Genomic DNA, 288,358 nt, shown 5'->3' with positions numbered 1-288,358 from the left:
ACGGCCTGTGAGGAGGAGGAGGAGGCGGAGGAGGAGGCGGAGGAGGAGGTCGTCGGGGGCGGCGGCAGGCGGGGACCGTGCTCCCCCTTCGGCGGCGGCGGCGGCGGCGGGGGCAGGACAATGGAGGTGGCTGTGGAGAAGGCGGCGACGGCGGCGGCGGCTTCGGCGGCGTCGGCGGCGGCCGCCGGGGGGCCCCTGGCGGCGCCGAGCGGGGAGAACGAGGCCGAGAGTCGGCAGGGCCCCGACTCGGAGCGGGGAGGCGAGGCGGCCCGGCTCAACCTGTTGGACACTTGCGCCGTGTGCCACCAGAACATCCAGAGCCGGGCGCCCAAGCTGCTGCCCTGCCTGCACTCCTTCTGCCAGCGCTGCCTGCCCGCGCCCCAGCGCTACCTCATGCTGCCCGCGCCCATGCTGGGCTCGGCCGAGACCCCGCCGCCCGTCCCCGCCCCCGGCTCGCCGGTCAGCGGCTCCTCGCCGTTCGCCACCCAAGGTGAGAGGCGGCCGAGGTGGGCGCGCGGGGGGGAGGGGAGCCCGGGGCGCCCGGGGCGCCCGAGGAGCCTGAGGAGCGGCCCCCCTCCGGGGCAGGAGGCGGGCGCCCGGGTGCGGCGCGACCCGCTGTCACGTCGCCGCCGCCGGGGGTGCGCGGCGGGGGAGGGGCGAGGAGGAGGGTCCGCGTCGGCGGCGGCGGCCGCGCGCCCCGCGAGCCACTTCCCCGGGCGCCGAGGGCTTGGCGGCGGCGGCTCCGCGTTCTCCTCCGGGGCTGGAGGAGCGCGCCCCGCACTCTGGAAACCTGGGCTGGAGCGGGCTGCGCCGCGTCGCTCGGCTGCTTGGCCCGCTGCGTCCGGCTCACTGCTCTGCCCTCTGCCTCCCCCGGAGCTTTGTCCCGGTCGGTGCGGCCCTCATCACCCGGTTCGGACCCACGTCATTTGAGCCGGGGGTGGTGGGCGGTGGGTGAAGACGAAGCGACGGGGACTTTTCTTCGGGGAGACGCGTGGCAGATCCGGATGCTGTTTTCTGTCCTGCACGTATGTTTCGGCTTCTTTGACGCGTCTCCCCGATTTCTCTCCCTTCTGCCGGGACGGAGGGACCCAGAGAGACGGTATGTGGTTGTGTGTGTGTGTGTGTTTGCATTGGAAGGTTTTCTTTCGCAACGGTAAAGGGTAAAGAGAAATAGAAGGGAGTGATTTTTTTTGGGGGGGGGGGGGCGGGCGGCCCGCAGGGTTTTCTTGTATTTTGTAGACGACAGCTGGGTAATGAGGACGTTGCTGTTCTCTTTGGTGGTGCATTTGTTACTGGGTAATGAGACTTTCGACAGGTCGTTCCCATTGCGAGCGTTAACAGGTTTGAGACCTTTAAAAAGTGAGTCAGAGTAAGCGCAGTAAGCATCCTAGGAGAATGAGGATTGTAAATTGCGACTTTGCGGATTCGGGAGCACCTACCTCCTTTTTAAAAATAGAAAGTAATTAGAAAGGGAATGATTCTTTTTTTTTTTGATGATTCGTTTTGATGTATACTTTCAGAGGGTCTGGTTGATTAAGTTTGAGATAAAATGCTAATTAAGTAATTGAGCCTATGTTAAGGGGTATATGAAATCGGTGCTATAGACAGACAGTAGTGTTAGACTCTGCATTTGATTCTGTGTTTGGAACAGTATCTGGCCTAGGGAGCCAGTTTTCCAGCGGTCTCTCAGTTTCTGCAGGTCGTGCCAGGGAGGTACTGTGACTGCCCTTTGTTTCTGTTTTTGAAAGATGTTTGTATAAGGATCAGCCTTGGAAGATAGAGATTGTGTCTTCCACCAGAGCAAAGAGCAGGCGTGCGTGTGGTCCAGTGTGATGTCCACTGGAGTTAAAGACAGGCATGCTTAGTACCCACGATACAAGATTGGGGTGCTCTAAGCTTAGGTTTCCTCTGGTGTAACACAATCCATTGCCTGTGCAGGTGTCAGCTGGCCCTTTGACCTTGCCTGGTGGGAACTGGGGTTCCGGGAAGGAGAGCAAAAATGTCGATGCTTCGGTTTATGTTAGCTTTGGCCTACGTTATTATTGTGAGTAGCTAATAAACGTCCCTGGTCTCTCACCCATGAGTCTGCCTTCTACCATGGTAAGCTAGCTTGCAAATAGGCTGAAGTCTCTGATCTTTCACTCTTGTTTTCTCTCATGTGGCCCACCTGTTGGAAATTCAGTACAGGTGAAACAAATCCTAGTTCTTAATGTTTAGACACAGTCTAAGGTCTCTTTTATTTGCATTTTAATTGGTTAAATAGGCTAGTAGCCAATCAGGATCTGAATTTTGCGTAATTCTAGAATTAAGGTTTATCGTGTGCCTGGCCATGATATTCAGACCGGAATGAATGAGAACAGGGGGAATAAATGCTCTGAAACTAAACTCTGAGACAGGTTTTAAGTTCCAGATTTCTCAAAATGTTCAATGCGATTCTAGTCTAAATATATTTTATCTTGGTGTTTGTATTACCAGCAAGAGTTCAAGAAAGCATATAAATTGGAAGGTAATGGTCTCTAACAAATGATTCTTTAAATACACTGTTAAAAAAGAGGGTCATTTTCTATAAATTAAAAATACTACCTATCCTGAATCTTATTAACTTGAATGTTCTTCGTCCCTCTCCTTGTGAACTTACTCTAATACTAGCTGAGATAAAACTTTAGCCAGCACATTTCATAAATAAATAGGGTTCATTTCACCATCTCTGTTCTTCATTCTCCTAATGAACTTGTGGGTACAGTCATCATGGATCAAACTATATAATACCTACAGGAGCTAAGCTAGTTATCTGAGTTGGAGAACTATGAGCTTGGGGGTAAAATAATAAGGAAAGTGAGGAGTGAAAGGGAGGCGGGCAGCAAACTCAGCTCTTGCAGATTGTCATGTAAGAGAAGAGAGGGCCAGTATTTTTTTTTTTTTAAGATTTTATTTATTTATTCATGAGAGAAACAGAGAGGCAGAGACACAGGCAGAGGGAGAAGCAGGCTCCCTGCAGGGAGCCGGATGTGGGACTCTATCCCAGGACGTGGATCGTGACTTGAGCCAAAGGCAGATGCTCAATCGCTGAGCCACCCAGGTGCCCTCAGAGAGGGCCAGTATTGAAGGATATAGATATAGATATAGATATATATTGTATTTCTTTTAACCAGAAGTCTGAAGCCCGGATTTTTGTGTGAGCTTTCTCTAGGATTAGATAATGGCAAATAAATTAAAACACACACACAAACACACGCACACACACACACACACGCACACAGGCCCATTCTTTAGGCCAAACAAAACAAGTTTTGTTGAGGTCACAATCATGTTGCAGTTATACTTGTCCCTTTTAGATAGTGGTTTTCAAATTTTAGCTCTACTAGAGGCACTGGTATACTTATCAGATTTTGGGGGGTATCTGAATGGCTCATTTGGTTAAGTGTTGTCTACCTTCCGCTCAGGTCGTTATCTCACAATCCTGGGATCCCAGGATCCGGAGCCCCAAAGGCAGGCTCCCTTCTGAGCAGGGAGCCTACTTTTCCCTCTCCCTCTGCTTCTCCTCCCTGCTCATTCTCTCTCTCAAATAAAGAAATATAATCTTAAAAAAAAAAAATTAGATTTCTAGGCCTAGCCCTCCAGAGAGCCCAACTTGGCATAGCTTTAGAATTCTAGAGTATAATATTAAATTCTAGTGTTTTGTTAGCTCAAGCCATGTTATATTCCAAAACAAAATTGATCATAGGAGGATTCCTTAGGAAATTAAGACCAAAATTCAGGGTATAGAATAATAGTTTTCAGCATTATCAAACCTGATATTTCAATAAACCATTTTTGGTGTTCTCTGTTACCCTAATTGGAATTCATAGAAAATAAATCTTCTGAAATGTTTTATGCAAAAGAAATAAAGCTAATTTATAATGAAAAAGTATGTATTATAATTTATAAATGCTCAGATACAATTACAGTAACTACCAAGACCCCATTGAGAACATGGGTCAAAACTGTCCTTTGATAAGGCTGCCTGCCAGTTGGAAGGAATGAGGATGAGTGACCACATGCTAAAGTTGGATGAGCTACCTCAGGTATGACTGCCATTTTCTTAGTGTGCAGTTATATCCAGGAAAGAGGGAAGGACGTAGAAAACAGATTTTCTTTAGGTACATTATAGGTACCTGAAGTCAGAAAACAAACTGATCTTGGAGAAATGGTACAACATTGTAAAATATTTTGTAGTGTATTCAGCAAAAGAGTAGCAAACTCTAAGCTGTTTTTAAAAGAGTATTGAGCATACCCTTGAAAAGGGTCACATTATTTATCCAGGGAAGAGTAAAAAATAAGAACCCATCAATTTTTTTTAGACTTCTTTACTAACTGGCAGTCTGTAAAATGTAACTGTCGATTTTGGGATTTGATTGCTTTGGGTTCCTGGTGAGAAGTGTAAATCACCTTGTGAGTACAAGATACAATGTCAAAGAATTAATAGTATTTAAGATATTGTCTACCAGTTTTATATACAAACAGTTCTATATACAATATTCACCTTGTTAATGGAAATCATACTGTTTTCAATTTGTGGCTATTAGGAATAAAACTGTTACAAATATTTGTAGACAAGTGTTTATATAGTATGTTATTTCCTTGGGTAAATACTAAAAATTGGAATTTCTTCTTTGAGTCATAAATGTATATTTATACTGGTTGTACGGTTTTGCATTCCCTCCAGCGATGTATGAGAGTTCCAGTTTCATATCTTTGCCAGTTTGGGTGTCGTTAGTCTTTAACTTTAGTCATTCTAGGATGTGCAAAGGGGAGTCTCATGGTTTTAATTTTCATTTCCCCGATGAATAATGATGAGAGTCTTTTCTTGTGCTTATTAGTTATTACAGCTTTTTGGTATAATTTCAGTTTGTCTTTTGCAGATTTTTAAACTTAAGTAATTGGTTACATTATTGATAAGTAAATATTCTTTATATACGTTCTATATCCTGGTCCTTTGTTAGATACAGTTTTATACATATTTAACTCCTATAGCTTGCCTGTTCATTTTCTTAATGGTGTCTTTTGAAGAGCTGAAGTTTTAATTTTTGATTGTCTGATTTATCCATTTTTTTCTTTTATACTTAGTAATTTTTGTGTGTGTGTGTGTGTTTTTTAAGATTTTTAAAATTTATTCATTCATGAAAGAGAGAGAGAGAGAGAGAGAGAGAGAGGCAGGCAGAGACACAGGCAGAGGAAGAAGCAGGCTCCATGCAGGGAGCCAGATGTGGGACTCGATCCTGAACCCCCAGGATCACGCCCTGGGCCAAAGGCAGGCGCTGAACCGCTGAGCTACCCAGGGATCCTCGTGTGTGTGTGTGTGTGTGTGTGTGTGTGTGTGTGTGTGTATGTGTGTTTAAATATTTTATTTATTTATTCATGAGAGACACAGAGAGAGGCAGAGACACAGGCAGAGGGAGAAGCGGGCTCCATGCAGGAAGCCCGATGTGGGACTTGATCCCAGGACTCCAGGATCACACCCTGGGCCGAAGGCAGGCGCTAAACCGCTGAGCCACCCAGAGATCCCCCTAATTTTTGTGTTCTAATAGTTCTTTGCCTACCCCAAGTTTACCAAGATTTTGTCTTTTCAGTATTTTTATAGTTTTAGTCATTGTATTTAGATCTGTAATCTATTTTGAGCAATTTTGTATAAGGGTTGAGGTTCATGTTTTCAACCATATGTTAAAGTACTATTTATTGAAGAGAGTACTTTCCCTTATATCACTTTGGCATTTTTGTAAAAAAAATTAGTTGAACATAAATTTTTATTTTTATACTTTTCTGTTCTGTTGATCTATTCAGTAGTAAAGTGTTTTTGTATTGCTGTAGCTTTTAAAGTAAATTTTGAATTGGACAGTTTTGTTCTTTTTCAAAATTGTTTTGTTCTTTGAAGTCATTTGCAATTCTTCATAAATTTTAGAATCAGCTTTTTAATCTCTACTTGAAAGTCTGCTATGATTTTGATAGGAATTGCATTAAATCCAAATACCACTTTGGGGAGAATGATTTAACAATATTGACTATTCCTACCTATAAACCTTTTATTTCCTGTTTATTTAGATCTTTAATATCTCTCAGCACTATTTTATCATATTAGTCTTGTACAATATTTGTGAAGTTTATATTCCAAACTATTTCATGATAATGCTGCTTAATGATACTGGTGTTTTTAAAAATATCATTTCCAACTGTTGCTAGTTGAAATACAATCAACTCTTGTATATCGATTGTATCCCATTATCTTGCTAAATTCAGTGATTAAATCTTAGTAGTTTTTTGTGTATTCCTTAAGATTTTCTATGTAGACTATCCTATTGCTTACAGGTAGGTAGTTTTAACTTTTAATTCCTAATTAACTTGTCATTTTTTTCCCTTACTGTGCTAGGTAGGACCTCCAGTACAATATTGAGTAGAAGTTTAATTTCACTATTAAATGAGAGATGGCATTCTTGCCTTATTCTTGATCTTAGGAAGATGTTAGTTGCTCACCACTTATATGTTAGATCTATGAGCTTTTTACAGATGCCCATTATCAAAATTAAGATCTTTTCTATTCCTAGTCTGCTGGGTATTTTAATCGTTTTGGATGATGAATTTTGTCAAATGCATTTTCTGTACCTATTAAAATGATAATGTGGGTTTTCTCCTTTTTTCTCTTAATGTGGTAAATTATGTTGACTTTTAGATGTTAAACTTATCTTGCATTCTGAGGATATGCTGTACTTGGTCACCTTTATGTGTATTTCTGGACTTGATTTGCTAATATTTTGAGGACTTTTTTATGTTTATGAGGAATATTGGTGATGGTTTTCTCATATCTTTATCTGATTTTAGTATCAAGGTAAAACTGGCCTCAAATGTGTAGTGTTCCATCTAATTTTCTGAAAGACGTTTTGTAAAATTAGTATTAGTTCTTTAAACATTTGACAGAATTCGGTGAATCCATCTGTGCTTAGAGTTTTCTTTATGAGAAGATTTTTGATTAGGGATTCAGTGTCTTGATACAGGGCGATTCAAATTTTATATTTCTTCATGAATCCATTTTGGTAAATTGTTTGAAGAAAATTTTGTTTCATCTAATTGGTACATTTTTAGTATATGTTTATTCACAGTATTCCCCAAACCCTTTTAATGTTTTCAGGGCCTGAGCAATGTCCCAGACTTCTTTTGTTTCTATTTGTAATGTGTATTCTTTTTCTTGCTATTTTTGAGGGCTTACCAACTAACTTTTGGCTTTGTTAATTTTATTTATTGTTTGTCTCTGCTTTTTTAAAGGTATAATTTTCTCGCTAAGCATATGTTGCCACCTCAAATAAATTGTTTTAATTAACATTCTATTAAAATATTTTAAATTTTTTCTTGTGATTTCTTTTGGGTTGCTTAGAAATGTATTAAAGATACATGGGGATTTTCTGGATAGCTTATTCCATTGTACTAAAAAAAAAAAGAAAAAACTGTAAGACATAAATCTTTTTTTTTTTTCCTTAGAGTATTTATTTATTTATTCATGAGAGAGACAGAGAGACTAAGGCAGAGAGAGAAGCAAGCTCCCTGCAGGGAGCCCAATGTGGGACCTGATCCCAGGATCCTGGGATCACTTCCTGAGCCAAGACGTAGATCTTTCAAAGTTATTGAGACATTTTATGTCCTAACATATTGTCTATCTTGGTGACCATTTATGTGTATTTAAAAAGAAATTAAATTCTATCTACAGTTGTTCCTTGTAATATTCTGTAAATGTTAGGTGAAGTTGGTTGATAGTGTTGTAAAAATGTTTATTTTATTGGTTTGGTTTTCTTTTTCTTTTTTTTTTTTTCGGTCTACTCGTTCTATCAGTTACAGAGAGAAGAATGTTAAAATCTTCAATCATGATTGTTGACTTACCTTTTTATTCCTTTACTCCTGGTTAGTTTTTGCTACTGATATTTTGAAGCTTTATCTTATTGATTAATTGCCTGCCCTTTTTAATACTATGAAATGTTATTTATCTCTTGTACTACTGTTTCATGAAGTCTACATTGTTTTTACATTAATACAGCTACACCAGTCTTCTTACCTCTACTTGAATGGTATATTTTTTCCATTCTTTTACTTTTAACCTTTCTATTTAAAGTAGGTCTCTTGTAGATAGTGAATAGTGGTGTCTTGCTTTTTTATCCAATCTGTAAATTTTTGCTTTTAATGGTTTAATTCATTTACATGTTAAGTAATTATTAGTATGGTCGAGTTTAAGACTACTTCTTAAAAATTTGTTTTCTCTTTCTTCCTGCTGGTCCTCTACTATCTTTGCTTTTCTCCATCCCTTAGCAACTGTTCTCTGGTAAGCATCCCAAAGTCTTGCTGTGCACCTGCATGTTAGCCTTCAGCGATGGCCTTGGAGAAGCCCTAGAGAGACTACTGGCACCCTCACTCTTTGCAGCTCTCTTCTCTCAGTGCTTAATTTGCTTCAAGCCCCAAATTCTCTGGCTTTTTAAGCTGTGTTCTACTTAAGCTCTAGTTCCCTGAATTGTGGCTGAGAGATAGTCCCCAGGTAGAGAATCAAGACCTATTAGGGTTTACCTCCTGCATTTCCCTTTTTTCTTCAGGGAATCACAGTCCTCATTGCCTATTGTTCAATGCCCAAAGATAGTTGCCTCATATATCTATCCCCGTTTACATGTAGTTGTACATGGCAGGCAAACTTGTCTTGGTACTGGTTACTCTGTCCTGGTAGAAAGTTGATGTCAAATACTATTATTACACTGCTTTGAACCTTTTTAATATGCTCACATGTGGGTAATTTGGTTCTTAGAGCTCTCTATTTTTTTTTTTTTTAAGATTTTATTTATTCATTCACAAGAGACACAGAGAGAGGCAGAGACACAGGCAGAGGGAGAAGCAGGCTCCTGGTGGGGAGCCCAATGTGGGACTTGATCCTGGGACTCCAGGATCACGCCCTGGGCCAAAGGCAGACGCTCAACTGCTGAGCCACCCAGGTGTCCCAGATCTCAAGATTTTTGTCTGATTTTTCTTAGAGATCTCCCCAAGTAAACTATCAACCTACTTGCATGAGCCCTACATTTCTTCCTAAAACCTTGACCCCTTTTTCAAATTTACTCCTGCATTTTCAAGTACATAGTAGACCAGTAGTCTCCAAAATGGGATATATGTGTCCCACATTACGAGGTAACATAATTTATTGAGTTGAGGGGAAAACATTAGAATTTAAGTTAAAGTATTTTGATAAGTAGATTGTCATTAATAAGCATGTCAAATGGCTGCATTTCACACATATAGTATACAAAGCATTCTAAGAGTGGGGGAATTGAGGCTGCTGTAAGTCTAAAAGTTACTTTGTCTGAGTTAGGAATATGTGTTCACTTGTCACCTGTAGTACCAAGGATTACATGCCTTAGGAAGTGGAATGCATATTAATCCCCATTTGCCCTCTTAAATTAAGTAGTCCATTGTGCTGCACAACCTGTCAAACTGTACACAGCTGCCAGGGAAGTAATAGGATTTCTATACTGCAGACCCTATTGTGACACTCCCCCCTCCAATCCACCCCTAGCTTGCTCATGCATACACATACATAACGTATTGTAATACAATTTACATGTTCTTGGATAAGTTGGCTTATGGGTTGTAGACTCTGTTTTTAACTAAAATGACTGAAAATTTGAAGATCGTGGTAGGCCATTATCAGGACCCGGACATAAAACCCTGGGATCTCAGTTCCTAGGGCTTCCCATATGGAAGCCACTCATGAAAGCCCCTCAGTTTCAGCAGCCTGGAGAGTCCCTAAGTTACAGGTTGTAGGGTATGTGTAATAATTATAAAAAGTGATCCCTAACTCCAATTAATAGCACAGAGAGTTGTATTTAAGTCTGTCATCAAGGTTGGATGCTAATAATAATGCTCCTCCCAAGTTTAGGAAAATATGGAAAGTTCCTCAGGGCACTTCATATCTGATGACTTCTTCAGTGTTATGTAGAGGGATAGATACTTGTCATTTCCTGGCACCTGAATATGCAGTCAGTGGTAGATTAGCCAGCAAGATCTCTATTCTATGGAAAGCTGTAATTGTTGCTGTTCCATTGTTTTTTTTATTTTATTTTATCAGGTATATGGAGTTGATGGAGTCACGATTTTCCAACCAGCCCTAAATTATTTGAATCTTTGAAGTCTCATTTTTTTAGCTATGATAAAGATAATACTAATTTGTAAGCTAACAGCATTAGAGTGGTAGAACTGATACTTCATAGGCTCTTTATCAGTCTTATTGTGAGGTTAACACAAGTGATTTTCTAACCAAATCTAATACTTGCCTAAAAGTTTCAAAATTACCAAAAACCCTCTTTGAAATTGACATCCTCTGAATTAATGATGAACTATGCCTTAAATGTATATTACATCTTGGACCATTAGAGGATAGTGGTATGAAGCTATCATGACTAGCAAAACATTTAAAAATATTTTACCCTGATTTTGTTCTTTCAGAATGTCTTGTATATGTGATTTGTTATATACAGGGTACTCTAGTACTGTAGTATGTGCACATAATATATACATAGGTGCATGTGTTTAAAACAACATGTGAACATAACTGTCAGCTGAATTGCCTCAGTGTTTTTCTGTGTTTACCTCGTCTTTCAAAAATGGTTTTCAAATTCTAAGTTGTAAAAATACAGGATTCTTCAAAGAACTTTGTTCTAATTTCTTCTAAAACACGTTGTCCATACGTACTCTGGTCACAATACAATAAATTTATTTATTTTTATTTTTATTTTTAAAAGATTTTAAAAATAAAAGCCAGCACCCTGGCTGCCCTACAATAAATTTAAAAGTGGGACTCCTGGGTGGCTCAGCGGTTTAGCGCCACCTTCGGCCCAGGGAGCTATACTGGAGACCCGGGATCCAGTCCGACGTCAGGCCTCCCTGCATGGAGCCTGCTTCTCCATCTGCCTTTGTCTCTGCCTCTCTCTCTCTCTCTCTCTGTCGGTCTCTCACGAATAAATAAAATCTTAAAAAAAAAAACCCAATAAATTTAAAAGAAAAATGTCATATATAGTAATTGGGAGTTATAACTACTGGAAGATCTTTATTTTATCTTCCTTATGAATGAATAGTCTTTCTGGGATCTCTTGACTGTATTCAACATTAAGGATAACCAGGAGAAGAGCCTATAGCACATGACATTAGTATCTGCCTTTTGTACTGGTGCATGTTGATTTATGTTTCTTCTGTTCCTCATCTTCTAGATGACTTGTGTGTCACGTGCCTTAACTTTTACTAACCTCAGCTCATTTCCCCACCCATCTTTTGGTATTAAGGCTTCCATTCCAGTTCTCTGACCTTTCCTTTTTGGTGTCCTGTTGTCCTCCCTCTGTTTCTTTCTTTTCTACTCTAGAGATTAGAGTGAGGAGATCACCTAGGACAAGGCCTTAGGAATCCAGATATGTTATGGGTGTGTGGGATGGAAACCTAGAAGGACACTGAGAAGAGGTAGAAGAAAACCAGGAAAATGTAGTGTCATGGAAGCCAAGCAAAGAAAAGTATTAACAAAGTGGTGGTTCACAGTGTCGCATTCACGCAAGGTCAAATAAGAGAGGCCAAAAACATTTTAGTGTTAGAAACATGACAGTCGTGCAAAGCATATTTTGATGGAGAAGTAGTAGGGGAAACTCTGTTGGGGTTATACAATAGGTAGAAGTAAAGAGATGTGGATAGAAAGTTAGAACAACTCTAGAGAAATTTAAAGGAATTATGCAGTAGTTGGAGAGAGAAATGGAGTTATGTAAATGGGAAAGGCTTAAGCACGTTTGTTATATGAAAGAAGAGTTCAGTCAAATGAGCTATCAAATATACCAAAGAAGGGATTTGTGAGGTGTTCTGAGAAAGCAGAATTGATTGATCCAAGGCATAGATGGAGAGATTGGTGACTTTGAATAGAAGGAGAGACATTTTGTTATGAACAGGAGAGAAGGTAAGAGTAGGTATACACACACACACACACACACACACACACAGGGTTTGTCTACGTGTGTGCAAAGTGGATTGCATTTCCCAGTAAAATGTAGTATGACTGCAGATCTTGTTGAGGCCCACTTGCTACTGGAAATCGTACATTTATAGTGATACCTGTGTGCCTTCTTACAGTGCCACTCAGCACTCTCTGAAAAAAAGCAAAGTATTTTAGGGAGTGCTATTCAAAATGTCGTCCACAAACTTCTAATAGGGTCTGAAATGAGATCGTTTGCTACAGGAAAGTATGAGGGAGCAGGGACAGCCTGGTTCCTGAGAGTCTTAGAAATATTCAAGAAGCGAACAGAGCCCCACACTGAAAAGAAACTGCTGCAAATAAAAGCTGATGAGAGTAGGAACTTAAGGGTAAAGAGGAGAAAAGACACAGATACATGTGGGAGGGGGCACTGGAGGAGGCAGATCTCAGAAAGTATTAGGGAAGTGGTCACACTTAAGTACCTTAGGTTTGAATACTTTGTGGTAACAATATAAGAGGAAACCTTTGAACTCTGAATCTAGGAAAGCTATCTCAGTCTGTTTACAAATCTTACATAGGAAACTTAAAAGTATAGGGAAAGCCATCCAACTATATAATAAGGTTTCTAAAAAAAAAAAATAAGGTTTCTAGAAGGTATTGTAATTTTATGTCATTGGAAGATAGTATAAGAAAAAGGACAGTAGTCCTCTGAATAACAGATTTAAAGAAGTGAAGATAGCAGTATACTTTGTCTTAAAGCACAGATATGATTTCTACAAAATAAGCTGGAAAAATAAAACAGTATGTTATGAAAAAACAATACAAACTGAATTAGAAAAGTTTGTAAATGAGCTCCTATGTTATAGGAGATCATGAAAAACTGACAAGACTTGAGGAATGAATGAGAAATATTTCAGAAATGAAGATAAACCAGAAAGTTCTTGAATGAGTAGACACTCTAGAAAGTACCACAAAAGAAAAAAATGATGGAAAAAGACAAGTGAAAACAAATCAAGTAAAGAGCTGAAAGAAATTCATAAAGTGACAAGAAGATCTTATATGCATGTGCACATAAGTATATGGACATTAATAAAAGTGCCTGGACTGAAAAAAGAAACAGGAAAAAAACAAAATGCTGTTAAAAGATGAACATCTATATTATAAGGGTTCATCATGTCCTTAGGAAAATTGAAACAACAGCCACCACTGAAATGTGTTTTAGGGCTTTTAAAGAAAAAATATTTTGGGCACCTACACAAAAAGACTACATCACTTAGGTGGAAAGAATGCCAGATTATCATTAGACTCTCCAGCATTAGTACTTAAATCTGGAAGACTGGAGTAAAGATTTTTAAGATTTTTCATAGAAAAAAAAAAAAGTGAATTGAGGCACACATCCAGCCAACTGATGTTTAAGCATAAAGACCACATATAAGGGGATCCCTGGGTGGTGCAGCGGTTTGGTGCCTGCCTTTGGCCCAGGGCGCGATCCTGGAGACCCGGGATCCAATCCCATATCGGGCTCCCGGTGCATGGAGCCTGCTTCTCCCTCTGCCTATGTCTCTGCCTCTCTCTCTCTCTCTCTCTCTCTGTGACTATCATAAAAAAAAAAAAAAGACCACATATAAGAACTTTAAAAGTATTGTTCCTATGAGCCCTTCCTAAGGATACTAGATTTTGTTGCATTTTATTTCTCACTTTGGTATGCTTGGTGATATATATATATATATATTTTTTTACTTATTTGGGAGCAGTGTAGACATGACCCTTAGCCCCAAACATAGATTCTCTTTTTTAAAAGGTTATTTATTTTTTAGCTTTACTGAGATAAGATTAACATACAGTAAGCTGCATATATTTAAATGTACTGTTTGATGAGTTTTGATATATGCAAGGATAATCCCCTATAACTGCAGTATAATTAAATTAAGGGAATTTGACATTAGTACAGTGCTATTATCTAATTACATGATCTATATTCAAATTTTGTCAGTTGTCACAATAATGTCCTTCACAGCAGCTTTTTCACCCCCTTTGATGGTGGGGGAAATCCAGGACACAGATTGCCAGCACGTACTATGGAATAGATTTGTGGACAAGTTCCAGAGGGTGAATTTCCAGCAAATCCCACTGGTACAGCACCAAAGTGTGAGTGATGGCTGTTATCTTTTCTAACAAGGTCTGACTATTGAGCTCTGAAGGGAAAATTCTTCCTTGGGTACTCTGTCCTAGCCTTAGCAGTAGTGGCTATTTTGTGTCATATTTATCACATCTGCTGCTGTTATATGCTTGAGCACTGTCTCAGCTTCTTACTGGCCACTCCTAGTTATCCCAGTTCCTTGAGGTAGTTAATAATTATTTCTGTCAAATGTTTTTTTCAAACTTAATGTTTGATTTCTCTCCTTATTCATCATTTTTGGCAAAAGTAATGCGTCCCCTTCAGTGCTTTACATTAGGAAACCATGATGTCCTCTTGTCCCATTGCTGTTGTTTGGCTTTCATCACTAGTTTGAACTGCCAGATTTCTCCACTTTTCCCCCTTTGTAATTAATAACTTCCTGTGAGATACTTTGGGTCTCTGTCAGTGTTCTGTTCCCAAAAACTGTAGATAGCATCCACTGCTGATTCTTCCCTTCATCATTTATTACTGTGATGTTGCAAAATGGTGATTTTTCTGTCACTCTCAGCTTATTAGCTGATTCTGTACTGTATGAATGAGACTTTCCTTTTCCATTTATTACTGTGGGCATGTGAAATTTTTTTATATTATATACTATTCCTTTCATTATTTTGATAACCACATTGTTCCAATTTGGGCAGTAGAAACCCCTTCAAGTTGAAATCTTGTCCTTTGACACACACCTATTGATTGTTGAATACTTCTAACTTTCTGGAAAACCAGATAGTTTCCAGGCTTATCTTCTACTTTTACTGTACGAGCCTTGGTTATTTCTCTAAGGAGCCCCAATTCCTTTTTTAGTGAAGTCCAACTTATCTTTTATGAATTTTTCTTTTGTTTGGTATCTAAGAAATCTTTACCTAACATGTTTTCCTCTTGAAGTTTCCAAGCTTTAAGTTTTACATTTAGATCTATGATCCATTTTGAGTTAATTTTCATGTGTGATATGAGGTATGGATCCAAGTTCATTTTACTTGTGGATATTTAATTTTTCCACCACTGCTGTCGAAAAAGCCATCCTTTTTCCTACTGCACTTCCTTTGTCAAGTATCAGTTGTCCACGTATGTCTGGGTTTATTTTTGGGCTTTCTGTTCCATTGATCAGTTTGTTATTACACCAATACTGTGCTGTTGAGTCTTGATATTAATGCCAAGAGATCTTTTAGCAGGAAAACAATAGGCAGGATGTTCTGCAGGGAATTTTTTTTTTCATTTAAAAATTTTAATTCCAGTATAGTTAACATACTGTGTTATATTAGTTTCAGGTGTACAATATAGTGATTCAGCATTTCTATACATTATTCAGTGCTCATCATGATAAGTATACTCTTTAATATTTATCAGCTATTTCACCCACCCCCTACTCATCTCTTTCTGGTAGCCATCAGTTTGTTCTCTATAGTTGAGTCTGTTTTTTGGTTTGCCTCTTTTTTTTCTTCATTTGTTTTCTTAAATTTCACGAGTGAAATCATACGATAATTTGTCTTCCTCTGACTTCTTTCACTTAGCATTATAACCTCCAGATCCTATCCATGTTATTGCAAATGGCAAGCTTCATTATTTTTATGGCTGAGTAATTTTTCGTGTTTGTGTGTGTGTCTGTACATGTGTACACACCACCTCTTCTTTATCCATTTGTTGATTGATGGACACTTGGGCTGCTTCTATAATTTGGCTATTGTAAATAATGCTGCAGTAAATGTAGGGTTCCATGTATCCTTTCAAATTAATGTTTTTGACTTGTTTGGGTAAATATCCAGTAGTAGAATTACTGGATCATAGGGTAATTCTGTTTTAAAATTTTTAAACAACCTCCATACTGTGTTCCATAGTTAGCTGTTCCCACCAACAGAGCACAAATGTTCCTTTTTCCTCTACATCCTCATCAACACTTGTGGTTTTGATTTTAGCCATTCTGACAGGTGTGAAATAATATCTTATTGTGATATTGATGTCTGTTTCCCTGATGATGGGTGACATGGAGCATCTTTTCATGTGTCTATTGGCTATCTGTATGTCTTCTTTGGAGAAATGTCTGTTCATCTCTTCTGCCCATTTTTTAATTGGATTTTTTTTTTTTTTAGTATTGAGTTCGTATATTTTGGATACTAACCCTGTATCAGGTATGTTGTTTACAAATATCTTCTCCCATTCCCTACATTGCCTTTCAGTTTGTTGATTGTTTGCTCTGATGTACACAAGCTTTTTATTATGATGTAATCTCAATAATTTATTTTTGCTTTTGTTTTCTTTGCCTCAGGAGAGACATACCTTAGAAAAATATTGTTGGGGTTGATGTCAGAGAAATTACTGCCTGTACTCTTCTAGGATTTTTTATGGTTTCTGGTCTCACATTAGGTCTTTAATCCATTTTGAGTTTATTTTTGTTTATGGTCTAAAAAGCAGGCCAGTTTTCATTCTTTTGCACATAGCTGTCTAGTTTTCCCAACACCATTTGTTGAAGAGATGGTCTTTTTTCTCACTGGATATTCTTTCCTGCTTTGTTGAAGATTAATTAACCATATAGTTGTGGGTTAATTTCTGGGTTTTCTATTCTGTTTCATTTATCTAGGTGTTGTTTTTTGTTTTGTTTTGTTTGTTTTGTGCCAGTACCATAGTTTTATAGTTTTATGATTGCTACAGCTTCGTAATATAACTTAAGGTCTAGAATTGTGATACCTCTGGTTTTGTTTCTTATTTTCAAGATTACTTTTGCTATTTGGGGTCTTTTATGGTTCCATACATAGGATTATGGATTTTAGGATTTTTTTGTTCTAGCTCTGTGAAAAATACTTTGGTATTTTGATAGGGATTGCATTAAATCTATAGATTGCTTCCATGTGTAGCCAACTGTATATCTTCAGTTTCTTTTATTTTTTTTCAAGGATTTTATTTATTCATGAGAGACACACACAGAGAGGCAGAGGCATGGGCACAGGGAGAAGCAGGCTCCATTCCATGTAGGTAGCCCAGTGTGGGACTCAATCCTGGGACTGGGATCATGCCCTGAGCCAAAGGGAAATGCTCAACTGCTGAGCCACCCAGGTGTCCCTCTTTTATCAGTTTTTTATAGTTTTCAGAATACAGATGTTTCACCTCTTTGGTTAAGTTTATTCTTAGGTATTATTTTTGGTGCAATTGTAAATGGGATTGTTTTCTTAATTTCACTTTTTCTGCTGTTTCTTTATTATATAGAAATGCAACAAATTTCTGTACATTGATTTTGTATCCTGTGACTTTACTGAATTCAGTTCTAGTATGTTTTTGGTGGAATCCTTAGGGTTTTCTGTAAGTATTATGTCTTCTGCAAGTAGTGAAAGCTGCTTCCTCACCAGTTTGGATGCCTTTTATTTCTTTTTGTTGTCTGATTACTGTGCCTATCACTTCCAGTATGATGTTGAATAAAAGTGGTGAGAGTGGACATCGTTGTCTTTTCCTGACCTTATAGGAAAGCTCTGTTTTTCCCTATTGAGTATGATGTTCCCTATGGGTTTTTCATATAAGGCCTTGATTATGTTGAGGTATGTTCCCTCTAGACCTAGTTCATTGAAGGTTTTTATTGAGAACGGTTGTTATACTTAGTAAAATGCTTTTTCTGAATCTGTTGAAGTGATCCTTTCTCTTGGTGATGTGGTGTATCACATTGATTGATTTGTGAATATTGAGGCATGCTTGCAGCCCAGGAATAAATCCCACTTGATTGAGGTGAATTTTTTTTTAGGTATTGTTGGATTCAGTTTGCTAGTATTTTATTGAGGATTTTTGCATCTAATCTACAGCTATTGGCCTGTAGTTCTCTTTTTTTGTGTGGTGTCTTTATCTGGTTTTACTATCCAGGGTAATGCTGGCTTCATAGAATGAATTTGAAAATTTTCCTTCCTCTTCTATTTTTTGGAACAGTTTGAGATGAATAGGTGTTAACTCTTTAAATGATTGGTAGAATTCACTGTGAAGCCATCTGTTCCTGGACTTTTGTTTGTTGAGAGTTTTTTGATTACTAAGTCATTTTCATTGCTGGTTATCAGTCTGTTCATTTTCTGTTCTTCCTATGTCAGTTTTGGTAATTTCTGTTTCTAGGAATTGATCCATTTCTTCCAAATTGTCCAATTTGTTGGCATATAATTCCTCATAATATTCTCTTATAATTGTTTGTATTTCTGTGATGTTGGTTGTTTCTCCTCTCCTCATTTGTGATATTTATTTGGGTTCTTTCTCTTTTCTTTTTCATAAATCTAGATAGAGGTTGATCAATTTTATTAAGTGTTTCAAAGAATCAGCTCCTGGTTTCATTGATTGTTTTCTGTTTAGATGACCTGTCCATTGATGTAAGTTGGATGATAAAGTCCCCTACTATTATTGTTATCGATGAGTTTATGTTTATTGTTTTATATATTTGGGTACTCCTGTGTTAGATGCATAAATATTTATTATTTCTATATCTTCTTGTTGATTTATCCCCTTTATTATTATTATTATTATTTATTTTTTTTTTAAATAAGACACAGGAGTTTTGAAATTGATTCTCTGATGATTTCTGGTTTTTTTGTTTTTTAATTTTTATTTATTTATGATAGTCACAGAGAGAGAGAGAGGCAAAGACATAGGCAGAGGGAGAAGCAGGCTCCATGCCCCGGGAGCCCGACGTGGGATTCGATCCTGGGTCTCCAGGATCGGGCCCTAGGCCAAAGGCAGGCGCCAAACCACTGTGCCACCCAGGGATCCCTATCCCCTTTATTATTATATAGTGCTCTTCTTTGTCTCGTTACAGTCTTTGTTATAAAGTCTAGTTTGTCCCATATAAGTATTGCTGCTCCAGCCTTCTTTTGACTTGTATTTGCATGATAATTGTTTCTCTATCTCCTCACTTTCAATCTGGAGGTGTCTTTAGGCCTAAAATGAGTCTCTTTTAGGCAGCATAAATGGGTCTTGTTTTTTTGTTTTTTTAAATTTTTTTTTAATCCATCTGTCACCTTGTGTCTTTTCCAAAAGTATTTAATTTAGAAAGAGAAAGAGTAAGTGAATGGAGAGTGGAGGAGGAACAGAGGAAGAGGGAGAGAGAAACTCAAGGGAGACTCTGCAGGCTAAGCATGGAGCCCCACATGCGGTTGGATCTCCCCCACCAGAGCCAAAACCAAGGTTCAGTTACTTAACTGACTATGCCACTAGGGTGCCCCACCCTATATCTTTTGATTGGAGTGTTTATTCCACTTACATTCAAAGTAATTACTGATAGATATGCAGTTAGTGCCATTTTATTACTTGTTTTGTGGTTGTTCCTGGAGTTTTTCTCAGATCCTTTCTTCTCTTTTGTGTTCTGCTGATTTTCTTTAGTGATATATTTGGAATTCTTTCTCTTTAGTCTTTGCATGTTTGTTAGTGGTTTTTAAAAAATAGTTGCCATTAGGTTTGTGTATATAACCTTTTCTCCATGCAGCAGTCTATTAAATTCAAGTTTGAACCCATTTTTTTCTCCTCTCTTCCTCACATTTCAGGTATATGTTACTATATTTTATATCCTTTTTGTGTGTGACTTCCTGGACTGATTTTTGGTTTGTTTGTTTATTTATTTATTAATTATAGAGAGGGAGACAGAGACATATAGGCAGAGGGAGAAGGAGGCTCCCTGTGAGGAGCCTAAAGGGGCACTCAATCCCAGGACCCTGGGATCATGACCTGAGCCAAAGGCAGATGCTCAACCACTGAGTCACCCAGGGGTCCCTCCTGGACTGATTTTTACAGAAATATTCATTGTTACTGCTTTTGTGTTTGCTGCTTTTATTCTGTCACTTTAGTGTCCCCTTCCCAAAGAATCCCCTTCAATATTTCATGTAGTGCTGGTTTAGTGGTCAGGAATTGCTTTAGTTTTTGTTTGGAGATAAATTCTTTATTTCTCCTATTCTAAATGATACCTTGCTGAATAGAGTATTCTTGGCTGTGATTTTTCTCATTCAGCACTTTGAATATATCATGCCGCTCTCTTCTGGCTTGCCAGGTTTCTGTTAGAAATCTCCAGCTAGCCTTATGGGTCTTCCCTTGTAAGTTAAGGACCTCTTTTGTTTTGCTGCTTTTGAGATTCTTTTGTCACTATATTTTGAAAATTCAATTGCAGTATGTCTTGGAATTGGCCTGCTATTGTTGATTTTGCTGGGGGTTCTTTGTGCCTCCTGAATCTGGATGTCTATTTCCTTCTCCAAATTAGGGAAGTTTTCAACTATTATTTCCTCAGATAAATTTTCTGCCCCCTTTTCTCTCTTCCTCTTCTGAGACTCCTGTAATATGGGTGTTACTATGTTTGATGGAGTCACTGAGTTCCCTAAATTTGTTCTCATGTTCCATAATTCTTTTTCTCTTTTGTTCACCTTGAGTAATTTCCATTACTTTGTCTTCTAGGTCATTCATTTATTCTTCTACTTATACAGCCTGCTATTCATTGCATTAAGCATGTTTCTAACTTATTACACTCTTTGTCTCTGATTGATTCTTTTTTAACTCTTTTTATCTCTGTGGTAAGGTTCTCACTGATGCCTTCTGTTCTTTTCTTAAGCCTGTGAGTGTCCTTACTATCTTGTTTTAAATTCTCTATCAGGCATGTTGCTTATATTTATTTCATTTAGATCTCAAGCCCTGGCCTTATCTTGTTTGCTTATTTGGGATAAATTCCTTTGTTCTCATACTTTGTCTAGGTCTCTGCTTTTTTTCTGTGTTAGGAAAGTTCAGTTATGTCTCCTGCTTCTACTGAAAGTAATGGCCTTATGAGGGAGAGATCATGCAGTTCCCAGGGCCTAGTGCTTCAGAAAGTATCTCTGGTGTGTACTGCATGTGGTCTGTTCTTATGTTCTGACTGCTCTGTCCTTCAGGCCTGTCTCCTTGCCTGCCATGGGCAGTATTTGGTCCTTGGCCTGAGTATGGTGAGTTTTAACTGGATGTGCTTTGGTCTGCTTGTGAAATGAGACCTGTTACCACCTCTACCAGAACAGAGGCCCTGCAAAACTCTCTGGTCAGGAGGGGTGGCATGGGCTTTGTGCTGTTCTTCTGAGAGGGAGGGGCCAGCCATCCTGGGACTGAGGGAGTTGTGACTGAGAAGGGCAGTTCTACCAGAGTGCAGGAGGTTGTGCTTGATGTAAGCAAGTTAGGCAGCCAGTGTTGGTACTGTGTGCTGCTTTTCTACATGTGGCTCTGTGTTTATGCTGAGGAGTGGGGGGAGGGAAATGGCACCAGACAGTTCTTTTGTTCTAGAGAAGTGTCTCTGGACTCTGCCTCTCAGGGACCCTCTGAGAGGAACAAATAAACCTCCCCAGTGTGTGCCTCAGGCACTCTTAAGATCACTCCACACTGTGCTTCTGGGTGGTTTGCCTGCCTTCTCTCCAGGAGCAGCACAGTGCCCTCAGGGCTCTATCACAGACAAGCCCACTGTCCTTTAAAACTCCAGGCTTTAAGCCCCGCTGGTTGCAAGAACTCATGAAATTCAGCTCTTCTTGTTTTCTAAGCCAGTGGCTTGGTGGAAATGTTCTTGTGTATTCCCTTGTGTGTGTGCCTCTCTCTCTCTCCCTGTCCTCCTCCTTCTCTTTTTAAAAGATTTTATTTATTCATGAGAGATGCAGAGAGAGAGAGAAAGAGGCAGAGACACAGGCAGAGGGAGAAGCAGGCTCCCTGCAGGGAGCCCGAAGTGGGACTCCATCCTGGGTCTCCAGGATCATGCCCTGGGCCAAAGTCAGGGCTAAACCTCTGAACTACCCAGGCTGCTCATCTTCTCCCTTTCCCTCTTTAGTCCTCTCACCCTTCTCTGTGACCATGGCTCTCTCCCCTCCACAGTGGCCATAATCTGTTTCTCCCCTAAGTCACATCTCCACACTTACTACCTTCTTCAGTGTGGCATCTTCTCTCCCTTTAGTTGTGGAGTTTGTTCTGTCAAGTCTTCAGGTCATATTCTGGGCTATTTAGGATGATTTCATACTATTAGCTGGGTTCATGGGACAAGGTGAACCTCGAGTCCTCATACTCCAGTGCCATCTTCCTGCTGCTTTGTGATTATCCTTTTTTAGACTACTTTTTTTTTAAGATTTTATTTATTCATGAGAGACAGAGAGGCAGAGACATGAGCAGAGGGAGAAGCAGGCTCCCTGTGAGGAGCCTGATGTGGGACTTGATCCCAGGACTCTGGGATCACACCCTGAGCCAAAGGCAGATGCTCAACTGCTGAGCCACCTAGGCATCCCTTTTATACTACTCTTATAAGTTTTCCTCTAGAGTTATGTGAGCTTCATATAATGAATTAGAGAGTGCTACCTTTTACAGTTCTCTGAAAGAATTTGTGTAAGATTGGAATCATTTTTTTTCTTGAATATATAATAGCAATTAGAACTTGTGCTTTTCTTTGTGGGAAAATTTTGACTCCGGATTCAGTTTTCCTAAAGTTTTATCTGTAAGACTCTTCATGTTTTCTGTTTCACTTAAGAAACTTTGGTAGTTAATTGACTTTCTTTAATTCATTGGGGTTGACTCTACTATGCTTTACAAACTCTGAATATTTTTCTTATTATGGTAAAATTGTACACAATGTAAATTTTACCATTTTAACCCGCCCCCCCCCCTTTTTTTTTTAAGAAAAACAGAGTACCTGGTTAAGGGGGACAGAGGTGGAGAGGGAGAGGGAGATCTTAGGCAGGCTCCATGCCCAGCTCGGAGCCCAACTTGGGGCTCCGTTTCACAACCCTGAGATCAAGATCTGAACTGAAATCAAAGAGTCGGACATAAAACCACTGAGCCATCCAGGAGCTCCCCATTTTAATCATTTTTAGGCCTACAATTTCATGACTTTAGGTACAATTATAATGTTGTGTAACCATCACTACTATTCCCAAAATATTTTTCATCATCTTTTTTTAAAAATTTTTATTTATTTATGATAGTTACAGAGAGAGAGAGAGGCAGAGACACAGGCAGAGGGAGAAGCAGGCTCCATGCACCGGGAGCCTGATGTGGGATTCGATCCCAGGTCTCCGGGATCGCGCCCTGGGCCAAAGGCAGGCGCCAAACCTCTGCGCCACCCAGGGATCCCTATTTTTCATCATCTTAAATAGAAACTCTACTCATAAGCAGTAATTCATTTCACCCTTCCTGCCCCCGGTAACTTCTATTTTGCTTTCCATCCTTCTGAATTTGTCTATTGTAGATAACTCATGTAAGTACAATTTTTATATGTATATACATATCATATAAGTAGAATTACCTACATAATCTATATGTGTATAATTTGACCTTTTTGTCTGGTTTATTTTATTTAGTATTTTCAAGGATTATCATTGTTACAGCATCAGAATTTCATTCTGATTTAATGGTCAAATAATACTCTATTTTATAGACACAGCGCATTTTATTCATTCATCTGTGATGGACAGAGCCACTGTTCCACTCTTATGAATAACACTGCTGTGAACAAGTATATGCTGAGTCCCATTTTCAGTTCTCCTGGGCATATACCTAGAACTGAAATTGTTAGATCATTTGGTGATTCTATGTTTTTAACTCTTTGAGGAACTACCAAACTCTTTTCTGCATTGGCTGCACCACTTTATCTGCTGTATCCCACCAGCAATGTATCAGGGTCAGATTTCTCCATAACCTCCATCCTCTGCAACACTTCCATTCCTTTTTTGGAGAATAGCCATTCTTGTGGATGTGAAGTGATATCTTACTGTGGTTTTGATTTACATTTCCCTACTGATTAATGATCAGAATCATTTCATATACTTATTTATCATTTGTGTATCTTATTTGGAGATAGGTCTATTCGAGTCCTTTGGTACTGACATTTTCTGTTGTTGAGTTGTAGGGCTTCTTTATATATTCTAGATATTAAAACCTTACTAAATTTTGATTTGCAAATATTTTTCTCTCTCTGTGTTGTCTTTTCACCCTTTTGATAGTGCTGTTGGTGTATAATAGTTTTAAATTCTGGTTAAGTCAAAGTGACATCATGCCTAATGACACGGTAGAACTTCATAGGGTTTGGTCTTTTCAGTGAAACAACCAATAAACTGGAGAAAACGACTAGAATCAACTGTTTTAGACTCTGGACCTTGGTCAAACTCTTAAAAGAACTAAGAGAGTGTTTGATTGAAGGGAAAGGCTGTTGCTCTTTGGTAGAGGGCTCCAAAATTTAAGGTTGTGTGTTTTGATTGGTCTGACAGATTCCTGAGGACTGGACATTGATGTTTGCTGAAATTTTAAGTGACAGTACCTCCTTCACGTTTTGGAGTCAGATATTTAAGGAAATCTTTGTCAGGTGATTGGCTGGCCATCAGAGTGCATGGAACAGAAACTTCAAAAGGAATACATACATACTTTGCAAGATAGTTAATAAAACTCACAAAGGAACTGTTCCCTCCATCAATAAGCAAAAATCAGCAATCGAGGAGGAGTGGGACAGTTAGAGTTCTAGAGTTACCATAATCGCCAGATCTCTTTGTGTTTAGCTTACTTGGGGTTCCCCCCCCCACACACACACTCCCAACCCCTACTTCTTAGATATGTAGATTCATGACTTCCATCAAATTTAGGCTATTTTCAACCATTATTTTTTTGTATTATCCCACAAGTCCCTCAGATTCTGTTCAATTTTCTTTATCATTATTTTCATTCTATTCTTCATACTGGATAACTTGAACTGACTTGTCTTCAGGCTTGCTGATTATTTCTTCTGCCTGTTCAGATCTGCCATCTCTGTCAAATTCTTGCTTCCTACGAATGAATTCTATTTCCTGATTTCTTTAAATACTTTATATTTTTTGTTGTTGAAACCTGGACATTTTGAGTAGTATATTGTGGTAACTTTGGAAGTCAGGTTCTCTTCAGGAATTGATTTTGTTGCTTGTTGAGGTCTTCAGTTGCCTATTTGTATAGTGGCTTTCCTAAACTGTTTTCACAAAGCTTTTCTTGTGCCCATTACTGACCTGTTATCTTGGCACTCAGCCTGTGACATCTCAGAAGTTCTGTTGTTAATGTGTGGAATTTTTTTAAGTGTATATGCCTCTTTAGATGTTCTGATAGGTGCCACCAAAGAAGCTGCTGTATTCTGGGGGTGCTGAATAAAGCCAGCCATCCTAGCTGACCCTCAGAGGAACCTTGTACTACCCAAATCACAAAACTCCAAAATTAAGTTTAGAGTTCAAGATCCTACTGTCCCTCTGGAACCAGCCAGCCACTTGAGTAATGCAGGCTACTATACCCACAATGCAATAGGATTCAAGAAGGAGGAATGGTAGCTGGTTTACCCAAGCAGCTCTTTTACCAAAATTCAACAGCCTCTGTCTCTATTAAGCACTTCTCTTGTTGCTATAAGTGTCTGAGTGACTCTAGAGTTCTAAAATAGTGGATTCTGTTAGTGTTTTTCCAGCTTAATGTTTGTTTTGGTAGAGAGACCAACCCTAGAAGCTGCCATTTTTTGGACATCTTTTGCTGCCATTTTTACTGCTATTTTAAAAAAGTAAATCACAGATTTGGCATTTCATCCTTAATACTTTAACTTGAATCTTCCAAAATAAGAACAATTGCCTGGATAATCTCATATCATTATCATGGGTAGTTAGCATAGCTGTTGTTTTCTAATATTCTAAGACAAGTGCATCGTTTTCACATTAACTATCTTGTCCTCAAAATGTCCTTTACAGCTGTTTTGTTCAAACCAGAAACCAGTCAAGGATTAACTAAGCACATTTAGTTACTGTGTTTCTTAAAGTCTTTCTTAAACTAGAATAGTTTCCTTTCCTCTCCCTATTCTATTATTTGGACTTGTAAAGAACTCATCAGTTGGAGTGATAAAATACTTTATGTTCTGCATTTCTGTGGTGTTTCTTCATACATTTTTAAAAGTATTTTATTTATTCATGAGAGACAGAGAGAGAGAGAAGCAGAGACACAGAGGGAGAAGCAGGCTTCATGCAGGGAGCTCGATGCGGGACTCGATCCCGGGACTCCAGGATCTCCCTGAGCCAAAGGCAGATGCTCAACTGCTGAGCCACCCAGGCGTCCCTCCTCATACGCTCTTTAAGTCATTCCTCTCAACTAGAAGTTTAGGTGATTAAATTCAGGCTGAATCTTGTTTGGTAATATTACTCCATAGAAGATGCATCATATTCATATGAAGAATATACTTCATATTGCATCAGGAAGCAAAGAATGTCTAGTAAAGATTTGTTAGTAGAATAGTATTGAGGTTGACTGGCCAAATCACATAAAGTTGTTTATCTTAATTGATCTTTAAAGATATTTCTGCTGGGTTTAGAGGTCCAGCAAGGCAATTATTCTATTTAACACTTGGAAGATGCCTTTCTACTGTTTTCTGATTTACATTGTTGCTGGTGAGAAGTAGGCAATTGGTCTTACTTTTGTCTTGTTTGATGATAAGCCATCTGTTTTTTTCTTCTTTGCTTTTTTTTTTTTTTAAAGACTTTATTTATTTATTCATAGAGACAGAGAGAGAGAGGGGCAGAGGCACAGGCAGAGGGAGAAGCAGGCTCCATGCAGGGAGCCTGACATGGGACTCGATCCAGGGTCCCCAGGATCAAACCCCGGGCTGCAGGCGGCGCTAAAACCACTGCGCTACCGGGGCTGCCCTCTTCTTTGCTTTTAAGATTTTTCTCTTGGTAGGATTTATCACTTCACTTCTGCAAAATTCTTAGTTGTTGTATTTGCTCTCAAGCCTTTCTGAGACAATGATTAAATACTTATTTTATATTCTATATGTATATATCTATTTCTGGAGTCCACTCTGTTCCATTGTTTGTATTTCTGTCCCTACATAAATACCATCCTGTCTTGATTACTGTAGCTCTATAGTAAGTCTTGAAATCAGATCACATAAGCCCTCCAAATTTATTTTTCAAATTGTTTTTGCTATTCTTGTCCTTTTGCATTTTCATATAAATTTTAGCATCAGTTTGTCAGTTTCTACAAAAAGCCTGGTGGTATTTTAATTGGAATTGCACTGAATCTTTAGCTCAGTTTGGGGAGAAGGAATATCCTAACCATGTTGAATGTTCCATTCCAGGAACATGTTTAATGTCTCTCTTAAGGGTGATCATTAATTTTTGTTTCTTAGTTTCCATTATACAGGACTAACATGTAATTTGATAAAAATGTTCTTGTGTCATGTGTTTTTGTTTGGTTTGTTTTTGTGTGAGTATGCTTTATAATTTTTTACATAGGTGATTGCTTCTTGTGACTTTAAACAATTATACTTATCCTTTTCCAACCTGTTTACCCTTTATCTTTATCTTGCCTTTTTTGTACTAATTAAAAGAGCTTGGAATAGAAGTTGTGAGTGGAAGTCCTTGATTTCTTCCAAGTCACACCAGAAAGCATTTAGTATTTCATCATTAAATATGTTATGTGTAAGATTTTCAAACATGGCTTTTATCAGGTTGAGGAAGTTTCATTCTATTCCTAGGATACTAAATGTATCTTTATCTTGTATGGGTGCTGAATTTTTCAAGGATGATCATACTAAGACTTTTCTCCTTTGTTAATGTAGTGATTTAGTGTAATTGATTTGAATGCTCAACCAGCCTTGCATTTCTATGATAAACTTTATTTAACCATGATGTATTATCCTTTTTATGTGATATTCCCTTGATATTCTGATATTCTGATATTGATATTCTGATATTTTGTTAATGATTTTTGTTAATCTTTGTTCATGAGACATACTGATCTGTACATTTCTGTCCTGCCCTAATTGCATCTGATTTTAGTATCAGGACATTATTGGCCTTATAAAATGAGATGAGAAATGTGTTTCTTCTCTGTTTTCTAAGAGTTGTTTATAGCTGATATTATCTTTTTATGTTTGACAGAATTCACCAGTGGTTCCTTCTAGAGCTAGACTTTTCTTTGAGGGAACGTTTGGAAACAACTTCAGTTTCTTTAATTGATACAGGGCTATTCAGGTTTTCTTTTTTTCTTTTTTTTTTATTTTTATTTTTTTAAGATTTGGGGTAATTCTGTCTTTCAAAGAATCAGTACATTTATTCAAGTTGATCACAGTATTCTCCTGTTACTTTAAGGTCCACAAAGTCTGTACAATGGCCTCTATTTTATTTGATTTTTTTTCATTATTAGTTTTTGATAAGTCTAGCTAGAGTATTAGAGTATTAATTTTAACAACCCATCCCCCCTCACCTCCCAAACTAACTTCTGTTTCATTGCCTTTTTTGTTTTCCTTTATTCCCGTTTTCTTTTCTTTCTCAGTACTTTTCTACTCATTATTTCCTTCATTCTGCTTTCTTTGGGATTAATTTGCAGTTCTTTTTCTAGATTCTTGACATAGAAGTTTCCTAGATTGTTGATTTTTGTTTTTTTAATCAACATGGAAATAAGTTCAGTTTCCACATAGTTGGGGATTTTCCAGTTCCATTTCTAATTTCTAAGTTAATCTCATTGTGATCATGGAACAGTGTTGTGTGTTTTTAGTTCTTTTAATTTATTCATACTTGTTTTGTTGCTCAGCGTATGGTATTTCTGGGTATATATTCCAGACACACTTAATATGTATTCTGCTATCATTGGGTATTCTTTAAACATCATTTGCATCAAGTTATTTGATTCTTTTGTTCAAGTTGTTTATGTCTTTGTAAGGAATTTACCCCTTTATCATTATATATTGTCCCACTTTACATCTGGTAAAGTCTTCCAGGTTTTATAGACTTATTGTTGAATGTGTATCTGTTTCTGTCTTTTTTATTTTTTTAAACTGTGTGCATATTTAATTGGATTTCTTGTAGATAACATTTAATTAGGTCTTTTGTTAAATACATGTGTATGTATGTGTGTTTAAGTAGGAAGCCATCAGTGGCATCGATAGGACAGAGCATCATTTAGTCCTTTTCCTTTAAAATGCAGAAAAATATAATACTGAAGTGTTAATTTTTTAATAGGTGATTTCCTTGTTTAGCTTCTCCCCAGCACATACTCTATATTCTTACCTTTGGTATTAGCTAAAAGAAGCAATTTATAGCATTTGTGAGACCCATTTCCTTTTCTCTTTAAAGTTGACTACCTGCTTGCCTTTTGGATCTCACGTTTTCCCTTTCAAAAATGGGAGTTGAATTATGTTTTTATAGTATTCCCATTCTTCCCAGGATAGCGTGTCAAAAGAACCCCTTTTTTCATATAGGCATTCAATTACTTACTATAATATAGTATGCAGTGTCTTGTTTTTCTTGTACTCTTAAATTGTGAGGTTGGAATGAAACTTGAGACACAAATTTAAGATACATGCAGCATTGAGTCCCATTGTTACTTTTAGTTATGCACTTTCTTTTCCTACTGGTACTTTTAGGTAGAGGTGCACTTATTAACCTGAATTCATTTGTAGCATTAGTAGATCATACTTTGAGGAAATCAGATAGATGAAGTCATGCTGATCTTTTCAGAAGGAGTCCCTTGTTACCTGATTTTAATTATAATGCGCAGGTTTACTAAGTAACCAGCTTGACATCATTAGGTCCTTTTTATACATTTATTCATAGAATCCTTAGAACAGTCCTACCTCAAATTTATTCTGATGAGTGTGAAACATGTAGCACAACTGGAACACAGCAAACTCACAATATGGTAACCATTATTATGATTATCATTTACTGTTGTTTTACAGAAGAGGAAATGGAGGCTCAAAAGGTTTTAGGGGTTATAGAGCAATCAATCCAAAGAAGGCACCTAGGTCTATATGGTTTTAAGCAACATATTCCTTTTTTTTTTTTAATTTAAATATGTTCCGTGTAGAATGTATACCAGATGTGTCATTAGGCTAGATTCAAATCCCAGATTTGCCACTTAGTAGTTGTATGACCCTGGGCAAGTGATGGTGATTAGTTTTCTGATCTGTAAGATGGGGGTTATACTTATTAATTTACAAGAGCTGGGTTGCTCTGAGGGCTACTAGTACCCTAGCAGCTAGTCTAGAGTTAGAAGTCTAGAGTCTAGAGTTAGAAGAGAAAAAACCTGCTTGCTCTGACAAAAGCAAGCAGGTTTTTTACTAGGCCTGAGGTCTCATTTGCACCCGTCTTCTCAGCTTTGGAAGCAGTTTAGTTGAACAATAGACCTGTTTTGAAGTTAGTACTGGAGAGGAGCTGCTACTGCTGCTGCTTTGCTCTTTCCTGGGCCTACCCACTGTCCAGACTTGTATGCTAATCATTCCCATGCTTTTCTTTATAGTTGATCATCTGTGTATGCTTTCCTATATAATAATTTATTTGAATTGTATTGGATTTTTTTTTAACTTGAATGGTGTCTGTATTCTTCTAGGACTTCTTCACTTAATATAATATTTTTTGGGATTCAGTTGTGTTGGTGTCTGTAGTTAAAGTGTAGTGATGTCATTGGTGTATTTTACTATTTGAATATATCGCAGTATTTCGTTTCTACTGTTGATGGACATTTGGATTGTTTCCAGTTGTGGGCTTTTATGAAAAATGCTGTGATGAACGTTCTTGAACATCTCTCCTGATGCTGAAGTATGAGTTTCTCAATGTTGGAATTCTGGATCATAGGGTATGTGTATTACTAAGGGAGTTTATTAGTCATTCACCAAGTATTTATTGAGTGTTAGTTCAGGTACATTTTTAGGTTCCTTGGAATATTTATTGCTGAATTAAATAGACACCAATGATTTACATTCTATTTGGGATCGCCAGATAATAAATAGTAAATATAAATAAATATAAATGCCACGAGGGACAAGAGAGCAGGATAAGGGGATCATTTGTACAGGAAGGTGGGTTGGGGTGCAGGCGTCATTAAAGGTAACATTTTAAAACAGACTTAAAGTTATGTACCACCTAAAAATTTTTCAAGCTAACCAAAAAAGCAACTGTGACCTTTAAACACACAGCAATGAATGATTAAAGTAAAAATCTCCACAATTCTTAGAGAATTATTTTTTCTTTGTTAATCAGATCTTAATCCTTACAGATTCTGAAGGGACATGTTCTGAGTGCTAAACTCTACTAGTTTGTGCAGGGAACTATAAGTGTACTCAGACTTGGTTGAATAGAAGTTACATTTCCCGGGGCACTTGGCTGACTCAGTCAGTAGAGCATGGGACTCTTGATCTTACAGTTGTGAGTTTGAGCCCCACATTAAGTATAAAGATTCACTTAAAAAAAAATTGAAGGGATCCCTGGGTGGCGCAGCGGTTTGGCGCCTGCCTTTGGCCCAGGGCGCGATCCTGGAGACCCAGGGATCGAATCCCACATCGGGCTCCCGGTGCATGGAGCCTGCTTCTCCCTCTGCCTGTGTCTCTGCCTCTCTCTCTTTCTCTCTGTGTGACTATCAACAATAAATAAAAATTAAAAAAAAATTTTTTTTAAAAATTGAAATCTTTAAAGCAAATGACATTTCCCCCTTAACTTTATGGTTAAAAAGGTATTGTTAAGTTAGCATGTATTTGGATTCAAATTCATGTAGGACAAATTCCACACCTTAAACAGATGGGATTCTTTTTGTTTTTAAGTTCTTAGTTTATTAATCCTCTCATGAAAAATTTGCACAATCACCACAGATAGTTACTGCAAAACTTTTGTGCCCTTTTGCCAGCACCAACATTCTTTTGCAATCCACCTGATTTTCTTCATTCTGTCCTTGTGCTCCTTTTCAGATTTTCTTGACATCCTTTTCTTCTCATGGGCCATGTCTTGCATGTCTACGTTTGGGTTTGTTTTTCCTTGCATAATCTACGGAATCACAAATCATGCCAAAGCCAGTTGTCTTGCCACCACCAAAATGAGTTCTGAATCCAAATAAAAAGATGACATCTAATGTAGCCTTGTACATTTTGGCTAGTTTTTCTCGAATTTCTGTCTTAGGTACTGTTGCCTTTCTGGGGTGAAGAACATCAATGACTGTCTATTTTTTTTATTTTTTTTAAAGATTTTATTTATTTATTCATGAGAGACACACAGAGAGAGAGGCAGAGAGAGACACAGGCAGAAGGAGAAGCAGGCTCCATGCAGGGAGCCTGACATGGGACTCGATCCTAGGTCTCCAGGATCACGCCCTGGGCTGAAGGTGGCGCTAAACCGCTGAGCCACCGAGGCTGCCCTGTCTATTTCTGCTGAAGTAGTTGGTTTGTTGCGAACTTCCTGGTCCTCCACATAGTTACTGCGTTGTTCATGAGGGCAGCTGAGCTTCAAGCAGCCAGGAAAGAAAAGAGAGCCACAAATGGATTCTTAATTTGTGGACTAATATCTTATATATCAAAATGATGTGATCAATTAACCTGTGGTTTTCTAAACAGTTTTGTAAAGGGTAGTGGAAGAGCCTGCACCTGGATCAGTCAGCCAAGAGTTCAAATCATAATTCCAGATTAACCAGAGTTTCTGATCTGTTTCCTCATCTTTATGAGGGTAATGCAGTGCATACAAGGAGAACACTAAATAAATGTCAGTTCGTTTTAGGGTTTGGGGTTTTTTTTTTTTTTTGACTTTATATTTTGAAATAATAATAAGTTGATGGGAATTTACAGAGAGATCTCATCATGTACCCAGTTTTCCCCTGTGATTACATCTAATGTAACTATTACAAAACAAAACAAGGAAATTAGCATTGGTACAACAGTGCCTATAGTTCTTTGCCACTTTATCAGGTGTAGATTCATATATTCATCATCACAATCAATACACTTCTGTTCCTGTTTTATTCCATCACCACCAGCGCTCTCTTTGTAATCATATCTACCCTTTCCTCACTCCATACTCCATCATCCCTAACTTCAGGCAAAGCACTGTTTTCTATCTCTATAATCTTGTCATTTTAAGAATGCTACATAAATAGAATCATTCATAAGTGACCTTTGAAATTAGCTTTTTTCCACTCAGAATGCTGCCCTTAAAATCCAATCAATTTGTTGCATGTATTAAGAGTTATTTCCCTTTTATTGCTAACTAACATTCCATGGTATGGATATAGCACAGTTTACTTAATCATTAACTTATTTCAGGAGATTTGGGTCTTTTCAAGTTTGAGGTGATTATGAATAACGCTGAATTAAGTTTGTGTTCAGATTTTTGTGGACTTAAGTTTGTTCCTTTGGAATGCCCTGGAGTGTGATTAATTCATATGATAAATATTATGTTTAATTTTTAAGAAACTACCAAGCTATTTTATATTCCCCTTGGGAATGTATGAGTGATCCAAAATAAAAAGTAGTGGCAATACCTATGTACTCCTATCTCATCTTGATTTTAAATTTGCATTTACCTGATGGCTAGTGATGTGTGCTTATTTTCCATTTGTGTATCCTCATTGGTGAAATGTCTCTTCATGTGTTTTGCCCATTTTCTAATTGGGATGTTTGTTGTTTCATTATTGAGTTTTGAGAGTTTTTTATATATTGTAGATATGAATCCTTTGTCAGATCTGTGCTTTGCAAATATTTTCTCCCCGTGTGTAGTCGGTTTTTTTTTTTCCATCTTCACAAGCCTTTTGCAGAGCAAAAGTTTTTAACGATGAAATCAAATTCATCCATATTTTTTTAATGGGTTATGTTTTTGATATAAGAAGTTTTATAAAGTACAAGGTCCTTAAGGTTTTCTCCTGTTTTCTTCTAAAAGTTTTATAGTTTTGTGTTTTATATTTAAATCTGATCCACTTTGAGTTAATCTTACATAAAATGTGAAATTTAGATTGAGGCTCAATTTCTTGCGTATGAATACCCAAGTTACTCCGTTGCAATTTGTTGAGAAGACTTTGCTTCCAATTATTCCAATAATTCCAAAAGTGTGAATTATTTTCACACTTTTGTCAAAAATCAGTTGGACTGATTTGTGTTAGGTGTATTTCTGGATGCTCTTTTCTGTTCCTTTCATCTATGTGTCTATCCTTCCTTTTGCCAATACCACCCTGTCTCAGCTACTATATCTATGTAAGTCTTAAAATTGGGTAGTAATTCCTCTCACCCTTTTTTTTTTTTCAAAATTGCTTTAGCTATTCTTTTCCACATAAATATTGGAATAATATTGTCTATACTTATAAAAAAAAATCTTGCTTAGGATTTAGATAGAATATACTGGTTTATAGGTCAACTTAGGGAGAATTGACATCTTTATTGCAATGAATCTTCCAGTCCATGAACACGTTACATCCCTCATCAGCATTTTGTACTTTCAGTGCTAAGAGAGAGGCAGAGAGAGACACAGGCAGAAGGAGAAGCAGGCTCCATGCAGGGAGCCTGACATGGGACTCGATCCTAGGTCTCCAGGATCACGCCCTGGGCGTGTCTTGTCTTGTGTCATTTATGTGTCTTGTCAAAAATGAGTTGGCCCTACTCGTGTGGCTCTTTTTCATTTCTCGATTCTGTTTTATCCATCTGTGTCTATCCCTTGGTCAGTAACATTCTTGATTATAGTAGCTATAAAATAAGTCCTGAAATTGGATAGAACAGTTCCTCTATTCTTGTTTTTTTTTTTTTAATTTTATTTATTTATTCATGAGAGACACACACACACAGAGAGAGAGAGAGAGAGGCATAAACACAGGCAGAGGGAGAAGCAGGCTCCATTCCTTGCAGGGAGCCTGACGTGGGTCTCGATTCTGGGTCTCCAGGATCACACCCTGTGCTGAAGGTGGCGCTAAACCGCTGAGCCACCCGCGCTGCCCCTATTCTTGTTTTCTATATTGACTTAGCTACTATTGTACATTTGCCTTTCTATATACATTTTAAAATCTTATCTATATCTACAAAAAAATGTTGCTGGGATATTAGGAATTGTGTTAAATTGTGTTAAACCCACAGCTTACATTAATGAGAATTGACGTCTTAAATGCATGTAAGTCCATGCATAAGTACATGTTTTGCTAGGTTTACACCTATTTTGGTTTGTTTGGAGCCAATTTTCAAATAGCTATAGGGCTATTCAAATTATTTCATACTGGATAAGTCATAGGAGTTTGTACTTTTTGAGGAATTTGTTTCACTTGCATTGTTAAATTTCTGTGACTAGTGTTAGTATTCCTCTAATATCCTTTTGATGTCCACATGGTTTGTAGCTATTCCATTTTTCATTCTTTGATAAATTATATTTAATTATATTTTTTCCTTTGTCATCTTCAGTCTTATTAAAGTTTTGTTAATTTTATTGGCCTTTTCAAATAACCAGCTTTTTGTTTGATTGACTTTTCAGTTTTCAATTCCATTGGTCTCTGCTCCTAGTATTTATTTTCTGCCTCGTGAGAGGTTGAAATTGAAGTCCATGTTCCTTATGCTGCATCCCCTGACATCTGGAAGGGGAGGGTCTCCTCCTGACTACTGGTGGATAGTGTGAAAGTCTCTTGATACCTCTTGATAATTCCCTGGCTGATAGGGGCATGAGTGTCTGTTTACTACTTCCCATTGTTCCTCATTGACATATCTAAGGGATGGGTACAGCTCGAGGTTACTGGTAGGCAGTAGTAAAAGTTCTGAGTGTCCGATAGGCCTTTTCTAACACCAACCCAGCACAGAGGTAGAGGAGTACCTCATTCCTCTCAGGGAGGTGCAAAATTTCAGGTTCTTCATGTGGTCTCCACTAGTACTGCAGGGGGCCTCATTAGCATCTGGTAAGGATGAAAGCCCCAGTTCCAGGTTTCTCTGACAAACCACAGCAGTGTGTGGTTGGGTTACTTGGTTTCTGCTTGGCCAGGATGGAAGTCTGTGCTTCCCACTGGCCCTTTGCTGGTGGGAAAAGGAGCACAGTTTTATCTGTGGTGTTTGGCTGAAGTAGAGCAGTTACTGTCTAAAAATTTTGTCTTGATACATTACCTATTTCCTGGTCCTTTGAACAGAGCAGGTTTCTATGGGTATTTTTTGTTGTTGTTGTTTACACCTGTTGATGATATTCATAGGCTGGTGACTTCATGAACACCCACTTTGGAATATATGAGGCTAAAAGAAAATCCAGTGAACTCACCACTGTGTTGTTCTTTGTTTTGTTTTTTTTTGTTTGTTTGTTTTGTTTTGTTTGTTTTGTTTTCTGTGTTGTTCTTTGGATCCTGAAGACTCTAGATAATCTGCTGCCTTCCCTCTACATTTCAGTCTTATGATTGTTTCATGTAGAATGCCTGATTTTTAGCTGTACTTGTCTGGAAGAATAGGGAAAAATATGTGTACTCAATCTTTTGTGAAATGCATTTTCTCATAATTTGCAGATTTTTATTATTCTTTGTTAGTAACATGTATTAGGTACATCTTTTTCCAGTTTGAGCCTTGTCTTACTTTCTTCATGGTAATCTTTTGACTACCTATAGTTCTTAACCTAAATGAAATAGAATTTATTAATATTTCCCTTAATCTCTTGCTTTTTGTTTCTTGCTTTAGAAATTTATTCTTGGGGATCCCTGGGTGGCTCAGCGGTTAACACCTGCCTATGGTCCTGGGATCTGGGATTGAGTCCTGTGTCAGGCTCCTGGCATGGAGCCTTTCTCTCTCTCTCTCTCTGTCTGTCTATCATAAATAAATAAATTAAAATCTTAAAAAAAAATTTATTCTTGCTCCAAGGTTATACAGATGTTCTCTTATGTTTCTTTGTGAAAGTTTTAAGGTTCTTAATCTTTTAAAAGAATTACTATTTTTAATTGAGTAGTAATTTAATTCATTCTCCTCCCGTTTTAGAGAACTACAGCATCATGAGAACTTTTCCCATTGATCTCTGGTGCCACATTTATCATGTATAAAATGTACTTAAATGTGAGCCTATTTCTGGTACATGTATCCTGTTCTACTTTTTTTTTTATCCTTGAATAAATTTCACACCATTTTAATTACTATCTTTAGAGTAATTCCTGTTACTTGATAGACATGCCCCACCACTTTGTCAAAATTCTATTGAAATTCCTGTTGAGATTATTAAAACTGCATTGAATCTATAGATATGTTTGGGAAGAATTGCTTTATTTACCATCATGGACACAGGTTTTCTTTACTTAGATATATTTTAATATTTCTAAATACAGCTTAACAGTTTTTCTCCACAATGGTCTTCTATATGTAAAAATTATTTCTCAGTACTTAGTATATTTTTGTTGCTATTGTAAAATGGGTTCTTCAATTTAAAAATTAGTTTATTGCTTGTATATATATATATATATATATAAATGAAATTGACCTTTGGATTACTTTATATTCATTCTCATGCATTTCATTTTACAGGAAATGTACCTGAGAACCTTATTGCAGTCTCCTTGGTCCAAATTATAGCATCAAGTGAATATTAGATTTTTAAAATTTTAATCAAAAACTTAGATTTTTGGGCAGCCCAGGTAGCTCCCTTCGGCCCACGGCCTGATCCTGGAGACCCAGGATCGAGTCCCACGTCAAGCTCCCTGAGTGGAGCCTGCTTTTCCCTGTGCCTGTGTCTCTGCCGATCTTTCTCTCTCTCTCTCTCTCTAATAAATAAGTAAAATCTTTTTTAAAAAATTAGATTTTAATTCATAATTATTACTTATTGTTTTACCAAGCACAATGAAAGATTATTCCCCCCCCCCCCCCACAAAGGAGGGATATATTTGTACTTGTTAAAGGAAATACAATAGTGTTTCTTAATCTCCCATGGAGACTTTAAGCAAAACAAGTATCTTTGTACTCCCCCTTCAGAGATATCCTGGTTCTGTAGATCCAGAGAAAACCAGAAGTCTCAATTTTTAAAAAAAAATCTCCCACGTGGTTCTGCACATCCATATTTGAAAACCACTACCAGGGGAAATTACTAAACAATGAAAAGAGCAGCATGGGGTTATTGAAGGGGCATATCATTTAAAATAATGAAGTTTTATTCATTATTAAATTAAGTGTAGGATATATGTATATGTGTACATACGTGTGTGTGTGTGTGTATATATATATATATATATATACACACACACACACACTGAATTGCTTTGTGTTAAGTAATAGCAGGTATGATCTGGAAGAGAGTGGACATTATAAAAGAACCCAGTTACAATTCGAATGAGATGTGCTCATTTAGTGCTTAGTATATTTGTATTTAAATTTATAATGAGAGCTCATGGATACAGAGAACAAATTGTGATTGCCTAAGATGTAAAGGGTCATGAGCGGGTAAAGAATGAGCAGGGTCAAAGGTACAAATTTCCAGTTATAAAATGAATAAGTCATAGGGTTGTAATGTACAGCATGGTGACTGTAGTTAATAATATTATATTGCCTATTTGAAAGTATCTAGAACTATGACCCAGCAATTGCACTACTGGGTATTTACCCCAAAGATACAGATGTAGTGAAATGAGGGGACACCTGCACCCCAGTGTTCATAGTAGCAGTGTCCACAGTAGCCAAATTGTGGAAGGAGCCACGATGTCCTTTGACAGATGAATGGATAAAGATGTGGTGTATATGTAAAATGGAATATTACTCAGCCATCAGAAAGGATAAATACCATTTACATTTACGTGGAAGGAACTGGAGGGTGTTATGCTGAGTGAAATAAGTCAACTGGAGAAAGACAGTTATCACATGTTTTGACTTATGTGTGAAATAAAAGAAATAGTGCAAGGGACTGTAAAGGAAGGAAGGGAAACTGAATGGGGGAAAAATAGAGGAAGACAAACCATGAGAGACTCCACTCTGGGAAATAAGTTTGCTGAAGGGAAAGTGGGTGGGGGGATGCGGTAACTGGGTCACAGGCATTAAGGAGGGCATGTGATGTGCTAAGCACTGGTGTTACACTATATGTTGACAAATTGATTAAATTTTTTTAAAAAGTAGCTAGAAGAGTGGATCTTGAAAATTCTTATCACAGGAAAAAAGACTTTGGAACTGCATGGTGGCAGATGTTAACTTACTGCCATGATCATTTTACACTTATATACAAACAATGAAACCGTTATGCTGTGCAAACCAAAAAAACTTAGAATGCAATTTTGTTTTTCCCAGTTGGAGTCATTCGATGTCCAGTTTGCAGCCAAGAATGTGCAGAGAGACACATCATAGATAACTTTTTTGTGAAGGACACTACTGAGGTTCCCAGCAGTACAGTAGAAAAGTCTAATCAGGTAAGCGTATTAATTAAGTCTTAAATGTTTTGCCTCCTTCTATTGAGACGTCCTAAACTCCTGACAGACTCTAAAATAAAAGGTGTTTGACATTGACCATTATGTCTATAAATAATTATGTAATATTTTAAACAGGGCTTGGTGCAGGGAATAAACTTTCTAATTGTTGTGAAACCAGCTTTAAAGAATGAAAATGTAATTATGTCAGCTACAGTGTGAAGTACTTAAGACCTCTGAAAGTTCCCTTGTGAATACCAGTGATTTTTCTTTTTTGTCTTCCAGATTGTCGTGTCACTTTGCTTCATATGTGATTATATTTATACTAGATATACTTTGTTAGTTACATCACTTTATCAGATGAACTGTAGTAATGCATGTGAATGCTCAGTCCAGGAAATTCAAAAGTAAAGTAGTATAATCAACAGAGTAGTTATTATCCAATATGAATTGATGATGATAAGATGAGAATTGAAGAGATTCTTTTTTTTTTTTTTTTAAGATTTTATTCATTAATTCATGAGAGACAGAGAGAGAGAGAGAGAGAGGGAGGCAGAGATACAGGCAGAGGGAGAAGCAGGGAACTTCAGGCTCCATGCAGGGAGCCTGAAGTGGGACTTGATCCCTGGACCCCGGGATCACGCATGCCCTGAGCCAAAGGCAGATGCTCAACTGCTGAGCCACCCAGATACCCCAGAGAATAGAAGGGATTCTAATCTGAAGGACACATTTAAGAGGCTGCTTTATGCCTCTGTATAATATTAGTTTTGGTAAGTTTAGTTACTCTGTTTTTGTCACAGAAACATAATAGGAAGAAGTTATGATCCATTAAACTAGAGACAAAGTCCAAATTGACATGTTTGCTGTAGATAAGTGAGGGGGAGGGTGTTAAACCTGGTTCAGGAATAGGGTACTTGGAGGAATATTTTGGGACTATTCATGGGAATATCATGGGGATATTCATGGGAATATCCCATGAAGATGGGAGAGATGATAATGTGGGATGAAGGAAGCACTAGGCAAAGATAGAGAGATCTGAACTAGTCTGGTGGCAATAAGGAAAGGAAGGGAAGAAGTCCACACAGGGCTTGATATACCTGATTGGATGTGGAAGTGAGAGGAACCCCATTAGTAGGATGGTGGTGCTTTTCACAGAGAGAAAGGGGGCAGAGAAGTGGTTAGAGAATTGGTTTTGAATATGATTGAGTTTGCCTATAAGACTAAGGTAATGTCATCCATGGTCAAACTGGAGCTCTGAGGAAAGTTTTTAGCTGAAGAAGTTTAAAACCTTTTTGTTACAGATAATTTTAAGCATTACCAGGAGAGGGACAGTTTCACTTGACTCCCATGTACAGGTTACCTAGCTTAGTAGTAATCAATTCTTGTTTTATGTTTAACCTGACAGCACCCTCCACCTGACCACACCACACATTATATTTTGTTGAAGTTATTCCCAGACATTATATCCTCTAACCCATAAGTCATTTTCTATGGGAAAATAAGTTTTAAAAACATTAATTTCATATGTAAAAAAAATTACAGTAATCTTAATATATCAAACATCCAGTGATAATGTATCTAATTGTTGTGGTTTCTTTTTTTAAAACAGTGGTTTGTAAGGATTCAATAAGGTCTACACAATTGACATCTCAACCCTATATTTTAATTAATCTCAAATTACCTTTTCACTTTATTGGCTTTCTTTTTCCTCCCTTTTAACCTATTTGTTAGATAAACTGGGTCTTAGTCTTGTAAAGTTAGCCTTATTCTGCATTTTGCTGACCATCTTCATAAAGTCACTTATGTATACTGGCAATAAAAATGTAGAGACTGATTTAGTTTCAGGTTCCATTGGGTGAGGGGGTGGTGGTGTAAGAATACTTTCATCTGGGCAGCCCTGGTGGCTCAGCGGTTTAGTGCCGCCTTCAGCCCAGGGTGTGATCCTGGAGACCCAGGATCGAGTCCCACGTCAGGCTCCCTGCATGGAGCCTGCTTCTCCCTCTGCCTGTGTCTCTGCCTCTCTCTCTACCTGTGTCTTTCATGAATAAATAAATAAAATATTTTTAAAAAAATACTTTCATCCATATGTCTGAGTGTACTTCAATCAGGATAGGAGTTGGGTTCTCTTTCTTTTTTCTGATATCAGTGGCCATTAATTATCACTGCCATGATCCCATATTATATTAGGTCTTGGAAAATTGTGACATTCTCATTCTGTTATTTCCCCTGTTTTTCTTAACTGGAAGAGAAACCAAAGGCTTCCTTCATTTATTCTTTGGTTATAAAGGAAAGGTAGATTAAACACTTGATTTATTTTTCCTTTATTTGCTGATTTTTTTAATTTTTAAAATTTTTTTTTTTATGATAGTCACAGAGAGAGAGAGAGAAAGAGAGAGAGAGGCAGAGACATAGGCAGAGGGAGAAGCAGGCTCCATGCACCAGGAGCCCGATGTGGGACTTGATCCCGGGTCTCCAGGATCGCGCCCTGGGCCAAAGGCAGGCGCTAAACCGCTGCGCCACCCAGGGATCCCCTATTTGCTGATTTTTAGAGTAGTAACCTAGTTTCTTAGCATTCTTCAGAGGTTGACTAACAAGTGGGTGTGTGTGTGTGTGTGTGTGTTATTGTGAATTAATGGATTTTTAAAAAATTTTTATTTATTTATGATAGTCACAGAAAGAGATAGAGAGAGAGAGGCAGAGACATAGGCAGAGGGAGAAGCAGGCTCCATGCACCGGGAGCCCGATGTGGGATTCGATCCCGGGTCTCCAGGATCCCGCCCTGGGCCAAAGGCAAGTGCTAAACCGCTGCACCACCCAGGGATCCCGAATTAATGGATTTTTAACCCAAAATGTGTCGTAGTAGTTGTTCTTATTGATGCTCAAATTGTGCCATCTTGGCAAAAGGAGCCTCACATTGATTCCTGAGTCATTCTGATACAATTGCAGTAGTCACTGCTGTCTCCCTTCCTTTTTCTCTTTTCACAAGATATTAGGGGCTTTGATTCCTTTTAGCTGGAAATGCTATCTATCTGGAGATCACTGTATGGGTGCCAAGGGTACTCATCACCACTGAGTTGGTCATATTTCTAGGCCTTGCAGGAGAATGATTTAGCAAATACTTTTTACTGAAAAAAGAGAAGCTACTGCACTTAACTATATCAAGCACTGAGTGATGTATAATTGTTGGATCATAAAATTGTACACCTGAAACTAATATAACACTATGTTAATTACATTTGAATAAAAAAGAATAAACAAGTCCATCAGGTTTGGTCTTGAATTTAGGCCACATAGTGTCTCCTGGGGAACAGGCAAAGGATCCTCTCTAAAGCATCTTTTTATTAAGAAGCTCATCGACCTCAAACACATGAAATTTTAAGGACCGGCAATAGAGAGAGTCTCTGAAATCTTTAAGTGTCAGGGAAGGGGATAAACAGAATACAAAGTATTAGATGATAGAAAACTGTTTTAGTATATGTGCTGCCGAAGCGAGCACTAGATGATAGAAAACTGTTAAGCTTAGTAAGGAAACTAATGTTTTTAAGAAGGCTAGGATTTTAGAAAAGTGATGGTGCAAATTTTTAACAGAAAAGTAAGCAAGTTTAGTCTTATTGTATTAATGTATTAACCAAGTGAACAGATTTCTGGAGCAAAAATGTGAGAAATGACCCGAGAAGCTCTGACAGCAAGTGGCTATACCAAAAAAATTAAAACCATGTCCCCCCTAGAGCCAAAACCACCAGATGATAGTGTAAAAATTCAGTGTACAATTATTCGTTTTATGTGATCCCAAATGTCCAAAGTCATGTTTCTGTTGCTGTTATTTTTTCCACAGAACTAATAGTTTGACCTGGTGTCCTATAGAGTATGTGAGAAATAAGGGTTGTAGCTATGCCTTCTGGGCTTTCCCATAGGATGACCAGAATCATCTCCAGTGCAGCCAGTCTTTGAGGTTCTACCTTGACCCTGCTGAGGATCACAGAAGGCTCACCGTTCCCCTTCCCTGCCCTGTCATGTGCATAGTACCAAGAAGACTGCCCAATTATCAGGAGAATCATAGATGTGCTGAAAACTCAAATTCAGCAGAGGGAATAAAGTCTGTGATTATCAAATGTGAATGTGTTCCACTCCTAAGCAAACTGATAGCTTGATTGACTCATGAGAAGTGACTGAGAAGAGGATATAACATCTATTTCTAAGATTCTTGTAGCTAGAAGACCTTAAGAAGAGAAATAGATTTCATTTGGCTCAATAGTGTACTCTCCATAAATAAAATGTGCTTCCATGTGAGGTAATGGGTGTCTAATTGCTGAAAATATACAAGCAGCCTATCTAGGAAAGAAAAAGCAAATATACCACTATACCATATTGATATTTATAAGTCCAATTTAGATTTGTAGGTCTTTTTTTATTTTATCTCACTTAATCTGACATTGGAAAACTTGGTTCTTAATTACATTGACATCATTATTTGTTTTCTTGAAATATATATATGTTATAGGATATATTGTATCAGTTTTGGTACAATCAGGAACTATCTTAATTCTTAAAATTAAGAATTGTTTACTAGATATAAACCTGTTTACTGAAAGAATAAAAAATACTTAAAGTATCATAGAGCTAGCAACTATAAAGAAGCAGCTCAGAGAACAAAGAGAGTCAAAGTTAGAAGAAGGGTCTTGTAGAACATCAGTTCAAACATCTGAAGAGGCTGCTTGGCTCAGCTCATGTTGGTGTCTGAGCTTTTGGCCCTGGGACCACAGAGCTTAGCAGAGCAGGAGTAGGCCTGTGGTGGTAGTATCTCCAAAGCTGGTTCTGTTAGGATTAACAACATTGCAAACCAGGGCTAAGTGCTACTGTGGGAATACACTTGCTATCACCGGGGTGAAGTTTCATGGATTGGCGTGATATACACAGAAAATGCAAGCAAATAGACAACTAAGATGATGAAGTACCTTCTTCCTCTGACACTGCAGTCCTCCTCCAGCACCATCTTTTGTCAGAATCTAATATGGGGGCAGCCCTGGCGGCTCAGGGGTTTAGCTCCCTGCATGGAGCCTGCTTCTCCTCTGCCTGTGTCTCCGCCTCTCTCTCTCTCTCTCTCTCTCTCTCTCTCATGCATAAATAAATAAAATCTAAAAAAAAAAAAAGAAAAGAATCTAATATGGAACCAGCTCAGCATGAATATGGTTTGTGGAGTAAGACTATGGAAGAATAGAGTTGGTACTGAAAGTAGAAGTTATAGAGCTGTTTCTGTCAAAATAGAAAGCAAGGAAGACAGCAATTACTTACATGTATGCATAGGAAATAGTCAATCAAATCCGTATTTTTTTTTCAATTTTTAAAAAAAAATGTATTAATTAACATTCAGTGTAATATTCTAAAGTTACTTGAAATAAATAATTCTCTGAATGTTTAAGCCACCACTTGATAGGCAGATTCATTTGTTTCATTTGCTTTTGGTTTTTAGAGATTTAATTTTTTAAATTTAAATTTTTAGGACTATATATAAAACATTTCTATAGTTCTAAAGTAAAATCTATAAAACAGTGTATTGAGAGAACTCAAGCTTCTATTGCTGTTTAACCTACCCATATACCTTATTTCTTCTCTATCCTATAGGTAGCCATTTAATCTCCTTTATTCTTCCATTTAAAATATTTTATGTAATTTTAAGTAATTTTGTTATTTTAAAAATATTAGCAAATGTCATTTCACCCATCTCCATCTTTCTTAGAAGAGCATGATATACTTTCCACTTTGCTTTTTTATTTTACTTCATATTCTAGGGATTCCTCATTCTTTCTATAGTGTGGAGATTAAATTTTAGGTGACATCCTTAAAGACAGGATAGCTGAAGCTAAGGCAGGGAGTATGGATGAGACAGCCCTCAAATCTAATAAAAATGTACAGAATCAGAGGAAGTGTGGGGATGGGATCCAGAGGGCAATCAGGGAGATAAGAGGATATGGAGGTATCAAGAGATCCAAAGGATTTCTGGGAAGTGTAGGAGTCAATGATATTAGAAAAGCTAAAGATGATGAGAGCTGAGAAAAGGCAGGCTTGAATTAAGGAAAATGTTATACGGGTATTTGGAATTTGGCTAATGTAAAGCACTACTGACAGGGAAATTTTTTTTGCCCTAGCATATGAAGACTGCTTATATATACTTCTAATACCTTTCGTCAGAGAGAATAATGCCACCCTTTACACAGTTACACAAGCTGGAAACAAAGGAGCTATCCCTTCTTCACCTCCCTTTGAGTGCATCCTCTGAAGCCATTTTATTATCAATCTTCCTCATTCATTCATATGTGCACCCACTCTCACCTAAACCACTGAAAAAGCCTCTTGTCTCTGCAGAAAGCACTTGCCCCTTTTCTAATCTGTTCTCTATATTGCAGTGACAGTAATTTTTAAAATTGCAAGTCTGGCCATGTCACTTAAAAGCTTTTGGGGGACTTCCTCAGACAAGGACCAAAATTGCCATGTGATCATGCTTCATCTGGCCCCTCTGCCTGCCTTGCCCCTAGCTGCTTCTCTTGCCAGTCTTCGCCTTGATCTCTGCACTTAAGTCATACTTTCTGTCAGTACTTTGAACCTGCTGTCCTCTCCTTGCCAGAGGCTTTTGTACATGCTGTTCTCGCTGCCTAGAAGTCTTTTCATCAGTAATTGATGACTCAACTTTCATATCTTTGTGTTAATATGATCTCCTTAGAGAAAGCCTTGCCTGGGTAATCTCTCGCTTTTTCCAGGACTCCAACCCCACTAAAATGAGATCACTTTCCCCTATCATGTGCTTTTATAGCTTCTCATACCTTTCCTTTGTGGTACTCCTCAGTTTGTAATTATTTATTAATGTGATTTTTCCAGTAAGTGTTTGTGTGCCTCACATTTAATTTCACTATTACTGAATAAAATCTGTTACTAACCTCACTTTAAAGATAAGCATTCTAAGTAACCTGCCCAAGACTACTTAGCTAGTAAGCGGGCAACTGGAATATCAACCCACACTCCTATCCACAAGACTTGGTATCATAAGGGCAGGACCCATGTTTGCTTTTCCATCATTGTACCTTAACATAGTGCCTGGAATATTTGATATATTGAATGAAGAACAATGCCATATTTCCATTTCATATGTTTATAATTTAAAACATGTCAGTTTAAATTTACAAACACTGTCAGGATAGCTGATAGAGTCCAGTATGAGTGGCATATCATTTTTATATGACTAGTAGTTTTTTTTGTTTTTTTGTTTTTTTTAAGATTTTTCTTTATTCATGAGAGACACAGAAAGAGAGGCAGAGGGAGAAACAAGCTCCATGCAGGGAGCCTCATGCAGGACTCGATCCTGGGACTCCGGGATCATGCGCTGAGCCAAAGGCAGACACTCAACCATTGAGCCACCCAGGCGTCCCAATATATGACTAGTTTTTTGACCACCTTTTTGTTTTTGTTAAAAATTGATGTGACATGTTTCTCTTATTAGGTATGCACAAGCTGTGAGGACAATGCAGAAGCTAATGGGTTTTGTGTAGAATGTGTTGAGTGGCTCTGCAAGACATGCATCAGAGCTCATCAAAGAGTGAAGTTCACAAAAGACCACACTGTAAGACAGAAGGAGGAAGTATCTCCAGGTAATAAACTGGCTTTAATCTCTTTTGGTCTCTAACCTTCCTCCTCTTTTCTATCTTCCTTTCCTGGCTTTGTTTTGATACCATTGTAAGTGTTAAATGCATTCTTGTTTTTTAATATAAGGAGGTCTGTATTGTAATTGAAATTTGAAGACTTAGAAATGTTGTTAAATATGAGTAGATATAAAATCTTTCTGCCTTATATTTATTCATACTCCCAATCCCCCTTTTCCTTTAAATGCTATATAATTTGGTGTAAATGTATAGGAAATGGAAGGAAAAAAAGTTGCTTTTTAAACTTTTTTAGCTTCTCTCATTACTTCTCTTATTTCTAAGGTATGACAAGAGGTGGGCTTAATTAAAATTTATAAGCCTGATACCATTATGGTAAACCTGTTTCATGATATTTGATATGTAGATAACTAAAGAAGCTCTGCCTTTTATGTGACTTACAGTTTCTCAGTTTTTATTGTATGACTTAAAATGTAAAGTTTACTAATAATTTGTTTTATTATAGTAAAATATATGTAACTTAAAACTTGCCATTTAAACCGTTTTTAAGTGTATAATTCATTAATATACACATTCATTTTATCAGTGTACAGTGCATTAATGGCATTTACAATGTTATGAAGCTGTCACCACTGCCTGTTTCTAAAGTTTCTTCGTCATTTCAGGAAGAAACAATACCCACTAAATATTAATGCTTATTCCCCACTTTCCTCTGCCCCGTGGACTTCTAATCTGTCTGTTCGAATTTGCTTATTTCTGCAAGTGGAATCAAATAGTATTTGTCCTTTGTTGTCTGACTTATATCACAATATTTTCAGTTTTTATCTGTTGTAGTGTTTATCACACCTCATTTGTTTTTATGGCTCATTAATATAGTTTTGTTTAAAAAATTATTTTTTGGTTTTAATTTTTGCTTTATTGCCTTTAATTCAAGTCAACCAGTATTCATAGATCTATTCTGTATTCGAGAAACTTTGCTGTGCATTAGAGATGGAAAGTGAATAAAACAGATAATTTTGCCCCACAGGAGTTATTAGTATGATGAAAGCTACAAACAAATTGGCCTCATAAGTTCTGTAGAAGCACATGAAAGAAGCCCCAAACTCAAGATTTGGGGATTTAGGTTGGAAGCAAAATCTGGGGCTTGAAGAAGAAATAGAGTTTTATCACAGGAAGGAGAGGAGTGGGGAAAACTGAAGTACATGCACAAATATCTAGAGAGAGAGACAGTTGAATATAGCTGGAGAGTAAGATTCAGGGGGAGGAGGAATAAGAGATGAGGCTAGGAGTCTGGTGACAAGGGAAGTGGGATTATAATTTCTGAGGACACTGATGAGGAAAAGACAAAAAGAGAAGAGGCCAAGTATAGATTCGGATAAATTAAATAGATTAGTGCTAGAAAGACTTGTCTCTTTTTTTGTGAATTCAGCCATCTATTGAAAAACAGAGCAGAGGAAATAGGATTAAAAGGTAAGGAATGTGGGGAATACTTGAAATGACTCCAGTTAAAAGAGAGCTCCAGCTTCAGAAACTGTTTGGTAGCATCAATGTTACATTGCATTAACAGGCCTTAAAACTTCCTCCCTCGGGGGGTGCCTGGGTAGCTCAGTCAGTTAAGCGTCTGCCTTCAGCTCAGGTCACGATTCTGGGGTCCTAGAATCGAATCATACATCGAGCTCCCTTCTCTCAGGGGAGCCTGCTTCTCCCTCTGTCCACCACCTCCACCTCTCATGAGTAAATAAACAAAAATCTTAAAAAAAAAAAATAAATAAATAAATAAAACTTCCTCCATCAGGCCTCAGCAGTGTACTTGTAGGTATAGAGAAGAATCGAACTTATCTAGATAGGTGTTGGATTAGTTCAATAGAGTGAGAGGTAAAAATAATGGCATTTACTAAATGAAGGATTTTTTTTTTAAACTGTATTGTTGTGCCCAAGATTGCGAATCTGAGAAACCACCAAGGAGCCAACACCAATGCAAGCGCACGAGGGTTTATTAGCAAGCACGAGCTTGGGTCCAAGTATACCCGACACTGGGGAGCAGGGACTTGGACCCCGAAGTGGGTTACAGCTGGGTTTTTTATAGGCTGGTCTAGGGGATTTTCAGAAGGGGTGGAGGAATTTCTCAAGTTCTGTTTACATTCTGATATGGGGCTTTCAAGGGCATTGCCTCTGTTATCATTCTAATATGGGACTTTCTACCACAGGTGTGGGCTCTGTTGTCTTTCTGATATGGGATTCCCTGCCGAGGACATTGAGGACATTCTGCAGTTTTTCCCATACAGTTCAGCTCTTATTCACAGGGGCCTAAGATGGCTGTACTTGTGCTAATGCTAAACTTTAGGTGGGATGGCCTTAATTGTTCTCGGCCTCCACAGTATAAAGGAAATGAAATTGATGGTGTCAGTTGATAATGAAAGAAATTATTAAGAACCTAGAAATCATTGAGCCCCAGGAGAGTAGTTGGAAGGTTAGAAAGTTGAAGTTATTAGAGTAGATGTTTGAATTTATGATTATAGAAATGGAGCACTTATGGGCCACCAAAAGTCTAAGGTGAGACCATGATGTAAGGAGCTCTAATGGAGTTTTAGGTCTCCGGAGATGAGAAAGTTTGAGAGCCTTGTTTTTTTGTGGTAATCGATGTGGACTTCTAAATCATCCAGAGTGATGATGACATTGAGGACTAGAAGGATGACTGAGTCGGGATCCAAATTCTTCAATAAGTAAAGGAAGTCTATAAATGGGTGATAGGATATTCTAATTACCTAAATCAGAAGCTCTATAGTTATTGTTGGATAGTAGGCACAAACTAGAATGACCTAAGCCAACTAAAGATATATGGTCACTCTATTTATTGTGATGCCTACATGACATGCACATTAAGGAGAAGGGTACAGGGGAGCTGTTAGGATATTCACATTATAATAGTGAGCCATTTTTGCATTGCTAGAATTAATTGCATTTGGTCTTGATGTGTTGTGCTTTTAATAGTCTTTTACTATATTGCTAATTTTCTCCAGTTATTTTCCTTCTTTCCAACTCATATGAGTCTTATGCATTTTTGCCTATTTTTGGATCTGACTAGATGTAGGTTATCTTTTTGTTTTTATCCATAGAAACATTTGCTCTGAAATTTATCTAATTATATTTTATATATATCTTTAGCTCATTATTTTTCTTTAATTTCTCCCAGCTTACCTTAGTTTTATTTTAAAGTTCTAATACTAACTTCCTTGACATAAATACTTGATATTTATTTTTTGTAGAATTATAAATGTTTAAAGCTTGATATAATTTGCCACTTTGATTTCTATTATATTTTAAATACTCTGCATTTATGGGGGCACTTGGCTGGTTCGGGTGATAGAGCATGCAACTCTTGATTTCCAGGTTGTGAGTTCAAGCCCCACATTGGGTGTAGAACCTACTTAGTTAAAAAAAAAAAAAAATCTAAGTATTCTGCATTTATGGTTCTGAATCCTAGACTTATGAATTTTGTGTTATTTATTACTTTGGTGCATTATAAATAATGATATGGAAAGGAGGCCATAATGTATATTAAATGCAAAAAGCAAATTCCTTAACAGTCTGGTTATTATGAATCTAAGAATTCATGAAAAGGAAAACAAAAGTGTTCCCATTGCTTGGATTTTTTATTTGTTTCCTGTTTCAACTGTATAGTTTTATTATGATCAGAAAATGTGAGTCCGTGAACTCTTTCTACGTGCTGGCATACAACATAAGGTTTTTGTAAATATTGTTAGTACAGGTGACCTTTGAATAACATGAGGCTTAAGGATGCTGATCCCTGCATAGTCAAAAATCCACTTTGTAAACCTTTGATTCTTCAGAACTTTACAGTTAACTACTATTAGTACCAGTACCACTTTACTGGTAAAAGTCAATTAATACACTTTTTTAAAAAAAGCTTTATTTGGGAGGGATAGTATGTGTGAGTGCAAGTGCACAGGCATGTGCACACAAGTGGGTGGTGGGGTAGAGAGACAAGCAGACTTCTCACTGAGCAGGGAGCTGATGCTGGCTAGATCCCAGGGCTTGAGATCATGATCTGATTTGAAGTCAGATGCTTAATGAACTGAGTCATTCAGGTACCCTAGAACACATTTTGTAAGAAGTGTATGTTTGTGTATTGTATATTGTGTTCTTACAAAGTAAGCTAGAGAAAAGAAAATGTTGAGAAAACTAAAAGGAAGAGAAAATACATTTATAGTAACCATACTGTTTTTTATCAAGAAAAATCCATGTGTATGGACCCAGGCACCTAAAACCTGTGTTGTTCAAGGGTAAACTCTATATGAAAATAAATTTTAGATAAACACAAAATTTATATTAAAAGGAGAAACCATGTAAGTTCACTCTAAGGAAAAAAAAAAAAAACCTTTTTATAATTAGGAAAAAGCCTTTCTAGAAGCAGTCCTCTAAAACTAAAGTCATAAAAAATAAAACCAGATTCGTTTTTCTGTAAAATGTTTTAAAGATCTTTTTGGGAAAATGACATAAATCAAGTCAGACTGGAGAAAATATTTCTAAAATCTTTGGCAAGCAATGTATCAAATGTGTCTGCAAATTGGTAAGAAAGACACTTGGAAAAAATAGCAGAGGTTGTGAACAGACAATTCTTAGAAGAAATACAAATGGTTGATGAGTGTGAAAAGTTGTCCAGTTTCAGTTATTAAAGAAATAGGTCTAAAGATATTGAAATCTTTTTTGTTCTGTGAGATTGGCAAAGATTAAAAGTACTGACAAAACACTGTTAGTAATGTAGGCAATAGCCACTCTACACTGTTAAGAATACAAATTGGTACAAGTTTTTTTTTTAGGATCATGTATGTTTGTAGAAATCACCCTTTGACCTAACAGTTGTGCTACTTGGAATTGATCTGTGGAAACATTAATCAATGACTTCTACTTTTATATGTTTATTTCAGCATTATACAATATTAAAAAATGAGAAACAATGCAGGGGTTATATCATTTGATGAAATACTATGCAGTTAATAAATAAGTCAACATATTTACTAACACAGGTATCTAAGAGGGGCACTATGGTGGCTCAGTCAGTGAAGCATCTGACTCTTGATTTTGGGTTCAGGTCATGATTTCTGGGTCATGAGTCAAGCCCCATATTGGCCTCACACTCAGTGTGGTGGTGTCTGCTTGAGGTTCTCTCTTTCCCTCAGACCTTCCTCTGCTCAAGTGTGTGTGTGAACGCATGCTGTCTCTCAAAATAAGAAAGGTATCTAAGAGTTAAGAAATCTTATAAGATAGTTTGTGTCATTTATTAATTTTATAAAACAAAGTGCCTACTAATGTATATAGTTAAATATAAATAGAAAAACAGCCAGAAGAACATATACCAAGCTACTAATAGTGGTGGTTATTGCTGAAAGTGGAATTATTTCTGAAATGTTTGGATTTCACCTATAATTATTAGTGAAATAACTGGTATTTATATTTAATCATTACATTTACTTGTATTCTTTTTTTAATTTAACATTATAACATAAGCATTGCTCATTAAAAAGTTACATGGCTGGGGCACGTGGGTGGCTTAGTCAATTAAGTGTGGACTCTCAATTTTGGCTTGGATTGTGGTCTTCAGGTTGTGAGATCCAGCCCCCATTGGGCTCCATGCTGGTCATGGAGTCTGCTTGAGATTGTGTTTCTCCCTCCTTCTACCCCCCAACCCTGCTTTCTTTCTTAAGAAAGAAAGAAAATTAAAGTTATATGGAGGACAATAGTATGTAGTGAAAACTTTATGATTATTTCTGTGTTAATGGATATCCTCTGGAAGGATTTTTACAAAAGTGGGAAAATAAGTTTTTCATCACATTCTTTATACATTTTTTTTCTTTATACATTTTTATTAGATATTTCTGAATTCCACTTAAAACCATCTTCTCCCATATTTTGAGTAGAAAACATCTAGTTGGTTCACACTCACTTAACCTGGGCTATTTTCTTAAGACTTCTTAATTACAAAAAAAAAAAAAGAAAAAAAAAAAGAAAAAAGACTTATTAATTACAGAAAGCATATTTTTAACTACATACTTTTCTTTTTCTCCTGGGTTAATTTGAATTTCTGGAAAGAAAAACTTATTTATGTTTTCCTTCTAAAATGCTGAGAATACATAATATATTTTTTCTTTTTTTAATTGAAAGTATAGTTGACACACAATGTTACATAAGTTTTAGATGTGCAACATAGTGATTTGACAAGTTTATGCATTATGCTCTGCTTACCACAGGTGTAGCTACCATCTGTCACCGTACAATGCTACTTTAATATATATAAAGCCTAGTAGTAGTGATGGTGTTGGTGGAACTATTTATAGCTCTTTTATATATCAATGGTTTCAAATTTAAAACAATCTAATAATTATGTAGTATTCACTTATATTAATTTTCTTCTTTTTGCCTCCCATTATTTCTACAGAGGCAGTGGGTGTGACCAGTCAGCGACCAGTGTTTTGTCCTTTTCATAAGAAGGAACAGCTAAAGCTTTACTGTGAAACATGTGACAAACTGACATGCCGGGACTGCCAGTTATTAGAGCATAAAGAGCATAGGTACTGACATCTTTAATTATAGACACACATTTATAATAAGCTATATGAGAAATAAAGGACTGCTGGAACCCCAGCCAAATGGCAGTCAACAAATAAAGTTTTTTTGGCCAGCAGTATGTTGGCTTGTTCCAGTATTTTTCAACTTGGGCACTGTTGATACTTGTTGGCTGGGGGTTGCTTCAGGTTCATTGTATGGTGCTTAGGTTCATTTTTGACCTATATTCACTGGATTCCAGTGACATCATCCTAGTTGTGACAACCGAAAATGTCTCCAGATGTTGCCAAATGCCCTGCAGAACAAAATCACCCTGAATTGAGAACCACTGGCCTGCACACTATTTGAAAATAAATGGAATTTGTTGCCAGTGTTGTAAAGTGAGGAGATTTTACCTTAAGAAAAAAAAATTGGATCTTTGGGTTTTTGAGAAAATGGAACTTGTTACGGTCATGGCCCCATATTCTTATCAGCATTGAGTGGAATTCACTTCAGTGTTCTGTAGAATGAGGCATGGGTTTCCCAATTCATTATAATTCCTGCGGAAGCTTATTTTTAAATCTGACCTCCCATAGGCATTTGAGTCAGCAGCCACTGATTTTATTTAAATAGTAAGATTCTGATTAATATAAACAAAATTGATTAAAATGATCTAGGCTCAGAAGCTGATGATTGGTTACTAGAGGAGTGGGTGAGGGGATGGGTTAAATAGATGATAGGTATGCATTTGGTGTGATGAGCACTGGGTGTTGTATATAAGTGTTGAATCACTAAATTATACAACTAAAACTAATACACCATATGTTAACTAACTGGAATTTAAGTAAAAACTAAAAAAGAAAAGAAAAAGGGAAAAAATGATCTAAGGTCCCAGTAATGGCAGACTAGATAATTTGGACCAAACCATACCAGTGAGGATAACTAGAATACCTGGACAAAATACAGAAGTCGTTGATAAAAAATCTAGAGCTTAATAGTAAAGAATTACGAGGCCAGATTGGAGTGGGGAGAAAAAATAATAGCTTTTTTCCCCTCTTTGAGGCATTTACCAGGACTTCTGATAGGCCACAGGGCTGAGAATGAGAAGATAGAGATTACAGGGGTTGAAGGCTTCTCCTCCTTGCCTTGATTTGGAATTCTGAAAGTCTACACTGTTTAAGTAAAGATGAATTTGGTACTCAATAGTTCATGACTGGGACTGAAGCCTCAACATCAAATTCTTCAGGACCCAAAGATGAAGTAAATTGAAATAATACTGGTGCCCCAAGATGTACCTGGTAGAATTAAATATAAATCCTTCCTGAAGAGAAAACACATCATCCTGTGTCTCAGATTTATTCAGTAATGAACTTTGCAAAATGGTCCAACACATAATTAGAAGTAATCAAGTATTCTAGGAGATTAGACAACATGAACAAAACCTGGCAGATACAATAAATAATATAAAAAGACCCTTAGGGCTACCTCTTTTTATATTGAAGAGACAAAATGGAAAATTTGGTTGGAGAAATGAAAACTGTAATAAAGAATGAGATGGAAAGTCCAGAATTGAAAATTACCATAACTGAAATTAACTCATTATTGGCTGTAACAGATTTGATGTAGCAGGAAAAGAGAATTAATGAACTAGAAGGAAAGTAAGAAAATACCCAGAATGAAGCATGGTAAACAAAAAGATAGAAAGTAGAAGTAATACAGTGTGTAACTGGGGCCAAGAAGGAGAAAAGAGGGAATGGGAAGGAAGCAACATTTAAAGACAGAATATAATGGTTTAGAATGTGGTAATACTGATGAAAGCTGTCTAGCCCATATTTAGGAAGCCATAAAACTCCAGCAGGATAAAAAAAAAAAAATTTTAAAATACAGAAAGAAAATAATTACAAAAGTAAAATTCTATACTCTGAACATTTTTTTAAAATGAAGATTAATGAAAGACATGTCCGATAAAATAAACTGGGATAATCCCAGTAACCCTCACTAAAGTATACCTAGGCAAAAGAGAAATGGTAGTTAATGAATGGTGGAATGAAGAGCAATTAAAATGGTATGAGTAAATCTAAATAAATGTTGACTTAGGAAACAAAAATGTCTTAGTGTTTTTTGTATATTTACACAATAGATGTTTTGGGAGAATGTGGAGTTCATGTCGTAAGACTCATGAATAGTTGTAGAAGATGATAAAAAAGTACAAATTAGTATTAGATGATAAGTCTAGATCTGTATTTTGTAATGCCTAGAGTAATTACTAAAAGAATAGTAAAAGTGTCTAGGATTATCAAAGTTAACAGGGAGGGGAAGTGGAATCATTAGGCAGTCTAAAAACAGGCCATAAAAGAAAAACAAAGAACAGATGGGATTTAATAAGGACTTGGTAAGTTGGTAAATCTGTAAATATATTTGTAATTATAACTGTAAATGGGTAAAATGTTCCAAATTAAAAGATTTTTGGCCTGGATAAGAAAAAGAATATAAAATCTGCCATTTGCTTTTTATAAGAGGAACACCTAAAACCTAAGTATGTAGAAAGAATAATGGAAAAAGATACACCACATAACACTAATCAGAGGCAAGCTGTTCTATCAAAGTGCCTTGAGATAAAGAGGGACACTTTATCCAATAGAGGGGTCTCTTCGTTTAAAAGATAGAGCAGTTCTAAATATGTATGCCCATAGCCTTAAAATATATAACAAAAAGTAACAGAACTTAGAACAAATAGACCAATCCATAGGGTGGGAAATGTTGACATTTTCAATAATTGACAAAACAAGCAGATTTAAAAATCAGGATATTCCGCCGAGATTCAAATAACCTAAAGACTATGTGGACATTAAGGAACACTGCACCCAATAATGTGCATTCTTTTCAAACATGAAAAAAAAATTTTAATTGAGCTTATGTTAGGACAGTCTTAAATTTCAGAGGGTTAAAATCATATTAAGTCTTGGTGTAAACTCAATGCAGTTAAATCTAGAAGATAATAGATGAGAAAATTCTCCATATATTTGAAAATGAAGACCTGAAATTCATATGAAAGCTATATGCAGCAAAGCATGATCCCATACTGCAGCCTGGACTAGAAGGGGAAAATTATTTAGAGGACATGACTGAAACAAATGGTATAACTGGTATATGGTGTGTAGAGTAGGTGAGAGAATGATCTCCGTGTCCATTTTCTTAATCGTTATAATATGGTTGCATAACAATGCCCTGTGTTTAGAAAATGCATACTGATTATTACGGTGTTAAAGAGCTATGATGAGTCTATTTAAAAAACTAAGCTGTGTAAAGATATACATCTCTGTACCATGGCAGATTTAACTTCAAAGTTATTTCAAAATAAGCAGTTAGAAATAAATGTAAATAAAGCATTGAAGAAGAAATCCCAGTGGATATTAGAAGATACTTTTATCTGAATATTAGAAATAATATCCTAAATATATTGTAAAGGCCATATGAGAGGAAGATCTATAGATCATGAAATGTATATATTAGACAGCAAGAATAAAAAAAGTAAATGTATCAAACATTTATCTCAAATTAGAAAAATCAGTGAATAAACCTAAAGTGGGGAAAAGGACACCATGAGCATATGCAGACATTAATGAAGCAGATAATGTCAGAAATCAAATCATTCAAAAGATTGGTAAATTGACAAATCCCTTTATGAGTGACTGAGAGCTGACCCACCCGACCAATGCCAGGAGCTAAAAGGAGGAGCATCAGTACATCTTCTAACAGCATTTAAAATTATGAAAAGAATATCTGTCAATTGATTTGAAAAATTTTACTTGAAAGAAAATAATTCTTAGAAAATACATCTTACTGAAACTAGCATAAAATAAGCTAGAAAGCCAGAATAGTCCTTTAATGTAAATTCATGATTTGTAAATTCCTCACAAAGAAAATTACACACCCAGATGACTTAATGGACGAATCAACAACATAGGGGAGGTAAAATAACACCTTAAATTAATACAGCCTTGTCCAGAGAATGATGAAAGAATGTATTCTCTCCAACTTATGAGGAATAAAAAAATGACTAGTCTCATCCATGAAATGAATGAAAATTCTAAGAAATAAAATAGGAAACCAAATACAGTAGTATTGTGATTTTTGGACAATCTAATTGCAACCTAGTTGGCTTTGTTTTAGGTATACTGAGTTCATCTAACATTTGAAAATCATTCGTGTAATTCATCACATTAAAAGAATAAAGGAAAAATTACATGATCATTTCAATAGAGACAGAAGAAACATTCTGTAAAAAATATATATCTATGTATATATACATGTACGTGTGGTAGAAGATCTTATCTTAGCAAACTAGGAATTAAATAAATTTCCTAAACCTGATAAGGTTATCTGTAAAAAGAACTAGAAAACATCATAACAGAATATTGAAAGTCTTTATTTTTTTTTAAGATTTTATTTATTTATTCATGATAGAGAGAGGCAGAGACACAGGCAGAGGGAGAAGCAGGCTCCAGGGACGTGGGACTCCAGGATCACACCCTGGGTCAAAGGCGGCGGTAAACTGCTGAGCCACCTGGGCTGCCCAGAATATTCAAAGTCTTTAGATGGAGTTTAGGAACAAGATAAGAGTGACAATTCTGACCATTTCATTTAATGTTACACTGTACCACAGTCCCGAAGAGTGCATTATATACAAAGGAAATCCAACAGAATAATTAACTGTGTTCCCCCCTTTTTTTTCTAATGCTGACATCCCTATTTAGTGATTTAAGTGACCTTGTACTTTTAAACCACATTATGTAAATTACCGTATTTTATGCATTTTATGAAAAATTAATAAAACCAGTTATCTTCTACATTACTATTTCCCTGGAGCTACTCTTGAGTTATCTACATGGTTTGTCAGGGGTTATCATGTTCACTTCCAAGTTAAATTTTTTAAAGTGCTATATTTTATGTTGCTTAAAGCTTACTGCATTTAAGGCATTATAACATCAAGAGGTTGTTTTGTTTTTTTTGTTTTTGTTTTTTTTTTTTTTTTACTCTTCCCATTTTTCCCAAAGGCATATATTTGTGACCTCTATGATGGCACAACTTAAAAGTGATCTTTAAAATATATGTTTAGAATATATATATATATATATATATATATATATATATATATGTATGTATGTATGTATGTATGTATGTATGTTTACAGGGGCACCTGGGTGGCTCAGTGGTTGAACCTCTGCCTTTCTCAGGTCATGATCCCCAGGTTCCAGGATCAAGTCCCACATCAGGCTCCCTGCATGGAGCCTGCTTCTCCCTCTGCCTCTCTCTCTGTCTCTCATGAATAAATAAAATCTTAAAAAAAATAAAATGTATGTTTACAGCATCAACGTTTCCTAGTTATGAAATTGTAAAATAATAAATAAATCTACTTAGATATATCTGTGATTACTTTTTGCCAGGTTGGCCAAGTGACCTAAGATGCTAAAACCATGCATGATGTTTATCTTTCCCAAATTTCCAAATTAATTTAGAGTATCCATGAATAATATATTTATAAAGACTCCCTCTTTCCTAGGGATAATTTGGAAAGCATGAAAAACCTGCCTTCTAGGGATATATTTGAGGGTTTTTTTTTAAGATTATTTGTTTTTTATGATATCTTAAATAGATTCTATTTGGGGGCTTTTCCTCATTTTAGATATATTAGCTTGAAATAATTAGCTTGTTTACTTGTCTTTCCAGGTACCAATTTATAGAAGAAGCTTTTCAGAATCAGAAAGTGATCATAGATACACTAATTACCAAACTGATGGAAAAAACAAAATACATAAAATTCACAGGAAATCAGATCCAAAACAGGTACATTTACATTTGTGGTATTATTAAAAAAAAATCATCTTTATGTAATGTATTAAGTATATTCACTTTTAGAACATTTTACTTAGCTGGTGGTGAAAATAAGCCTAGGTAAGCTGTTAGATGGCTCTAATAACACATAATTTATAAGACTTCTCTAGAAACTTTTAAGTTCTGGAAACTGGGCTGAAAAGCATTCTTTTCAAAAACTGTTACTGTAATAAACTACATTGAGTAATGGCTCATTTACCTAGCAGATATTGAAAATTTATAACTATCTGGTGTTTCAAATTTTAAAGGAATACAGGGATTTAAAAACAAAATCAACTATTTTTGCTGGTATTGTAAAATATTTTAACACTTGATTATATATATATAACTGCTTTTTTTTTTTTTTAATAACTGCTTTTTTAAGCATTGGTAAACTTTGAGATGCCTTCTCTGGCCTGTCATCTTTTAACTGCAATATGGTGGAGATCTTAGGACACCAGGAGACAGGGATCATTTAATAGTTTCACATACCTTTTATTCCTTATCAGATACAATACTTACATGGTTTCTGCTTATTACTTGTTATACTTTTTGCTTTCCAAAGCAGTCCTCCTCCTCAACTATCCGAAGGCTCATATTCACAAGTCAGTGATTAGGGGAGTAAACCACTAATCTCCACATGGAAGAGGAATTTGTCTAACCTTCCCCACCTTTTTTTAAATCCCTTTGAAACACACACTGACCTATTACAACCTTTACAACACCTACGAAATACCAATCTCACTTTTTTTTTTTTTTTTTTGCATTCAAAAGCGACCTATCACTGCCTAAACAAATCAAGAACTGCTATTTAGAAGGAGCCTAAATAAAAGAGGCCGCAGATGGGCTTTGAATGTTCTGCATAGAGGAAAAGTCTTTTGTGGTTCCTCTTCCTTAAGACCAGTCATCGTATGGGGCAGCCCCGGTGGCGCAGCGTTTGGCGCAGCGGTTTAGCGCCGCCTGCAGCCCAAGGGCCTGATCCTGGAGACTCGGGATCGAGTCCCACGTCGGGCTCCCTGTGTGGAGCCTGCTTCTCTGCCTCTCGCTCGCTCTGTATCTCTTATGAGTAAATAAAATAAAATCTTTAAAGAAAAAGAAAGCCATCATAATCTGTTATACTTGTCATTTTGGAGCATGGCTAAAGTGGAACATTAGGAAATTTTTCCAGGCAATTCCATGATTGAAATGAATTCTTTTAAAGATATTCTTTTTTTTTTTTTTTTTTAAAGATTTTATTTATTTATTCATGATAGACACAGAGAGAGAGAGGCAGAGACACAGGCAGAGAGAGAAGCAGGCTCCATGCACCGGGAGCCTGACGTGGGATTCGATCCCGGGTCTCCAGGATCGCGCCCTGGGTCAAAGGCAGGCGCTAAACCACTGCGCCACCCAGGGATCCCTCTTTTAAAGATATTCTTGAACATAATTTACCTTCTTCTTGATGCTTCAGTATTATTATTATACTCATTTTTATTAATCGTGATAACAGTTCTATTTGTCTTTTTATTATTCTTTCTTACCAGCTCTCAGTTCATTTTACCTCTTTCATATAACAAATGTATTAACCAAATACTGTTTCATTTACCATATTCTAATCACAATACTGTTTTTGCCAAATAGAGTAAGTGGTGGGTTAAAAGTTTTTTAAGTAGTTAAAAATTTGTAAAGGATATTATGGAATAATTAAGACAGATAGTTCTAGTTGCTTCTACCATCTAAGTGGCAAATGGTAAAAATTGTAAAATAACTAATTCTGTGTAAAAGATCCACACTTGACAAAATGTATTCTTGACTTTTATCTTATTCTGTCATTATGTATATGATATGAGCTATAGGCCAAATTTCACTTTTTTGTAACATATGGACATCCATTTGCTCCAGTACCCTTTGTTTAAAAGACCATATTGTTGCTTTTGAATTGCCTTGGCTCCTTTGTAGAAAATAGTTGACCATATATGTATAAGTTTACTTTTGAACACTATTCTGTTCCATTGTGTTTTTCTTTTTTGCCAGTACTCAACTTTCTTCATGACTGTAGTTTTTTATAGTAAGTCTTCAAATCAGATAGTGTGAATGCTCCACATTTTTTTTCTTTTTTTTTTTTTTTACCTTTCTGTCAGTGGTTTATACTGTTTTTACAAAGTCATACATTATTGAATGGAACGATTTGGGTTTTTGAATTGTGGTGAGACTTAAAGAATCCCTGGATTAGGTGCTAATTGCTCCTATCTGTGTAGACTACCTGATTATAAAAGGATTACATTTATTGGGCTGGCTTACTTTGATATTTATTTTTATGCATGTGCAAACATGGCATTTCTCGTCCTTTCTTCATCCTGTTCAGCCATTATGAAGATTTAAATTATGGCGGGTGGTGCGGGGGCGTGTTGTTTGCTTCTCAGATCTATCTGGGTTTCTTGATCTTATAGCCAATATTGGTGCCAATTAATTTGCAACAGAGAATAAAATATCTGCCCTATTGGTTTTAAGTTTTAGAGGGTAACTATTGGAGAAGCTGACTGGAGAGATGAAACTTAATTTATCTTGGAATCTTTAGTAGGTGGCCCATTATTTTCTTTTGCTTCTATAAGATGCTCTGGTGTGATGCTATGTATTTTCTTTCTGTCTATTTCAGTCTCCATGAAAACAGCATTCCATTTTCTCTAATCAAAGGAAAAACAGTACATGGTATTTGATGAAATATAAGTAGTAGTTAGCTGCTTATTTCAAGAAAATGTGTTATTAAAAATAGCAAACTACTATTGTTCTCTTTGTCTCTGTGCAGGTATAATGAATGCTGTTACAGTTAAGATGACTGAGAGTGACACATTTACACTTTCCTGCTGCTTAGTTACAGTGGATACAGTCAAACATTTTCAGAGTCCTGGTTTTCTTGTTTATAACTCTTTTTTTTTTTTTTTTCTTTTTTTTTGGTCCACCTTTTTAGGCCAAGTATTGATTTTCTTGGATGATTTTGATTATGATCTTTCCAAACCATATTTTCTTAAAATGTGTTCTTTCTCTTACAATTTTACACATTTGATTTTAAGATTGAATTAAATGACTATGTCTTTTAGAAGAACTATATTTCTGCTGTGTCATTTTCCAGAAAGTCCATTTACACTGAAGGACCCCTAGAAATAGCCGAGCTTTTAATAGTTGAAAACATTTGGCCTAAGTTAGACATTAAAAAATAAATTTTAAATATTATAAGACCATTTTCTGCCTTAGATTTTAGATTTTTCCCCCTTTCATTTAATTTTCAGGATAATTGAAGTAAATCAAAATCAAAAGCAGGTGGAACAGGATATTAAAGTTGCTATATTTACATTGATGGTAGAAATAAATAAAAAAGGAAAAGCTCTACTACATCAGCTTGAGGTAAGTTACTGTTAATGGACAATATGTTATAGCAATTTAATTCAGTATTTTCTGAAGTATTTGTGAATTTGAAATCCCTGCCTTTTTCATACAGTTGTTTCCATTTATGACTCAATAATACTTCCTCTCTATTCCTAAGTTTTCTTCTGCCAAGTTCTACATTGTAGCTGACAGTTTATGGCTTAGTGTGTATTTGATAGCACAAAGCACAATGCCTTGCTTGAAGAAGGAGCTCTGTAAATGTTGAAGAGATTAATCATTTTAGATTCATTGAAGTGACAACTTTTTTTTCCAGTCTTTCCAAAATCAAAAATTTTCGGAAAGGTAACTAAGCTGTATTTCCTTTTTTTTAAATAATAAATTTATTTTTTATTGGTGTTCAATTTGCCAACATACAGAATAACACCCAGTGCTCATCCCGTCAAGTGCCCCCCTCAGTGCCCATCACCATTCACCCCTAGCCCCCGCCCTCCTCCCCTTCCACCACCCCTAGTTCATTTCCCAGAGTTAGGAGTCTTTATGTTCTGTCTCCCTTTCTGATATTTCCTAAATGAATGAGACCATATAATGTTTGTCCTTCTCCGATTGACTCATTTCACTCAGCATAATACCCTCCAGTTCCATTCACGTTGAAGGAAATGGTTATTTGTCATTTCTAATGGCTGAGTAATATTCCATAGTATATATAAACCACATCTTCTTTATCCATTCATCTTTAGATGGACACCGAGGCTCCTTCCACAGTTTGGCTATTGTGGACATTGCTGCTAGAAACATCGGAGTGCAGGTGTCCCGGCGTTTCATTGCATCTGTATCTTTGGGGTAAATCCCCAGCAGTGCAATTGCTGGGTCGTAGGGCAGGTCTATTTTTAACTCTTTGAGGAACCTCCACGCAGTTTTCCAGAGTGGCTGCACCAGTTCACATTCCCACCAACAGTGTAAGAGGGTTCCCTTTTCTCCGCACCCTCTGCAACATTTGTGGTTTCCTGCCTTGTTAATTTTCCCCATTCTCACTGGTATGAGGTGGTATCTCATTGTGGTTTTGATTTGTATTTCCCTGATGCAGTGATGCAGAGCATTTTCTCATGTGCGTGTTGGCCATTGTATTTCATTTTTAAACATACACTTATTTAACCTTCTGAGAAATTGGGAAAAGGATGTGCCTTCTGCTTTTGACATTTTATAGTCTTAGCTGAGAAAGCAGTATGTAGTGAGGGATGTGCAAGGCACTTAGGATAGTTGTTTCTCACCATGGTAAGAAAGATATTATAGTCTTCATAGGCTTTATTATACTCCTGAAGGTCAAGATCCAAAGTCAGTGTTTGACTCCAACTAATAATGAGGTTACAACCTCTCTGTGGTATATTAACATACTATTAAATGCATGGTATTTTAGTATTCTTTTAGTTCTTTGGTCCAGAAAGAATTCACAGTAAAGCAGCAATTTACAAGGAAAAGAGAGTAAGAATTCTGACGTTAAAGATGAAAAAGAAAAACATTCCTAGAAATAATTTAATTCAAACTCTTTATTTTGTAGCTGACAAAATTATAAGGTCTTTGTCAGAGAGTCCTCTCCTTGAAAAAGCGTGGTCATTCCCATGGTTTATCAGGCATACAGGAAACAAAGACTAAAGTAATTCTCTGTTCTTTTGGAAACAAATACTTATTTAGTGAAGAAGTGTTCTGTCTAGGCGGCCTCATTTACAGGAACTTTTTTTTCAAAGTCCTGTGATTCCTTTTCTTTTTTTTTTTTAATAGAAGCAGCGTTTTCAAAGTTTTCCAAGTTCTGCTTAAAATCAAACATCACTTAGATTTGCTTTCTCAGAGATTATTAGCAGTGCGTGCATTGCTGTGGCTCTTTTCAGACATTTCTGTAAATCAGAATCACTTGAAGATAACAAAAGATGACCAGATCCCAATCTCTAGGAATGAACCTAGTCATCAGTACTATTTGTAATCGACTTTATTGACTTATAATTTCTACAACACCTTTTAAATGTTAATATTTTCCTGGTTTACAGAATCCTCCTTAAAACAATTGGAGCCCCTTTTATCTAAGAATGCAGGAATCGGCCCAAATAACTGTTAACCATACAAGACCCAAGTAACTAGGGCTTCTTATTGTCAATATGCAACCTCTCCAAAAGTCAACAAAACTTATATTCTGTCTATAATGTCTCCAAAGAAATACTGAGGCTATTTCTGACCTCTGTAAAAAACAAGTAATCTCTAAACTTAAATTAGATGTGACAAAGCCATTGAGTGTCATTGCAGTTTTTCCTTTAATTCACTTCAGCACATGTGTATTTTCCAAATTTGAAACTAACTAGGGTCAGGATCTAGGTTCCTTTTTTTATTGAGAATGTAAAACCATATTGGAATATAACAATTTTACTTTTAAACTTCAGAACCAGTAGAAAACCCTGTTGTCTTCCCCTTTCCTTGCAGATAAAAATTTTTGGATAGAGAACTTTAAGATAACCCAAGTTCAGTGCTCTCTCCTTTTTTTTTTTTTTTTTTTTTAAGATTTATTTATTTTAGAGGATGCACACACAAACGGGGGAAGGGCAGTGGGAGAGTGAGAATCCTGAGCAAACTCCCTGTTGAACACAAAGTCTGACACAGGACTCAATCCCAGGACCCGGAGATCATGACCTAAGCTGTGAAACCAAGTCAGACACTTAACCAACTGAGCCACCTGGGCACCCCCAGTGTTCTCTGCTTTTGATTAACCTCTGTTCTTGTTTGTCTACTTCCCTTAGAGAAATTCTGGATTCTGATTTTATGTAGCTTTTCTGAGAATGCATTGGCACCACTAATCATTTTATCATTTAGCTCCCAAGGTAATTCTCAATAGACCAAAATCATATCCCTTTTAACCACATGAGTGTGTCTACCATATGGCATGACTGGGCACAAAGTGGTTGCAATCAAGACTAGAATGCCTGAAAAGTGAAATCATATGATTGCACAAATCGTATGATCTGGTAACTTTATTAGATTGCTGGATGGTAAATCTTTTATTTGTGAGAATTAAATTTAACAGGCATTTACTGTATCATAGCTAATCCCTGGTTTTTGCTCCTTTTTGGATACTGGAAGATGCACAAATAGAGACTTAAGTTCCAGAATATGTAAAACTAGACCAAGGGCCTGGGGTGGAGGTGTGTAGAGGCAGTGATGGCAGTGGTGATGGTGGTGACAGTAGCAGAAGCTCTGTAGTGTTCTGGCAGTTTTTTGTGGCAGTAAGAGTGACCAATTTATATACTAAGGGGGAAAAGCACTAAGCATATTTTAAATTGCTATCATTTGGATTCTCAGAGGTGGCAGTTATTCTAATTTGATAATCTGAAAATGACCATTAAAATATATGCAGGACAAATTTCGAAATTTTCTTATTTTCAGAGTCTTGCAAAGGATCATCGCATGAAACTTATGCAACAACAACAGGAAGTAGCTGGACTTTCTAAACAATTGGAACATGTTATGCATTTTTCTAAATGGGCAGTTTCCAGTGGCAGCAGTACAGCATTACTTTATAGCAAGCGACTGGTAAGACAGACTAAGTATGGCATTTAACATACCACTAAAACATAGAAACAGTGGAATTATTGGAATACTTAAAATTCAGAATTGTTCATTGGTTTGTTTGTACTTCATTGCCCTTTACCTATTTTTTTTTACCTGTTTCTAACTTTAATTGATCAAAAATTTAAAAATATACTTAACTGCCATTGTTGAGGTATAACTTCAATTTTAATCCATCATTATCTTTGTTTTCTTCTTTTCCAGGTTTTCTCTCAGAGGCTATTGAACTTAATACTAAAAATAATGATAGTAAAGATTTCCTAATCACCTATAGTGTGCCAGACACTAATTTTAAGCATTTTCCATGTAATATTCCACTTAAGCTTCTACATTGGATTTTGGGGGAGGTTTTTGTTTACGATTTTTATTTTAATTCTAGTTCGTTAACATATAGTGTAATACTGGTTTCAGGAGTAGAATTTAGTGATTTGTCACTTACATAAACACTCAGTGCTCATCAGAAAAAGTGCCCTCCTTAATCCCCATCACCCATTTAGCCTATCTCCTGCCCACTTTCTCCCCTATCACCCCTCAATTTGTTCTCCATAATTAGGATCAGCCCCTCCTTTTTTCCTCCCTTTTCCCCTATGCTCACCTATTTTGTTTCTTAAATTCCATATATGAATGAAATCATATGGTATTTGTCTTTCTCAGACTGACTTGTTTGCTTAGCATGTTGCTCTCTAGCTTCATTCGTATCATTTCATTGCAAATGGCAAAATTTCATTCTATCTGACGGCTGAGTAATATTCCTGTGTGTGTGTGTGTGTGTGTGTGTGTGTGTGTGTATACACTGGTAAGATAGACTTTATCCATTCATCAGTCAGTGGACATTTGGGCTCTTTCTGTAATTTGGCTATTATTGACAATGCTGCTATAAACATTGGGGTGCGTGTTCCCCCTTTGAATCAGGATCTTTGTATCCTTTGCACTACTAGTGGTGCAATGGCTGGGCCATTTTCATAACTAGGTATACCTAGGGACACCTGGATGGAACATTCAGTTAAGCTTCCAACTCTTGGTTTGGGCTTAGGTTGTGGTCTCAGGGTCATGAGATTGAGCCTGGAGTCTGTTTAAGACTTTTCCTCTGTCTCTCCGCCCCCCCCCCCCGCCCCCCCCCCCCCCGACTCCAGCTCACTCACTTGTTCTCACTCTCTCTCAAATTAAAAAACAAACAAAACAAAACAAAAAAAAAACTAGGTGTAACTATCCATCTTTATTGTATGAATAATGAAACCAAGGCACAGAGTTAAGTAACATGCCTAAGGTTATTACACAGTAGGAGGTATAACCAAAATTCTGTCTTGGACACCTGAGTTTAGAGGCTGTGTTTCTCTTGCTGACAGTACATTGTTTACTCTGGCGTCCATGTATGGTACTGTATATTGCAACCCCATTTGCTATGGAAGAGTGTCTGTGTGATCAGATGAACAATTTTGATAGTAGTTCAGAACCTTGCTACTGAAAATATTTAGTCACTGCAAACTATTAATCACCTGAAGATTCTCGTTTTAGAGTTGTAAAGTGGAGCCAAATTCTATATTTCTTACAAGCTCCTGGGAGATGCTAATGCCACTGTTCTAGAACTATGCTTTAGTAGCAAGGATCTAGAAGATACTTAACCACTGGAAGTCAAACCATATAAACATTTTAAAAAATTCCTGCCTTACCTTCATTTTATTAAAAATTCCACAGAGAGTTATCCTTTGAAATTGAATTAGGACATCCAAATCAGTTTTCTGTTCACCTATACCATTTTTGGAATCAAGTGGCAGAATTTTTCGGTGACCATTTTGTAATAAGGAAATATACTTCTGGATAAACTTCTATAAACTAGGTTCAAATATTGAGTTCAAGACTTACTAAAAAAACTGATTTGTAACTATTTCTAGAACTACTCCTAATCATGAATTGTATTCACTCAGAATTTTTTTCTTTCATAATATTTAATGATGTACTCTTTCTTGAGTCTTTTTTTAACTGCTTTATTGGTGTAATGAAAAACAGCTTCTGTATAGTACGTATCTTCTCTGTTTTCCTGAATATTTTTCTGAGAGTTAAACAGAAAAAGAAGAGTATAAAATGAAAGAATTGTCTTTTTTTCAATTAAGAATGAAAATTATGAATATTGAATATTGTTACTACATATGTGTAAGAAAACATTCATACAAATATTTAGTAACCTGTTTAAAAATTTCTCTAATTTTATTAATGGTTTTTTTTTTACAATTATGAGAAAACAAAATAGGAGATGAGATTACTTAATCTGCAAAATTATCTCTTGACATAGGAGAGAGGGAGGTTATTCTTTATATTCTACATAGGAGAAAATGAGTTTGCAAATCATAAAGAATCAATTATAAGGGACCAATACCTAATTGACAGAATCATTTTTTTTCTAATTTTTAAAAGCCTGTGAAATCCAAGTGGGCCTTTAGGCATTACCAATAGCCAGTGTAGTTAATAAAATGATTTGTCTTTAATGTATACAGAGCTGAGGTTCACGATTATTTGTAAACACTTACAAGAGTTTCCAACCTCAAAAATTTTGAAAACTGCTATATTCTACAACCCTGCTCTTCATAATTCTTATGCTTGGTACATATAGCCATGTTTACTCAGGTTATCTTTTTAAAATTTGTTTTATTTTTCTTTTTAAAGATTTTATTTATTTATTCATGAGAGACACAGAGAGCCAGAGACATAGGCAGAGGGAGAAGCAGGCTCCCTGGGGGGGAGCCTGATAGGGGGCTTGATCCCAGGACCCCAGGATCATGACCCAAGCCAAAGGCAGATGCTCAACTACTGAATCACTCGGGTGCCCCCTAAGGTTATCTTTCAAATGATGGCTTTTATGTGCTTAAAAAAAATAAGAAATGCCTTGCAGGCCTGAAATTTCAAGCCTAGCTTGCTTGCAATTCTCAGTTCATCTTTTTGCTATAGGAATTGTGGTCAGTAAAAGACCCAGTGGAACAGTGGAATCTTTTCAGAAGTCCAGTTTTAAACAGATTTTGAAACATTTTCACAGTATTTCCTCAGGATTCTTCTATCAACCTGTTAACACTGAATTTACCCTTATATTATGTAGAAGGAAGGCAAGAAATATTGACAGAAGACCAGGAGAGTAAAGCACTATCATTCTTGTTACCAGCTGTGAATATTTCTATACTACTAGAATTAGGAAACTATTAAGTTATAAGTAGTAAAAAGGAATGCTACAATCTCTTTTCTCCTTTTTCACTTCCTCCCATCTAATTACTCTTAGAAGACCTTTATGTTTTCCCGAATGTCTCATTGCTAACACTTTGCTTCTAATCCTTTGGACTCACAGTATATGATGCTGTCTTGACTGGGTATTGGTACCTTTTCCTAGAATGCTGCCTCTTTCTCCTGAATAACTAATGTTCATCATTTTAGAGACTACCAGCTGCAGTTTAGATTTGTCTTCCTTTCCTCTTGGCAGCCTTTCATGACCAAGACTGGATTGGATTTCTCTTCTATGTGTTTGCAAATCCTTTGTGCATATGTCTATCATACAATTATTGATTTTTATGTACTATTGTATTTGCATATGTTTCTATGACTCATTAGATTTTATACTTCTCAAAGGTAGGAATTTTGTATTACTCAGTGCTTGATGTATAGGAATGAAACAAAAGATTGATGGTGAAAATATGGCAGATAACATCTGTCAGAAGCTCAAAGTATAGACAAAACTGCATGTTAATTTTTACAGCATTGGAAATTCAAATACTAAATTTCTTCTTTAAGTTTATTTTAACTTCAATAGAAAGGAGACAGTGTTGCTATCTTGAAAGCTGTTTTGATATCTTTTATATTTCAAAAATTTTTTTCATCTTTTGCTTTTTGAACAGTTAGCTAAGTTTTCAGTGTGAAACCTGAGTTCATTTAAGTTTAGATACATCTGAAAAGATTAATAAAGTATAGTTAGTTAATGAACCTTATGTTCTACACCAGCCAGGCTTTATGATTTTTCAGAACTATCTAAAACATATGTCAGGAATTTTATTTTATTTTATTTTATTTTATTTTATTTTTTATTTTTTTGTGTATCAGGATTTTTTTTTTATATGTATCAGGATTTTTGACAGAGTTTACATTTTATATGGGTAATAAAATAATTTGACAGTAAGAGAGCTCTTACATCTTGACAACAAAATACATCAGGAAAAAAATTGTTACTTCAAGGAATAGTTTGGCCAAATTTGGTATTACTTTTAGACGTTGGCACAACTTAATTAGCAAATAGATGCTAGTTATCTGAGTTGTAAATAAATTGTCTTTTTTAGCTTCTCATCAGCAAAAGGGATTTACAGCATAGTACCTGAAAGGGGGAAAAGTATGTCCCAAGGGTTTTATTACCTCATTGTTCCTTTTAATTAGAGCTGATTTTCTTTTAAGAAAGTGCTCACATTTCTGATTTTAACCATTTTTTCTGTGCAAATGATGAAGGGAAAAATCTTATGTCATAATGTAAAGCGATAAATGTAGAAAGAATAGATGGTAAAGAAGCACATTTGGTCACTATCCTAGAGGTAATTAAGGAGTCCTCAGAGTATGCTAATCTAGTGAGTAGAGAATTGACTAACAGGATCTCAGTGTAATCCTAGAATACCTCTTTGCAAAACACTAATCAGTTACAAAGGGGGAAATCCAGTGAATTTAAAGTGGAGAAACAGGGCAGCAAAATGCCAGGTGATGAGGATTTGTATCAGCAACTGTGGGAAAGATTGAAATCCTGAGCTTCCCGATCTGATGTGCTAAGAAATACACATTATCATTTGTGTGGAATTCCTGACAAGAATGCTCTACTAAGTCTGCTCAGGAGGAATTCTACTCAGACCCGGGTTGAAGGTCATCTTGCATAATATAAGGCCTGAGCCATCAAAGGACATGAATGACAGGGAATGATTAAGGAACTGCAGAGACATGGGAACTAAATACAACCTGTATTCTTTGAGAGCATCCTAGGAAGTACCCTATTGGGAGAATTCCCATTTGAATATGGTCTTTGGATTGGATGGTAGTATTGTGACAAACATGCTTTCTGAATTTGGAGCTTGCCGCTTATGTTAGGGGATCTTTTTGTTAAGATGCACTCACTGGAGTGTTTGGAACAGAACTTCATGTTTGCAACTTGCTGTCAAAAGGTTCAGAAAAAGACAATAAGAGTGTATGTGTGCAGAAGCATTTGGGCAGGCACGGAGACAAATGTGCTAATAATACATTAACAGGTGGGAAATCTGGGTGAAGAGTGCTTTTTAGTTTTTCACAATTTTAAAATTATTTCAAAATGATTAAATTTGGGGAATGATGAAACTATTTAGGAAGGAAAGTTCTTGGAATGATTGTTATGGTTTGCATATTAACATTTTTTTACCATAAGAACTGATAGAGGATGCAAAAATTTAAGAAAGGGAGAAAAACTTAGGGAGAAGAACATTGTATTGACTGCTATATACTGCACTACACACTGTGCCATGTATTCCACATAGTCCCAAAATAATTTCATGTTTTATGCCTAAAATAGGCTATTGGAAATAGTTTAGCAACTGAAGTAAATTTATTTATTCAACGCTTACTTATTGAATACCTGCTGTATTTCAGACAGCATTCTAAGCACTGGGAGAACAGAAGACAGAATCTTTGCCTCAAGAAGTTGCATTTTAGTGGGAAGAGACAGTACTGAAAATAAGTAATACCATGTAACAGCATACATATTTTAAGTGCTCTAGAGAAAAGTAAATTAAGGAAAGAAGTTGAAAGAGCGTGATATTTGAGCAAACACTGAAAAAAGTGAGGAAGCAAAACCTGAAGGAAGTAAATATTTAGGGGATATTCTGGCAGAGCATACATCAAGTGCAAAGATGGAGATGGGAGTTTTTGTGATATGGATACAAGGAGTCCTGGGGGGCCCGAGCAGAGTGAAGGAGCAGAAAGTTAGTACAAGTTAAGTCAGAAAAGTAATGCAAAGTCAAATACCACAAGCATGGTAGTTCATTATGAGGACTTTGGTTTTTAATCTGACTGTTATGGGGAGCCATTGGAGAGGGGGGGTCTTGAGGACAACAGAGTATGATTTACATTTTAATAATCACTGTGGCTGAGAATAGACTATAGGTATTTGAGGGCAAGGAAGAAATAAGGGAGACCAGTTAGAATCTTACTGCAATAAGGTGGCTTTTCCAAGGTGGTAGCAGGAGAATTAATAGAGTTGATGAGAAAACTGGTAGGATTATCCATATCTTTTAAGGATAGAACCAGTAAGATTTGCTGACAGGTTGAACGTAGGGTGTGAGACAAAGAAAGGAACTAGGGACTAAGCAGTAAGGAAAATAGTGCTGCCAGTAGTGGAGATAGGGAAGGTTATAGGACAAGTAGACTTGAGGAAAAAGATCAAAAGTTCCCTTTTAGACATACTAAATTTGAGGTGCTTACCAGACACCAGATGATGAGTAAGAAATTGGAAATGCAAGTTCAAAAAAGAGATCCAGACTTGAGATACAAATTCAAGAGTCATTTAAACTATGACACTCTATGAGATCACTAAAACTATGTGTGTATAGGAGAAAAGAAGGCAGTTGGAAGACTGAAAGAACCAACACTGGAGGCTGCGATGGTGCATTGGAATCCAAACCTATTCTCAGTGGCCACCAAAAGTAGTAGTTGGTGGAATATGAGCAACACCACAAGAGTATAATATACTGAAAGCCAAGTGCAGGAAGTGGCTTCAGGAAAGAATGGGAGGAGGGGAACAGAGAGCAGTAAAAATAGCCAGTAAAAAAAAAAAAAAAAAAAAAAAAGAATTTTTTTTAAGAGTTTGCTGTAAAAAAATAAAAATAAAAAGGCAGAAAAACGGGGCAGTGGATGATAGAAAAGGAGCCAAGAGTTTTGTTTTTAGCCAGCAAAAGTTAAAACATGTTTATATGTTGATAAGAGTGATCCAGTAAAATGGAAGCCTAGGTGAGGGAAGACGTCTATGAGTAGGCAAGAAAGGTTGGGTACTCCTGCGTAAGTGGAAGGACTGGCTTTAGAAGCATGGCCATTTAGGGGCACCTGGCTGGCTGTCAGATAAGCATCTGACTCTTGATTTCAGCATAGATCATGATCCCAGAGTCCTGGGATCAAGCCCCACATCAGATTCCATCCTCCGTGGGGGAGTTTGCTTGAGCACACATGTGCTCTGTCTCTCTCAAATAAATAAAATTAAAAAAAAAAAAAAAAAAAAAGGCACGGCCATTGAATCCATTGTAATAGGAGGGAACACTAATATAAGTGGTGAGAATTTGTAGAAGGTCCCTGACTATTCATTCCTACTCTCTCAGTAAAATTATAAGCAAAATCAGCTGAGATTGAGCATGAGGGAGGAAGGAGGTGGTAGAGATTTGAGAAGAAAATCTGAATAGTCATTTAGGAGAGTAGGGAAGTAAAGTACTAGAAAAATGTCATATGATAGCCAGCCAAACTTAGGGGCCCACATGAAGTAAATTGTCATGTGTTACATAGTCCAGTTATATCTGGCCAAAACTTGGGTTTAACCAGGGTTGTTTGGGGGAAAGATTGAGAGGGAAGGAAGTATATGTGATGGAGTATGTGATGGAAAGAGGTATTGAGGTTATATGCAAGGAAATGATTATGGTGATTGACCCTGGATTTCAGCTGGGTAAGGTTCCTGGTAAGGTGAGATCAAAGGATAGGGGGATATTATAAGAGCAAACACATGTAGGACCTTTAAGGTTTATAGGATTATTGGTACCTAGAGGAAGTAAGTTGAGAAGAAGGTTCAGCTGGTTGGATATTAAAATCATCAAGAATTATGACAAGAGTGATATTGGAGATGGTGATAGTTTGCCAGAAACTCAATTCTTCAACTAAGGGAGAATGATCAAGTATTCAGCGGGACCACAGTGTGGAAGGAGGTTGGCAGCGGTGGGGGTGTATGGTGTGGTGACATGAGATTCAAAACAGAGGAGCAAGGAGAACCATCCCACTAGCAGGCCTACTTATGGGCTGTACTTACATCTCCTGAGCAGAGATTGTACTTTCCATAACTCATTAGCCCTCTAAGTTTTGAATCCTTCTTTAAAAAAGTAAGTAAAATAAAAGAGTGATACGTGTTTTTAAAAATTATTTTGCAAATATTTAGTTGGTGATTCTCTGAAGTTTTAATAATTCAAAAAATTAATCATAACCTATCACTTTAAGATACTTTTCAGTTTTTTTTTAAGATTTATTTATTTACTTATTTATGATAGACATAGAGAGAGAGAGAGAGAGGCACAAAGACACAGGCAGAGGGAGAAGCAGGCTCCCTGCAGGGAGCCCGACGTGGGATTCGATCCTGGGACTCCGGGATTGCGCCCTGGGCCAAAGGCAGGCACCAAACCGCTGAGCCACCCAGGGATCCCCACTTTTCAGCTTTGTATTCAGTAGTATAGCTAATTGAATTATATTTCAAAACTTTTAACATGTTTAAAAAAAAACAAACTTGACATGTTTTGGAAAGAAAACTTTGTTATATATGTTGTTGTAAAATATGTTGTATGTCCACATTTTATAACTTAGATACAATTATTTTGTGTTAGCATACATACCAGAGACCATTTTTTGTGTATTTACTTAATATATTGTTTGCCTGATTAAAGACACCAATGTTTAGTTGTCTTTCCTTTTTTCTAGATTACATACCGATTAAGGCACCTCCTTCGAGCAAGGTGTGATGCTTCCCCAGTGACCAACAATACCATCCAGTTTCACTGTGATCCTAGTTTCTGGGCTCAGAATATTATCAATTTAGGTAGGCCTTTATGTCAATTTTCTCAAAGTGTCATTTGTTTCTGGAACTATTAATGATTATGACACATTATTGAAAACGTATTTCCTTCTACCCATGAAGCGCTTTTATCACCTTGTTTTGAAGACATGGAGTTTTTGCCAGTATTTTATAAATGTTATGTATATGTGTGACACATGCATGAATAATACAACAACACATGTAAATAAATGGATGATAGGAACATCCTTATGACTCACAGATGTCTAGACTTTGGGATTTAGAAGTTTTTTTTCCCCATAGAATCTTGCTTGTATGTTAACTGTAGGTTTATTAGAATGGGGTAATGAAACTTTTCACTCATGACTGACTGCCATTGATACAGGATTTTTTATTTTTGGAGTATATTCTATTAAAATAGTATTTCTCATATTGGCTTACTTTTTATACCTAGTCATGAAGCACCTAAGGATTCATTTGCTTGATCTTGCTAGGGAAGATTTCTTATTTTTTTACTCCCCTTTTATGTAATAACTATATTTAAAACTGCCTAATTGGAGTATAACATGCATATAGAAAAGTGCCCCAGTTTCAAGTATTAGAGTCCACTGACTTATCATAAAGGGAGACTATCATTTTGGTAAGATTAGGAGCTCAAATATCTTTGCAGGCAGCTCACCAGGAAGTTATTTATCTTCCTTTCTTTATTTGCTAGTGGAAAAAGTCTTCACTTTCTACCTCTTAATTTCTCACAGGAAAACTAAAGAAATAGAAGTCTAAGAATTCCCTATACATTCTTCATCAACCACCAGTGTATTCCCTTTGATGACAGCTTTTGGTCTCACTGACCGTGTTTCAAAATCCTCAAAGATAGTTGCTGTCACTCCCTAGGCTAGATTCTAGGTAGGAAAGGAAGAAATGGCTAGAAAGAGAGCCAGTGCTGTCAGAACATACCAAGAATGGAGGCAATAAGCTTACGCAAATCTCATCCACACAACAGAACAAAAAAGGACAGCGATAAAGTGACCTCTGCAGCTCAATTGCAAAATGCATGCAGCAACGTATTTATTGATAGATAGCAGGCAACTGGAATCACACACACCTATATTACTAAAAATAAGCATCTTAATGCAAAGTGCATTTATAAGCATCTCTTACCCTTCCCCACTGAACCATCACACATTCAGCTATATGGAGAACATAAGCAGTCATATACAGAAATACATATAAGCATATCACAGAATAAACCACATGATATAGTAAAATTAAGAATGTGTAACTATATACACATAAATGGATAGTTTTAGATAAATCTGTATCAGCAAAAGCAAAATAAAAACAGCATCTCTGTTGTGAAGTTTGTGAAAATCCTATAATAAAATCAAATAATATACTGTAAGACTTCTCAGAGCCATCATTTATAGCTGTGAAAATTGTCATTTACAATGAGATTTGCATTTTAAATATTCTAAGAAGGAGACAAGTTTCCCAAACTTGTTTATGCATGGCTTCTGAGAAACATCTTCTAGAAGAGTGCAAGGGGAAAATACTAACCTAGATCAACATTCAGTTAATGTCTTGGTGAGTTTGGGTAAGTTGTTCAATTTCCCTGAGCCTTAGATTCCCTTATCTATAAAAAGGACTTTAGCAAGGATGTACGTAGACGTACTCTCATATTGCCTAACACAGTGAGTATGTAATGAGTGATAATATTTTTTAGGATATTTATGCTTATAGAAGATCAGAAACATTTAATTGAATCTCTACTGTTGAAGTCAACCTTTGCCTTATGCTTTGATCAGACCTATTGACGGCACCTTTAAATTCTAAGTGTAACTATAAGCCAAATTGCTGTCTTATCAGAGAACTGATGTAGTATGCACTGTGAGGATATAAGGAACTTTAGAGATTACTAATTGTTCCTACTAACGAATCAGAAATACATTGTGGGAATTTTAGAACCAATGTCAGGTTTCCTTGTTTTGTTTTGATAACAGTAGTTCTCAAGGTATAGTATGAGGCTTGTTTAGGAGACCACGAGGCCTCCCTTTTCCAACTACATGTCTGTATGTGGCCAGTTTTCTGCATATATTTCAACCTAAACAATATATCATGACAGATAATGCAACGACAGATAGGAGAATTCAGCTTTTAGTCCAGACATGTAAAGAGATTTTTTTAAATATAAAAAAAATAATACCACTCATCACTAATTTTTTGAAAAGTTTTTTCATAAAAATGTGTTATTCTGGGTTTATTTTTAAATGAATTAAGAGGTAAAAAATGCTTTTAATAGTTTCTAATATGGTAAAATTTGACAGCTAGAACTTACATAAACCTCGGGGCCTTCTATTTTTAAGAGTGTAAAGTGTTCCTGAGACCAAAAAGTTTCTTGGCAATTTGAAGTTCAGCAAAAATAGCCTTACAAAATACAGTATTTCACTATCAGAAAAACTTAAGAACTTAACCTTTTCTCTTTAATTAGGTTCTTTAGTAATTGAAGATAAAGAGAGTCAGCCACAAATGCCTAAGCAGAATCCTGTCGTGGAACAGAATTCACAGCCACCAGGTGGTTTATCTTCAAACCAGTTATCCAAGTTTCCAACACAGATCAGCCTAGCTCAATTACGACTCCAGCATATGCAGCAACAGGTAATGGCTCAGAGGCAACAGGTGCAACGGAGGCCAGCACCTGTGGGTTTACCAAACCCTAGAATGCAGGGGCCCATCCAGCAACCTTCCATCTCTCATCAGGTAAATTTGGAAGCAGGCCTGTCCTAACTTAGATAATTATAATACAATTGTATTCAGCATCTCTTAAAATAACCAAGACATCTGTCATCTATGATTTAAATATATAAATTTATAAAAATTTATCAAAAGTGTCCCTAACTTAACTCCTAGTTTTTAGTCCTTCTCAAAAAGGAATTAATAGTTTATTTGGCTGGTACGACTATTTTCATCTTCTCTTTGTTATCTTCAAATTATAACAGAGGATAAATGATTGCATTCCTAAACAACCCATGCCTATGGCTGATGGTAAAGTTGTGTATCTGTAACTCATTCTTCCTGTATTATGCTTCAGAATGATTTATACTTCATACTTCAGTTATTTGGTCTTTTTTTTTTTTTTAGTTAGTTATTTGGTCTTTGTGAGATTGCAGTGTTTAGGAAAATCACAGTGTGTCTTAGAAACTAGGGTAAAATGAAATAGAAAAGGGTTGAGGAGTGGTTCATTAGAAATCTCCCTTCCTTAGACTCTCTTTCTGAACAGATATTCCATGAACTATTCTTATTTTTACTAGATATGAAGTATTCCATTTACTTTTAATCCTATTTTTGCAGATAAGTTTATACTCTTTGTTAAAGAGTCTCGCTCAAGTTAGATCTGGGCATAATTAATAATAAAAGTTTACTCAGGAATGTAAAGTCTAATTCATACAAATTGTTATTTACAGTTACATTTATTTATTAGTTTATACCCTTCCTATTTCTAAGAAGGATTTGAAGTGGTATACTTCAAATGGAATGACATGAATGATATGGAATAAGGTTTAATAAGTATCAAAGTGTGCAGTACTAGGCTAAGAATTCTCATTTTACTTGAGAATGAGACTTAGATCAAGATTTTTTCTCAACCAAAGAAAACAAACAAATACTACCTATATTATTTGGTAAAAAGAAAACCTGCCTGTTAATTAAGGAAGAAACTTTTTACTAGTATTTTTCTAGCACTAAGAGGAATGTATAATATGGTTCTTTATGAAAAAGCAATGTAATGACATATTAGTATTTTTTATAGCAATTTTACAAAACATAGAATTGCTCTTCTTCGGGCTCTTACTTCAATACTGAATATAAAATTGTAGACATATGTAGATCCTGATTTTGTTAAGTTGCTTGTGTGAAAGCCGAAAGTGATTTATTTAAGGCTTATGGCTTTCTAGTAATTAGACTAAGAATGCATGTCGAATCCAGGGGAATATAAATATTCCAGTAGATTATTCCTCTAGAACTTTGTTCTAACTCACATTTTCATGGGAAGTGATTAACAAAGAATTTAAGAGAGCTTTGGTGAGTGTTCCTTGGGAAAAGACTTGTACACTTTAGATACCAGGAGCACAACTGAAAGAGTTGAAATTTTAAGAAAATTGAGTGATTTTATCATTACCTCTGTAGACTGGATCCACTGCAGGTAAACTTCAAAGAATACCAAAATATTTCTAAAGATAAATTTGAAGAGAAAAGAGAGTTGAGTGCCTAGAGCTAAGTATTCGCATAATTAATATTTATCTTAGGTGTCTGGGAGATAGAAAGGTGATTTTTATTTAATAGTTTATTAACATGGGGGCACATGGATGGTTCAGTTGGTTAAGCCTCTGCCTTTAGTTCAGGTCAGGGTTCTAGGATCCTGGGATCTAGTCCCATGTCAGATTCCCTGTTCAGTGGGGAGTCTGCTTTCTCCCTTTCCCTCTTCCCACTCATACTTTCTCATTCTCTCTCTCTCTCTCAAACAAAACTTTAAAAAAAAAAAGTTTATTAACATGAAAAAGAATAAATCTATTATTTGCGTTCATTGCCTTCTCACTAAGAAGGAACTGAGGTAATAAGTAGATATTATGTGACTTGGTCACTCTGTCATTGTTCTTTATAAGCAGTGACAAATTGAAAATGACCTCTGAGCCTTTGGCCTATATATCTCAGGAATTTATTTTTGATCTTATTTTCCTCTCTAGGATTTACTGCTACACAATCTATATAATGCACAGTCTCTATTCAACCTAATTTTCCCACTTAAAAATAAAGTAGTTTTCACATCTTTTGGTTATTCCCTCAGAGTGGTGTTTTCTACTATTCTCAATGACTCCTGAATCTTTTTTCATATTTAATCTCTCATTTTTATGTGTTCTCTGCCAAATACTCATATATTTTTCACTAATTATCCTCTTCCTTAAGCTTTCACATTGCTCTACCTAGCTATATACTTACTGTCTATAAGGAAGTTGTGTGTGCCTCTGGCTTTGTGGGTATGTTTAAATCATACTCTACATCTGTCCATAGGACATGGCTAATTTAAAGACTACTTCTAAAAATTGCTTACATGGGACGCCTGGGTGGCTCAGTGGTTAAGCATCTGCCTTCAGCCCAGGGCGTGATACTGGAGTTACTGGAGTCCCAGGATCAAGTCTCACATCGGGCTCCCTGCATGGAGCCTGCTTCTCCCTCTGCCTGTGTCTCTGCCTCTCTCTCTCTCTCTCTCTCTCTCTCTCTCTGTCTGTCTCTCCTGAATAAATAAAATCTTTAAAAAAAATAAAAATAAAAAAATAAAAATTGCTTACATGAGTTGTTTTTTGTAGAAGTAGGATATAGAACTAAGGGGTAAAAACTTGATAAACTGTGCATCTGTTTATTCAGCACACAGTCTATACTCCAGTGGACAGATCACAGTTTGTTAGAGAACATTGTCACCTATGTTTTATACATAATTCATAGCAATAGTTCTCACTCCTGAGTCATATTTACTGCTGTGGAGATACTCTTGTTCATTGCATACATTAATTTTTCCTACACAGTGGATGTATGTTAGAAGGACATCTGGTATCCTTCATGGTTATCTATGCACAATTGGGAAGTACTGACCTGGAATACAATCAAAGCCTATAATCATGAAGGTACTTAGAGTGAGGATGAGGATAATAATGTATATGTTTGCTTAAGCACTCAATTATTTCTCTATTCTGTATTTTCCTCTTGTATCTTCCTTGCATAGTAGTTGATTCCATGTAATTAAAGTAGCATTAGTTTTGCTTTTCCTCTTATGTTCATAACTAGTTCCTAATCTTATTCTTCAAAGTTGCCTCCCCTAAAACAATCAACTATAACAGTTTAGGAGAGGGGAAATAAAACATCTCCTGTCTTACTAAACTGTGAGCTCCTTGATGGCAAGGTTGACATTCATTCCCACACCGAGTTCTCAGAGTACAATATTCTAGCATCAAGTGTCATTTCTTGAGTGTATCAATGTATAAATCTCAGACGCGGTGGGGCTGTGAGAGTGGGGTAGCAAAGGACTAATGTAATTCCTTTTTTCTCTTTTAAGGACTGTTTCGGATGATTTCCCACTTTTTAAAAAGTTATCTCTTAGAAAAATTTAGAGTTTTCCACTATTTCCCTTGTAATTCATCAACTGTCTTCTGTTTGTGTTTCTCTGATACAAAACCCTCCAAGTTCCAAAACTTTGAAAATCAGAGAATCGCTATGGATTCAGGCTTATGCTTCTGTGTACAGTTATGACAGTTTCTCTAATATTTTTCTCTTCTTCAACCACAGAATTTCCTTTGGTCTTGAAAAATAGTATCTAAATCTATTTTTCATTGGGTCTATAATTGCTGGCCACTCTTGAGAGTTACTGAGAGTGAACCCAGTGCCAACTAATTTGTGAGAGAGGGAAAAGAAGCATTTACCCAGGAAAGGAGAGTTAATTCCACAAATGAGAAAGGAAAGCAAAAATAGCAGGGCTACATTTTATAGCTGTCGTCCTTCAGAGGGCCAAAAGTTTAGGTGCTGCTACTTCAGCCCTACGAATTTCTTTCTTTCTTTCTTTTAAGATTTTATTTATTCATGAGAGACACAGAGAGAAGCAGAGACACAGGCAGAGGGAGAAGCAGGCTCCATGCAGGGAGCCCGACATGGAACTCGATCCCGGGTCTCCAGGATCACACCCTGGGCTGAAGGCAGGTGCTACACTGCTGAGCCACCCAGGCGTCCCTAGCCCTACAAATTTCACATTTGTTTGTCCCCTATTGTATATGGAAGTTAATACTTCCCTTTCTGAGAAGTTCTAATCATATATAGTTTAGAGAGCCTAAAAATAAGTATTTACTTTGCAGTAAGTTGCTAACCAGAGAATCAGTTCACAATGAAACTGTGACTGACATACAAGGCTACCTTTTTTCTATAACACTGATCTCAATTTCCAGGGCTAGCATTTATGCACAGAGTAGGCTTGCCTTCCCAGCTCTTGCCCTGTCCTGTAACCCACCAATGTTGTCCTTGGAGGGTTTCCATTTGAAATCTCTTTTCTTCTAGGGAAATTCATCCTCTCATGTGTAATTAGTACCTTAATCAACCCCCAGCTGAACACCAGAACGTGGTGAGGACATCGCAGAGTAGATTTGGATTAAAGCTCTAGTGCTGCCTTTTACTAGCTGTGTGACCTTTCTCAAGTTCTTTAAGCTTTCTAATATTTAGTGTCCTCACTTGTAAAATAAGGGGAAGGTGATAATGAAGTAACATATGTAAAATGCTAATCACAATGCCTGGCATGTAGTTTGACCTCAGTAAAATCTAAAGCTCATTAATTTTTAAATATTATTAATATCAGCTGTTTTCATTATTCATAATTTATTGGTTGAGTGCAAACTTTGGATCCACAGTGCTTGAGTTTAAGTTCCAGCTTCATCTTTTATTATCTTTGTTAATCTGGGACAGGTTATTTAAATCTTCTATACCTTGGTTTCCTTTTCTGTAAAATGAAGAGGATCCCCGCCTCATGGTATTATTACGAAGATTAAATGAGTTCTATCTTGTAAAGCCCTTAAAGCAGTACTGGCATGTAACAACTGCTCAGTAAATGCTAGCAATTATTATTCTACTATCGCATTATTTTAGGAGATCCAAAGAGGGCAGTTCTTTGCAAAATGTAATCATCAGGGACTTAGAATACCGAACACAAATTTTTCCTACCTCCTAAGATGGCCTAGGTCCAGTCCTTTTGTAACCTACTTAAAGTTGGAAACCCCTCTCCCAAAGCTCTTTCCTGATCAGACTTTTCACATAGCCTATACACATTCTGGAAGGCTGCCTCCTTCCCCCATTCCCTTGTTGTAGAATTAAGTTATTCATCTGTGACTGAGTTGCTACCTTTCTCTGAACGTTAGAGAGTTCTCTATAATTTATCTTTCAAGAGATGATTGTCACTAAATTGGTTTAATTTCTTTTTTCCAGCAACCCCCTCCACGTTTGATAAATTTTCAAAATCACAGCCCCAAACCCAATGGACCAGTTCTTCCTCCACATCCTCAACAGCTGAGATATCCATCAAACCAGAACATGCCACGACAAGCAATAAAGCCCAACCCACTACAGATGGCTTTTTTGGCTCAACAAGCTATAAAACAGGTATATATATTTACTTTCTACAGCTTCTTGTTCTGCTTCTCTATTTTCAAATCACATCGAATTTATAGATAAAGCAATGAAGAGCAAGTGCAAACTTTTTTTTTTTTAAGACTTATTTGAGAGAGAGAAAGCATGTGAACAGGGGGAGGGACAAAGGGAGAGGGAGAGAGAATTCTCAAGCCAACTCCCTGATGAACATGGAACCCAACTCAGGGCTTAATCCCAGGACCCTGAGATCAAGACCTGAGCCAAAACCAAAGGTTGGACACTTGAGCCACCCAAGAGCCCTCCTCCTCCTTTTTTTTTTTTTTTTTTTTTTTTTTAAATAAATGTGAGTTACAAAGTTTATTACAGACAGGCCTCTAGAAACAAAGGTAAGAGAAAGGGTCTTGATTTGTAACTAACAAGAAAAATCAAGCCACTTATATTGGTATTGGAGTGAAGGCCCAGAATAATCAGTCATAGATGGGTATGGATTTTGGCAGTATTGACAGGTGTAGCTTTTAGCTGAGTTCATTAAGACAGAACTGTTCTAACTAATACAGGTTATATTCTATAAGAGAGAACATAAATGAATCTTTAAGTCATTACAAGGAGACTTCTTAAAAACAAACTGACAGTTTTAATATAGGGCACATATATATGTGATTAAGTTAAATATTTAAGGTTACATATTAAGTCTGATAAGGTTTATTATTTATATTCATAATGTTTTCAGGTAAAAATATTTTCTAGATATGACATTACTTTTTCACAATTAAAGATTCTGTCTTCTCCAAGCACCTGTGTCAACAGTCTTTCTAGTTTAACACTTGTAGATTGATTTCAGTTTTCAGTTTTTTTGCCAAGACTAAAATAAGGAATATGATGCTATTTCCATAATTCTCTGACATTCATTTAATCAAATGATTTGAAAATTCTATTCTAAAAATTATACACACTGGGGGACCTGGGTGGCTTAGAACATGATTCTGGAGTCCTGGGATGGAGTCCCACATTGGGCTTCCTGCAGGAGCCTGCTTCTCCCTCTGCCTATGTCTCTGCATCTCTCTGTGTGTCTCTCATGAATAAATAAGTAAAATCTTTTAAATAAATAAATAAATTTTAAAAATAAAAAATATATACACTGTTATAATTAGTTTGGTTTTGCCATAATATCATCAAATTGGGCAGCCCCGGTGGCTCAGCGGTTTGGCGCTGCCTTCCGCCCCGGCATGATTCTGGAGACCCAGGATCGAGTCCCACGTCAGGCTCCCTGCGTGGAGCCTGCTCCTCCCTCGGCCTGTCACTGCCTCTCTCTCTGTGTCTCTCATGAATAAATAAATAAAATCTTTAAAAAAAATAATAAATAATATCACCAAATTTTCTTAAGTAATAGTTAATAAAAATACTTTTAAATAAAAGGCATAGCTCTCTATTTCATCGGTAGAAGGAGATACAAAGGGCCCAAGCTACAGCTTAGCCTTAAATTCTGTTTACTTTCCTAATAATTTTGTGACCTTGTACAAGTTTAATCTTTTAAATGTCATTTGTCCCAACTATACATTGAGTACCTTGAAGAGTTGTGCTGAGACTGAGTGCTAACATATATAGAAGCACCTAACACATTCTGTATACACAAATGTGTACTCTCCCTCATTTATTATTTTTGATGGGTGGACACACCAAGGATGTGTTTTAAAAGGTTTTCTGATCAAAAATGTAAACAAGAATGAATAAATGAACGAAGAAGGAATATACAGTGAGGAATTGGTTTTCAGTTGGTTAATTTAATAAACTATAGCATATTTGCACAGAGAATACATTTAGCTATTCCAAAAATGCAGTAATCTATATATGATTATGTGGGGAAAAACCATGTTCTAGAATTTTTGTGGGGTATTACCTCATTTTTCTGATTGTGTATTTGTTTTATCATGTATATAAACCAGGAAAGATATACTTTATCTTTAAAACTGTGATTATTCTATGGGAGGGGAAGAGGATAAGGGTCCAGAGAAAAAGAAAAGGATGGATATGACGGGTGGGTGGGTGATGAAGAGGACATTCACAGGTTTCTTTATGCATTTTTTCAGTAAAGAATATAAATTAGGTTTTTCAAAATTGGAATGCTTCTGACATTATCACTCTATATAGTGCATAGTCTATACATGACTATGTTGGGGGATTTTTATTTTCCCTTGTATAAAGATACCTCTTAGTTGCTTTCCTTTCCCCCTGTATTTTATTATGAAAAATTTAAAAAATTTTTTTTTAATTTTTTTATTTATTTATGATAGTCAGAGAGAGAGAGAGAGAGAGAGAGAGGCAGAGACGAGGCAGAGACACAGGCAGAGGGAGAAGCAGGCTTCATGCACCGGGAGCCCAACGGTGGGACTCGATCCCGGGTCTCCAGAATCGCGCCCTGGGCCAAAGGCAGGGGCTAAACCGCTGCGCCACCCAGGGATCCCTATTATGAAAAATTTTAAACACAGCAAATTGAAAGACTTGTGTAGAGGACAAATGATTCTAGTTGCCTTCTCATTTTTTATCCATATACTCATCTGTTATTCATCCATCAATTGAGTGTTCTTATTTTTTGATAGATTTGAAGTAAATTGTAGAGAGCATCATGGTTCATCTCTGTACTTGTCATTCCTAACCTCTTTGTTAATGTGTTTATCTCACCTTTTTTTTAACATAAATGACGAAGAGTTTCCTCAGTTGTTTGTTGAGGTTTAATTACCTGCTCATATATAAGAAGTGAATTGAAAAAAAAAAAATCCTGAAAGCCTTGGTCTGGAGCTAATGTCTGATGAGTGAGGTTTCACTCTAGACCTAAGGCTACATGGCAGATTTATTGGGAGAATTTCTAGCATCGCCATCTTTAAGTCTTCTTAGGCTAGTCCAGTTCCCAAAGGATCTTTCTGTCCTCTGCCTGAAGTGAAGGACCTGGCTGCTTCTTGAAGCCAGCATGGGTAAGAAGAGCGTAGTGGGGCCAGTGGCAGAGTGTGAGGGAAGCTCAGCATTCAGTGTAAGTACAGTTTCTTAATCTTCCTTTTCAGTGCAGTACTTTTCTGCCTTCTGGTAAACCTGGTGCCCTTCAGTCAAATGACATTGTTTTACCTGTTTTAGAGAATAAACTTCTAGCCTTCATCTCTGGGATTGAAGAAAGTCCATATTATCTTGGGGTAACAACAGGTAAAGTAGGAAAGGAAGATGAGCTTCAGTGCTTCTTAAACAGACTTTCCCCAGATTGTCTTGTGGTTCAGCCCCAGATTCACCTCTCATGCTTCTAATTTAATTTCCAAGCCCTTAGAGGGTTTGTATAATGTGTGTTCTCTGTTTTCCCCACTAGCTTTATCAAATTGACAAAGTGGTTTGCTCTTTGTCTGTTTTCTTTCCACCTTCCAAAATGGGATTTCTGTCTTCTCTCCAGTTTTCTTTGAGTCAAAAACCTTAAAAATTCCCACATAACTTACATTAGTTTCAGATGTCTCAGATAGAGGCAGAAGAAAATGTATGTGTTTAGTTCTCCATCTTTACCTCAGAGTTGCTGTCTATGTGCTTATATTTCTTTTCTAGTATGTATAAGTTTTCTAAGATGGGTTATTGTGGTTTTCTGGTGCACACTGTTTTCTGATTAAAAAAAAAAGATCAGTGCTTTTTATTTTTTATTTTTGGACAAGATTAATGAAAATTCTATATACCTGTCCATCTTTCCCCCACCTGACACCTTTCCATTCAAATTACAGTTGAATTCAAATAGCAGAATGTGTCTTCTACTTTGTTTTATAACAAAGGAACAGGGATTAGTTGGACATTTTATGATTTGGCCTGCTGATAGACGACCTTTCTCCTTTCTTGCTATTATAGTGGCAGATCAGCAGTGGGCAGGCTGCCGCATCAACTGCCAACAGCACATCCTCTACTCCTTCTAGTCCTACCATTACTAGTGCAGCAGGATATGATGCAAAGGCTTTTGGTTCACCTATGATTGACTTGAGCTCACCAGTGGGAGGTTCTTATAACCTTCCTTCTCTTCCAGATGTAAGTATACACAAAATTTATACTAAGAATGTTTTGAAAATTTTAAGTGAACTTAGATCTGGTACAAGGCTTGAGTTAGTCAGCTAGTATGTTTGGTTTTAAAAGTTATTTTTATTCTTTAGAAATATAACAGGAAAAATAAAAAGATCCTGAGTGCTTAAAGATCCTATAGAACATCTCTCCCGGCACTGAAGTTAAAGTTGTCTGTAAATGAATGATTATTGTGATGGACTAAGGAAAGCAGGGAAGTATAGGGATTTAGAAGAGGTACTGGAAAGTGGAATTGCTGGAATGTGCTGTATTAGAATAGGGTGGTGGAGGGGCTAGAATTGAAGCCTGCAGAAGAGGTAGAGATAAGTTTAACAGTGGAAATGAAAACATTTTCTTCCAGATCATACTGGCTGGTGCAAAATTACCTCTAATTTGTTTTGTGCTAAATATAGGCACTTGCTATCTTTGTCAATATGACTTTTTAAAAATTTTTTTCCAAAGGCAGAAAGTACAACATTCTATAGACAATCTCCAAGTATAAGTTGGCACTTACTTTTACCTTTTCTTATCCTGTAAAACTAGATCATTTTGACACAAACATTAAACACTTTTAAGAAATATCTTGTCAGATTGTAAAATACTTTTTAAGTTTTCATTTAGTTGTTTTTTCAGGTTACTGAGATTAACTCATAATAATTGCATCATTAACCTTACTGGAGTTACTTAATTTTTAAAATAATTACATATACTTTAAATGGGTAAAGTGCATGTATTTTTCATGCATAGGTGATACATAGGAAAACTTTTATCTCGTTCCTATAATTTTAGCTTTTAGGATTACCTTGCAATGTAAATAACTTTTCTTACTTAAAGAGGCAGTAGATCCAGTCATATTCCAGTATGTTTTACACTCTGAAAAGTATTGGCCAAGGTATTGCCAAAAGGATAGTAAACACAAACAACCCTGTGTATTTATCCCCTCCCCTAAAGAGGACCCACGGAAAGTAGAATGGTCCTTCTGCTCTTTTCTCAGCAATCCTCAGATAACCAGTGACCCTTTGTCTCCCAGTCTTTCTCAACTGAAATTCTTCATCTGAACCATAGAATAAAGAAGCTGATTTGAGTAACCATTTTCTAAATTCCCCCCAAATATGGTTCATAACTAGCACAGTTCCAGATGGAGAGTGAAAAGTAAATTCATCCTACACAATCTGTGCCCTAGGATAGTAGGACTTAAGTCTCTTACAGAATCCTGGTTGAGGAAGGCTGGAACCATATTAGAGAATTGAACTTGATTTTAATCACAAAGACATTTCAGGGAAATAAATGGTCTATTTAAGCATGAAAAGTATTTGCATCTAAAGAATTAAACTCTTAGTGGAAATTTATCGTATTTTAGCTAGCGATCAATTAAGAAAGAAGTGTTTCCTTTATACCTATTATATTAAAGCAAGAGTCTATAAAGGATCCATTCTTCCCACCAAATAGTAATAATGTACTTAAATGAGGTTAGTGTTCTAGAAATGTGTAGGTGTGGGCTTACTTCACTATGTAGTGTAATACCAGAGCACCAGTCCTCAGTGTGAGCCAAAGACCTGGGGGTCCCTACTACCCTCTCAGAGGCTCCACAAAGTCCTTTCCCTGTAAGGCCAGATTTTCTTCATAATCTTCAACCAAAACCACACATCACAACAGGTTGCACACAGAAGCAGATATAAGAATCCAGTTAGCTGTTAGTAAGCCAGACATTAAAGAGGTTTGCTAAAATGTGAAACTGTGCTATTTCTCTCATCAACTTTTTAAATTGGCTACCTTTTGTTATTTTTAAATAAGTTAGGAAGTATTTTTTTATTTCAATTTTTAAGGGTGTGAATGATACATACTTTATCCTTGCTCATAACTTCTTGAAATAGTATGTCCTCAGTATATTTACTAAGATGAAACATTAAGAAGATTGAAAGCTTTTTTTCAAGATTATTTATGGAGAAAATATACATCAGAACTTCTCAAATAGGATATTTACATATTTTATTATTTGATAATAATTAAACTATTAAGGTTTTCTATTAAACTTAAAGTAGCTTTTAACTTGCAAAGTCAGGATGCCGTGAAATAATTTCTTTTCTTATAAGATTGACTGTTCAAGTACTATTATGCTGGACAATATTGTGAGGAAAGATACTAGTATAGATCATGGCCAGCCAAGACCACCCTCAAACAGAACCGTCCAGTCACCAAATTCATCAGTGCCATCTCCAGGCCTTGCAGGTAAAAATTAAAATTCTTTTAATTTTGTGAGTGTTTTCCCATTTTTTTTTTACTTTACTTGTAATGACCATTACCCAAACCCCCTTTTGTTGGATGGTTTAAATGAGTCTGAATTTTTGACACTATTTAAAATTAGTATACTTTCAAAGTGGGTAGCAAAGTTTAAACCTCTGTACCTTTTTAATTGAAACTTATAGGCACTAGAGCATTCCCAGGAGGGAATTAGTATTATACTTTCTCTTTTTAATAAGTTTCCCTGTCATGTGGTCTCTCTCTCTCTCTTTTTTTTTTTTTTTTAATGTCTCTTTTTGGATGTAAGTTGACTATGGTCAAAATTATCAGTGTCTGTCACTTTTGATGGTTTTGTTTGGTGTTTAATTAATGTTTAAGAATTTTTAACATACTTATTTCCTTTGAGACAGAAGCACTCTAATACTACACCTAGAGACCTTGGCAAAATAGGTGCTTTAGAACAAAATAAGGAAAGAGGAGAACTTAAGTCATTCACCAGTCACACAAATGTAATAAGGCAGTTATACGACTTAAAAGGAGATACTTAGTTAAAACATAATTAAAATTTCTCTGCCATATTTTGTCATCAGTGTTCTTTCAGTTAGTTTATATTTTAAGTTTATGTTTTAACTAAGTATCTCCTTTTAAGTCAATACATAATTACTAACTCATTTTATAAATGTGAATGATTTCCTCCTCTTCAGGACCTGTTACCATGACTAGTGTACACCCACCAATACGTTCACCTAGTGCCTCCAGCGTTGGGAGCCGAGGAAGGTAAACTGACTTAACCTCATTCTTTTGTATATAAAATCTCTGATTAGATTTCTCTTGACAGTGCTCAGCATGCTCTTGGTACTCAATACGTTTTGAACTTCCTTTATTTTTAACTTTTAAATTAAAAATTTAATAATTATATATTAATTTAATAAGTGAATGGATCAAGTAAATAAAGTGCAGTTTTGTCTTTAAAGGTACAAAATTTGGGGTGGGGTAATATGTTGAAAATAAGAAAATAGGTTTGACTTTAGCCTAATAGCAAAGAAAAAATTTAAATGAACTAAGTATAACATACTCTACCATATGAGAATATGTACAAATATAAGCTTAGGGGGGAAAGAAACAATAACTTTACACTAACTTCAGTGTTCTCTGACTTTAATGGCCAAACATTATCTGCTTTAAAATAAACTCATAGTTGTTGAAATTCTATCTTAACTTACTTGCTTTGCTCGTCTACTTATTATGCTTACAAATTTCCCCTAGATAAAGAACCCCATTCTTAATTTGCCTAATCTATGGAAGAAGCATTCTCTAAAGAGAAAAAAAGTGGCCTTTAATCCTATGAGAACATAGTGGCTATCTGTAAAAGGTTTTGTCCCGCTACCCTTGTAAATAGCAGAACACCAATAACTTACATTTCTAGTTAATTGTCTTCACACTTTGTGACAGTAAATCATTAATGTGAGCCCAGAGTCTCTGTCAATAACTAGAGAAGGAAATGGGAATGCCTAAAAAGAAGACGCCAGCTCTAAGATACTGAATCTGGCTGCCCAGTTGTAGGTCCTCAGAATATTGAAGTCAATTTTCTTTTGATTCAGGTTTTATTTAAATGTCTTTCTAGAAGTATAATGTAACTATTTAGATAGGTTAATAAGTAAAACATTTATTATACATGAAGCTGTTTTGCCTGTAGCAGTTGTATTTCCGTTATGTATCATTTAATGGAACATAGTGACCATTGCTGTGAAGATACAGCATTATTTCTGAAAGCCATTATACTTTGTTTTGAGATACTTAAGGTAGCATTCTTTGATATTTTTTTTCCTTTCTTTCTTATAGTTCTGGCTCTTCAAGCAAGCCAGCAGGAGCTGATTCTACACATAAAGTCCCAGTAGTCATGTTGGAGCCAATCCGAATAAAACAGGAAAACAGTGGACCACCTGAAAATTATGATTTTCCTGTTGTTATAGTGAAGCAAGAATCAGATGAAGAATCTAGGCCCCAAAATGTAATTGCATTAATTTGGGGAATACTATGCCTATTTGGGAGGAAAGAAACTTTTAAATAGCAGATAGGAGGTTAAAAATGCTTGAAATCATTGAAAACTGGGGAATAGTCAACTTCAAGGTTGAATCATTTGAGGAAACCTCTCAGTAAATTAAAAAGGTGGATGGGAAACAGGGAGAAGAGTTTGAAAAATTAGATGCTCAATGAGTTTGGGCATTTGAGTAAAACCACATGGAAGATAATTGCCAAAAAATAATAATAATAATACAAAGAAACTTACTGTAACTGAAAAGCATGAGCATCTGAGTTGAAAGAGCCCATCAAGTACCAGAACGTTAAATGAAAAAAGTACTCAAGTTAGATTATCATCAGTTTTAGGATGCCAGGATTCTAAAAGCTTCCAGACAGAAAAAAATACCTTATACAAAGGATCAGACATCATAATGGCACCATCCATATCTTCAAAATGGACACTTGAATCTGAAAGACAGTAGAGAAATATCAAAATTGTTTTTTGTTGTTGTTTTTAAAGATTTTATTTATTCGAGAGAGAGAGAGAGAGAGAGAGGCAGAGATATAGGCAGAGGAAGTAGGCTCCCTATGAAGAGTCGATGCAGGACTCAATCCCAGGACCTCAGGATCATGTGCTGAGCCAAAGGCAGATCAACTGCTGAGCCACCCAGGTAGCCCAAGAAATGTCAAAATTGTGAGGAAATATATTTCATAGCCAGAATTCTGTACCCAGGCAAATTATCAATCATTTCTAAACATTTTTAGACATCCATGCACGGTCTCAGAAATTTTAATTCTCATGCATTAATTCTCAGAAAGATATTTGAGAATATGCTTCATCAAAAATGGAGTGAATCAAGGAAAAAAAAAGACATAAAATACCAGAAATGGAATCTAACACAGAAAGGAGTAGTTCTCAGTACACAGCTTCTCTAGTACACCATATAACAGAGGGCAGAAGACTCCACAGGGATATATGTAAGGGAAAAAAATGTTTGGCAGTATTGAGAGGCATCTTATCACCCTACTGGAGGTTGTGATAATGACTTAGAGATAGGTGCCTAGAAAAGTAATCAGATGGAAGGAAGGAAGGAGAGGGGGAGAGAGGCAGGCAGGCAGGAACAATTGAATCATAGTAAAAACAAAAAGATAAAGAGTATAGTCATAGTACATTCTGTGGTTATGTAATGAACAATATTTCTAGTACTAATGATATAAACAAACACCTGTATTATACAAATTTAACTAAAAACTAGGCATAATCAGGATAAAACTTGAATATGCATTTAACCAAAAATTGATTTTTTTCAGGATACTTAACCATTGCAGCAGTGATACTGACTTGGAATAGATATTGGACATAAAGTTATACTGGTACCTAATAACTTAAAAAAATAAATTAAAAATAAATCAGTGCTTAATGAAGCAGTAAGAGGGTGGCATGAATGGCATGTAAGTGTGTAAGGAGGGAGAAGGAAAAATCTAATCTCCCCTACTAAGGAATATATATACCATATATTTAAAACTGAAAATATGTTTAAAATTGAATATCTGAGAAATTACAACCTAAGTGTATCAGTTAAAAATGAATAGCAAAAGAGATTTCATTCTTTGAAGTCAATTATTTTCAAATTATTTAGCTTTATCTTTTGTTTTATATCATGCTTTTAAAACTAAATCTACATTTATTACTTTGAAATTTTTTTTAATGTTTAGAAAGGAGATAACACGGGATGCCTGGGTGGCTCAGCGAGCAGTTCAGCGTCTGCCTTCAGCCCAGGGCTTGATCCTGGAGTCCCAGGATCTAGTCCCACATCAGGCTCCCTGCATGGAGCCTGCTTCTCCCTCTGCTTATGTCTCTGCCTCTCTCTCTCTGTCTCTCTCATAAATAAATAAATAAAATCTTTAAAAAAAAAAGGAGATAACAGGTTTTATTATTGATCTAAAATTTTTACTATCCTAGGCCCTAACATAATATTCAGATTCATTTTTTTTAAAGATTTATTTATTTATTTATGATAGACATGGAGAGAGAGAGAGAGGCAGAGACACAGGCAGAGGGAGAAGTAGGCTCCATGCCGAGAGCCCGACGTGGGACTCGATCCCGGGACCCCAGGATCACGCCCTGGGCCAAAGGCAGGCGCCAAACCGCTGAGCCACCCAGGGATCCCCTTCAGATTCATTTTAAAGTTATTGATGACTCCTGCAGAATCGAAATTAATTCCAAGAATTAAAGTACTACACTTTTCTATGAACTATAAAAATTTCAGCAGTAGGCAAATTTTGTGTCTGAGTATAACTAATAGCTCAATGTATTTACTATTCATGTGGTTGACTCTCCATTACCCACTTATTCTCCCATTTCAGCAAATGAGAAGATATTTCTTATATTATCCGCACTTTCTTTCTGCTGATTGTCTGTTTTAATGATAGTTTTTAGTAGAGGTTCATGTCTTCTTTACCACTGGGGACCCTAATAACAGCAATAAGGCTGTTCTGTTCTCATACATATTCACAGACTCTTTTGAGGTAACCAGGTGCCTATAGCAGAGGAGTCTATGGTCCAAAATTGCAATAGTACTAATAAAGAATGTCAGTTTTGAGAAAGAACACATAACTCTTCTTTCCTTGCAGACCAACTATCCAAGAAGCATACTCACTTCCCTACTCTTAAATAGCAGTCAGAGCACTACCTCAGAGGAGTCTGTGCTCAGGTCAGATGCCCCTGATAGTACAGGAGATCAACCTGGACTTCACCAGGAAAGTTCCTCAAACGGGAAGTCTGACTGGCTAGATGCCTCCCAGAAGTCACCCCTTCATGTTGGAGAGACCAGGAAAGAGGATGACCCCAACGAGGACTGGTGTGCAGTTTGTCAGAATGGAGGGGAACTCCTGTGCTGTGAGAAGTGTCCCAAAGTATTTCATCTTTCTTGTCATGTGCCCACTTTGGCAAATTTTCCAAGGTAAGATGGTACTCGCTTCCCTTTCTCACATTCTTTCACTATAATAATTAATGATCATTGTAACATAAAACCTTAGAAATGTAAATAAAAGTTCACTTCGCACAAATGTATACTCCAAGACCTTCAACATAGGGTTTTCAGTACTCTGCTTCCCATTCCCTGTATTTCTCTAAAAATCTAGTCTATTATGAAGAAGGGGGGGGGGGGGGAAAGCCAGTCCTTCGAATTATTACAAAGCATTACCCTCAAGAACAGTGATCCTTATGCATAATAATTGGCACAATAATTGCATCGTATTTGCCAAGCATTGAGCTGTATCATTTACAAATATCTCAAGTACATTTTCAAACCAACTCTATGAAATGCTGCTGCTGCTGATAATGATGAATAGCAGCCATTGGGTCGCTCCTTAGTTCTTCAAAAACTATACTTTTAAAATTTAATTTCACATTTAAAGTTGCAAAAACAGTAATAAGAGCATTTCTTCCTCATGAATCATTTTTGGGAAAATGCCAGTTTTACCTCACATCAGCCATAAATTAATGTGTGTGTTTAGTTTTAAGTGTTTATTTCGTATATGTTTCATGCCTCGTTGACTAGACTAACATTTACCACTTTGGCCCTCACATTGTATTCCTGCTGTTAAGCTCTCCCAGCATGGTGCTGTGTACATAGTCAATATGCATGCAATAAATCCTCAGTGATTAAAATTCATGCCAAACAAACAAATCTGTATCATACATGGTATGGAGGAGGTGGGAAAGGAAGATGGTGAAGAGAGAAATGATGCATTAGGAATTCAGAAATACTTTATCTCCCACAGTGGAGAGTGGATTTGCACTTTCTGCCGAGACTTATCTAAACCAGAAGTTGAATATGATTGTGATGCTCCCAGTCACAACTCAGAAAAAAAGAAAACTGAAGGCCTTGTTAAATTAACACCAATAGATAAAAGGGTAAGTTTTTTTAAACTTTCTTTTTTTTTTTTTTTGGTTAGGTGGATTATTGTAATGCAGGTGTGCCTTTCATCAAAGAAGTATATATTCAATCAAATTTTATACTGACCTCTTTTTTCTTTAGTTTTTTCCACAAGAATATAGGAATCTTGAATAATATAACTTGTAGCTTTTTCTGATTTTTAAAAAAAATCACAATACTGTCTATACATTTTCTAGAAGCTTAAAGGACTATACCTGAACAAGGTAAAGAATTTTATGTGGTCTGTGATGGTCCAGGATTTTAGTCTACCTTTAGTAAATTTGTTTTATTTCTACTATAAATAAGTTTTCTTCCTAACTTGTTGAGAACTGGCACCAAAGAGATGGGTTTTTCTATTTACTCTTTCTGGAGATAATTCCATTTTTTTACCAGATGGTACTGTGTTTACCTGAAAGCCAATATAGTTAACTGTAATTGACATTTAAAGCTACTACATCAACACTTATATAGTATTAAAGAAGTTCTTTGCTAAAGTATTAAGTAAAATAATCAGTATGAAAGTTACTGTGCAAGAGAGACCCAAACACGCCCTACCAGTGCTACATAAAATTTAATGGGATATGCCTCTCAGCAGAGTAGTAGCAAGTGTATGGATAGCACCATGTGCATTCAGAGAGGCAGCCTTAGGACTGGACACACCAGAGACAGGGCTTTGTCTCTGGATCTCTTGATGTACATATTCTCTTCTTGATTGACTCTTAGTAATCCAGGATACAAATTGGAGAGAGAAGTGGAAATTTATTTTTAAAGAGCTTCAAATAGGTTTTTCATGATTCTGATTTTTCATTCCTTCAAGAACTACTTTCATTTATCACATATAACCCAAACTGTTCAAGAGTACATTTCAGTAAATGACTGAAGAGATCAAAACTCTAAGTATTGATATTTTTCTGGTATTCATCTGGTTGTAATTTGGACTGTATTTTGAGACCCATGACATTGATATTAAAAATAAGCTGTGACTTCATTATTTTCTTATATTTTAATGTTATTTAATTTTATTTTTTTGCTTAGAAGTGTGAACGCCTACTTTTATTTCTTTACTGCCATGAAATGAGCCTGGCTTTTCAAGATCCAGTTCCTCTAACTGTAAGTATTAACATCATTTTGTGTATTTTTACAGAGTGGGATGATTGTTGTTTTTTAGAAAGTGCGTGAGCCAGGAGTAGGGGTATAGAGGGAAAGAGAAAAAAATCTTGAGCAGACTCCATGCCTAGTGCAGGGTTCAGTCTCATGACCCTGAGATATGACCTGAGCCAAAATCAAGATTGGACGCTCAACTGACTCAGCCACCCAGGCACCTCAGACAGCTGGATGATTTTATTTTTTTTTTTAAGATTTTATTTATTTATTAATGAGAGAGGCAGAGACACAGGCAGAGGAAGAATCAGGCTCTCCACAGGGAGCCTGACATGGGACTCGATCCCAGGACCCCAGGATCATGACCTGAGCCAAAGGCAGAAACTCACCTCCTGAGCCACCCAGGTGAACCCCACAGGATGATTTTTTTAAACTTAATTTATGAGAATGTATGTTCTGTACCATTCTTTAGTAGTCAGTTTCCTATATCTGAATCTTAAAGGTTTATTAACACAACTGGAATGCTTTGAGCTTGAATACATTTTGTTGTTTACAAATTGGCCCCAAACTTGTATTCATTTCTCATATAGTCTTCTCATCTAGGGTATTTTACCTGTTCTTCTCTGGAATGATTTATTTTGTTTCTCTCTCAAGGCTTAGGCATATATCCTACATTATTGGGGAGAAAACTTCTAATTTGAGATAAAGACTCCCGAAATTCTTTGTACATATTTTGATTTCTATAGGTCTAGACTTCAAATACTAAGCAAACTATAACAGTAGAGGAAGGGATGTGTGTGTCGTTGACTCTAGAAGGTTTGCTGAACAGGTTTCTTTATCAATGACAAAACAGTACATGAAAAAGTAATGAGAAGAACCTGAATTTTATTCTCCTGCTTGGAGAATTTATTTAGGACAGGTAGAATGCAATCATTTTTGTTACAGCATCTCATTTATTTTGAAAGGTGCCTGATTATTACAGAATAATTAAAAATCCGATGGACTTGTCAACCATCAAGAAGAGACTGCAAGAAGATTGTTCCATGTACACAAAGCCTGAAGATTTTGTAGCTGATTTTAGATTGATCTTTCAAAACTGTGCTGAATTTAATGAGGTAAGAAGAAAAAGCAAAAACACAAAAAAACAACAGGAATGGAAAAGTAATATTAAACCACTTTATCAATAAAAGAGATGAAGATCTATGATAACATAAATTTCTAGAGGTTCTAGTTTGTCAGGGAATGAAAGGTAATTAGGAAGACTATCCACATTCCTATTTGAGGGTTTATTATATTGTAAGTGGAAAATCAGATTACAGCTGACAACTTGAAAACAATTTAGAAAATATTTTTATCTAACCTAGAAGCATCCCTTGTCATTCCCATTTTTATTTCTTGAAATGGCACTTCCAGACTAAAGTCTTTTTGATGTTGATCTTGAAATATTAAAGATGTGGTCACAATAACTCTGATGTTTAAATTTTCTCAATTTTTGATCTGTCAGTTTATCTAAATATCTGTCAGACTTAACAGCCTTTTGTTTATGGTTTTTCTCTATATGGTCCTTGTTCTAGAGTTCCGCATTTCATTTAATTTGCTTTAAAAAGCACTTGTTCCATGACTCTAATTATGGCATCTGATAATTTCAATTTGGTAATACAGTCATATAGCTATTGCTACTTGATAGAATAATCCAGATGAGTCCAAGTCTTTTATTTACTTCTTATCTGACCTTCTCTAGACTTTGTCTAGCCCCAGCCTATTGTTTACTTTATATCAGTGATGATACATAAACATTTTCCCAAAACTTGAATTAAAAGGGAACAAAAATGTGAGAAGTTTACTTTTTTTTATTGGTTGTTGACTGTCGAAAATACTGTATTTTTTAATTCATATTTTTATTTTTATCCAACAGCCTGATTCAGAAGTAGCCAATGCTGGTATAAAACTTGAAAGCTATTTTGAAGAACTTCTAAAGAACCTTTATCCAGAAAAAAGGTTTCCTAAACTAGAATTCAGAAATGAATCAGAAGATAATAAATTTAGTGATGACTCAGATGATGACTTTGTACAGCCCCGGAAGAAACGCCTCAAGAGCATAGAGGAACGCCAGTTGCTTAAATAAGCAACATCAGTGGCGTGTGCTGGTTTTTAGATTTTTTGTTTTTGTTTTTAAAAAACATTTTGTCGGTAATTTTAACATCATTACAAAAAGAGTTTGTGACCACTCTGTAAGTTTTTGATGTTTACTAGATTTTTATTTCCTTAATAAACCATTTCTTTTAATCTTCTTAAGAAAGAAAAAAAGGGAAGGTAGGAAAGAAGTAAAAGGGAGGGTGAAACAAGGGAGGAAGGAAGAAAGCATCAACCACAAAAAGACATTCTTCCTACTTCTTGGATTTCAGAACTACAATTTGGAGTGATAGCAACTATAGAAAGGAAATAGAGTATGTATGAACTCTTAAGTTGAAAATTTAATGTGGTTTGGATGTGTGCATTAATCCATTTTTAGAAAATACCACTACCTGTTAATTATGGCCCAACTATGAGTTAGGTGTACTGTACTTAAGAACAGTACTCCATGAACATGAGTGGTAATAAGAGTTCTATCCTAGAATGCTGACTGGTGCAACGAAAAAGTAGATTAGATGCTATTAAGAAGGCACCTAACAGTATATCATGTAAGATGGTAACTGTATTAAAGAAAAAGCAGGAAAACAAATGTTTGATTTTTGTTTTGTTTTTTTCTTGTCTGTAGAGGTGTTTGGCATAGCAGGTGTTCAAAGCCATTTTTCGTACATTTCTAAATAGAACTTCTTCCACTGAGGAAGTAAGTGTACAATGTTTGGTTTGCTGTGTGTCTCTGTGTGATTTGTTGTTTGCTTTTTAACTGTGCAGGTGATCCTTTTCTAACAAGACTCATTGTTAGTGGTAACTTCCCAGAAAGTGAAGTAACAACAGTGTGCGCCATGTTTGATGTGAGGATTCTTCAACATATATCCTATTGGGCATTAAATATAAGTTCCCCTGAAAGGGGCTAGTATTGTGGTTTTAATCTTTCTTTATAATTTGGAATAAAAATGTGTTGTGGAATTTGGCAGCAGGCAGTTGGAGGGAATTGTAATGAAAATTTAATTTTTTCTGAAGCTTCTATTTCCTGTTTTTACAAGTCAGAACCTCAAATTGACTATTTTATCTGATCTTCATTCAGAATTTCATTTTCATTCTCTTGATAGAGATACAAAAGCCCGCTCTTCTGAGAGTAAGCATGGTGTTAATGAGCCAGACAGACCTCGCTAGTGGAACTGACATTCATTCATTCCTTTTGCTTGTTCAGTGTCAAAGAAGGAAACTAAATTAAGATAAAAGGGAAAAAATGGGCCATTTGCTAAGTCAACATTTGACAAAATATTTACACATGAAGTTTTTCAAAGTAACCTTTATAAAACATTAATTGAGGAAAGTTTTCTCTTTAGGCTGATAGAATAAAAATATAGCTGAACTGAAAGAACCTCAGTCATCTTTGGATCATCATGGTATCATCTCCCATGAATTACACCTAGAGAACTTGCTTTTTTCCACAAGGTATTACTTCTTAAAATTGACAATTTGAAAATATTCATTGGGTTTTCGTATATTGCTAAAGATAAAATATGAGAAAATTTAGGAGCAATAGCTGTAGACTTAGGTCTTGTCTTAGGTCTATGTTGGTTACTTATTAGTGGTTAAAAAATTAATCACTTTTCCAAATACATGTTTCCGAATAGTTGTTACATTATTGTGAATATGACATTTGACATTCTCCAAAGACTGAACAAATTTTGATAACAGTACATATACCATTTAATTGTCTTTTTTTCTAGCATTTTTAGCTCTGCAGCTGTAGAGATTTTGCTAATAAGTTTATTATTGGTATCTCAGAATACTGTTCTTCTGACCATTTGTTCTTCCATACTTAGAACAGTTAAAACAGCAACACAGATAAGTTTTGAGGAGGATCACAAAGGGAAATAGCACAAATAAGGGAGAAAATATATATAATTTCTTAAATGCATCTGAGCCAGAATTTCTACTAATGTGTCCTAGAACTTTCACTGTTATATTCAGTCATAACAATCTTTTTTAAAACAATATTTCACCTTTACCATTTTTTTGCTGATTGAAAGGCAGTTAAGACCCATCTTTCCTATAATTGTAATAATATAAATTACATCCCTTCTTAACAAGCACCTGTGTGCCCAGGTGGATCCCAGCCAAGTTGCCCTTAAATCTAATAGAAGTAAGGTATAAGGTGAGCTTCATTATACCCCAAGCTCATTTAGAGAGCATCTTCCCAAAAGTTCAGTGTGATTCAGACAATCTTGACTTAAGCTTAAAACACTGCAATGTTTACTTGGATCAAAAACTCCAAATTTCTTTCTGGATTTGGAACCCAGAGCCCAGTGTCATGATCCAAGATCCTGTAACGCTAAATGTGATTGCATTGTCACACCTTTGGCCAGGGCTTGTGAGTTCAACAGACCATGTGGGGGCTAGGATTTACCTAATTCCAGCTCATCAAAAGGTTTACCACATTTCAAACATTTGATCTTTGTGGCATAAGGCAATAATAATATATTCAGAATACATTTGTACATGAACATCTAGCAATGCAATTATTTTGTCCTTTCAATTAACAGGCCTTGCTTATCTTCTGTATGGAGGGGTGGGAAGTTGGATGTGCTAAAAGGAAAATGTCCTCTTCCCTTGGTCGTTTTACTTGCTTTTCCAAGCTAAAGAATAGGCTCCATATTTTACTCCTATACTGTAGTATAAATGCAATATAGTTCAGAAATACTTTCACAGAGGTTCACTCCACAATGAAAAGGGTAAGTATATAGGCTGATGGCTCCATTTATGAATTTGTATATTGTATTTCAAATTCCTATATTGTAACAGTGGTTAAACTTTTAAATTTGCGTTCCATGAACAGACTAGTTAGACAATGAAAGGAGGAACTCTTCCTCTTGCTGAGGCCTCATCCATAAATTAAATGTGAATCCCTAAAGTTGCTACACGTGAACAAAAGGTTTTTAGGTGTAAATAGAAGATATGCTTATTTTCTGTTATGAATAAGAGAAATTGAATGATCTGATTGGTCATTATGGACATAACCATGAGTTCAACCATCTGATTTCTTATGCAGTCTCTCCTTTTAAATAACGTGTACATATTTTTTGAAATATTTTATAGCCTCATGTAAATTAACAATTAATATCTTTTTACATATATATTGCCCTTTCATCTTGGGTGTGAATTTAGTCAGTCATAATTCACATGGTGGTAGCTCATGTTCCTGAGTGAGAATATTGCTAGCCAATCAGACCACTGATTTCTTTCCCCACAAAGATTTGCTTATTGTGAAGGACATGGGAGATAGTAGTCTTTGTTGTTGTTTGGTCTTTGTTTTTTAATTGGGGATGGGGGTCAGGGGGGAACGGTGCTTTGATTTTTAATAAAAATTAGCTTTGATGGATTTTTACTGTGAATGTTTTACCAGAAGGAATTTTAATGGAAAAATTAGTGTATGCCGTTCAGTAGAATCTTGGCTAGTATGAATCTCTCTTCATTACTATCTTTGTGTGTTCCTCCATAAAACTAATACATATAGGGATAAGCTATTAGTCTATAAAAAAGAGGAAAGTATCCTTAAAAATTCTAACAAACGTATGCATTTTACCAGCCTTAAAAGATACACAAAAAATTTTACAAACAGGAAGGAAGGGGGTGTTAAGTAACTTTAGTTGCTGATTCCCACCCCCCCAAAGTAGGAAAACCAAAGATGTCATGAAAAATTCTCCTTGTCTAAAACCCATTGGAAAAAGAAGGGGAAGACAGAGTAGGAACTTTTACAGGTCACTTTGAAAATTTACCTCTTAATTTCACTTATAAACTTTAGAAAGTTTGATTCTCAGACATTAACAACTGTTTTTAAAATTTACATTTGGATGGGGCACCTGGGTGGCTCAGTAGGTTGAGCAGCTGCCTCTTGATTTCAGCTCAGGTCATGATCTCAGGGTCCTGGGATCAGGTTCTACCTTCAGTGAGGAGTCTGCCTGGGATTCTTTCCCCCTCTCTGCCCCCACCCCCTTCACAAGTGCTCTTGCTCTCTCAAAGCTTTAAAACTCACTATTGGATATTACACAGATCTTACTTTAATAAGTAAGATCTACTTATCTTAGAATGCTGGGGATAGCCTTCTATTTGATTGAGTTTTTAAGTAGAATAAGTACTAATTTGAATTCTAAAAATAGCCCTTACCTACAAATTACAAGTTAAATTTTTAGCAAAATTCTCTTTCCCATATTTTCTAATGTAGATGGAGAAGAAAGTATACTTTAATACTTTAATATCCTCTGCCATGTATCAGGATACTTATGTGAATTCTTTGTGTTTTCTAATGCCTTTAAACCTAAGACAAATGTGCTAGAAAATTCATCTGGATTCTTTTCATTGCTAATGATTAAAACCACATTATTGGGTTTTGGCAGAGGGGATAGAATATATAGATCAATGAGGGTTAAGCACTTCTCACCCTTGGGATGGGAATATATGGACCTGAGAAGAGGCATTTCTCCAAAGAAAATCATGGTGTTAAGAGGGAAAAAGAATGGCAACAGACAAGAATGAGGCACCATGCTTTAACAATAATACTGGTTCTCTAATTGACTTTAGGAATTTATTGATGAAGGTATAAAAGCCCAAAACACAGAAAGTCTAAAGTAAAAGTTTCAGCATTCATATCACAGGATGAGTTTTTGCCATTGTAGACTATGCTTTTAAAGAGAATTTCTTTTCTTATATGAAACTACTAGGTTCGGGTACATGGGTCCAGTGGAGCATTAAACACTTAAGGCCGTGAATTCGAGCCCCATGTTAGGTGTAGAGATTACTTTAAAATGTTTTTTTAAAAACTATTGGTTTCAAACAAATTCAGCCCCTGCAGAAAGCAAAATATACTTTATACAGAGATTCCAGTTATATTAGATTGTAATACCTCAACCAGTATTCTCTTGTAGTGGGCTTTGAAGCCAAGAAAGTTGTTACAGGTAAGTGACTTGAAATTTGTTGTCTTCCATTTCTACTAATGACTAAAACTAGTAAGGAAGATAAACAATACACATGCGTTTATAAAGGATTTCTCGAATTTAGTATTCAATTAAAATTACGTTAATAAAATGTGCCGTAGACTAACCTAGTATCTTCCAGGGCACCTGGGTACTAGGCTGGTGGACAACATTGTAAAGTTCCTCAAGCCTGGAGGGCCAGAGTTCCTGAAATTCTTGAGAAGGTGCTTGAGCATCAGCCTTGTCATTGTTGACCGTGATTGTCAATCACTATTGTTGTTTTTTTTTTTTTTAATATTTGTATTTATTTATTCATGAGAGACACAGAAAGGGAGAGAAAGAGAGAGACAGGCAGGCAGGCAGGCAGAGGGAGAAGCAGGCCCCATGCAGAGAGCCGGACGTGGGACTCGATCCCGGGTCTCCAGAATCCAGGCCCTGGGCTAAACCACTGGAACCACCCGGGCTGCCCTATTTTTGGGGTTTAATTATAAATTGTTGCTAACATCAGCTTCAGGATTTTAGTTACAATGGGGGGGTGGGTTGTTTGGTTAACCCTATATCCGTAGCCAAGACATCTTTGCATCAAAAATATTTGGGCCTAAAACTTTCAATAGCCATACCAAGGTGGGTTTGTAAACTTTTAAAAATGACTGAAGAAAACAAATTTAGGTGATTCAAGTACACACTTTTTGAAGTGTAGGCAGTCTCCATTCTCAAGGGTCCAGGGAACTGCAAAATGCAGTAAGCGGCAAGAAGCTTTCATGGGATGAAGAATAAAGAACAAGTATCAGAGCCCAGAGTTGGCTTGGCATTTGGGGATTGGCTGGCTGGCTGGATATACTGTGTTTCTGACCAAGTGGAACATTTATGGCGACATGGACATGAAGTTTTGGTTAGGTGTTAAGGCACATAGCCTGAACAGAGTCCATCTTGGACCTAAAAATTTATTTCTGTAGCTCTTTGTCCCTACTTTTGATCATCCTCCTGACAATTCAAAAAGTTTGATCAAAAATAACATGACTGTCAATTACCATTGGCTCTTCAGGTCTCACTGTAGTATTCAGAAAAGATGTCAGGCTTTTTTTTTTTTTTTTTTTTTTTTTTTTTACGATTTTATTTATTTATTCATGAGAAACAAGCAGAGGGAAAAGCAGGCTCCATGGAAAGAGCCCGATGTGGGACTCGATCCCTGACCCCAGGATCACACCCTGAGCCACCCCGGTGTCCCTAGGCTTGTATTCTTGAGGCTGGAAATGTTCTTGCATTCTCTTGTTTTATTCAGATAGATGATCTATTAGCTAGTAAGTGGCTGCTCACATGCATTTAAAACTTCTCAAAGAACACAGCATATTAGAGAGGCACTAATTCTTATCAAAACAATGCCTATGGTTTGCAGAGTGCTCCAGGGTCAAGGTTCCTATTGATGTGGGATGGCAAGCAAAATGGCCAAAGAATTCTTGAGATTATTTTGATGCAAAATAGTGCTTTTATTATAGCTCAGGAACAGGAAGGACCCTTGCACAGAAAAGGCTTTTTGCTGTAGGAAGCTGGTGGTTGGTTATAGGCCTAGTGCTCAAGGGGGAGGGCATGTGCAGGCAGTATTAGATCATAAATGTCTTTGATTTTTTACTTGTAAAACTACTTTCACAAGATTCCTCTGGTGGTTATCATTTAGCTCAGAATTAACTATTGGTGAGATGTACAGTCATAAGATCCTTTAAGAATGTAGCAATCAGTTCATATTTGATCCTTATCAAAACTATGCAGGTTATAGGTCATCCTTTTGGGCTAAAGGTGAATGTTTTTCTGCTTCTATCCCTCATCACTAGAAACCATCCCAAACCAACTAGAAATCAAGGAGTGATCTTATAGAGGGGGCTCTTTAAGCCTTTAAGAATGTAGCAATCAGTTCATATTTGATCCTTATCAAAACTATGCAGGTTATAGGTCATCCTTTTGGGCTAAAGGTGAATGTTTTTCTGCTTCTATCCCTCATCACTAGAAACCATCCCAAACCAACTAGAAATCAAGGAGTGATCTTATAGAGGGGGCTCTTTAAGCCAGTTGACCTGCTTAAGTATTCCAGCTAATTGTCTACTTCCTTAGAACTGTTGATCCAGTGAATTTGTTTCAGAGAAAGTGAGGCACTGGAAATCGGGGAAGTCTGTGACAAGTATAGAGAACTACGAATCACTAGCCTGACGACAAATCCAATAGTTGGAGGTTGCATTACTTCCTTTGTAATGGCCTGAGCTGTGTGTGTAATAATATCCTCCTTGCCAGCCAGAACAAAGCAAAAAGGTGGACAAAAGAATCATTAAAATCTTCATGATACAACAATTAGAAAAAGGGTGGTCAGAGAGGGAAGAAGGAATGGAGGAACAGTTCTTGCTGTGGTGTGCTGGGAGGAAATGCTTTAGGAAGAAAAGCAGACCTTTAGATAGTCAATTTGATTTTGAATCTCAGGTGTTTACATAAGACCAGATGCCAGAAGGAACCTTCATGACAAAAGACAAATTTGATTAAAGGTCGAATGATGATTCATTATAATGGAATTATTTCTGTGATAAAACATTTTAAGATAATGGGAATTATGAGTAATAACATACCAGTATATATCCAAGTTTTTAGGAATTTAAGGTGATTTCTGAAACGTTTAACAGTTCAGAACATCAAGACTAATTAGTTAAACTTTTATTCTAATTCCTTATAAAAAAAAAAATCTTTTGAAATGCCCAGTAGTCAAAAAGACTTTGTTTAGAATTTGATTTGGGGGAAATCTTGTCAAAGATACCCATTTAACTGAAGTGACTTTAAAGGCAAATAACAGAAAGCTACATAGATTTTTTAAAAAACTTTAGTTCTTGTAATAATGAGAAGACTGGGTTAAATACTTGAAGACCTGCTAAAGACACCATGAGGCATGGTCATTATTTTTGTAAGACATAAATTCTTTAACCTACCTATACCTGGGTAGATTCTTTACTGTAAGAAAACTCTACTTTTGATATTAAAACTCATTTTTAAAAAATGAGGTAGGTAAAGTTTTCCATTAATTTTAGTTTTCCCTTGACTGAGGAATCACTGGTAGCAGTTTATAGAATCTCTCAGAGTCCCATCAACCCTAACCTGGTGGATGGAATCTCGAAGTCCCTCCTTTCAGAGTAGATATAGGGGAATTCAAATTTGATAAAAACCTTTGAGGGACACCTGGGTGGCTCAGCGGTTGAGTGTCTGCCTTCGTCTCAGGGCGTGATTCCGGGATCCGGGATCGAGTCCCACATCGGGCTCCTTGCGAGGAGCCTGCATCTGCCTCTGCCTGTGTCTCTGTCCCTCTCTCTGTGTCTCTCATGAATAAATAAATAAATCTTAAAAAAAAAAAAAAAAAGACATTGAGGACAATTTTCCCCAGCGTCCCATTTGATGGCACCAATCTGTGGGCCACTGTTTTGATGATGGACCCCCTAGAATGAGTGCAATAGGGGAAGCCCAGCTGTTGTCTTAGGTTTCTGGCTTTGGAACTGTTACAATTTTAAGGCCACTAACTGGCCTCTTCAGAGTAAAAGGCAATTAAGATAATGGATGAGTAGACTGATTACTCATGTAAAGGAAGGAAGAGGGGAGTTGAAGGTGGCCCATCATCTTACAGCCTTCTTTTAACTACCTCTTGTACCTAATTTTATTAGCCTTTTGCACTGAATCAGTGAAATTATTTTGGAATTTTGAAACCTCTTGAAGACTTCTACATACTAATTAAAATAGGTGCCCTCTTCTGGCTGTTGATTTGGGAACCCTTCCTGTTAAGTGCACTTCTTGTCAGTAGATAGAGCTTCCAGGATCACGGTTCTTGGACATTAAGTAGGTATGCTGGAGGGTAGAAGACTCAGTTCTTTGAAACTTGATCTTATTTAAGTCTTGGGTCTCTCATAGCTAAATTAATATCCCAGAGGGCTTGGGAATGTTTTAAGTGTTCCACCCATGCCCACCAGTGGTGCAGCTTTGGCTTCCAAGTTTCCAAGTAGCAATGGCTTTGAATAGTCCAACTTGTGCCCACTTCGATTTTGTTGTGCCATTGGTTAGAACTGCTCACATTTATTTTCCCATGTCTCCCAGCAGTTTATGTGAAGGACATACTTCAAGGCTTTGGGAGTTCCTAACTGCTGCCACCCCTTGCAGACTCCCAATATAATTGTTGTGGTATCTTTCTAGGTAATATTTTTTTCACATACACACATATACATTTTTTTAAACAGTTTGTTTAGATCAGAGAGTGGCACACAAGAGAGCAAAGCTCAATGCCTAGAGTTACTTACCCATGGCCGTTGGTTTTGATGAGAGGAACAGTGAGCTCAGAGGATTCAGCAGGCTCCTTGCCTGTGTGTCTTACTGCTCCATAAGCTGTTAGCAATCTGCTTCTGATTCTTGTCCTTGTTGCCAAAACCAGTTAAAAATGACTAAAGATGACAATTTAGGTGACTCAACCCTTACTTGACATTTTATTGAGGCAGGCAATGTCCATTCCCAAGAGTCTAGAGAACTGCAAGCTCGGGCAGAAGGCAGGAAGCTTTCATAGGATAAGAGGCCAGAGTTGGCTTGGTGATTGGCACACTGAACACAGTTTCTAGCCAAGTGGAACATTTACAGAGACCTGAAAGTTATGTCAGTTTGGTGGGGCACCAGGGTAGCTCAGTCAGTTAAACGTTTTGTTTTGTTTTTTGAAAGATTTTATTTATTCATGAGAGAGAGAAAGAGGCAGAGACGCAGGCTCCATGCAGGGAGCCTGACACAGGACTCGATCCCAGGTCTCCAGGATCACGCCCTGGGCTGAAGGCAGCGCTAAACCTCTGAGCCACCTGGGCTGTCCAACGTCTGACTCTTGCTTTCAGTTCAGGTCATGCTCTCAGGTGGTAAGATCCAGCCCTGCATCAGGGCTCCACAGGCAATCTGCTTGAGATCCCTCTGCCCAGCCGCTAGCTCTTGTGTGTGTTCTAATACACAGATTTCGGTTTGCTCATATGGCCCTATGGGAAAGAGCTATTCCATTTTGGGCCTAGGAATTTGTTTCAACAAAACTATGGCCTGTTAGACTGTAAAAGAGAGACAGAGGTTAAATTTGGCTGAGAGAAATGTTCTTTACATTTTTTAAGGCTGAAAAGGTGGTAGAGGTGTGTGACAAATTTCCTGTCTGGCCTTATACAGATATAAATGGCTTAAAGTTAGCAAACTATCTCTGGTTCAAATAGGAATGATTTGCACCTCTATGGAAGCAGGCGTATAAACCCTCTCACACACAGTTTGCTAATACAGGGACACTTAATTCTGGTTGCAGTGAGTTCTTTTTCCACTGCAAAGTGCAGATGGGAGGAGTAGGTGAGACAAGCTGTAGGATTGCTAGTTCTAGAGGTGAGGTTTCTACAATAAGCCTGAATAGCAGTAAGAGTACATCAAATCATAAAAGGCTTGGGTGTTTTCTTTCCACATCATACCTAACCTAGTAGAGTGGCTTGCACAGATTTGATGTCCTACATGCAAACAGGTGCTCAACAAAGGGCAGATAAGTAATTGTGTGATGTTGGAAAGCTTGGTGTACTCTTTAATTTTTTATCATGGGAATCAAAGATTCTCCCATAAAGCAATGCAATTATAATAAAAGCAAGGTCTGAGGAAAGACTCATTTATTCCCAGCTTTTTCATGATTATATACAAGACTCGTGCTAATTTAAGCATATTTTATAAATAATTTTCATCAACACAGAGGCCATAATGTAAAGAAATGCCAATTTTAATTTTAAATTCGTTTTGAAAGGCTTAATGATACAACCCCAAGTTCATGCCTTAGCTACCAAATTTTAGGCCAACTTTTGCTACAGGCCTCATGGGAAAATATCAAGTATATGTATGTTTTCTTTAAGAAATGTTAATAGATTTGATGTCAAAGAAAGAAAGAAAACTAGTCTCCCAAGAAAGATAATCAATATAAAGTTTACCCACCTCATTCTCTTGTGCCTTATTTTTCAAAAATACACCATCAACTTTTTAATTACCAGGTAGTATACAAAAATTAAACCAAGTTTTTAAAAATGTCCCACAGCTCTTTGTAAAGATAAAATTTATTTTTCTTCTCTGGTAGACATTAGTCAAAGGTCTTCATTTAATTTGCTGGAATAAGAAGTGATTTAGTAGATCAGTACATTTAAGCAGAAGATAGCCTTCTCCATTCATCCTCAGCTGTCTGGCATTAGAGACTAGTAATAGACTTCTTAATAAACTTGTAAGGAATTCAGACCCTAGCATTTACCCTTGTGTACCTGACAATGCCATCGGTAGCTTTGTTAATTCTAGTGTAATAGAGACCTCATTCAGAAAAATCACACTATAAATACCCTCTTTCAAGGGCTTAGCAAAGATTTGGAGTGAATCATTTCAGTACTGCTCAAAGTTACATGCAAAAAAACTGGATACCCAGGTATTTTTACTGGAACGTGTTGAACAAGTAGCATTGTGTTAGCACACACCCGGATGTCTTGTCTGCTTCAAAGAACTTCCATACTCCAAGTGCATTTCCTTTGGTCACAAGATGGAAGTTGAGAAAACTTAAGAGATTTCTGCATCACTTACCTGCAGGGCCCGTCCTTTGGTCTCAATGGGGAGAGTAAATGCAGAAATGGCACATATGACACAGACCGATGAGAAAAGACACAGGGCACCCAGGAATGATGCACTCATAAGAACCTGAAAGTCACAAGGAGTGACTCAATTTACTATGCCCCAGTCACTTCTAAATGGAGTTTTATGTCAGAGGGGAAATCATCTCTCCACCTACAGGAATGAATGTCCTTTGCAGCCATTCCACAAATTGTGCATTCCTGACCTCTTAGGTCTATTATTTGTTTGGGCCCAGCTATCGTAGGCGTTTTGCGTGACCCTGTGAGTTAGGACTGACGTTAACACGTACTGGCCAGGTCAGGCCTCTGTACCCACTCCTCATCTGCAAAGCAAACCAGTATCTGGAGAAATAATAGATCTGATTTTCCCACACTTTCATGCCAGTTTAGTTTGCTCAACTTCTAATGCTCATTTTATGCATGACTCCCTCAGCTGAACATCGACGTGTCTCCCTTTAGTTCTGACAGGATGAATTAAGAGAAATGGGTTTTTTCGGAGATAAAATATAATGGTCTCTGAAAAGATAACACAGCTATGTTCATGATGCTTCATGTATGATGATCAATATTTGGTTTGGTGTCCATTTTTCCACATTGAGTAGATTTCTGCCAATTTATGTACAGCCTTTAGGCAAGACCATGCTCTTTTACTGGCTAGTTCAGACACTCCCATCTCCTACATCTGTTAACATAGGGCTGCCTCAAGTTAGCAAAAAGCCAAGCAGTTGGTAGTTGTCAACTAATCTCACAAGAATGGTTACATGAACAGCCAGGCTCTCTACAGTCAGAATACTGCAATTTGGTCAGACCTAGAAATAAACAGGTCTAGTCTAACTTTTGTTGCAAATGAGCCTAAAATAAGGCCTGACTGCTTGTCCAAAATTGCATGTAGATCCCTCACACACTCTAGTGCTATGCAAACAGAACCCATGATATAAACTTCCTAACTACAGTGTAGTTGGCCTAGCAAGGGTGAGGTATTACTTTCTAATTTATTTCCCAAAATCAAGTAAGTTACAATTTTCCCCAAACAAGAATTTGGGAAACTAGGCTCAGATATGGGAAAAGAGGTAAGAACCAAAAAGAGACCAGGCAGTTGAACCATGATCAAAGCATACCATAGTTAAGCATGTGTCTAGATGTCAATCCTGACATTTCTCTCCTTTCAAACTACAATTCCCACCACCACCAGGCATGAATTCTATCCTTACCTTATACCCTTTGCAACAGATTTAAAGTCCTAGGTAGTCCTAGGTAGTGTGAGACATGATAGGTTCAATTTAAGTTACATGACTGCTCTACTATGTAGGATCAGAAAGCGTGACTGCTGCCCCATTTTTTTTTTTTTTGTCAGGGAGCGGGGGTGTGTGTTCATAGCAGGACTCAAGCAATGCAGTAGATGTTACTGGATATTCTTCTAAGTAGTTCCTTTCTGCCTAAGTTAACCAAAGTCAGTTTCTATTGTTTGCGTCAAGAACTCTATTGCCAGGTTATAAAAATCATCTGAGAATTTTGTTACAATGCAGATTCCCAGGCCCCTCTGATTCACTATATCAAAAAGATCCATCTGTTATTAATCTTTTTTTTTAAATTTGGACTTTATTTTTTTTATATATTTTATTTATTCATGAGAGAGAGAGAGAGAGGCAGAGACACAGGCAGAGGGAGAAGCAGGCTCCATGCAGGGAGCCCGATGTGGGACCCGATCCTGGGACTCCAGGATCATGCCCTGAGCCGAAGGCAGACGCTTCACTGCTGAGCCACCCAGGGATCCCTAATCTCTACTTGTAATAATCAGCCCAAACCAGGGACAAAGAGGGACATTACACAGTGATGAAAGGTTTAGCCACCAAGACAAAATTATAAAGGTTTACCAAAAGCTTCAAAACACATTCAATAAAAACTGAAAGATCTAGATGAATCTACATATAGTTGAAGACTTCAGTACTCCTCTCAATAATTGATTACTAGACAGAAAATTGGGGATATAGAAGAATTTATATGCCATCAGCTAACAGGATCTAATTGACATTTACAGAACAACTTTCCCACCGGCAGCAGAATACACATTCTACTGCGCATGGAATGACTATTCACTTACACAGACCATTTTCTGGGTGCATAAAATGAACCTTAAAAGATTTAAAATCTTATGGGTGCCTGACTGCCTCATTCAATAGATCATGAGACTTTTGAGCTTAGGGTCATAAATTCGAGCCCCACATTGGGTATAGAGGGTACTTAAAAACAAATCTTAAAAAAAAACCTAAAATCCTAGAATGTGTTCTAAAAGGGTATCAAACCAGAAACAACAGCAACATCTCCATGAAAAATAAATGTGTGGGACATAACTGATAGGGACAAAAATAAAATAGGTATAAACAAATGTATAAAATGTAGACAATTAATACATAAAATTGAGTAAGTATATTCAGTTCTTAGAAAAATGTGAAAAAAAATTTTTAAAAAAAATGTGAAAGTATACTTCTCAAAATAATCTGTAATTCTAATGGATTCTCAGTCAGAATCCCAGTAGGACTTTTGAGTCAATTTTGGGGGTGGGAGAATTGATTCTAAGGTTAATTTGAAAGAACATCTTTTAAAAAATCAGGGAATTTCTGAAAATATGTACAGGTGAGAGAATCTGAGGGAAGTTATTAGCCTGAGTGGCAATAACTAATCATTAGCATTAGGATACTGGTGCCTAAATAGATCCAAGTTTAGAAATTGGGTTTATTATAACAGCAGTATGGTAAATAGATTAAGAGGAGCCAGACAAAAGGATGATTAATGGCCTTTGAACAACCCACAAGGCATTGTTTTGTTGCTTTTTAAAGCTGAATTCTTACCTCAGGCCTTAAGTATAAATGGTGAAAAGATCAAAGAATTTGAAGTTTCAGATGAAACACTGAAAGCCTTTGAACTTGCATTGTCTTATTTTTAGAAATAATGGATGCATGAATGATGAAGGCCAGTAAGCATGACACAAAACACTAAAGTAAAAATGCTTGGTAAGTTGACTACATAAAAATGTTTAAATTTTTATGCCAAAAAATTTGATCGTAAAATCAAAAGACAAACCACAAACAATGGAAAAATACGTAGTATAATAATGGCTAATGGCCTGTAGGAAATTTGCTAATCATATAAATAAGCAATTGCCAATATATATAAATGTATAATAAACATGAAAGATATTCAGTTTCTTTTTTTTTAATTTTTTTTTATTTATTTATGATAGTCACACACAGAGAGAGGCAGAGACACAGGCAGAGGGAGAAGCAGGCTCCATGCACTGGGAGCCCGACGTGGGATTCGATCCCGGGTCTCCAGGATCGCGCCCTGGGCCAAAGGCAGGCGCTAAACCGCTGCGCCACCCAGGGATCCCGATATTCAATTTCTTAATAAAGTACAAATTAAGATAAAATTTATTTTCTACCATATCGAAAAAGACTTTTTTTAAAGTTTACCATCCTTTTTGACGAGGAAGGAAAGAACACAGTTGGTTATGTAAGAATGTGAGAGCCTGGGTGGTGCTGTCACTTAAAGTGCCCAACCCTGAGTTTCTGCTCAGGTCATCTCAGGGTAATGATCGAGCTCCACGTGGGACTCCGCTCCCGGCCTCAGGTTCCTCATTCTGCCTAGAATGAGGCCTCAGGTTCCTCATTCTGCCTAGAATGAGGGGACTGCTTGGGATCCTCTACCTCTCCTCTCCCTCTGCCCTTCCCCTCGTGTTCACTCACTCCCTCTCTCTCTAAAAATAAATCTTAGAAAAAGTGTTAATATGTTATATAAAGGAGTGCATATTTTTAATAGAGAAGACAATTTGACAAGATCCATCACAATTTAAGATACATATGTATTTTGACTTAAAAATTATCCAACAGATTTTTCTACAAAATAATGCTTTCCACTCAGACATATCCCACAGTCATTCCCACAACTCTCTGCCCTATTGCAGTGGGGAGCCCTCCCTAACCACCCTAGCTAGCAAACTACCCCCATCACTATCTCCCTTCCCTGTTTTCTATGTTTCCATAGCATTCATTATACTAACATATTAGCAAAACACTTGTCCTTTGTCCATTCTCCACTAGAATGTAACTTCAAAGAATGTGGGACCTTGATTTGTACAGCATCTAGAACATGAAAGAACTCTGCTATTGAATGGTGAATGTAGTTGCACACACGCAAAGGTGTGGTGTGCATGATGTTCAGTGTCCTATTGTTTGTAAAAGCCAAAAGAACACAGAAATGATGCATTCATCAACAAAATAATGGTTATCTAATGGCACATCCATGCAATGGAAATCCATGCATTTACTTGAAAGAATGAAGTTCATCTACAGATACTAACCAAGAGATTATTAATGTGAAGGCAGTTGCAGTATGTAGGTCTATATGTAGATAGGTGTGGATAGACGGATAGTTTCTGTAAGGTGTGTTTATTTACAGGCCTAGCTACATATATACTCACACAGATGTACATTTATAGTGTAAAGAGGAGTCAGACTCCATTTGATGACTGTGCCAGCCCTTAAGCCTCACCCTTCCCTCCTCTCCTGCCCCAATTTCTGAACAAACTGGTGAGAACGCCTGCGTGCCAACAAAAGATCCAAACCAACCAGCACCTGCCCTAGTGTGGGAACCCTCCTCCTAGCCACAATAAAAACCCCAGCCAGTCTCCTTGCCTTGCCCTCTCAAGGTCAATTAGGATCTACCTGAGAGGGCTAGCCTGCTCTCCGAGGGACCTCAACTATGTAATCAAGTAAAAAAAACAAACAAAAAAAAAAACCTGTTCGTACCCTGGTGATGTGTGCATGAATCATCAATTCTGACTTAACGATGCAACTATGTGGGTGGCAGGGTTGGGGGGAGGCCCCTCTATCTCCACAGGTGACTCTAATGTGGATACCAATAGATGTAGAGAGATAATGCACATATTCATGAAAGTATGCGTACCTACATATACACATGCATCTATATAATATGCAAATAGTACCAGTACATAGACACCCAGAGAGACAAATGTATACATAGGAAAGCATCCAGAAGAATATACCCCAAACTAGTAAGACATATATAGTAGTTAGTTCTGGTGATTCTTACTTTCTCAGTTATACATTACTGTATTTAGAATTGCATAACCATATTTTGATATTTAGAAAAATATCTAGGGGCACCTGGGTAGTCCAGTCAGTTAAGCATCTCCCTTCAGCTCAGGTCATAATCTTGGTCCTGGGATGGGAGCCCCACAGCAGGCTCCCACCCAGGGAAGCCTGCTTCTCCCTCTGCCTCTGCCCCTCCCCCCCACTAGCACTTGCTCTCTCAAATAAGATCTTTAAAAAAATAACTAAAAATGATAAGGCGCCTTGTTAATGAAAAACCATGAACTATATTTCTAACTCAAGAAGTACCTGAGTGTAAAACATTAATAAAAACAAGCCTAAATGAATTTCAAGTCAGAAACAAATGGACTTGATAAATTATGAATTCTAGTGGAAATATGCAAACGTATGAAATTAAGAATGTAAAAGAGGAAATAACCACTAACACAAAGGAGATGAACTGTAGAGAATACTCCCCAGAGTTCTTTGCTAATAAACTTGAATAAATATTCAATAAAAAATGTTTCCTGACATTTACTCAAGAGAAGATAAAAAAACCAAGAGAAACAAAACACCAGAAAAATCTGGTGGCCAAAAAGCTAATCCTCAAAAGTGCCAGGATTCACTTTCATAGATAAGTTCTTTTGAATCTTCAACGAAGAATCCAGGGAAAGAAAAGCTTTCAATTTCTTTTTTTTTTTTTTTTTAAGATTTTATTTATTTATTCATGAAACCCCCAGAGAGAGAGAAAGAGGCAGAGACACAGCCCAACTGCCCTCTCAGGTGTGAATGGGGGCTTTTTGTTTTTTTTTTTTTAAGATTTATTTATTCATGAGAGACACACAGAGAAAGGCCAAGACATAGGCAGGGGGAGAAGCAGGCTCCCTGTGGGGAGCCAGATATAGGACTCAATCCCAGGACCTGGGATCACGACCTGAGCCACCCGGGTATCCCTCACGTGTGAGTGTTGATTCAAAAATTATAAATAAAATATGGTAGATAAAACCTAGTGGTTCACTAACAAAGTAAAACACTCTGGCTAAATGGGCCCTCAGTGCTGTCACTTGTACCGTAGCTTGAAGGTTTTCACCTCTCACTCCTACTCCCTGGCTCATTTATCCTGCCAGGTGTTTCCCAACTAATCTGTTGCATGTACAATTGTTAGCATCTGCTTTTCCAAGGACTCAAACTGACTCAAGCTATTTTGGTAAAATAGTTGGATGCGAAACCAATACAAAAAATAAATTCCGGGACGCCTAGCTGGCTCAGAGGAGTGTGTAACTCTTGATAACGGTGTCATGAATTCAAAACTCAAATTGGGGGTAGAGTTAATTAAACAAAAAATAAATTCATTTTCTATGTAGAAAAAAAAAAAGTATTCACAAAATGTTTTGATGCCCATTACATTGCCAGGCACCAGAGAAAGAGAAATACAAAAATTATAAAAACATGCCCATATATCCTTGCCCTCACAGGGCTTCAAGTACTGAAAAGATAGATTTTGAATAGCTCAGTAAACAAATCAACCATTACAATCTGATACTCAATATGAAGGAAAATTTCAAGGTGACACAAGAGCTCACAGCAAGGAGACCAGACTTAGTTTAAGGCATTAGCAGGACTTCCCTGAGCCGAAAACTAATCATAGCTAACTGGAGATGGAGATAGGGTGGAAGGATAAAGGATTTCCGAGAGGAGAGCAAGTGAGAGAATCCCAGAAGGAAGTAGCTGGGCTATTCAACCGCAAGAACCAGGCTGTTGATAGCTGGGTAAACGGGTAAGAACACAAGGTGGGAGCCTCATTGGTGGAGCCCTGTAAACCAAGTTGGGGATTTGAGTCTTCACCTACAAAGGGAAGGGCAAGACAATAAGGATTATAAGCATGAGAACAATATAGATCTACATGGCTAGGGGAGGAAAAGTCACAGGAGAATAAGAGCTTGCAGAAGGAAAGTTGTGGGGATGTTCTTTCGGCAGCCCAGTGAGAAGCGAGGGTAATTTGAACCAGAGTGGTGCCAGTGGTGAGAAAGGAGGAGAGGAGAATGATGCAGGACTTACCAAGGGGTTAAACATGCATAGTTGGGGGTTAAACAGGATGAGGAGGGAGAAGAGAGTGGAGAAAGACAACCCCAGGGTGGATAGGGATGCCACTCACTGATGGGGACTGTGGAAGAGGAATGGGTTTGGGGAAAGATATCCTGAGTACGATATTAAACATGCTGAATTTATGATGATTTTGAGACATTTGAATGGAAATGCCAAGGAGGCAATTAGATACATGAATCTGGAGCTCAGAAGAAAGCCCTAGTCCTTTCTACAAAGGTGGGAATTGTGAGCATATGATTGGTAAATTAAAATCATAAAAATGGGTGAAAGCACCTACATGGAAACTAATATATAAAGAGGGTCTAAAATTGAGCACTAAGAATCCCCAACAAGAGAAAAAAAAAGGAGAGGGGGATAAACCCCAAGGATATGGACAAGGAACAGCCAGAGATACAGGAGGAAACCCACAAGTATGCCAGGTGATGAATGCCCCAGGAAGGTGACAGAAGGACAGACCTGAGAGACCATCAGTCCTTACAGTAAGGGGGAGGTCAAGTGACATGGGAGATTAAAACAAGGTTTAGATTTAGAAGCATGGGGATCATCAGAGATGCTATCAAGAATCATCTTGATGGAGGAGGGATGGCTGCAGCCAGGGTTGGGGGGGTCAGGAGGTGGGAGGGTGAGGAGGGGGAAGGAAAGGAGAATAGTGAGGGGAAGGCATCCGGTTTAAGTAGAGGAGGAAGGAAAGTCAATGGGGCTACATTTACCATTTGTAAGCTATGGAATCTTAAGCACATTAAAATATTGACTGGAAGCATTCCACCTGGAGGGATGGATTGAAATCACAAGACAGGTGTGATGATAACCTGAAAAACTCCAAAGGCTCAGATGAAAAAACAATCGAGAAAGAGGAATGGGTTCGGCAAATGAACAGCCACTCACTAGCCTTTCCACACTTGATCTTAGCCAAAAGGCTGAGAAGCGACCACTAGCCTTTCCAAATACAACTTGCTCAGACCGTGAGACTAGAATTTATAATGAAAGAAAAGAATCTATTCACAACAACAGTGAAAAGCCTTAAAATGCCTACAAATAAACTTAACAAGATATGCAGGGTCTTTTGGAAGAAAACAGCACAATGTCAGCAAGGAGCTCAGAACACTGAACAAGTGGAGACAAATTCTGCTCTTGAGATAGTACTAATTAAAAAAAAAGTCACTTTTCCCCAAATTAACAGATATATGTAATGAATTAATTATTAAAACCTTAATGGGATTTGGGCAGACAGACAAGGGAGGCTCTGAGGCTTATCTGAGAAAGAAGAATCATGAGGTGGGGCTTAGGCAGCCAGTGTTAAAAATGTACTATAAATATCATTCAACTAAGGAGAAGAATAGGACAATGATGAAACCAGACAGATCAATGGATTAAAATAGCAAGGCTAGAAACAGACCAAGTAATTGTGGAAATGTAAGCAAACAGACATTTCTAACCCAGGAGTAAAAAATGGGTTATTAAATCAAGTGTGTAGGGACCACTGGCCCACCAATTAGGACATCAAATTAGGCTTTCTACTGCAGTGTCCCAATGGCCTGAAAGAGGACGGGTCAAGGGTTTCTGGATCAGAATCTGGGATGCATTCACTTCATGAAGGCTGATGAAATTGTACACTTAGGATTTGTATGCTTTTGGTTTTTTTTTTTTTTTAAAGAATTTATTTATTTATTAATGAGAGACACACAGAGAGAGGCAGAGACACAGGCAGAGGGAGAAGCAGGCTCCCTGCAGGGAGCCCGATGTGGGACTCGATCCCGGGTCTCCAGGACCACGCCCTGGGCTGAAGGCGGTGCTAAACCACTGAGCCACCCCAGGCTGCCCAGGATTTGTATGCTTTTGTATTTTATACTTCAAAAAATGCTTATATGTCCTCTTCCCCCATCTCCCCCCCCAAAAAAAGAGAAGGCCACAAAGGACTGGAAGAGAGACCTGTATTTTCATAATCCTGATCCCAGACCGCAGAAGTTGTAAAGAAAACGTGGATAAACATGAGTGTCTATGAACTGTTTCTGTACTGAACAAGGAGAACAGAAACAAGAATGAAAGACAAATGGAAAATTAGGGGGAATGTTTTCATTATGTCAGAAAAATGGTTGAAATCCTTTATACGTATGAAGGCTTTTCACAAATCAATGTTGTAAAGACTACATTGAAAAAATGGGAAGGACCCTGAAAGGATAATAGTTGGATAAAAATATAACTGCAAGGATGCTCATTACAGGTATTTATGATTTAAAAAAAAATCGGGATCCCTGGGTGGCGCAGTGGTTTAGCGCCTGCCTTTGGCCCAGGGCGCGATCCTGGAGACCCGGGATCGAATCCCACGTCGGGCTCCCGGTGCATGGAGCCTGCTTCTCCCTCTGCCTGTGTCTCTGCTTCTCTCTCTCTCTCTCTCTCTCTCCCGTGTGCCTATCATAAATAAATAAAAAATTTTTTAAAAAATCACATAGTCCAGACATTTTTAACAATATAGAACTGAAAAAGTAATTGAAAAGTTACTTTGGAAGTATACATGAGGATATTTTTTTTAGCATGAATAGAAAACCTGACTTTTATTGATATGAAAAATGTCTGCAACATACTGTTGCATGCAAAAAGCAGGCTATAAAAAGTATATGAAAGTTCCTTTTCAAGATGGCAACATAGAAGGATCCTAAACTTTCATGGATAGACTGAATCTACAGCTATGTATGAAACAATTCCCTTTGAAAGAAATCCAAAAAACTAGCTGAGCAATCCTTACACAAAGGGCAAAAAAGAAAAAAACCAACGTCACAACAGTAGGAGAGGCTGAGACACAATCTTACCATGAACCCTACTCCTGGCGCAGCCAACACAATCAGGAGGAAATTTAGAACGCCAAGCTTCCCCCCGAGGAGCTACAGGTTTAAATCCCACATCTAACACACCAACGTCTAAGACACGCACCTGAGAGATGAGCCCCCACAACTAGTTTGAAAGCCAATGGGTCTGTATCCATGAGACCCACACAGCCACAGAAAACTGAGTTCTTAAACGGCTCACATGAACTCACCTGGCCATCCACTGCCCCCCACCCCATGCCCCCTATACCTTCACCCCTCCCCCCACCCCAGGCCTCGTGCAGAGGAGGCCTAGTGAAACACATCCACTCCTTCTGTGAAAGAGGCTGTATCTTGAAGCATCACCCTGATAGGCAAGCACCTACTTGAACACGTAAGTAGGAATCTACTGAAATATTCTCCGTAGATGGAGGCCAGCAGGTGTCAACTTTACATGCTCCCTCAGCCTTGCTCCAGATATCTGGTATCTCCAAGGAAGGAACCTGTGTGCATGTCTGGTGCCCTAGTTTTTGTGGCTACTGCCTGAGGTTACCTCCTGGCTCTGATGGCTAGCAGAGCAGATGAAACAGAATTCTTCTTTTTTAAAATTTATTTTGTATTGGTGTTCAATTTGCCAACATATAGAATAACACCCAGTGCTCATCTCATCAAGTGCCCCCCCTCAGTGCCTGTCACCCAGTCACCCCCACCCCCTGCCCACCTCCCTTTCCACCCTTATTTCGTTTCCCAGAGTTAGGAGTCTCCATGTTCTGTCTCCCTTTCTGATATTCCCCACTCATTTTTTTCTCCTTTCTCCCCTTATTCCCTTTCACTATTTTTTATATTCCCCAAATGAATGAGAACATATAATGTTTGTCCTTCTCCGATTGACTTATTTCACTCAGCATAATACCCTCCAGTTCCATCCACGTTGAAGCAAATGGTATTTGTCGTGAAACAAAATTCCTAACCAGCTACGCAGGACATGGCAATGAAGAGCCAGCAGCCCCAAACGCCATCTCTCTGGAAAAGAGGGCTATTAGTGGGCTATTAGCTTATTTTCATAGCTGCAGCCTGAAAGCAGGCTTCTAACTAAATACACAGGTAGGGACCAATTATAATCTTCTCCAGACACTTCAGGGGTGGTTGTTAATCTTCATCTCCCTCTGGCTCACTACAGGTCACCACTCTCTCCTAGAAAGGAACTTAAACACATATGTCTGCCCCAGTTTTGGTGGCTGCCAGCCAGGGGGCACCCCTGGATCACCTGGTCCTGGTTGTCTTATATTTATGGGTGCCATAGGACTGCAACCAACAGCAACAGTTCTAAACTGGCGATCTGCCCTCTGTGCCCACCCAGGGCACAGTGCAACACAGCAGACTACCACAACTCCAGTCTTTCTGTGAAAGACACCTAATTCATTTCTCTTCCAGCTGTGGCCTGAGGGGCAGGCTTCTACTTCAACAAACATTTGGGGGCTGACTACAGTGCTTTCCAGAGCTGGAGACCAGCAGACACCAGCTTCACTCTTTCCCTCCGCCCCACTCCAAAAGTAGTAAAAGTAGCTACACTTTGTTAATGGACACTCAAGATAAAAAGATGTTCACTGTGACATCAAAAACAGAATGTGGAGGAGAGTAAAAAACGTATAGACTATGAATGAATTCAAACTTAAATTGTTATCAACTTGAACTCTTAGTTTCATTGATCTTTTCTCTTGTCTTTTTAATCTATTTCATCTATTTCCACTTGGATCTTTACTATTTCCTTCCTTCTACTAACTCTATATCTGTAAGAAGTCTTATATAAGCCTTATAAAGCCATACAGCAATAACCTAGGGTAGATACACGAAAGATAAAGAATCCAAGCCTACCAGTACAGAAAATGATCAAATCACAAAAAGAAAGCAAGAGAAGAGTAAGAAGGAACAAAACCAGAAAACAGTGAACAAAATGGTAGTAAGTGCATCCACATCAACAATTACTTCAAATGCATGGATAAGAAAAGGGGACCCATCTGTATGTTGTCTCCAAGAAACTCACTTCAGATGTAAAGACACACATAGACTCAAAATGAAAGGATGAAAAAAGATATTTCATGAACACAGAAACAAAGCTGTGGTACCTATATTTTATCAGGCAAAATAGACTTTAAGACAAAGACCATGATAAGCGACTAAGAGACATAATTACCTAATGATAGAGAGAACAAAACAAGAAAAGGATATAATGTATATAAATATTTACCCATTCAACATAGGAGCACCTAGATATACAAAGCAAGTATTAACAGAGCAAAGGAAGAACCAGACAGCAATACAATATAGTAGGAGACTCTAATACCACACTTTCAATGATGGATAGATTGTCCAGACAGAAAATCAATAAGGAAATATTGGCCTTAAACGACATGTTAGACCAGATGAACTTAATATATATACAGAAGACTTCACCCAAAGGCAACAGAATACATATTTTTCTCAAGCATACATGGAATATTCACCCAGATAGATAATACGTTAGGCCACAAAAAAGTCTTAATAAATTTAAGACGATTGAAATCCTATCAAGCAAACTTTTCCAACCCAAATAAGATGAAACTAGAAATTAATAACAAGAAGGAAACTGGAAAATTCACAAACATGTTGAGATTAAACAACACACTACTGAACAGCCAACAGGTCAAAGAAGAGATCAAAGGAGAAATCAAAAAATACCTTGAGACAAATGAAAATGGAAATACAACATACCAACTTATGGATACAGTAAGAGCAGTTCTAAGAGAAGAGTTAATAATGATAAATGCCTACATCAAGAAACAAGAAAGGTCTCAACTAAAAAATTTAACTTTATACCTCAGGGAACAAAAAAACAAACCAAGGCTCAAGTTAGTAGAATGAAGGAAATAACAAAGATCAAAGTGGAAATAAATGAAATAGAGGCTAAAAAGACAAGAGAAAAGATCAATGAAACTAAGAGCTATTTAAAACAAACACTGACAAACCTTTAGCTAAGCTCACCAAGAAAAGAAGAGAGAGGACTCAAGTCAGAAATGAAAGAGGAAATGTTACAACTGATACACAAAGGATCATAAGAGACTACTATGAACCAATTACATGCCAACAACTTGGACAACCTAGAAGAAATGGATACATTCCTGGAAACATACAATCTACCAAGACTGAATCATTAAGAAACAGAAAATCTGAACAGACCAATTACTAGTTAGGAGACTGAATCAGTAATCAAAAACTGCCCAACAGGGATCCCTGGGTGGCACAGCGGTTTGGCGCCTGCCTTTGGCCCAGGGCGTGATCCTGGAGACCCGGGATCGAATCCCACATCGGGCTCCCGGTGCATGGAGCCTGCTTCTCCCTCTGCCTGTGTCTCTGCCTCTCTCTCTCTCTGTATCTGTCATAAATAAATAAAATATTTAAAAACAAAAACAAAAACAAAAACAAAAACTGCCCAACAAACCAAAGCCCAGGACCAAATAGTTTCACTGGTGAATTCCACCAAACATTTAAAGAATTACTATCAATCCTGCTTAAATTTCTCCAAAACACAGAAGAGGGAACACTTCCAAATTCATTTTACAAGGCCAGCATTTCCATGACACAAAAACCAGAAAGGATGTCACAAGAAAAGAAAATAATAGGCCAATACTTCTGTTGGACATAGATGCAAAAATCCTCAACAAAATATTAACAAGCCAAATTTAATAATACGTTAAAAAGATCCTACATTACAATCAAGTGGGATTTATTCTAGGGATGCAGAGATGATTTAACATCCACAAAAACTACAAATATACTATACTATAATGCAATATACTACATTTTAAATAATGAACAATAAAAATCCTGATTATCAGGGGTGCCTGGTTGGCTCAGTGGGGGCCTGGGATCAAGCCCCATAACAGGCTCTCTGCACAGAACCTGCTTCTCTCTCTCCCTCTGCCTGCCCCTCTGCCTCTCTAATAAATACATAAATAAGATCTTAAAAATCCTGATTATCTCAAAAGATATAGAAAAAGCATTTGACAAAATTCAACATTTATGATTAACTCTCAACAAAGTGGGTATAGAGGAAACATACTTCAACATACTAAAGCCCGTTTGTGACAAGCCTACAATTAACATTATACTCAATGGGGAAAAGCTTTTTAGATCAGGAATACAACAAGGATACCAACTCTCTGCACTTTTATTCAACACAGTATTAGAAATCCTAGGCAGGCCAATGAAGCAAGAAAAAGAAATAACAGGCATTAAACTACGAAAGGAAGATGCAAAACTGTCACTATTTTAAGAAACACGACATGTGTTGTAAAAAAAAATTTTTTTAAATAATAAATAAAAAATATACAAAAATAAAATAAATAAAACACTTTCTTTTCTACAGCTCAAAGGAGCTCCTTTCTATTTGCTAAATGGGATACTGCCCAATTCATGACTTGTTCAATAAAGCCAATTTGATCTTCAAAAAAAAAAAAAAAAAGAAAGAAAGAAACATGATATGTGGACAGCCCCAGTGGCTCAGTGGTTTAGCGCCACTTTCAGCCCAGGGTGTGATCTTGGAGACCTGGGATTGACTCTCACATTGGGCTCCCTGCATGGAGCCTGCTTCTACCTCTGCCTCTGTCTCTGCCTCTCTCTCTCTCCCTCTGTGTGTGCCTCTCATGAATAAATAAATAAAAATATTTTTTAAAAAAAGAAACACAATATGTTATACAGAAAACGCTAAAGATGCCACCCAAAATTGTTAGAATAAATGAATTCAGTGAAGTTGCAGGATATAAAATCAATATACAAAATATGTTGTGAAAAAAAATATGTTATGCTTCTATATACTACTAACAAACTTTAAGAAAAATTAGGAGAATAATCCCATTAATAATTGCATCAAAAAATACTAGGAATAAATTTAACCAAGGAGGTGAAACATCTATAAAATATAAACTATGAGACATTGATGAAAGAAATAGAAATTATAAATAAATGGATAGATATTCTAAGCTCATGGAAAAATTAATATTTTTAAATGTCCATACTACCCAAAGTAATCTACAGATTCAGTGTAATCCCTATAAAAATTCAAATGGGGGGATCCCTGGGTGGCGCAGCGGTTTGGCGCCTGCCTTTGGCCCAGGGCGCGATCCTGGAGACCCGGGATCGAATCCCACGTCGGGCTCCCGGTGCATGGAGCCTGCTTCTCCCTCTGCCTGTGTCTCTGCCTCTCTCTCTCTCTGTATGACTATCATAAATAAACAAAAATAAATTAAAAAAAAAAAATTCAAATGGGGGTGCTGGGGTGCCTAAGTTGGTTAAGTGTCTGCCTTCATTCGGCTCAGGTCACGATCCCAGGGTCCTGGGACGAGCCCCACATTGCTGAGCAGGGAGCCTGCTTCTCCCTCTCCCTCTGCCTGCCACTCCCTACTTGCTTATGCTCTCCCTCTGTCAAATAAATAAAATCTTTAAAAAATTTTTCAAATGGAACTTTTTTCACAGAAATAGAACAAACAATCCTAAAACTTGTATGGAACCATAAAAGACTCCCAAATAGCCAAACCAATCGCGAGAGAGAAAAGCAAAGCTGGAAGCATTATCAGAATTGCTGATTTCAAACTATATTACAAAGCTATAGCAATCAAGGCAGTATGGTACTGGCATGAAAACAAAAACATAGATCAATAGAAATGAACCAAGAACTCAAAACAAACCCATGTATATGTGGTCAATTAATTTACAGCAAAGGAGCCAAGGATATACGATGGAGAAAGGAGAATCTCTTCATTAAATGGCGTTGGGGAAATTGGATAGCTACATGCAAAAGGATGAAACTGCACTGCTACCTTAAATCATACACAAAAATCAACTCAAAATTGATAAAAGACTTCAACATTAAGACCTCTAATCATAAAATTCCTAGAAGAAACCAGAAGCAGACTGAGCAATGATTTCTTTGGATTTGATACAGGAGTAAAGGAAACAAGAGCAAAGATAAACAAGTGGGTATACAAACTAAAAAGATTCTACATAGAAAAGGAAAACCATCAACAAAATGAAAAGATAACCGACAGAATGGGAGAAAATATTTTCAAATCATATATCTGATAAAGGGTTAATATTCAAAATATATGGAGAATTCACACAACTCACTAACAACAACAACAACAACAACAACAACAAAAACCCTCAACAATCTCATTAAAAACTGGGAAGATGATCTGAACAGGTATTTTCCAAAGACAACATACAGTTGGCCAATAGGTACACAAAATGGTGCTAAATATCACTCATCGTCAGGAAAATGCAAATCAAAATTTCAATGAGCTATCATCTATCACCTCACCCCTGTCGGGATGGCTATTATCAAAAAGACAAGGTATGAGGGGTTGGTAAAGATGTGGAAAAAACAGAACACTTGCTTACTTTGGTGGGAATATAAATTGGGACAGCCACTATAAAAAAAAAAAAACAGTATGGAAGTTCCTCAAAACATGAAAAATATAAGTATGCTGTGATCCAGCAATTATACTTCTGGGAATTTATCTGAAAGAACTGAAAACACAAATGTGAAGAAAAAACGTGCAATCCCACATACACTGCAGTATTGTTTACAATAGCCAGGACCTGGAAGTAACATGTGTCAATTGATAGACAATGGATAGAGAATATGGTACATATAGTAGATTATTATTTAGCCATAAAAAAAGAAGTAATCCTTGGGACACCTGGGTGGCTCAGCAGTTGAGCATCTGCCTTTGGCTCAGCACATGATCCCGGATCAAGGGATTGAATCCCACATCAGGCTCCCCAGAGGGAGCCTGCTTCTCCTACCTATGTCTCTGCCTCTGTGTGTGTGTGTGTCTCTCATGAGTAAATAAATAGAATCTAAAAAAAAAAAAAAAAAAAAAAACCAAAAGAAGAAATCCTGGCACTTGTGGCAGCATGGATGACCCTGAGGGCATTATGTTAAATAAGCCGACAGAAAAAAACAAACACCGTATGATGTCACTTCTGTGTAGAATCTGGAAAAAAAAAAAAAAACCTCACAGATATGGAGAACAGATTGGTGGTTGCCAGAAGCAGGGGGTTTAGTGAAGAGGTGTGTGGTGGCAAAATGGGTGAAGGGTGTCAAAAGGTACAAACTTCCAGTTATAAATTTTTTTTTCCACTTAAAAAATTATTCCTAGGGATATAATGTACAGCATGGTGACTATAATTAGTAACACTGTATTGTATATTAGAAAGTAGCTGAGAGAATAAATCTTAATTCTCATCACAAGAAAAATTTGTGATGGATATTAACTACACTGACTGGTGATCATTTCATAATATACACATATATCCAGTCATTATGTTGTACACCTGAAACTAGCATCTATGTGTCAACTATATCTCAATTTTATTTATTTATTTATTTATTTATTTATTTATTTATTTATTTATTTTTAAATTTTTTATTTATTTATGATAGGCACACAGTGAGAGAGAGAGAGGCAGAGACACAGGCAGAGGGAGAAGCAGGCTCCATGCCCCGGGAGCCTGACATGGGATTCGATCCCGGATCTCCAGGATCACGCCCTGGGCCAAAGGCAGGCGCTAAACCACTGCGCCACCCAGTGATCCCTATATCTCAATTTTAGAAAGTATATGAATTGTGGTCATATTTGGGTAAATTGTATATACATGTACATACATACGTATAGTTGTAGATTGTGAAAGAGCTTCATTAAAATATTTGTATTTTTGGGGTGCCCGGGTGGCTCAATTGGTTAAGCGTCTAACTCTTGATTTTGGTTCAGATCATGATCTCAGGGTCGTGAGATCAAACCCTGCATCAGGCTCCACACTCAGTGGGGAGTACACTTCTCTCTCTCTGCCCCTCTCCCAGCTTGTGCTCTCTTAAATAAATCTTTTAAAAAATTAAAAATAAAATATTTGTTATGTCAGGTGAAATATTAGGTAGTAGAATTTTATTTTTTTAAAGATTTTTATTTATTATTTATTTATTTATGAGAGACACAGTGAGAGAGAGAGAGAGAGAGAGGCAGAGACACAGGCAGAGGGAGAAGCAGGCTCCACGCAGGGAGCCCAATGTGGGACTCAATCCCAGGTCCCCAGGATCACACCCTGGGCTGCAGGCAAGCGCTAAACCACTGCGCCACCGGGCTGCCCTAGGTAGTGGAATTTTAATTCAAATTTGTAGTTTTTGTGTTTTTAGTGTAGAAGAAAACAAAAATCACATGGAAGTCAAATCACTGAAGATACAATAAACACAAGCCAATTTATGACCCACAAAACACTGACAAAGGCCCTCCCCTTGACCAATCGCAGCCAGACTGCTCTAACCTCTTCTCACCCAGGCTGCAACTGTGGTCTATGAAAGACCAGAACAAACACTTGCCCAGTTACCAACAGCTGAAGGCCAGATCCCCAGGATGACCCTCAGCCCCCCTACATGTGCCAGCATGTGCAACTCAAGTCTGCCCCCACCCCAAATTTATAGTTTGTTCCCATCAACACCTGGAGATAGGACCTTTGTCTTGAGTTTCCCAGGAGCCGAACTCCTCCTTTCCACATTCTGCAATTTTTCAGTTCCCTTACTCTACCGTCCCACCCCCAAATTCTCCATGTAAAATGCCAGTCACCCCTGTGCAAACCAACGTCGAATTCAGTTCGCCCCGGGCTCTTTGTCCCTATTGCAAGTTATTACTGACCAAAATATGTCCTCATCACTTTTTAGCTCCTGACTGGCTTTATCTTTGACAAAATACATGTATGATTTCTCAATAAGTATGCTGCTTATTAGTGGGGCGCCTGGGTGGCTCAGTCAGTTAAGCGTCTGCCTTAGTTGGCTCAGGTCATGATCCTGGGGTCCTGGGATCAAGTCCCCCCATCGGCTCCCTGGTCAGCGGGGAGCCTGCTTCTCCCTTGGCCCCTCTATCTCCCTCTCTCTCTCTCTCTCATTCAAATAAATAAAATCTTTTAAAAAAATATTGCTTATTAGAAATAATTTATGAAAACACGAAATGGATGTTTTCATTCTCATTAACTTGACAAGTGCTGCGTACAATCTCATGCATTGATTCACTGGGTTTGCACGTAGCAGGCCAGGTATTTGAAAAGACAACAAAATCACTGCGTCACTGGGACAGTGCAATTCGGGCTTATTTGCGACCCCTGAAAGATAAGCGTTTGGCTTTCATCCTTACTTACAGTTGATTTTTTGTTTTGTTTTGTTTTTTTTTCTATGCAGAAATTTAAATTTTGTGTAGTTTATCTTTCTAAAAATGATTTTCCAGAATTCTAAAAATCTCTTCTCACAGGAGTAGGATATGGCAATGTGAGATTAAAGTCTTACCATAAACTTCTTTTACCCTGGTCCCACCCACCTCCACGGTTCACTATATAGCAACCAGAGTGCTCTTTTCAAAATGTGAAATGGATTATGTTACTTACCTGCTTAAAAGTCTGAAATTATCTCCCACTGCTCCTCAGGAAAAACTCCCGAGTCCTCACAATGCCTGTAAGGCACTGGCTCTCCCTGCACATCTGTCCGTTCCACTCATCACAGCTACTGTCTCTTCCTGGAACACCCCACCCTCGGTGGCACCTCAGGCCCCTGTACCAGCAGGCATCTTACTTGAAATGCTACTTCTCCTTGTTTGTTGTCAGCTCCTCATGTTTCAGGTCTCAACTCCAATATCCCCTTCCCAGAGAGGTTTGGCTAAAAAGACCTGTCACCACTTTGATTCACTATTGTATTACCTCCAAAGCACTTATATAATCTGAAATTATCCTCACCATTTGCCTATTGGTAAATCCCCAACTTGAAAGTCAGGCTTTGGAAAGCAAGCATCTTGTGGTGGCGTGCTGCCAAAGACTTGAACAACAGGCTCTCCCCGGAAGAGCCCTCCTGCTACCCTGTGCCCATGTCTCCGGTACAAATACTACCACCGCGGGAATTCCAAGGTATGACATGACATCAACCAGCTTGCAAAATTTCCCGAAAATTTTACAATTCATTTTCAGAAGCCAGTACAGGCAGCTCCAACACAGCACTGGAACCCCATCTAGTTTCCTTATAGCTACAAATAAATGGAGCCGGAACAAGGCCAGGCACAGAGTAAGTGTGCAACAAACGCTGACTGAACACTGAACTGGAATGAAATAATTCTCCATTCCATTCCATCAAATATAAATTGCAGCTAGTTTGTTAGTCCTTTCTTTGGTGTTCTAACTGCCGAACTGTATTTACAATTTGCAGACAAGTACTTTGAAGGCAATGGGTTGAATGGGTCATGACAGGAGGTTCCTAAATGAAGGGCAAAAATAGGAAGGGGAGGAGGACAGAGGTTAAGCATCTGCTGCAGTTTCAAAAAATACAAACACCGTATTTCCTGTCTCCACCTATGGACAGGAAGGAGAGAGCAGGGAAGGAGGAAGAGGAAGAATTAAATGAAAGTAAAGCTTATCTCCTGGTTGATACTCTCCCTGTGGATGGCCTTAGCCTCTCAGAAAGCAGTCCACAGGCCAATTGCATCAGATTGGCTGAGTACTTATTAGAACTACACTGGTGGTCCCATACGCAGCAGCAGTCTCTGGGTGGAATCCAGCAGTCTTCTTGTTATCGAGTTATGCCTTGTAATTCTGATGATACGCGCTCAAGTTTGAGAACCACGTCCAAGAGACGGCGGACGGATTATCAGCTCACACGAGTGACGCCAAGGCCTTACTGTCTGTTTGAAGCAGCTCACCCCACCCCAAACCCAAGCTAATATCCTAGGAGCAAACAGATCTCAGATTCTGACCTTCCATTCCAAATCTTTTAAGAAAGCAAAACATCCTAATCACATCGTGATTGAAATACTGGACTTGAAAGTATTGTTATTGAGAAATATTTATTTGAATATTTAGCATTTGGCCTTCACTATTAGTGATCATTGCTATTAGGTAACATTTATTGAGGGTTTACTATGTGTCAAATGTTGGGCTGTGTTTTCCATGTACTAATCCCCTTTAATACTCAGAACAAATCTATCTGATGGGTGCTATAATTGATTTTTATTTTACGGCTGAGGGAGGCAGAGAGAGAGGAGTGATTCATCTGTAAATGGTTGTGACTCCCTGGCTGCAGGATACTAAGCAGATCAGAACTTATGGCCCCAGAAGAGCCAGTTGGTGATCTTTCCTGGTCCACAAAGCCACCAAAAGCTGTATACCCCTCCAGGGTAAATACCCACAAATACCTCCAAAAGACATGTTTCGAGTGGTTGAAAACAGAAATGCAATTTCTAATTAAAGCCCAGAAGATAAACTATACTGTGGCCTGATCATCCAGAAACAGGATTAATCTTTTACTTCTGTCTTCTACCACTATGTTCTTTTCTGAAAATGGTGCTATCAGTATAAAAGAACTTTGAAATCACTAGACAAAAGCTGCCCTCATTTTTCCTTAAAACCAGTGGGGAAAACACTCCCAAAAGAGTTCAAAACAAACGAATAACAGCCTAGTGGTAGCAAAATGTGCTAAATGATAGGAAATATGCATGACAATCTGCTCAGCCCAGAACCCCATTTCTTTGAAAACTGCATTTCCCCAGCTGCCTTTGTGGACCTTGACTCCTGGCCACAACTGACTGAGCTCAAGTGTGAACATCTGACCTGCCTGGCTAGTGAGAGTCCCTTTTCAGGAATGTAAAGAGAGTACAGCCACGTCTTCTGATGGCTGCTTCAAGGATCTACAGTTCAGATTGGTAGGATGGCCATGTACACAGGCAAGCATAGCACACTGGTGTTCAGGGAGAGGACAGTAGAGCCTGAATGCTCAGAAAGGCCAAGGAGTGGCCCTGGACCCAGACAGACATAAGAAAAGGCCTGGGTCCCTATCGCCTCCACTGCTCAGATCAGATCCTCCCAGGGCCTAGCCTCACTCCTGTCTTTTTGCTGCAGCCAGCTCAGGTAGATTTCCATTCTGTGGCCACAAGAGAAGGACCAATGCTGACCAGTGTTTAGCCCCTCTGAGGAAAAAGGACCATGTGGGTCCCCACATATGCCTCTGTTTCCCTCCTGAAACAAGGGTCCATCCATGAGTCCAGGCCCTGGATTTCATCCCAGCCTATACCTGGTTTGCCCTAGCACTAGACTTACCCTCCCTGCACTTCCATGTACTATGTTTCAATTGTACCCCTGTACAGGGTCAGGGTTCAAACCCAGTGTCATTCAACTGCTCAAGCTCCTCATGTCCTCCATTTCTTTTCCATCCTACTGCAACAATGCCCACCAAATCCAAACCCTGCGTGCAATGAAATGCATGCTATTGACCAACTACAAGCCTGGAAACATTTACTTAGCCTCTTTCCCTGCTCAAATTCACTACATGATGGGGAAAGAGCCCCTCAAGAAAACTCATTAAGTACACAGACATCCCCAGTTAAACCTTTAACTTGAAGGAACCCAGTGTCCCACTTTTCCCATCTCCTTTAGACTCATCTCCTCTACAGAGGCTCCTGGGCTGTACCTGGGATATGAATGGTGCCACCATCGCGCCAATCCGACACAGGGAGCCACTGGTCCCCATCCCCAAAGCACGCATCATCGTGGGGTAGACCTGGAGGGAGGAGCATAGGAAGCATCAGTTAGCTCAGGTTTCTACTTTCCTGAGTCCCCTGCCCTTTCTCCCCCAGCCAGGTTTTGGTGCAGATCGAATACCAGGTATCCTACACAGGTATACAGGACCTGAAATACAGGGCATTTGTGTTCTCAGACACACAATTTTGAATTCTCAAGTATCAGAAAAAGAAAAAAACATTTAGGAATTATGCTTTAAATGACCAAATTCCAAAATATGTTTAATTGAATATCCTAAGTATAATTCCAAAAAGGGAAGCTCTAAATTGAAGAGAAGATTTCCACATTAGAACTATAAATGTATCAAGTGGTTTGAGCTCACATCATGATCTCAGGGTCAGGACATCAGCCCCACATCAGTTCTGTTGCTCAGTGCAGAGTCTGCTTAAGACTCACTCTCCCTCTCCCTCTGCCCCTCCCACTCATGCTTGCTCTTGCATGCTCTCTCTCAAATAAATACATTTTTTAAACTTTTTTTAAAAAGAAAAGAAAATCCTCCCCAAATAATATTTCAGTGGAAACTAACACCATGAAAAGAACTGACCAGCATGTTGGGTATATACTACATCATTCATGACACTCCTGTTGCAGAGTCTTATGATATAGAAGCACCTGGCTGGCTTGGTCAGTACAGCATGTGACTCCTAATCTCAGAGTCCTGAATTCAAGCACCACACTGAGTGTGGAGCATAATTTTTAAAAATAGAATCTTATAGCATAACCTACTTTAAAAAAATATTTTATTTGCAAGAAAGAGAGAACACTAGCAGGGTTGAGTAGCAGAGGGAGAGGGAGAAGCAGACTCCTCGCTGAGCAGGGAGCCCAATGTGGGGCTCCATCCCAGGACCCCAGGATCATGACCTGAGCCAAAGGCAGATGTGACTGAGCCACCCAGGCACCCTCATAATCTACTTTCTTGATGTAACTTTCTTACACTAAGACTTCATTAATCTGTGCTTAATCAATCCTAAATTCTTCCAGGAACTAGCAGAAGTTTAATACGTAAGCAAATAGTACTTAACAATTTATAGTGAGAACACTTTATGAAAGAGTGATTTTTACAGCAGTTAAAAATTATCTTAAAGCTATAGAATATCAATCCACTCACTAGCACAGAGTCTCTCCACTCAGTCACATTTTGTTAAGCACCATCTGCCAAAGGCAGAGTCAAAAAGCATTCTGGACTCAGTGGACATTACTGTATTTGTAAGAAAAGGTCTAGGAGTAGAGTGCCTTTTTTCAGGAGCTTTTTTTTTCTGGAAAATGAAGCTGCTGGCTATAACAGAAAACAGTAAGATTCAGATACATAGTGATGATATCAGAGTAAAGAAAATCAGTCTTTTGTTCATGTTTTGACAATTCTGAGTGGTATAATAGAAGACCATCATCTTCGGGTACATGCCTTTGATCATTTTTTTAGGTAATAAGTATCACAAAATTTACTTAGAAATTATCTCTTAAATGAATTTATTCCAAAACATGTTAAGTTAAATATTTCAAATGTAACTTTAGAAGCACACTATATTACACAGATCAAATATGTCAATTCCCTACTTTTATCTATCTGGGGAGAAAAAAACAACAACATTTTTCTCTGGGGCTTTAATGGTTTGGATGTGCTATATCCGTAATCTGAACAGACTTCTGTGTTTCCTGAGATAAAAACAAATGTAGCTTGCCCTCTGCATTCTGCTGGGACTGCCTTCCTGGGGCAAGTATGCCTCAATCCCATTGCAGTGGGACCCTTCCTCAGAAGACCAGTAGAAATTCCTGCCCACAACACTTCCTGATCAGTTCTCCAAGGCTTCAGTTCTAGTGGAAGTAGCATCAGGTCTCATTTCATAGGCAGCTCAGAGCGCACCTCATTCTGGTGGTTAAAACCCACCACATTCTGGCCAAGGACTCCAGGCAAGGAGCCTCTGCAGACAACTGGCCTGAGGGATAGAGCAGCCATAACACAGCAGCGGAGCACACGCAGCACACACCAGAGACACTCCCTGAAGTGCCGAGCCCTGGACACTGTATGACCACTTTTTTATAAAGCCATTACTCTCAGGAGCAGGAAACTCTAACAGGCTTTTCTAACACAGAAGACAGAGACTTAGACAAAATGCCAAAACGGAGGAATTCATCCCAAATGAAACAGTAAGATAAGGTCATGGCCGCAGATCTCAGTGAAACAAATGTAAGTAACATGCCTGATGGAGAACTTAAGGCAATGATCATAAGGATACTCCTTGGGCTTGAGAAAAGAATAGAGGACTTCAGGGATGCCCTTACCACAGAGACAGAAGAGTTTTAAAAAGTCAGAAATGAGAAATGCAGCAACTGATACTAGAAACAGACCGAATGCACTGAACAAGGCTAGAGAAGCAGAGGAATGAGTAAGTGATATAGACGATAAAGTAGAAAATTATGAAGCCAAAAGAGAAAGAATTATGGAACACGAGAACAGACACACTTAGTGACTCCCTCAAACATAGTAACATTCCTATCACAGGAGTGCCAGAAGAAGAAGAGAAAAGGCAGTGAAAATTTGAGGAAATAGCTGAAAACTTCCCTAATTTGGTGAAGGAAACCGGCATCCAGATGCAGGAGGCATAGAGAACTCCCATCAAAATCAACACCAAGGCCAGCACCAAGACGTATTGTAGTTAAATTTGCAAAACTACAGTGGTAAAGAAAAAATCCTAAAAACAGCAACACAAAAGAAGTCCCTAACTTACAAGAGAAGGCCCATAAAGCTAGCTGCCCATCTCTCCACAGAAACTTGGCAAGCCGGAAGAGACTGCCATGATATATTCAAAGTGCTGAATGGGAAAAATCTGCAGCCAAGAATACTCTATCCAGCAAGGCTGTCATTCAAAATAGAAGAAAAGATAAAGCATTTCCCAGGCAAACAAAAACTAAAGGAGTTTGTGACCACTAAGCCAGCCTTGCAAGAATTATTAAAAGGGGACTCTGAGTGGAGAGACCAAAAGTAATGAAGAAAAGAACAGAGAAAAACTCCAGAAACAACTACAAAACAAGTAACAAAATGGCACTAAATACATATCAAAAATTACTCAAAATATAAATGGACTAAATGTTCTAAAAGACAAGGTGTCAGAATGGATAAAAAATAAGACTCACCTATATGCTGCTCACAAGAGACTCATTTTAAACCTAAAGACACTTGCAGATTGACACTGAGGGGAAGGAGAAACATTTATTATGGACATGGATGTCAAAAGAAGGCTAGAGCAGCAATACTTATATTGGACAAACTAGGATTTTATTTTATTTTTTTTATTTGCATTTATTCTATGCAGAATTTACTCCTGGGCCATAAGTTTTTGTTTCTTCAGTTTCTTCTGGGATATCTTTTTCTTCTGTGCAACCTCCTCTTCTGGTTTAGGAACAATCTGCTCTTCTTCAGTAAGAATCATCTCGATGTGGCTCATGTATGGGTTAATCCGGCTATGAGCCCTGTAAGTTCTATGTCGCATCTTGGGGGCTTTGCTCACCTGGATGTGCTCAATGACCAGAGAATCTACATCTAAACCCTTAAGTTCAGCATTACTCTCTGCATTTTTAAGCATGTGCAGTAAAAATTCAGCACTCTTCTTGGGACACCGACCCTGTGTCCAGCCCCACTGTTTGGCCTGTGCACCTACCAACTCCACCATTGTAGTGATGCACACACTGCTTCTGCAAAGTGACATCTTTCAGATACTTGGTGGCTTTTCGGATATGCATACCCTTGATGGCCTGGGCAGTTTCACGTGTGTTCTTAAAGTGAACACGAAGATTTGAACCTCTCGATTTGTATAATTTTGTAGGGTTTTCTGGGTCCAGTGAGTAGCGAACCATTTTCGGAGGTCACCTCAGGCCGCTTGGGGGAAGAGCCAAACTAGGATTTTATTTATTTATTTATTTTAATTTTTATTTATTTATGATAGTCACACAGAGAGAGAGGCAGAGACACAGACAGAGGGAGAAGCAGGCTCCATGCACCGGGAGCCCGACGTGGGATTCAATCCCGGGTCTCCAGGATCGTGCCCTGGGCCAAAGGCAGGCGCCAAACCACTGCGCCACCCAGGGATCCCTAAACTAGGATTTTAAACCAAAAACTGTAACAAGAGATGAAGGACATTCTATCATAATAAAGGGTCTATCCAACGAAAAGATCTAACATTTATAAATATTGATGCCCCCAAAGTCAGAGCACCCAAATATATAAAACAATAACAAACTAAGGAACTCATTGATGATAATACAGTCATAGCAGGAGAGTTTAACACCCCACTTATATCAATGGACAGATAATCTAATCAGACAATCAGTAAGGAGACAATGGCTTTGAATGACACACTGGACCAGATGGACTTAGATATATTGAGAACATTCCATTCTTAAGCAGCAGAATACACATTCTTTTCAAGTGCACATGGGACATTCCCCAAGAATAGATCACCTACTAGGTCACAAATCAGGTCGCAACAAGATTGACATCATACCATGCATATTTTCTGGTCACAGTGCTAAGCAACTTAAAGTCAACCACAGAAAACATCTATAAAGACCACAAGTAGGGACGCCTGAGTGGCTCAGTGGTTTAGTGCCTCCCTTCGGCCCAGAGAATGATCCTAAAGTCCTGGGATCGAGTCCCACATTGGGCTCCCTGCATGGAGCCTGCTTCTCTCTCTGCCTATGTTTCTGCCTCTCTCTCTGTGTGTGTCTCTCATGAATAAATAAATAAAATCTTAAAAAAAAAAAAAGACCACAAGTATATGGAGGTTAAACAACATGCTAGTAAAATATGAATGGGTCCACCAGGAAATTGAAAAAATTTAAAAACATGGAGACAAAGGAAAATGAAAACACAATGGTCCAAAACCTTTGGGATGTGGCAAGAGCAGTCATTAGAGGGAAATTTATAGCAATACAGGTCTACCTCAAGAAGCAAGAAAAATCTCAAACAACTTCATACCTAAAGGAGCTAGAAAAAGAAAAATGAAGCCTAAAAGCAAGCAGAAGGAGGGAAATAATAAGGATTAGAGCAGAGAGAAATGATAAACTAAAAAAATAGAACAGATTGATGAAACCAACAGCTGGTTTCAATCAAAAATAAAATTAATATACCTCTAGCCAGACTTATCAGAAAGAAAAGAGAAAGGACCCAAATAAATAAAATCACAAATGAGAGATGAGAAATAACAATGAATACACAGAAGTACAAACAAGTCCAAGAGAATAGTGTGAAAAACTATACACCAACAAATTGGACAACCTGAAAGAAATGGATAAATTCCTCAAAACAAAAACTACCAAAATGAAAACAGGAAAAAATAGAAAACTTGAACAGACCCATAATCAGCAAAGAAATTGAATCAGTAATAAAAAATCTCCCAACAAACCAAAATCCAGGGCCAGATGGTTTTACAGGTGAATTCTACCAACATTTAAAGAAGAGTTAATACCCATTCTTCTCAAACTATTAAAAAAAAAAAAAAGGGATCCCTGGGTGGCGCAGCAGTTTGGCGCCTGCCTTTGGCCCAGGGCGCGATCCTGGAGACCTGGGATCGAGTCCCACGTCGGGCTCCCGGTGCATGGAGCCTGCTTCTCCCTCTGCCTGGGTCTCTGCCTCTCTCTCTCTCTCTCTCTCTCTCTGTGTGTGACTATCATAAATAAATAAAAAAATTAAAAAAAAAAAAGAAACAGAAGGAAAACTTCCACATGCATTCCATGAGACCAACATTATCCTGATAGCAAAATCAGATAAAGACTTCACCAAAAACACAAATATAGGCCAATATCCATGAACATAGATGTAAAAATTCTCAATAAAATACTAGCAAATGAAATCCAATAGTATATTAAAAGAATCATCCTGGGCAGCCTGGGTGGCTCAGCGGTTTAGTGCCGCCTTCGGCCCAGGGTATGATCCTAGAGACCCGGGATCGAGTCCCACGTCAGGCTCCCTGCATGGAGCCTGTTCCTCCCTCTGCCTGTGTCTTTACCTCTCTCTTTCTGTCTGCCTATCATGAATGAATAAATAAAATATTAGAAAAAAAAAAAGAATCATCCACCATGATCAAGTGGGATTTATTCCTGGGCTTCAAGGGTGCACTATTTGCCAATCAATGAACAGGATACATACACAACATCAATAAAAGGATAAGAACCATATGATCCTTTCAAAAGATGCAGAAAAAGCATTTGACAACATCCACTCATGGTAAAAACTCTCAACCAAGTAGGGTTAGAGGGAACATACCTCAACATAAAAAAAGGCCATATACTTACTTACTTACTAAATAAATAAATAAAATAAATAAAATAAAATAAACAAATAAATAAATAAGAAACTAGCGCTAATATCATTCTCAATGGGGAAAATTGATAGTTTTTCCTCTAGAGTCAGGAACAAGACAGGAACGTCTACTCTCACTGCTGTTACTCAACATAGTACTGGAAATCCTAGCCTCAGCAATCAGACATCAAAAAGAAAGAAAAGGCATTCAAATCAGCAAGGAAGAAGTCAAACTTATACTATTTGCAGATGATAGGATACTCTTTATAGAAAACCCAAAAGACTTCCCCAAAACATTGCTAGAACTGATACACAAATTTAGTAAAGTGGCAGGACACAAAATCAGTACACAGAAATCTGTTGTTTTTCTATACACCAATAATGAAGCAGCAGAAATATTAAGGAATCAACCCATTTGCAATTGTACCAAAAATCATTGGATACCTAGGAATACACCTAACCAAAAAGGTAAAAGACCTGTTCTCTGAAAACTACAAAACACAAAGAAATTGAAGATGACACAAAGAAACAGAAAAATATTCCATGCTCATGGATTGGAAGAACAAGTATTGTTAAAATACCTGTATTTTAACAATAAAAGGCAAAGCAATTTAATAAAATTGCTTTTATTTCTACACATTTAATAAAATCCCTATCAAAATACCACTGGTGTTTTTCACAGAGCTAGAACAAACAATCCTAAAATTTATATGGAACCACAAAAGACACGGATTAGCTAAAGCAATCTTGAAAAAGTAAAGCTGGAGGCATCACAATTCTGGACTTCAAGCTATATTACAAAGCTGTAGTGATCAAGACAGCATGGTGCTGGCATTAAAAAAAAAAAAAAAAGATCACTGGAACAGAATAGAATGCCCAGAAATAAACCCACAAGTATATGATCAGTTATTAATCTTTGACAAAGCAGGAAAGAATAGCCAATGGAAAAGAAGATCATCTCTTCAACAAATAGTGTTGGGAAAACTGGACAGCAACATGCAAAAGAATGAAACTGGATCACTCTTACACCACACACAAAAATAAAATCAAAATAGATTTTGATTTTAAAGTGTGAGATAGTAAACCACTAAAATCCTGGAGAACACTGGCAGTCACTTCTTTGACATCACCCATAGCAACTTCTTACTAGGTATGTCCCCGGAAGCAAGGGACATAAAAGCAAAGATAAACTACTGGGACTTCATCAAAATAACAAGCTTCTGCCCAGTGAAGGAAACAACCAAACTAAAAAGCAACCTGTGGAATAGGAGAAGATATTTGCAAATGACATACCTGATAAAGAGTTAGTATCTAAGATATATAAAGAACTTATCAAACTCAACATCCAAACCAAACAATCCAGTTTAAAAGTGCACAGAAAAATAAACAAATAAATAAATAAATAAATATGCACAGAAAAATAGACATTTTTCCAAAGAAGACATATAGATGATTAACAGACACATGAAAAAATGCTCAACAATGCTCATCAGGGAAATGCAAATCAAAACCACAATGACATACCAGCTCATACCAGTCAGAATGGCTAAAATTAACAAGTCCGGAAACCACAGATGTTGGTGAGGATGCAGAGAAAGGGGAACCCTCTTACACTGTTAGTGGGAATGCAAACTGGTGCAGCCACTCTCAAACAAACAGTATGGAGTTTCCGACAAAAGTTAAAGATAGAACCTACCTTATGATCCAGCAATTGCACTACTAGGTATTTACCCAAAGGACACAAAAATACTGATTTGAAGGGATATGTGCACACCAATGTTTATAATAGCAATGTCTACAATAGTCAAATTATGAAAAGAGCCCAAATGTCCATTGACTGATAAATTGATGTGGTATATACACATAATGGAATATTACTCAGCTGTCAAGAAGAATGCAATGTTGATGTTTGCAACAACGTGGATGGAGATAGAGAATATTATGCTAAGTGAAATCAGTCAGAGAAAGACAAATAGCATATGATTTCACTCCTCTGTGGAATTTAGGAAACAAAACAAATGAACATGGGGGTGGGGGAAAGAAAGGCTAATGAAGAAACAGATTCTTAACCACAGAGAACATAATGATGGTTACTAGAAGGCGGGGGGCTTGTTACAATGAACGCCAAGTGTTTTTGTTTTTTTAAAGATTTTATTCATTTATTCATGAGAGACACACACAGAGAGAGAGAGAGAGAGAGAGAGAGAGATGCAGAGACACAGGCAGAGGGAGAAGCAGGCTCCATGCAGGGAGCCTGACGTGGGACTCAAACCCAGGAATCCGGGATCACGCCCTGGGCCAAAGGCAGACGCTCAACCGCTGAGCCACCCAGGGATCCCAATGCCAAGTGTTATGAGGAAGTGTTGAATCACTATATTGTACATAAAACTAATATTAGATGGTATGTTAACTAAGTGGACTTTAAATAAAAGCTTAGGGGAAAAAAAAAGAGGAGTGCAGCTTTAGCAGTCTCTGAGGTGCCATTTTCTCTAGCTCAATGAAGGACAAAAACAATTAAAATACTGTTACATTTTCTGTTCAGATATTGTTTATTTCTAGGAACACTAGCTCTCTAAGATGAACGTTTAGGAGGTAATGCTCCAGTTCCTTCAGGTAGAAGGAACTTGCAGACAGCAGATGTATTAACTCAATCAATTCATAAAGACTATCGTTCAAATTTAGGCTATTATATCCAAATTTAAGCTACACATGGTAAATAACAGATGGAGGGAACATAGCATGATGCCAGGACAACAAGTTGTTTTTTCACCTACATGTTGCATCATGAGAAAGGCAGAGCTTTAATTTCCTCTCAGGCAGTGGCTTTCACTAGACTCTACGGAGCAGAGGAAACTATCGAATAAATCTCCTGGTATCATTTTCTTGGGGTTATTTTTAGAAAATCATCCAACGTCAGCAGAAGCGAGGGATGCGTTGTGAATAGACAGCCAGCCTAAGTAGCTCACCTTGTGTGCTTTGGAGAAACCAACCCACAACTGACCTCAGCAGTATAAATGTAGATGGTATTGAAGTTGGCCGCCACCAAAGCCCTCAGCATGAAGAGGAAGCCAATCAGGCCAGCGCTAGGGAACAAGATGCCAGAGGAGTTAGGAAAGGCAGCATGGAGGTCTTTCTACAGCCTTGACACGTACTCCCACTACCTAGCTCTGTGTTACAGACGCCCACAGATAACCAGAGCCTGAGGAGATGCTGCTTCTCGTCTCTCTGGATTTCCTCCCTAAAGTAAATGCTGGACCCCAACCTTCAACCCAGCTCCCTGCCTGTCCTTCCCACTCCCCCAAAGTGTGCCGTTCCAGCTTGCCTCCCCTAGATTAGCACAACTTCTACTACCACTCTCCAAAGGGGTATGGTTTGCAGGATGATCCATATGATCATGGAGGACATTCTAGGATTGCAGAGTAAGAGTGAAATGAATTTTGACACCACAGGTGTGTAACCTATTTCTCTGAACTATTCTAATGGTGGTCCAGCTAGTTTGGTAGATAACTGGTGTCCTGACGTTCCACGAAGCTTTGCATAAACATCCTAAATATCCTGGTGGGTGGGATAAGCACATGGGTGCAAACATACTCACACCTGTACCCTGGGATGGGGAGGCAGGGCCCAGTCGGTGGAAGAGGGAAGAAGGAGTGATGGGTACCAGGAATGACCATTCCAGTTAAACCAGCAGCCCAATCACTACTCTCCTGGTGAAAAGGACTTGCCTCAATGCCCACTGAACACTAACAGGTCAGGAAACCACAACTCAAATCCACTGCACAAAACTAGATTGTTTTGCAGCAACCAGAGAGAAAATACCTCGATGTGCAAATGTTGAGGAGAAGGAAGAACAAAGCTGTGCAGCCCATGGTGATAGAAAGGCTCAGCCGTCTTCCCAGGAAATTAATGCCCAGGATATTGACAGGATTCACTAGAAAACAAATGACAATGACAATTTCTGAAACCTTGAAAGCAAATGGCATTTACCAACATTGGCAAGGATTCCTCATTGTCACATCAGAAAGAGGCAAGTTCATCCTCATGTGTGTTCCAGCCAAAAGCCAGTCACATGGTCATCAACGTCAGGACTCCTTCAGTGTGCTTTCTCCTGTAGGTCCGAGAAGGACAAGCACTGGTGTGTAGGTAAAGGGTATTTTACACCCAAGATGCTTATTATAGCACATAGGTCTGCTGTGAATTGCAAACGGGCTAGATCTATCTTTGAAATGGTCTATGCTGTTTTCCATCAAATTCAAAGTGCCGCTGATTTTTAAGGAGACCTAACAAGCCATGGTAGGACACACCCCAATTGCAGAGATGCCAGAAAGGGGCGGGGGAGCATCTTAGAACTGATACAACATAGTAATTCCAAGCTCTACTCCTCCAGGCTTCCCACATCCATCTGCATTGGTGACACATGAGCAAGATGTGCAGACTTGTTCAGCTCCACCAGGCAGGAGCCACATCTATGACAGGTCCCACTTCTCACCCCCAAACAGGCAGGGACCCAAAACACTGAGGAGACATTTACGAGCAATTTCGCCAATGGTGCTGATGATCATGGTCCTGTAGTCGGAGGGAGCAAACATGTGGCAGTGGCAGGGGCTCTGGCTCTCCTCCGTGTCCATCACGGTCACCACCACCTCGGCCTCGGACCGCGAGCCACACACCAGGTCCCGCTCCAGCAGCTCGGCGCTGGCCAGTATGACCCCGTAGTAGGCGAAGGAGATTCCCAGCCTGAAGGGACAGAGTCGCTCATTACTTCACTCAGCCAGCCTGGAGAAGGGGCGGTGGCCACAGAGGGACAGGTCGGGGGTGGGGGGGGGCAAGAGGGAGGGAGGGTGCCAGAGGCTGGGCTCACCTACCCTGGGGAGCCTGAGGGTGGCGTGCAGGGGAACCTGGATGGGAAAGGAATTTGCAAGCACAGCCTGGGGCCAGGTCCCGAGGAACCCACAGCCAGTGAAGGAGTTTGAAGCTTGGACTCACCTTTTTTTTTTTTAATAAACTAGTTTTTATTTTACTTTTTTATTATTTTTTATTATTTTTTAAGATTTTATTTATTTAATCATGAAAGAGAGAGAGAGAGAGAGGCAGAGACAGGCAGAGGGAGAAGCAGGCTCCATGCAGGGAGCCTGATGTGGGACTCGATCCCGGGTCTCCAGGATCACGACCTGGGCTGAAGGCGGTGCTAAACCACTGAGCCACCAGGGCTGCCCTACTTTTTTATTTTTAAAGATTTTATTTGAGGTGGAGAGAGAGAGCAAAGCCAGCTGTGAAAGACATAGAGGGACAACCAGGGGAAATTGCCCATGTTCTGGGTATCAGCTGATATTCAGTGAGATGATTATTAAACTTGTCCCTTGATTGTAGGATTGGGATCATCTAAGAAAATGTCCTCATGGCACCTGGGTGGCTCTGTGGTTGAGCATCTGCCTTTGGCTCAGGTCACGATTCCGGGGTCCTGGGATCAAGTCCCGCATCGGGCTCCCTGTAGGAAGCCTGCTTCTCCCTCTGCCTACGTTTCTGCCTTTCTCTCTCTCTCTCTCTCTCTTTGTGTCTCTCATGAATAAAATAAAATCAAAAAAAGAAAAAGAAAGAAAGTGTCCACAAGTAGTTGAGACTCTTAATGAAGTATCTGGAGATGAAATGTCACAAAGCCTGGGCTTACCTGAAAGTCTGTCAGTACAGGAAAACACAGCCATAGCAAACATGAGTGACTATCAGTGACTGTCAGATATGGGTGATGGGTCAATCAGAGGTCATCATGATATCCTCTACTTTTGTGTGCATTTGAAAATTTTCATAACAAATATCAGAAAAAAAACCAATAATTACAATACTCCCCTTGTTATTAAAATAGCTTTAGTTCAATTTCCAAATATTAAGAGCATTTTAAAAATTAAAGTCTTAAGAGGTGACATACCAGCTATTAATGAGTATCTCTGAGAAAGGCAGATAAACACTTTCCTGAACTGAAACACTAGATTAGTTTTGCCTGCTTTCTATCTTTATGTAAACGGATGTTCATAATACAGATCTGTGTGTCTGGCTTCCTTTGTTCACTATGAGGTTTATAAGACTCAGCCATGTTGGATGCAGATAACTAGTTTTCTCCTTCTCATTATTGTATAATATTCCATTTTATGAACGTAACACCATGTATCTACTATACAACAGTATAATGGACATGTGGGTGGTTTCGAGCTTGGGGCTGTTACAAATAAAATAATGCTATGGACATTCATGCAAATGTATTCTGGTAAACCTATGTATGCATTTCTGTTGAATGGAACCTATGAATGGAATTACTAGCCATAGGCTAAGCATATTTTCAACTGTGATAAATACCCCTAAGGACTTTTCTCAGGTGGTTTTTTGTTTGTTTGTTTTGTTTTTTTATGATAATCACACAGAGAGAGGGAGAGAGGCAGAGACACAGGCAGAGGGAGGAGCAGGCTCCATGCACTGGGAGCCCGACGTGGGATTCGATCCCGGGTCTCCAGGATCGTGCCCTGGGCCAAAGGCAGGCACCAAACCACTGCGCCACCCAGGGATCCCTCTCAGATGGTTTTAATTTGAACTCTAATCAGTGTGTGAGAGTTCCAGTTACTTTACATTCTTCCTAACAGCTGGTATAGTGAATCTGTTTAATTTTAGCCATCCCAGAGGAATTGTAATGGCGTCTTACTGGTTTTAATTTGCATTTCCCTGGTGACTTTAAGGTTGAGCATGTTTTCATGTATTTATTCGATACAATTTTTGATCAAATGCCAGTTCAAGTGTCTTGCCTATTTCTCTACTGGTTTGTATGTCTTTTTCTTGTTGGAAAAAATTACATATATAATTTTATACATATTTATAGTCTTATGTAGATAAAAATTTATTAGATATATATTTTTGACATTTCTTCTCTCAGTTGGTGGCCTTATCTTTCAGATTCTTTCTGATATCTCACAGCACAGAGTTCCTAATTTAATGTAATAGCACTTTTTGTATCTTGTTTAGAAAATCTTTGTGTACTCAAGATCATGGCTTCAGAGAAGTGAAGCACAAAGAAAACCACCAGAGTCTATTCTATTGAATTTGATTATTGGTGACTTCAAAGGATCACTTTTTGTCATGTGGTGAGGAAAAAGGCCAGATTACAAAAGGTTAGAAAGTGAGCTTATATGAAAAATAAAAAACTAGTCAGAGACAATTTCCTTCTCTTTAAAATAAAATAAAATAAATAAAAGTTTTATTTATTGGCTGGTTGGTAGTGGTAGCAGAAAGAGAAGACATGGCTGGAGTCGCCTTGGCGTTTTTCTCCCCAGTGGCACAGAGTGGATTTGCTTAAGTCAGTTTTGTGTTTATTGAAAAGTCATTTTGAAATAATTTTGTTCTTACCATATGACCCAGATCTGTAACGTGGTCCGTAAATATTTAGCATCCAACAGGTCTGCAAATCTTCCTCTTTTTTCCTGGGGTCGTGAAAAGAGACAGACACATTAGATTTAATGACTTATGGATTGGCAGGGGTTTCTCTAGTATTTTAGAGAAAAGAAAATAAGAACAGAGTGGAAATGTAATGGGTGAGAGAGCCACTCAGCTCCCATGAGTGCACCTCACTCCGCCCACAGATCATCCCTTCTACACATACATCTCAGCCAGCCAGTCTTTGCATGCTTGTTATTATTGTTGGCAAAGACCAGCCCATTGAGTTGATGATTCCAATTCTTTCTCTGTTCCTCTTCTCACCAGTGCTGGTGAGCAGTGAGGTAGAGCACAGAAAAGAGGAGGATACAAGAAAAGCGTGGGAGATTCTTTTAAACTTCATGTTAAAATAGAAAACCTAGTATTGAAAAAGAGCCTGAGAATTGTGTAAGAAAAAAAAAATAGCATACATTTGGAAAGAGGACAGGATATTCGATTTCTTTTTGTGCCCTTAGAATAATTAGCAAAAGCTTTTATCCATTGTCAGTGCTTATTACATATTAGGGGTAAAAATAAATAAAGATGGGTTATATATGACTAAGCAGAGGCAGATTTTTATTTAAAGCAAGGAAGGCCTTGAGGGGGGTGCTTAGGTGAAAACTAACTATTCTTTTCTCACAAACAGACCTGACATTACAGACCCCCTCTAAATAGACCCAGAGTATAATCCTAGATGTCTTGGATTTTGTTGTCACAAAAAGTGCCAGTTCGAAGGAACTTTCTCCGGGACTTTTTTTTTAAGTACTCTATACCCAACATGGGGTTTGGAATTACAACTCTAGATCAAGAGTCGCACGCTCCACCGAATGAGCCAGCCAGGTGCTCTGCTGACTTTTAGGCTCAGCTCCTAGAGGTCATTATGGGCAGAGAATAGCAATTGACAGATCCCTTTCATCGGCTTTACATATTGGGCTTTAGCTAGTCATCACTGGAAACATTTCTGAACTAGTCCTGGCCTCCCATTTTCCAATCCAGAATATGTGACCCAGAGAGGGTAAATGACTTACCCAGGGTCACACAGCTGTTTGCAGGCACAGCCAGCTAGTCCGGTGTCAGGTCTCCCAAACGCTAGTCCTGAGTCTTGCCCATCTATCTCTCTGACATGCCCTCCTTGAGTTTGGATGTGACTATGGTCCCCTCACTGCCCCAAGTATAACTGGAGATTCAGAACACTGAGTCTGCAGTGAATCACAATGAATCATTAAATTATATTCAAAGAAATTATTTGACTACAATCCAAATTAGTGGACTCAATCACTCCTCTCTGGTGTGGCCCCTTCTTTAGCCAGTCCCCAGAGCTTCTCATCTCTGTGTCTGAGCAGTGAAGCTCTACACATACCATCTTGTTCAGCCTCCTCAGCCTGGCATTCAGATGGTAGCCAGTGTGACCAAATCCACTGCACATTCCTGTTTCTGGTCTTGGCTCACACCACTCCTCCTTCCTCCCTTGAGGCTGCCTCTCCTTTCAGTGTTCAGTATATATGCCCCAATTGTCCCCTCAAGGGGGCTAAACGGCCCTGGCTCATGCTTACCTCTTTGCTCTGATCCTACATACTATTGTCCATGCCACTCACCTGGTTCTAACATCTGGCTGTTTGGTTAGTGATTCTTTGCTGTGTGAGCCTCACCTCACTAAGCAGATTGTAAGAGACTTGAAGGCAGGATCTATGGCTCGTAGCTCTGTATCCACAGGCCTCACATAAAAGACAACCGTGGAGAAGGACAAGACCATCTGATGGGCACGTGGATGGAAGCTGCAAGCTGAAGGCAAGAGGAGGAAAGCAGGAGGAAGAGGAAGGAGGGGGGAAAGGAGAAGGCTGTAAGAGGGAGGGTGCAGGATGGGGAGTGTGGAGAGAAGATGGAAACTAGATGGGGGTGGAGGAGGGAGTGTGGTTGTTGTGGGAATTGAGCCTCCCCAGTTGAGTATAGTAACAATAATTTATAATATATTTGACAGTTGTTAAGAGAATCGCTCTTAAATGTTCTCACCATGAGAAAAAGAAATGGCAAATATGTGGTATGATGGAGGTGTTCACTACTCTATGGCAGCTATCATTTTGCAATATATAAGAGTGTGTCAAATCGATTCACTGTACACCTTAAACTTACACAATGTTGTATGTCCATCACATCTCAATAAAGCTGAAGAGGAAAAAACAAAACAACAGGCCCTCCCACAGGCATGGCAGCCCTGGGAAGAACCTGCAGCTTCTTTCTGCACTGTTGGTGCCTCAGCTTTGAGTCATTCCCCACCTCCCTCTCTGGTGATGTCTTTTGCTCTGTTATATGTCCAGCCTCCTTGTGTGCTGTCAATCCTCCGCTAAGCAAAATCTGCACTTAGCCATGGATCTAAGGATGCAAAGGCCAATCAATAAAGATCATGGAAGACCATAAAGGCCAAGGTGAGGTTTCCCTATAGTCAGGGACTGAGAAGGACAGGGCAGGGGAGGCACTGAAGGTTCCTGAACAGAAGGGGTAATATTGGTGTTGGAAGAATACTTGTCTGACAGTGTTGTGCTGGATGGAATCACAGGGCATGGAGCAGTGAGGTGGCTGTGTGAAAGAGGTTGGAGGGGGCACCTGGGTGGCTCAGTTGATTAAGAGTCTGACTCTTGGTTTCAGCTCAGGTCTTAATACTCCCGTCATAGGATTGAGCCCTGCGTCAGGCTCCAGGCTTGGCATGGAGTCCACTTCAGATTCTCTCTCCTGCACTCTCTCTCTCAAATAAATAAATCTTAAAGAGAGAGAGAGAGAGAGGGATTGGATATAAAAGCCACTGTTGTAAAAGCACCAATGGGATTGGCAGTCAATCAGGCTTGGTGGTGCAGAGGTTTGCAATGAGTCAAAAGGAATGCCACACAGTGAGATGAGTATCAGTGAACACCTGTTTCAGGCTGCAGTGTGAAGGAAGCCAGGCACAATACTGTGTAATTCCCCTTATATGAAATAGAGAATAAGCAAATTCATAGAAACAGAAAGTAGAAGTTACCAGGGATTGGGGGTGGGTAGGCATGAGGAGTTACTGCCTCACAGAGGGTCTGTTCAGGATGAAGGCAAAATTCTGAATGTATTTGATGCCACTGAATTGTACACTTCAAAATGATGACACAAACGAATGGAAAGCTATTCCATGCTCACAGATTAGGAGAACAAATATTGTTACAACGTCTAAATTACCCAAAGCAACCTACAAATTTAATATAAGCCCTACCAAATATCAACAGCATTTTTCATGGAGCTAGACAAATAATCCTAAAATATGTATGGAACCACAAAAGACCTTGAATAGTCAAATTGATCTTGAAAAAGAAGAACAAAGCCAGAGGCATCAAATTCCCAGATTTCAAGATATACTACAAAGCAGCAGTAGTCAATACAGTATGATATTGGCACAAAAATAAACACATAGATCAATAGAACAGAATTAAGAGCCCAGAAATAAACTCCCAATTACATAGTCAATTAATCTTTGACAAAGGAAGCAAGAATATGCAATGGGAAAAAGTCTCTTCAACAAATGGTGTTGAACAAATGAACAGCTACATGCACTAGACCACTTTCTTACACCACATATAAAAATCAGTTCAAAATATATTAAAGACCTAAATGTGAGATAGGAAACCATAGAAATCCTAGAAAAGACCACAGGCAATATTTCTCTGACATCAGTCATAGCAACATTTTTTTCTAGATATGTCTTCTAAGGCAAGGGAAACAAAAGCAAAAATAAACTATTCGGATTACATCAAAATAAAAACCTTCTACACAGTGGAGGAAACAATTGACAAAATTAAGACAACCGACTCGGGCAGCCCCGGTGGCACAGCGGTTTAGCGCCGCCTGCAGCCCAGGGCGTGATCCTGGAGACCCTGGATCGAGTCCCACGTTGGGCTCCCTGCATGGAGCCTGCTTCTCCCTCTGCCTGTGTCTCTGCCTCTCCCTCTCTCTCTCTCTCTCTCTCTATCTCTCTGTGTCTCTATGAATAAATAAATAAAATCTTAAAAAAAAGACAACCGACTGAATTAAAGAATTAAAGAAGATATTTGCAAATGACATATTCAATGAGAAGTTAGTATCCAAAATACAGAAAGCACTTATACAACTCAATACCAAAAAACCCAAATAATCCAATTTAAAAATGGGCAGAAGACATGGACAGACATTTTTACAAAGATGATATCCAGATGGCCAACAAACACATGAAAAGATGCTCCACATCATTCATCATGGGGGAATGCAAATCAAAACCACAATGAGCTACATCATCACACCTGTCAGAATGACTGAAATCAAAAACACAAAAAACAAGTGTTGGCAAGGATGTGGAGAAAGAGGAACCTTCCTGTATTGGTGGTGGGAATGTAAACTGATGCAGCCGCTGTGGAAAACAGTATGGAAGGCCCTCAAAAAGTTAAAAATGGAATTACCATATAATCCAGCACTTGTACTACTAGGTATTTACCAAGAATATGAAAACACTAATTTGAAAAGATATATGCACCCCTGTGTTTATTGCAGCATTATTTATGAAACCCAAATTATGGAAGCAACCAAAGTGCCGACCCATAGATGAATGGATAAAGAAGAGGTGGTGTAAATATATGGTAGAATATTACTCAGCCATAAAAGAGTGAAACCCTGCCATTTGCAATGACATGGATAGACCTAGAGGGTATAATGCTAAGTGAAATGTCAGTCAGAGAAAGACGAATACCATTCCTCACTCAAATGTGGCATTTAAGAAATAAAACCAAGAAACAAAGAAAAAAAAAGAGACAAAAAAAAAAAAACAGACTCAACTATAGAGAACAAACTGATGGTTACGGGGGGGGGGGGCAAGGATGGGTGAAATAGATGAAGGAAATTAAGAGTACATGATGAGAAATGAATAATGTTGTTCAGTAATTGATGAATCAATATATTGTATACCTGAAAGTAATATAACACTATACACTAATTATACTAGAATTAAAATTTTTTAAAATCCTTGCGTGAAAAAAAATTACTGTTGACCTTTGACTAACATGGATTTAAACTGTGCAGATCCACTTAAATGTGGATTTGTCTTTCTTTTTATAAATATAGTACAGTACTGTATTTTCTTTACGAGTTTCTTAATAGTTTCTTTTCTCTAGCTTACTTTAAGAATACATATAATACATATTACATACAAAATATATGTTTTGGGTTTAAGAGAGAGATAGTGGTGGGGGTAAGGAGAGGGAAAGAGAGAATCTTTTTTTTTATATATATAAAAGATTTTATTTATTTATTCATGAGAGACACATACACAGAGAGAGAGAGAGAGAGGCAGAGACACAGACAGAGGGAGAAGCAGACTCCACACAGGGACCCTGATGTGGGACTCGATCCAGGGACTCCAGGATCACACCCTGGGCCGAAGGCAGGTGCCAAACCACCGTGCCACCCAGGGATCCCCAGAAAGAGAGAATCTTAAGCTGGTTCCACACCCAGCATGGAGCTCTATCTCATGATCCTGAGGATCATGATGTGAGCTTAAATCAAGAGTCAATTGCTTAAGTGACTGAACCATCCCAGGTGCCTTTCATAAAGGAAAATATGTTAACCAACTGTTTATGTTATCAATAAGGCCTCTGGTCAACAGGAGGCTATTAGTAAAGTTTTTGAGGAGTCAAGAATTACTCATGGATTTTCAACGGTATGGAGGGGTCAGCATCCCTAATCCCTGAGCTGTTCAAGAGTATTCACTTTAGAATCTTGGATTCCTCACTTTTCTTTTCTGAGATCAGTTTCTTAATTTGACAAATGAAAGTAATAATATTGGCCTACTTCATAGGGATTTTCTCTAAGTATCAAATAAAAAAATACGTTAAAAAAAGAGAACAAAAATAGAAATAAAAAACATAGAAGAAGAACTCTCCCCTCAGGAAATTCAGTCTTCTGATAAGAGTTTTTTGGGTGGTTTTGAAATGTTGCTCAGGAATATAAAAAGACTTGAATAGTGGGAATATATACTTTTATCAAGTAAGATTGTTTCATATTATAAAGGTATTGATTCTCTTTATGTATTAACTAATATTTCAACACCATCTCAATTAAACTCTCCTAGATTTTGGGGGGAGGGTGTATTAGAAGATCTCAATAAAGTGACTTCAAAGTTGTTCTAGAAAAATAGTACTGAGAAAATAAAACTTGGAAAATTCTGCAAAAGAATTAAATAAGGGGGACTTACCCTACCAGATATGAAAACTACTGTAAAGTGTCATACCGGACCACTTTTAACCTGCATCCTTTTCCCAACATGAAGTGCCCTCTTTATTTTATAATAAATCCCCATATATACATGAATCTACAAATCTATCATTAGAACACAATAGAGAATTCAAAAATAGATTCAAATATATAAAGGATGGATTATTCAATAAAAATGTGTGCAAAGGGTTAGCCATTTAGATATGACAAAGCTAGACCTGTACTATGTTTCTTATATTCAACTAAATCCAGATAGATCCAACATTTTAAAAGTAATTATGAAACCAAATTAACCCAATAGAAAGGAGGATACAAGAATGTAGTTGTAAAAGGTAAGTTTAAAACCACTAAAAATGATGCTTAGAAAATGTCAATTTAGGAAAACTTATGAACAACGTGAAACAAAAACATAAGACAAAAATAGTTTGGAAGATGAGATGGGGGCAGATCAGAATTAACATCTTCAAGGTCCTTGTATTGTTGGTTAGACAGAAAATAAAGATATAAAATAACATAGATATTATAGGTGCACATTTTCAATATTAAAGGGCTACCTCTATAATAAAAAAATAGTGTGCATAAATTCCTAGCCAGTAGAAGGAAGTATGAGGGGAAAAAAGCAAACTGAATCACTCTAATAAAATGTAGGAAAGGAGAAAAGGAAAGACATGGTTAAGAGGAAATATAAAATAAAATGGCAGAAGTTAAGCTCAAATATGTGAGTAATCACAATAGTATAAACGGATCAAATTCATGACTAAAAGACACAGAATACCAGATTGAGTGAAAAAAAAAAGAGAGACCAGCTATATATTTACAAGATATACTACTAAGCAAAGCAACATATAGAAAAGCTTAAATCATTTTGAAGGTCTGGATAAAAGATACATCAGGAAAAATGCTAAACTGAACTAGTTTCAACATATTAATATGAGAGAAGATAAAATTAAGGCCCAAACCAGTATAAAATGACATCATAATAAGATTAATCCACAAAACAGAGTTAAACATATGTGAGGAAACAACAGGATATCCTTAAAATATATGCAGTAAACTGTCAGGACTATAAGGAAAAAGGAACAAAGCCATCATCTTATCGAAAAACTGTCAGCTCAGCAAGGCAAAATCTGGGACAAGTGTCAGATATGGCACAATTAACAATATGCATATATATTCAATGAGAACACACGCTCTTTTAAAACACACATTGAACATCAATGAAAATTCACTATGTAGAGAACAGAAAATTTTCCAAAATTCCAAATAATTGATAACATCCTCTGACCAAAATTCAATTAAATTAGAAACAAAGAATTTTTTTAAAAAAGAGTGTTAACAGATAACTCACTGCTTAAAAAGAAACTCAGAAGAGTTACAAAATAGAAATACAAATAAAATTATTCTGTAACAAAACTTCCTAAATGCAGCTAAATACTTCATTAAAAAATAAAAAAGACTGACCATAAATGAGCTAAGTAGTGAACTCAAGAAGCTAGAGAAACATAAAAAACTAAAGGAGAAAACAAAGAGTAGAAACTAATGAGACCACACACAAAAGAAATCAATAAAGAGGACAACAAAAACAAAAACCCTTGTTCTTTGAAGTTAATACACCAGCCCCTAGTAAGAGGAGTAAGAAAAAGAGAAGGCACAAATAAACAGCTTTAAAATGAGAGAGGGGGTCATGCAAATTTATGCAGTAAATTTTGAAACTCCTAAGAGAACACTGGGAACAATTTTGTACCAATAAATTTGAAAACCTAGATGGGCGGGACAATTTTCTAAAATATATACATTACCAAAACTGACTCAAGCAAAAGGCTTAAACAAAAGGAGACTCTAACCAGTATATAAATTGAATCATAGCTTGAGAAACTCCTCCGTGTACCACCCCATCGTTATCCCCCACCGCTCCTCTCGAAATAAAGATTAGGCATGAACTACCCTAGAGGCAGTTTTCACCCAGCATTCCATAATCCATATTCCAGCCAGAACCAAAGGCTAATTCCTATCCTACATACAGCATTCCTGAGGTGGCAGGACAGACGAGGAAGGTGCCACTGGTGCCTGTGATCAACCTGCCTACAGGTGGATGGTCAGGGCTGGTGTGAGGAACGACTTCAGGTTGACCTTAAGAGTCCTGGAACCAGGGGCACCTGGGTGGCTCAGTGATCGAGCGTCTGCCTTTGGCCCAGGGTGTGATCCTGGGTCCTGAGATGGAGTCGTGCATCAGGCCCCCCCCAGGAAGCCTGTTTCTCCCTCTGCCTGTGTCTCTGTCTCTCTCTCTCTATCTCTCATGAATAAATAAATAAATTTTTTAAAAAAAAAGAGAGACCTGGAACCATTAGAATGTAAATGCCAAATTTTAAGAAATCATTTAATGAGGTCTGTTAAGTCTGATATCACTTATCATTTATATCATTTATAAGGTCAGTACAAGAAAACAAAATGATAAAACAACCTCTCACCTATAAACAAAGGTGCCAAGTCACATGACTACCTTTGCAAGGTAGATGCTATTATCCCCATTTCATGGATGAGGAAGGTGAAGGTAGGTGGCTTGCTGGCTAGGGCCGCCTGGCTCTTGCAGTGCTGGATTTAGTCTCAGTTTATTCTGCTCTCTTTCCTCGTCCCTCCAGGGCGGGGCTAGAGGGCAAAGGTGTCCCCCCTCTGCCCTGCCAGGATGAGGGGACTTCTGGTCGGGGGAGAAGGCCTCTCAGCTGGGAACTCACCAGGATGGGCTCCACCAGCGTCCCCTCCGGCATGACCGAGCGGTTCATCTTGGCAATGCGCTGCAGTGTGGCCAGGGCAGCCTGAGTGTTCCCAGTGGAGACGTTGAAGCGAGCAGACTCAGGGATAAACTGGGCACAGAAGGAAAGAGCATGAGGGTTCAAGGGCTGTGACCCCAGGGATTCCACTACTACTGTGATATGTGTCACACGGCCCAGTCTCCCAAGATGAGGAGCAGCAAGCAGAAAGCCCCAACACAGCAGGCATCCCCTGCGTTCCAAGTTGATCTGGAACAAACAGGGTCATGTGCTCCTTTTGATAGTCCCATCTTGAGGCTAGGGGGCCGATACTGAGGTTTTGGTAGGTCGGCCCGACCTTGTGGTCAACACAAGGAAAGTTCTACATCCACGTGGTAAAGAGCTGCCCCAGGGCCCCTCTACTGCTCTGTCACCCCAGCCTCTCCCCAGGGATGCTGCCATCTCCCCCAGATGACAGCCCACAGCAGGACTACAGCGCCCATGAGGAAGAATCACTCCTGACAATCCAGACCCTCAACCCACTGATTGTTGAACACCATACCCAGAAAACACTATGGGCTGGGCACCTGGATGGCTCACTCGGTTAAGTGACTGACTTCAGCTCAGGTCGAAATCTTGGGGTCCTGGAATTGAGCCCCATGTTGGGCTCCCCACCCAGTGGGGTCTGCTTGTCCCTCACTCTCTGACCCTCCCCCCAACCCATGCCCTTACACTCTCAAACACATATACATACTACAGGGCTCCATGGAGGCTGGGACCGAGAATGACCTTGACCCATTCCCTGACCTTCATGCCTCACAACCAATCAAGGTGGGCTGGTTCTTCCTCAGAAAAAGCACCTCCCCTAGCAGCACGCTACTCCCCATCCCATGGCCAGCAGGCAGGGCAGATCCTCCTCATTTCCCACTGGGATTATTCTGACTACTTTCCTGGCATTTTCTTTTCTTTTTTCTTAAGCTTTTATTTATTTGCTAGAGAGGGAGAGCATGAGTGGGAGCAGAGGGAGAGGGAGAAGCAGTCTCCCTACTGAGCAGGGATCCCAGGATCATGACTGAGCCGAAGACCTTACAGACTGAGCCCCCCAGGCACCCCTCCTGATGTTTTCTGTAATGTCCTCCCACCAGGCTCCACGCAGTTGGGAACCAGGTTCCCAGCACACAACCCCTTCCGCACCACCAGCACCCCTTGCCTCAAAGGCCCTCATAATCCAGACACAGGCCTGTCCTCGCAGCCCCCATTCCAGCTTACCTGCTCTCCCGCAAACACATCTTGCATTTCACACCTTCCGGACTGGACTGACACATCAGCCCTGCCGAAATGCCCTTGCCCCACTCTCTGGCCCTCCAGGTGCAGGCTGTCCTATCCCTCAAGGCCAAATTCAACAGCACTGCCCCACTGGATAGATCACTCTCTCCCCTGAGCACCCACAGAACGAAAGCTGTTACAGCACTTGCTGCGTCTTGCTGGTACGATCACCTTTTGCCTTCATATCTGTCTCTCGCTGACTGGCTGGTGCTCCTTGGTGGCAAGAACTCTATCTTATGCCTAGTTTTAGCCTCGAAACCTAATGCTGAGCCTGGTGTATACCCAGTGTGAGTGTGATAAGTCCAAAGACAAGATCAAGATTCAAAATAATAATTTTTAAAAAGGTAATAACAGGGGCGCCTGGGTGGCTCAGTGGGTTAAGCGTCTGCCTTCGGCTCAGGTCATGATCTCGGTGTCCTGGCACCTAGGGCTCTCAGCTCAGTGGGAAGTCTGCTTCTCCCTCCCCCTCTCCCCTCTACTCATGCTCTCTCTCTCCCTTTCTTTCTCAAATAAATAAATAAAAATCTTTTTAAAAATTAAAAAAAAATAAAGGTAATAACATAGCTTGCAGAGCTAACACACATTGAATACTGTTCATGTTCCAGGCTCATAGAGACTCTTACACATTATCCTGTTTCATCCTCCCACGAGCCCTAGGAGATACATCCTATTCATTAGCCTCAAAGGGCAGGATGACTTGCCCAGGATGGTGGAGCCAGAGCAGTCTGGTTTCAGAGCCAGTAGACCCCAATGCCTCCCTAGAGACAAACCCAGGTGAAATGGGACACGGAAAGGTGAAATTTAAATGTTGGCAACCAGAGTTCTACATTTAGATTTTTAAAAAATATCAACTGTTGAATCACAATTTTCAGGCATCTGGACTTGGAAACAACTCACACAGAGCGGAGCTTGGGCTGTAGTTGATCGTGAGCCCAGCAGCACCCTACTGTGGGAGGCAGTGGGCTAGGAAGCACATGGTTTTAAACTGCACCCACCAAGGCAGATGGGCTGCTCACGGGAGGCCCCAGGCCCACTCAGCCACTGGCCCCAGGCACCTGTAGCTCTATGTAGGATGTCAAGCCACAGTTCACTACAGAGAAGACATTGACCAAAAAATGGCTCAGCCAGACAAAAACAGATGGGGTTCTGGGATCCGGTGTCAAGAGAGAGTTGAAGGTGATGGTACTGTCAAATGCAAAGAAGAGCTTTGATTGGGCCAGATTCTTAAATACTTGGAGGGCTATCATGCAGAAGGTAGACCTCTGGTTTTTCAGAGAGAAGTACTAAGACCACAGGTAAATTCATAAGGAGGCAGAGTCCTCTCAACATAAGAAAGAACTTCCCAAGAACCAGGGTTGTCTGGAGGTGGAACATACTGAGGTAGTCTCTCAACTCTAACGTCTACAAGTGCCTGAAGCTGGGACTGTTCTGGCAGCGATAGAATGTGTGGTTTTGGTTGTAGTATGAACCAAATGCCTTCCAAGGACCCTTCTGAATCTGTGAAGTTCTTTGATTCCAAAATGTTAGGTCACACACACACACATACACACACACCCCACATCCCAGGTCCCCTGAGCTGTTAGCCCTGTCTTTGAACAATGAGCATAATTCTACTAGAACCCAAGGAAGATGATGATTCTGCAGATTGGAGGGAGAGCAGAGGGGCAAACCAGCTGCTCTGTAGTGGCCTGAGAATGTGTACCAGGCATCCAACTACAAGCACTAAAGGTCAGAGAGGGGTCAGCCCAAATAGAGCACAGCTGAGAGACAAGACTTCCAGCAAGAAATGATCAGAAGGCAGGCTAACTGAGGGGAGGGATGAAGCGGGTTGAGACAGTCTTGAGGAAAGGAAAGAGGCAGATGTAAGGCTGCTATTTGCGGGGCAAAAGGACCACTGGGCCAGTGGGAGGGGCGGACAAGAGGGAGCCCTGTGAGCATCCTTACCTTGAAGGCCAAGATGAGGATGATGCCGGGAATGGAGGCGATGCGGATGAGCCATCGCCACCCAATGGTGGGGATGACCACAGAGGCCAGGCCGATTATAAGCAGGGAGCCAGCCAACCAGAAAACCTGGGGAGAGAACGGGAGGGTAAAACTCCTCCTATGGGCGCGGGCACCTGGGGATGGCTCAGTTGGTGGAGCACATAACTCTTGATCTTAGGGATTAAGTTCAAGCCCCATGTTGGGTATAGAAATAACTTGAAAATAAAATCTTTAAAATTCCTCCGATCAAGTATGCTCAACCCTGCCTCTCGGGGAGCATTTCAGTATAAGATGGAAGAGAGTCTTTAAAGAGCCCAAGTCTGAGTTCTACACCTAGCACCACCTCCAGGACCTGGATGAACAGAGAACATCACTTCACTTCTCCAAGGCTCCGTTGCTTGTCTATAAATAGAAGGCTCAGCTAGACAGGGGTAGCCTTTTCTTTCCTGGACCTCCTGAAAGTCAGGGCTTTTAGATAATGACAGCATCAGAGATGGTTCAAGACTGACACAGCTTCTGATGCAAAACCTGCCTCAGTGGCCAGTGGGGCCCGGGGGGGGGGCAGGCAGGCACCCCAGTCTCCTCACTTGGATCAATGGCTCAGCTGGACAAGGCACTTACAGCATGTCCCCACCGGCGTGGGCCAACTATAGTCTTGCAGATACTAGTAACCCTGGAGGAGAGACGGGATGCCCTAAAAAGGGGTGGTCGCTGTGTGCCCCTGCTGAAGACTCAGTGGGAAGCCAAAGTCTATCCCAGATGCATTCCTGGGCTTCTCTCATTCCACTGAAACCAGCCATTGGGATGTTTCCTGGAAGGGGCTACCGTGTTCTAAATGCTACTGTTGGGTGACCAAAGTACAAAAGTCCTGGCGGAGGAAAACCTTGAAATGGGACCTCTGGCTTCAAGCCTTTCTAGTGCTCTTTAGTTAATACCAAGAAACAGACAGTGTGCTAATCAAACAATCAACGAGCCAGGAGCAAAACTGTGCATCATGTCCTCTAGGATGAGAAGGCAGGTGGAGTTCCTATGTTATCTCACCTGAGACAAGGGGAGCATGTAGCCTCGGTATTTTGTAGGCAAAAATTCAGTCTTTATGATTAGCCTAAACAGGAAAGGAGGAGGAACAGAATAATGTTGTTTTTATAAAAGCAATTAATTTTTTAAAATCACAACTTTTCTTGTTACAGAGATAAAGAACGAAAAACCACAGGCTTCATCACGGTGAAAAATATATATATACTGCCCTCAGCTCCCAGTTTCACTAATACTTGGTCTTTGAGTCCAGTTTCTGACACCAAACACCTAGGATCCTTGGAATTCTCTGGTCCAAAGGAGCATCGTTTTTTCTAATGAGGTGGCTCTTGGTGAGCACCTGGATGGGGCCCAGTCTTAAAAGGCCAAGCCACGATTAGACTCTTGGAACATCCAGGCCTTTCCCCCACCCCCTGGAGAGAGGAAAGGAATTGGAAAATGCATTGATAATCCCTCATGCCTACAGGATGAAGCCTCCATAAAAATCCCTGACATACAAAGTTCGGAGGGCTTCCAGGCTGGTGAACACATCTATGTGCTGGTGGAAGGAGGGAGGTGTACCACAAACTCCCAGGGACCCTTCTAGACCTTGCCCTGTGTGTATCTCTTCATCCGGCTGTTCATCTGTTTCCTTTAAAATGTCCTTTGTAATAAATCTGCCATAGTAGTAAACTCTTTTCCTGGGTCCTGCGAGCTGCTCTAGCAATTTACTGGACCCGCAGAAGGATTTGTGGCAACTTCCAATTTGTAGCGACTGAGACAGACGTTGTGGATAACCTGGGAACTTGTACTTGGTGTCTGAGGTGGGTGATAGCCTCATGGGACTGAGTCCCAAACCTGTGGGGTCTGAGCAAACTCCAGCTAGGGTCGGAATGAACTAAGAACACCCAGCTGGCATTGGAGAATTGGCCAATGCATAAAGAACCCAGATATTTAGGGTCAGAAGTGAAGATTTGTTGGGGCACCTGGGTGACTCAGTTGGTTAAGCATCTGGCTCTTAATTTCGGCTCAGGTCATGATCTCAGAGTTATGAGATTGAGCCCCGCATCGGGATCCACGTGGAGCCTGCTTAAGATTCTCGTTCTACACCCCCTCCCATCACCTCCTGCTCCCATGCACTTTCTCTCTCTCTTTTTAAAAAACATTTTATTTATTTATTCATGAGAGACAGACAGAGAGAGAGAGAGAGAGAAATAGTTGGCCATGAGGAATGAGGAGTCAGAGCCTAGGTTTCTAATTAATTTTGGGACAAGACAAATAAATAGAATCACACTCCCTTCGATTTTCTAACTGCTCTTCCCTGTTGCGATTATTAACCAGGGTTTGGGTTTTCTTAACATATTTATTGGGCTGGTTCCCGAGGGATGTTGTAAATTTCAAGCTAACTTCTGCTCCAAGTGGGGCTTAATTTATGCCTCAGGGAGGAACAATCTTTCTGCGACACATTAGGGTAATAATCGGATGCTTTGATATCTCCTAATACAGTCTAAGGATAACTTGCTCCAAGGCAACCAGGAGAGAGTAGCCTGAAGGACTCTGCGAACTTCAGGGAGGCTCTCGGGTTGCTGAATGTTTAACAGAACCACCCCCTACCCCCACCCCTACCCCCACCCCACCCCCCTACCCCCATCCTCACTCCCACCCCCTACTCCCACCCCACCCCCACCCCCATCACCCCACCCCCACCCCCCACTCCACCCTCACCCCCCTACCCCCACTCCACCCCCATCCCCATCCTCCCACCCCCAGCACCCCCCACCCCACCCCACCCCCAGGCAGGAGAGTCGCTGCACACTCACCCCAGGACAGAGAGGGGCCAGCAGCCACCCTCTCTTTCCAGGGTCTCCCCCTGATTTGCAAATGCACTTAGACACCATCTTCAGTCATGGGGCAATGGTACTTTAAAATGATTGCTTCTGATCAAACTAAACTCTCCCAACAAGTTCTCAAGAAATGAATAGATTGCGGCACCTACCTCATATGGCCCTTTGGCGTACCATTTAGTCAAACAAAATCAAGATTGGCCTTAGGGACAGAGACGCTGGCACATGATCAATCAGTGTCCTCTGCTAGCCTCACCGTCAAACATCATTTTGATGAGCAAATAGCCCCCCATGGAATAAGCAGCCAGCACTTCAAGAAAAAATTTTAAAAATAAAAAAGCTAAAAAATAATTAGCACAAGTGAAGGCTTATACATTTACAACTTACTGATGCCGTTGGCCCATAAACGACAGTGTATCTGGGGGTGTACACATCTCTCTCTCTCTCGCTCTCTCAAGCATCCTCTAGGTAGAGTCCTTACCCTTGTGCATGGCCAGACACACCACAGCCCACCATTGTCCTCAGGAAGACAAACCAGATGTAGGAGGGAGAGAAAGAGGTCAGCAAGGAGAAGTAGGCTCCCCACAGGAATGAGATGAGCAAAATCTGAAGCAACAAAAAGAGACCTGTTAATGGGATCTGCCTCAACGGAAGAAACTAATGAGAGAAATTAATGAGAGAAAATTTAACTTCTTTTTTTTTCTTTAAGATTTTAATTTATTCATGAGAGACAGAGAGAGAGAGGCAAAGACACAGGCAGAGGGAGAAGCAGGCTTCCTGTAGGGAGCTGGATGTGGGACTCGATCCCAGGACCCCAGGATCACACCCTGAGCCAAAGGCAGACACTCAACTGCTGAGCCACCCAGGTGCCCTGAGAAAATTTAACTTCTGAGGGTGATTTTTATTTTCCATCCAGATATTTGCTTCTCCGAGGTGCTAATTTTACAGAGAGCTCACCAATCTCTCACACTTGTCAAATAACATGATGCATGTCACTGTATTGCCTGAAAGCCCAGACATTCCAAATTCAAACCATTCTTCAAAACTGCCCAATTGCATCCACCCTATCAGGTGACAGGAGCCGAAACTTGTAAATCAGGATGCCAAAACCTGCCCTCGTTAGGAGCACAGTGAAACATTGTGTTGGAATGGGGACGAGGAGAAAATTTAAGTATTTGCTTTTTCTCTAATTATAAGAATAACACAAATTTACAGTAGAGAAAAATGGAAGAAAAAGAGAAAAACAAAAATGTTTAAATCTTGCTTGACTTCCCAACCCAAAGAAAATACTTGTTAATGTGGTTTTATCCTACTTTCCCTGCTTGAAAGGGAAAACATATTTTTTTATAAATTTATTTTTTATTGGTGTTCAATTTGCCAACATATAGAATAATACCCAGTGCTCACCCCATCAAGTGCCCCCCTCAGTGCCCGTCACCCAGTCACCCCCACCCCCCGCCCACCTCCCCTTCCACCACCCCTAGTTCGTTTCCCAGAGTTAGGAGTCTCTCATAGGAAAACATATTTTTAATGTCTGCAAAATATTCCAATGGAAAGATGTAGGATAATCCACATAATATAATGTGGATTCCTCTATGGTTGAAAACAGATTTTCTCACTGTCCCAGTTAGCTGTGACTATGTACATAAATCTCTGTGGTTCTCAGATGACTGAAACAGGCTAGATTTCTAGACTAGGAGATTGGGTAATTCACACTGCCCAACTGATGGTCAGAAAACTATACTAATGGTATGTGAAGGTGTCTGTACACTTGCAGCTTTCTTTATGGATTTAATACCAAAAAAATCATATCTTCTAATATTTTTCCTTTGGATAACTCCCATGATTGAATATCTTTCAAGATTTGTTGACCATTTCTATTTTTTTGTAAAATGTCTTCTTGTGCTTTTTACATTTTTTTGAGATACTTGTGTTTTCAGATCAACTTATGAATGCCTATGATATTTACTCTGTGTACCTCAAAACGTACAGCCAGTTCTCTATTTTCCTTTGGGGCTTCTCCCCCCTCGTGCTTATGACCAGAGATGCCTTCCCTACCAGATACTAGACAAGGAAGCAAAAGACAGACCTAGGCTTCTTTTCAGAGGACATAGGTTCCTCTCTTACTGCTTAATCTTAGTAGGTTATGACCTTGAGCTGGTGGCTTAGTTTCAAAGCTATGCCCAACCTAACTAACATGAAGCTGCTTATGTTTCTATGTGTCAATCTCTGTATTCTAATACCTTCTAACTGTGCGCATCCATCAGTTCCATTCCTGGATGGCGGGGACCAGGTGTAAGGACAGGTGTTTAAGAAAAAGATGAGAAAGCAAAGAGAGCAGTCTGGAATTCGGACACGCGGTGTCAGAGAGGGACATTTCCGCACATTCTCTCTTGGTTATTGATGGAGAAAGAGAAGCAATGGTGACATCATCACAAAAGAAAACACAAAAGAATATTCCAAATCATTCTTTAAGGCCAACCTACCTTCCAGCGTCCGTATCTGTCAGCCAGGAGGCCAAAGAGGATGCTGAATACCATGTAGCCAAAAAACACCATCTGGAAGTGGAGAAAAAAAAAAAGATCAACCTGTAGGCAGGCTTTCTATAATCTGCTAATTTACTGCATCTCCCATTCATTCATCATAATGAAAAGTCGACTGGAAATGTGCAAGGGTAGGGGTTGAAAAATGGGTTTTCACAAAGCTCCTCTGTCTCTGGTTAACATGTTCAGGGCTTCAGAGGCTGAGGCTTCCCACTGGCTCACCCCACACCTGAAGACCCTGCCCCCGGTAGAAACCGGGGTCGGAGGAATAAGGACTTGCTTTCCCTCCGATCCAAGATAATGGTACTGGCCTCATTCTACTCATTTAATTGGGCATTTCCATTTTTAGAATTAAAAGAAAAAAAAAAAAAACTCTATTCATTCATGACCTGCCTTATTCCCCGCACAAGTAGAGACTTCCAGAAGCAATTCTCCTTTATGTTTTTACAGGTAAACATAAGCTTTAAATAAACACCAAAACCAATCATTCATACAGAAACCCGCTTCAGAACTAATATAAACCTGTTTCTTTTCCATACTTGTTCTCACGATGGCTTGTGATAAAATCCAAGAACCTGGATATGATACCAGCATTTTAACTCAGTCTAAGCTGTGATCTGATGTCTATGCCTTTAGGCTACTTATTTTTCTTCTTTCAAGTGGTTTGGAGCTTCACTTGCTTTTTCCTTTCTAGTAAGATCTCTGAATGAGTGACTCTAGGGTAATCAAAGGAAGGGTGTTAGCTTGCATTTCTAAGACTTTTTCAAGAAGAGAACTGTTTCTGCTGCCTGCTTGCTTTCTCTTTTTTTCCCTTCCTTATTCTTCATAAGGAAGACTCAAACACATTTCTTCCATAGGGAACTATTAAAAAAAAAAATCATGGGATCCCTGGGTGGCGCAGCGGTTTGGCGCCTGCCTTTGGCCCAGGGCGCGATCCTGGAGACCCGGGATCGAATCCCACATCGGGCTCCCGGTGCATGGAGCCTGCTTCTCCCTCTGCCTGTGTCTCTGCCTCTCTCTCTCTCTCTATGTGACTATCATAAATAAATAAAATTAAAAAAAAAATCATATCTATTCTCAAACAACAAAGCCATGCTTTTCCTCTGTGCACTGTGCTTTCCAGGATAGAAGGGGGCGGTGGGGGCGGGGGGAGCGATGGGGGGGTGGAGAAGCCAGTGCTTTCTAAATGCCAGTCTTGGGATAGCTGCTGCCCTATCATGAAATCTGATCAGTCCTCAGAAAAACAGTAAAAATAAGGTCAATGTGATACATATTGAATAAATCTAAATTCATTAAATATTAAGGGCTCTTTTTATTCTGGAATCATTTTCTTTCTGATTGTTGATATAAATGTACTCTTTTCTTTTTTTGAAAGATGATAGTAGTCGGTTGCAAGATTTCTTACCTCTTTCTCGTCTTCTAATGGCCTTAATTATCATATGTATATATATATTTTTTTAATTTTTTATTTATGATAGTCACAGAGAGAGAGAGAGAGAGAGAGGCAGAGACACAGGCAGAGGGAGAAGCAGGCTCCATGCACCGGGAGCCTGACGTGGGATTCGATCCTGGGTCTCCAGGATCGCGCCCTGGGCCAAAGGCAGGCACCAAACCGCTGCGCCACCCAGGGATCCCTATATATATATTTTTTAATGCCAATCCTATGTCAGCCAGCCGCTCAATTTGGAAAAATCATATCAGTTGGTGAGTCTCAAAATTTGGGTGTCCCTGAAATTAAGCAGTTTCTCTTATGGAATTATCAAACTCCCTCCAAGAAGGAAGAAGTAAACTAATTTTTTTTCTCTTTGAGTAGACTTAAATAAAAGGAAGCAATCACAGACTACAGGGCAGAGAGTAAAGTGGCTCTTTGGATTTAAAATACTTTCATTTATTGAGATGCTATGTTGGGTTAATAGACTTAATTGTACCTGGATTAAGTTTAAATTAAATGATTAATAGAGGTGAAGCAAAGAGTCAAATAAGATCAAATTTAAAGGTTACTCTGTTCTTCTCCCATCAGTGGCAGATTTTTTTCTTTCTTATTCTCTTTCCATTCAGTGCAAAGACATGACTTTTCTTTCTTTCTTTTTTTTTTTTTTAGACATGACTTTTCTAAGGCTGAGTTGTTTATTACTAAGCCTGTCCTGCAGCACAAACCTTGACTCGATGGCTATGTGAACCCCAAAGCTTGCCAATGCTAATCCTGTTTGGGAAATTGCACTGAGGCAAGAAGAAATAATCAATCAATCTCTCTCTCTCTCTCTTTCTCTCCCCCCTCTCTCCACTTCCTTTGGAGGGTCTGTTTTTTCTGCAGGTACTTATTTTTAGCACAAAAATTACTCTTCTATTTCTGTTTTATGCAGCACATGAAGTTTTGTTTCTTTAGCCCCAGCTCTTAGTCACAAAACATGAGGGATTATAATTCATCTGCAGTTCCCAAGGTTACACCATCAACAACTAACCGCCCAGGCCAGGTTATCCGGAAGGTGGCAGGTGGCGCTGGGGTTGGGAATGGGGAATCTGGGAGATGGTCAGAAAAAGACCTCTTGGCTGACCAGTCTGGGCCCCTCCTGTTAGCAAGGGTGTGTGTGGTCAGTGAACCCAAGGCACAGCTGCCAAAGCTGGATGGGACTCAACCAGGATGACAGACACTAAAGGACAGCAGCCAAGCCAGGGACTCAGAGCAAGAAACGGACACTTCTGGAGTGACTTGAATTCCCCAGAGCAAAGTCTCCTGAGCAGGGACCTGCCTAACAAGGAAGTCATGTCACAGCTCACAATAGGGAACCTCCTTATTTACCACCACGAACAACGTAAATGCAACCACAGAAAGGTCAGCTGCAAATATAGAAAGTGTACCATGTAATATAGTTTTGTGGGAGTGACAGATGCAAACACCACATCTGGATGTTGCCACGTGCTCAGGAATGAAGCCAGCTGGGGTGTGGCACAGTTATAATTATACGGGACCTTGTGACAGTCACTCGCAAGGTACAGGATTGACAGGGAATGCTTTCCAAACTGCAACTACATTTTATAGGGAGAAGAAATGAAAAATGGCTGAGTCACTTAATTATAAGCCCAGGTAACATCATCAGCTATTTTTATTCATACCCTTTCCCTCTTCTAAAAGTGTCAAAAAAAAAAAAAAAAAAGAACAAATATAACAAAATTAATAAGGGAATTTTAAAGAGAGAAATGGATGTAAAAAAGTAATCGGATTTGTAACATTCGGGATCCCTGGGTGGCGCAGCGGTTTGGCGCCTGCCTTTGGCCCAGGGCGCGATCCTGGAGACCCGGGATCGAATCCCACATCGGGCTCCCGGTGCATGGAGCCTGCTTCTCCTTCTGCCTATGTCTCTGCCTCTCTCTCTCTCTCTGTGTGTGACTATCATAAATAAATAAAAAATTAAAAAAAAAAAAAAAAAAAAAGGATTTGTAACATTCGCTGCTGGGATTGAGTACAAAATCAGACTTTACATTTCCTGGCCCCCACAACACAGGGAGAAACACAATTGGGTGGGTAATATACGTTCTCTGAGAGGAGAAATCAGATCAGGTCATTTCCTTATGTGAGGAGGCTCCTGGTTCCCAACACAGATGAGAATTCCCAATTTGTTTGGTTAAGGCAGTGAGTGAGAGGTGGGGACACCCCTTCCCCTCTGCCCATAACCCCCAGAAAGCTAGGGGGCTGGAGAAAACTTCTGGCATTCTCCACAGCCACTTTCAGAACATGACTCTCACTCTCTTAGAAAGCCTTACTCTCTTCCAAGCCTCCGCCAACTGACTCTGCATCCTCTACCCATCTCTGCCTTCCTGTCGCCTGCCACTCCCCTCTCGGTGAGGATGTTGGCACCTGGCTCATCGTATTTCTCTCTATTAAGTCCTGTCTTCATGAAAACCACTCCAATACCCAAGTAAATCAATTCTCCACTCTTCACCTTATGTTTCTTTTGCCTCCTTGGCCGATGTGACCTCTGAGATACTTCCAGAACACAGTTCCTCCCCGCCACATACTCTGCCACTTGACCACTGCTAACCTATCTACGTTCCAACCTTATCTCCTCAGGGTTCTTGGAAAGCTGACCATGCCCCTCCTTAAAACCCCTTAATGGCTCCCTATCATCCACAGTGTAGTCTCCAACATTTTTAGGCATGAAGAGCCTCTTTTAAGATTTAAAAAAAAGATTTACCAGAGCTCTGCATGATAGGAAGTATACTTTAATAGCCATTTAATGAGAAACATGTAATGACTATGAAGTCAATGATGTGTTTAGGTGAAACTGGTCTTTGTTATATAAAAGACTAATTTGAAAAACTGTCATATAGATCTCTACCAACTATACTTTGCTTGGACAGCTTGCACCTGTCAACCAGAGTTGGGGTGCAGGGGCTTACAGTGGTCTCCAGAATGGAGTCTATGCACAGACTCCAAGATGTTTCTGATCCCCACCTGTCTCTGCAAGCTTGTCTCCCATTGCTCCCTGTTCCCGACTTTCTATGCAAGCAACATGGAACTGCTTGTACTCCCTCCAACACACATGTGTGCACAGCCTGCTGGCAATTCATTAGTTTAGTACTTAATAAAAAATGATCATGTGTAATATGCTTAATTCCACTCTGCAGCAAAACTTAATGCACAATTCATAAGGCTATTCATAACGATCTTTGAGAAAAGTTGAATGCATAACACAAGCCTGTGAGCATGATTTGGTGATTGTGTAAGTCACTATGGTCCAACTAATTTTAGTCTAACTCAAATCATAATTAATCCATGACTTAAGAGCTACTCTCTGATTTGCATTGATCTCTTCTAACCTCTTGCTAGGAGCTAGAAAATAAGCAGCTCAAAATTGTGATCCCTATAGGAAAAGAGAAAAAAGAGAGAAAGACCCCAAGTGGTAGTTTGGGCCTGCAAACTTATGAGCTTTGGAAGCCAACACAGCCAGCACTGAGGTAGCCTTTGTCTCTTAGCCCTATGGCATGAGGGAAGGGAGCAGAAGCCCTGGATTCTCAGTTGGTTCATTCAAAGCACCAGAAGCAGGCACTCACCGTGGTCACTAATGCCACCTGCCAATTCTCCAACTGCCATTCACAGCGGATGACAGGAGACACGACTGCTATTAACATGATCTCCATGGCCTCAACAACCTTAAGAAAGGAGAGAAAACACCACATTTCAGTGCTGGCTTCTCATCAATTCTTCCCACGTGTGCCTATTCCTCATCCTTCCCATCCTAACTTCCTCCTTCCCCTCCTTAGGGAGCATGTATAGTGTATCCACTTGATACTGCTAGTGTCAAGATAAAGAAGTATAGTAGATCTGTGGCTTTCATGGATGTAATATTTATGTTTCAAACAATTTGAGAGGGTTCCCACAGATTTATGACATATATTTATTTGTGATGTTGCTGATCCATGCTTTTGAACAGCAACACTATGAGGGTGTTGTGTGGGGGGGAATAGGGGGTGGGTCACTTGGGTATTGCATGACCTAGCTAACCACCAGCATCCACATCAACCTAGCTCTGTTGCTTCATACTCAGCATTGTGAAGGTCTCAGGGCATAGCCCTGGCAAATGGATTTGTAAAATAGTCTCTGATCTCAAGAAGCTGAGTTGGAAGGTGTATTTCACAAAAACTAAAAGAAAGTAAAGCAGCAAGTACACAACAAGTTCATCACAGAGAAAGAATGTCTGTTTGACAAATCTATCGTAAGCTGTGCTACTAAATATTTCTTTCAATAGGAAATTTGAATACCATCCTCATCTATATCTTGTAATTTATAAGGTGAGTTTATCTCCTAGGGAAAGGAAGAAGTAAATGCTAGTAAAGAATTGATATTTGTGTGGATTATATGTATTATGGTGCTATTTGCGTACATATAACTTGAAGGTCTGGGATGAAAAAAATATAGTGGTGTTAGCACTATATGGGAATTAGAAAGGTACCATAAAGGCTTCTTTCTTCTTGGAAAGTACTTTAGTTATGTTTAGAGTTCAGATAGCTGGTATGTTTTAGTCCCAAAAGTATAATGAATAAGAGATGGCATGACAACCTCAGAAGGATGTTTGATTTATTAAACTTATCTCTCTCAGTAATATAGAGAGTCGGGTCAATATTAATCAGGACTCTACTCCTCTAAGTGGTGTTAGGAGAAAATAAACCAATAAGGGATACGACTCTGCCCCACCCTGATAGAATAGCCTTAGGCGAGAGGGATACAGAGAGCAGCACCATATAAGATCTTAGTAGACCTAAGAGAACACCAGGATTCAGAATGCTTGGTCACAAACTGAGGCTGCCCTGCTGCTGTGATGTTATTACATACACCCTGGTCACACTAGGCCCTGAAATCCAACTATTGTTCTGACTGCTTCTGACCAAGAACCTTAACAGACCACGGCCAGGAGGAACCATTCCCATCACTATCAACACACCTATTCTGATGAGAAGATCCATCCAAAGTAGCCCACACTAAAACTAGGAGAGAGATTTGGTTACCACATCCAATTAAACAGTTGTGTGTGTGTGTGTGTGTGTGTGTGTGTGTGTGTGTGTTTACACGCTCATGACACGGAGGAGGAGGCCTGGTAAACAGCCCTTCCTACTGATGGGTTGGGAAGAATGGAATGAAGCAGCTTATAAAACACTTAAAGAACACCAGAAGCTATTTTGCAACCACATCAAGTGTAAATATGCAATAGACATACAATCTCCATGGATGTGGATTGGGATATAGACATCAGGGGTTACCTATATAGAGGTGATACCTATCCTTTGGGAAGGGGGTACAATAACCCCATCTTTCTAGTACAGATAATAACTAATAAAGATGTACTCCCTTTGTATAGACGGTTTGGTTTATTTAGGAAGGTAAAAAAAAATTATATGTATTCTTTTCACTTGCCGGGGGGCTATTGGTGAAGAAAAGACAGGGTACACAACATATCTGAAGGCAAAAGATGCAGAAAGTTTAACAGTGTTTAAACCAAGGAGACCATGTAATGAAACCACATTGGGAACCAAATATGTTAAACAGAAGTAGAGATGTTCTGGTTGAAGTAGAAAAGAGTTATGATAAAATCCTCCCCAATCACACCCACTTGTCCCTTGAAATATGGAATCTGACCATTTTGGAGTCTGGGTGAGATATTACTTTATAAATGAAGAAATATTCTAAATTGTATTGTTGGTTATTATAAAAGTAGGGCCAGGGCATGTCTTGCCTTTCTCTCCTTTACCGGACTGCCTCCTGAGAACACAAGGCTTTGAAGTCCTGCAGCAGAACTTGCTGAGTGCTACCTCCAGCTCACATCACTCTTTTTCTCATACCATTTTGCTGAGGGTGAGGGTCAGGGCTCTCTATTATTTACTCTCCTCTTGGCTATCTTTAACTTCTCCTTTAAACCATTGTCATGTCAGATTTTCCATTCTGTCTCCTTATCGCTATCATATTCCTAACATATTCTCACCGCACCTATAACAAAAGGAGGAAGCAATAGTAGTTTCTTAGGACATCCCCACTACTGGTCAAAGCCATGGAGCTGAGCTGTCACTCTTCTTTTCTCAAAATAGCTGATGGCAAATAGCACACCTTTATCAGAGCCTCCTAAAGGTTCTGGAAATATGTAATGATGACAGGTATCCCCTTGTGATTCTTTTTTTTTAATGTTATTTATTTATTTATTCATGAGAGAGAGAGAGAGAGAGAGAGACATAGGCAGAGAAAGAAGCAGGCTCCATGCAGGAGCCCAGTGTGGGACTCGATCCCGGGACTCCAGGGCCACACCCTGGGCCAAGGCATGTGCTAAACCGTTGAGCCATCCAGGGATCCTCTCCCCTTGTGATTCTTATGCACAAAAATTTGAGGACCATATGTCTAATTTTGCTTAGAGTGATACTAGTTAAATATTTATTTGCTCATAACCAAACATGCCAAAGTAGATGAAAATTATTTTTTAATTAGACATCTCATGGAGTTCCTGCTCTCTTTCACTCTCCTCCCTGAATGGACATCCCAGAGTTAGAGGTCAGTGGAAGATTCTTTGTGTCCAATAATGAATTAGCTTTGAAGAGCCAAATGAAAAAATAAATAAATAAATAAATAAATAAATAATAAATAATAAATAAATAAATAAAAAAGAAGAGCCAAATGATCTCCAAGGAGCACTCACCCCAGTGCTGCCCATGATCAGAAACAGGGCAATGTGGAAACGTCCAAATCCAATGGTCTCCACAGCATCTTCCACAGTGAATGTCTTTGACTCTAACAAGGAAGGGCAGAATGAAAGGAATGATCTCTGTGGGAAGCTGATGATTGCCCACTAATAATGAGGAAGAAGATGTTGGGAAACCAATTATAAAAACTAGTAACTACAAGGGGGAATTAAGCAGCACCTTGGGGGGTCTGAGACTTCCATGATCATCTTACCTTTTGGTGGTGGCTCTCGGGTCTCTAGGCTCAGCTTCCGGAGGCTAATGATGGTGACCGACTCTGTCTGCTTGGTTGCCATCTTCTAAATGGTCCCAGTTCCCCACACAGCTTGGCTTCCCTGATCAAAGTGGGAGAGGGAAGAAGAAAAATATATAATAGGGTGCACATTTTCCTTTGATCTTCACAGAAAATCTATGAGGTGGGTATTCTAATTCAGCCTCATCTTACATATAAGGAATCTGAGACATGGAGAAGTCAAATGGCCAATTGAGATGATTGGGCCCCAGTGGCTAGTAATTGACCCTGAGTCAGGGCCCAGGTGAGCTATGGACAATTTGGCCAATAGCATCCTCTACCTGGGAGTGAAGATGGCCTTTGCTACAGAGAAAAAATCATAGTAACCTGTACTTTACATTCCCGTAGCTCTTGTGGTTTATTGTGTGCTTTCTATGTAACATTTCATTTCATTCTGACAGAAACCCAGGAGCACTTCTTTTTATTGGCTCCATCCCCCTTCATGTATTTAGCCCAAGGAAGGATTCTTAACTCTAGAAATCAAAAGAAAAATAAAAACAAAGTTGAGTATCAACTTAGTCAAGTTTTTTCCAAAAGACTTGAAGACATGGAGAGCAGCTCCGGTGGTTTAGCACCACCTTCAGCGCAGGGTGTGATCCTGGAGACCTGGGATCGAGTCCCGTGTTGGGCTTCCAGCATGGAGCCTGCTTCTCCCTCTGCCTGTCTCTCTCTCTCTCTCTCAATCTTAAATACATACATACATACATACATACATACGTACATAAATAACTTAAAAAAATATTTGAAGGCATGGTCATTTAACTTCACATTCCTCACAGGATAAATCATAACCTGTTCTGTGATGAGATTGTTAGTATTAATATTAGTATCCTCATTTTGATACTAGTACATATTGTAGGTTAAAGCAAGTAGTAATTATATTAATATGATTAGGAACCAAGATTTTTGGTTTAAAGGAAAAAAGATACAAAAATCAAAGAAGTTATATAAAAATCTTATAATTGTAACTTTGAATTGGAAATATTCATATGAATTCACTATGTATTACATACATATATCCTAATATTATCCACTGGAAGAGCCTGGAAAAAATGACTAATGAGCACTGCTAGAGCCCAGATTGTTTTCTTTCCTATTTCCCATTAAAAGAAACCCTGGCGCCTTAGATAAATGGCTAATTCTGGATCTGGGACAGGAAATGTGTAAATTGAGCCTGGAACATCTTGTCATACCAGATAGCATGGAAGATATCAAACACTCCTGGGGTTGTGACAAAAGATTACAAGATTCAACTTGAAAAGGCTCCCATCAGCCAAAGATGGGACAATTTAAACATCAAGAAGAATAATGACTGCAAAGAATCGAAACACATCAAAGATATCAGAATCCATCGTTCATAGCAACGCTGAAATGAAAATCTCACTGATCACCTTTGGAGAATACTAAGAAACCAACTCATTACTCTGAAAACTAGTAAATGTCTTTCTTGTACAAATTCTTTGAACTTCAGGATAACCAAACAGTGAAAGAAAACTTTTTTTGAATTTCAGCTAAAACCTGCAGGAAAAAAAAGGATGGATGGAATTAAATTATTATGATTTTACAACTCAGTGAAATAATGGATCTAGGTAACGATTACCAATGGCTGCTGAACTAATAGGTGAAAAGCTGATGAAGAGATGGGTAAGAGATGGATAAGACTGGTTACCCTGTAGCCACTGTCAGATCTTAATGTCACTGAAAGAAAGACAATCAGATATCATGTGGTCCCAATGAGCCACAATAAGAGTGAAGTATACAGCATTACTTATGATGTATTCTCTTAAGAAGAGGTTAAACCAGAATCTGATCAAGCCTCTATCTCTGCCAATTCATACAGGAGATGAAAAAGAAACTCATTATACTACACCATGTAGCTGCAATCAGAAAAAATATCCAGAATGAGGGAGTTGGATAAGATAAATGACCCACCTTCTTCAATGAATAAATGGCATGATGAAAGGACAAAAGGGAAACTTACAAAGGAAAAGAACAAATCAAATAAATGATTTGTTCTTATTTGGATCCTCATTCAAATAGACCAACTGTAAAACAACATCTAAGAGAATGAGATGAAAAAGAGATGAGAGTAAGATTAGGGAAGTGAGTGCAGAAGTTTGATGATATTAAGGAATCTTTGACGCCATCATTAGGTATGATGATGATATTATGGCTACAGCAGAAAAAAAGAATTCTTATATAGTAGAGATACACACTAAAAGAGAGATGAAATGAAGGGGATCCCTGGGTTGCTCAGCGGTTTAGTGCCTGCCTTTGGCCCAGGGCGCGATCCTGGAGTCCCAGGATTGAGTCCCAGGATCAAGTCCCGCATCGGGCTTCTGGCATGGAGCCTGCTTCTCCCTCTTCCTGTGTCTCTGCCTCTCTATCATAAATAAATAAATCTTTAAAAAAATAAATAAAATAGAGATGAAATGATATGATGTCTGAGATTCATTTTAAAATAATTTAATGGGAGGGCACCTGGGTGGTTCAGTTGGTTGAGCATCAGACTCTTGATTTTGGCTGAGGTAATGATCTCAGGGTCTTCGGATTGAGCCCTTCATTAGGCTCCACTCTAAATGGGGAGTCTGCTCGAGATTCTCTCTCTCCCTCTCCCCCCAAATCCCTCTCTTTCAATAAATAAACAAATCTTTAAAATAATTCAGCATGAAATATGATTCAAATCTTATAGATTCAAATCTTTGAAATAATGGTAGCATGGGATATGGTGCATAAGTAGATGGTCATAAAGAAGAGTAAAGAATGGCTATATGTTGAAAATTATTGAGGATGATGGGTGCATTTGGGATTCATTTTACTATCAGCTTTTGAAAAGGTGTAATATTTTTCAAAATAAATAGTTCAAAAAGTGAAGTTCTGAGATTTTAAAATTACATTTCCAATGTCAGGCCACTAGCAAATGACAGAATCAGAACTCAAAGGTACTTTTTTTTTTTTCAACCAGAATATAGAAATAGCCACAAACCAGTCTATAGCAGCATGTCAAGGTCATCAATGTTTGCTAAGGGTCAGCTCTGTATCTTGTATTGTGTGGGCTCCTGTGAAGACTTTGAAGGAAAGTCTGACATGCTCTCTGCCCTAAGGAGTTTTTATTTGAGTTGGGGACACGAAAGATACACATCAAAACAACTATACTGTAATGTTGATATTATTTGTTTTCTTAAAACACTGTCACAAATACATAAATATTCCCAGATGAGGGATAGATCAATAATGCTCAGAAGTTCATGAAATCCTCTTTCCCATGGGAAAACATGAAAGTACAAAAAGCTATTATTTTCCCAGAATGGAAAAAGTAAAAAATAATTGGCCTCTTAGCCCATCTGTGAGCCTGAAAATCATAACAGACTGTTCTAGAACTACTGCTCCCTTTCCAGACATTGTCCAAACACCTTTGGAGGGTGTTAACTGGTAACCTTTTTTAATGAAGTTATCAGAAAAAAAAATATCCCTTTCTTTTGATTATAAAAAAAGACTTCTAGACACATTGGCTATAACAGGGGCACCTGAGTGGCTCAGTAAGTTAAGCATCTAACTTGATTTCGGCTGAGGTCATGATCTCAGGGTAGGTGAGATCGAGTCTTATGTTGGACTGCATGCTCAGCGGGGAGCTTGCTGGAGATTCTCTCTCTCTCCCTCTGCCCCTCCCCCTGCACTCTCTCTCACTCTCTCTAAAATAAATAAATAAATATTTTTTTAAAAAATTGGCTATAACCATCATATTTCTAGATATGAAGATGAACTAGTAACAGATTTAACTTAATCAAAATTTGAAAATGAGGCTATTCAGTGAGAATTAGATAGTGGTGATGACTGTACAACCTTGTACTAAAATTCACCAAATTATATACTTTAAAAAGGTAAATTCTATTGCACACAAATTACATCAATTTTTTTCCCCCTAAAAAATAGTCATACAAATCATGGCAGCAGACTTACCAACTGAAAGTGATTCTGGCCATTTATAGTCTTAGAGAATAAAACTGTTTGGTTAGGTGGGAAAATAATTTTTAAAATCCAAGTTCATTTTAAGTTCAGTTACAAATAAAATGCTTAACAATAAGCTCAATCTTCAATCAACATTTAATCTCTCCTACAGTCAAGTTTTATGACTTCTCCTAGCAATCAAAACATTTTTTACAATTTTAATGACCACAAAGGCTTACTTTTAGAATAATAAAACAACCTCCAGCAACCTCCTTCTCCTTTTTATAGTAAGCAGCAAGAAAAGAAACCCAAGAAATCTGCCATTTACGATTGAGCAGAGCAAGTTTTAATTCGTATGCTTTACCCTGACCAGGTAGTTCCACGGGTCATAAATAATCTACATTCCTCCCTTCTCTTATCAGCAAAAAGAATTCATCACAGAGGGCCTGGCAAAAGGTGTTAGGTCCAAGATAATTACTTCACAGCTTTCTTGAATGAAAGCTGATCCCAGAAAGGGAGATTCACATTTGTGATTTCATATATATTTTTTACGTTTTTAGTTTTAAATAATCTCTACAACGTGGGGCTTTAATTTACAACCCTGAGATCAAGAGTCACATGCTCTATCAACTGAGCTCGCCAGGCAGGCGCCTCATATGATTTCATATTTTTCTTGATTGAAGAGGAGATTCACATTATTTTGTTTCTATACATGAATGAAACTAAAATGTAACATGGTTTTAGGCAACCAATGGGATAAAGAAAAGAGAATTCCTTTTTGGTCATGATGTTGGACTTCAAAAAACAAATATAATCTTCACATATAATGCTTGGTCCTGAAGTGAGCAATATTTATTTATATGGTTGTTAAAAAAAAAGGGGGGGGTGGGCAGCCCAGGTGGCTCAGCAGTTTAGCACCACCTTTGGCCCAGGGTGTGATCCTGGAGACCCCGGATCAAGTCCCACGTCGGGCTCCCTGCATGGAGCTTGCTTCTCCCTCTGCCTATGTCTCTGCATATCTCTCTCTCTCTCTCTCTCTCTCTCTCATGAATAAATAAATAAAATATTTTAAATAAATAAAATAAAAATAATTTTAAAAAAGACTTCATTTTCAGGTTTAGAGTCAACATTTGAATAAAATACATAGACCTGATTGTGGTTTCAGAACTGACTGGAAATGTTAATACCCTCAACAATGAGTAAAATAATCCATGATAAATAAGAGCTGGAAGTCAGGAAAGATGGCAGGATGGGCAGGCATCCCACCTGCAGGATCAGCATGAGAACCAGAGTTATCAATATACTATCTATAATCACAAAAACAACTAAGAGGGCAACTAAAAATAAAAGCAAGGAAAAGAATAAGAACAATTTGAGAATTAACATAAAATGCAAATATATACACCAAGACTGTACGTTTTATAATTTACATAGATACATAAAAATACCATTACAGTGACTAACTACAGGGCAAAAGGAATGAGAGCTTGGGATGTGGGTGAACGGGAATGAAAAAATACATACACACATATGAGACAGGACGGTGTATGTGTGCCAGGTGTGGCGGTGCATCAGTGCTATGTTGAAGACAGCTCCCACCTGCTTTTGAGGGCAGATTGTGCACATCTCTTTCCACCTCTGTATTCAATAACATCACGTTGGTAATTTAAAACCAGCCGTAGTGGGAATATAACACTAGGGAAATCAGCAAACGCTACAATCCAGGTACCATCCCCCTCCACTCTGTTATTAAACACAGCACACCACAAAGCCCCAGTTCTTCCTTCCCAGTGACTCCCAACTTCAAGAAAGAGGTGGTTTGTGATGTGGAGAACAAAGGTAAAAAATAAAAAAAATAAATTTCCTTATAATTTACAGCTCATTGACAAGTACTTAGGATGGGCAGGGTGACCTTCTTCCAGGAACTCAACTACCTCAATGTTGATGCTTTGCTAGAGGCAAAAACTAGCTTGACATTAGCCTGACCTCCAGGATCCTATAAGTCTTCTTTATATATAAAAATCCCTTTGGAAATTTCCTTTATCTCTACCCTCCCAGGAAATATGTTAGCAATCATCCTCCAAACATATGGCCTGCTGATAATATATCTGAAGGGTCTCATGACTAAGGTTTTACTAGACAGCAGTAAGTGACCTTATCCAAACAGCAGCTAGCTCCACAAGGTCCTGGAGAATCTTGCCTCTAAAATCCTTAGAGACATACTCTCTCCCTAACCCCCTCCCAACTTGAAAGCATATAACCAGTCACTTCTCACAACCCCAGGGCAGCTCTTTCTGCCCACAGGTCCTGACCCCAAGCTTTAATAAAACCACTTTTTTTTTTTTGCACTAAAAATGTCTCAAGAATTCCTTCTTGACCATTTGCTCCTGGACCCCAGCATTTCAACATCAGTACGGAGTGACAGGGTGGCTTGAAAACTCTTTCTGGGTGATCCTGATACGGGGAGCCCTACAGCCCCCACCTGAAAACCATTTCAAATAGTTTGTGCTAATTTGGCAAGGTATCAAAAGATTTAAAAACTAGTTTCAAATGAACTGGTAATCCCCAATTCTAGCAATTTGTCCCAAGGACTTATCTCAAATATGGAAAATGGTCTCTATACAAAGAAGCCTTAAAAATTTTTTTTAAGTTTATTCAAGTCTATTTTAACAACAAATTGGAAACAGCCTAAGTGTAAAGAGGAAATGGTTATATAACTGATTATACATCTAGCATTCAAGATTATATCTAATGACATTTTAATGACATGAGAAACACTTGCTATTGTTGTTGGTTTTTTTTTAAGATACTTATAAAATATTAGGAGAATGGCAAAGAGGCCTGGGTCATCTTTTGTATAAGCAGTGAATAATGGATTGATACTGCTTAATTGATAAACTAAAAAATAAAATACAATTATGTTTTTTTAACTTTAATCACCAGACGGGCAGCCCGGGTAGCTCTGCGGTTTAGTGCCACCTGAGGCCTAATCCTGGAGACCCAGGGCCTGATCCTGGAAACCCAGGATCGAGTCCCATGTCAGGCTCCCTGCGTGGAGCCTGCTTCTCCCTCTGCCTGTGTCTCTGCCTCTCTCTTCTCTCTCTCTCTCTGTGTGTCTCTCATAAATAAATAAATAAAATCTAAAAAAAACAAAAACAAAAACAAAAAAACAAAAGAAATTTCTCTGGAGATGGGAAATCAAGTCAGGAGATTGTTTGTTATAAACTCAGTAGGAGAGCCTGGGTGGCTCACTTGGTCAGACGCTTTGATTTATTGCCATGGGCACTTATTACTTCAATATAAAAATTATAAAATTCAATAAATGTAAACAGATTATCTGCAACATACATGTTTAACAAAGGCTCCTGCAGGTCAGGAAGGGAATAATGCAGGGGTCAAAACATGATGAACACAGAAAAATACAGTGGCTGATAAATAAAATTATGTTCAACCTACCTTAAAATTAAAAATAGTTGTTATTTTTCTTTATCATGTTGATTACACTCCGTGAAAGGGAAATAGGGACTCACATTATAGCTGGCGCTGGGAGTGTACGTTGTTACAACTTTTCCAGAAGGCAATTAGGCAGAGAGGAAAGAATATTGACCAAGCAATTTCACTCCTAGGATTCATCAGAATGGAAGAGTCAAGAGGTGGACAAAGATACATACAAGGAAGGCCACCACTCAGTTGTTGTAGCAACAGAAGAATTGGATACAACCTCCATGCCTACCAGTAGAGAGGTGGCTAAACAATACCACTTAAAACCTCTTAGCGAAAGGTTATTTAGTGCTGAAAGGCATTTTCCAAGAGGTGTATACATAATGCAGACGTGTCCATAACATATAGATATGTATATACTGATCCCATTTTATAAAACTTCATTTAAATACATACCTTCATGGAGATTTCAGGAGAAATGTCTGAAACTGTGTTTTAGGGAATATTTGTGGAGCACAACAGAATATAATGAAAGGGCCCCTACCCTGAAGGACCTTCAGTCTAATGGGGGAGCAAAGGTGGGGAGTCAGGAGGGAATAGTGTGGTCCCAGGGTTAAGCTGTGGATGCTCTGGCACACAAGGGAGGGCCGCCTCCTCCAAGGAGTCCTGAGACCTGGGGAGGCCTCTGCAAGCAGTTCTAAGTGGAATCCTGAAGAATGAGCGAGCACTAGCCACGAGAACAAAGGAGAAAAGGGCAAGGAGAATATAGGGTTTCTTCTCATTCTTTCTTCCTTATGCTTATCTCATTGTTTGACTTTTTAGAAAGGCTACTTCTTTTAACATAAACATTCTTTTTGGGAAATGAACCGACATAGAGTTGACATGTTGCTCACCGGTGCTAATCCTAAACAGGCCTATGCATGCCCCCCCACTGCCCTCCATCACTGGCCATGACCTATCGGGTAAATACCTAACCCAGACACAATCAAGTCACTGACTGGCACCTGATGGTAGTGATGGTTGTACAACATTGTATCTTATACAACTAAATGCCACTAGGAGATCCTGGGTGGGTCAGTTGGTCAAGCATCTGACTCTTTATTTCAGCTCAGGTCATGATCCCAGGATCTTAAGATTCATCCTTGAGCCAGGCTCTGCAGTCAGCGGGGAGTCTGCTAGAGATTCTCCTTCTCCCTCTGCCCCTCCCTGCACTTGCTCTCTCTCCCTCTCTAAAATAAATATATAAATCTTTTTAAAAAGCCACTGAGGGATCCCTGGGTGGCGCAGCGGTTTGGCGCCTGCCTTTGGCCCAGGGCGCGATCCTGGAGACGCCGGATGGAATCCCACATCAGGCTCCCGGTGCATGGAGCCTGCTTCTCCCTCTGCCTATGTCTCTGCCTCTCTCTCTCTCTCTCTGTGACTATCATAAATAAATAAAAATTAAAAAAAATAAAAATAAAAAATAAAAAAGCCACTTAATTGTTCACTTTAAAATTGGTATAATGGTAAGTTTTATGTTATGCATATTGTACCACAATTTCAAAAATCAAAATAACAAGGAAAACCATTCGCAAATATGTGTGTATGTGTGTAGACACTCAGCAAATGTCGGTAATACATATTAACCATAAATTACAAGAAAAACATTAGATTCAAATAGATTGATGGGCATGTTATATGAACAAGCCATTCACAAGAAAATATATAAATTGTAAGCAAAACTGGAGAACTGTTTATCTTCTGTAATAACTGACAAAATTAGAGTCACAAAAAATCCTTAGGTATCATTTTATACCTACTAAATTAACAAGCGTAAGAAGGAAGAAAGGGGGGCACCTGGGTGGCTCAGTGGTTTAGGCTCAGTCATCTGCCTTTGGCTCAGGTCATGATCCCAGGGTCCTGGGATCAAGCCCCCTGTCAGGCTCCCTGCTCAGCAGACAGCCTGCTCCTCTCTCTCTTTCTGCCCCTCCCTGCCCCCCACTTGTGCTCTCTCTCAAATAAATAAATAAAATCTTAAAAAAAAAAAAAAAAGGACTGAGGGAAGAAGGGAAAAGGGATGGCAAGGAGGGATGAAAGGAGGGAGAAGGAAATCAGTAGCTATGGTGAGACTGAGACTGAATGGAATCCATTTCTCCTATTTCAGTTCCTTCTATAAAAATAGAAATAATACCTAACTGTCTGTGGGAGAAGTAGCTGGCTGCCTTCCCAGTAACATCTTCCTCTGTACCCTACTGATGAGAGTGGCCACCCAGAGGCAGGTGGAGGCTGGGGTGGGGGGCTTCTGAGAAGGCCTTTTGCCCCTACCCCTCTCTACTGTTCAGTGGCTGGTGCTTCATCAGACATCTTGGGTCATGATGCAAATATGGAAACTTTGGGCCAAGTCTGGCAGGGCATAAGCAAGGAAAAGCCTGGAACCTCTCCGACAGCTGTACACCACTTACCTTCAGATATCTACTTGGGAAAAAATTAAGCTCTCTGTTCAAGATGCTGTTATTTCTTTCTGGTTTCTGGTCCTTGAAGTTGTGAGCAATTTTTTTTTTTTTTTTTTTTTTTTTTTTTTAGGCTAGTCAAGAGTAGCAGTGGGAAAGAAGGAACAAAGAAATCTGCAGTTGGCTGTGATCAATGCACACACCACTTCACTCAGACCAGCCAACTGTGTGTAATTCTTAACTGATAAGCTTCCTTCTTAAGTCTGTTACAAGGATTAAATGTGATGATGTTTGTGTACTATGGCACAGTGCCCATTGCAAAATAAGCAGCCATGGGAGTTCTGTTTCTCATCTTTGAATAAAGGTATCAAATAAATGTCTAAAATTTCACTGTAATCACAAATCAAATACACACAGGGTTAAGGTTTGAAGTATTTTCAGATTATCAAATGTGTATCTCTCCAAAAGCATTTACTGCTAATATTCTGCTAACATTAGAACATACTGGGCTCAAATGAAAAACTTCCAAAGTGGAAAAAAAAAAAAAAAAAGCTACTTATTTTCTGAAGTAGATTGACTTTATTCCAAGGGTAGACTTAAGCGGTGTTAGGAAGCCATCACATGTGTTACATGACTGTTGAAACATAAGATCTCAAAACTTCTCCAAACGGATGTATCTACACCGATACCATCCAAATCAGTCACTTCATCTTACTTAGGAAAGGCACAACAAAATCAATAACTTTTACCAAAGACATTACTTTTTTTTTTTTTTCGTAGGCTCCACACTTGGGAGTCCAACATGGGGCTCAAACTCACAACCCTTGAGCTGAGATTGAGCAGGACAGACGTTTAACCAACTGAGCCACCCAGGTGCCCCTGTTCTGCATTGCTTTAAATGGTAAAATCAGTATGTCTGACAGAAAAGGAAAAAACCTTCCAAACTCCAGTTTGGAATGGCCTAGTAGGTATTGGGGTAGGGTGGGTGTGCAGGAAAGGGGCATCAATGATGTGTGACTCACTCAAACTCCACTCAGAGGAGCAAGCCTGGCCCTCACCCAGCCACTGAAACAGTGTTCGTGGTCCCAGTTGTAACATTGATCTAAGCCCAGCACGGGATGGAAGAAACGAATACATACATTACCTGCAGCAGAGAAAGCTCCCATTCCTGCCCTGTCAAGTCATTACAGGGTCTTCAACAACAAAATGGACACGTTTTTGGTGGAACGTGTTGGGTGGAGGGCCACAGAGGTGTTGATAGGAGATATATCAGGATTTGGGCATTCGCATCTGTGCATTATGAATGAGTTTACATTCCAAGTCACTAAGAAGACATTCAAACATTAACTCAAAGTTAATGTGCAGGGAGTATATTCTCAGTATTTTCTAGAGTTTCAGCCAAAAGTTTCATAAAGAAAAAGTTTTCATTAAAAAGAGGACAGGCATGCTGGGAGGCTCAATCAGGTAAGCATCGAACTCTTGGTTTTGGTTCAGGTCATGATCTTACAGTCATGGGATTAAGCCCCATGTCAGCCTCTGTGCTCAGCATGGAGTCTGCTTCAGATTCTCTCTCCCATTTACTATCTCTCTCAAATAAATGACTACCTTAAAAAACAAAAACAAAAACAAAACAGAAACAAAAAGAGGACAAAATGTTCCACAGGGATGAGAAACATTGCAGATGGAATGCTGGAAAAGCTGGGTTAGCATCTTCTGTTGTCTCCCTAAACCATTCTAAATCTCTTCTTAGGAAGAGGATGGATAGATGGTGGATGAATAATCAGTAAGACCAACTCAAGAAAAGAAGGAATAGCATGGGGGAAGAATGTTTCCCACCTCTCATCATCAGTTCCTTAAAAATTACAATGAGAATGTAACCCGGGACCAAGCTTCAAAGAATCTGTAAGAACTGACAAACTGAGGATCTACTTTGAAATTCAAAAGGCTCACATGGCATTCAAGCTTCATTAAAACAGATTGTAAGGCACTGATGGGCTTTTAATTCTATTGCATTTTCCTATACTAAATTTTTTAGCCAGAAATAATTGAGCCACAGTAGAGCTTTTTAAAAGTAAACATGCTTGCGTGTGTGTGACGCAATTTGTTTTGCAATATCATCAGCAAGAGTGAAATTTTCATACTCCATGTGACTTCAGCCAAGTACAACTGGTCAAACCCCTACCTCCCACCAACTCCAAAGCAGAAGTAAATCTAGATCCATGTTGCCTATCAGAGTTTCTTACCTCTGTATATTCCTTGGAAAGCTTTCCAGTTTCAGGTTCTTTTGCTCACACAGCAGTTAGATCCCTGTTGGCCCCTGGAGGGGCTTCTGGACTAACCAGATCAAGAAGCCCAGCCCCCAGGTCTTCTCCTCCCCTTTTGGCTCAGTTCTGTGAACAGAATTTCTTAAAGAGCAATCGTGCATCCTGCACAAGTGAGTGACATCCAGGTAACACCCCCTTTCCTGTAGCTCTTTACCCAATCCCTTTTTAAAGGGGAAATTACATCTCTCATTGAGATGGAAGGAGGATTCCAAAACTTAGAGAAAACTAGCAGTTCTTAGGAAGGCCATGGAGACTCCTGGAAGAGAGGGGGTCTAAGCAAGGGGTAGAAGGAAGCTTTGCCCTTTCAAATCTTTTCTCAAAGCCATCACTGCTTAGAATTAAAGGGCAAAAAGCTGGTGACCTGTCTAAGCACAGCATATTTTTAGGTAGTGAGAAGGGCAGTGATGAGCTGAGAATCTAGAAACTAACTGCCCAGTGACTTGGCTTCTCCAGACATAAACACTTACATGTTGTTTCTGACCGTTCTTCCCTTCAGGCCATGTCACTGGCTGAGCACCTGGTCCATGCCCGGTGTCTGACACTCACCTTCCACAACCCAGAGGGGTGGAGATCACTAACCCCACTTCCTACCTGAGGATACATGAGCTATCAATGATCATTCTTAGGTCCACTTGCTTTAATCCCTGAACATTTGTTGAGCATCTCATTCATTGTGCCTTAAATTGTGCTAGACAATTCATGACATTGACAAAGAAGGTGGCATGGAAGCTTTCTTGGATGTGAGCAATGACAGTTCTGTGAGCACCAGTCAATCCCACCATGTGGAGGGGCAGGAGGAGGCTAAAAAAAATAGAGATCTGTCCAAAAGGTAAGTTTGGATTTGGTCAGATATTCTGGAATCTTTAGAACAAGATATTCTGTAGAAAGTGCCCTGTGGGGCGTCTGGCTAGTGCAGTCATAAGAGCATGTGTCTCTAGATCATGTGGTCGGGAGTACGATTCCTATGTTGAGTGTAGAGTCTACCTTAAAAAATTTTTAATTAATATATATATATATATTTTAAAGTACCCTGTAAACTGTAAAACGCTGTACCAATGTTAACAATGCTTAATTCTACTGGTATAGTTACCATGAAGACTGTGATTAACTTGGATAATGGTCACTCAGGCTAAATAGTTGATGACACATGTATTTCTCTACACCTGGCTCTTAGGACTTTGCCAATCCAGGAGTGATAGAAATGGGTTCAGGGCCAACAGATCCAGAGAGTGTCAGGGAAGACTGTCTGGCGGCCTCCTTTCTGGCAAGCTGTTTTCCAGAACTTTCTCAAACCTAAAATCTTTTTCTCCAGTTCCTGCAGCATAATGTGTATCCAGCAAACAGACGCTGATGATGTCATGTTGTCACACTTCATTCCACAGGATTTAACAATGCAGACAGCCACACTGGGCCCGCCCTCGCGTCCACACAGAGAACATTACCCTTGCTTTCCCACCTGCAGTAAAAATTCATGAGAAAGTTCCTAATCCTATGAAGCTTAGCCCCAGGCAAAAAGAAAAGGTGTCTGAGGAACCAGGAAATGAAAGAATAAAATAAACATAATCCTCTGGAATTAGTTTGTGTAACCCTACTGTTTAGCTTTGGCCTGTATTTATCAATACTAAATTTTATAGAATAATTTTGAACAAAGACAACTTAAAGAACAAGGGAATGGCCCAGAATATAATATTTATAATATTGCAAGAAAACATCAGTGTGGCCCTCCCCGTTTCTCAATCATTTTAATGTTTGACAATTATGACCCAACTTGAGGTCGGTTCCCCTATAACATGGTTAGGTTGTATCAAATCCCAAGGCTTATAAGTAAAATATACATGGCTTCCCGCCTCCAGGTAGCCAAGAACAGTCATCCCATCGACTGCCTTGCACAGGCTGACGTTGAAGACAAGGCTGAACTTCTTTGGCCGCCGAGAGGAGATGGCCAGCACCGGACCTGCAACTACTCCTCTGCTGTCCCATCCAGGATGTATTTAAAGGAGAAAGGAGCAAACTTGTAACCAGCCCCGACGTAGAACTTGTTCTGGAACTCCACCCTTGGAGGGGAGGGGGCAAGAAAAAGCAAAAATAAACACATAAGCAAGAGGCTGGGGTCAGGAAGCCACACCAGAAGGCACCCAGGCTGGTGGCCACCACAGGGATCATCTGGAGCTTTTTATTTTATTTATTTTATTTTATTTTATTTTATTTTATATTTTATTTTATTTTATTTATTTTATTTTATTTATTTTTGACATCTGGAGCTTTTTAAAACACTTCCAAAAAAAAAAAAAAAAACACTTCCCTTGCCCCTCACTTACACCTTTTCCTTCCTCTCCCACACTACTTCGTCCAGGCCTCTGCCACCCCGCTCCGAGACTGTGAAGAACAACCCTCCCCACAGCTCCCACCACAAAGCTACCCCCACCTGCAGCCTTGTCTCAAGAGAGGGGAAAATGCTTCCCGAGGTCATACGTGGTATGTCTTCTCCATCCTGATCTTTTTTTTTTTTTTTTCCATCCTGATCTTAATCACGGGGCTCATGCTACTGCAAGATACCCAGAACCTTAACCTAACATTCTTCTAACTTCCATCAGACACCACGTATGATCTTTTATGCTTGATCATGTTCCAGAGTTCATTTCCTTAATGACAAGGGGAGAGGTGATGTCATAACCTGAGGTGGGGTGCTGTGATTCTCTCCATTCAATACATGGAGTCTAAAAACTTATCTTAATGAACAGTGGGCAACAAGGAAGGTAGAAACACCAATGAAAGCTGAAGATGGTCTGTGGGCACGCACACACACACTCAAGATTCTTGGCTAAGATATGACTTGGAATAAAAACAGAAGCTTCAGGGATCCCTGGGTGGCGCAGCGATTTGGCGCCTGCCTTTGGCCCAGGGCGCGATCCTGGAGACCCGGGATCGAATCCCACATCGGGCTCCCGGTGCATGGAGCCTGCTTCTCTCTCTGCCTGTGTCTCTGCCTCTCTCTCTCTCTCTCTCTCTCTGTGTGACTATCATAAATAAAAAAAATTTTTTTTTTAAATTAAAAAAAAAAAAAAGAAGCTTCAGCAAATGTCTTTATATTTGTAAACTTAGTGATGGCTGATGGTCTCTGGACACGTGTGAATGTCAAGGGCCTCCTGTGAGCACCATCCTCCTTCCAGGTTTCCAGGTACCCTCCTTCTGTTTCCACTTTGTAGAGATCAGTAGTCTATACTACTGGTGTAATTCTTGCACTCAGCAACAAGGGCCAAATGTCCCAGATTCCTTCAGTGTGCCTCTGTGAGCCTATTTCAGATCTGTCATCTTACCAACACTTGGAGGTGCCCCTCATCTTGAAGCCAGTTGTAATACAACAAACGAATATTTAAAAGAGAATGAGTACATGGGGAAATAACATTGATTATAGGGCAGGCATTATATACATATACATGCACCTATGCATGTGCACACACACGCATACACGTGTGCATGCCTGTGCAGGAGCACACATGTGCACATGCATGCAAACACATGTGCATACCTGTGTAGGAGCACACATGTGCACACACATATACATGTGTATGCACACACACACAAATGCACATATATCATCATGTAATATTACAACAACAGGTGACTACACTTGGTCAAGACCTGCAGCCAGCTGGCTGGTCCTCTCTCACTAGAGCAAATGGAGCCTCTACTACAGTAGTGTGGCCATGCTCACCAGTGCAGTCGCAGGGCATGAAGGAACGCAGAGAGGCCCTCCATGATCAGAAGGATGGCTACTGTCAGAACGGCAAATATGGTAAAAATGACAAAGACCCCAATGAGTCCTCCCCAGCCTCGCAGGCGAAGGCCGATGTTCATCACCATGGTCCAGAGCACCTCAGACAGTTCTGTAAGAGCAAAAGAAACATTCTCAACCACAGGGTTTATCTGGCAAGTGCAGCTTTTCTCCATACTATATTCGTGGGTCGGCACACCCTAGAATCCCAAAACTCCATGCTCAGGTAGAAAACTCAAGCACGTGTGCCCTAGAGCACCTGTATGAGATCATCTATGGCAGCTTTGCTCACAAAGGAAGAATTTCTGTCATGATGACAAACATATGGTGGCATGTTACTCACTAATGAAAGTAAGCAACCTATAGCTACCAGTAACAATATGAATAAATCCAAGAAACATGTTACACCACAGAAGCAAAACAAAAAGAATACATGTTATGTACTGAATTTTGTATTTTCTCCACTCCTCAAATTCATATATTGAAGCCCTACCTACCAAAGTGATGGTATTTGGAGAGGAGGTCTTTAGGAGATGACTGGGATTTGATGAGGTCATAAGGGTGGGGGCCCTCATGATGGTATTGGCGCCCTTACAAGAAGAGACACCAGAGGGCTTGTTTGCAATCTCCCTTCCACGGAGATATATCATTACATTTTTTATTTGAGACTTGAGGTCCCCCAACCGAGAGGTCACAGTGGCATGACCCCAAGTGATAAAGGTGTGTCACTTGCAAGTGGTCACTGGGACATGATGGGACACAGACACTTGGGAGCACAAAGAGAAGTACCTATGTCTGTACTGTGCCCCCTGAGCTCTGGCTTTCTGCTGGAGTGACACAGGGTCCTTCATGGTGGGAACAGCTTTACCCCATCTACTTATACCCCTACCCACTCCTCTGTGCTCTGAGTCAACATGGATTCTTTGCCTCTATCTTTACTAAATTATTGACATAAAAGCTGAAAGCAATTTGAACTGTACTGCGCTAAGGATCTCATGTGGTTTCTCTTCCCCCATGTTCCTTAGATATGGCAAAATCCTAGTTTCCCCAAGAGCTGTTTTCCTCTGCTCTAGGTCCAATGGGCAGAGGTCTAATAGTCATACCATCTACTTTCACAGGGCCTTTCAGTGAAGTCTTCTCATTCACAGTAGCTCATGGAAGCCTCACTCCACACCTGTGGGAATCCAGGTGTGTAATTTCTAATGCTTCACTCTCACCTCCACTTTGTACCCTATCTTGGTGACTTTTAAAGCACATGTCCAAATCCAGCCTCCCTCAAATTAGGTCTTGGCATGGCACTGATGAACACAGAAGTGCGAGAGTAGTAAATTGTTTTAAGCTGCTGACATCTGGGGGGTGGTTGTTAGAGCAGCGCATACTAGCCCAGCCTGACTAACACAGCAGGCTAGTTACCAGAACAACACAGGAAAGCCACGGCATATACAGGTTAAGCTGCTAAGTTACTGAGCTAAAACTGGTAGAATGGAAACTAGAATAGAATCAGTATTTGTTGTCACTCTACCAAACTACCTCTTCAAGCAAGTTTGTTAGCATGAAGCAGAAGGTATTCATGCAAACTATACATCTCAGGAAGTTCCAGAAAGACGCAATGGGTGGACTGTGCCAGGCAACTGGAGCCATATGGATTATCTGGAGTCAAATTACTCCCTCATTGGTCATGGGCTGGCCAGAGGAGACCCTCCTATCCTATCTAGTTGTGACCTGAACCCTCCAAACCACATCTGAGATCGGAGCTAAAGGCTGATATCAACACCACTGACCACACGAAGCTCAGAGTTCCACTTTGGGTCCCTGGCTAAGCACCTCACATGAATGCATGTCAGTGCCCAAGTAAACACATGCAGGTGCTCATGTGCAGATGATGTATGCATCTAAGCACCTGTGTGCATGCAGAAGAGTGTACGTGTGTATGCATGGAGTTGCCACAAGAAAATGAACACAGCCTGAGCAGTGAAGACAAATGGTGAGCACTTCCTTTCTGCTATAAATCAACAAGCAATCTCACTTTCATTGTTTTATTTTCTACCCATCAAGTACCTACTTTGGCCTGGTTTCTCTGTTCCACGCCTTGTGATCAATGCTGGGAACACAGGGATAGAAGACAGGGACCTTGCTTTCCAGGAGCTCAGTCTAGTAGGGAGACAGGCTAATCATAACAGAATTGCAATCCGTGCTAGGATGGGACAACTCCCAGAACCCAGAGAAAGGAATTCTTCACATGGGGAACCAGGGAGGAAGATTCCCAGGGGAGGCACAATCTGTGTGAGTCCTAAAGGAGAATTAGATACCAGGTGGGAAGAAAATTAAAGAAGCGAGGAATAGGGGAACCTGGATGGCTCAGTTAGTTAAGCATGTGACTCTTGATCTCAGAGTCATGGGTTCAACCCCCAAGTTGGGCACCATGCTAGGCATGGAGCCTACTTAAAAAAGCAGGGGGTGGAGAGGAATATTTCAGACCAGGAGACTGTAGGGTAAACACACAGAGGGGCCCAAAGAGCATGGCAGCTCCAGGAGCCTTGGTGCAGGTCCTTGTGGTCACTGCTTATGACTGGGGCTGCTGGGGCACTGAGGGCATTACCAATGGACAAGACCAAAGAAGTGGGCAGAGATAAAGAGAGATCTTACAAAATCGTTTGGAGAATCAGGATTCCAGACTTAAGTAAACTCTGGGGATGGAATCATTTTCAAAATTGGATTACTGGGCCTAGCTTGACCCTAGATGGCTGTGAATTCATTGAGGTGGTGAGCACAGCCCCCCCCCCCCCCCCAGTGGGTCAGCTTAATCGGCAGCCCATTTCCTCCCAGTGTTCACAGTTAAGACAGGCTTTCTCTCAAAGTGAATCCCCCAAAGATGGCCATATTTTAATCCTAAGAACCCAGGAAAATGCCATATGGCAAAAGGAATTAAGAATGGATTCAGCAGACAGGATTAATTGAAGGAATGCTGAGATAAGGAGATTATCCTGGATTATCCAAGGTAACCGCAAGGGTCCTTAGAAGGGGAAGGCAGGGCAGTCAGAGCCAGAGAAACTGGAGACATGAGGCCTGAAGCAGGTGTCAGAGCAATGAGCCTAAGAACCAAGAAATGCAAGAAACCTCTAGAAACTAGAAATGGCAAGGAAATGGACTTTCCCCTAGAGCTTCTAGAAGGAACCTAGTCGTGCTGACACCTTGGTTCTAGGACTCCAGAGCTATAATATAGTAAATTGTTTTACGCTGCTATTTGTGGCAATTCTTTACAGCAGCCATAGGAAACTGATACAGAGAGTAACCACTCTAGGAATATAAAATCAGACCTACTGGAAAAGTCACTTCTTCCTACGAACGAACAGCCAGAAATAACCCAAGAAGGCAAGTACTTTGATTCTGTTTCCCAGGGGAGATCTGATTGTGACCCTGAGGGCCACTCACTCACGTGCATGAGCCAGGCTGAGGGCCCAGAGCCGGAGGTAAGAGGCTGTGTTTGAAATGCAGCCCAGGCAATACTCGATGGTGTGGATGGCTTGATGCACAAAGACGTCTCCAAAATTGAACTGAAAGAGAGAGGTTGTGGGTTTTTTATTCTAATTTCATTAAGTATTCCCTATATGAAAGGTATTACTAATGATACACAGATGAATAAAACATGGCCTCCACCGTAAGTCACTTCCAGTTGAACTAGAGAAAGATAATATACTCGTAGGAAGAGAGTTAACAGCACAAAGTAGGAAACACAGTATGTGTGCAATAATGCTTCCCAGAAATAGCTGGAAAAAGTTCAAAGAAGAAGAGAGAACAGCTGGTAAGGCATCACAGGAGGTAGATGTGCACTGTGCCATGAAGGAGGGGGAGGCATCCGGAAGTAAAAGCTAAGCAAGACCATTCCTGGTGAAGGAGATGACTCCTGGTAGGGAAAAGGCAGGAAATTGGGAACATCAGGAAGGTGAGTTCTGGGGTGGGGGTGGAGGAACAGTTTGGTGGAAGTGGGAGCTTGTCTGGTGAGGAGGGGAAAGGAGAGACCAGGCGTTGAAGTTTCAGGAAAGGACAGAGTTGACAAAAATAACCTGGAGTCAATGAGGAACCATAAAAAGGTATCTGAATAGAAAATGGGGGTGGGGATAAAGAAGTATTGGGGGAAGATTAACCTGGTGGCAAAATGGCCCCCAAGGGCAAAGCCAATAACAAAAGAGCCTGTTGGTTGATTAATTTACTAATCCAGGGATGGGGAGGAAGAAATGTGCTCTGCCACGGTGGGGGCAACAGTTTGGCTGGCACCACCCCAGCCCTCGAGTGGCTCAGTCTAGTGGGGACAATGTGCATGGAAAGCACAATAATCAAGAATCAGAAGTACTGTGGGGACACAGAAGGGTCTTTCAGCCAGTAGGCACCAGAGTCATACAGGGCTCTGAGGCTCTTGAGTCTGAGGCACTATTTTAGTATATGTGCTGAAGCAAGCATGAGTCTGAGGCACTAAAGAATGGCATTGACAGAAATGGAAACTTGGAGAAGGAGATTAGTTGACATATTCAGATATGTTGCATTTCAGGTCACAGCTGGCCATACAAGTAGAATCTCTCAGCACACAGTAGGAGAGGCAGACAGGCTAGAAGCAAAGTCATGACTGCAACTGGATACCTAGGACCTCACCTGTGGGAGGAGGGGTGGTGGGAGGAAGTAGACTGGGAAGATACACAAGGGAAAAAGCACAGAAAGAAGAGCTCCAAACATCTTCATTTGGAGGTGAGAAAGAAACAGATGATGTAAAGAAAAAGCCGAAAGACTGGGAGGAGTCACACGGCTGTGGGCAAGGTCAGAAACACACCCAGGAAGGAATGGGGGTGGTGGTCCAGTGGTCAACCATGTCAGGAGCCATGGAGAGAAGACAGGGATCTATGCCTCTGACATCTCCCATGGGAAGGAGCTGTCTTTGTTATTCATGGTGATCCCCCTGGGACCACATCTGATAGTTTCTGTGGTTAGAGGGTTGTGACTTGGCCCCATGTGCTTCCAGCCCCATCTCTATGGAAGGGATGGAACACAACCACTGAATTGCACGCCTATGTAATGAAACTCCAATGAAACTTCAGACACTGGAGCTCAGGTGAGCTTCCTGGGCTGGCAATTCTGTGTGCATGTTGCCACATGTCGATGATGGGAGACTAATGCCTCCCTAAGGACACAAAATTCTGAAATTTGGAACCCTCCCTATGTCGGATTCCACACAGGTGCCCCTTCCTCTGGCTGCTTCTGATCTGTATACATGTGCTACAATGAAACTCTAATTATAAGGATCGCACATTAGTGAATTCTCTAAGTCATTCTACCAATTACTGGCCCTGATGGAATGTGAAGGACCTTGAATTTGTAACTGACTGGTCTGAGGAGACGGTGGTCTTGGGGGGGGGGGGTGGTCTGCAAACCTGCAGCTAGAGGCAGAAGTCTTGGGCGGACTTGACAGTCTTGAGAACTGTGCCCTTCACCCTGAGATTGGCCAACACCTGGTGGGGAGAGAGGTCAGAGGGGACAATGTAATCAAGCCTGTATTTACTTTGCAATGGGAGACCCAGGCATGATGGTGCTTGGGGGAAGGAACCTATGTGCGGCCCAAACGGTGGCAGCCAGTTCACTGCAGAAGCAGCAGGTGCAGTGACTGGGTAAATCCCGAGGGCAGGAGAACAGAGGAGAGAGGGTGTATGGGAGAGGCTGGGACAGAGTGAGGCAGATGATGTGCAGGCTGGATTCTAAAACATCCCAACAAGTCGGACAGACAGTAATATTAATAGCCACTAATATGGGTTATTCTCTGTACCTGGAATCCTGTTGGAAAAATCTGATCCAGATTTTTCATTAATTCTAATTGACCATCCATTAGTTTAAATGAACATATTTCTTTAAGTAATTCACACCACATATGGAGCTTCTTATAGCATCCCTCAGGCTTCACAGGAGCCCCATCCCCATCCCCACTCCAGGATTAGAACAGAACTCCAGTTAAAACCCCCAGCCCATTCAGGCATCTGAGGCACTTCAATGGTGGAATAAAAACAGCCACCTGCTTCATCTGGGAAAATGCAGCACATTCCTGATGGGGAGTGGCTGCCCTTGGACAGAAATGGGCAGGGAGGGGGAAGGGCACAGAACAATTCATGAATTCACAGGAGAGGCAGATAATGTTACAAAGATAGGTCAGCTAAGTCCCAGCAGAGCCCGGGTGGAGACAGGAAAACAAAGGGGGGATGGCGGCTGGGCAGGCTGGGCATGCTTCTGTCCGGGAGGCCGGCTGGGAAGAAATAACCCGCCTTTGACTTTAACAATAGGGCTAGAGTTGGGCCCAGCTCTCTTGGTTTGAGGGGCACTGATTGGACAGCACATAACAAACACAGCTGACTCCCGGGGCACGGTTCTGAGTCAAGGAGGTCTCGCTAACATCGAGGAGCTTCTATGCCAATTGATCCGAAGGCTGGTACTCACCCCACACTCACAGATACACCAGCACCTGGATTAAAATGTTAAAACACCCCTAGATTGGTTGGTGAATAGCTGGGTTTTTTTTCTTTTTTCCCCAAAGATTTATTTATTTTAGGGTGAAGGAGAGGCAGAGGGAGAAGGAGAGAAGATATCATGACCCTGAGATCATGACCTGAGCTGAAATCAAGAGTTGGGACACCTGACTGACTGAGCCCCTCAGGTGTCCCGAGTAGCCATTGATCCTATAGGCTTTCCCCCCTCCCTTGCAACCTTCCCAACTTCCCTGGACTCGGCAACTACAGGATCAGGTCCTCCTGACCCTCCCAGCTCCACTGCCTAAATCCTTTCTGATGGGCTGGTGGCCACACCCTACTGGCCATTAAATATTTGACAATCATCCTTGATGAGATCCCACATCTAGAATCTGTACACACTGGGGCATCTTTGTCAACTACTGAGTCCCACATACCTCTTCTTCATGGTCATCCTCAGCCCCGTGGGCACCTGCAGAAGCCCTCTGGCCAGTGCTCCCAGAAGGGCTGGAGTTGTCACCTTCGACGTCCTCTGTGGCATTTTGCATCATGGAGGCCTGGAGCTGTCAGCAAGCAAGGAAGCGAAGAACTAAATCCACCCTTAGAATTAGAACTACAATTTATTCTACATAAAATAAAGGCCATCATTAAATATTAACTATGTACCAAGCACTGTTCTAAACGCTCTCTATATCACCCCATTTAGCCTTCATAATAATCTTTCCATTTAAGCACTGTTATCACCTCCTTCTACAGAGAAGTAAACTACAGCACAGGAAGGTTAAGAAATGTACCCAAGATCACACAGCTCGTAAGGCTAGTTAGTGGCAGAGCCAGGATTCAAACCCAGGCAATCTGATTCCAGAGCATGTGCTTTTCTCTGTGGTGCTCTAGAATGTGTCAAATTAATCTGCCTTTATAATAAATCAGTGCACATACAAGAGTGTGTGTATGTGTGTGTGTGTGTGTGTTTGTATGATAAAATAGTCCGTTGTACCTTCGACACAGCCTTATGACCCAAACAGCTAGATTTCTCTAGACAAATAAACCAGGAGAGATGAATGACTGCTACAATCTGAATGTTTATATACCCCCTAATTCATACGTTGAAATCCTAACCCCCAAAGATGATAATCGAAGGTGGGACCTTTGGGAGGTACTTAGGTCATGAAGATGGGGCCCTCATGAATGGGTTAGTGACCTTATAAAGAATTCCACACACAACTCCCTTGCCCCCTCCACCAGGTGAGGACACAGTGAGAAGATGCCGGCTTAGAACCGGAGGGGGGGTGCTCACAACACTGAACATACTATGGAGCCTTTGATCTTGGACTTCGCAGCCTCCAGAAATGAACAATAAATTTGTTCTCTATAATCTACCCCGTCTGTGGTATTTTGTTATAGCAGTCCAAATGGACTGACACAATGACTTTTTCGACATAAATACACTTTCTTAAAATAAAAACATCATTTTACAAAAACAGCCAAGAAAAAAATTCAAGGACGAAAAATCTAGGTATAGTCAGCATATAATCTGGCTTGGTTTTATTCATGAATTTCTTTGTTTCTTAGAGTAAGGGAAGATGGTGGTGCAAAGGGAGAGGGGGAGAGGGAGAGAGAGAAAATTCTAAGCAGGCTCCACTCCCAGGATGGAGCCCAAAGAGGGGCTTGATCTCATGATCCTGAGATCCTGACCTCAGCCAGAGTCGGACATTTAACACATTGAGCAACCTAGGCTCCTTACCCTGAATTTGAATAGTTCTTTCAAGTCACTGTAAAACTTAATGTCCCATGTCCAAAGAGCTTCCTAGAATGATTTTATGGGTGGAGTATTACAAACTAGGCATTAAGGTATTTTTACCTTTTTTTTACTTTAAATTCAATTAGCCAACATATAATACATGATTAGTTTCAGATGTAGTGTTCAATAATTCATCAGTTGCACATAACACCCAGTGCTCATCACATCACATGCCCTCCTTCATGCCCATTACCCAGTTACCCCATCCCCCCCCACCTTCCCTCCAGTAACTGTTTCCTATAGTCGAGTCTCTTATGGTTTTTCTCCCTCTCTGATGAATTCCCATTCAGTTTTCCCTCCCTTCTCCTATGATCCTGTGTGTGTGTGTGTGTGTGTGTGTGTGTATTCATTCATCTGTCAATAGATATCTCAGCTCGTTCTATAGTTTGGCTACTGTGGACATTGCTGCTATGAACATTGGGGTGCAGGTGCCCCTCTGGATCACTTCATTTGTATCTTTGGAGTAAATACCTAGTAGTGCAATTGCTGGGTGGTAGGGTAGCTCTATTTTTAACTTCTTGAGGAGCCACCATGCTGTTTTCCAGAGTGCCTGTACTACCTTGCATTCCCACCAACAGTGCAAGAGGGTTCCCCTCTATCTACATCCTCACCAACATTTGTTGTTTCCTCTTGTTAACTTTAGCCATTCTCGCTGGTATGAGGTGGTATTGTGGTTTTGATTTGTATTTCTCTGATGCCCAGTTATGTAGAGCATTTTTTCAGTGTGTGTATGTTGGTAATTCGTCTATCTTCTTTGGAGAAATGTTTGTGTTCTCTGCCCATATCCTGACTGGATTATTTGTTTTGGGGGTGTTGAGTTTGATAAGTTCTTTACAGATTTTGGATACTAGCCCTTTATCTGATATGTCATTTGAGATTTCTTCTTCCATTCCGTAGTTGTCTTTTAGTTTTGTTGACTGTTTCCTTTGCTGTGCAAAAGCTTCTTATCTTGATGAAGTCCCAATAGTTCATTTTGGCTTTTGTTTCCCTTGCTTTTAGAGATGTGTCTAGCAAGAAGTTACTGTGGCCTCAGAGGTTGTTGCCTGTGTTCTCCTCTAGTATTTTGATGGATTCTTGTCTCACATTTAGATCTTTCATGCATTTTGAGTTTATCTTTGTGTCTGGTATAAGAGAATGGTCCAGTTTCATTCTTCTGCACATGGCTGTCCAATTTTCCCAGCACCATTTATTGAAGAGACTGTCCTTTTTACATTAGATATTCTTTCCTGCTTTGTTGAAGATAAGTTGACCATAGAGCTGAGGGTCCATTTCTGGGTTCTCTATTCTGTGCATTGATCTATGTGTCTGTTTTTGTGCCAACACCACACTGTCTTTATGATTAGAGCTTTGTAATATAGCTTGAAGTCTGCATTGTGATGCCACCAGCTTTGGTTTTCTTTTAACATTTCTTTAGCTATTCAGAGTCTTTTCTCATTCCATACAAGTTATTATTTGTTCCAGCTTTGTGAAAAATGTTGATGATATTTTGATAAGGATTGCACCGAATGCATAGATTGCTTTGGATAGCATAGACATTTCCACAATATTTATTCTTCCAATCCATGAGTACGGAATGTTTTTCCATTTCTCTGTGTTTTCCACAATTTCATAAGTGGTCTTTAGGTTTTAGAGTACAGATCCTTTACTTCTTTGGTTAGGTTTGTTCCTAGGTATCTTATGGTTTTTGGTACAATTGTTAATGGTATAGGTTCCTTAATTTCTCTTTCTTCTGTCTCACTGTTAGTGTATAGAAATTAAACTGATTTCTGTGCATTGATTTTTATATCCTGCCATGTTGCTGAATTCCTGTATGAGTTCTAGCAATTTGGGGGTGGAATCCTTTGTGTTTTCCACATGCTAGACACATCTCCAAAAGCAAGGGAAACAAAAGCCAAAGTGAACTATTGGGACTTCATCAAGATAAAAAGCTTCTGCACAGCAAAGGAAACAGTCAACAAAACTAAAAGAAAAACACAAAGGACTATCCAAAGGATAAAGTATCATGTCATCTGCAAAGAGTGAGAGTCTGACTTCTTCTTTGCCAGTTTGAATGCCTTTTATTTATTTTTTTTAAAGATTTTACTTATTCATGAGAAAGAAAAAGAGAAAGAGAAAGAGAGAGAGAGAGAGAGAGAGAGAGAGAGAGAGAGAGGCAGAGGGAGAAGCAGGCTCCCCACAAGGAGCCCGATGTAGGACTCAATCCCAGGACTCCAGGATCATGACCTGAACCGAAGGCAGATGCCCAACCACTAAGACATCCAGGCATCCCTCTTTTTGTTGTCTGATGGCTGAGGTTAGGAATTCCAGTACTATGTTGAACAATAGTGGTGAGAGTGGGCATCCCTGTTGTGTTCCTGACCTTAGGGGAAAAGCTCTCGGTTTTTTATCATTGAGAATGACATTTGCCATGGGCTTTTGGTATATGGCTTCTATGATATTGAGGTATGTTCCCTCTATCCCTACACTGGGGAATTTTAATCAAGAAAGAATGCAGTATTTCATCAAAGGCTATTTCTGCCTCAATTGAGAGGATCGTAAGGTTCTTGTCTTGTCTTTTATTAATATGATGTATCACGTTGATTGCTTTGTGAATGTTGAACCACCCCTGCATCCCAGGAATAAATCTCACTTGATCTTATTGAATAATCCCTTTAATGTTGGATCCTATCCAACATTAGTATCACTGGCTAGTATCTCAGTGAGAATTTTGGCATCCATATTCATCAGGGATATTGGTCAGTAATTCTCCTTTTTTGGTTGGGTCTTTGTCTGGTTTTGGGATCAAGGTAATGCTGGCCTTAAAGAATGAGTTTGGAAGTTTTCCTTCCCTTTCTATTTTTTGAAACAGCTTTAGAAGAATAGGTATTAGTTTTTTTAAAAATGTTAGGTAGAATTCCCCAGGGAAGCCATCTGGCCCTGGACTCTGGTTTGTTGGAAGATTTTTAAGGACTGATTCAATTTCCTTGCTGATAATGGGTCTGTTCAGGTTTTCTATTTCTTCCTGTTTCAGTATTGGTAGTTTATAAGTTTCCAGGCATGCATCCATTTCTTCCAGATTGCCTAATTTGTTGGCATATGGTTGTTCATAATATGTTCTTAAAATTATTTGTCTTTCTTTGATGTTGGTCATGATCTCTTGTCTTTCTTTGATGTTGGTCATGATCTCTCCTCTTTCATTCAAGATTTTATTAAATTGGGTCTTTTCTCTTTTCTTTTTTGATAGTGATATCAGTAAACCCCTAGCCAGACTTCATTCTTTCAAAGAACCAGCTTCTAGTTTCATCGATCTGTTCTACTGTTCTTTTGGTTTCTATTTCAATGATTTCTGCTTTAATCTTTACTATTTCTCTTATCCTGCTTGGTTTAGACTTTATTTGCTGTTCTTTCTCCGCTCCTTTAGGTGTAAGTTTAGCTTGTGTATTTGAGACTTCTAATTTTTTTTAGAAAGGCTTGTATTGTTGTGTTCTTCCCTCTTAGGACCGCCTTTGCTGTATCCCAAAGGTTTTGAACAGTTGCTTTTTCATTTGTTTCCATGATTTTTTAAGATTCTTCTTTAATTTCCTGGTTGACCCATTCATTTTTTTAGTAAGATGCTCTTTAATCTCCAAGTGTTTGAGTTCCTTCCAAATTTCCTCTTGTGACTGAGTTCAAGTTTCAAAGCATTGTGGTCTGAAAATATTCAGGGAATAATCCCAATCTTTTGGTACCTGTTGAGACCTGATTTGTGATCCAGTATATGATCTTATCTGGAGAATGTTCCATGTACACTCGAGAAGAATGTGCATTCTGATGCTTTAAGATGGAATCCTCTGTGTATATCAGTGGTGTCCATTTGTTCCAGTGTGTCATTCAAAGCCCTTGTTTCTTTATTGATCTTCTGTTTAGATCATCTGTTCATTGCTGTGGGTAAGGTGTTGATGTCCCCTACTATTATTGTATTATTATCAATGTGTTTAATTTGGTTATTAATTGCTTTATATATTTGGGTGCTCCCAAGTTAGGAGCATAAATATTTCTAATTGTTAGATCATCTTGTTGAATAGACCCTTTACATATGTTATAGTGTCCCTCTTCACCCCTTAGGACAGTCTTTAGTTTAAAATCTAATTTATCTGATATAAGGATTGCTACCCTAGCTTTCTTTTGATGTCCATTAGCATCATAAATGGTTCTTCACCCCTTTTCTTTCAATCTGGAGGTGTCTTTAGGTTTAAAATGAGTCTCTTATAGACAGCATATGGATGGGTCTTGCTTTTTATCCAATCTGATACTCTGTGTCATTTGATTGGAGCATTTAGCCTATTTACATTCAGAGTAACTGTTAAAAGGTATGAGCTTAGTGCCATTGTATTACCTGTAAAGTATCTTTTTTGTAGATTGTCTCAGTTTCCTTCTGGTCCATGTCACTTTTGGGTTCTCTCTTCACATACAGGATCCCCTTTAATATTTCTTGCATGGCTGGTTTAGTGGTCACAAATTCTTTGAGTTTCTGTTTGTCCTGGAAGCTCTTCATCTCTCCTTCCATTCTGCATGACAGCCTTGCTGAATAAAGTATTTTTGGCTGCGTGTTTTTCTCATTTAGGGCCCTGAATATGTCATGCCAGCCCTTTCTGGCCTGACAGGTCTCTATGGATAGATCTGCTGCCGGTCTAATATTCCTAACCCTGTAGGTTAAGAACCTCTTGTCTCAAGTTACTTTCAGGATTTTCTCTTTATCTCTGAAATTTGCAAGCTTCACTATTATATGTTGGGATGTTGATCTACTTTTATTGATTTTGAGGGTTTTGTTTGTTTTTTTAACTTCTTGGATTTAAATGCCTGTTTCCTTCCCTAGACTAGGAAAGTTCTCAGCTATGATTGCTCAAATACACCTCCTATCTCTCTCTCTCTCTTCTTCTTCTGGGATCCCAACAATTATAATATTGTTTCACTTTATGGTATTTCTCCAAGCCTCCCCTCATGATCCATTAGTTGTTTTTCTCTCTTTTCCTCAGCTTCCCTCCTTCCCATCATCTTGCCTTCTATGTCACTCTCTCCTCTGCCTCATTTACCCTAGCTGTTAGAACATCCATTTTACACAGCATCTCAGAACATTTTTAATTTCACCCTGATTAGATTTTACTTCTGCACTAAAAGATTTTCTAGTGTCTTTTATGCTTTTTTCAAGCCCCACTAGTAACTTTTATAATCATTATCCTCAAGTCTAGCTCTGACATTTTACTTACATCCATACCAATTAGATCTGTGGTTCTTTCCTCTGTAGTGAATTCCTTCTTCTAATCATTTTGCCCAGAGAAGAATGGATGAACAAGAGAACAAATTTAAAAATATCAACCACAACCCAAGCAAAATACACACAAGAGGAATCCAAAGAGGTCAGAAGCCAAAAAAGAAGAGGAAAAGAAAAAAAAAAGGTGGGGGCTGAGGGGTAGAGAATATAATCTCCCAAGTGGACAAAACAGTGATCCATTTGGTCCTGGGTATATTCTGGTCTGTTAAAAGATACTATACCCCAAAATTGTAAAGAAAGCAAAAAAAAAAAAAAAATGTATATATATATATATATATATATATATATACAAAAATAAAATTGAACACAGTGAAAGGAAGCCAAAAATGAAGAATATACCTATAAAATGTAAATGTAAAAATGAAAGTTAAAAAAAGATTTTTTAAAAAAGTTGATAAAATAAGAAACTAGTTGAAAAAGAAAAAAATAAAGAGAAATTTTAAATTAAAGATAAAAGAATCAAGAGAAAAAAAAAAAAAAAAACTTGAATTCTATACATTATTTTCCCCTGCACTGGAGTTTGCAGTCCTGTGTGCTCTGTAAAGCTGATGTTCACCTGATGTTTCAGCTGCTCTTCTGGGGCAGGGGCCTGCTGGGCTGATGCTCAGGTGCCTTTGCCTGGGCAGAGATGCGCCACTCCTTGCCAGGGGGCCAGTGTAAGCTTCCTTGGGTTGCTCTAAGTGGCTTTTGTTCTCTAAGACTTTCTGTGCTGCTTTAGAAGATGAAAATAAAAAGGGCCATGCCCTCTCTCCAGCCCTGGAGCCCCCTCTCTTCAGCAAAACTTCAGGGAAGAGTCTTCACTGTAGTGTGTGCCAAACCCTCAGACTCCCATGGGGCCTGTCCCGTGGATCCTCCCAGAGGAGGAAGGAGGCTTGCTGTGGGCCTGTCATTTGCAGGTCCCCCTCATGGAGAGTGGTCACCAGATCCTGTGGGCACCATTGCCACCTCTCCCAGGGGAAGGCAGAGGGTCACAGCGTTTTTTCCCTTTGCTGGGCCCCCACACAGACTGGCTGCCTGAACGGGCCTTGCTTCACAGTTTATGGAAAACCGAGCTGAGAGTCCCCTCCCCAGCTCACTGACTGCACCCGGTTCCCCCAATCCAGTGCTTGGGAACTCTGTGGGGTCAGGCACCTCGTTCTTTCTGTGACCCCAGGGATCCTGACACCACACTGTCCCACCTCAGATTCTGCCCTGCTTTACCACCTGAGCACCTTTCAGGCAGGGGCAGGAACCTCTCTCACTGGAGCAGACCCCTAAAAATTCCATTTTGCACTTGCCAACTCTACCACTTTCTGGTAGCCAGCTTCTGGAAGCTCCCTTCCTCGCTGTTTATCTTCCAATATATCCCTTCAGATTCACTTCTCTGCACCTTCTACCTTGCAAAACATGGTTGCTTTTCTATTTGTAGACTCCCAGCAATTCTTTTCATACTTCTCAGGTTGAATTCATAGGTGTTCAGGATGGTTTGATAATTATCTAGCTAAATTCAAGGGACCAGAGGAAACCAGGTCCCCTGCTCTTCTATCGTCTTGTCTCCCTCTCCTTACCTTTTCTTTAGTGGGTCTACATCTCCTATTTGCAAAGCCTTGGGCAAAGGTAAAAATGGATGTCCACATGCCATATATGTAACTATTTAAGTTATAAGTCAAGCCATCAGACCCCTAAATAAGATATGTTCTAGCCTCCTATCTTGATCAAATCAATAAATCAATCCTCATATGAACTAGAAAGGCCAGGTTCAAATTTAGGGTCCTACACCAGGATATGGCAGCACAGGTGAGCTGGCCCTGCACCATGGCATGCCACCCTCTCCTCCCTCTGCTCTCATCCCATAGCACAAGGGCCATGTGTGCACACAGGTGGACACTCCCACCACACTGTCCATGTTCCACCCATGCTCCCCCAAAAGAGCTGCCCCCCTGGCATGTCAGGGTCTAATGGTAGCCATGCCACTTTGTGGCATGTGGTTGGCCCTTTGTAGGGCCTAGAATAGGACTTGAATCCATTTGGACAAGAATTCCAGGGTGCCAGTTCCCAAGAGGCAGCTCTGAGTAAGCCTTTCCCATTGGCCTCATAGTTCCTTGTCCCATGGTGAAGGACATGGCTCATGTTAACATGGCTCGTGACTTTGTCTCCTGAAATCCTACTCTCTCTCTCCCTTAAAGAAGAAAATACCAAATGAGACACAGGAGATAGTTTCTCCATTTGTGTCTCTACACTCCAGCCTTTTCTGGTCATTATTCTGAAGTTGGTTAAAATGAACATGAATAATGTTGCAGAAGCAGGATACTGTGAATCCTAGAGCTTATCTTTTCCACTTACTTACTAAACATCTCACATAGTGTGAGCAGGGTGCCCAGTAAAATAAAATGTACAACAACTCAACTTTTCAATTAGTTACTGACAACTTTCTAAAAACACATGTACCCAAAGACATGAACAAGGATATTCAGAGCAGTATTATCTGTAATCACTAAAACTAGAAACAAGCTGAGGACTTCCAGGGAAGATGGTAGGGTAGGAGGATCCTAAGCAACTCTTGTCCCTTGGACACTCCTAGATAACACCCACATCAGTGTAAAGAACCCAGAAAATGAACCAAAGACTGGCAGAACAGACTCTCCACAGCTAAAGGTAGAGAAGAAGCCACACCAAAAAAAATGGTAGGAAGGGCAGAGATGCAGTTGGGAAACAGACTAACGCGTGACACTGTCCATAGGAGGGAGGGACACAGAGGCCTGGAAAAGAGAGAGAAGCAGATCCCAACCAGACCCTCCAGGCACAGGGGACCCACACTCAGAGGACAAAGCCCCATATCATTTGGCTCTGAAAACCAGAAGGGCTTAACTTTGCAAGTTCTTACCATCAATGGTGTTTAACACCTGGAACTATAAAAATCAGCAGGCTCCACCCTGGGAAAGTTGGAGGGTGATAGGAAATTAAAGCCCCACCTCTAAAGAAAGAACATAACAAACATCCCTGCTGAGATACAGCATAGAGCAGCAGTTTGGGGGGAAAAAGGGTGGGGGGGGGTATATAAGGGAAGGAGATTTACTTACTAATCTTAGAACTTGTGTTGGAGAGGCAAGGATCTTTAAGAGAATTCTCCAACAAATGATCTGGCCTAGGCATTTCCTTCCTCCAACCCCTAGCCTAGATACACAGTCACCTGCAGGAATCAGTGCAACCAGCAAACATTCTCCACCCACCCTGCTAACAGTGCCGCCTCCTACTGCCCCACATGCTTTTCTGCCAAGCACCCTCTCCAACCCACTCTTGGCAAGAGTCCATTGAAAGCAGCACAAGCATGGCATTGTTCAAGCAGCCTCCACAGTGTTCAGCACCATTCCAAAGTGACTCTTGCCCTGGGGAGAAGGGAAGATAACCACACAAACCTGTTCAAGAGTGGCACCAGCAGTAGGCTGGCAGCAGACATCGAGACTGACTGTAAGCTGTGCCCATGAACAAAACCTTCCTAGGGACAACAGAGGGAAAGTGCCCTGTAGTTCAGTGCCACTGCATCTCTGGTAAATGCCAGGTTTGACCCAACTCGAGCCCAAACTGGCTCATTAACAACAAAGGGACCAAACTCTGCCCACAACAGGCAAAGAGAGTCATCAGAGATGACCAGACTAAAGGCAAACAGCTCAGCCACAACAGTAGGACACACACAATACACACAGGAGACACCTCTGAAGACTGAGATTGTGGTGAACAGAGGACATTGTACTGCAGGCACTCCAGGACCTCCTCTTCATAAGGCCACTACTTTCAAGAGCACAAGATGTAGCTGACTTTCCTAACACAGAGAAACAGACACAGAGAATTAGAGAAAATGAGGAGACAGAGGAATGTGTCCCAAATGAAATAGGACAAAATCCCAGCAAGAGAGCTAAGTGAAACAGAGATAAGTAATATGCTTGATAGTGAATTTAAAGAAATGGTCATAAAGATACTCTCTGGACTTGAGAAATGAGTAGAAGACCTCAGTGAGGCCCTCAGTAGAGACAGAAAATATTAAAAAGAACCAGTCAGAGATTAAATCAATCACTGAAATTAAAAATACACTAGAGGGAATAAAGACTAGATTAGAGGATGTGGAAAAACAGATAAGTGACCTGGAGGACAGAGTAATGGAAAGCAATCAAGCTGAACAAAAGAAAAAGAATAATAAAAATGAGAACAGATTAAGGGAACTCAGCAACGCTATGGAGTGTAATAATATTCACATTGCAAGTGTTCCAAAAAAAGAAGAAAAAAGAAAAGGAGGCAGGTATTTTACTTGAGGAAATAATAGCTGAAAACCTCCTGAATGTGGAGAAGGAAAAAGAAATCCAGATACAAAAGGCACAGAGATTCCCCCAACATATTCAATCTAAGGAGGTCCATACTAAAATACATAGTAATTAAAATGGCAAAAGGTAGTAATAAAGAGAGAATTTTAAAAGCAGCAAGAGAAAAAAGTTACATACAGGGGAAATCCCATAATGCTATCAGTGGATTTTCAGCAGAAACTTTACAGGCCAGAAGAGAGAGGCAAGATATATTCAGTTCTGAAAGAAAAAAAAACTTGTAACCAAGAAAACTCTCTCCAGCAAGGCTATCATTCAGAATAGAAAGAGTGATAAAGAGTTTCCCAGACAAACAAAAGCTAAAGGAATTCACCATCTCTAAGCCAGTCCTACAATAAATGTTAAAGGGAACCTTCCAAGTGGAAACAAAGGATCATAAGCAAGAGTAAGAAAAGCAGCACAAAAGTAGTAAAATTAAGTACATCTATAAAACTGAATCAAGAGATTCACTAACTAAAAGGATGTAACATATGACACCACATACAAAATAGACTTTAAAACAAAGACTAGGGATCCCTGGGTGGCGCAGCGGTTTGGCGCCTGCCTTTGGCCCAGGGCGCGATCCTGGAGACCCGGGATCGAATCCCACGTCGGGCTCCCGGTGCATGGAGCCTGCTTCTCCCTCTGCCTGTGTCTCTGCCTCTCTCTCTCTCTCTCTCTGTGTGACTATCATAAATAAATATTTTAAAAATATATTAAAAAAATTAAAATTAAAATAAAACAAAGACTATAACAAGAAACAAAGGAGGACACTATGTAATCATAAAGGGAACAATTCAACAAGAAATGACGATTGTAAAAAATATGCACCCAATAGAGAAGCACCCAAAATACATAAAACAGCTCTTAACAATCATACAAGAAGTAATCAATAGTAATATAATAATATTAGAGGACTTTAACACCCCATTTATACCAATGGATAGATCATCCAAACAGAAAATCAACAAGGAAACAGTGGCTTTGAATGACACATTGGGCCAGATAAATCTATCACATATATTCAGAACATTCCTTCCTAAGACTACAAAAAATACACTTTATTTTCAAGTACTCATGTAATATTCTCCAGAATAGATCACGTTAGGCCACAAAACAAGCCTCAACAAATTAAAAAACACTGAAGTCCTAGCATGCATCTTTTCCAACCACAATGTTTAAATCTAGAAATTGACCACAAGAAAAAATCTGGACAGAAAACAAATACATGGAGGTTAATTAACAGGCTATTCAAAAGTGAATGGGTCAACAAAGAAATCAAAGAGGAAATTTTAAAACACATGGAGACAAATGAAAATGAAAACACGATGGTCCAAAATCTTTGGGATGCAGCAAAAGTTGTTCTGAATGGGAAGTTTATAGCAATACAGGCCTATCTCAAGAAGCAAGAAAAATCTCAAACAACCTAACCTTACACTTTAAGGAGCTAGAAAAAGAACAAATAAAACCCAAAACTAGTACAAGTAAGGAAATAATAAAGTGTAGAGCAGAAATAAACAAAACAAACTAAAAAAACAACAGGACAGATGAAACCAGGAGCTGGTTCTTTGAAAAGATCAACAACATTAATAAGTCATTAGCTAGACTCATCAAAAAAAGAAAGAGAGAAAGAGGACTCACAATCAGAAATGAGAGGAGAAATAACAACTAACACCACTGAAATACAAAGGATTATAAGAAAAATATCACAATAAATTGGACAACCCAGAAGAAGTAGATAAATTCCTAGAAACATATAACTTCCCAAATCTGAAGCAGGAATAAATAGAAAATTTGAACAGACCAATTACCAACAACTGATGAAATTGAATCATCAAAACAAACAAACCCCAATAAATAAAAGTCCAGAGCCAGATGGCTTCGCAGATGAACTCTACCAAATATTTAGAGACTTAATACCTATTCTTCTCAAACTGTTCCAAAAAACAGAAGAGCAATGAAAACTTTCAAATTCACTCTGTGAGGCCAGCACCACCCTGATAAAGATACCATAAAAAAGAGAAGACTATAGGTCAATAAGTCTGATGAACATAGATGCAAAAATCCTCAACAAAACACTAGCAAACTGAATCCAACAATACTTTTAAAAAAATCATTCACCACAATCAAGTGGGATTTACCCTGGGATGCAAAGGTGGTTCCACGTTCACAAGTCAATCAGCATGATATATCATATCAACAAAAGAAAGGATAAAAACCATATGATCATTTCAACAGATGCAGAAAAAAAAAAAACCCTTTCACAAAGTATAATATACATTCATTATTTTAAAAAAATAGGTTTAGAGAGAACATACCTCAACATAATAAAGGCCATATATGAAAAATCCACAGTTACTATGATTCCTCTATGGTGGAAAAAAAGGGTTTTTCCCCAAGATCAGGAACAAGATAAAGATGTCCACTCTCACAACATTTATTCAACATAGTATTGCAAGTCCTAGCCACAGCAATCAGACAACAAAGAAATAAAAGACATCCAAAGTAGTATAAAAAAAAAATAGTAGTAAGAAGTAAAACTTTTACTATTTGCAGATGACACAATACTATATGTAGAAAAAAACAGTTTTTCACCAAAACACTAGTAGAACTGATTGACAAATTCAGTAAAGTAGCAGGATACAAAAATCAATATGCAGAAATCTGTTGCATTTCTATACACTAAAAATTAAGTAGCAGAAAGAGAAATTAAGAAAACAATCCCATTTACTATTGCACCAAAAAGAATTAAATACCTAGTAATAAACTTAACCAAGGAGGGCAGCCCTGGTAGCTTAGTGGTTTAACGCCGCCTTCAGCCCAGGGAGTGATCCTGGGGACCCGGGATCAAGTCCCACATCAGGCTCCCTGCGTGGAGTCTCCTTCTCTCTGCCTGTCTCTCTCGCTGTTTCTGTCTCTAATGGATAAATAAAATCTTTAATAAAAAAATAAAAATAAAAAAACCAAGGAGGCAAAAGACCTGTATTTTGAAAGTTAAAAAACATTGATGAAAGAAATTGAAGATAACACACAAAAAATGGAGATATTCCATACTCATGGACTGGGAAAACACTTTTGCTAAGATGTCCATACTACCAAAAGCAATATGCAGATTTAATGCAATCCCTATCAAAATACCAACAGCATTTTTCACAGAGCTAGGACAAGCAATCCAAATATTTGTATGGAAACATGAAAGACCCCAAATATCCATAGCAATCTTGTAAAAGAAGAACAAAAGTGGAGGTATCCCAATTCCAGATTTCAAGTTATATTGCAAACCTGTGGTAATTAAAATAGTATGGTACTCACACAAAAATAAACATACAGATCCATGGAAGAGATAGAGAGTATAGAAATAAGCCCATGATTATATGGTCAGTTAATCTTTGACAAAGGAAACAAGAATATGCAATGGGGGAAAAAGCCTCTTCAACAAATGGTGCTGGGAAAAATGAACAACTACATGCAAAAGAATGAAACTAGACCACTTTCTCACACCAGACACAAAAATAAACTCAGAATGGATTAAAGAATTAATGGTGGAACTCAAACCACAAAAATCCTAGAAGAGAATACAGGCAGTAAGGTCTCTGGCATTAGCCATAGCAACGTTTGTCTAGGTATGTCTTCCAAGGCAGGGAAAACAAAAGCAAAAAAAAAAAAAAAGAAGAAAAAAAAAAAAAAAAACGGGACTACATCAAAATAAAAAGCTTTTGCAAAGCAAAGGAAACCATCAACAAAACTAAAAGACAACTTACTGAGTGGGAGAAGACATTTGCAAATGATAAATCCAGTAAGGGGTTAGTAAACGAAATATATAACGAACTTCTACAACTCAACACCAAAAAATAAATAATCCAACCAAAATATGCTCAGACAACACGAATAGATATTTCTGCAAACACACAGTTGGCCAACAGACACATGAAAAGATGCTCAACATCACACATCATCAGAGAAATACAAATCAAAACCACACTTCACACCTGTCAGAATGGCTAAAATAAAAAACACAAGAAACAACACATGTTTGAGAGGATGTAGAGAGAAAAGAAACCTTGTGTACTATTGATGGGACTGCACGCTGGTGCAGCCACTGTCGAAAACTGTGGAGGCCCCTCAAAAAAATAAGAAATAGAATTACCATATGACCCAGTAATTCCACTACTGGATATTTACCCAAAGAATATGAAAACACTAATTTGAAAAAACATATGTACCCTTAAGTTTATTCAACCACAGATGAATGAAAAAAAGAAGAGCTGGTGTGTGGTGTGGATGGATGGATGGATGGATGGATAGATAGATAGATAATTACTCAGCCATAAAAAAGAATGACATCTTGCCATTTGCAAGGACATAGGACATGGATGATCTAGGGGATAAAATGCTAAGTGAAATAGGTCCATCAGAGAAAGACAAATACTATATGATTTAATTCATGTGGAATTCAAGAAACAAAACAAATGAAAAAAAGAGAGAAAAAAAACAGACTCTAGTGGTTACCAGAGGAAAGGTGAGTGGGGGGATGGGTAGGATAGATAAAGGGGATTAAGAGTATTCTTATTGTGATGAATTATTGTGTATATTGCATATCTGAAACTAATATAACACTGTGTTAACCATACTGAAATTTTAAAAATACAAAAGAAAAAAATTTTAATTTAAAACCTAAATCAATAAATACACAATAAAACTAGAAACAAGCCAAATAACTATTAGTATGCCAAAAGATAAATAAATTGTGGTATATTCATATACAGTAATACTATATAGCTATCACACATACGTGTACATGTTCGCACACACCACTGGCAAAGGAAGCCAGATCCAAAGGAGGGCGTACTGTATGATCCCACTTACACAGAATTTTTTTTTATGGTTTATTTTAATAAAAAATACAGCTGAACATGTATCACAGATTAAATGAAACTATACACAATGACATTCTCTCTGCATAGTAACCAACACTGATGTGTGTACTTGAATTTTTAAATGGATTATTTATAATCCTTTAAAGTGCAATTTATTTAAGGGTTTAAGCAAATCATAGGATAAAGGATCTAATAAATGAGTAACATTAAAAAGATGATATATTTGGATAAACCTTTCAAAAAATCAGAATTGATTTCTATGAACGCCAAATTTACTTGTGTGGTAATAATAACCCCCCATAAACCACAAACTTGACTTTATTGCTGAGGATGAAGATCCTTTAATCAGCAAGAGCTTTTTCTGATATTAACATTTCCTGTCCAATACACTCTAACTAAAAGGAACTATGAGTCTAGAGCCACTTACACAGAATTTAAGAACAAATGAAACTAACCAATGGTATTCAGAGTCAGGATAGTGATTATCCTGGTGAGAACGATAAGGAGGCACAAAGGGAATTTTGGGGTCTGACGGTGTTGTCTTGATCTGACTGCAGGTCACGTTGCTGTGTTCACACTGTGATACTTCACTGATCATTTGTGATCTTTTTCTGTAGGTACATTGTATTTCAATAAAGTTTAGCATAAAATGCACATGTAAATGTAAAGACTTTAAGTAGAAATGCAAAGTTACTTCACTGTGACCTGAGATATGGGTGAGAGAGGGTCTGGAGCAGCAAGTCAGAAGAGGAAGCAGAATGTGGAAGGTCCAGCTGTCCAGGGAAGGAGATGTGCACTCACTGGCTGCTAATGGGGCATATGCCACAAGGGCCATAGCACAGGTGACCCTCTAGGACAGGAGTTTCCAAATACAGGGGCCATGGGTTACAGGGTTATAGGGGAGCCTGAATACATGGGACCTCTGCTCATACCCCTGAGGCCCATTAGAACAATATGTTTATAATCTTTCTCTATTGGGCCTCCCTTAAGGTTCCATAAAGGGAACTGAGAAGGGTAGCCAGATAAATTATGGAAATCTCTTGGATAGAGGTGGGAGAAATGTTTCTAACATGGAAAAGGACCACCAGGATCCTAATCAGCAGCCTAAAAAACTAACCAACAGCTATGCATTCCAAGGAGATCCCAAAGAGACAAGCAGCGCCCCCGTCCCCAGTCTTGGGGAACTTCTGCTACCCAGAGTTGGTTTGGAATATCATCCAAGATGGCAGACTAAGAAAACCTTCTCTTCCTTCCTTCCTTATTGTATAAGTCATCGTGGAGAAAAGAGAGAAATCAACCACGTTGAGATCAGCAACTATTTACACTTTTTGTGGAGCAAAGAGCAAGGCGAGCTATCATTTTAGAGTCTGTGGACTCAGGTGGGCCAGCAGCTCATGTATGGACTCATGGACTTTAGCTCACTTGACTTACAGACAGGCTGTTTCTAGAAAAGAGAGCTGCATCTATATCTGCAAATAGCTATTTGTCACCTTCCTTTGAAACACTTGGTCACCTCTAGACAACTTTCCACCTCAGCCACCCTTTATCATCTGGGTCTCTCACAAATTAACCAACAATAAACAAGTATTCTTTGCTTTGCCTTTGTTTTATTTATTCATCTCCCCTATGAATTGTATTTATCAGACAGACTTCCTAACTAGTCCAGGCTAGCAGGACACAACTGGAAGAGAAGCAGGTGATGTAGAAAGAGGGCGCCACCAAGGGACAAACTTCTGAAACTCCAGTCTCATCTCCAGGTCCCCACCTCCACCAGGTCAATATCCCACAGATTTTAGAAAAGAAAGAATTCATCTGGAAATATCTACAACCACTTAAAACATATAGAATCTCAGCACATTCCACTTACTCTTTTGCACTGATGTAGATAGAGCAGAAAAATAATCTCAAACAGTGCACATGTGGATTTCTAGACTCTGACGTGCCCTGGGAGGTCAATCTTCCCAAATCCTATTTGATTTAAACTGATAATGAACTCTTCTTCATTCCCTGAGTAAATGTGAGGCTCAGGAGCAGTTCGGACAAAAGGAGGAAACGGGCTGCAATTGGTGTTTGGCAATTGGCAAACAACACAAATAAACAGAAGCTGGCCTATTTGTATTTGTTTACTCCTGTACTTCACTCGCACACTCTGTAACAAAATAAAGGGAAGGCTCACAACTTTAATATCTGATAAAAAACAGCTTGCAATATTTATTAACAAACTATAGAATACTTTTATTTTCACCTAATAACCATGTTCAGACTCTTATAAATCATTAACTACCAGTAGACGTGGCACACACACCCATGCATATACATGCACACACACAACAGAAAATGTAAGATTTAAATGTACTTGTCCTTCATAGAGCATTATTCTGGAAATAAGAAGGCCCCCAAAGCCCAGGATTCTGTCTAAAGCACAGAATTCTATTTTCAAGGAGCCCACATTCCTACCCACCACAGTAAGTGAACTGAAATGAATGGCACTTACCAGGGATTTTCGGTGATTGGCTCTAAGAATAAATGGCTTAATCAGAAGCATCCATGGGACAGAAATCAAAGCCATAACAACAAAGAAACTTTGGACTTCTTGCTGTAAAATCAAAATGGTAAGATTCCAACATTTCAAGGTGATCATACAACATAACTTATAGGATTTAAAAAATGATAAGTATGGATCATTTTTATTGTACTTTATTTTGAGAGACCTAAAGCATTTCAATGTATCCATTCACCTCTACATCTTGGGAGTATTCCCACTGTAGTCCAGTGGTACCCAATGTCAATCCAGGATGGGCACTGAAAAATAGCTTATTCCTTACTCTTTGAGTACTCCCTTGCTATCCCCACACACCATATGTGAGTAAGAAGTACTCATGAGGCACATAATAAGGGCAACTTTATTTATCCCTTGTCTCATGAGAGTAGTTAACCCCTGGCCCTACAAGAAAAGTGTGGCAGGCCCCATGACTTCACTGGTCATTCTATAGTAGCCAAAAGCCCTTGGGTCACTTTAAGTCATAAAGATGATCTCAATTAGAAATTTTATATTTCCAGTATTAGATAATTATCTGAGCTCTCTTGCTCTCAGTCTTTCAGAAATTAAAAAAAAAAAAAAAAAAAAAAAGCTTCCTCACACTCTCGCTGTGGGTGAGTCACCCACCGGGCTCTGGGGTAGCCATGGTGAACTCTCCCTGGCTGTCTCCCTCATATCTCCCCTCTGGTATGCTTTATGCCTCTCCTGAAACCCAGAATTCATGCCACCTTACCATCCTGCTACACATTCCCTTTCACATCCTCACCTCTTATTATATACCCCCGAGTCACCAACTTTGAGGAGTGACCCAGAGCTGCTGTTGTCAAAGAACCAGGAAGCCCGGTGAGACTTAGTTGGAGCTACAAGAAAGGCAGGGACACTGGGTGCTTGCGGGGGGAGGGAGGATGTTTCTTAAGCTCTCACTTTTCTTCAACTGTTCTGGCCAAGCTCTCAGTGAATGCCAGGGGACAATTTTTATGCCAGTTGTAACAAGATTCACCCTGCTAGCAGTGGGGACATCCAATCTGTTCAGTCTTCTACCCTCCTCCCCTCTGAAATGCTCAAAAAGAGGTAGGGGAGCCGCAGAAACACACACTACACTTGCCAGTTCTAGCTCCCTCTGCATGAAGCCCCCTCATCACCCTGTGTCCATCTTTATATAAGGCTTTTCCAGCTCACAATGTACATAGCAACCAGAGATTTATATTGATCTGTTGCTCTTCTTCTTTGATATTCAAAGATGGCCAGGGCAGTGTTGGAAGAGGCTGGGTTATCAACTTACATCATCTCTTCCAGCTGCATGACCCCGAAATGAGGTTATGGAAATTTCAAACCATGTCAGGATAATTCAACTCCATACTAGGGCATGGGGAAACCAGCCAACTCCTAATAAGGGTTTTGAAGGGGGCAGAAAGCTGGAAAGGCCATTCACTGTGCAATGTTCAGTGAGTATTCCAGACCAGGTGAGGACTTCAGTCTCTATGAAAGTAGTTTGTGCGTGAAATATCTCATGAGTCTGAGTCCTTTGCCTAAAAGAGAAGACTTGTTTGGGAAATCCAAGTCAACTTTCATTCAAACTCTGGAACTGAGTAAATGAACCTTCCAAATATGTTCGTGTAGTGTTCACAGTCTAGGAATGGTTCATATACCATTCACTGATGTATAACAAAAAGGTGCTACAACAGTGAAGTGGGCTACCTCCAAAGAACTTTCGGAGGTATATGTCTTCTCTGATTATTATCTAAGATCATTCCTTATCTTTCATTAAAAAAAAAAGTGCACTGCCATAAGGCATGTTCTCTTATTGTTTGCTGCTCCTAAAAAGGAGGAGAACAATTAGAAATCAGACGCATGAGGCCCTGCAAACATGGCCACAGGAGGAGCAGAACAGGTCTTTAATGAGGACATCCATGGTGAGCAACCTGCTGGCAAGTAACATGAGCTGCAGCGGGTCACCTGGCATTGGGGAAAAAAGCTACAAAGGAATCAGAACACACGAATGTGCCCTCCCTTAGTGAAAATCTACTTTCACATAGTATTATCAAGTTAGTACTGGGAGATGCTAGAGGAAAACTATTTGTGTTACCAAATTTACTGAGTTGTTTTTATATCCAGCTCCCATTGAGCATTAATGCTTTTTAAAAATCAAATATTAAGTTGATAATGAGGTTGAATTGCTAAGTTGATGATGAATTGGTTCAAGTAGAAGAAAAGAGAATGGCAATAAAACCCAATGGTTGGGAGGGACTGTTCATGGAAGAAGAACCAAAAGAAAGAAAAGAAAGGACATCTCTGGCCAGCCATGGAAGCTCACAGGAGAGCATGAGTTCAGATCTCAGTTTCCCAGGAGCCCACCACCCTTGTGAACAGAGGGACTTCTCACCTTGACTCATTCCATTTTCTTTCTTGCACCCTTAGAGCTTATGTTTAGAATAAAAGATTATTAAATATTAAGGTGCTATTTAGACCGTTTGCAGTTTCAGACCTATCAGTTTGAATGACTGGTTTTTTAAAATTTCTCCACAGATGACTACAAGTCAATTTTCAGCGGCACAGAAATAACCTATTTCTCCCAAATGGGAGTGGCTGGAGTTGCACTGCCATACTGCCCTAAGCATCTGTCCACTCATCTAATCTTTTATTTTTTTTTTTTTAAGATTTTATTTATTTATTCATGAGAGACAAAGAGACAGAGGCAGGAGGAGGAGCAGGCTCCCGCCCAATGCGGGACTTGATCTCAGGACCCCCGGATCACAACCTGAGCTGAAGGCAGATGCTCAACCACTGAGTACCCCCCACTCATCTAATAAACACCTCTGAAATGTAAAGAGCCTAACAACCTTGGCTGGGTGCTAAGATGGCTCAGTCTTGCAAATAACTATGCAATACTCAAGAGTATGAGAGAGATGGGACATTATCAAGTGCACAAAAGAAGAACAAAAAAAACCCATAAATACCTGATGTTTGTACAGGGGTGCATTGGAAGGGTCATCATAGTTAAATAGAAACATGTTGATGAAGTGGATGAGGATGCTTGGAGCATGCCGGGACACATGGACATCAAAGTGGCACCATTTGAAAATGATCATGAACACCAAGTATCCAAACAGACACAGAATAAAAATCATCTCAGGAATAAACTGCAGAACAATGTTGAGAGTTCTTCTGAAGTATCTGGGGGTGGGAAACACACACATGAAAGACAGAGAACACTGAGTGAATATCAGGAACTAATTATTCTCCCCAAAGCACAAAATGTTCTTTTTTTTTTTGCACACCACATCCACTCCCCTAGCAAGCAGCAATTATGCGTGGATGGAAAGAAGAGAAAGGAAGGATTCAAGAGAACCAGGGTCTGGAGCAAAGGGCATGTCTGCAGGTGACCTGGTGGTTTGGCTACAGCTTCACCTGCACATCTAGCTCATATCAACAAATTCAAAGCCACGAAGATATAGAAGCAGGACTAGGAAGCTTTTCTCCTGAGATAGGGGTTGGCAAGCTAAGGCTTACAGGCCAAATTGAGCGATTACCTGTTTTTAAACAGCACACAAGTTGAAAATAGTTTTATATTTTTAAATGATTGACAAAAAAAAAAATCAAAATAAGAATAAGAGTTTGTGATATGTGAAAATTATATGTGATTCAGATTTCAGTGTTCATTAATAAAGTTTTATTAGAACATAGACCCAACTCATCCATTTACAGATGGTCCATGACAACTTTCCTACTACAACACCAGGACTGAGTAGCTGTGACAGAGACCATCTGGCCTCCAAAGCCTAAAATATTTACTCTCTGGCCCTTTACAGAAAAAGTTTGCCAACTCCTGCTCTAAGACACAGAGTCCTACAAGGGTAAGATGGGGGCTCCCAAGTTCAAATGTCAGAAAGGGTACCTGCTCTCTTTGCTAATTGCAAGAGTTATCTGAGCAAAAATGGAGATCTCTCAATAAAACAGGATTACTGGGATGGTTGAGGCTGGCCTGACATACAATGAAACCAACGATAGACTGCTCCAGAAAATACATTCTGGAATTATCTCTCATTTAATATTCATGGCCCTTTCAGGTAGGCAGTAGTACCAGGGCCCCTAGACACTAGTCACCACTAGTTTACTCACTAAATATATCTGATTTTTCAGGTAGGACTGCACTTCTATGAGCTTTCAGGCCAGGGGGCACCACAGGGCTGGCTCTGGCCAATGGGAACAGAAATGGTATGTTGTTCCTTCCGGGTGGAAGCTTAAGAGTCAGTGTGTAATTGACCACTTTCCATGTGTTCATACATTTACACCTTTAGAAAAACAAGTTTAAAAAGTCTTCAGCTTGATACAAGGAAAGGAAAGATAAGACATCAACAGCCCAAGGGAGAGACTGCTACAACTTAGAAGAAATTGCATCAAAGGGAATTGAGAATCTGAGGGCACACTGTCCCAGACGTACTTATATCTCCATTTGTCTGACCTAAATCCTGAATATGGCAGTGACCAAGGACTTTCAGGTTGGGGGAAACAAGGTGCCATGGGCTTTCCAGTCATTTCTGAACCCTCAAATATTTCTGAGGTGAAAGGTACACTCATATTTTGAGTGACCCAGCTCAGGATAAACAGAGATGCCACCTATGCAAAACCAGCCTGTCCTGGCTCAAGCCAAGAGACATGGCAAAGTGTTCCTCGTAGGAAGGAGGAAGTTCTTGCACAAAGGGACACTGGGCCACACTGGTGGCTCTGTCACTGCTCATCAATGACAAGGTCAGATCAACAGGCAGAAAAGTTAATCATGAAAACTTACATGTGATTGAAAAGGCTGAGAATGACACCGAAAACCATCTGGACAATTCCCAGGATAACAGACATCTTCATTTTGTAGGAGTTCAAGAATGTTAGTTTGTTTGAAGCCAAGTTCCAGATCTGGATGGGAAATGCAACAAGAAATGCGTGAGACCGGAGTCTGGAAGTCCTCCTGGAGTCGGAGGCTATAGCAGGACTTCTCCTAAGGAAGTCAGTGTGGGGAGGACATTTTCATTTAGATTCAGTTGAATCAGTTTTGAACATTTTAGGCTCACAAAAGGAAGAGGACCAAACCCCAAATAAATGCAACTCTAATGATGAATGTGTCAGAACCATTAGTAAAACATCAAGTGGCCAGAAGAAAAAAACATCCCACATGATTTTTCCTCTGTTCTAAGGGAAAAAACATTCTGAAACATTGTAGAGAGCTCTCAAACTTGCCTCAGTTCCACTTACTGGTGGTATAGATCTCTGACCCATGAATTTATCCAATCCCTTCTTGATGATACCACCTTTTATTGTGAATTTCTATAATGTTTCACATTACAAAGCATTCTCCTGAGTCCATCTCAGGAAGCCACTCTTGTAGCCAGTATTTATTAGCACCATGTATAAAACATGGTCCCTGCCTTCTACATGGTCCGTTTTAAACAGACCTGCCAGGAGTGCAAATAGAGGGATGCATGTCCCTGCCCTCCTAACAAGACTGACACACAGAGCAAGAAGTCACAGCGGCAGGGGGGCTGGTCAGGGCCCCACCCTAGTTAATGGCCCCAGGTGCTAACATTCTTCTTTCCCACAGAAATCTCAAATATCCCCATTGTCTCCACTCCCGCTCCTATGTAAATAGTTCAAGTCTTTGCTCTTACCTCCAACCCCTCTTCAACTTTAGACACATTCTCAAACTGCCTGCTAGATAGGTCTTAAGGGTTTGCTATACTGCATCTCAAAGGTAGCAAAACCACAAGGGTCATCTCATTTTTCCCTTCTAAGATGTCTTCCTCCTCCAAACTACTTTGCTTCGTTAAGCCCTCCTAGGCACAGACTCAATGCAAAGATACCTTGCTCCCACTTCATGCACACATACAGGCAGGATCCACATCTTACTGATTTTTTCTTTACATTGTCCTGAGCAAGTGCCAGTTAGACAATCACTGGGCTGCTGGGAGGGTGAGCAACGGGTCTCCGGTAACAGGTACCCAGACACCAGAGGCATCTCCTCCACCTTCCCCATCTGTCTGGCATTTAAGCAGCACCAGGCTTGCCCTCTACCCTCTGCTTTTCCCTTTGCCTCCCTGCTGGGCTAGTCCCTACAGGATCACTCAACATGGTTAGGGTAGGTTTACCAGCACACTACAGATGCAGCCAAATCTGATACATTAAAAATTAAGTGCCAGGTATACATTAAGCTCTTTAAATGTTCTATCTCATTTAATTCTAAAACTCCGACATAGATGCAAATATTCCCATTTACAGATAAGGCAATTCTATCTCAATCTCAGAGAGATTAAGTTCTTTACACACAGAGGAAGAAATAATACTATGGCAGCAAATGGGGTATTTACTCTATTTATGTACCAGACTCTGTTCTGGTTGTTTAATGCGTAAAAATCATTTATTCTCCTGAAAAACCCAATGAGCTATGGCTGTTGTTATAACCATTTTGCAGATGAGGAAACACAGACACATAGCTAGGAAATAGAAAAGGCAAGATTAATACACAGGTTGACCCCAAACCATAGGCTTTTAACATTTTGTTATGTTCATTTATTACAAAATATCTGCACACACTTTTAGAAAGACCTCTCAGCTCTGACAGCCAAATATTTTATGACTTGATCCGCAAAAAGATGTTGCACCTATAGATCTGTAGAAATAAATGCATCTGTAGAAATTTACATTATGTAAAAATCCAACCCTTCATGAATAGAAATAAGTGCTGGGGCACCTGAGTGACTCAGTCCATTGAGCAACCAACTCTTGGTTTCAGCTCAGGTCATGATCCCGGGGTCATGAGATGGAACCCCAGGTCTGGCTGGGCACTCAGTAGTTTGCTTGAGTTTCTCTCCCCCTGCTCCCACACATGCACACACACACTCTCTCTAAAATAAATAAATAAAACTTTAAAAAACTTTAAAAACATAGGCACAGAAATGTTGTATTAAAGAGGGTATCTCTGGGGAATAGAATTGCCAGAAGAGAGAGAACTCCTCCTTTTTTTTTTTTCCCCTTCTTTTTTATACTATTTTGTATTCTGTGGATTTTTAATCTTACGTATACCTTATTTTATAATAAAAAGACCAGAACTTTCCAAACACGTAAATGCTACCAGGAAAAAAGTTAATTCTTCTCAACTTCCCACTTCTCTTTCACCCTCACATTTTCCCTTCCTCTCTAAGTGGTGGGAAGAAAACTGCCTGCACCCTGGACACTCCAGCCCGGTCAGTTCCCAGCCGTGACTATACTGTCTGAGGAGCAGAACTAGGCAGGCAGGATCTGCTGCTGCTCAATTAGGTGTGGGCTGCGAAGCGAAGAGAGGACAGCAAAGTGATTCAAAGCAAAGGAAGGTCAACCAGACCCTAGAATCAGGGCCCTCTGTACTCCTCCACCACCCACTTGCTAATCATCAAATTCCTTGGGCCACAGAAAAAAAGACCTTCAGTCCACAAAAATAACAACTTGCATTTGTTTTCAGCACTTTGCAGTTTACAACTCTGCTTTCAAGGACTTTACCTCTTTTGATAAAGCTTACAATACAAGTGCCTCTGAGTGGCAAGTATAAACAAATGCTGGGTGATGTCTTCTATCTCTGTAAGGGAGGGGAGGCCTCCAGAAAACTGAGGAGACGCCCCATAAGGTAGAGAGTGCAGTGTTAGGGCCGGTACTGTTTACTCTCATCTGTCAGCAGCCAAAACTGAGGTCTCCCACAAAAAGGGCTTAGAAAAAACATTGACTGACAGCATTTGCCACGTTCTGTTCTAGCCCAATCAAGCTCATTCGGAGCACAAGGCTACCACCTCGTGGTGGTTATGTGCTGGGCCATCGTGAGTACATGGCTTTAAGCAAATAGGCACGGGAGCCTTCTCGAAATCCCTTTATATATCTAAAAGGCTAGGCAAGGAAGCCCCCTTTTTTTTTGCATGGCTCATATCCAACTGAGACAGATATAACAACCACATAAAAATTAACTCATACTTTTTTTTTTTTAACTTGTATCAATTCTATGCGGTAAAATAAAGCAAAAATATAGGAGCAAATTCATACCTTCCTAGAAAAGGGAGATGTTACTCACTGCAAGAAAATGCCAAAGTAGGCAACTTGACGAAGATGCTAAATAACTCCTCCAATATGCATACTTTTCAGGCAACTAAGGGCCTTTGAAAGAAGCAATCATTAACCACTGGGGGTATAAATTATTGGAGATGTTTGAGCAACTGTATGGAAAATGACCCAGGGGCAAGGTAAAGGGTACAGGTAGGACATTTACTGAGTTCTGGGCAGTGTCACAAAACCTCCAGTATATGTAATTCTATCTCAGCGTCAGTTTGCTGATATGACAGCCTCTGGCACTTTCTTCTCCTCTACCTAGGGAGCTCCTCAGCAAGACATTTTACATAATAAATATTTAACTCAGGAAGACATTATTACCGGATCAATCCCAAATGGGTATGGATTTCCAGAGTACACTCCTGGAATGGCTGGGTCCAACTGTAAATATGGATTCGTTTCCATTACGTATGTACTACAGAGGGAGAAAAGAAAAACAGAAACAAAACCAGTGATCAACCAGAGATAGAAAAAAAATATACAATAGTGTCCGTGGTCATGAACTTGTAAGCCTTTCAAAGCCTCACCATTGGTGCAACTCATGCTTTGGCTCATTCGATCATTCCATGAATGGGTCCCGGATTCCTACTATGTGCCAAGTATCATCCTAGGTATTGAGGCTACAGACACTACCATCTGGGCCCTGAGATGCCTCACAATCTACCTCTCCAAAGGGCTCCTAGCCCAGTAGAGTATTGTAAAGAAAAATACTTATACCACATCAGAAAAGAATTTGGGCCAGAGACGAAGGAGCATCACAGGAAACAAATCTCAGCCCAAGGACAAGCCTGGGAAACCCCTCCTGGGAGCACATGGGCTTGTCAGGGAGGAATGAACTGGCTTTCACCCATGGACCCTAATCTCTGTGAAACCTCCCTCTCAAAAGTTGTGGTCCATTGAATGCCTTTAAATCAGCATCCCAACTTTGCCCAGAAGCATGAACATCAGTGGGTAGGAATTTCGTACTATCTCTGTAAGCCCTAAGGGGATAAGAACATAAAGGGTGTTTGTTGGTTTGTTTAGCAGAGCACACAGCTATAGAGGGGCCAAGCACTAGCAACTTTGGCTGGCTACCTAGAAATATACTCCCTACCTCCTACAACTGAAGCGCTCGAGGGTGTCAGGTAGCCGCAGGGGAATCAGGAAGCCTGACCTGCTGAGCGGGCCCTCAAGATGCAGTGGAAACAGCTGGCCCTGCCTGGCCATCTCAGACATGGACCCCGCCCCACCTTGCACTCATGGCATGCCTCAGGACAAATGGTTGCGCTGTATTAGCAGAGATTTGTTTGTGTGTGGACAAAGAAGAAAGCCACCCCTGATGAGAAGGAATTGGCAGCCACACGAAGTCATGGTATCTGCTGTTGTTGAACGTAAACAAGTTCCCAGAACACCAACACCAGACAAAGCCACCCTGTGACTGTGGGGCATCCAGACAAAAGCAAGACCAATCCACAGTTGTATCTGAAATCAAAATATGGACACATTACAACAAGGACAATGCCTGAACCACAAAAATGACCAGACGTTGACCTCATCCTCTCAGAAGCCGGACCCTGTAAGCCTTTTCTCATGCCCTCTGGCTGAGATGCTCAAGCTCCCCACTGGTCCACCTCCTCCCTGCACCAGTAAACTCAGTTTGGGGGGATGACAGACATGTTCCTGGTGGTCTTGGGCTGAAGGGCATTGTGACAGTGTCCCCAGTCAATTGTCAGGGAAAGCAAGCCCAAGCCCTGGCTTGTGTCTGGTGACCAAAATCTGCTTGCTGTGTCCTCTGCCTCTGATGGATGACTACAATTTTCTTTTGCCTCATCGTTAATGAGGTCCCACTTCATACAATCAGTGTCTGGGCACGTGGCTGAGCGTCCCTCAGATGAGGCTTGGCCTCCAAGAGCTGTGAATTGCGGTGGAGGCAATTCATATGTGCATAAAAGAATGTTCCAGCCCACATTCACAGAGTGGCAAAAAGCCAGTTGACTCAGACCTTTTCACTCCTGGGTGAGATTTCAGGTTGGTGGTTTGGTGAAATTATGCTGATTTAACAAGTTTCAAATCCATCGTTATGCTTCTGAGTTTAAATCTAAAGAGCAAAACGAAGTAATTTGCCTTTAAATGTATGAAAGCTTTGTTCTCCTAGGCATCTCTTCAGGGTACTAATTATAAAGCAAAAAACAAAACCAAAAGAACTTGTAATACAGCCATCTGTAATTCTGGACAATGTTTTACTCTTCATTTTTATTCATTTATTTATTTACTGTTTAACATTCCTATCCTCTGCTATAAGGAACTGAGACCCAGCTGAGAAACTAAAGGGGATGCATTGACCCTCCATGACACAGCCACCCACACTCTTACCAGGTGTCCAAGGTATGTTTTGTGGGTGTATAGAGAGCTCCCAGGTCTCTCTCATAAGCAGCCATGTCCTCACCAACTGCCCTACTCTACCCCCCACTGCATCACCTACAAGGCAAACACAGGGAACCACTTTTGCAACACTAGCCAGTCCCTCTTTCACTTTTGTTGAATCAAGCCACTCTGAACCGTCAAAGAAAATGCCCTTTGGGTGAGACTGGGGCCTTGAACACAGAGTACCAATAGCTTATACAGTCCAACACCCACCTCAGCCTCCTGTCCTTAGTGCCTGGTTACCTAATTTCATGCCAGAACAAGGTATGCTTCAAAGGCCTCCTTCTCTTCCAGGGAACTTTGCTTCCGTGATTGATACCAAGATGCCCTGTTTATACCTGCTTGGCCACTTGCTTTCACAGTAGTGCTGTGTCACACACTACACACTCCATCATATATACTTCATTGAAAATTTAAAAACTATTTCCATGCATTATCATTACCAGTCCAGTTACTGGGGTACTGGTTTGAGGTCTCTCACTCAGTAGATAAAATGGAATTATTTGTTGAATTTGTGAGCACACCTCTGAGCAGAGCTAGGCATAGACTGGCCATGAACAACACCACTTGGTTGGCTGGATGGCCAGTGAGGGACACATCTGTCTGTCACTTACTTCCACGTGCCATTTCTAAACATGGGCCGGACACTCCAAGAAGAGCCGAAGATGTTTAAAGACTTGGAGAAGCAGTCATTGTAAATCAAGCCCGTGTAGATGGAGAAGATGCCCATAAGGAGAATCAGATAGCGTCCATGGAAGAAGGTGTTCCAGATCTGGCGTCAGGGAGACAGAGAGGATGACTGTCAGTGGGCTTGGCACCAAACCCTGGGAGTGTCTTACAGAACGTCTCTAGCACCACTGGAATAATCCTGGTGAGGCACACAAGCCCTCTGCAAAGGGCCCTACAGGACGAGGCAACATCAAAGCGATCCAAATAGAGCACACACATCATTATTTTCCTGAGCTTATGTACATTAATCAGAGAAGTCCTAGACCACTCGTTGTTACTGTGGAAGCAAAACCATATAAGTCCCATATTCTTTAAGTCATCATTGGTTAGAAAACATAATTGAACCATGAGCTGAGGCCTTCATGTCAGGGAAGGGACATGACAGTGGGCAGCTGTTGTCTCAAGTGCTTCTAGGAGACAAGTGCAGGGCTGGACTCAGATGGCAGCTCAATTTCATGGCAAGTCAAATCTACACTCGTTTTGGGTCTTGTAAAATCAAGTCTCTGTCTAAGCACATCCACTAAAAAGAGTCAAGTGCTTTCCATAATACTGAGTGATGTGTGTCAATCCCTCTCAGAACTGCCCAAGTGTAGCACTGAGACTTCAAATATTTATTATAGGAAACTACAGCTGTTAGAATGCTGGTCATGCAAAACTATAAAAATCCAGGAGTGGATATTCCCACTAACTTTGCTGATGATTAACCCACTATGACATCATTGAACTAGCTCTAGTTAAGAAAACTTGTAATAATAATAAAAAAAAAACTTGTAATAAAAATTTGCAGATATTCCTTTTTACTTACTTACTTACTTACTTATTTATTTATGATAGTCACACAGAGAGAAAGAGAGAGAGAGAGAGAGAGAGGCAGAGAGAGAAGCAGGCTCCATGCACCGGGAGCCCGACATGGGATTCCATCCAGGGTTTCCAGGATCACGCCCTGGGCCAAAGGCAGGCGCCAAACCGCTGCGCCACCCAGGGATCCCTGTAGATATTCTTAAAATTCAGAACATAGCTAAAGCAGGTTTCTGGCTTATAAAATGTATTACAGGGGATCCCTGGGTGGCGCAGCGGTTTGGCGCCTGCCTTTGGCCCAGGGCGCGGTCCTGGAGACCCGGGATCGAATCCCACATCGGGCTCCCGGTGCATGGAGCCTGCTTCTCCCTCTGCCTGTGTCTCTGCCTCTCTCTCTCTCACTGTGTGCCTATCATAAATAAATAAAAAAAAAAAATTAAAAAAAAATAAAATGTATTACAATGAATATAAAGTGACCCTAACTAAGTAACTTTGAAACACTACAGACTCTTGAGTTGTCTCAACCTTCACAACATGGAGAAGGCACTTCATGGAAGGTGCAGACACCTCAAGTGTAAAAGTGAAGACACAATATTCAGAATTTCTTGGTGTTTCATAAGAACACTGACCATAGGCTGATTGTGAGAGAAAGGCTCTGCCATAAAAATAAAAAAAAATTGTGACTTTTTCTTTCTTTTTTTTTTTTTTAAAGATTTTATTTATTTATTCATGAGAATACACAGAGAGGAGAGAGAGAAGCAGAGACACAGGCAGAGGGAGAAGCAGGCTTCATGCAGGGAGCCGGATGTGGGACTCGATCCAGGGTCTCCAGGATCACACCCTGGGCTGAAGGCGGCACTAAACCGCTGAGCCACCAGGGCTGCCCCTTTTTTTTTTTTTTTTAAGAGAGAGAACACGCACCAGTCAGGGAGAGGTAGAGGGAGAGAGAGAGAGAGAATCCCAAGCAGCCTCCCCATTGACTGCAGAGCCCAATGTGGGGCTTGATCCCAAGACTCTGAGATCATGACCTGAGCTGACATCAAGAGTTGAATGTCCAACTGGCTGCACGACCCAGGTGCCCCAGAAAAAATATCTGTGATATTTTAAGTGGGGGGGGAAAAAAAAGGTAGCCACAAATTTATATGCACTATTTGATCCCAGTTTTTAAAAGTTATTTGTGTATAAGCACAGAAAAAAAATGGAAAGAAACATAAAAACATTAGTTGTGATTTTCTCTAGGTAAATTGTTGTATTTTCCCCCAATTTTTAAAATAAGCATACATTGCTTTTACAATCAAAGTGGGGGAGAAACTTAAAAATAAGATCAATGCCTTATCAAGCAGTATACAAAAAACAAAAATGCTGAAAGGAACCTCACCACACCAGCCAAAGCACTGAGCTTTGGGCAGGAATTTCTGTGTTGAATTGTGGTCCTCTTTTACTTTCTATCTTTTGCTTTTCCTAAAACATGTTATTTCTATGGTGAAAACAATATACACATTTTTCTTATTCTACTGATAACCTCAAGGAAATGAGGCAAGATAATTCGATGGACACCCACCTCATTGTTCGTCTTCTGGGAGAGCAAGTGTCTCTCATTAAGGACCATCCAAAGGGCTGCCAATAGCATCACAATCCCATGACCACAGTCTCCAAACATCACAGCAAACAGGAAGGGGAAAGTGATGATGGTATAGGGAGCTGTAGAGGTGAGATCCACAACAGCCTGAGTCCTTCCCATAGCCACTGGGTCCCCATCAAAGATCTATCATGTTCCATGACCCACAAGTTGGTCCCCTTGTATCTTTCTGATTCTGTCTTCCCTCCCCATCCCCGACCCCAACACTTGCTTAGCTCCCACATACACACACTAATTCATCAATAAATAAGCATTATTATTCCCCATTTGCAAACGAGCTGAATTTTGAAGCAGTTAAATGACTTGCCCAAGATCACAAAATTTAATGGGATTTAAAATCAGTTTTCTGGGGCACCTGGGTGGCTCAGTGGTTGAGCATCTGCCTTTGGCTCAGGTTGTGATCCTGGGGTCCTGAGATCAAGTCCCACATCAGGCTCCCCACAGAGAGCCTGCTTCTCCCTCTGCCTATGTCTCTGCCTCTCTCTGTGTCTCTCATGAATGAATAAAATCAATCAATCAATCAATCAATCAATCCAGTTGTCTAGGGGTCCCTGGATGGCTAGTTGGTTAAGCATCCAACTCTTGATTTCGGCTCAGGTCATGATTCAGGAATGATGAGATCAAGCCCTGAGTTGGGCTAGCCATGGAGCCTAAGATTCTCTCTCTCCCTCTGCTCCCCTCCCCTCCTAAAAAAAATAAATAAGTAAAACCAGTTTTCAATCTGAGTGTTTTATATACCTTCTACCACCATTTTTTGTCTGTTTCTCCACCATTCACATGCACCATGCACCTCCAGCAGTTATCACAGGACACCTATGGGGCCCCTGTATTATAGGTCAGAAGATTAGGATAAAGGCTGGAGGAGAGCACTATGGACCACATGGATGAAAGGCATCTTGTCTACCCCTTTTATTTTACAAACCAGGCTCCTAATATCACACAGCTATGTCATTAAGAATCTAGTCTTCTCTCAGTCCTGTATGTTTCCATGTCACCACAAAACAGCTATGGCTCTGTGACGATGTTGTGAGATGACCCTCACTGAATTGGTAAGGGAAAAAAGAACTGAATTTGACTGCCCAATAAGGCTATGGTTTAAGGGAGAACAAGTGAAATCCTAACAAAGAACAAATATTTCACTACTCACCATTTATACGGGACAACACAGGGCATTAGGAAGCCAAACAGGATCTTAGTAATGTCACAGTTTTAAGCAATTCATCTCTGTCACCCCAGGGGTAAATCTTACCCAGTTTTCATTTTCAAGCTGCCCCATTATTCATTGCATCAGACCCTTTACCTGGGTTTATTTCCCGGTAACTGCCCACACCATATGCATCTACAATATTCTGGAAGCCAGCTGTGAATTTATTGGTCCTGTTAAATGTAGGAGGAGCTGTTTTGGATTGCACTGTAGTCAGGATGGGGACCATGGAGGAGCCACTTAGTTCCTACAAAAAACATTGACAAAAATGTAAGGAAGAGAGCTTTGTGTTGGGGGTCAGCACATGGATCTTAGTCCAATTTGCACCATCCCTTATAGGTGAACTCAGGACAATTTATTGACCTCTGTGAGACCCATGACCACATCTATATAAGTGAATACCTTCCTAATACTTACCTAATTTATCCCACAGGAGAATCATCAAGAGAGTAGAGTTCTGGCCATTTCCATTCTCCTGCTCCTGCAAATGCACCTGTTGTGCCCTAGTTCTGGGTCCTTTACTTTTTCCATTCTCTCTACTCACTCCCTCAAAAGTTCATCCACTTTCCTAATTTTGCACCATTCTCCTGTCCAGGTTTCAAACTCTCATGTCTCAGTAACCCCACAAAATCCAAGAGCCTAAAACCAAATTCATCAATTTGTCCCAATGCCAAGTCCTCTTTTGGACTCACTGCTCCTACATCAGACTCCCTTCTCCAGATCCCTGAACCTTTGGAATCGTCAGACGTGTACCTCTTCCTGGTTCAATCAAATATGTCATCAAATCTTGCTGATTGTACCTTTCAAATTCTTCTTCTTCTTGCTCCCATCTCCACCAGCTTAGCCCCAAGCTTTGCCATCCTCCTGTCTCTTACCCTTTCATTTATCCTATACTCCAGACAATGCAACATTTTGTTCATAAGATAAAACAGTACTGCTTCAGTCATGCGATGCTCCTAATCAAAAATCTTCAAAGGCTTCTGATTAACTAAAGAATGAAATCAAAACTCTTGAGTCTTGTAATCAAGACTTCTTTCCAATATTGACTTATACTCTCCCTTCACACCTTCACCCCCACTACTTCTGCATGGAAACCAGCCAACTCCCCTCCAGCCATCTTACCCAGGTATGAACCATTCCCAGGCTCACCCTCTAAGATCCCTCTGTTGGTTCTAAAGGCTAACAGCACTTACCATCCACACACTCAGTGGGACTTCGCACCAGCTAAGTTACTGCTCCTCCCAGCACCATGAGGTCAGTATCAACTACCTATTAGCCCCACTTTACTGATGAGGAAATGAAGGTCCAGAAAGTTTAAGTAACTTCCCCTAGGTCACACAGCAAGTGGAGGTGTTCCTTACTCTATTGTTATCTGTCTTCATGGGTGTGATCGTGACCTCCTCCTTATGGGCAAGGACTGTGGCTGGTGTTTTGTTTTGTCTTGTTTTTAACATGCATCCCAGCAGCTCACATAATATCTAGCATACAGTAAGCATCTTTTGCTTGTTCATGATGATGATAATGAAAGCTACCCCTCACACTTCTCATCTCCAACGTGCATGAGGGCTTCTACTTCAAAATAACGCTTTTGTTATTTCAGAGGGCTGAAGAAACTGCAGAAATAGTCCAAAGTAGGGGATCCCTGGGTGGCTTAGCAGTTTAGTGCCCACCTTTGGCCCAGGGTGTGATCCTGGAGTCCCGGGATCGAGTCCTGCATCAGGTTCCCTGCATGGAGCCTGCTTCTCCCTCTGCCTGTGTCTCTGCCTCTCTCTCTCTCTCTCTCTGTGTCTCTCACGAATAAATAAACAAAATATTTTTTAAAAAAAGAAAATAGTCCAAAGTAGTCTCATAGAAGTTTGACCCCCTTTATGATTACAGAATGACCCTGTTTAGTTCAGATCCCTGCAAAGGGACATTTCCTTGAAAGCTTGGTAGTTTTGTCCACACTGCACTGAAACATTTCTAAATGCAAACTGGATCATGTCACTCCAGCATGGGAATAAGATCAGACCCCAAACACCAGTAGAAAGTCCTTCTCATTCTTTAAACTGGCCACATCCTCTCCCTAGCCACTGACCTTCAGGTGAGCCTGTGCCACACACTCTTCTCCACCGCCGGTCACCTGCTCACCAACCACCCTTCCATGATTCAGTTCAGGCATCACTTCCTCTAGGAAGCACCCCCACCCTTCCCAACCTGGGTGACATGCTCTTTTTAAGTGCCTCATTTACATAGTTATTGGACTATCACATGGGGATATCCAAATCCTGTCTCCTGGCTCCAGGATCATGGTCAAGTTACTACTACTTTCTGTGCCTCAGTTTCCTCACTGTACAAGTGGGAGAAAGATAGCTCCTACCTCCTAGTCCAATCCCACCTCAAGGCCTTTACTTTCAGACCCTCCAGCCTGAAAGCTCACCCTCTTACCCCACCCACCTGCTCCTGCTCCAAGCCACCTGCTCAGAGAAGCCTTCTCCAGGAACAGACCTATAGCAGTATGGTAAGACCTACAATTCCAAGTGCCACTTTGGCATCTTCAAGTCTCACAGGGCCCCAAAAGCCAAACTATGAGTTCCTCTGCTCTCACCAGATTTGCCACCCACTGAGCAGGAAAGTCTCCCCACCCAGCTAGGTCTCCCATAGGCCAGACCAGCAGCACACTGCCTAGTCTTCCATCTCCTTGCCACCCCAGAAATGTATTCAAACACCCTATACATCTCCGCCCCCCCCCACACCATGAAACCAGGGCTCCTTCCCCTTGTGGGAGAGGCTGCCACCCATAGCCTTGGCTGGTTCATTCTGCTCCCAAGTGCAAGCCCCAAGTACAACCTCCATGTGGCCCTCTGTGGTGTGTTGTGTCCTCCTCCCCTGGGCTATAAGCATATGTGACTAATCAATTGCTGCCAGTCTCATGTGTCCGGTGGCAGGTGTTGTGTGCTTGGCCTTCTTGTACCATTTAGGCCAGAGTTTCCCTTCTTCACCAATAGGGTGAATAAGGGATCAGAACAAAGCATCCCTCCTCACCCCATTCTTTACCAACCCCATTTTATTTCACCACCATCGCTGCCTGAAATCATATTAGCTATGGACATACTTATTTTCTGTCTTCCTTTCTATGAAGTCCATCAGAGTAGAGCCTTATTCTGTCTGCATAGCTCTAGATCTGTTCCTGGTGCACAGGGACCATCTGGAGAGGTGAATGATAAAGGCTGTGACATTAACTAGGGTACAGAGTGCTGAGCACAGCTGTGGGCACACAGAGAACACAGGTGTCTGGTTGTATTTCCAGCTAGACTGTGACCTTTGTGAGGGGAAGGACGGGCCTACCATCACAATGAATGTGGTATCCACAGTCATGACCAGCAGAGTAATCAGCACATCAGTGCTCAACATGCACTTGCTGAAGATCAAAGAAATGTTGACTATGTGTCAGAAAAAGTAGCTTCTAATAGGTGCTCAACACTGGATTAAGAACTCAAAGATGAAGGAGACAATCTTTGTTAAGTTCATGTGACGTAGGAAGCTGATAGCCTCCAAGTACCTGACACAGACAGGCTGCTGAGGCTGGATGTGACTCACCTGCCCTCTGCCCTGCTCCATCTGCCACTCACCATGCCTTGCTCTAATGCTCTCTTGATGCGCCCGGTGTCTGCCACCGGGAACCAGATCTCAGCGATGGCACACTGCTGGGTAACGTCAATGTTGCACATGTTCAGAATGTGGTAAATGGCCTTCATCTTCTGCACTTTAATGGCCCAGGAGTGCCAGTTGGCAGCTGCTTCTTGCAGGAGGCGCTGACGGTGAGATTCTGTCTGTGTTATGACCTGGATGGGAGCAACACACAGAGAAACAAGGAACACTCATGGAGAGCTCTAGCAATGTGGCAAAATGGAAGCCATTTGTGGCTTCTCCTGCTCTGGGCTCCCTCCTCTGGCCTGCAGCCCTCCTCCACCTTCAACCCTCATGAACAATTTATCTTCCCTTGTAAAGGTTAAAACCCTTGGGCAAAGATTGTATCTTCCTTTTCTTCTAAATTCCTTATAGTACTATTGTCGTGTACTGAATTGTGTCCCCAACAAAGATATGTTGAAGTCCTAACCCCTGGTAACTATGAATGTGACCTTATTTGGAAACCTGGTCTTTGCCGATATAATTAACATGAAGTCGGGATCCCTGGGTGGCGCAGCGGTTTGGTGCCTGCCTTTGGCCCAGGGCGGGATCCTGGAGACCCAGGATCAAAACCCACGTAGGGCTCCCAGTGCATGGAGCCTGCTTCTCCCTCTGCCTGTGTCTCTGCCTCTCTCTCTCTCCTTCTCTCTCTCTCTCTGTGACTATCATAAATAAATAAAAATTAAAAAAAAAAAAAAAGAAATTCAGACATCTGAGGGCACCTGGGTGGCTCAGCCGGTTAAGCATCTGATTCTTGGTCTTGATCTCAAGGTCATGAGTTCGAGCCCCATTTTGGACTCCATACTGTGCATGGAGCCTACTTAAAAAAAAAAAAAAAAAAAAAAAGGTGGGTTGGGGGAGAAATGTGGACATCTAGGCATGCAGAGAAGAATGCCTTGTGGGATTCAGGCAGAGACTGGAGGGAAGTATCTACAAACCTAGGAACACCAAAGATTGCCAACAACGACCAGAGGCTTGGGAGATGTCTTCTATTCAGGCTGCTATCATATATTACCATACTGGGTGGCTTAAACAATAAAAATTTTTCATAGTTCTGGAAGCTGGAATTTGAGATCAGAGTATATAGCATCATGGTTAGGTAAGAATCTTCTTTTGGGTTGCAGACTTCAAATTCTATCTCCACAAGGTAGAAGGGACAAGCAAGCTCTCTGGGGCCTCTTTTATAAGGGCACTAGTCCCATTCATGAGAGCTCCACCCTCATGACCTAATAACTTCCCAAAGGCCCCACCTTCAAAGAACATAGGAGTTAAACATTTTTAACATATCAGTTTGGGGGTGAGAGTGACACACATTCAGACCATAGCAGAACGCAAGGAAGAATCACTTCCTAGAGCCTTCAGAGGAAGTGTGGCTCTGCTGACAGTTTTTCAGACTCCAGAACTATTATCTTAAGCTACCCAGTTTATGGTAATTTGTTATAGCAGACTTAGGAAATTAATACATCTATCAAAATGCTTTACATATATGTCTTCAAGAAACAACAAGTGAATTAATGAAGGAGGGAATGGACAATTGTGCCCACAGAGTATTTAATGGAATTCATTTTTGTTTGGTGCTACCAGAGTGTACCTTTCTCAGCAACCTATACCGGTGGGTCCCCAGGTCATACTAAACAGGAGCATAAGTTTGGAATAATTTATTTTCTTCACAAAGCTTTCATAAGACCTAGTATGGAGTATTTAGGGAAAGACTGTCAAGGGTAATTCCTTCAGAGAACCAGAGTCTCCTTGACAAGTGACAAAGAAAGAATAGAGGGGATTAAAGAAATTAAGCACAGATTTTTTTCTAGTAAGGCAAAAATGTCTATTATCCTGTTATGTAACATACACGCACTCACATGCCACATCTCTAAATATACTCCCTAAGGATCCAGAACCGTGCTAACAACTGATACAATAGCCATATGCAGCCATTAATTTTTGAATTTAATTAAAATTAATTAAAAATAAAAATTCAGGGAGCACTTGGGTGGCTCAGTCCACTAAGCAACCAACTCTTGATTTTGGCTCAGGTATGACTTCAGGGTCATGAGATGGAGCCTTGTATCAAGTTCTGCATTGGGCATGGAGCCTGCTTAGGATTTTCTCTCTCTCTCTCTCCCTTTGTCCCTCCCCTCCAAGAAAAATAAAGAAAAAAAATTTTAAAAGAATAAAAATCCAATTCTTCAGTTGCACTAGGCATGTTTCAAGGGCTGCTTACGTGTGGCCCACAGCCACAGCAATGCACTGGCAGGTTAGATAACATGTCCACAGAAAGTTCTACAGGACAGTGCTCAGCTAGAAGCAATCTGATGCTGCTTTTGGGCAATCACTTTCAAGGCTTATTGAAGCGAGTGTTCCAATCATATAACTGTTGAGCACCACCCTGGATGACAACTGACTTTACAAAAGGGTATGAATTTGGGGTATGTTCCCATGGTGAATCTAGACTCACTCACTGGTTTTACAGAAGTAATTGGTCCACTCAAACAACTGGGTGAGGCAATGGAAAAAGAATCAGCTAGACTGGTTATTCAACTGAATTGGCGAGTTGGTTGTATCACAGATGGGGCCTAGGCCAGGCTTACAATAAAGGGCTCCTTTTATCAGGCTGGGGTGGCCACCCAAAAACTGACTGGGGCTGCGGTCAATTCTAAGCTCAGGCAGAGCAGTACTGACATTCAGAAGCACCACCTCCAACTTATTGAACACTGTTCTCTGATTACGAAATCTTCCACAGGGATCGTTGGAAGAACATAGCTAACATTCCAGCCAGCCTGGAATCCTGGAAGCCAGGGCCCTGGGACACAGGACTTACATGGAAATGGCAGACATGGGCCCTCTGCAGCCCCCATTCAGGTCATGGGCCCCAACTTCACTCACAGTGATTAAATCTTCCAGCTTCATGTTGACGCCAGCCAGCATCTCTCTGCGCTCTGCTGCAGGCTCTGGGCAGGGGTATATGGTGGCTCGAAACCTGTGTTTCATACATTCCAAAGGTCACAAGGGGGTTACCCCTGAAAAGCATTCCACACATCCTCTTCTGCTCAGCCATCGCTTGCTGACTTCGGTTAGATAACCATCTTTTTCTAGAATTATTGTCCCTTTGGCAGTTGGAAAATGAGCCCCAGTTCTAAGGGTTCCTGATGCATTGCTCTGCACTATTTAAATTCAAGCTAGGAGTCTATTCTATGAATAAACTTCATTCAAACCAAAGAACCTGTGAGCTTTTATGTAAATAAGACTACAGCTTGACTTGTCTCTTCTTCTCCCCAGAAGTCTTTTCTGCTCCTATTCCCACAGCTCTTGAAGATCAGTTGCATTTTTAACAATATCTAGTCATATGCGGGAAAGTTGTTCTAAAATCCTAAGGGACCTCAAAGAAGCCACCAGTCAAGAGTACTCTGTCTCACACACCTTCTTCATGTGTGAAGTGACCCAAATCACTAAAGATTCGTGACCCACATCACTGATGAGAGAGCCTCTTACCCATCGCAGATCTTCCTGATTTTCTGCCTGAGTTGCTCTCCTTGATAAAATATGATGAATATGTTCTTTTTAATTTCTTCTTTCTGTAAAATCAGAACAGTAAAAAAACTATATACATATATAGTTCTTATATATATTATACAGATTATATAACATATGTAATAATATGTATATAATTTTTATATATTAAATTTTTTATTTTTGATTATAACATAATAGTAATGTAAATTTGTGTTTTCAGATTTTAAAAAATTTAAAGATTACAACTGGGCAGCCCGGGTGGCTCAGTGGTTTAGTGCTGTCTTCAGCCCAGGGCATGATCCTGGAGACCCGGGATCGAGTCCCACATCAGGCTCCCCGCATGGAGCCTGCTTCTCCCTCTGCCTGTGTCTCTGCCTCTCTTTCTCTCTGTGTGTGTCTCTCATGAATAAATAAATAAAATCTTTAAAAAAAAAAAAAAAAAAGATTACAACTGGAGGGGTTCCTCGCTGGCTTACCTGGTAGAGCATGTAACTCTGGATCTCATGATTATGAGTTTGAGCCCCATATTGGGTAGAGAGAGTACTTAAAATCTTTTTTTATATTATTATTTATTTGAGAAAGAGGATACACATGAGTTGGAGGGGCAGAGGGAGAAGCAGACTCCCCACTGAGCAGGGAGCCCAATGTGGGGCTCAATCCCAGAACCCGGGGATCATGGACTGAGCCAAAGGCAGATGCTTAACCGAGTCACCCATGGGCCCCAAAAACAAAACCTTAAAAATAATTACAACTGGAAAACTTCAGCTTCTCCCCGTTGATCTAAGTTTCATAATTCTTTATGGTTGAGGGCCAGGTCACTGAGACAGGCCAAGATAGCCTTAAGTGACAACCCCCTAACTGGTTACACCAGCCAGACCACAGCTGAGCCCATATTCATCTCTAACACTATATTTAAGAGGTGGGTTCATAAACAAGAAACCAAACAAAAGTGAGGAACCAGGATACTATAAGGCTTAAAATGAGAATAGCATAACTAGCTCACCAAGTTAACTCATATACAATATTTACATTTCAAGGGTAAGTGAGGGTGTTCGAATGTTTCACAAAGGTAAAGCCATGTCTAATTTCTGACTCTCTCTCTCATAGGAACACTGATTAAAATGCAATTCTAAAGTCCAAGTTTGACAATTCACAAGAAAGAACATGTATTTCACAAGCATATATGAAAATGTTCCAGCAAAGAAATGTGCTGTTTCGCTCTTATTTAGCTTAGGGTAAAGGGGGGTAAAGGTAAAATAATGAAATCCATTTTTGGAAAAGTTAAAACCAATCCACTGCACTCACTACCTACAACTCAGGGCATTGGAATCACGTACAGCCCACTGAGAAGCCATTTGTCAGGACCCATCAAGTGTCATGAAAATGCCCCACACCCTTTAAGCCAGCAATCCTATTTCCTTGAATTTACATCTCACAAGTAATCCAAAAGAAAATAAAAATGACAAGCATGAAGATGCTCATCACAGTGTCTCTATTCTGGAGAAAAATTGGAAACAAAGCCCATAAGTAGATAGACGAGGTCACGTCTACACAATGGAAATCTTAGGCATCAATTGAAAAGATGATAAAAATGAATCGTCTCTTTGGCAGCTGCTCATGGGAGCTGAGAAGGGGTATTTAGGCTTTGGGGGGCTGCCTGCTTTACAGGATTTCCAAAGGTTTTGTCCAACGATCCCTGAATCTCTCAGGTCTTCTTGTCCCCTAATCCACCAGAACCAGGAATCTTCTCTGACCTCCTGTCATCTGCTCAGTGACCTTCAAATATCAACAGGCTAATGTCATCTTTTCTCAGATGCCTACTGTATACAAATACTCTCTCTACATCATGATTATTACATATCAAAACATGGTGGTGGAAAGTGATGATTTCACATCCATTTTTAAAATAGTATCTATAAGGGACACATAGTGATATAGAGGTAAATTGTATTCTCTAAGATCAAGAGAAGAAAAAAAAAAAAGATTCCATGTTTATCATCACAACCTGCTCATGGCTTACAGATGAGAAAATACAAGAAAAAATAAGCTTTCTTCTCATTTTAAATTTCATCCAATTGTGAAATTGTTTTCCATGAAAGAAACTGAAAATTAATTTTTTCACCTCTATTCTGGAGAATATTACAACACTTAGAAATAAGCCCAATTTGGAATTAAAAAGCAAGCAGCTGGAACACCTGTGTGGCTCAGTGGTTGAGTGTTGGCTCAGGGTGTGACCCTGAGGTCCTGGGATCAAGTCCGCCATCGGGATCTGCATGGGGAGCCTGCTTCTCCCTCTGCCTATGTCTCTGCCTCTCTGTGTCTCTCATGAATAAATAAATAAAATCTTAAAAAAAAAAAAAAGATTGTAGGGCAACCTGCTGGTGCTCAGCAGTTCAGCATCAACCTCAGCCCAGGGTGTGATCCTGGAGACCCAGGATGGTGTCCCACATCAGGCTCCCAGCATGGAGCCTCCTTCTCTTTCTGCCTGTGTCTCTGCCCCTCTCTTTCTGTGTGTCTCTCATGAATGAATAAATAAAATCTTAAAAAAAAAAAAAAAAAAGATTGTAGGTTTTCTTTTTACAAATTGGGGGGGAAGAGGGATCCCTGGGTGGCGCAGCGGTTTGGCGCCTGCCTTTGGCCCAGGGCGCGATCCTGGAGACCCGGGATCGAATCCCACGTTGGGCTCCCGGTGCATGGAGCCTGCTTCTCCCTCTGCCTGTGTCTCTGCCTCTCTCTCTCTCTCTCTCTCTCTCTCTGTGTGTGTGTTGACTATCATAAATAAATAAAAATTAAAAAAAAAAAAACAAATTGGGGGGAAGAGAAAAGAAAGGCAATAGATTCTAGGTTCACAGAACTGAAGATCCCCAGGCTCAGAGGAACCCCCTCCCCCCCATGAGGGCCCCAGGAAGCTGAGGAGAGAGTTCCCCATGGCCCCCAACACCCACCGTGACGGGATCCTCCAGAGTCGTGTCCATCTCACTGAACTTCAGGTAGATATTGCCTCGGCAAACTCTCCACAGCAGCCTCTCAAAGGAAGCCATCCGCTCCCGGTTAATCACCCCAGCCGTGAACCTGGGTGGTCACACAGGGAAATGCTGTTGAGGCTCAGGGAGTGGGGTGCAGGGAGAAGCCCCCAAGGATGTGAGGACGCGCCACCACGAGAGGAAGGCCCTCTTCCCCCTGAGCACAACTCAAGGACTCTGCTCTAGCTGCCAGGGGTCCCAAGGCCCTGTTGACCTCCTGTTTCTTCTGATGTGTTGAGCACTCCTCAGTCACCCCGAAACAACACAGTCACTCCTTTACAAGTAGATGTAGGACAGCCTATCCATTATGGCTTCAGAGCTAAAGAAAGAAACTGTTCCAATTGCTCAACCCTGGGCTCTATGCATTTTTACAAATAATGTGCTAGAAGTGAGACATATATACCGATTTGGTTCATCTCTACTTTTAAAACCATCCAGGTGTCTAGATAATTTCCAATGGAAACTTTATATTAACTTTAAAACGGTTACTTTCATTGCTCTTTCACTTTCAACATATGCTAATCCTATATTACCTTCTGAGCAAGTATTTTCAATGAATATGCAACAATTTTACTTGGACATTGAATGAAATCCCACTGTTTTGAATCACCACACATTTTAACATATTAACTCCTTCCTGTGGTGGACGTGATCCTCTACCTACCTCATTTCTTTTTTTTTTTTTTTAAGATTTTATTTATTTATTCATGACAGTCACAGAGAGAGAGAGAGAGAGGCAGAGACATAGGCAGAGGGAGAAGCAGGCTCCATGCAGGGAGCCCGATGTGGGATTCGATCCCGGGTCTCCAGGATCGCACCCTGGGCCAAAGGCAGGCGCCAAACCGCTGCGCCACCCAGGGATCCCTAACTACCTCATTTCTAATTGCACTTCAAACAGCCAATTCAGAATCTATTTTATTACCATAACAGTATTTCCAAGAAAAGGAAGCAGAGAACAGTTGAGAAAACCCATCTAAATAATCCTTGCCACATCCTTCCTTCCTAGGAACAACACAAACATTGTATTCTTCAGACTCTGGGAATGTTAGTACTACCCTTTTGCTAATGGTGAACTATCTCCCACTCCACCAACCTGGAAAGGTTACCCTTGGGTTTATTATTGTGTAGAAGCCTATAATCATATGAAATAGCCCTCATTCCAGGGGTTTGTTCATTCATTCATTCGTTCATTCACTCACTTAAACCCTCAGGGAAATCTATCACACTCCAGGCACAGCTATGGACCAGAAACCCATCTACATGTAACTTTCTGAGGATAGTCACACTAACCCCAGCTTTCCAGTCACATATGCAGGCACCGTTCTTAACTCCAGGAGACCAGAAGTGTCTTCCGTAAAGAAGTCATCAGCTAGGTTGGTTTCCGTCTGAAAGTCAAAAAACCACTGCTTTCTCTTAAACATATTTGGATTAGCTTAAAAGCTCCCTGTATCTCAAAGGTCTTTTTTTTTTTTTTTAATTTTTATTTATTTATGATAGGCACACAGTGAGAGAGAGAGAGGCAGAGACACAGGCAGAGGGAGAAACAGGCTCCATGCACCGGGAGCCCGACGTGGGATTCAATCCCAGGTCTCCAGGATCGAGCCCTGGGACAAAGGCAGGCGCTAAACCGCTGCACCACCCAGGGATCCCCCCCCCCTTTTTTTTTTTTTTTAAGATTTTATTTATTTGATGGAGCAAGAGAGTACAAACAGGGGGAGTGGCTAAGGCAGAGGGAGAAGTAGGCTCTCTATTTAGCAGGGAGCCCAATGTGGGGCTCAATCCAGGACCCTAAGATCATGACCTGAGCCCAAGGCAGACACTTCACTGGCTGAGCCACTCAGGCATCCCAGGTTTGTCAATTTTTAATGAAACTTTAATTTTCCACAAATAGTTACTAGAATTCAAAAAGTAGAGTGCTCCTTGCCAGATCAAAAATTTCCCAAATCCCAAATCTGCCCTAACTCACTGTCGTGCTTTGTTCTGACTTCCACTTCTATCTGAGTGTTCAGGGCACAAGCTTTCCAATGAGCACTGTAATATTTTTGTTTTAGTTCAAATTGGCACCATGTTTCACCCAGAATACCCTCCCCCTCACTAATGACCTTGGTATGGGGCAGAAACAAGAGTGATTTAGGCATATTCCAACCAGCCAGTGTTCAAAATGGACACTTGAGACTCTGTGGGTAAGATCCCTTTAATCAACAGTCCCCAGACAACAACCTCAAAGAAGTCCTGGGTTTTCTTCAGGAGATGTTTGAGTTCCGTCAGTTCTAGGAAACTTTTCTTCAAAGCCTGCTGGTTCTGGTTGGCTTCCTGCAATTCTCCTTCAAGTTTTTCTAGAAGAGTCTATGCAGAATGGAAAAAGAAGGGAAAGCAAGCAGACAGTGCTATGACACTTACTGCACATTCATCAATACAAATAACTAAATATAAGAGAAGAATTCAGTTTTTTGTAATGTAACTGGAAGTTGAGTGGCTGTCCCATCCAACTCAATAGGATTGTAAAACTATAAGGTAGATCCATTTGCATCCAATAGGGAAGATTTGAATACACTCTAGGGGGATGGAAATCAGCTTACTGAGGAAGCCAAGGCATTTCAGCAAACTGCATGTCTCTCCTCCATCTAAAACACTTAAAAAGGGAAGCTGGAATGAATTTACATGTCGAGAACCTCTTCTGCCTCAAACACACTGTAACGATGAAATAAAAAAAAAAAAAAAAAAAAAAGGAATCACTAGTTCTGGGTTGGAGTCTGGAGAACCAGGTACAAGCAAGTAAAAAGGGCTATCCAGAGAAGTGTGAACAGAACAAGGCCAGAAGACAAAAACAGAGGTAAAAAAAACAATCTTCCTTCCAAAATGAGCCTACAAAATGAGTAAGTATCAAGCATAAATCTAGTAAGAAAAATCACCATCAAGATCAACAATCAGAACACAAATTCACACTGGGTGAAATCATTTTTATGGAGTAGTCTGCAGGGAGCTTGATACAGGACTTGATCCTAGGACCCTGGGATCACAATCTGAGAGGAAGGCAGACATTCAATCACTAAGCCACCCAGGTGGTCCCCCACTTTTTAAAGAGATTTGGTAAATAATTTAAAAATGTAAAAGCTCATTTCTCATTTATCCAAATGTCCATCAACAAAAGAATGGATTAAGTTCCATAAAGTATGGAATATTCAAGGATTTACTTTCAGAAACAAAACAATATGGTGTCTTAAAAAAATAAAATGATGTAAGAAAACAGCAAGTTGCAAAAGAATAAACAATAATTTCATGTATATCTAACATGTGCAAATCTAAATCATATGCTATTTAGAAGACTATATGTGTGATAAAACTATGAAGAAACAAGGAAAAGAAAAATGCAAAATTCAGGAAAGTGATTATCTCAAGGGGTTGAGGAGGGGGATGCGGGGTAGGAAAGGAAGGGGAAAGGCTAGAGGAGGGGCTTTAAGAACCTCACGGTATAGTCACCCTTTAGGTCCTACAGGGTGATGGCACTCCGTGTTTGCTATATCATTCTTTATATTTTACACATATTTTCTAAAAATTCTGTATCAATTCAATAATTAACAAGAACAACTGCCAGTAAATCAGCAACCACAGTATGTGAAAATGGATTAAGGTCACCTAGTAAAAGACAGAGATTATTGTGATAGATGTTTTTTTAATCTACCTAAGAGATACTCTTACCAAAGAGATTAAAAAATAAACCAGGGCAGCCCCGGTGGCACAGCGGTTTAGCACCGCCTGCAGCCCAGGGCATGATCCTGGAGACCCTGGATCGAGTCCCACGTCAGGCTCTCTGTATGATGCCTGCTTCTCCCTCTGCCTGTGTCTCTGCCTCTCTCTCTCTCTCTGTCTCTATGAATAAATAAATAAAATCTTTAAAAAATAAATAAATAAAATAAACCATAAAACAAAGATATTCATGCAAATATTAGTTTGCCTCCTCCACAACCCCCAAAAGCCTATTAATATCAGACAAAATTGAGCTTTTAACTTTTTTTTTTTTTTTTTAATATCTTATTCATGAGAGACACAGGCATAGACAGAGAGAAGCAGGCTCTCCTCAGGCAGCCCAATGCAGGACTCAATCTTGGAACCCCGGGATCATGCCTGAGCCAAAGGCAGGCACTCAACCCCTGAGCCACTCAGGTGTCCCCTTTAACATTTTTATGATAGAAAATTTTTATGATAGAAAATTTTATATATATTAGGTGGAGAGAACTGTGTCATGAACCCACATACACATCACCAGACTTCAATTTTATCCCACCCCCTCCCTTCCCAGAGATAATCACTACCCAAAATTTTGAAGCCTATTTTTTTGTTTTTTAGAGAGAAAGGAAGAGAAAGAATCCTAAGCAGGCTCCATGCTCAGTGCAGAGCCCAGCATGGTTTGATCTCACAACCCTGAGCTATGACCGGAGCAGAAATTAAAAGTTGGACGCTTAACTGACTGAGCCACCAGGGAACCCATCACTACCCTAAATTTTGAACACTAACTATAGTGGCACAAAGTTGAGGGGAGAAAATGAAATCCCCATTTCTTAACCTTTTGCTCTATCTACTATCCATGATTCTATTAAAAAGAATGCTGCCTTTAAAAATATTTTTGGAGAATCATGTATTATTTAATAAACAGTTTACAATATGATAGTAAATGCAAAAGTAGAAAATTATAATATGGACGATGGACATGTAATTACATAAACATATAGCTGATAAGAACAAAACCTAAAAACAGAAAAGTTAAGGCAGTTTTTGCTGAGATGGTAGGTTTTTTTTTTTTTTTTAAGATTTTATTTATTTATTCATGAAAGACAGAGAGAGAGAGAGGCAGAGGGAGAAGCAGGCTCCATGCAGGGAGCCCAATGTGGGACTCGATTCCCGGTCTCCAGGATCACGGCCTGAGCCAAAGGCAGGCGCCAAACCTCTGAGCCACCCAGGGATCCCCTAGATTTTTTTTTTCTGAATTAATATTTCCTCTAGGATTATGAAAGCCTCTTTAGAAATTCTGCAAGGCAAGAGCCCAAAGCTACATGTGTACTCTTGCTGGAAGGATTCCTCTCCCTAGGAGGAACACTCTATTGCCAGTTGAATCAATCTGTCCCCTTGAATAATGATTAGACAGATATTGCTACTCATAAGCTCACATCATTCTAATTTCATCTTTACAATAAACAATATCCTGCGATGCCTGGGTGGCTTAGTTGGTTAAATGTCTGACTCTTGGTTTCAGCTCAGGTCATGACCTCAGGGTCGTGGGATTGAGCCCTACATTGGGCTCCATGCTCAGCATAGGGTCTGCTTAAGACTCTCCCTCTGCTCCTTTCCCCTCCTCGTGCTCACTCACTCTCTCTCTAAAATAAATAATCTTAAAACAACAAGAAATAATAATATCCAAAAAACACACTGATTAAGGACGACTTGGCATACATCTGATTGCCTCTTATCTAACTGGTTATTACTACAAGTGTATGAGAGTATAGAGTTTCAAAACCAACCAGTCAGGCAATACTAAATTCATTTGGATGCACTGATTTTTTTTTTTTTCAATGCGTTGATTTTTTTTTTTTTTTAAGGTACTGTGAAACATTATAACCAACTCAACGTCTCCCAAAATATCCAGGCTTTAATATGACAGGATCCAAAATATTTTCCAGGGAAGTTACCAGTCTCATATCTGTCAGAGTATCTTTATTTATACTACTAATAGCTTCAAAAATTCCAAGAATTTTAAGTTATCTTAAAAGAAAAAAAAAAAAAACAAACCCAGCCAGAGATAAGGCTCAGGCAGTGAAGTTTCCCTACCTTCCCACTTCCTCTTCTGAGGATAAAATACCCATTCTTTTTTTAAAATCAAGATCTCCAAATCCCTCCAGGATCTAGTTCTACCTACCTTTTGACATCCTTTCCCATTGCCTCATCCCTTTCTCTATCACCTCCTCTAGAAGCTTCTAGAGGGCATGGCCATGTTTTGTTTCTTTCTAAGGTATCTTGTGCATGGCGAGCACTCAATGTTTTATATAAAGAAGTAGAGAGGAAAAGTAACAGAGAGGCCTGCCAGCTATAATGTCCTTGGCTAAAGAAGGCAGCTAACCTTGGCACAGTTGATTCCAGAAGCCAATCTGAGAAGCTTCGGTCTAGGATGGATTCAAAGCAACAGCTATCTTCCACCAGACAGTTAGCAATAATCGCACCTCGGATAAACCTCATTGGCTACCTCATTGGCTAGGATACTGCCACTGCGCAAAGCTATCTCCTACCAGACAGATAATGAGGTAACCTCCCACTGGATCCAGCAATTTCACTTCTGGGTATTTATCCGAAGGAAATAAAATCTCTATCCAAAAAAAAAAAAAAATCTCTATCCCGAAAAGATACCTGTAGTGCATGTTCATTGCATTTACAGTAGTCAGGACAGGGAAACAACCTAAGTGTTCATCAACAGATGAATGGATAAAGACTCCTGGTGTATGTATACAGTGGAATATCACCCAGCCATAGAAAGAAGGAAATCCTGCCACAGCAACAACATGGATGGACCTTGAGGGCATTATGCTAAGTGTACATCAGGCAGAGACAGACAAATACTTCATGATCTAGCTTATATGGGGAATCTAAAAAGACAAAAAAACAAACAAACCACACAGATACAGAGAACAGATTGGTAGTGATGGAGGTTTGGGGTTGTGACATGGGTGAAGGTGGTCATAAGGTCTAAACTTCCAGTTGTTAAGATAAATAAGTCCTTGGGATGTAATGCACAGTATGGTGACAATAGTAAAGGAAAGACAGAAGAAAACGAAGAAAAACAAAAAAAAAAAAACAAAAAACAAAAAGAGAAAAAAAAAAGAAAAAGAAGAACACCCCATAATGCCAGCAGCTTAAGTCTTGTTCATGACCACCATAGAAACAAGACTTTGCTGCCTCTAAGAATTTTATGCCCACAAAGGAAACCACTCCTCAAAGTGGGCTGAGTTCCTCCAGGACTGCCTTGGGAGACATAGAAAAGAACCTACCTCCAGCGTAATCATTTCCCGTGGAAGAGGGGTTGGTGGGGGCCTCTCTGGCAATTGAGCCACAATCTCATTTTGCATCTCATCTTCCAGAAAACCTGTGGGATGAAACCCCACCAGATAACCCAAGGTGATGGTGTTTTCTCACCTAAGAAATGGGTCCCAGCAGACCTGGGATTTTCAACAGCCTCAGCTGCCTGAATTGCCCCAGGGACATGCCACAGCATCTGGATCCCAACCCTCATTGCCCCACTTTGTCTCTAGACAAATAGGAACATATTTGTTATAATCCAGCCCAGCAGACCACTTACCTCCCCACCATTCACACTTAAAAAGTAAACAGAAAATTGGCTTACGGAGGATTCTCTCCAGTGACTCACATCTTCTGACTTCATTCACAAATTTCCTTTGGAAGCTACTCACATTCACATTTAACTAGAGCGGGAAGAAACCACAAAACACATATTGGTAGCAACAGCCACCAACGTACTCCTGTTGGTTTTGTGTTTTGATTTTTTGTGGGGGTGTGTGTGCTGGAAAATGCTTGCTGGAATCATTTTAGGAATAATTTTCAATTAGCAATAATCACACCTCGTATAAACTTCATTGGCTACAGAACCGCCACTGCACAAAGCTTCATTTTAGGAACAGATATTTCCATGTACAAGACAAGTGAGTTACAGGCAAAACCTTGATATTCTTTTTTTTTTTTTAAACCTTGATATTCTTTCATGTAATCTCCCATATGCCTCAACTCTGGCCTTCATACAATTCTAAAAGATAATCCTCCCACAGATGAGGTTCCCTTGCTTTTAGCTGCATTTACATCCAAATGAGCCTTGAAATCCTCAATAGTCTTGAATGTGACAGGATCTTAAATTTGCATAGTTCCATGCAACCTTATCACAATCACCAACAAAAATTCGGCATCCTGCCCAATCAATGTTACTGAGGAACTGCCTCACCTCAGGTCCTATGCTAGGAACTAAGGATGAAAAGAACAAGATGTGATCCTTCCCGCAGGAGCTTAGTTTTGACCATGATCTTGGTGAGGAAGAAAAGGAGTAAAGAGTCCAATTTTCTAAATCGGATTCAAAAAAGCTTGGTAAGGATCTAAACCACCTCTGGGAAATAAGATCCCAACATCACTCTCCAGACTGTCCAGCCCTAGAATATCACCATAGGGAGACTGTGCATTCCAGGATACTTTGTCCTCAGACTAGTTAAGAAACATTGGTCTCTATTCTCAGAACAAGGTTTGGTAATCCACATGCCCATTGGAGATATCGGATTCTTTGTGCCCAAGATTGTGAATCTGAGAAACCACCAAGGAGCCGACACCGATGCAAGTACATGAGGGTTTATTTACAAGCTCAAGCTTGGGTCCAAGTATACTCCACACAGCAGAGCAGGGACTTGGACCCCTGAGACTAGGAAGCACAGCAGTGTTATAGGGGCCAGTGGCCAAAGAGATTGTAACATATGCAGAAAGTTGCACAGTCATATTGGTCCACACGCAGGTGGCCAACTGAATTACGATTCACCTTATAGTGACCATTTGAACTAGCCTATTATTTGGTTAGAATCCCCACACAGGTTCGGTGGGCAAAAGAGGGGTTTTCATTCCTTGGCTGGTTAAAGGTCAGAGGTCCCGCATTCCTAAGTGTGCTAGTTTCTGATAAGGGTGTTCTTAATAGCTAAACTAGGGTGACGGAGTGTCTTAAACAATAGGCAGGTCGTGGGGGGGAGGGGTTGTACATGAGATGGCGGGGTGTAGCACAAAATGGAGTTAGTCCTGCTCTGCTTGTCCAGGGGTAGGGGGTTCTTGTTAGATTTCCTGGGTCCCACATTCCCCCCTTTTTCAGAGGATCCTTTGCAGGACCCAGTCATGGGTCCTGGGCCCCTGTTGACAAAGGCAATGGCCTTAATTTTTCTCGGCCTCCACAATACTACTTAGGAAAGAAAGTATAATACGAGTATGGACTAACGAGTATGGACTGCACTGGAGCTTCAAAACTTTCCTACAGAGGAGTTACAGATGGAGAAAAGAACAGGTTTGCAAGTCACTTGCTCCGTGTTATCATAGATCTTAGCTAGAACAAGTAGAACCACACAGAATTCCATCTATCCTGGCTCAGTGCTCTTCTCCCTGTACTTAGTTCACTATCAAAAAGTGGTGTGAAAGATATATCTACTCCCACCCCACCTTCCTCTGGTCTCCCAAGAATGCAGCACTTACATCTTTGAACTGAACCAATCCGAGCTCCCCAAGCTCAGCCACGCAGCAATATGCAGCCTCCACCTGGAGGAACAGTTGGGACAAACACATCTCCTCGCTGCGAAACACAGATGCCATCTTGACCAAGCCTTGGTCTGCAGGAGACAAAGATATTGGAGAGAGTAAGAGTAGGACCTTAGTATCTAAACTGGTTTTAGTTGCATATTAATTAATTAATATCCAACTTGAAAAAAAATATCCAATAGGAACAGCTCCTAATTTTAAAAAACATGAAATAGCACTTTTCACCACCTATTGCATTGGCAAGAGATTAAAAAATTATATACTCCTGTTGTATAGACTCTTACAGCGAGAGCATTTCATACACTCAGTAGTTGATGTATAAATTTGTACAGCTTTTTCAGAGGGCAATTTGTCAGTGTCTATCAAATTTTATATTACTCATACCCATGATCCAGGATTTCCGCAGCTTTTCATCCAAACTCAGAGATGTATGGGAAAATGGATGCACCAGGATGTTTCTGATAACATTGCATTATATAATAATTTTAATAAATGGGCCTAACCTAGATATCCATCAACAGGAGAGTGATTAAGCTGACCCTCAGGACCCTGTGCAGTCAGCCAGAATGAAATAAATCTGTAGGTCCTCTATATGGAAAAAAGGTATTCATGTAGAATCCATCCCCATCGAAGACCCTCTGGACTGCTCTACCATTGCCAAGCCAAATCATTTGCCCCCAGAGACCAACCTTCTGGTAGAACTACCACACCTCCAGAATGGGCCCCTTTTCCTATTTCATTTTATAATGTATAGAGTAGCTACTGTTTGCCAGGCACTGGGTTGATCCCCTCTCTGCTTTAATTCTTCTATCATCTCTATTTCTCATAGAATAGAGCTAAAACTCTTGATTTGTCCAACAAAAGGCTGCATATCTGGCCTCTGCCTTCCCGTCCAGCTTTGTTTCTCTTCACACTGCTCTCCAGATACACTGGATTTCTCCCAGAGCTCTCTCCTGCCTGAGGACCTTTGTTCACACTTTTCCTAGATTTGGAACCTCACTGTCTTCCTACCCACCCAGCACCCCATGCACCCAACATAATCCTGTCATTGAAGCCTCAGCGTAAGGCTCCATTTCTTCCATAAGCCACCACCAGGTGAACCAAATACTCCCAGAATATAAATCATCAGCAATTACTTAATGTTTGTGTTGCCCACTAGCCAGTAAATTCAATGAGGTTAAAACTATGTCATGTTTTCTTTTCTATCACCAGCCCAGCTCAACCACAAAGCAGGCGCTCAAAAAATATTTCCCAATTATTGACTAGAGCCCAAACATCATCCCTCCCTCCAGAATGCAAGGCCGGGGCCTCCATGCTTTGCCTTTTGACACCTAGATAAATCAAAACAATTCATACTACCCTTTCTGACAGAGAAGACAGTGGGTTCATCAAAGAGAGACACAAGGCATTAGCATCCAGCAGACCAAGAATACGGTGTGAAAAGCCTACTTACCCCAGCACTGTCCCAGCAGGTCCTAGCGGGGCATCTGCAGGAGGGCGAGGGCTGTGGCTCTTTGCTGCTTCCTCCCTCAAGCAGGGAGCCCCTGGGCCAGCCTTGTTTGGTCAGGGCTTGTGAATGGCAAGCCCAGGACCAGCTCAGGCTTGGGGATTCCTCAGGTGGCTTCCCTGAGGCCAAGAGCCCCTCCCAGTACTCCTCCCTGGGTGCCTGCAGAGCCTAGAGGCAGCTCTGTTGCATCAACACCCGCCTGTGGGTGAAGACAAACCTGCCTCACCGGCCAGCCCTGCTCAAACTCCCTCCCTCCCCCAGCCACCTGTGCCCAGGGCCACGACCTTGGGGCCCCACCAGGAAGCGGTAACTTTGTTCTCTAAGGAAAGTACCTTACCCCACAGTGAGCAGAAGTTTTGGGAGACGTTTCTAGAGGCCTTGGAGGGTCCCAGACACGAACTCCCAGGGTGTCTACGAAGCACACCAAACACTCCTTGTCACTGTAAAAACGGAATCGTTTTAGAAATGACTTAAGTGTCATGCCCACCATCCTAACACCAACTATCTTCAAAAACACTTTACTTTCAAAAGAGGAGACGCAGATAAGTACTCAGTGGCTAAAGGTCAACTTCCAACATGGCCCAGGTTGGCCCTGGAGATACAGGGCCAGACATGAGTATTTCCCCTTTGCCTTGAGAATGGCTGCCTTCCCCATTTATTTGGTGGAGGGGTAAGGAGCAGAGGAGTGTCTCCTGGTTCAGGGGTTACTCTGCTGTGGCACCTTCGTTCCCGTTAATTAGCTTGGCAGCACAGCTTTCCCCATGTGAAGGCAGATCCCCATATGTACCCACCTGAGGTGCCCGGGAGATGTACCTTCTAGAAAGAAAAGGATGCTTCTCTTTGATTTTACTTTTTATTATGGAAAAATTAAAGCACCTGCAAAAGTGCAGAGGACAAATATAAGGAACCCCTGGAGACAGGCCACTGAGCATCACCTGCTGCATTTCGCATCATCAGTACCCTCACCTGCCTCTCCTACCCACCGCACACTATTTTGTAGCTAATCCCACACCTATTATATCTTTCAAAATATTTCAGTATCTCTAAAAGATAATCATATATGTGTGTGTAAAATACACACGCATGTGATACCATTGTCACACCTAAAATGCAACAGTAATTCCTTAATATCAAATATCCCATCAGTGTTAAATTTCCCACGTTGTCTGCAGGCTGTCTTTTGAATAAGCCCCTCAGGTGGTTCCTGTGCATCATCAAACTAGAACTATTGCTGTTGAGAACACCGTGAAAAATCTAACTTTACCTCGGGAGGCAGCAGGGTGAAGGCAGCCGGAGCAGATGAGCCGAGCAGATGCTGCTTGAACCCAAGGCAGTGGAAGCAGCTGGACTGTAACTAGGCCTGTAGGAAGGATCATGCTTGGGTTCCTTAAGCACCAGAGCCTGGCCGCAGCCCCCCATCCCAAAAGCGCAGAATCAATGGAGTCCAGACTCACCTGGGCAAAGTTCTGAAGGCTGAACTTAGGAGCCACAGAGCAGAGCTGAAGGATTCAGAGCGAAAACTGCAAAGAGAACGACCAATGTGGATTCTGCTTCTCTAGCCAGATGAACTCGAGGCCAGGGGAGCCCCTGCCCCAACACGGGCCTCCCCTCTCCTGCTCCTCCCCCTGCCCACCTCTCATTCTACTCTTCATCCCCTCCCGGATTTGCTGTGTCTCCCCGTCAGTGGGTGGTGTAGCCGTCCTCGCATGTTCCAGGGCCCAGGAGTCACTGAGGGGCAGATAGAGGAACAGCACATCTTGATGGTTAAGAGCAGAGTATAGACCCAAACTGCCTGAGCCAGGATCCCAGTTCTCATTTACCACGTGTGACCCTGGGGAAGAGATTTAAGTCAGGCTCCCAGGGCCCTCCTCTGCAAATTATAATAGAATATTAGCGACACCCAGGTGGCTCAGTCAGTTAAGCATCTGTCTTCAGCTCAGAGGTCCTGGGATGGAGGTCCTGGGATGCTTCTCCCTCTCCCTCTGCCACTCCCCACCCCCTACCACTTGTGCTCCCTCTCTAGCTCTGCCCTCTCTCAAATAAATAAAATCTTTAAAAATATATATTATATAATTATTTTGAATGTAAAAGTATAGGAGGGAGAATGTCTTTCAAGGCTTGCTTTTTTTTTTTCCCTCCTCAAGCCCTGAGTGGCAGGTGCAGACAGGCAGCATGCCCATGGAACACATGCAAGGCAATAAGTTAGTGCAATCTGTCTGAAAGGCCATTTGCATATCCTTTGACCCTGTAATCCCACTTTAGGAAACTGAGCTAAAACTAAACAACCTGAACATTATGCAGACAACAAATATTGGAAGACTCTGCAAGGAAGAGAGAAGAAGACAGGCCCTCTAGGAATCTCAGAGTCTAAGGAAAGACAGAGGTGAGTTTTCTGGGGTTTCTTTTGCTTACTATATTCTACAGAAGCCAGCAAGATAGGCAGATAGAAAAAAATCCCAAGGGGATCCCTGGGTGGCACAGTGGTTTGGCGCCTGCTCTTGGCCCAGGGCGCGATCCTGGAGACCCGGGATCGAATCCCACGTCGGGCTCCCGGTGCATGGAGCCTGCTTCTCCCTCTGCCTGTGTCTCTGCCTCTCTCTCTGTGTGTGACTATCATAAATAAATAAAGAAAAAAATATAAAAAAAAAGAAAAAAATCCCAAATAAATTCTGTTCTCTCTAGTCAAGGGATCAGAGAAGGGGTAGGCTAGCAAGAAAGAAGACTTTCAGGTAATAATCACTCTAATCCAGCCAAACACCATGGAAAAAAAACTGTGATCCCATGACCACTCATGCCAGCAAAGCCCAAGTGGAAAGCCTAGACTTCTACCCTCACCCAGATGTACCAAAGCAACACTCCCCGGTAACATGTCAAAGTGCGGAGTCTGAAATCCTAGCCCCACACATAACAAGGCACCTCTTGTTAGCCTCATTAGATCAGAAGAGATCTAATGAGAACTTTCCTGACTATCCATTGGTAATGAGGCCACCCCCTTCACTGAGCGTGGAGGTCGTGTGGAGTAACCAGGCACTCCTCTTCTCCCAGACGGGGTCATATCAGCAGAAGTCTAATGAATAGAAGAATCAAGGAGGAGAAACCACTCTTAGCTGATTTCAAGACTTACCAGACAGCTGCAGTAATCAAGAGTGTGGCACTGGTGGAAACATAGGCACATAGGTGAATGAAAGAAAATAGAGAACCTTTGTCAACAAATACAAATTAAAACCATGAGATACCAGTATATATCTATTAGAACAACTCAAATAATAGTGACAATTCCAAACACTGGCAAAAATGTGGAAAAACTGGATCTGTCATGCACTGCTGGTGGAAATGTAAAATGGTACACTCTGGAAAACAGTTTGGCAGTATTTTAAAAGGCTAAATATGCATTCTCCTTAGGGCCCAGCAATCACACTCACGCCATTTATCCCAGAGAAATGGGAACTTCTGTTCACCAAAAAAAAAAAAAAAATCTGTATGTCAACCATAGCAGCTTTATTTGTAATAGCCAAAAACTGGGAACGACCCACATTTCTTACTTATGATACATCCATACCTTAGAATATTACTCAGCTCTGAAAGCAATAAACTACTGATAAACACAACAACTTGGATAGATCTCAAGGTGATCACACTGAAGGAAGAAAAACCAATCTGAAAAAGTCACACACTGTATGATTCCAGTTATAACATTCTCTACATGACAAAAATTATAGGGATGGAGAACAAATTAGTGGTTGTTAGGGATAAGAAGCAGTGGTGATGGTGGTGGTGGTGGTCTGTGCGGATATGCCTATGAAGGGGTAACATGAGGGAAATCTTTCACAACAAACAATAGTTCTTTATCTTGACTGCGGTGCTGGTTTATATGAATCTATGCATGTGATAGAAATGACGTAGAAGGGGATCCCTGGGTGGCTCAGAGGTTTAGTGCCTATCTTTGGTCCAGGGCGCGATCCTAGAGTCCCGGGATCGAGTCCCAAGTCAGGCTTGTGGCATGGAGCCTGCTTCTCTCTTTGCCTGTGTCTCTGCCTCTCTCTCTCTCTCTCTCTCTCTATGTCTATCATGAACAAATAAATAAAATCTTTAAAAAAATTTTTTTAAAAAGAAATGACGTAGAACCATATACAAGATTTCTATCATTGTCCATTTCTCCATTGGTTACAAGGGGTCTAAGGGATATATGTATCTGGAGATGTGTGTTCTAAATAAAACTAGCCCAAGAGATTTGAGTGGCCCCAGGGGAAAGACAATTCCCCAACCTGAGACTCATTCCTTCACAGCAAAATGAAGATACTGAGACAGATTGGTGGTTTTCAAACTAGTGCCCAGAACCCTGGGGATTTTGCAGAATCCTTTTCAGGGGCCACTTTGAAGAAGATCGAAAGGGTCAAGGTGGTTAAACTATGACACATATGTAACAGAACACAGGGCAGCTATGAAAATAGCGTGAAAGGCATTCTACTGACAAGGAGTTATGTCCTTGGTACATTGTTGATTTTTAAAAGGAATTTTATGAAACGGTATATATGGTATCATTGATTTTTTTCAACATGTGTGATCCACATAGAAAGATGTAGAAGGAATTATACTGAAACCATCACGATGGGTAGGGTTTGGATTTGGATTTATGTGCTTTGCCCTTGTCTTTATTCTCTGATATTTCTGTAACAAACACATAAGGCTCCTGAGACACGTCTTAAACCTTGGGGCCAGATGGCTTTTGGATTTCAGAATGTTCTCTACTCAGAAAGTTAAGCTAGGTATATACTACATTTCATATATCATCCCATGGGCCCTGGCAGCAGCACCCTGTAATGAAAACATGTTAATCCCTTTGTACTTAAATATTTACATTCTCACTATGAAAGATCAATAGAAATGATACATGCCTCATGTTAAATCAGGTCAGATTGTGCTGCCAAGGCCATAAAAACCTGGTTTTGTTTTCAGAGCTTTATGGATTTCTGGATTGCAGATTATGGTCCATAAAGACAAAAACAATACAGGAAATTCCTTTGGGGGTGGGAACTCTAAGACCTTGTGATACAATGTTACAAAATAAAATGGCAACTTGAGGGGCCATCATAGTCACAACTGTGTAAGTAGTAAAATGGGTGTGGAAACTGACCAGACAGGAGAAGAGACAGAAGGTAAGAGCTGTGCAAGAGTAAGGATAGAAATAGGGCGGATTTCACTGCCATTGAGCATTACTGGTACTATGCCAATCACAATGCTAAGCATCTACAGAAACTTCCAGAAGCAAGTCTTGATGTGGCCACCTACTCATTCAGTGGTTATTTACAGAGCACCTACAATGTATCAGGCTCTGTCTTAGGCTCTGCAGACACAGCAGGAAACACAACCAAGTCACTGCTTTCATGGAGCTTATGTTTTAGTGGAGGTGGGAGAGACCAAAGATAAATAAGTGTATGAGCCAATAGATACTATCTAAGGCGGATACATCAAGAACAGCATTGGGAGCATATCATTTGGAGATTTTGAAAGTAAAAGTAACCACAAGAGAAAATTGATCAAAAGTAGTTCTTAGGGAACAAAACCGTAGATGGAGCAGACCAGGAGACTTTAGTATTGTTTTTATAAACCCTTTGCACCACTTGATTTTTTAAATTTGACAAACTTGAAGAAAATCAAGCATTTCATCAAACCAAAATTTCACAGACAATAAAAGAAAACCATCTCAAAAATATTGATTGAGCAACTATGATGCACCAGGCAAGACATTAGGAGATTCTGGGTACAACATGGACAAAATAGTTCTTGTTCTGGAGAAGTCTAGCAGGGCAGTCAAATATAATAATCCTCGTATTGACGGCTAATATACAGACGATGCTTACTATGGGCTAATTTAAGACAAAACCCTAAGAAATAGGTAGTATTATTAAAATCCTCATTGTTATTGTTTGCCTGGTTTACAGATCAGGAATCTGAGACAGGTGACACATTCACGGTCACTCAGCTAGTAGGTGGTAAACTGGAGACTTGAGGGGATCTCTGGGTGGCTCAGCGGTTTAGTGCCTGCCTTCAGGCCAGGGCGTGATCCCAGAGTCCCACATCAGGCTCCCTGCATGGAGCCTGCTTCTCTCTCTCTGCCTGTGTCTCTACCTCTCTCTCTCTCTCATGAATAAATAAAATCTTTAAAAAAATAAAATAAACTGGAGACTTGAACCCAGAGAGTATGGCTCTAGAGCTAAGAGTCTCCAGTCTCAGTAATCAAATTCTTAAATAACCACAGAGACAAATGTATAATAACTGAGATGGGTACAGGGAATAAGAGAGCACCCCAGCTGAGCGTCTGCCTTTGACTCAGGTCGTGATCCCAGGGCCCAGGGATCGATTCCCATGTCAGGCTCCCTTCATGGAGCCTGCTTCTCCCTCTGCCTATGTCTCTGCCTCTCATGTGTCTCTCATGAACAAATAAATAAAATATTTAAAATAAATAAAAGAGAGCACAGCTCTCTGAGCTGCATACCCCAACTCTTCCTCCTTGGGGAAGGAAGGTAGTATAAACAGGGCACAAGGGGGTGGGGAGTGGGATCGCACTGGTGACGCCGGCAGGAGGAGGCATCGGCGATCTGTAGGCCGCATTAAGGACTGAGGCTTTATCACAGGAGCACCTGGCACCCTTGGCAGGTGTGGGGTGGGGCGGTCAGTGGCACAACCTAGAAAATGTATTTCTAATTGCAGAGTGGATGGGAGGGGAGGCAAGAAGAGCAGTAATGAGACGAGAGCTGTGTCCCAGGAGAAAGATGAAATACTGTTTTACTTTTAATATCCTGTGTGACAAAATGGAAAGCACACAGAAAGCACTTTTCTGGCAGAATGAAGTCAGAAGAGTGCTGGTGTGAGCGGCAAGCTGAATGAGCTGCTATTTTCATAGAACACCATCTTTACTTGAAAGAACAGCTGCCACGCTCTGGTTATTCAGACAGAGGCATTTGGCGGGCGCTTTCTCAGAAATGATCCAAATGGTTCTGTCATTTCAAAGGAAAACAACTGACACTGTTTGTTGCCAATGATGAAATTCTAACTTTCACACAACAATTAAAATTTTAGAAAACTTTCATGCATCCACATGAACTTGACAGCTTCTCAATGTTGAAAACTTTTTCTGATGAGGATATTTCTGTGGGGATATTTATAAACGTGATTTTTTTTTAAGTTATTGTATAATGAAATGTGATAGCATTTGGGAGATCTGAAAAACTCAGTGAACCAATGTTTCCCAAATGCCCAATGCATGATGCTATAGAGTCACATCTGGGGTGAATGGGTGGCTCAGTTAGTTAAGCATCTGCCTCCCGCTCAGGTCATGATCCCATGAGCCCCTGTTCAGCAGGGAGTCTGCTTCTCTCTCTGCCCCTCCCCCCTGCTCATTCTCTCTCTCTCTCTCTCTCTCTCTCTCTCTCCCTATCATGCTTGATCTCTCTTTAAAATAAAAAATCGTTTTTGAATCTTTATTTTTTCGTCTTCCTACCTTGAGAGAAGCACAAACTCTTCTCACTGTAGCATTCCAGCTGTTCTCTCCTTAAATCTCAGATGGAATTCATAGGTTTTCAGGATGATTTGAAAGTTATCTAGGTAAGTTGGTGGGGACAGGTGACTTGGTGACCCTACTCTTCTGCCATCTTGCCCCCATTTTTGAATCTTTAAAGTCACATTTGGACAGATGATCCAATGAAAGTACATGATTAGCCAAGGGACTGTAATGAGAAGGTCAATGGTTTGGCTTCTGATTCCACACGGCACCTAAACTTTTCAAAATTACTCCTTGTTAAGTTTTGGTATAGTATCATAGAAAAATGCACACCTGAAAATACTAGTAATACATTTTTCCCTTTTTAAAAACTGCATATTTATGCGAGGCCAGATTTTCATCATATATTTCGACAAAAATAACAGAGCAGCGAGTCCGAATGTGAAAATAGATTTGCAAATGACATCCAGCTGTCTTCTATTAAGTCAGACATTAAAGAGATTTGCAAAATAAAGCAATCAATGCTACTCTTTTCACTAAATTGTTTGTTTTGGAAAATACAGTATTTTCATAAAAATAGGTATTTATGTGAACATATAATAGGTTATTTCCAAATAAGGTCACATTCTGAGGTACTGGGGTTAGGATTTCAACACGTGAAAGCAAGGGGTGGTGGTGGGGACACATTTCAGTCCACAATAAGGGGGAAGCAATGGAGTCAGACCCAAGAGGAGAACTCCAAGGTCTCAAGGCCAAATAGAAGAGATGTAGCAGAAACAGAGATGGAGGAGGACAGTCAGAAGAAAGAGAATTCAAGAGAAGAAAGTGTTTCAAGAATGGTGGAGGGTTCACCAACCTCTGGAGGTTACTGGTAACCCTGACAGATCTACTCCAGGGGCAGAGCTTCAGGAGGGAGCAGGGCAGTAACTGAGAGGAAATTAGCATCCCAGGGGTGATGTCACTTGTTTTCTCAAGGACAAAATAGTTGATCATCCAAGCTAATTCTGTGAGCTCTAGTGGCCCAGCACATCTAGATACTGGCACCTTCTACTTTTCCTTACCCATTAGGTGCATGTGAGACAATCACTTTGAATCATACAAAGATAGTTTTTCCATTTCTCTGGACATGTGCTGGCTGAGTTGAGTCTTTTACCTGGAGCTTTTCATAGCATTGCTGAAGTATTGCAAGGCTGGAAGGGTTCAAGTGCTAGCAATCCCAGTCCGGAGAGTCCAAAACAAGAGTAAGCTTCCCAGATTCTCTACTGTGAATCTCAACATGGGAGGGAGAGCAAATGGGAGAGATCCCAGCACAATGATGCCCCTGAAGGGGTTCCCGGGGACCAGCGGGAAAGAGACAAAGATTGGGTCCTGACCACTCCCTGGAGTGGAGGTGCAGGCAAGCCAAGTAACTTATCTACAGCCAGGCAGTACCTCTCATTCCTTTGTCTCACTATTTCAAAAAGTAAGTCATTCTCCTATTAATGATTCAGTATATTTTTTTATGAATTCTCAAAATTCTCAACTCGATACCTTAAAGACAACATATTTGGCATTAGGTCTTGAGAGAAACAACCTTCTTAGAACAGAATTGGTCCCCTATGTCATCCAAAAGAGCACTGTTTTTGACATTTGGGGTTTAGTACCACTGATCCCATTCTTTGGACAAGTTGGAGGGCACGATGCCAGTTTGGGCCACTTTATACTTGTATATGCAAGTCTCCAGTGAGGTGCTTTTGTGTCCTGAAGACATCCTATACAATGGCTCTTGAGGAGCTAAGGAGGTGAGCACTCCACTTAACCCCTTCAAAATGGACATTCTTTTTTTTTTTTTTTTTTTTCAAAATGGACATTCTTTTAAACAAAGGGCCTCCTTTATTCCCATATCCCTATACAGGGGATTAGGAAGATACTGTGCACGCCCACATGTTCAGCGGTACAAGATCAACTTACAAGAGATCGTCATAATTTTAAAGACTAAAAGGAATAAGAGGAGAGCAAGCTAAAATGCTTGCAAGGAATTGAATCCAAAAATAACAATCTAGCGCAAAAGTAACAACCCGATTTTCCAAAAACCAGTGATAATTTTTCTGAACTGAACTCAAGCCAGATCATCTTCATTCAAATAATTGATTTTACCATCCACTTACCTAGCACTTCTCCACCATCATTGGTCAGACACTGACCCCACCATCCACAATCCTTCACCATATGCATTAACAGAGAGAAACTGCTAGAGACAGAAATAATGATTTGAGGTCACTAAAGAGAGGGAATGGCATTCAGTACAACCAGGCGCGCGCGCGCGTGCACACGCGCACGCGCACACGCACACACACACACACACACACACACAGATGCAATTTGTTGACAGATTTGTTGCCCGAGAGTTTATGCCTTCAGCACACTGAATTCAATGTGATGTGTACTGAAACCAGGATCATCTCTTGCCACATACAGCCCCATCCCTGCCTGGCGGTAGACCATCTCCAGTCAATGTCACAGTACATAATGGTGCCATTTGACATCATTTTGGCCCTCACGGTTGTTCTACACCTTTCTGTCCCCAAGAGGATTCCTTGAAAAAGAAAGAGCCCCCCAGGTGGCTCTCAGTGACAGCCACATTCTCCTCCCCACTCCATCTTGCCCTTACCTCCTTCTCTCAGCACATGGCCACCTCACTCCTTAGGAGAAGACCCTCCATCACGGAACCTTCCAGCTGCCTTGTTCTCCACCTCCACATATCTTGGCCCTGTCTCTCTGCTTCTCCTCTCTCTAGAACACAGCTACTTTACACTCCTCTCATTTCTGTCTTCCCTTGCCAAGTCACAGAATGACTGGCAGTAAGATGTAGGAAAATAAAATTTCATCATGAAGAGAATGCCTCAAAGTTTGTCATGGATGCATTTTATCTTTCAGACCTCCAAATTTTTCACTTGAGAGCACCTCCCCACTTATTTGCCTTCTCTGTAATAATATTTACCCCAGACTCCACTGGTAAGACTCTTCTTGGCACAATTGCCACCTCTACTTTCTTCTCCATGGAATATACCACATTGTGCATAGAAGTCACAGAATCGTACCATGGAGGAAAATTTAGAGATCATTGAGTCCAATCCCCTTACTCTAGGGATGAGGAAACAACCCCAAGGAATGAAGGGATTTGCCTAAAATCCTCCAGCAAATTAGTGGCAGAGCTGGAAGCAGAATATGGACTCCTGACTCTCAGGATCTCTTTACATCACCCTCTCTCTCAAAGGACATAACATCTGTATGCATTAGGCACTATGCATAGCAAAACCTCTTCTAGGGATAGCCTACCCCTCTGGAGAGTCCTGGGGACCCTAGACAAAATTTTCTCACAAAGGATTGAAAGCAACATTTCCCTGGATTTTCCTCATGTATCTCCCTCCCAGAGAGCCCCCATCACATCTCTTAGGCAGCATCTTCACCAAGGTTACATGGCTTCCCCCAAGGTCACACAGAGGATGACAATATGAACATGGAATCCAGAACTCCCCTGACTCACAGCTGATTGCCCAGTCTACGGGCAGTCCAGACAAAAGACAGAGAGTAAAGTTATAGAAGCAACCAGAAGTACACAGCCACAGAGAAGAAGCTGAATGCTGGGAAAAAGCATCCAACAATGTCTGACTCAGCTCTCTGATCCTTTTTAGTCTCATGTGGACAAACGAAAAGAAAAATTGCCCAAGTGTTTATCATAAACATGTAGTTTATTTCCCCAAAACCTTAGCTTAAAATTACTCTTTGAGAACATACATCTCTGTTTATTAAACACAAAATGAATCTGACCACAAGCACTGTTGTGCCAACAGAAATATTTTGTACAAGTAGTAAGGCTGGAATGAAGAAGCCAGAAATTGCCAATCATGGAATTGTAGAGCTGGACAGGACCTCCCCTCCCACTGTTTATTAACTTCACCTTAAAATGCCCTTACCTATTTGATGCTAGTAACTCACTAACTTTTCTAACAGGTAGAGCTGTCCCACAGTGTAGCTGGCTGCCTTAAAAATTAGTTAAGAAACCTGCCACATAAGGCATTTTAGCAGAAGTCCAAGTAACAACCTTGAGAGGTGGGTGAGGTCAAATGCACCCATACCAAGCTCTCTAATTCACTACTTTCTTTGTAGAAACACATTCTTTATAGGCTAAGGATTGAACCAGATGGCCTATAGGTCCCTTTCCAACACTGAGATTCTATGGTTTTTTTTCTGTGTCTTACTTCCAGTCTTCTTTATGTCCTGAACATTCTGGAGTGTGTCTGTACATTCTGTTGTATACCTTGTGCACCTCAAAAATGGAGGCTGTCAATAAGTAGTCCTCTGTACCATATGCAACTTGAAATTTAATTTATTAAATTTGTTGTTGTTGTTGTTGGGGAAGGCACCTGGGTGGCTCAGTTGGTAAAGTACTGGTCTTCTGCTCAGGTCATAATATCAGGATCCTGGGATCGAGTTCCACATGGGGCTTCCTGCTCAGCAGGGAGCCTGCTTCTCCCTCTCTCCCCTGCTCATGCTCTATCTCACTATCTCTCTCTCTCAAATAAATAAATAAAGTAAAAAAAAATCTGGCTCTTGATTTTGGCTCAGGCTGAGCTTAGGGTCTTAAGATCAAGCCCCATGTCAGACTCCATGCTGGGTATAGAGCCTGCTTAAGATTCTCTCTCTCTTCTTCCTCTGCCCCTCTCTGCCCTATTCTCTCAGTGTCTCGCTCTAAAAAAATAGATACATAAAAAGCACTTAAAAAAATTTTTAATGGAAAAGAAGTCTCCCTGATGTTGAAAATTTTCCCAAGCCACCATAAGTACTGTTAAATGTAGTGTATCTGCTCTGTGGTAACTGCATTACCACCCTGTGAAATATTCAAGATGTATTTATTTATTTTAGAAAGAGAGAGAGAGAGCACAAGCAGGAGGGGCAGGGAACCTGGGGAGAGAACATGAAGCAGACTCTGCACTGAGCACAGAGCCTGACTCAGGGCTTGATTTCACCACCCTGAGATCACCACTTGACCCAAACCCAAAAGTCAGATGCTTAACTGACTGCACCACCCAGGTTATTCTTTTTAAAATGTATTAATTTGATTTTATAGCCTGGTTACAAGAGTAATATGCATGCAAAAAAAGAGTAATATGCATTCATGGCAGAAAACTTGAAATGCATATGAAAGTGTAAAGAAGAAAATAAAAATTATCCCAAAGTGTTCATTCTAGATGTGGCCACTGCTAAAATCCTGATAGGATGCTTTCCAAGCTTTTTCTTTGTATATTCATGTATATTACAAAACTGGAATCCTACTGAATATATAGTTTCACATCTTGCTTTTTCTGCTTTGTATTATATAGCAAGTGTATTTCCAAATAATTAAATATCAGTCTAAAACATCATTTTAAAAGCTATTTTTTATTCCATTATAAGCTGCCTCTAAGCTTTCATTTTCACATTTTGTGTCATCTCTAATTATTTCCTCGGGGAAAAAATTTTCCAAAGAGCTTCACATAGAAGGAAAGGTGACCAAAATAAATTAACACTTACAAAGTCTACAACATAGCTATAAACATCTCAATCTGGGAGACAAGACACATGGTAACAGATTGTTGTTGGCCCCAAGTAGCTGACCAAAGAAACCAAACCAAAAAAAATCATGATTCATCCTAGGTCTTAAATTATTTCTACAAACAATTGTGTGTAATTGCAATTATGCACATAATAAAAATAACCAGGTATACAAGGAAACAAAGCAACATGAATGAAAACCAACCAACAGAAATAATGGACCATAGAAACCAATCAGGGGGGGTGAACAAATACTGGTGTTATCAAAAAGATTTTTTTAAATTATACTCACTCTGTTCATGAAGATGAAAAGTGAGACTATATAACAAAAAGTGATTTAAAAGTGTACAAAATGGAAATTCTAGAACTAAAACTAAAATAACTGAAATTAAGAATTCAGTGTATAGTTACAAAAGTCAATTAGACACAGATGATAAGAGATTTAATAAAAAATAGGGCAGAAGAAAATGTACAGAATAAAGCCCATGGAAACAAAAGCATAGAGAATAAAGAAGAGGGTAAGAGAATTAGAGTCTAAATCTAACCTCTGTGTAATTGGAAGACCAGACAGAGAGAGAAGAATGGGACAGAAGTAGTATTTGATGGCCGACAACTTCTCAATACTGATTGAAGACATCAACCTCCATATTTGGTTGCCTACAAACCCCAAGCAAGATTAATTTAAAAAAAATCCATATTTGAATGTATTGTAATAAAACTTCTGAAAACCAAAGGCAAAGCAAAAATCTTACAAACAGCCAAAGAAAAAAGAGACAAATTATTTACAAGGGAGCACAGTTAAATGGACAGTTCTCAACAGAAAAAATGGAAGTCCAAAGAAATAGAATATCTTTAAAGCACTGATAGAAAGTATCTATCAACCTAGAATTCTACACTCAATGAAAAAAAAAAAAAAAGAAAGAAAGAAAGAAAATAACTTTCAGGGAATCCCTGGGTGGCTCAGCGGTTTAGCACCTGCCTTCTGCTCGGGGAGTGATCCTGGAGTGCCGGGATGGAGTCCAGCATTGGGCTCCCTGCATGGAGCCTGCTTCTCCCCCTGCCTGTATCTCTGCCTCTCTCTTTGTGTCTCTCATGAATAAAGAGATAAAGTCTTTAAAAAGAAAAAAAAAGAAAATTCAAAAAAAAAAAAAAATGAAGAGAAACCTATCCTAGATCATTAATCATTTCACCAAGGAAATACTTGAAGATATTCTTTAAGGAGAAGAAGCATCATAGATGGAAGACGAGACATTCACAAAGGAATCCAGAACAATAAAGTGGCAAATATATGAATAAATTTAACATAAAACATTCACTGTATAAAAATAGCAATAATGAGTTACCAAGTTAAAAAAATATATATGTATATAGTTAAGATACATGACTGTCATGATATAGAAATCAGGAGTAGTAGTATTACAGTTCCAAGCTCTTGGGGATCACTGGGTGGCTCAGTGGTTTAGTGCCCTCCTTCGGCCCAGGGCGTGATCCTGGAGTCCCGGATCAAGTCCCACGTCAGGCTCCTTGCATGAAGCCTACTTCTCTCTCTCCCTGTGTCTCTGCCCTCTCTCTCTCTCTCTATGCCTCTCATGAATAAGTAGATAAAAATCTTTAAAAAAATAAAATAAAAAATAAAGTTCCAAGCTCTTTACATTATTTGGGAAGAGGGTAAAAGTATCAGTTAATATTAGACTTTGATAAGACAAGAATGCACACAGTAAAAAATGGAATGAAAAATTCAATCCAAAAGTGGTGGAAAAAAAAGAAAAAAAGGGATGTGAAACAGATGGGAAAATCAGAGAGCACTGGTCAGATGGAGAGTCAAACCCAAACCAATCAGTATCAGCACATCCCATGTAAACAGATTAAGCGGCCAAATGAAAGACAAAGAATCTAAGACCAGGTTTTTAAAAAATCCTTCACTATGTTTTCGAAAAGTACACATCAAAAACATGGTAAGAATTTAGAAAAGTTGAAAGAAATGTTGGGAAAAGACCCAGCATGCAAAACTAAGCAAAAGAAAGATGAGTTAGCTATCGTAACATCAGACAAAGTAAACTTGATGGCACAAAGTATCACTAGAGATAGAGAGGGATTTTACAAAATGATTTTTTTTTTACAAAATTATTTTTTTAAAGAAGGTTCAATTCACCAGCATTTCAATTCTATATTTGCATGAGACCTAATGACAGCCTCAAATATTTAATGCAAAAATAGACGAAACTACAAAGAAAACAGAGAAATCCACAATCATCTGTCTCGATATTTAACATAATAAGCAGGCTAGATTTTTAAAAACAGGAAAGATATAGGGGATGTGAACCACACAATTAGCACTCTTGACCTAATGGACTTACACAGAACACTGTTCCCTACAACTGCATGGCACATTCTTTTCAAGCACTACCGAATGTTTACCAAAAATGGCCATCTGATAGGTCTTAATGAATAGCAAAACATAGAAATCATCAAAGTATGCTCACGGATCACAGTGCAACCTAAGAAGATGGGAAGGAATGAGATCCAGGGCCTACATGGAAGATGGCCTTAGCTGAGAAGAAATCCCATCCCTTTGTTCACCCTACTTCTCTCTGGTACCACTGCCCACCCTAGTGCAAGAGCTGAATGAATTATCCTAGGGAACTGCTCAAAAATGGTTCCAAACGGTGGACTCAAGACCTCGTTCACTCGATTACTTTGATCAATTCTAGGGCATGATCTCGAGATTGAACTCCATTTTTCTTTCTCACTCTTTCCAAATTATAAACCCATAACTGAGCAGCAGGGAGTGTAGTTAAGCTACCCCGCAAACTAGATCCTGCTTAGGTGAAGCTACGTATTTCAGCCCCATGCACCATTTACAGACTGACATTATTTTGTGAAAACAGATCCTGACAAAGCCCTCTACAGAAAGAGCCATGGATCTACCTCTGGTCAGAAGTTAGGGAATAGCAGGCATAGTCGTGGTGAGGGCCATGATTCTCTACAGGATGGGTTAGTTGGAAATGAACCCCAAGTTCAAAGCCAGTGGTCTCTTCTTTTCCCAAAGGTGGAAGACGGAAAGGGGCCTACCAGAATCACAAGGGAAGCTTCCTTAACATATAATATCCTATCTACAGGAAGCCACTCCAGGCCACAGAATGCTGGTTTTGTCTTTTACCACACTAAACACTGTGCCCCCTCCTTTTCTTTTTTAAATGCAATTTTATCAGGGAAAACATGAACTAGAAGGCAGTGAAGGCCTACCACCATCTTGGCCAATCCCATCTCAACCACTACCATGGAGCCTGGCCACATTTTAGCCTGGACTTTTTTTTAAAGTATGTGTAACCAAACACTTATTTCAACCATTAAAAAAAATCTTGAGGAAGTTCCTGTAGAATGTCTAGCTTTGAGCAATTTAACTTCCCGGTATGCTCTCCAAAGCAAACCTAATGTAAAATGTATGAGAGAGTTGCTAGGTGAGGTAACCAGCCGCATGGAGTTATTAATTAAAGACCTGCTTTAAAAAAAAAAAAAAAAAAAAAAACTAATAATAGTGACGTTTGTAAAAATAGTTGCTTTGCTGCTCTTCCTTTGGGAATTAATGAGTTATCAGATACCAGTCAAGTCCATCCAGTTCTATTTTAGGGTAAGAAAATTTTTTCATCTGTTAAGAAAATGTTTGTCTTTCAATTGACTTGGAAACACCTAATCTAAAACAGTCCCAGCCAAACAACACTGTGTTGAAAAGAGAGAGAGTGGGGACAGATTATTGTCCTTGCTCTTTCCATCAGTTACATCCAGAGTTGCTTTCACTGGTATGATGCGATATGATACTGTCTGTTTAGATCAGTGGGTTCTACTCAAACCACTGTCAAAAAGACCCCAGGCAGGGCTGTTTCAAATCCCTGCATGTCCCAGGCTGTCATCATTTTGGAAGGACACGATCTGCTCACATCAAATATATTAAGATGCACCCAACATCCTATGTTAGATTGCTTCTGTTTATGTATTTAAAATGAATTGTATAACTTTGCTGTTGAAATCTTTTTTTTTTTTTTTAAGATTTTATTTATTCATGAGAGACACACACAGAGAGGCAGAGACATAGGCAGAAGGAGAAACAGGCTCCCTCCCCTGCAGGGAGCCTGATGTGGGATTTGATCCCAGGACCCCGGGATCATGCCCTGAGCCAAAGGCAGACGCTCAACCACTGAGCCACCTAGGTGTTCCCATCTTTTCTTTCTCTCTCTCTCTTTCTTTCTTTTTTACTTTTTTAAAATTTAAATTCAATTTGCCAAAATATAACACCCAGTTAAGTGCCCTCCTCAGTACCTGCCACCTAGTTACCCTATCCTCCCCGCCCACCTCCCCTTCCGCAACTCTTTGTTTCCTAGAGTTAGTAATCTCTCACAGTTTATCTCCCTAATTTTTCCCACTCAGTTCCTCTCCTTTCCTTATAATCCCCATATTTTCTTTTTGAATGCACAGTCTGAGATCTGAGCACCTCTTTACAGGTCTCAAGCATTTTCAAGACCCTTGAAAATCTTGTTGACCCCATGCACTGTTGTCCTCTCTAGTGCTCGCGGGATACACCAGCCCTGGTCTATGAAGCCTATCACGGAGTTTACTGTGAAGGAAATGTTGAGAACAGTGTCTGTCCCATTAAGGAATGTCATCTCTGTGGAGGATCCAAGGAGAAAATGTCTCTCTAGTGCTGGTATCAAGAGCAGTCGTACTCACACTGTTGTTTTGCACCTTGCAAGCTCATGAGTCAGACAGGTGGCCTGCGTGCAGGTGACTCTTTCTTCACACTAATTACCACAAAGCTTAGAAAACAAGTGTGCCATTTTGTGCTCTAAACTCACGGATCCATCTCATATTTCCTACCTTAAATTTCTCTTTACCTCATTTCTTCCCATTCATTTTAAATTTACTTTATCTAGCTTATTAATTCTATGTAAGCTTCCTTATACCCTTTTTTGGACTGAGGCAGGATATAAATAAATACATAAATAGCATTATTTTTCTCCTAAAACTGCCTTTGTTCCACATTTTCAATGTATGATGATCCTTCTGTTTAAATGATAGTTAACATTTACTGAGTACTGAGCATTTACTGCTCAGCCAGCAGCACTATGTGAAGCACTTCAGATGGATTACTTCCTTAAGTCATCATAACAAGTCATGAGATAGATCCTATTCCTTTTCAGATAAGGAACCTGACGTATAAAGTATCTTGCCAGGGCCACTCAGCCAAGAAGAGCTGGGCTGGAATTCCACCCCAGGCTGGCTTCATGGCCACCCACCCGCCCCAGCTGGAAACCTTCACTCAGGATGCCACTCCCTGGGTTCCCTTCTGTTGATTTAGCCAGCTAAATGCCTCTTGATTCTGTTCCCCTGTTCTCTATCCTCAGTCCAGCTCTTTATTTCAGGGCTCCTTTGATCTCTGGCTGGGTTTTTTGTTGTTGTTGTTGTTGTTGTTGTTGTTGTTGTTTTTAAGTAAGCTCTAAACTCAATGTGGTGCTGGAACTCACAATGCTGAGATCAAGAGCTACATGCTTTACCAATTGAGGCAGCCAGGTGCCCCATCTGGCTGGGATTTTTGCAACAGCTTCTTAGCGGATCTCCCTGAATCCAGGCCTGCCCTCCATGGATCTATCCTCCAGTGTTTCTGAAATATAAAGGTGTCTACATGTACAAGTTCCTTATAAGGTGCCCCAGTTGTAAGAGAGAATCCAGTTTGTTTAGTCCGCCATTCAGGACCATTTACAATAGTCAAACCAGACACACCATGAATCTATCCCGTACTCCCAAGATGGTGATTCCTCCTCAGTCAAGGGGCACACATTCGTGCTTCAGAGGTCTTGCACACACTGATCCCGTCTCCTGTGCCTTGTAGACCACACAGATTTCAAGTTTCAGGTCAAAATGGCTTCCTTATCGAGTCCCACATTAGGCTTTCCACAGGGAACCTGCTTCTACCTCTGCCTATGTTTCTGCCTCTCTGTGCCTCTCATGAATAAAGAAATAAAATCTTAAAAAAAAAATGCCTTCCTTATGGTGAAATGTTCACTGAACCCCCTCGTCCCCAAACCTCCTCCATGATTTTCCCATTCTTTGTCAAGACTTCCTCACCACACTTATGTCATCATGCTGTCATTATTTTTTGGTCTCTCTCCCTCACTGGACCCTGAGCTTCTTGAGGACAGGGACTCTGTTGCCTTACCCACTGCAGACCTCCCTCCCATACCAAATGCCCAGTACGTAGCAGTAGCTGAACATTTGACCAAGTGGCAGGTCTAAACCAGATGTGGGTACATCACCTGCAGATTAGCCTTCTTTTTTTTTTTTTTAAAGATTTTATTTATTCATTCATGAGAATACACAGAGAGGAGAGAGAGAGAGAGAGAGGCAGAGACAAAGGCAGAGGGAGAAGCAGGCTCCATGCAGGAAGCCCGATGTGGGACTCGATCCTGGGTCTCCAGGATCACGCCCTGGGCTGTAGGCAACGCCAAACCACTGAGCCACCGGGGCTGCCCAGATTAGCCTTCTTAAAGCACTTCTGCCCCCAACCCTCCAACCCAAGAATATAGGACCACCACTAATTTGTACTTTGGGACAAATTAGAAAAAAAAATGCCTCCGCTGGGCTAATGTATTCCAATAAGACTCCCTTACCCTGAGCTTACACATGGTTTACACATCCTTCCACATAGTGTCAAATGAGCAAGGATCTCTACCTCACTCTCTTGACCAGGCCAGTTCTTGTGCAAGAAGACAGTGCACTTATCTATACAAGGCAGCCCTGCATGCACACAGACAATTCCCTTGCCCTGTGTGTGCTGTTCCATTTATTAGAAAGGCCATCAGCACCCATCTGTGTAGGCAGACTTTAATACCCAGTCCAAATGTCCTCTCCTCTGTGAGTGTTTCCCTTGTGCCTCTCAGGCAGATTTAACCTCTCCACCCCAGCCCCCCCCCCCCCCCCCCCCCCCCCCCGTCTCTCTCGTATTCCCACAACCGCAGAAGATATCCATGTTTGAGTGTTACCATGCTGCACCACACATCTTTCTTTATTGCTGATTTCATTGCTGGACCATTAGGATCACGTTAGGCATCATTGGGTCCCATATGCCTATGAAGATGCCTTTCAGATAAATGGGGGATGTGCAATAAATGTTACTATTGGGGCACCTGGGTGGCTCAGTGATTGAGCATCTGCCTTTGGCTCATGTCTTGATCCTGGGGTCCTGGGATCAAGTCCCTCATTGGGCTCCCTGCAGGGAGCCTGCTTCTCCCTCTGCCTATGTCTCTGTCTCTCTCTCTGTGTTTCTCATGAATAAATAAATAAAATCTTTACAAATATAAATAAATGTTACTATTTGGTTCAAAGTCTTCACACAGCCTTTCTTTTGCCTCCTGATTGTTTCAAACTCCCCAGGCTGGCACACCAGTCTGTCAGTCTCATGGCTGGCCAGTCACCTCTCTGTATCCCCCTCCTCAGGTCCCCTCTGAGCATCTGGGCTGCAGCGGATTCACAGGGGACTCTCAAGCACCCCTGACCTCTGGACCTTTACTCATCTGTCCCTCCTGTCTCTAGTGCCCTCCTCTCCTCTTTGCCTGTCAAAATTCTATTCATCTTCAAGGCCCAACTCAAGCACCATATTTGTCGCGAAGCATCCCATCAGCAGATGGTGGCTTCTTGCTGCTAAGAACCAAAGCCCTTTGTCCTTCTGGAGTCATTCCTCAAACATTGCTCTGTGTTTTAATGATATATGTCTATAACGAAAGCACTTCGAGGGCAGGGATTCATTGCACAGGGTAGGTGTCAGCAAATACTGTGCTACAGAGAAGAAAGAATCCAGCGCTACATTGGCAGATGAAAGAGGCAGCAAACTCAACTTCAAGGACCTGGCAGGACACAAAACTCCTCTCCTGTCCCCTCTTTCATCAGTAGGGATAACACGTGAACTCTAGGCAGAATTGCATAAATGGCCCCTCCCTCCTCCCCTCCCCCCCCCCCCCCCCCCCCGCCCCCAGCCTACATAGTTCAGCTTGCCTTCTAAAGAGGTGAGAGTGAGGAGTGACAGCTGGTTTCTTTTGCTCCACCCCTTCTCTTTTCCCCCAAACACAGAGCAGAAATTCACCTCTGACAGCACTGCTTTCAAGCTCCCGCAAGACACGGCACACACAGGACACATGGCACGCAGCCCTCGGCACACCTCTGCAGGGATGGTGCGGACAGATGCCTCCCTCTCCAGCATGAAGCGCCTCACCTCTGCGCTCCGGGCCGCCCTGGCCCTCGTCCTGCTCTTTGCCTCCTTCCACTTGGCTTGCTTGGCAGGTAGAACTGTGAGCTTTATTCTTGGCCACGCTGGGAAGAAGAGGGGAGGGAGAGAAGAGGTGGAGGAGGGGGGGAGGAAGGGGGAGGGAGGAGAAGGGGGGAAGAGGGGTGGGGGAAGGGAGGAAGGAGGATTCTTTGGCTAGGGTTGGTCCCACACAAAGAGAAGAGCAAACAGTTTTTTCTCACCGGAAGGATTAGGCAGGAGGTGGTAGGTTGGGCTGGGGGTGTCTTACGTTTACCTAAGACCTAAGACCACGATCAAATACTCAACTCCTCAGCTAGGACAGGATTAGCCACCTCTACTGGACTTTGCCACAAAGCAACAGGAAAAATGTGATGTACTGACAGTCTCTCCCATCAAGAGACCAAAATTGGCCTAAAATGACATTTTAATGGGCGCTGTGTCTCCACTGCTCCTTCTCAGGGCCCCTGGCTATTGTGATTTGCAATTGCCCCTTTGTACTCTGTTCCTCACCTGAGGTCCTCTGGTCCCTCCGTTGACCCTGTTCTCCCTTTGCAACTTCCATAAAACCCTAAGGCACAAAACCTGCCAAATGCTGTTGATGATTCTCCCACCTTCCCCAGCACAAGAGACGTGGAGTTATTACCCTGTGTGCTCATGGACGCTAGGAGGGTTGAGTAGCAGCCCCTGTCTTGCTCTCTCAGGCTGGGCTCTCCCCCTGCAGAGAGAACTCCCTCATATTCTTATGCTCCTGGCTTTGGCCTCTGGCCTTATATTTTTTAAGACTTTTAATTTATTTATTCATAAGAGACACATAGAGAGAGGCAGAGACACAGGCAGAGGGAGAAGCAGGCTCCCCGCAAGGATGGAGTCCCAGGACCCCAGGATCACAACTTGAGCCAAAGGCAGATGCTCAGCCACTGAGCACCCAGGTTCCCTGGCCTCTGGCTTTGATCTTGCCCCTGCAGCTCCTGCCCTGCCCTTGACAGATTTCCCTCTCTCAAAACTGAGCCTCAAGGACCCCTCAGGGCTGTGCCTGTCTCCCTTGTCCTCACCACCCTCCTTTGGAGTTTCAGGGTATGAGCTCTATAGCCACTCAGCCTCAACTCAATTCTGGCTTCCACAACTTACTAGCTGTGTGATGTTGAGCAAATCACTCAATGTCTCTGTGCCCCAGTTTTCTCATTTATACGGTGGGGATAATCACAACGCTTACATATAGGGTTGTCATAAAGATGAAAGGAGACTACTGCATATAAAGAACTGTTAGTAAATTAGCACAGGGTAAACACTCAATGAATGTTAGCATGTTTGTTTTATTTTCCCATACCCCTCCCTAAATAAGTATTTTATTTTTTTCATTTGTTTACCCTCACAGTGACTTGTTTATGATAGGCTCTCAAAAAACCTGACAAATTTAACTGCACTTAATTATTAGCACCCTGTACTTTGGAAGTGACCCCAAGCTGGACTAGTCTCTGACCAGCTATGCTTACGAGGGTGGAGGCTGAGGCTTAACTTCTTAGAAATTAATAACTAGACTATTTAGTTCAAACCATATAAAATTACCGATATTGACAAATTTTTTGACCTATCAAATGGCAATTTCAGATGGCTTAACCTAACACCAGCATCTGGTTAACTAGGTTTTTTTCCATTCACTTGGTCCAAATGGGGACCACTTCCATTCTAGGGCAGAGGGGAGATGAAAGTCAAGGCCAAGGAAGTTAGTTGGGTTAAAAAGGAAAATTAAATGTTGAGGAATCAATTATTCCAAAACAAATAAAGACCAAGTTCTAAGCCATTTAGCTGTAAATAATTTACAGTAACAATCAGATTGTGTCAAGGTAATTACTATACCCCAGGCAGGACATTGGAGTGGCTGGGGGGGGGGAGGGGAGTGGCATAAAATCACTCTAAGCAGCAATTTCATGGCTTTGGCCAAACGAGAAGTTTCCTCCTGACTTGTCCTGCTACCTGACAACAAGCTCCTTTGAAGGACACACTGACCTAGGGTCAGTGGAGCCTTGAGAGTTTCTAAACCACTTTTTTTTTTTTTTTTGCATCCTCAAAGGAAGCGGAACAGCAATATAATTAATTTCCAGAACAATTCTTTAAAATTGGCTTCTTGGTCTTGATCTACCAAGATGAATGCCATCTAACAAAAATTTTTTGGTGATGGAAGTTGTGGGGTGTCCTGATTAGGTGAGGGCCAGCGGTACCGATGGTGAGAGAATTTACTCAGGGCAGAATAAAGGAGATAGAAATTTATTGAATACACTGCAAGGGAGCAGCAGGCAGGACAGCAGAGGAGGGACTGTCTGCTTCTAGGTGGTGGTGAGGGGCTATAGTTATAGGGCAGAGTGAGGGAGCGTGGGGAATGTCCTGTTTTGGTAATCTGAGGAGCTATGCCTGTTGTAATTGGTCAGTTAGGGTTCACGACTATTCCCGAGGTGGGTCGACTATTCCCGAGGTGGGTCGCTTAATGAGCCTGTTTGCATTTCAGCTAGGGGGCGCTGGGGGCCCTTGTGCCTCCTGCAAGTTTCCATTGTTCACACCTGTTGCCTAAAAGCAGCCTCTACAGAAATGTTCCATTTCTGTGCTATGCTTCCAATATGGCAGCATTTCAGAATGTGGTGATCCAGTGTGGTAACTGAGCCCTTGAAGTGTGGCTAATACTATCAGGAAGTTGCATTTTTTTATTTCATTTTAATAAATTTGAAGAGCCACATGTAATTGCCATGTTGTACAGAATAGACCTGGATCATCCATCTGCTCATTCTCAGTTATGAGAGGGAAGGTAGATGATGGTTTTTTGGAATTGAGAATCTTTATGTTCATCTCTGTAGCCCCCCCTCACCTCCACACTCTGACAGAACTTTGAGAATTTCCACTGAAGTTCTTTTTATCTTTGCGCTCCTTATTTATTGATCAAGAGACAATTCTAATGGTTGCAAATTCTAGCCATCTCTGGATTTGGTGGTATAGCATTTAATTTTTTTGATAACCATCTGCCTGAGTAATACCATCATAATCACGAGAAGTAAACAATCAAAGTCAGATTTCAACATTCATTTGTTCAAGTTTGTGAAGGGAATTGAAAGTAGTTAGGAGAAGACATTTGAGATTGTTAAGTGTTTGCTTTAATATATAGGAGAAAAACCATTTCTAGATGGAGCTATTTGCATAGGAAACAGCTAAAATAGAGTGTTTGGAAAGCTCTTTGCAGCAGGCCCTTGGCCACTGAAGGATGAGATATGAAGGAGATGAAGTGTGAAGCTGTGAGTCAATGAGACATGCAGGTAAGCGTCTCTGAATGATAATAATGAAAGGAAAAGGGAAGTGTATTCTTTTGCTGCCATAAAAACATACCACAGACTGGGTGGCTAAAACAACAGAAACTTATTTTCTGACAGTTCTGGAGACTCCAGGTGTCAGCAGGTGTGTCTTCTCCTGAGGCCTCTCTCCTTGGCTCACAGATGGCCACCTTTTCACTGTGACCTCACCTAGTCTTTTCTCTGTGCAGGTGCCTCCCTAGTGTCTTCCCTTTCTCTCAAGGACACTAGTCATATTGGATGAGGACCCACCCATATGACTCCATTTAATCTTGATTTAACCTCTTTAAAGGCTCTTTCTCCAAATACAATCACTACTGTGGGTTAGAACTTCAATGAATGTGGTGGGGACAGTCTGGCCCGTAACAGAGGGTTAGTCTTATTACATGACATCTTAAAGCACCTAGACTGGAACTTCTATAATCCTTGGTGTACTATCACCACTAACTGACAAAAAAGATTTCACTCTGTGCCTGGGAATGGATTCCCCTACTGCCTGAGACCATCTTCTGTCTTTCCTTCCAGAAGCGAGGAACAGTGACAACTCAACCCTGACCACCCATCACCCAGACCCTGGAACCCTGGAGCAGTGCCCCAGTAAGCATCTCCTGACAACTGCCCTAAACCCAGAGCTGGCCCTGGATCTGGGAGGGACACTTAAGCCTGCTTGCTTTCTGTTGATTGGGGTCCAGTGGTAGAGTGCCAGCCTGACCTTCCTGTGCACTGGTATGGTCTGTTTGTCACCCCCAGAACTGCTTGCATAGCATATCTTAAAAGCTATCTCAGCCTTGACCCTGATGTCGGCTCACAATCTTTGGTACAGGTGGCTTGAACGACCCATCCACAGGATGGCAGCCAAACATGCATTAGAAACTTAGAAGGGGGGACGCCTGGGTGGCTCAGTGGTTGAGCATCTGCCTTGGGCTCAGGGCGTGATCCTGGGGTCCTGGGATCGAGTCCCACATTGGACTCCCTGCATGGAGCCTGCTTCTCCCTCTGCCTATGTGTCTCTGCCTCTCTCTCTGTGTCTCTCATGAATAAATAAATAAAATCTTAAAAAAAAAAAGCTACCAGTCAAGTCCAACTTCTGCCCAATGTAGGAGCTTTGTTCTGGGTACCCTTTGCCTATTTCTGTCCATCCTCTCCCTGAATACTCCTAAGGGCAAGAAGGCAGTACTTCCTAAAGCAGCAAGCATTGTTTCCACACATCCAATTAACAGAAAGTTTTGCTTTCTTCTATGTCTGGCTCCCTTTACTGCTGCCCTCCCTGAATAACCGTGCGTTCACTTCTGGGTATTTCCGAAGCCCCCATAATAGGGCAGTGACTCGTGGAGGTTGAGTGTGGGGCTTTGGATTCCTTGAGACCTGGGTTCGAGTTCTCGCTCTGCCATCTGGTGCCCCCTCTTGGGCGAGTCACAGCGTGGGCTCCTTCCAGGGAGATGGGAGTAGTTAAGTGTCGCCTCCCACCCTGCGAGGGATGAATAAGGGGACGGGCATGGAGCAGGTGACACCTGTGCAGTGTGCTTTAGCGAGCATGAGCTCTGGTCTCATTCCTTACCTGGGGGGGGGGGGGCGGAGGGGGCGGGGGGCGATGCACCGCGGTGTCCTTGCTGTCCCTTCCTCGGCAGACGTGGACTTCTGTCCCCAAGCGGCTCGCTGCTGCCACCCCGGCGTGGATGAGTATGGCTGGATCGCCGCGGCAGTTGGATGGAGCCTGTGGTTCCTCACCCTCATCTTGCTCTGTGTGGACAAGCTGCTGAAGCTCAGCCCGGAGGAGCCCAAGGATCTGCAAGCCTGAGGCCCCAGGGCGGCGGCCCCAGGGTGTCAGTGGCCACCCAACCGCACGGAATCATTTCACCTTTGGGGGAGGTGTCAGATTTCTAAGTAGGGAATGTCAGAATTGGACACATCAGTGGTTATAAACTCCACTACAAAAGCCTAGAAGGCTAGCTGGGGTGCTGCAGGGAAGGGGTGGGCATGAGGCCCATCCTTGTGACCACAGCAGCATGGCTCTTACCACTTCTATATACCAGACCTCTGCAGTAAGATTCCATTTGCTCCCTTTTTATTATTATTATTTTATTTAGAGAGAGAGTGCCAGCGGGGGGTGAGGGAGGGGCAGAGGGAGAGAGAATCTCAAGCAGACTCCCTGCTGAGCATGGAGCCCAATGTGAGGCTCCATCTCTCAGCCTTGAGGTCATGACCTACCTGAGCTGAAATCAGGGGGGAGGGGTGGGGAGCGGTGCCCACGTGCCCATGCGGTTTTGGCCACCTCCGAGTTGTCCCCTCTGTACAGCGATGGTGTTGAGAAGAGACGCGAGATGGAAAGGAGGGTCTGAGGGAGCAGGGCCAGGGCTGCCCCACACCCAAGTCCACGAGGGTCCTCCTCTTGGGCGCTGACAATCAATCCCCTTTCTCGGTGTGTGAGGTCTGCTTCCCTGCTGTGCCCCAAGGCAGGTGTCCAAGAAACACCTGGCTTCGGCTTTTGTCCACAGGCTCTTTGCTCCTAAGCTCAGAACCCTCTCACCTGTCCCCCCTCCCTCACCCCAGCCAAGGGCTTCCCTGGCATCTCAAAAAGGAGTCGCCTTCATCCTCACCTGCCACCCCTCGCCCGGGAGCATCGCTTCTCTCGCCCCTGTTCCCTGTCCAGCATCCTCCTCCGTGGCCGCCCTGCCGGACGGTACCCAACCCGGCACCTGGGCCAGACCCTCCTACATCGCCCCCCGCCCCCCACGTGGTCGCGCCGTGGCCACGCCCCAGGGCACCTGACGACGTGGTGCTGGCGCCCCCTGCTGATGACCTCCGGTAAAGCCTGACCTCCCAGCGGGGGCCCCCCCCCCCCCGCCCCCACCCGGCCTGCTGTCCCCAGGATGCCCACCGCCTTCCCAGGGACAAGGGCTGCGCTCCAGGCACCCGGTCCCCATCCCCACATCTTCCACCGCCTGCACACTGCAGGCCATGCCTCAAAGTCCAGCCCCAGGGCCTGTTCTACTCACAGCCTTCCCAGACAGCCTTGGGGGACCTGCGGCTGGTGCTTTTAGGGGTGCTTCTGCTCCCTCCTGAAGCGCAGCCTTCATGAACATACATACCGTCAGTGTGTTTCCTCTTGCTCCCGGGGATGGAGAGCTCCTGGCGATGTTCATCGCACAAATGAATGCATGAACTAACGGACGCGGCCTGGCCCTGGATGTACTTATGACTATCGTTCAGCATACAGAGCTTCCATTTTAGGAGCGCCTGTGGGGGGCTCCATGGGTTAAGCATCTGCATTTAACTCAGGTCATGATCCCCGGGTTCTGGGATCGAGGCCCTCATCCCGGGTCCCTGCTCAGCGGGGAGTCTGCTTCTCCCTCTGCCTCTGCCTGATGCTCCCCCTGCTTGTGCACTCTGTCAAATAAATAAAATTCAAAAAAAGGAAGAAGAAAGAAGGAAGAAGAAGAAGAGGAAGAAGAAGAAGAAGAGGAAGAAGAAGAAGAACTACTTCCATTTTTCTATAAATGGTTGAAATAACCAGTCAGCTGGTTTGGCTCCTGCTCATCCTGCACACGGATGTTGCTGGTCGCCCTGAACATAGCCAGGAGGGTCAGGTGGAGGGGGAAGTCGATTCATCAGAAGGAAGAAAGGACAAAATGACTCTCCTTACGAGACCATTGCTGCCCTTTGTGAGGAAACATGGATTTAGGTTGGACAACCAAATAAACATAACACAAGAAAAGAGGCCCCTGAAGTAGGAAGAAGTATTTCCTAGAGATGGCAGGTGATTCAGAGCTGCCACGGGTTTTTGTTTTGTTTTGTTTTGTTTATTCATGAGAGACACAGAGAGAGAGAGGCAGAGACACAGGCAGAGGGAGAAGCAGACTCCATGCAGGGAGCCCGATGTGGGACTCAACCCCAGGACCCCAGGATCACGCCCTGGGCCAAAGGTGGCACTAAACCACCGAGCCACCAGGGCTGCCCTACTGCCACTGGCTCTTCCAGAAAATCTACCTATGTTTCCCAATGAGAACTGAAGGCAGTGCCTGGCTCAGTCTGCTATTTCCTTAATCTCCATTGTTTAATCAAGAAAATGGGTAGATTTACTGTGCCCTCATGTTAAACAATCGTGTGAACAAGTGTCTGCATGACGCCCCATGTGATGCTATGATCACACATAACTTAGTGTTTCTCTTTTTTTTAAACACCAAGGAAAGAGTTTCCACAATACGTGATGGTCGAACTTCTTAGAGATGGAAAGATTCAGTAAGGACCCTCTTGGATTTAACACGTGCAAGCATTTTTGAAATAAAACAGTGTGACCTCGTGGTGAGAGCACTAACTCCGAAAAGCAATAAAGAGAACAATGAAGACTGATTTCTGGCCAGTGTGAACCGCACCGAATCATTTCACCTTGGCGAGGGGGGTGGGGGTCAGTTTTCTAAGTAGGGAATGTTGGAGTTGGACACATCAGTGGTTGCAAACTCCACTACGAAAGCCTAGAAGGCAAAAAAAAAAAAAAAAAAAAAAGGCCTAGAAGGCTAGCTGGGGTGCTGCAGGGAAGGGGTGGGCATGAGGCCTGTCCTTGTGACCATAGCAGCTTGGCTCTTTACCACTTCTATATACCAGACCTCTGCAGTAAGATTCCATTTGCTCCCTTATTATTATTATTTTATTTAGAGAGAGAGTGCCAGCGGGGGAGTGAGGGAGGGGCAGAGGGAGAGAGAATCTCAAGCAGACTCCCTGCTGAACATGAAGCCTGATGTGAGGCTCAATCTCTCAGCCTTGAGGTCATGACCTGAGCTGAAATCAAAATTGAGACACTAAACCAACTGAGCCATTCAGGCACCCCTCATCTGCTGCTTCAGAAGCAGAAAGCTGGAACTCCAGGTGGTGCCTGACCTCCCTTCTGGTCTGGGCAAAGTGTAGGTACTTACATTAGAAGTGAATAATGTGTAGTTGCTGCCACTGCCACATTCAAATTCAGGCGTGTTGTGAATTGTCTTTCTTTCATCTGTACAAGAGGAAGGACAGACCAAATCCAAATAATCGTTCTTTTCTTTGAGACTAGACAGAAAGACAAGTTATATAATTTGATGGTTATACTTTCCAGGTGCTTTATCTCAGATCATCCTTCACCATGGGATCTCTTTATTCTATCAAAGCAAAGATTTGTCAATAACTTAAAAAGGAAAACCTGAAGGGGAAAACCAAGTATCACCTTCCAGGGATCTAAGAACTCCCTGGTATAAATAGCAGGACCTGCCTAACAGTAGATGTGCTTTTCATTTAAGATTTTTGCTTTTAGTAAATGATGTGGCCCCCAGCACTATCGCAGGCCATGGGACACAGAATCCACACTGTTAGGGGCATTTCTATACCAAAACATCTTGTGTAGAAATAGAATATTAAACATTAAGGTGTGGCACAATTATTTATTTGACTTTTAAAATCATCATTTTAAAGTCTATTTCTGGGGTACCTGGCTGGCTCAGTCGGGTCATGATCCTGAAATCCTTCTGTGACTCTCCACAGTTGACAGTAAAATCCATACTCTTAGGATGATCCATACAGCCTTCTGTAACTGGATCCCCAGATATTTCTCTAGCTCAACATTTACATATACTTCATGCAAACCCAGTTCTGAATTATTTCAGTTCCTCAACATGCCAGGCCCTTTCTACCCTCCCCATCTTTGTTCTTGCTGTTGACACAGCCTGGAACATACTCTTCCCAAGAGGCAGATTTCTCAGGAATCAAGGAAAACTTACACTTCAGGTCACCTTACTTATGTGCTCCCCCACCCCAGGCCTGCTACCTAATTTTGTATTTCTAATTCTGCATTTTAGGCAACCTGGGTGGCTCAGTGGTTTAGCGCTGCTTTCAGCCCAGGGCGTGATCCTGGAGATCCGGAATCGAGTCCCACGTTGGGCTCCCTGCATGGAGCCTGCTTCTCCCTCTGCCTGTGTCTCTGCCTCTCTCTCTCTCTGTGTCTCTCATGAGTGAATAAATAAAATCTTAAAAAAAAAAAAAAGAGAGAGAGGGCCTTTTAATTTTATACATGTTAGGCCCCATAAACCTGAACCTTGCTCTTCTGCTCCCCCTTCCCTCTTCTGATTGGACTCATTTAGTTTATTGGGATTGATCTTTCCAATCCAGCTGTCCCTCATTCCTGGATGGATGAACATATATACATATAGCACCTCAAGGGCCTGTGTTTACCTTCAGCGCAGCACTGTGACAAAGTGTTTGACCAAACTCCAGCCAGGCTCCTCTTGATCTCTCTTCTCATTCAGGCCTCAACCCTGGCCTATAAGAACTACAGACTCTCAACACAAAAAATGATTTTGTTCACCTTCTCCCCACATTCAAAGAATTAAACAAACACTAATATAGCTTCTAACAAACCAAGGGCACATCCCTAGGATGACCCTACTCCCTACCTACCCTCCTTAAAGTACTTGCCTGAGAAAGCTGAAGGCTGACAAAAGAATTTGTTCTAACCAATGCCTGACAATAGGCATCGGACCTAGCCTTTCTTAGAGCATTTACTAAAAGGGTCTTACAAGTGTAAATTCTTCCTCTGTCCCTTTGAGATATATAATTTCTACATCTACATGTCTCTCTATCTGTGTATTTATCCTTCTGTATCTTTTACAACTAGGATCTGAAAGCTATTTCTTTAAAGTGTAATCATCAGGAAGGACAGGGCCTCTCTCTGGGAGGACAGGATCCTAACTCTATGATTGACAACTGGCAGGCACAGCTAGCCTAATCAGCATTTACACTGACCAACTTTGCATTTCTCACTTTGCTGACCCTATTGAGCCCCTACTCATCCCACTCCCTGTTCCCTCATTCCCCTCTAACACAGTCACCTCTGTACAAATTGAGTTCACACTAGACCCTCTTCCCTACTAGAATAGTATATTACGATTAAAATCTGTCCTCAACTACTTCAGTGTCTGGTTTTTTTGTTGTTGTTGTTGTTGGTTTTTGTTTTTTTTTTTTAATCTTTGATAACTGAGTATATTGGACTATAATATCTATCTGCTTGTCTTTCTCAGTGATCTCTCTGAAGGCACGGACTGTGTCTTTGACCTCTGATTACTTCCACCTACCTAAGACCTAGACGTGCAACACAAACTCAGTAAACATTTGATGAATTAGTGATTCAGAGGAGACCCCAGAACGTGGCCTGTGCAAACAACCACAGTGAAGAGGGAGAGCTATGAAGACAGAGGAGGAGGCTCTGGGGAAAACTTGGCATCTCAAGGTTGGAAAAAACTTTAATTATTGTTTCCATAAGTTTATAATAATATATATTTAAGTCATTTGTGGAAATGAGTAACTGGCGAGTCTACTCACCAAGTTAATTCTGTGATGAGAGACAAATGAACAAGGTGCCAGACCATATATAAAAATAGAACTTTGACCTACAATCTATAGCAACCAATCCAAGAAGCCAAGCCACTACCTGTTGAGGAAGTCGAACTCTATCTGTAGCATCCAAGCCAGGAAAGCCAAGCAACCTCCATAGCAATCAGCCCAGATAGCTGATTTGGTTAATAAACAGACAGCTTCAGTTAATTAATTAATTTTCACACACACTTCAGTTAATTAATTAATTTTCACACACACACACACACACACACACACACATCCTTCCAACTTAGGACCATCCAGGGAAAGCCAAATGTGTACCCTTAACCAATCAGACATGATGCCCCACACCTAGTTGACCCACCTACAGCTGTCCCATATCAACAGCCTACAATCAGGGCACATGGAAGATCCAGAGCCTTCCTCTTTTTCACTCTCAAGTTTTCCCACTTCCCTGCCTGCCTCTGGGTGACTACAAAATGGAAATGGTGGCTGACTCCGTTGCTAGAGCAAGCAAGCTCTGAATGAATAGATTTGGCTTCTCATTTGAGTGGTCCTCGTTTATTTCCACAGTGACTTTGTTGGACTCTTTGTTGAAATACTTGTCATGTTCTTTGTACCTTAAAGGAGATCTTTTTACCTGGGAAGTTCCTGTCACCCTGTCAAATGAAGGAAACTACCAAGAGGAAGTATTTGGGCTGAATTGTATCCCCTGCAAATGCTTATGTTGAAGTCCCCAGGACTTCAGAATGGGATCTTATTTGGAAATACAGTTGTTGCTGGTATAATTACTTAAGATGAGGTCACAGTAGAATAGGGTGGGCCCCTAATCCAGTCTGTTTTTATATAAAGGGGAGATTTGGACACAGACCTGCAGACAGGGAGAACAACATGTGCTGGATGCAGAGATCAGAGTGACATGTCTCCAAGCCAAGGAAGTCCAAAGATCACTAGCAAACTACCAGACACCAGGGGAGAAGTCTGGAACAGATCCCCCCTACCCCCGCCCACCCTTAGAAAGAGCCAGCCTGCTGACATGTTGATCTCAGATTCCTAGTCTCTAAACAGTGAGACAATGCATCTCTGTTTTAACCACCCAGTTTGGGGTAGTTTGTTACAGTAACCCTAGCAAACTAATACAGATATGAGTTTTTGAAAAGAGTAGTTTCAACCTGAAACAAAGTGCAGCCTTGTCTTCAAGTGCTTGAAATATATAGACCACAGATATATGAGCAAGTAGATAAATAGGCAAGATGCAGTTCTGCAGGGAGCTTTAAGCCATGGGAGTGTTCAGTGATTCACCCTCCACCACAGGACGCCCAGGCAGCCTTCCTGCCCCAACCTGCACCCCATCGAGCTCTCCTCTCCCACACCACATAGGACCTACCCAAGAAAGGTCAAGGGGCTAGAGTCTTTCCTTGGGAGATGCTACTTGAGTTGATAGATGGCAGCCCCAGGATCACATACATCCTGTGCACCCCACGAAGTCACAATTCCATCCAGACTTATCTATGTGAGAGCTGGGAGCAACGGGGGTGGGGGATGTAGAAACCCAGGTTTCTCATATAAGTTGTGGGACAGCAGGAAGTCCCTTCTGGGGAATCCCACACACACCTGTGCCTTGTCCCGGCCCTGCCCTGGGGGCTCTGAGCTTGCTTCCCTTACCCACCTGCCCCTGACACTGCTAAGCCAGAGTCTTTGCCTGCCTCTAGGTGGCAGGAGGAAAGGAATGTGAAGTGTTTGAGAAGCCAACACAGGGTACCCTTGAGTCCAGGGTGCAGATGAGCAGGAGAGCGATGACCAGGCCTGCTGCCCACCGGGGTCTGGAAAGTCCTTCTAGGGCAGTTCAGGTTGTTCCTATGCACCTACTCAGTTTTTCTTGAGGATTGGGCACCTTTTTATAATTTGCATAGAGGTGTCCTAAGAGCCACCAAAGCCTAAGAGGGGGAGGAAATGACACATAAGATGTAACACTTGGCTTTAATTACAGCTTGTCTGGTACAAATTTCCCAAACTTTGTATTGTTATAAGTGATTTATTAAGTACAAAGATTACCCAGTTACACTTTGCAGATACTCAGATCAAATATTCTTTTGAAAACTGATTTACAAGCTATCAAGCCGTGAAAGAACATGGTGGAAACTTAAATGTATATTACTACATGAAAGAAGTAATATTACTACATGAAAGAAGCTCCAGACTACATGATTCCAAACATATGACGTTCTGGAAAAGGCAAAGCTATGGAGACAGTGAACAGATCAGTGGTTAGTGGGGAGAAAAGGATGAATGGGAGGAGTCTATTTTTTGAAAAACCAATTTACAAGAATCTGGGAGAATCTTATTGCTGCAGAGGAAGGTGGTAATTTATGCATCAAGTTAAATACACTTGAATTTAAAATCTTCAACATAAGACTACTAATGGACGGATGCCTACTGTATTTTATGTACTAGCATCAAACTTTAATACCTAAATTAGCTCACCAAGTCCATTCCTAGGATCACTGAATAGATTAAAATTGTAAGCGTCCATTTATTCTTGAGAACTGTACTCACTTATTTATGGTTTTGGAAAAATGTATGCTATATTCCCAATGTTAGACCCAGCCTTCCTCCACATGAAGTTTTATTCATTCATAACCTATATCTTCCTCCACTTTTCTGGTGTCTATGCAGAGGATGTAGTTCTCTGTTACCATCAGCCACTGCAAGGTGTCATTCATTTTACTCTTTATTCACTTTTATCCCCAATCCTCCCTCACTTTCAGGCTCCCATTCCGTAAGGCAACCACATGGGTCCCTCTCTGTACTCTTATTCACAATGTGAACAATTATTATAAGTTCAGTTGTTTTGAATTTACATAAATTAGATCTCATCCTGCCTCTTTGCTCATTCAGTAGTAATGTTTTTGAGTTCTACTTACCCTATGTCCAGAGCCTGTAGCTGCCACACAGGATTCTGAGTAAGCCACCACAGTTCACCTCTCCCTTCCCTGGGAGACGCACTCAAGCCCCACTTCCACGTTGCACCACCATCAAAATCCCCACATGCTCCTTTTATGGGCCTGTGAATGTACTTCCTTGGGAAATACTGCCAGATGCAGTAATGCTGGGTCACAGGAGAAATATATTCTTAATTTAGTATGGGATAACTTGCTTTTTAAATTGGCATATAGATATTTCATTTAATTGTCCCAGAAATTGAAATTGACTTTTTATTATTTCTTTCTACCTGCCTGTTCAGGATAGACATCAATCATGTCCATGCCTTACCCAAAAATAACATGCATGGCATTCCCACTATTAGATATTGGATTCAACTTATTGAATTCAATCTTTTTTTGAATCTGAAGACAGAATTGCTATTGATTTGTATTAGAGTTAGCATTTTTCTTTTTATGTGAGATTTTTAAAGGTTGGTTGTAAATATAATTCTAGGAAAGTGTGCATTTTGCCTAATTAAAAATAAAATTTGTGGCCCTGTTACTAGATTCCTGGCTCCAGTACAACCTTTTCACCTTCAGATATGCCTAGATCAAGCCAGGTTTGGGGAAATATGAAGGAACTGTTTTGTTTAAAAGACCAATTTGGCAATTGACTTTTTTTGGAACTCTTAAGTGCAACCACAATCTGTTTTTCCCAGAAGTGAATGAAAATGTACGCACTACTGGTCAGTTCTGCAAGTCTGCCTTGGCCTGAGGACAAACAATAAACCAGATCACAAGGCTAAATAAATACCTGGGTTTTGTGCTAAGATGGTGAGAAAACTTTCAGATATCATGACCTATAAAGCTTATACCCAGGATATTTTGATCCATTGTTATTCTTTTAAGTTTTTTCATTTATTCTTAGAGAGCACAAGCATGACGGAGGGTCAGAGGGAGAGGGAGAAGCAGATTCCCCACTGAGCAGGAGCCCAATTTGGGACTCAATTACTAGGACCACCTGAGCAGAAGGCAGACACTTAACTGACTGAGCTACCCAGGTGCTCTTGTTCATTGTTTTTCTATAAAATGCTAGAATGTAAAAGGCAGGGAGCTAGGGATTTTTGTGATTTTAAAAATTACTTTTAATCTTTAAACTAATTTTCACAGCACACCTGGCTGGCTCAGTCAGAAGAGCATGCAGCTCTTGATCTCAGGGTCATGAGTCTAAGCCCCATATTGGGTGTACTTAAAATAAACTTAAAAAAATAAAATAATTTTCACAGACTTGATATACTATTGCAAGAGTTAAATTCTTCAGGAGACAATGAACCTCCCATAGTGTCCCAGTATCTCCAGTTTGCTTTCAGAGATGGCAGCCTTCCAAGCCATCCTGGATAAAGCCACATGGAAGACAGCCAGCTCAACAGGAGCAAACAAACCTCTCACTTCCAGCTTCCCAAGGGTAATTCCCTTTGAAGAACCCTAAGGTGGAGGCGAGGGGAAGGTGGAAAAGAGCCAGGTGGACAAAATTGGTGAGGTGGGAGGAATCTGCATATAAGGCAAACCAGATCTCCATGATGGTCTAAGGGTGATAACATTAATTTTTTTTAACCCAGAAATAGTTAACTTAGCATTTAATGTGATTTACATAAATTATCCTTATGTGCATCTATGGGTTTCAATGAAACCCAAGGAGATAATGTAAGTCACATCAGTCTAAGCAGCTCAGCTTGGATTAAAAAAAAAATCTGATCCTCTCCAGGTCTGGAGTTCTTTAAAACTCATCAGCAAGACTGCCTTGGATACTGTACAATATAGTGAGTCACAAAATCAGTCAAAAGAGACCTTAGAGGCCAATGGGTTCCATATTTCTCCTCTTCCTCTCTCCTTCCTTCTCTTCCTTCCCATCCTTTCCCTCTCCCCTGGCCCCACCTCTTTCTCTCATACACACACACACATAGACACACACACACTTAACCACACTTTAAGAAGTATGTGTCCTTGCTCAGTGACTTCTAGTAAATAATGTTCATCACATTATAAGAAAACCCCTTAAAATCCATATGTAATGAAAATGTCCACAATTAATGACCAATTGCTGATAACTTGCCTAATTAAAAAAATAATCCAAAGGAAAACAAAGGTAGAAAATCATCTGGAAAATAGTTGTTTCTACTAATTTGCTATTCTAGATAATGTAACATATTCAAAAAAGACCACTAACAAAAAACAGGGCTAAGGTAAGATAATATTACTATCGGATATTAGAGAGATGTAAAATGATAACCCTGAGTACTATGTGGAAGCTTTTTTGTTGGTCAAATTATATTAAAAATATAAATATAGTTCTATTTTTTCAACACTGGTAAGAGGACGATAACACATATCCTCAAAGTGGACACAGGAGTTATTAATTGGCCCAGGGATTCTGAAAAATAATTGAAAATATAGAAGAAGTCCCTTTAACTCTACTCAGACCATTCACCTCAGTAATTTCACTTCTGGGAATTTATTCTAAGGAAGTAATCTGAAAATCAGACAATTTATACACAAAGGTAGTTTTTTAGCCCAACGTCATTTATAATAGCGAAACAATGAAACATTAATATTAGGAAAATAGATAAATTATGGTAGATCCATAGAAAGGAATATAATACAGAAAAAAAATATCTAGCCCCTTCCATCATGTGAGGATACAATGAGAACTCTGCAACCTGGAAGACAGAGGGCCCTCACCCTACAAAGCAGAAACCTTGATCTCTAACTTCCACCCCTATAACTTCATATTTAGCCAAGAATGATGCACAATTTAACAATTCCATTTGCTGAAATGTTAAAACAAATGGGAGTGCCAACCACAAAAATTTTAAAAGAAATAAATATAACCAAGTTCCCAAAGGAAAAAATGTTTTTAGTAAATAAATGAACTCAGATATATGGAAGCTATAAGATAAGCAAATAATAAAATACACAAGAATTTGAAAAAATATGTCTATATCAACATAAAATGATGGACAAAATGAATCTTTAAAGATACAAGAAATGTTTATGGTCATGCTAAAGAAGAAAAACAGGATAGAATATTGTTTATACATTAAGTCCCTCTGATGGGTAAAAGAAGGCATAGGAAAAAAGCCTGGAAGGAATTTCACTGAAACGTTGAGGGCTGTTTGAGTAAACTGCA

General features: G+C 40.0%; 4 protein-coding genes and 2 pseudogenes across 14 annotated transcripts; 2 read left to right on the top strand and 4 right to left on the bottom strand.

Annotated features, from left to right (window-relative positions):
• Window positions 1–120: 120 nt before the first annotated feature.
• On the top strand, window positions 121–99,643 carry TRIM24 (tripartite motif containing 24). 2 transcript variants are annotated; one of them, XM_038559427.1, is made up of 19 exons: window positions 121–490; window positions 39,100–39,218; window positions 46,708–46,855; window positions 53,322–53,454; window positions 59,159–59,275; window positions 62,569–62,683; window positions 66,089–66,235; window positions 74,972–75,089; window positions 77,551–77,717; window positions 83,073–83,246; window positions 87,102–87,275; window positions 89,399–89,534; window positions 90,251–90,323; window positions 91,389–91,557; window positions 94,203–94,531; window positions 95,355–95,487; window positions 96,545–96,619; window positions 97,576–97,725; window positions 98,526–99,643. In XM_038559427.1, the coding sequence occupies exons 1-19, from the start codon at window positions 121–123 to the stop codon at window positions 98,733–98,735; spliced, it is 3,057 nt and encodes a 1,018-aa protein (XP_038415355.1). In that variant the 3' UTR covers window positions 98,736–99,643. The 2 variants fall into 2 exon arrangements, with proteins under 2 accessions (XP_038415355.1, XP_038415354.1); XM_038559426.1 differs by having other exon boundaries at window positions 77,551–77,819.
• Window positions 99,644–109,374: 9,731 nt separating this feature from the next.
• SVOPL (SVOP like) lies at window positions 109,375–186,675 on the bottom strand. 2 transcript variants are annotated; one of them, XM_038559438.1, is made up of 15 exons: window positions 185,068–186,675; window positions 172,929–173,049; window positions 172,672–172,763; window positions 169,547–169,645; window positions 164,438–164,509; window positions 162,433–162,557; window positions 160,135–160,198; window positions 159,055–159,180; window positions 155,770–155,898; window positions 146,717–146,790; window positions 143,862–144,067; window positions 143,150–143,261; window positions 142,332–142,413; window positions 132,926–133,015; window positions 109,884–110,448 (listed from the first exon to the last, which is right to left on the bottom strand). In XM_038559438.1, the coding sequence occupies exons 2-15, from the start codon at window positions 173,008–173,010 to the stop codon at window positions 110,311–110,313; spliced, it is 1,491 nt and encodes a 496-aa protein (XP_038415366.1). In that variant the 5' UTR covers window positions 173,011–173,049; window positions 185,068–186,675; the 3' UTR covers window positions 109,884–110,310. The 2 variants fall into 2 exon arrangements, with proteins under 2 accessions (XP_038415365.1, XP_038415366.1); XM_038559437.1 differs by lacking the exons at window positions 164,438–164,509; window positions 169,547–169,645; window positions 172,672–172,763; window positions 172,929–173,049; window positions 185,068–186,675 and adding an exon at window positions 109,375–109,875 and having other exon boundaries at window positions 110,335–110,448; window positions 162,433–162,547.
• LOC119877088 lies at window positions 136,319–136,887 on the bottom strand (annotated as a pseudogene).
• A 145-nt stretch (window positions 186,676–186,820) lies between the features above and the next one.
• ATP6V0A4 (ATPase H+ transporting V0 subunit a4) lies at window positions 186,821–271,617 on the bottom strand. Of its 9 annotated transcripts, XM_038559429.1 has the most exons (28): window positions 271,398–271,617; window positions 259,840–259,919; window positions 253,316–253,345; window positions 251,825–251,919; window positions 251,646–251,711; window positions 251,456–251,551; window positions 250,983–251,067; window positions 250,529–250,631; window positions 248,622–248,755; window positions 246,739–246,817; window positions 246,386–246,480; window positions 241,572–241,697; window positions 240,642–240,736; window positions 239,274–239,400; window positions 236,308–236,390; window positions 235,702–235,795; window positions 232,761–232,973; window positions 229,246–229,396; window positions 227,868–228,007; window positions 225,394–225,551; window positions 222,698–222,791; window positions 219,051–219,169; window positions 217,219–217,435; window positions 214,217–214,318; window positions 195,861–195,986; window positions 192,360–192,477; window positions 188,864–189,035; window positions 186,821–187,202 (listed from the first exon to the last, which is right to left on the bottom strand). In XM_038559429.1, the coding sequence occupies exons 9-28, from the start codon at window positions 248,736–248,738 to the stop codon at window positions 187,109–187,111; spliced, it is 2,520 nt and encodes an 839-aa protein (XP_038415357.1). In that variant the 5' UTR covers window positions 248,739–248,755; window positions 250,529–250,631; window positions 250,983–251,067; window positions 251,456–251,551; window positions 251,646–251,711; window positions 251,825–251,919; window positions 253,316–253,345; window positions 259,840–259,919; window positions 271,398–271,617; the 3' UTR covers window positions 186,821–187,108. The 9 variants fall into 9 exon arrangements, with proteins under 9 accessions (XP_038415357.1, XP_038415359.1, XP_038415360.1 ...); XM_038559431.1 differs by lacking the exon at window positions 253,316–253,345 and having other exon boundaries at window positions 259,840–259,922; XM_038559432.1 differs by lacking the exon at window positions 253,316–253,345.
• On the bottom strand, window positions 246,935–247,018 carry LOC119869642 (annotated as a pseudogene).
• TMEM213 (transmembrane protein 213) lies at window positions 271,304–276,942 on the top strand. Its single transcript, XM_038559439.1, has 3 exons — window positions 271,304–271,594; window positions 275,417–275,488; window positions 276,520–276,942. The coding sequence occupies exons 1-3, from the start codon at window positions 271,450–271,452 to the stop codon at window positions 276,687–276,689; spliced, it is 387 nt and encodes a 128-aa protein (XP_038415367.1). The 5' UTR covers window positions 271,304–271,449; the 3' UTR covers window positions 276,690–276,942.
• Window positions 276,943–288,358: the final 11,416 nt, after the last annotated feature.

The sequence above is a fragment of the Canis lupus genome, chromosome 16 (assembly GCF_011100685.1).
Source record: "Canis lupus familiaris isolate Mischka breed German Shepherd chromosome 16, alternate assembly UU_Cfam_GSD_1.0, whole genome shotgun sequence".
NCBI lineage: Eukaryota > Metazoa > Chordata > Mammalia > Carnivora > Canidae > Canis > Canis lupus.
The sequence above is the reverse complement of the archived record's forward strand: the minus strand, read 5'-3'. Positions and strand labels throughout refer to the sequence as shown.

Coding starts and splice junctions, on each gene's coding strand:
- TRIM24 (XM_038559426.1), top strand. CDS start 121: ATGGAGGTGGCTGTGGAGAAGGCGGCGACGGCGGCGGCGGCTTCGGCG. Junction 89,535..90,250: donor GCCATCTCCAGGCCTTGCAG/GTAAAAATTAAA, acceptor CCTCCTCTTCAG/GACCTGTTACCATGACTAGT. Junction 90,324..91,388: donor AGCGTTGGGAGCCGAGGAAG/GTAAACTGACTT, acceptor TCTTTCTTATAG/TTCTGGCTCTTCAAGCAAGC.
- SVOPL (XM_038559438.1), bottom strand. CDS start 173,010: ATGGCAACCAAGCAGACAGAGTCGGTCACCATCATTAGCCTCCGGAAG. Junction 160,199..162,432: donor GTGTCTGGCCATGCACAAGG/GTAAGGACTCTA, acceptor TTTCCTGTTTAG/GCTAATCATAAAGACTGAAT. Junction 159,181..160,134: donor ACATGCTCCCCTTGTCTCAG/GTGAGATAACAT, acceptor TTCTCTCCCCAG/GTTTTCTGGTTGGCTGGCTC.
- ATP6V0A4 (XM_038559431.1), bottom strand. CDS start 248,738: ATGGCATCTGTGTTTCGCAGCGAGGAGATGTGTTTGTCCCAACTGTTC. Junction 246,481..246,738: donor GTCACTGGAGAGAATCCTCC/GTAAGCCAATTT, acceptor TTCATCCCACAG/GTTTTCTGGAAGATGAGATG. Junction 229,397..232,760: donor GAGCATTAGAGCAAGGCATG/GTGAGTGGCAGA, acceptor TGTTTTTTGTAG/GAACTAAGTGGCTCCTCCAT.
- TMEM213 (XM_038559439.1), top strand. CDS start 271,450: ATGGCACGCAGCCCTCGGCACACCTCTGCAGGGATGGTGCGGACAGAT. Junction 271,595..275,416: donor CCACTTGGCTTGCTTGGCAG/GTAGAACTGTGA, acceptor CTTTCCTTCCAG/AAGCGAGGAACAGTGACAAC. Junction 275,489..276,519: donor AACCCTGGAGCAGTGCCCCA/GTAAGCATCTCC, acceptor CTTCCTCGGCAG/ACGTGGACTTCTGTCCCCAA.